The 240,287-nt window shown below is 41.2% G+C and overlaps 5 protein-coding genes and 3 long non-coding RNA genes across 20 annotated transcripts; 4 read left to right on the top strand and 4 right to left on the bottom strand.

Annotated features, from left to right (window-relative positions):
- Positions 1–2,372: 2,372 nt before the first annotated feature.
- On the bottom strand, positions 2,373–17,968 carry SERPINB2 (serpin family B member 2). Its single transcript, XM_003995246.4, has 8 exons — positions 17,819–17,968; positions 13,719–13,895; positions 9,560–9,679; positions 8,147–8,275; positions 7,520–7,637; positions 4,978–5,120; positions 3,941–4,105; positions 2,373–3,364 (listed from the first exon to the last, which is right to left on the bottom strand). Exons 2-8 carry the CDS (start codon positions 13,884–13,886, stop codon positions 2,960–2,962), a joined length of 1,248 nt encoding a protein of 415 aa, XP_003995295.2. The 5' UTR covers positions 13,887–13,895; positions 17,819–17,968; the 3' UTR covers positions 2,373–2,959.
- A 4,997-nt stretch (positions 17,969–22,965) lies between these two features.
- LOC109493502 lies at positions 22,966–59,823 on the top strand. Of its 3 annotated transcripts, XR_006587595.1 has the most exons (7): positions 22,972–23,025; positions 38,064–38,353; positions 38,441–38,613; positions 51,753–51,992; positions 57,346–57,391; positions 58,099–58,966; positions 59,531–59,823. It is a non-coding gene; the product is annotated as an uncharacterized LOC109493502 (long non-coding RNA). The 3 variants fall into 3 exon arrangements; XR_006587597.1 differs by lacking the exon at positions 57,346–57,391; XR_006587596.1 differs by lacking the exons at positions 38,064–38,353; positions 38,441–38,613 and having other exon boundaries at positions 22,966–23,025.
- An 11,524-nt stretch (positions 59,824–71,347) lies between these two features.
- On the bottom strand, positions 71,348–137,365 carry SERPINB7 (serpin family B member 7). 5 transcript variants are annotated; one of them, XM_045041076.1, is made up of 9 exons: positions 134,721–137,365; positions 134,512–134,642; positions 92,463–92,648; positions 86,427–86,477; positions 85,739–85,855; positions 80,438–80,555; positions 76,708–76,850; positions 75,240–75,386; positions 71,348–72,526 (listed from the first exon to the last, which is right to left on the bottom strand). In XM_045041076.1, the coding sequence occupies exons 2-9, from the start codon at positions 134,608–134,610 to the stop codon at positions 72,128–72,130; spliced, it is 1,260 nt and encodes a 419-aa protein (XP_044897011.1). In that variant the 5' UTR covers positions 134,611–134,642; positions 134,721–137,365; the 3' UTR covers positions 71,348–72,127. The 5 variants fall into 5 exon arrangements, with proteins under 5 accessions (XP_044897011.1, XP_023097846.2, XP_044897010.1 ...); XM_023242078.2 differs by lacking the exon at positions 134,721–137,365 and adding an exon at positions 129,331–129,458 and having other exon boundaries at positions 134,512–134,634; XM_045041075.1 differs by lacking the exons at positions 134,512–134,642; positions 134,721–137,365 and adding exons at positions 129,331–129,458; positions 132,560–133,694.
- LOC102899514 lies at positions 97,066–124,511 on the top strand. The gene is made up of 4 exons (XR_441613.3): positions 97,066–97,225; positions 113,778–113,891; positions 115,915–116,043; positions 124,399–124,511. It is a non-coding gene; the product is annotated as an uncharacterized LOC102899514 (long non-coding RNA).
- Positions 137,366–137,516: 151 nt separating the features above from the next.
- On the bottom strand, positions 137,517–212,087 carry SERPINB11 (serpin family B member 11). Of its 4 annotated transcripts, none has more exons than XM_023242077.2 (8): positions 211,797–212,087; positions 155,911–156,095; positions 154,821–154,880; positions 153,521–153,649; positions 150,591–150,708; positions 141,805–141,947; positions 140,511–140,666; positions 137,517–138,402 (listed from the first exon to the last, which is right to left on the bottom strand). In XM_023242077.2, exons 1-8 carry the CDS (start codon positions 211,843–211,845, stop codon positions 137,998–138,000), a joined length of 1,245 nt encoding a protein of 414 aa, XP_023097845.2. In that variant the 5' UTR covers positions 211,846–212,087; the 3' UTR covers positions 137,517–137,997. The 4 variants fall into 4 exon arrangements, with proteins under 4 accessions (XP_023097845.2, XP_044897012.1, XP_006939025.1 ...); XM_045041077.1 differs by lacking the exon at positions 211,797–212,087 and adding an exon at positions 201,774–201,905; XM_006938963.5 differs by lacking the exon at positions 211,797–212,087 and adding an exon at positions 160,939–161,211.
- On the top strand, positions 194,342–202,090 carry SERPINB3 (serpin family B member 3). Its single transcript, XM_003995242.3, has 8 exons — positions 194,342–194,374; positions 195,194–195,387; positions 195,934–195,990; positions 197,223–197,351; positions 198,101–198,218; positions 199,039–199,178; positions 199,671–199,826; positions 201,689–202,090. The coding sequence occupies exons 2-8, from the start codon at positions 195,220–195,222 to the stop codon at positions 202,088–202,090; spliced, it is 1,170 nt and encodes a 389-aa protein (XP_003995291.1). The 5' UTR covers positions 194,342–194,374; positions 195,194–195,219.
- Positions 212,088–212,217: 130 nt separating the features above from the next.
- LOC123381090 lies at positions 212,218–220,728 on the top strand. Its single transcript, XR_006587594.1, has 2 exons — positions 212,218–212,366; positions 220,387–220,728. It is a non-coding gene; the product is annotated as an uncharacterized LOC123381090 (long non-coding RNA).
- Positions 220,008–231,456, bottom strand: SERPINB13 (serpin family B member 13). 4 transcript variants are annotated; one of them, XM_019815396.2, is made up of 9 exons: positions 230,029–230,162; positions 229,687–229,868; positions 229,112–229,195; positions 226,686–226,688; positions 225,075–225,203; positions 224,541–224,658; positions 222,998–223,140; positions 222,633–222,788; positions 220,008–220,812 (listed from the first exon to the last, which is right to left on the bottom strand). In XM_019815396.2, exons 1-9 carry the CDS (start codon positions 230,108–230,110, stop codon positions 220,399–220,401), a joined length of 1,311 nt encoding a protein of 436 aa, XP_019670955.1. In that variant the 5' UTR covers positions 230,111–230,162; the 3' UTR covers positions 220,008–220,398. The 4 variants fall into 4 exon arrangements, with proteins under 4 accessions (XP_019670955.1, XP_019670953.1, XP_019670952.1 ...); XM_019815394.2 differs by lacking the exons at positions 226,686–226,688; positions 230,029–230,162 and adding an exon at positions 231,345–231,456 and having other exon boundaries at positions 229,139–229,195; XM_019815393.2 differs by lacking the exon at positions 226,686–226,688 and having other exon boundaries at positions 229,139–229,195; positions 230,029–230,161.
- Positions 231,457–240,287: the final 8,831 nt, after the last annotated feature.

The following is a 240,287-nucleotide window of genomic DNA, read 5'->3' as shown; positions in this document are numbered from 1 at the left end:
AGGGCAGAGAGAGAGGGAGACAGAGGATCTGAAGGGGCTCTGTGCTGACAGCAGCAAGCCTGATGTGGGACTCGAACTCTCTACCTGTCAGAGCATGACGTGAGCCAAAGTCAGACACTCAACAGCCTGAGCCACCCCAGATGCCTCAATATTACTCAGATAGGAATCCAGGAAGAGCACAGATAGAGTGGGCAGAAACAATGAGTGGATAATGGCTGTACTATGCCCTTTGCTTTGCTCTAAGAGAATAGTATAAAGACCGGGTGGCTTAAACAACAAACATCTTTTTTCACTTTTCCCACTTTCTGGAGGCTGGAAGTCTGAGATCAGGATGACAACATGGTTGGGTTCTTGGTAAGGGCTCTCTTCTTGATGGCTGTCCACTCTCTGTGTCCTCATATGGTGGAGAAAGGAAGCTCTGATCCCTTCATCTCCTCATAAGGACACCGATTACATCATGGGACTCCACCCTCATGACCTAATCTAACCATAACCCCTTCCCAAAGGCCCCATCTCCAAATACCATTACATTAGGAATTAGGGTTTTAATATATGTAAGTGGGGGTGTGGTGGGACACAAACATTCGGTCCATAGCAATGGCTGAGAGTTTTCCAGAAAAGATACAAGACACGAGTTTCCAGATGGAAAAAAAAAAATGTGCCGATGAACAAGACAAACTTTTGAGAACAATTTTTTAGAATATTCATAATGCAATGAAATATCAAAAACATCGTCGGAAACAGAAAGAAAGTTATGAAAACTACAAGGAACAAGAAGAATCTTGACATCAACTCTCCCATCAGCAAATCTGGTTCTAGAAGACAATAAAAATCACACCCTTAAAGTGCTGACGAGGGCTTTGAACCTAGAATTTTATGTCCATATTCTAACTTAATAATGAGAGTGAACCCTGAAGACACAGTGATTCAGAAAGCTACTGCTTTCTTGCTGAATTATCGGAAGCACACAAAAGAATGAACTTCAGTGTAAGAGAATGCAAGAGGCAAGAACCCTTAATTTTCTTTTTTTTTTTTAACGTTTATTTATTTTTTTGAGACAGAGAGAGACAGAGCATGAATGGGGGAGGGTCAGAGAGAGAGGAAGACACAGACTCCAAAACAGGCTCCAGGCTCTGAGCTGTCCACACAGAGCCCGATGCGGGGCCCGAACTCACGGATTGCGAGATCATGACCTGAGCTGAAGTCGGACGCTCAACCGACTGAGCCACCCAGGTGCCCCAAGAACCCTTAATTTTCAATAATGTCTGATTTAGAGGAAGTAAACCACTGTTCAAGCCTTTAAAACTTAATTTTTTATAATTTTTTGGGATTCTACATTTTTAAAATTATTTTACTGTATTTAAGTAATCTCCACACCCAACATGGGGCTCAAACTCACGACCCCAAAATCAAGAGTTACACATTCTACTGACTGAGCCAGCCAAGCACCCCTGGGATTCTACTTCTGACAAGCTGACAGTGTAACAGTTTTATTTCTGACAAAGGTAATGATCACCAACACTAGTATTTATTAAACACTGTACGCGATCTACATTCTTTTAATTGCTTATGATGTATGAATTCATTTAACCATCATGGCAACCTTATGGGAAAGCCTTACTTTTTCTAGTTGACAAGGAAAGAAAACCAAAGTATATAGAAGCACTATTCCAGGCCCATGGTTAGATGAGTTGTAAGTGCCAACACTGAGATTTTAGGTGTGGACAGTCAAGGGCCTGAGGTAACCTGTTTAGCCACCATGTTCCAGTGGGTCATCGGTCCCTGTCTTCCAACACAGGCGGGGGCTGCCTGGGAAACATTCCCAGGATCCAGCCACGCTCCTGCAGCCAGACTCTGCCACCAGCTCGGACTCCCCAAACTAGACCTGCCTTAGTTCTCAGGACTTCGAATACATTCTGTTCTGAGTAAGACCCACTCAAAAGCTTTCAGGGCTATTTTGAAACAAACACCCCTAAAAGAAGCCATTTGTATTTCTCCTCCAGCCCGTTTCCCCTCCTCTGAACTCTCAGCTCAATGACCTTGACCTTGGTTCTATGTCTGAACCACTGGACTTGGTGTTTATTCCTGATATCCTTGAGTTTAAATGTGAGTGTCCCCTAAGCACCAAGCCTCAAACTCTTCTGAATCACTGTGCCTTTGACTGCTATGAGAAGGCATCTCAAAACCATTTTTCACACGATCCCACCCCATTCCCAACAGTGGGGCTCCTTGCAGGATCAATTCTCCCCTTGCCTCCTTTATTGTGTGGGTTTTTTGGTCCCCCAAAATGAGACATGATGCTTGATTCCTGGGAATTGAGGTATAACGGTCTTCTGGTCTAAAAACCTAGTGGAAGGACAACAAACAAATGGTTGTGTGGAGACATGTTTATTTTTTACATATTTGCAATTTCACATAACATAAGTTATAGACACAACCATGTGATACATTAAGGCTGGAAATGCACATAACATACATTTTCCTGTCGTTCACTGCTTTCTTCTGGGTATTTGTTATAAAGGGCATGGAAGGACTACTACTCATTCTTCATTATACAAATGAACAAATGCATTTTTTTAGGTAGAAAAGTAACTGATCACCTGCTTCTCTAACTATATCAGCTTCAGCAACTGGCAGTGAACAATAACAAAAACCATTATATAAAATAATAAATAATACAGTAAAAGTCAACGCTACAAAATAAACTAAATAGTAAGGAAGAACTAAATGGAACATCCTTCCACTTAGAGACCAAATGGTTAACAGGGTTGCAGAGTTATGGTTGACAGTGGTCTAGTTATCTCTGCACTTATCATTAGCATGTAGTAGGAGTTGTTCAGAGGGGAAAAAAAACCCAGAAATAGGTAGAAAAAGTCTCTAAATGTTTGGCAACTAACAGCAATTCTGAGGCTTACAGTTCATACTACAAAATCCTGTGCAGAAATGGAACTTTTCCACTTTAGGGTGAGACAAACCTGCCAAAAAAGAGAATGTTCTTAGTGATTTTGTGCAGGATAAAGAAGAGAAAAGGATGATCCGCCACAAACTGTGGGCCCCCGTGGCCAGTTCTCCCTGACATCGTGGCCCCGGTGCCAGCGGCTGCCTCAGTGCCCTCCTCGTTCACATCCACAGTGGCCTGATGGAACACTTTGGACAGAAACAGGTCATTCCTTTCGGACATTCCGGAGAAATTGGCCTGGCTCTTGCTGAAGGCATCCTCTAGGCCCATGCTCCTGAGAATGGACTGGAGCTCATAACGCTCTTCTAATTTGAACTGGGGCAGGTACACTTCCACATCATCTTCGGCCATCGTGTCTTTGCTGGTCCATTTAATGAATTTATCATAGGTTATTTCCCTTTCGAGCTACAAATCCACACATTAAAAAAAAAAAGTCAGTAAGTGCTCGCAAAAGAAGGAAAACAACTTAAAAGTCTAATGTTAAAAATCAATGACTTTAGGGCACCTGGGTGGCTCATTGGTTAAGAGTCTGGCTTTGGCTCAGGTCATGATCTCGTGGTTCATGAGTTCAAGCCACACTTTGGGCTCAGCTCAGAGCCTGGAGCCTGCTTGGGATTCTGTGTCTCCCTCTCTCTCTGCCACCCCCCCCCCCCCACCTCCGGCTCATGCTCTGTCTCTGTCTGTCTGTCTCTCTCTCTCTCTCAAAAATAAACAAACATTTAAAAAAAAATCAATGACTTTAACTTTACCACATTGTGGGTGATATAAAAATTCAATACACTAGTAACATTTTTGCAGGAAGTTAGCCTGTGTGACATATTTTAATGCTCTGAACGAAAGTTTGTGACGTGCACCTTTATTACTAACCAATTTATGTGTCTGTGAGAAACTGTATACCACTTTCTAAGGTGCAGACGTGTTTATCAGGGAAAGTAAGTTTAGCTCCAGAGGTTTAAACCGATACAAGCTGGAACAGCTTACCAACTCCAAGCCGGTAGACATATTCCCAATTTCATCTGGAAGCAACAGGAACATGCTAACATCTCCAGTGTATGGGAGTTCTAGAATCTGAGTCTTTAGGTCCCCTATGTATCCAATGTTCAGGTCTTCACGCAGGTACATCATCTGAACAGGTGTGCGCTGAGTCTAAAATTATTAAAAAGTAAAATAAAGAAGTTGATATTAAGATGTCAAGAGTTTTACAATTAGACATAAAAGAGAATAGATTCGGCTTAGGTGTTGAGGAGATATATTCTTAAAAGTCAACAAAACAAATTATTTGTATGCCCTTATAGTTATTTTTAAGATGGACAATAATAATAATTATAATAACACTAAAATATTTGTTTAGTACCTGCCGTGGGCCAAGAATTCCTTGAAATCTCATTGAAACCTTACGATGGCCAAGTGTTATTGATCACAAAAATGGAACACATGGAAGATAAATAAGGTCTTGGCTGGTTACTAGTAGAACCCTAGCGGTGGAGCCTACATCTACATCCACGATTATATAATTATAAAGCCCATGATCTCCACCACTATTCATATGGCCTCTCAGAAAATTACTGAGTGATACTCAGTAGTTTGAAAGAGTCAACCCACTGTCCAATGTGCATAATGTATGATGAGCAAGTCAGTGTCATGTGACCAGCTTCCAAATATCCACTCAATATATCCCCCAGGCATCACCGTTCTTGGCTACTACTGAAAACTGCCAAGGCTTCACTTAACTTTGTGACATAAATGACAGAATGAATGTGGTCATTAACAAATAAACAGAGAATTCCCTCAAATTATTATAAAATTGGGTAAAAAAAAAAAAAATCAGCCCAAAGGATGGCTTGGCATTGTGACAACATAATTCCTAGATTCACAGCCACTGAAGGCAATACTTGAAGAGAAAGAGTTCATGCAGACCATTCAGTTCATGCATGGTCTTTAACTTTTCTTCCTCTGTCTTGGCTAAGATCCTAAAACATATTTCAGGAAAATTCATAATTCATCTTGTTGTCTCATACCGCATTCACACGGAAAGGATAAAGCCCATTTAATTTCTTCTCAAACGGAGTTTTCCACTTTCCTTTGAAGTAGACAGCATTCACCAGGACCATCTTGGTGTCCCTGTCTACAGAACCTTCAGGTAACAAGTCTGGGATTTTGCCTATGGAAAACATGACACATGTTAGGTTTCATGACCAAGAAGCGTGACCTTACTATGATTTGAAATCCTTGGAGTCACCATCAAACTCGCCATCTACAATTGTCAAACTCTGCAGAGGTGATGGCCTCAAGCTCAAGTTTTTCTCCCAATTTATTCAAAGCATAAATAAAGCAGACCACATTTCTCAGAAGGTTTGCAAATTCCAAGAGAAAATGGAGGAGTAATGCATCGAAAATTTAGAATGACCATCAAACTTGGAAAGACTTTCACCTCCTTTGTTTTCTCAAAGTTTCTCAAAGTTTGGTGCTCCTTCTAGATCTGGTCCAATCAATGGGTCTGATCCATGGATCCATTCAAAAACTTTTTTTTTTTTCAGTCCTGCTAGACCTTCACTAGGAGTCATACAGAAACAAGAGGAGGAAAAGGAAATACTGCCCTGGTGGGGCTGAGAATATTGGAAAAGGCATTCAAAACTAGCTGTCAAACAATGTGTAAGAAACTATGAGATTGCAAAGTCCCATGGCAATGCAGAGAAGGGAATACAAGAGTGTGCCAGGGAAGGGAGGTTCTCAGAAATTGGAACATACAAGGATGGCTTGGCATTGTGACAATGTAATTCCTAGATTCACAGCCACTGAAGGCAATACTTGAAGAGAAACGGTTCGTGCTCTTCCAAAAAAGCAAAACTTCCACATGTCTCCTGAATTCTGCAGTTTTTACTTTCATTTCTGTTAATCTTCACGTTCTCTGCTTCCTGTGTGTCCCCAGTTCATCACTATTTTAGAATAGTAATTTCAAAATCCACAATAGAAATGAATAACATAAGTAGATGGACTATTTTCAGAGAAACAAAAATATTTTTGAAATTCTACAGGGCTTAATTCATATGCTTTTTCCCAGTGTGGGAGCCGGGAAATCCAGCCACGCCAAACTATTGCCAGAAACAATGTTTTACACACAAGTGTCACGTGAAAAGTTGTTTTTTGCCTAAGTTACCAAACAAACTCTTTAAACATCCAAATGAAGAATTCCAGAATGAGACTAGGGATCAAATGAGAGGAACCCCCAGCTTCACCACTCACTGATAGTGAAATCTTGAATGAGTTGATTAACGTCTCAGGGGCCTGGAGTCTACAACCCTAAAGGGGTAAATTTGGATAAGTTATCTCCATGGACCTTTCCAGTCCTAACAGCTCATTAATCTATGAAATACCAAAACAGCTCTGCCTTCATAATAATCTCTGTTTTTCTTCTTAGAAACCCATCTGTATGTTGCTATTCAGTAATTATTTGTTTAAGACCTATAATTCTACATGGAAATTTGGAAGAAGGAAGGCTTTCCATTATCAGCCAAAGATTGTGCTAATTTTTGCGGGGACACAGGAGAGGTGGACATATTGGCCCTCCCCGCAAGTATGGTGGTCTATGTGGGATGGCAAAGTTAACAACATCAAATCCATTCGGTAACAGTTCAAGGCTGTACAAGACAAACCTTAATAGGCATCACGAAGCTGACAAAGCACCAAAGGAGTGGAGAAGAGGGGGAGATGAGAACGTGGCTGGGAGATGCCTCTAGGAAAGGCTAGGACTTTGGATTGCCACTTAAACTCTGAAGTTAAGGAACGCATAAAAAGTAAGCATGGCGGTTAGGAATGAGCTCGAGAGCCAAGAGTGGTGAAGCACAGGCTGTTGGATTAAACTAGAGTCTGGGTTCTGTTTCATTGGCCATTTTCATCCTCCTTCGCATGTTCAGCACCTGGCACATAATATGTGATGGATAAATACCATTGTTGACTGAAGGATTGGATTCAGGAACAATGGACGGAAGGTTTAATTAAGTTCGAGTCCTTGTGACGAATACAAAGTGAGGCAGGAGCCTGTGAAAGAATTGGGGGCTTGAGCTGCAACAGCAGAAGTGGTTTATCAGGGACCAAGGGAACTTCACGGCAGGTGGACTCTGAATGGTGAAAAACAGTTAAAATAGTTTTCTGGCCCCTCTCTTTCTACTGCCGATGGTCTCACACCGGTTACTCACTGGAGGGTCATGTCTCTTTTCTTTGTTTTTGTCCACAGTGGACACAGAGCACAATGATTTCAGTTCTGATTATTTCCTACATTGGAAAACATGTCTGTCTGCTGTCACAGTCCATCCCAAGGTCACATCCAAAATCAGATTAAGTACCGAACTTACGTCTTCCATTAGTTAGACCTCAACTATTTTTCTCACTTAAAACGCCACTCAGCTGAACAAGAAAAATATTACATTAACCAAATAACTAAGATTGGGTGAATTTTAAGGGAGTTAGGGCTAAGTATAGGAATGATTTTTTTTTTTTTTTTTTGGTAAATAGATCAGAGTTTTATAAGAGAAGAACAGAAAATAATTGCTTTGGTTTTACCTTTGGTTTGAGTCTTGACCCAGGAATTAATCTCTTTTCTGGCTTCTTCTGCACATTCTAGGAAGTCAAGCGCCTGGGGTTCCGTAGAGTAGTATTTATTGGAGAGTTGTATATATTCCTTTAAAACAAGAAATGGGCCAAAGGTTACATCGAATATATACCGAACAAGTCTTAGTATAATTGTAAATCACGAGCTCTCCTATCAAGACTCAGGGGCCTGAGTAGGTAGGGGTAGGGGTGGAGGGGGATGGGGGGGTTGGGGGGCTGGAAGAGGAAATGGTGTGGATTATAAGTGCTCTGTTGACCCTCTTCCCCACACTCATTTGCCCTCCTGCACTGTGCGTTATAGACACTAGGTAGGAGGGAAAGGCTGGGCTTGTGGTGGCAGCTCTGGAAATCACTGTCCCTCTATATTTAGGACTCATTCTGCACACGAGGCTTTTGCAGCCATGGGAGGGGTCATCCAACAAGGGGAGCCTGCCACGACCAAGGGCGTTCAGGAGCCTTAGGGAGCTTGCGTGGAACTCTGATTCTCTCCACGACTACAGATTCTCTCAGACTACAGCTTTGAAAGTGACCTCATGGCACGTTGGGGGCCCTGCAATTTCAATTACAGGTTTCACTTACTTCCTTGAATCTCGCAGACTTCTCTCCAAACAGCTTATTGACAGTCTCCAATAAATACCCCCCTGTGGATGCGTTGATTGCAGAGCTGAGCGAATGGAAAGACGAATGGATTTTATCTCCAGCTTGTGCCTTAAACAGAAAAGAGGGACTCTATTTATATAACACAGGACGACTAAACAAGTTATTTCTTAAGCAAACATTTTTTTTTTCAATGCAACAATAAAATGCTCTATTAAGGTATACTTTTTTCTGACGCTTTTAGAGGAATCTCTGAGGAAATACTTTTGATGTAGTGCATTAAAACTAATGAGGTAATGTTTCACTTGTTTCAAATTTTGCTGTGCTTAACCGTGAAGTGACCGACATCTTAAAGAAAGTGAGGCTTCTTTTATGATTTCCTAAACTTCCAGGTCTCTAAGGAATTTTATTACATTAAAATTTAAAATCTAGAGGGGATCTAGAAAAAGTTCATATAATGCCTGAAAGTACCCATTTTACAATTAAAGGGCAGTCTGTGCAGTGGAAAATCTGGGTTTTAGGAAGCCTTGAAAACAAAGAGGAATTCTGATCCTCAACCCCGAGTTTGTAAGCATGATGATAGACAACGGGGCTTAGTCGCCGCAGCAGCCAAGCCCGGAACCCTGCAGATGGACTGTCCCAGGCGTCACGGGAGACCTGGCTGAGTCTCCATATTGAACGGGGTCTCTCCACTGCCTCTAGCCCATAATTCCTTGGGCAGTGGACAGATGGAGTACCATTCCCAAGAAGGAAGCTATGGGAGGTATCTCCCCCGCCTAACTCACAAACGTGATTATGGAAGTTGTTTATTCAATAGGAGCACAGCTATGCCCAGTTCTTGTAAGTTAGCTGGATAGCTTGTGTTTAAGGAAATAGAGTACTGAGAAAACATATTAGTCTGAGATAGACAATGGTAAATAGATACATACACACACACACACACATTACACACATGGACAGATGATAGATAGAGGGGTCTGGAGGGAGAACTAAGTGTCGATGGTCTCTCACAAAATCATCGGGCACGACCTACCCCACTCCTCAAGTTTTGGTCACTCCTTACCTTCTCCTACCTGGAACTCTGCATCCGTGCATGTGTATTCTAGGAGTTGCTACCACAGTTTCAGAATAAATTACACATGCCCAGCTCCGGGTGTGATCAAATTTAGACTCAGTCTTGGCCTGAAAGTCATAAAGTATAGCTTCTACCCCGGCCCTGTCCGTGCTTTGCGGTGTGCCCGTAGGATATTTATTTAAGGGTTCTGAGTCTTAGTTTTCTTTCGATGAACAGGGGAAGTTGTACTAGTTTCTTTCCTTGTCTAACATTGTGACTTTAAGACAAGAAGATTCCAGAAATAAAATACAAAAGAAATTAGGAACCAGTGAGTCAGATACCTGCAAAATAGCCTCAGGATAAGGGCCCTTCTGGATCTGCTGCATGAGTTCACAGCCCATGAACTTCTCCGGGGTCACTGCGGGGACTTCATGGACTCCAACTTTGTTAAACTGAAACACCTACAATTGGAATTAGAGGGAATAGATTTATGAGTATATTTTCCTGCTAGATTACTTGACCTGTAAACCAGGGGCAATCAAGTACCTCTTAGTGGTCCTGTCTGTTTCCCTGCCTTTGCGTCGGGGACCGAGCACAGATACTCTTTATACAAAATATACAAGAATATATATTGTTTTATAATATAAAACTAATATATATTTTTACATCATATATCAGAAATTTCCCTCACAGAAAACAGCCTGAGTTATTTTATATTAATCCATATGCTGGCCATTTTGACAACAATTTGTTATTATGGAGATGATTTATAACCTCTTCACTAAATCATCTAAATTATCATCCAGCCCATAAGTTGCCTTGATAAAAAAAATGCCAGTATTTTGAAGAAAGTAATGAAGTTAATTCGTGACCTCCCTTTTCAACGGCCTTATGTATTACATACTTTTAATCTGTCAAAAACTACAAGACAAAGTCAGTTTGAGCATAAAAACAGCTAATCTTAACAGGTATCGCCTGAAATGCTTGCACATACCATATTACACATAGAAATGAACATCCAGGTGGGGGGCAGGTGACAGGGGTCAGTTGACACTATGAATCTCTTGATGTTGTAGGTGGCAGATCCAGATATCACAGTGAAGCTGGCAGGTGCAGCCTGGCCCTCTATGCAGCTGCCTCAGACTCCTTTCCAGCATTACCACTTCCCAGCCTGGCCTCTCCAGTCTCAGCACCCCCAGGCTGGCCCTGTACCCAGGCCTCCCGCCAGCCTCCAACAGCCCGTGGGTCCCACTGGTCCTGCGGCACATCCCTTGTGGGGCCCACGGTGAGGAGGAACTCATCTGGTAAACAGACTGATGGTGGGGACCCGGCTACCAAAGGAAAGGCAGGCTTATCCAGCCGAGGGGTGAGTGTCTGGGTTGGAAGCAAAGGTGGCAGGGGTTGTGGGATCTTTCTTTGCTCCTCAGATTCTACACCATAAGTCCTAGCTGACCTTCTGAAGAGAAGTGGTCCCACTCTGTCCCTGAAACAGCATTTCTGGTTTTCATCCCTCCTAGGGAGGTTGATGCTTAAATCAGGAGTCTCCTGGGCAGCACTATAGCCTTCCTGAGACACTGCAAAGCCTTCCTGAATCATTGCAAAAGCCCCTGCAGAAACTGGGAAATGGGAGGGGGGACCCTGGGCCGTGCTGAGTCATGGAGTAAATAGGGAGGCAGGCACACTGCCCAGATAGGCAGCTGAGCCGGGGCGGGTCTGTGGCCTTATCCTGAACAGAAGAGCTGGAAGAGAGGCACCTGGGTGGCTCAGTCAGTAGAGCGTTCCAACTTCAGCTCAGATCATGATCTCACAGTTCATGGGTTTGAGCCCCGTGTCGGGCTCTGTGCCGACAGCTCAGAGCCCAGAGCCTGCTTCCAATTCTGTGTCTCCCTCTCTCTCTGCTCCTCCCCCACTCATGCACTATGGCTCTCTCTCTCAAAAATAAGTAAACATTACAAAAAAAAGTAAAAAATAAAAAGAGCTAGAAGAAACACTCCTTGCTTGCATGCCAGTCTCACATAGATGTGTGCTACCAGAGTTCATCCTTTCGATGTCTTCCTTTCTTCCCACTACAACATCGTCTTTACCAGCCGCACCAATTCTCAACAATGCAGCCTCTTCCTGCCCCTGCTTCCTTATCTGCAAAATGAGTATGGTGATCATAGCCTCTGCCTCATAGGATTGTGTAGCATGGGGCAAATTCATAAAACGCTCTTAGAAAGGTGCCTCCCTAAGGCACTAATAAAGCATTAGCTGTTAGATCAAGGACTGCCAGCAGCTGCTTTTCATGTTATCTCGAATCTGCACAACTGTCTTGCAGGCTGGGTATTTCCATTCTCATACCGTAGATGAGAAAACTGAGGTGCAGGGACTTTCAATGCCTTTCCTCACACACCTCATAAAGAGGGGCAAAGCCACCGCTCAAACCCAACCTGGCCTGTCCCCCAAGTCCTTGCTTCCTCCTCCAAGCCAACCAGCCTATTTTTCTTTTTAGTAGAGAATTAACCAAATTTGCCTTTAAAGTTTAAAATCCGTACATGCAGCGGAGTTACAGGAAAACAGCATAAAATCCTTGCATAGACCCACGAGCTTAAAGCTCTTTCCCAATAGGGAAAAGCTGTACTGTGCCCAGAGTGACCAGCAAGTTCATTTTCCTTTGGGATCAAAATCTATTTTTCCATTTTAACAACGTAGAGTACTTCACTTATCATTTTCCCTCAAAACATATTGCTTCTGATCCCTTCTTCATTAAAAAAAATTGAGACCCAGGGCACCTAGGTGGCTCAGTCGGTTAAGTGTCTGATTTCGGCTCAGGTCATGATCTCGTGGTCCATGACTTTGAGCCCCGCATCGGGCTCTGGGCTGACAGCTCAGAGCCTGGAGCCTGCTTCGGCTTCTGTGTGTGTCTCCTTCTCTCTCTCTGTCCTCCCCAACTTGTGCTCTGTCTCTCAAAAATAAATAGACATTAAAAAAAAATTTTTTTTAATTGAGATCCCGCCGTTTTCTAAAGTTTGCAACGCAGCTCACGGTTTTTCTGTTTTCAAGGGGAAGAAAATTAAGAGGAAGAGGTGTTGCCAAATGTTGCTGGTATCAGAGTTGAGCAACCGAATTTTGTCGAAAGTCTTGATGGCTAAACTACCAAACACACACAGGGAGTGATGGTTTTTTCATTCCTTTCCTCCTGCAGTGAGATTGGCTAACACTCTTTCTGTGAACCACCTCAACCAAGACCCAAGGTAAATGGGTCACTGTGCACCAGAGGACACATCTGCACTCAGCCACGGTTCTCATGGGAAACGCGAACGTGGCCAGGGGCACTTTGGTGTGACTCAAACACAGTCCGTGCTTGTGAGAAAGAGGAGCCTGGATTTCAAGCACACAATGTCAAGGTTTGTGTGTCTGTGAATCTGAAAGAATCTTAATTGCGTGATGACTGTATCTGGCTCACGGACCGAGGACGTCTCAGGAACATGTGCCTTTTTAAATGTACCGAATTCATCCCGTGGGAGCGCCGTGGTGCAGGGTTCAATGTATTTCCAAGGCCCTTGACTCAGCGAAAGTGTCCCCTGACTGAGCTTATGTCCCTTCACCAAGGACTAAAGCCAGCGGCCTTGACGTAAATACCTCACAATGCTGCTGCACACCCTGCAGACCTCGATTTGGAAAACGGGGCCATGGTGCCACACCCCATTTTGTTGACATGACCCCACCGGGTGGATAACATGGCCGAGGCCCTGTGACATCACATGCTCCCCTTGTCTCTCCAGCAGTGTCGTGACCAACTCTTCATGACACTCTCTTAAAACCACTGGAGGGATTCTTTGTGTGAGGAGTGGACACATCACAGTGGTAGAGCCATTGAAAGAGCCTGATCTCGGGGCGCTTGGGCGGCTCAGTCAGTTAAGCCTCCGAATCTTGTTTTCAGCTCTGGTCACCATCTCATGGTTTCATCAGTTCGAGCCCCGCATCGGGCTGTGGGCTGACAGCGTGGTGTCTGCTCGGGATTCTCTCTCTCTCCCTCTCGCTCCCTGCCCCTCCCCCGCTCGCACTGTCTCTGTCCGTCGCGAAACAAATGAACAAAGTTAAAAACAAAACAAAAACCAGAGCCTGATCTAGGAGTGAAGAAACCGCAGGAGACCCTGGGAGCTGCTGGGCTCACATTGCCTTGTCTTCCATCTGTAAAATGACACTTGTCTTAAAGCCAAATGAGATAAAGCGCGCGAGATGCTTTGGGAAGTATAAACATTATGTTATAAGACACTGGATGTTGTCACTGTTTCCGGCCTTGCACGAGCAGAAACTCTGGCGCGCCCTCTGCACTCGACTCGACGGTTGTGAGTTTCTGTGGTTTAGCGGTTCTGCAGATTTGAATCTAGGCCACTTGTGTCGTAAGGGCATGTGACGATTGTTGGAGTCAAGCTACCTCCGAACCATGATATTGCGATTCTATCATTCCACTCAGGAATGACCCAGTCCTGGTTTGGGGCTTTCACAAACACTTACCCTGGCCATCTGGTCTGCAGTGTTGCCCCTGGCACCCAGGTAGACCATGGCCATGGTGGATGAGATACTCCAGGGGGAGAAGAAGAGATTCGGGGTGGTGCTGGTGTTTGCCAGATGCTTGAAAAAATTGAGGGCGAAGATCGTGTTTGCCACATAAAGGTCTTCCATTGTTTCAGCCTAAAAGGAAAGTGAGGAAGAAAAAAAAAAAACAGCTCTAAAAGGTGACTCAATATTTTGGGTGATACCAGCAGAGTAGTACAGGGTGTACCCTGCACGGGACAGGGGCTCCCTCTCTGTTCTTCCTTTATGGAACCACATGAAGTAGAGGCCGGAGGGCGTCATGCTCGTGTGACCTGTGCAGCCACAAAGGGCTCTGTGCTTGGTGAGATGCTCTGCTCTCACCAGCTTGAGTGACTTACTCATAAAATAATGAAACTTAGTCATTTTAAACAGGGGGTTCTGCATTTTCTCTTTGCATTGGGTCCTGAGGATTATGTGGCCGATCCTGAGATGTAGTGAACAGTTAAATGATGAGTAGTGATACTCCACACAGTAATAATAACAATAATAACAATAAACAGCGTCCATTAGATTCTTACTATACAACCGATGCTGTCCTAAACATTTTACCAACCATTTAATTCTTGCCAAACCCCGTTAAGAAAGGCATTGCTATTCATGTTTTACAAAGGAAGAAACTGCTGCCCAGAGCATCAGAGAAGTGACCAGCGTCCCTCACCTGGGAAGGGCAGGACTAAGCATTGAAACCAGGTGGGGTGGCCTCCAGGTCATGCTTTCAAGCTCTGAGCTGCATCCACAAATATACAGCACGCACAGAAGCAAACACACACACATTCAAACGTGTGCCACATGCACACTGGGTTGAGACTGTCAATCTTCTTTCAGATTCCCTGCTTCTAGAAGCGGCTTAGAGTCATTGTTTGAGGGTTGGTATTTTCACCTGCTGATTTTCACCAGCTGATGAACCAGCTCCTACCTCCCGTCCCCCCGACCCCCACCACACACACACCTACATCTGCAGCCGGCTATGAAACAGCTCCTTCTGCTAGGGAGTTCAGTATGAGGGTGTTGGAACGACCACCTGCTTCTCCTGACACCCCCTAGCAGGAAAGACCATTGTAGGCAAAACCACAGAGATCATCCTGGGAGCATGAAACACGCACGTGCACGCACGCGCACGCACACACACACACACACACACACACCATATCACCACCTGAAGATAAAGGACAGACACACCTTCCGTGACCCAAGTCTCCGTGTGCAGTGGAATGCATGGACACACCCGAGGTGTGTAGGTATCTGTTAGTACTGGCCAGTGATCATTTCTCGACTGTGTATTATGCTCTCACGGTGGCTTAAAACACACCCTATAATTAACCAAAATATATAAATCTACCACATGACGCTGACACTCATGATCCCACAGGAAATCTTCTTGTGACAATGGCTTCTCGGAGTTGAGGAAGGGCTGAGGGTAGGCCCCAAGGTGAAGGACATCCTGCATCTGTAGGCTTGGCTCTCTCAGCAGGCTTCCGAACAAGGGCCAGCACTCACTTTCCTCCCCATCCGTGGCTGTCTTCGGCGACCACTTGGGTCACGAACCCTTCTTTTTAAGAAAAGTATTGCCATTTTGTTTCAAGTTTTCTCATTTGGAATACCACCCGGTTGTATTATATCAGGACACAGTTGTAAATTAAGCAAAAGTTGTCCCTGAAACTGTCACCTCTTCTCATTCAATCCTCACAGGATCTGCAAAAGGTAGATACTTTGCCTAATAGGTTACCTCCTGATGCGGAGAGAGGTTAAGAAACTTGCATAAGGTGCTTGCAATGGTGCAGGGATTCAAGCCTAGGTCTGCTTCAGAAACCCACTCGAGCCAATGCCCCCCACTGCCTGTCCTGCTGGTGATGAACTGCACTGTTGTGTGTAAGAGTTTGGGCAAGTTACTAGCTTGAGAAATGCTAGAAAGAGGAAATGAAAATAGGAAAGTAGTGAGTCTGTTATGCTCCTAGAAGGAGTATTAAGTTAAAAAAAGAAAGAAGAAAGAAAGAAAGAAGGAAAGAAAGAGAAAAACAAAACAAAAAACCTCACTTTTGTTTTTTCTTGCTTCATCACTGAGATTAGATTAATTTGGGTGACTCAGAAATTTGTTTCCTCTTCCTTCTACTGATGTAAAACCATCTGTAAGTTAATTAGGCTTATCAGGCAGATGATTTTTGTAAATTATATCAATAATATTTTGGAAACAAACTGAGAATTAGCATAATAAATAAAATATTTCTCTAACCTCGTATGAAATATGTAAATAAGGCCCCAGAGCCAGAAAAACGAACTGTAGGCTTCTCCTAGACCGAAATCTTCATAGTCTCCTGTGTAGTAGGTCACTTTGACACTAACAAAACTTAAGTGTAAGTTTAAGTGTCAAGACAAACTATCGGAGAGGCTTTTAATGCCAAGTTAGATTTCTGGCGACTTTATAAAGAAAAAAAAAGGAAATAAGGACAAAATTAAATTGTCCCATATGCATTTGCTTCTTTTAAAAAGTCTAGCTTTTATTTTTTAGATAAAGTGCAATTAACCGCACGTAACATAAAACAGTAATATGTCACATCTATACTGCCGTTACTAAATTCCTTCAGAAGCGTTGTTTTGTTTAACTTATGTAATCACTTGCCCAGGAGAATCTAGTAATATCTAGTTACCAAAGGATAAACATGCAGTTTGCCCAGCTAGTGAGCTCTGAAGCCACAAATCTCAGTCTTCTGATTCCGAGCCTGGTGCTTTTCAAATGGGGTTTGAGAAGCTTTTAGCCTTCCGAATCTATCAAGGCTTACAGAGAGTGCGTTTCCTCTCAGACAAGTCCACGGCTCACATTTGGGAGGGAATCTGCCCAAGACAATGTCAAACTGACATCCCAGAATGACATCAAATAGCATAATTGCCCCAAACAGGTAACTCCTGTTGGGATTTCTTAACTCCCACAATTTACAGTTTCATTACCTTCCAAATATCATGCTGCTAATTAAAGTTTAATATTATGGAGAAGAATAAATGGAGAGCATATGTGGGGCTGGGCTCCGTGACATCTGCGTCACTTCCTGCAACACACGTTGACAAGTGTGCACTGGAACTCGGCACACGAACCAAGAGGTGGGGAGGGGCCCCCAGACACACCATCACAGCCCTCTTCCCACAGACACTGGATGCGAGATCTGAGTTTGCTGTGGCTTGTGAAACAATTTGTTTTGCGACTACAGGGTGGGAGTACTTAGAAATTGACCACAAACATCAATGAAAACAAAGAGAAAACAGTAACTTTCAGGAAACCTCCCACCCAAACTTACACATTCCCTTCCCAACAAAATCAAAAGCAATTCCTGTTGTTTGGTGACTTGCATAATGAATGTCTGTTTATGGGTATTAAATTATTTATGAAACTATTACTTCCACCAATCCAACAACTAGTTTGGCTAATTCTTCTCTTTCACTAAATTGACCAATTATAAACTAAACTTCAATAGATAACACTCTGGTGTTAAACTGACCCAACCCAGGTTGCTTCATTTCTGGTTTCTGATCGTTATAAAGACCGTCATCTTTTTTTTTTAAATTTTTTATGATATTTATATACAATTTATAGTTTACCTTCCTTGCCTAAATGAATATATGTTAATCAACCTAACTCTTTCCATCAAATTCAGTGCCAAAACCCTACTTAGTCAAGAACATCCATATTCTAACCTGTTCGATGAATTTGGCATCATCACCTGCATGTGCACTTTGGTTCGGTTAATGCTACACAGGCATTTGCTGGCTCCTGAGATTCAGGACTAAGTCTTAATTTAGTGCCATATTAAATGTCAATTTGGTTCAATATTAAATGTAAATTTAGTTCAAATCTTAAGTGACAATATTTTCACTTAAAAAAATCTAACCAAGAGACACGCCCCTACATTTTTACTCTTTTTCTAAAGACATCCCACACTTTAATTTTCATTATATTGGTAATAGCAGCAGGAAAGAAAAAGCAATGAAACCATATTTCATGGAGATGGCCATGAAAATCAGTGAGATACCTGGTTATTCCCGGAGGCACTCCCGACAGGAAACAGTCCTCAGCGAGCTGTCTGAGTACACACATGGAGAAGGCTGGTTTTATAAAGCTCTGCCCCTCCCACGGAACATTTTTTTTTTCCCTCTCTCTCCCTTTCTAATCTGTATCCTTTGAGTGATTCAACATTTTACTCAGAAAGACATCACTATTATAAAAATGCTTGTTTGCTAAGGCACCCTTTAAGAAATTTGTTCTAGAGGATGACGTCATTCAGAAACTTAAGAATTTTGCAATACCTACACATGCCTGTTAAAATTAGCTGAAGTCTGTCAGCCTCAGGTTCAAGTGTCCCCCTCTACACACGCGCCCAAGGACAGTGCCGAATTCTACAAGGTCCCTCTTATCTCTGTGCAGGAAAGGCTGGTGGGTCTTTGCAATAGTTAAAGACAATGCAATCCTTTTTCTCTCTCGAGTGTAAGCAGCCCCCAAGCGACTCTTGGGCATGGAAAGGAAAAGAAAAACCACTATTTTTCCTCCTTGGAGCTTATTTTAAACTGTCTTAAATTTCTCCAACTGTAATTTCCTAAATGATTCTGGTTCCACCCTAATCCCCTGTCACCAGCCACACCCAAAGAACTTTCTATTTGCCCATCTTTCCAACGCAGATCTTATCTTCTGTTATACAGATAAAATCCACTGTGTACTTGAAATTGACTTTTAACTGTAGAATCACGATGTTGAAAACTTGATTGAAGAAAATCACTAGGTGTTTCGATACAGCCAAAGGAATTTGAGGAACAGAAACAGATAAAAGACATAGTGAAAGATAATTTGGGTCTAAAACTGTTCGTAGTGCTGTAGCTTTTTGAAAAGTGCAACACACTGTGAAGGTGGCTTCTCTTCTCTTTGCTTTCCTGTTACGTATGGAAATCCCCAAGAAGGGATGAGTGGAAGTAAAATCATATCTCTTCTCCGCTGCTCTGGGGAGCTCCATGGCCATGCGTGGGAGCGGGGTTGACAACCTGCATGTCGATGAAACCAAGACTATGGGTTTGAGACCCGTGTGAGCTGCTTATCTTGGCTGTGGTTCACAGAACCAGATCGACCCTCACCTCATCTTGCTCCTTTGAGTCTCTGGCCGTAATGAGTGGAGGTGCCTTAACCCAAACCCCTTGTTATTATCAGAGGGACAATGGGATAGGCGTGTTCTTCAGAATCTGTGTCTGGCAGCCAAAAGCCAAATTATGTGAATTTTTTTTTTAATTGCTGGAAGATCTCAGGTCACATGAAAAAAAAGCTGGAATCCCACACTCAACAATGATCTTTCAACTCCTAAGTGCTCCCATTACATCAAATGAAATTTTCGGGGAGCCGTTGACACTTTTCCAAGTTATTCTTCTCAACAGGAATGCCTCCTCCCTTCTCCCCACTGACCCACATCTGTGAGGTTCTACTCACATCCCAGAGATTCCATGAAATCCAGTTTGATTTCTACAATCTTCAGTGAACTCATGCTATGCAGAACTGTACCTCTCAGAGCTACAACATGAAAATGTATTATTCATTGGTTCACCATCTAATCGTATGTGTTCTAAGTATTTTATTTGAGTGAACTTCTATTCCTCAGTAGATTCCACACTGGATTCCCCTTTAGCAGCAAGAACCGTGCTGAGCGTCAAGTCGGTACTTACAAAATATCTTTTGACTGAGTGAAATGTCAAAATTTTCGAGAAAAGCCCTTTAGTGTGGTGAACAATGATAGGGATCCTGAGAGACTCAGAAAGCTCTAATTTGAATTTTCTTTCTGCCACTTATTGGTTGTATAATCTTGCACAAATTTCTTTCTCAACCTCTCTGAGCTTCAATTTCCTAATAATGCTGGTACTGTTCATTGCCTACACAGAAGCAATCCTTTTTGCTATTCTTCTCCCTGATTTTGTTTAGGTGTCAAGAGATTCCTTTATCTCGGGGACTAGTTGTTGGCCAAGGGGGGTAGATATATAACCACATTCTGGTCAGTGAGGCTTGGGAGAAATCTGCTGGGGAATGTCTAGGCACATTTTTCCTTCCTGATAAGAGGGAGGCATGCAAAGAGATTTTCCCTATCCTATCCTATCCCCTTCTACCTGACTTTGAGCCTGACTGTACGAGGATGTGATGCCAGGAGATGCTCCCGCCATACATCAGCTACACAGGAAGGCCAAGAGGTTTGCAGAGATGCCAAAGCAGAGTCTTAACACCAGAGCACTCCCAAGTCAATTCTGGAAATGACCTACCTCTAGTCTTCATTCTTGTTGTTATTGTTACAGGAGATGATAAATAATAAGTCTATATTATTTAAGCATTCCTAAATGGCATAGACTTCTGTGAAGAATCAACGAGATCATGTCTGTCAGATGCTTCGCGTATTATCTTTCACACAGTAAGTGTTCCACAGGGTTAGCTAGTATGATGGAGTGATTGTTGGTGGCCAGATTTGGAAGTTGCCTTCCTGCCTAGATTAGAGAAATTTTATGAGCTCAGTATAAACAGAAACTATGGTCACACATCAAACCGCTGGAGGAAGCATAAAAGGCAATTTGTGATAAAAAGCCAAACTGAGTGGCGGAAGGATTGATAAATGTGTGTGAGGGCCTCAAGGAAACAATAAAGAGAAATGAAAAAAAAAAATGAAGATTGAAAGGGGAAGGCACTAGAATTGCAGAAGTGGGAAGCGAAGACCGTTGAGCAGTTGTCTGAGATCTGCTTGGTGCAGCCGGTGTTGTAGGGGAAGGAGAGAGAGGAGAAGGGACCTGATATCAGACTGAGCTGAGATCTAATCTAAAGACATCCCGCGTAAACTCTGGGGAAGGGAAGTTGCTTGTAAAAAGTGGAAGAAGAAGAAGAAGAAGAAGAAGAAGAAGAAGAAGGAGAAGGAGAAAAAGAATCTGAAAAGTCTAGAAGAGGGAGAACCAGAAGGCTGAGACCCCTACCAGGAGACCACTGAAATAGTCCAATCAGTCAGTGGTTTAGAAGACCAGAGCTACGACACAGTGACTCTTACCATCATAAAATAAACAAGGTGAAGTCTCTCGAACCTGAAATAGTACTTGCAGCAGCTGTATGTCAGATCACTTCTGTGGAAGTTGGGAATAAGGAAACAGCAAGGGCCCCACCTTCTCCTTATCCTCCAGGAAAATGTGTGAGATCATCATATGGCGAAAATAGGATACAACATTATACATGCAGTACAACCTCAGCTATAGAAATAAAATATGTGCAGAAAGAGGACCTGAAGGGAGTGTGCCAAAATATAAAGTGACTCTAGTAAGTTTAGAGATGTTTGCCAATTTTTTTTTTTTTACTTTAAACAATTCCCCCCATTTTCCACAATAGGCGTGCATTACTTTGACAACCAGAAATACGTGATCAAAGTGTCTCTATCAAGGTGTATCTTTTCTTCCCGGGAGGACTACAGTGAAACATGCAGAAAGGACAAATAAGATCCAAAATAAGAAAACAACTTTAATAAAGTTCTAATGTTCTACTTTGGAGATTACAGGCACTGTGTGTTTTGCTCGGAAACACCTGTCCAACTGTGACTGAGGGAGCTGCCCTTAACCACCACTCAGTGTCTGTCTCCCCGTACGTGGTAAGTACCATGACTCTATATCCACGACCGTCTTCCCCAGTGACGGAGATGGGCACTTGGCTCAAATTAGAGTGCTCACTAGGTGTTTGCTGAATGACTTCTTCATGCCCAGCACCTTGCAATGTTACTTCTTTTCTCTTTTCCACTTTGAATGAACAACCACTGGTGCTTCCACAGTCACCCTTCCCGGGTGATTTGCCGGTTGCTGGGAACTATCTCTCCATGAGCAGCAATGTCACCACTGAAATGATCCAAAGCATGATACGATCGCAGGCCAAAAGGGAAGTCCCATTTTGACATAAAATTCCATCTAAGAATCTTATCTTACCAGCGACTTTCCATGAAATATCTTGAAACACTGTTTTTACAACGAAGATCGTTAACATTAATCAGCCCTAGTATTTCAATAGCATGGTGCACCCTAGAAACTTCAGTAGCTGTCACCGTAAGCAGGAGCAAATGAACGTGAAAGTAGCCACTTCTTTGGTGTTACTTTGGGGCCACCTTGACTAAGACATCGTGCGGTATATACTTTTTGAAATACCTTTGTCAGAGAATGAACACCTCCTTCTACAATTAGCAATAAAATTCATCTTGGCTCTAGGAGAAATAATACATGTTTCTAAATTCCTGCAGAAAGCGTTTTGACAGAGTGGGGAGAGGTGGCCAGGAAAAGGAGTTTCGGGCTGTGTCAGGAAGAGAAGCAAAAGACCGAGGTGCCTTTGAATGAGTGAGCCAAAGCCACAGAAAGGGACAGTATCATCATCCAGGGCAACAGAAAGCAAACCTTGCCTATTTTAAGGTATTGCCCTGGGCTAGCCACGAGTGTGAGAAAGTCTGCACACGAGACAAGTTCTGTTAGGGAGTGTAACACTTCAGTCAGGGTATTTATCTTGTTGCCAAGTGATAACCCCAACATAGATGCCACGGCTGGCAGGCTGTGGGAACAAATATCCAGTGTTCTGTGATTCAGCTACTTGAGAAAAGGAATAACCTTCCTACAACCTGTCATGCCAAAAGCATGCAGAGAGAGATCAAATTTCCAGAGCAGCCCCCGAATGCATTGTGAGTCATGAGTTCACTCATTCTACACACCAGATGAAACTCTGTGCTTGTGGTGATGCATTTCCGTCAAGGATCTAACGATACAACACTGGATCCGTGTAACCGCAATTGCATGCATCGTTCAGCTCTCTGCTACCCTTGTGGATTATTTTTGGATAAGTGGATTATTTATATTACCTAACAAGTCTTAATTTAGTCTCTTTTATCTAGTGTGTGCTGAGTACATCTAGGCCAGTACTGTATGCCTAGGAAAAGTAACACATTGTTTTTTAAAGATACCTTAAAGTTTATTTATTTTTGACAGAGAGAGAGAAAGAGAGAGAGAGAGAGAGAGAGAGAGAGAGAGCATGAGTGGGGGAGGGGCAGAGAGAGGGAGAGGGGGAGGCAGAGAGAGGCAGAATCTGAGGCAGGCTCCAGGTTCTGAGAGGTCAGCACAGAGCCGGATGCAGGGCTCGAACTCTAGGACCGCGAGATCATGACCTGAACCAAAGTTGGACGCTCAACCGACTGAGCCACCCAGGCGCCCTGGAAAAGTAAGACATTTTAATGGTAATTTTCATAAAACATACTTAGAAGGTAAATAATAATAATAATAATAATAATAATAATAATAAGGACATAATCAGAAAATGCATTCCAAATCCAGATGTTGATTACTTTTGTTTTACCCTCTTTATGAATTTGCGTATCTTGTTTTTTCCCCCATTAAGAGTAGATAAAAAGACCAGAGACCAATTGACGCTTACTACTAAAATACATAAATGATTTACACACAGATTTCAGATTTGGTCCCATATAAAATGACTGGGAGAATCCCTGATTTCTAGAAAGGAACTGCCAAAAAAAAAAAAAAAAGTAGATATACGGGGGCACAGTGATGCATCTTATCACGGGGTGGGGTCAGAGTACCTACGTCGCCTTCAAATGAAGACAGCCTTATTTAGACTTGTGTCAGAGTGAGGAGAAGGAGGGGAAATGATTGCTCAGTTCTCCCTCTGTTAATTAGTCATAATTCACGGAACGCGTGGACAGGAATACGGGAATGTAAGTGGGATGCATGGGTGACGAGAGCAGAAGGGGTGGGAAGGAGACAACAAAGGCTCCTGCAGCTCCGTCTTCAACCTCGACCTCTCCCGGGATCCCGAGATGGCCGAATGAAGACTCCTAGTGGACACCCGCCCTTGAACGCCTGTCTTTGTCCGTCCCTCCCTGACCTCTGTCCCCCTGTTCCTCCTCACCTGCTTCCCATCTGCCTATCAGACACCCAAGCCAAAATTGAAGCAAATTCCTTGATTCTTTTCTTTATATCCACTTTCACATCTATCATTTAACTAGTCCACTAATTTTAGTTTTGAATATTTCCTGAGTTGATGTGCTCTTCTTTTTTCTCTGAAACTATTACTCTTTGGTCTCCATCATCTCCGCGTCTCTAGTATCTTGCCGCTTAAGCCGTAAGCCATATCTATTTAATGTAAATCCGACCTAGCTATGACTCTTCTGAAAATTCTTCATCGGGTCCTCAGTAAACACAAGGCAAAGTCCAGTCAGAGTCCAAGTCCATCTGTGATCTGGCCTCTGCCTTCTTTTCCAATAACATTAATTTCAATACTGTGAAATAAGTCTTTAATACCTGGCACTTAACGCTCAAATTTGTTAGCATTAGTGATCCGCTTTATTGCTGTACTTAGAAAACTCTTAAGTTCTATCTTTACACATTTGGTTCCCTGGTAAGGCTCTTACGAACAGAAACTGTGTATCTCAGTTTCTATTCCCACAATTTTAGTATAATATGTGCTCACTTAATGTTTTTGAACTGAATTGAAGACAAACTTTATTCTAAGTTTGATCCTCTTTAGCACTACTGAGATAGCCTCAAAGTGTGGCCTTCCTTCTCTTCCTTCCTCCTTTGCTATGAAGATAGAAAACTTTATCTTCTGGGACAGGGAGCCATTAAGGGTGAATCCCATCAAATGATGTGAGTTGAATGTGAGGATCCTGGGTCTAGGAGTTTGGAGAACTTCAGCAGCAGGTGCTGAGATAGGACTCCATCAGCAAAAGAATAGAGACCTTGATCGTGACTAGCTACAATAGACACAGAGAGGGTCAGGCCTGTGGCAGGGAAAGTACCTCGTCTACTCCAGGGTTCAGGTGAAGGCATCTTAGGAGTTGGGGCCCCAGGAGCTGTAAGCAGTGCTCAAGTATCAAGCACTAGGAAAGGAGACTAAAAGCTAAGAGAAAATGAGGGTGGGGGTGGGGGTGGTTAAGGACACAAGGGAAGAAGGCTACTTCATTTGCCTCAGTTTTCTAAGTTTTGGACATTTGACTACAAACAGAAATATATAAACTTTCAATGGGAAAAAATTTTTGAAGATGCTCCTAATCACCATGCTACTAATAGAGTTGCAAGAGTATTGACTTCAGGGAAAGAAATGATTTAAATGATTTATGTATTTGACATTGAAGTGAGTAGGCTAATGAGATCATACAAAGATCAGAACATCTCAGATTTCCATCAGGTCAGGGCTTGTGATGGCTGTGTGTGTGTGTGTGTGTGTGTGTGAGAGAGAGAGAGAGAGAGACAGAGAGAGAGAGACAGAGAGAGAGAGAGAGAGAGAAAGAGAGAGAGAGAGAGAGAGAAAGAGAGAGAGAGAGAGAGAGAGAGAGAGAGAGAGAGAGAGAAAGAGAGAGATTTCATTCCAGACTTAATCTATCCTTTTACAGTGTTTGTTTTATCTGAAGTCTGAGTCAGATGAATTATCTGAATGAATTATCTCCCAAAGTATATCATTTCTCGGTGAGTTTTGCCCTTACCATGCTTCCAGCACTGTTTCAATCATACTTCTTAGTCATTTCAATATTTTTACCCATATGCTTGTTGCCTTAATATGAAAGTGCTTCTGTCTCTTTTCATACACAGGCAGGGTGTAGTATTGTGTTCCAATTTAACTTTTCTATAGTAGTGACTTCTTAGAGTGCAGAGGCTCTTTGGTTTACCAGAACTGGCTATGGACTGTATCAGTCTCATATTTCATCAAGTGATGCTAAGAAACCCAGATATGTGGAGGGATAAAGAATCAATCCATACCATTTATTCAAGGAAAGTTCTAGACTTTTCCACAACACTCAAGGACGCATATCTTTGTGGCCAATTCCTAGGGTTACAAATGTTTAACAACTCTTACTCCATAACAAGTTCCTGTTTTCCTGGACATGAGCACATAAAGCCCATTTCAAAATTTTTTGGAAAACTTTACCATCAAGGAGGAATCTTTGGTCATCACACTTTTTTAATGAAGAGTCATGAGCATTTAGCCTGACTCAAATTGAAATTACGCTGCATGATATTCAAATATAGCATCATGATCTTGAAGCATAAGATCCTCTTTCTTATATTAATGTAGAGAGTTAAGCATATGTCCTGCATTTCCAAAATTTCTGCTACAGTCGTATAGAATATAATAATGTTCATGAATTCCGTCAGCTCTGGATAAAACTGAGAGATATAAAAGGAGTCTCGCCTTCTATGTGAAAGACTAAAATATTTTTTGTTATAAATGAAATAATGTAGAAAAAGTGAAAGGCAGAATGTCTAATCATAATAAGCAATCGATATTATTATTATTATCATTATTTTTACTGCTGAAGTGCTGTTGGTAATTATCTCCACTTGAATGTTATACTGACATCTGATAATACCCAATATGATCTTGGGTGGGTCATTTCACTTTTGGGGGCTTCCTTTCCTTTTGGGCTCCCCACATTATGATGGTCCCATACAGCTTATAAAATATTTCAATGCACATTATCTTATTTAATATTTTCAGTGATTGTTTAAGTAGGATAAGTCATTGTCTCACAGGTAATAAAACAGAACAGTAGTCAAGTGATTTGCCTCAGTGTTAATAAATGGTAAGAATTAAATTAAACCCAAATGTTGTAGGTCGATGTTTGTTCCACTGACAATAACTTTGATGTTCTTTCCAGTTTTGAAATGTATCATTCTATGTTCCTGTGGTTGTTTAAGAAGCTATTAGAAACTCAAGGACAGAGACAATGTCATATTCCCTCTTGAGTTGCCCAGTGCTTCGCAATGTAAAACTGGATCCTCCTTTGTTCATGCTGCCTATGACAAGGCATCATCCAGCATCCCACCTTAATGATGGCTGGGCTTTGCTCTGCATCGGATGCTGTCAGAAAAGGGAGGAGGTGTAATTCCTTGATTGGTATCTCCATAAATCTTATTTATAGGGAAGATAAAACTGTAAATGGTAAAGAAGTAGCAGTCAATCATTTTTGGGTGAGAGACAGGTGTGTTTGCTATTTAATGGACAGCCGAGTGAACCTGGTTTTGCCTGTACTTGAACAAAATTATGACATAGGCTTATGCTGTCTCATTTTTGCGTGGTCTCAGAGTAACTTGTCTGAGGCTGGGATTCTGTGACAAGGTTTATGTCTAATAGAATGACATGACCTGGCTGCTGTGTCAGACCAGTTTCTGAGTGTCAGAGCAGAGGATGCTTTTTCCCTCCACTTTCTGACTGCCAAACAACACTCATTTCTGGAAGAACAGCTTCACATGAATGGAAAGATTATGTAATGTGCTGAAGACGTTACAAAAAAAAAAGCATCTCATCCTCGTAGATTCAAGCTGACTTGTTTAATTAATTTCTTTTAAGGGAGAGGCCAATTCCAGATATCGCTGTATTTTCTTGGTTAGTTGGTTAAACTGGGAAGGGATGATCCTATTTAATACATCAGATTTTGGTCTATGGTGTCATTTTTGAAACTTATTTTTAAAATTTTCATTAAAAGCATACATAATTTTTCTTCTCGGATTTCTCACTCCGGAAAGGAATTATTTTTAACTCCTTTAGCTAATTCTTTTGGTATTTTCCTCCATATCTCTCCTAAAACTGTTTAAGAAGTAGCCATATAAGCATGGTCTTTAGAGATACACATGTGCACATCTCCCATCCTGCCATGTATAATAATATCTAAATTTTTGTTACATTAATATTTGCTTTTTAATTATTATGACTATGTGCATGGAATTCAAGTTGGGCCATATTCTATAATTGTACTTTTTGCACGTTTTGTTTTTCTAGAGTTCTTAATTATCTTGTCTTTTAAATGTATCTGGGGCGGCTGGGTAGCTCAGTTGGTTAAGCGTCTGACTCTCGATTTGGACTCAGGTTATGATCTCACAATGCTGAGACTGAGCCCCATGTAGGGCTCCATACTGAGTGTGGAGACTTCTTGGGATTCTGTCTCTGTCTCTGCCCCTCCCCCACTCACACACACACACTCTCTCTCTCTCTCTCTCTCTCTCCCTCTTGCTTTCAAAATAAATAAACATTTTTTAATGTATTTAGTTTATATATACTTATTATTAACTCAACCACAAATCTCTCCCAGCAAGATAAATCTTATTTTACACATTTAATGAGACAAGAAAAAAAAAAGCAGGAGATATCACACTCCCAATTACAAGCTACATTATAAAACTGTAGTCATCAAAACACTTTGACACTAGCATAAAAACAGACAAACATATCAATGGAACAGAATCAAGAGCCCAGAAATAAACACAATAATATATGGTCAACTAATATTTGACAAGGGAGCCAAGAATACTCAATGGAGAAGAGACAGTCCCTTCGATAAATGGAAAATTGGCTAGTCACGTGTAAAAGACTGAAATGACCCACAGTTTATACCACTCACAAAAATTAACTCAAAATTGATTAAAGACTTAAGTAGAAGACCTAAAACCATGAAACCTCTAGAAAAAAAACATAGGAACAAAGCTCCTAGACAAGGATCTTGGTAATGATTTTCTGGATATGACACCTAAAGTACAGGCAGCAAAATAAAAAATAAACAAATTGGACTACATCAAACTCAAAAGCTTCTGTACAGCAAAAGAAACCATCAACAAAGTGGAAACACAACCTACATAATGGGAAAAAGTATTTGCAAACCATATATCTGATAAGAGTTAATATCCAAAATATATAAAGAACTAATGACACTCAATAGCAAAAAATAAATAAATAAATAAAAATAAATAACCCAATTTAAAATGGGCAAAGGACATGAAGAGACATCACTCCAAAGATGTATGAAAGATATATGAAAGGCAGATACATGGACAGATGTTCAACATCACTAGTCATTAGCTGTGCGCAAATTAAAACTGCAGTGGGGGGCGCCTGGGTGGCTCAGTCGGTTAAGCGTCCGACTTTGGCTCAGGTCACGATCTCACGGTCTGTGAGTTTGAGCCCCGCGTCGGGCTCTGGGCTGATGGCTCCGAGCCTGGAGCCTGCTTCCAGTTCTGTGTCTCCCTCTCTCTCTGCCCCTCCCCCGTTCATGCTCTGTCTCTCTCTGTCTCAAAAATAAATAAAAACGTTAAAAAAAATTTTTTTTTAAACTGCAGTAGATACTACCTCATGCCCATTACATGGCCATCAAAAGACAAAAGATAACAAAGGTTGGTGTAGATGTGAAGATAAGGGACCCCTTGTCCACTGCTGGTGGGATTGTAAGTTGGTGAAGCCACCATGGATAATAGTATCAAGTTCCTCAAAAAATTAAATATAGAACTACCATATGATCCAGTAAATCCACTTCTGGGAATATATCCAAAGGTAACGAAAACACTAAATCGAAAAGACATCTGCACCCCCATGTTCATAGCAACATTATTTACAACAGCCAAGACATGGAAACCACTTAAATGCCCACTGATGGATAACTGGATAAAGAAGTTGCGTATGTATATAATGAAATATTTAGCCATAAAATAGGAGGAATGGCAGGAGTGTTGCAATATGGATGGACCCACGGGGCACCAGGCTAAGTGAAATGAGTTAGATAGAAAAAGGGAAATACTATATCATCTCACTTATACATGGAATCTTTAAAAAAAAGAAAGAGGGGCGCCTGGGTGGCGCAGTCGGTTAAGCGTCTGACTTCAACCAGGTCACGATCTCGCAGTCCGGGAGTTCCAGCCCCGCATCGGGCTCTGGGCTGATGGCTCAGAGCCTGGAGCCTGTTTCCGATTCTGTGTCTCCCTCTCTCTCTGCCCCTCCCCCGTTCATGCTCTGTCTCTCTCTGTCCCAAAAAAATAAATAAACGTTGAAAAAAAAATTAAAAAAAAAAAAAGAAAGAAAGAAAAAACTCATAGGAAAGGCTATCAGACTTGGGTTTACCAGAGACGAGGGTTGGGGAGAAGAAGGACTTGAAACATGGTCAAAAGGCACACACTTCCAGTTGTAAGACAAACGAGTACTATATGTAATGCACGTGAGGTATTTAATCAATTTCATTTTCTTAAAATAACGATGCTCAGAGCCTCTGATCTGGTCCAGACCAAATAGTTGGTCTCAAGCCTCCTGAAAGTCTGTCCTCTTGTGATGACCTAGAATCTGAGGATTGTGGGTTTTTCTGTTGTTCTTTTTCTTGTTTTTTGTTTTTTGTTTTTTTATGTCTCTCTGGGATTGGATTCTCTTTATCCTACATTCTTCATCATCTTTCTCTTGGTTCCCTGACCCAATGCTGTCGAGCACATGCTCCAGTAACAACTTGAAAAAAGTGGCATAGGGAGTAACTTTTTAGATCTCGAATACTTCAAAACGCCTTTTCCTTCCCCTTTGCTAAATTATGTTTGGTGTTGTATAGGATTCTAGGCTAAAAAATATTTTCCCTCTGAAATACCAATAGGCATTTTCTGTCATATTCTAGTATTTAGCCTTGCTAGTAAAAACTCAAAAGTTGTTCTAATTTCTGATCTTTTGTCTATGACGTTAACTTTGATCTCTGGAAGCTTACGGAATTTGTCTGCAATGTCCTGAAATTTCATAATGGTGGACTTACTCTTGTACAATTCTACTGGTACTCAGGCTCTTTTAATCTGGAAGCCTTTGTCATTCCGTCCTAAGAAATTTTTCTGGAATTACTTATTTTGGTTTTTTAAATTTACTTTTTGTTATATTTCTAATACAATATTTAATGCATAGAAGGAATAGTGCCATTAACTTCTATTTACTATGTATGTCTCCCCATTCCATCCTCTACCTTCTGATTCCTACATGAAGAAAACACTATTCTGAATTTTTATTCAACATTCCCTGGTTTTATTTGTATATCCTTATCATGAAAATATGAGAAAACAATAGGTTGTTTATTTTTGCTTCTGTGTGAGCTTTGGTAAAATTTGGCACTATCTATGGGAGGCTGGGTGGCTCAGTCGGTTAAGCGTCAGCCTTTGGCTCAGGTCATGATCTAGCGGTTTGTGAGTTTGAGCCCTGCGTCAGGCTCTGTGCTGACAGCTCACAGCCTGGAGCCTGCTTCAGATTCTGTGTCTCCCCCATTCTCTGCCCCTTCCCTGCTCACTCTGTGTCTCTCAATAATAAATAAATGTTAAAAAAAAATCGGCACTATCTTACACGTACTGTAGCATAGTAGGGGGCAGCAAATGTGTTTGGTAAAGGGCCAGGTAGTAAATATTTTAGTCTTTGTGGGCCATCTGGTCTCTATTACCATTACTCTGTCACTGTGGTGGGGAAACAGAAATGAACAAATGGGTGCGGCTGTATTCAAATACAATTTTACTTGCAAAAGCATGTGGTGGGCCATATGCTGTAATTCACTGATCCCCGCCCTAGAGAGACTCTGCATAGGTATACGGATAATGCAAGAGTTTCTCCAGGGTATGTACAATACAATGCCAAATTGTTTATTAAAATTCTACATATTCTGTAGTCTTCTGGATCTCGGTTGTTCCATTCTACATTATGTTTCTAAAACTCAGGTTGTTTCTAGGTATAGTTCTTTTCTTTTTTAATGTTTATTTATTTTTGGAAGAGAGAGAGAGAGAGCGTGAGCTGGGGAGAGGCAGAGAGAGAGGGACAGAAGATCCAAATCGGGCTCTGTGCTGACAGCAGACAGCTTGATGCAGGGCTTGAACTCATGAACCACGAGATCATGCCCTGAGCTGAAGTCCAACGCTTAATCAACTGAGCCATGCAGGCATCCCAGTATAGTTCATTTTTTCCGTGGAATAGCAATGAGTTGAATGAATTAAAATATTACAAATTATTTACGCATTCGCCAGTTTTCTAATATATATTCTCAACAGCACTATACAAAGACATCCCCATCATGCACCTCTCCAGCGCTTGATATTGTCAGATTTCTTGACTTTTGACCATTGAGCACGGTTAAAATGGTATGTCATAATTTGCATTTCCCTGATTGCCAAAGAGATTGAACATTCTTTCATAAGACTGTGACGATGTGGATTTCCTCTCTTGTGAATGTGAAATCCTTATTTGAAATTTATTTTGGTCAAGGAAAGTTTGGAGAAACATTTTTTTTTTCTAATTGATTTACTGGAGTTCCTTCTATATACTGTTGATTATATACGTTGCCAAAATACTCTAATTTGGCATTTAAAAGTGTTTAAGATATGTCTTGATACTGTTAAATATATCTGTATTCTCCTTACGTGCTTAACATTTTGCATCTTTTTAAGGAAATTTTTTCCATCTCGTAGTCGGAAAGATATTCTCCTGTAGTAACTTCTAAAACTTTTGTTGCTAGAGACAACTAGGGCTACTTAAAAAAATACAGTAAAACCTTGGATTCCGAGTAACTTGTTATGCAAGTATTCCTCAAGATGAGCAAACATTTCTAATAAATTTCAACTTAATAAGTGAGCTATGTCTTGCAATATAAGGAAGACACGGTGCTCCACATCACATGGTCGCAACGGAGCCAATGGTTCTTGAAACCAACCCGTGTTGATATACAAGTGCTTTGGATTACAAGCCATGTTTCCAGAATGAATTATGCTCGCAAACCAAGGTTTTACTGTAACTGATTCTAGGCCCGGGGCCGGAAATACAGGGTGAATATGAGTATCTTGTTACGGCAGAAAGCAAAGAGGCCATTAAAGACTACTGGGGTCATGTCAAAAGGACCCAGAAGCCAACGTGAAAAAGTTCCCACTGACCAAAAATAAGGCAATTTGATCATGAAAGAAAAATTAAAATGGAAATGAATTTAAACATTTCAAATACATTAAAATTTATGAGTTAAAACGATACTTTGAGGAATTATATATATATGTATATATATATGTATATATACATATGTATATATATGGTGGACTTATTTGAATTAACCAACTACAAAAGGAGAAAATTCTAAATCAAGCAGAGAAATTTAAAGAATGTTGGGGTTTTTTTAATGATATGGAGAAGTTATTTTTTTAGTTATGATAAAAGGTATTGTGTTATGATTTTAAAGACCCATCACCTTGGGTCTTTAGTAACAGACACTTAAGTATTTGCGGGTAACATGAGATGATGCTTAGAATTTGCTTCAAAGCCATCAAAGTTGAGGGAGAAAGAGAGTAGAAGAATGGGTGAGCCAAGAGAGGCCATGGGTGACAATAACTAAAGCTAGCTGGTGAGTATATGGAGGCTCATTAAACTGTTCTCTCTGCTTTTGTGTACATTTGGCATTTTCTGTAATCCCAGGAAAATAAAAATCAATAGCTTCATGCCCTAAAAGGCTGCTTTCAAATCCTCCAGAGGCCCATGTGAACCAGTGGGTAGAGGGTGAACCGTCTGCTCTGTGTGATCATTCTCAGGCCTGGGTGTAGTATCTTGTGTTATCTGGCAAAAGAGCCTAAGGCAAAGCTCGCATGTTAATGGGTCTTGTACGGTGCAATTCTGGGGCATCCAGGGGGAAAGAGAAGGAAAGTCATACAGAGGAAGAAGGGAAGCTAACTTCCTCGCTGGCCAGAGCTTACAAACCCAACCAGGTACTCATCCACCCAACGTGTTCATCGCAGAGAAGCCGTATGGAAATAGCATACCTTGGGACAGTCCTTCAAAGTGAACAGAGAGGGATTCCTCTATGGGTTTATCTCTTCTCCTGTCCTGTCTCTGGTCCAAGTTGTTCTGTGGAACACTAACTCTTTTAGCTTCTGAACTGTTTTCCAGCCCCTCTGGACAGCTGCTGGGAGAAGCATCTGAAGCGTGGAAAATGCTTTGATGTTCTTTCATTATTAGATACCGCGGGAGGGGGCTTGATCTTACCCTGCTTAGCTCCCTTGATTGTAAGGTCTGTCTCCAGTCTCACCGAGGCTACGGTTGAGAGAAAAACGGCAACTCATGTCATCATGTTATGGAAATATAGACCTCTAAACGAACATGATGCGCTTTGACCCAAAATAGAGATGTCCGAGCATCAAAGGGGGGGGGGGAATGTGGTAGGGTACCCTCCCTAAGGAGAGAGGAATAAAGGGAGAGAAAACTTCAAGATAACCTGGCTGTGCGCCTACGTGACAACATCCCTCGTGACCTTGTAAACTGAGACCACTTAATCAGACTGCATGTTATGTGTGTTACCATTTGCGGGAGACAGAGAAATAGAAAATGGATACCAAAAACTAGGCCATGTGACGTTCGGTGCTCAGTTCTTTGGGTATGAACCCAACTGAGCGGTGCCGGCACGAATAAAAGTTTCTTGCTGGAAATTAAAAAGCCTCGGTGTCACGACCATCTGTGCGAGAATCCTGCTACATCGCTCGTAGATACCTGCTAGTCTGCTCCTGGTTCAGAATGGAACATCAAAAAGCTAACCGGAAACTCTGCTCGGAAGGGAGCCTGGCCGAAAGGGAGAAAAGTGTGGAATGTAGGGTGATCAATCTGGGCTGTGTCTTTGGGAGATCCCCAATATTACTATCTTTCGATGCCTGGAGAAAACCGTTCTGATCTCCTAGCTGCCAGCTAATGGCTGTGGGATTTCTGGGTCCTACGGAGACCTACCCAATTCAAAATTTACACTTTTCCTTACTCTTCTCTGTTCATTACGGCAGCCTTGATCTTAGCTGTGTCTGGCGTTCGGCTATGTACAGGCTGCCATCTGTTCTTCTGTCTCTGGAGAATCAACTCCCAGTCACCTGCCTTCCTTACTAGAGGGGGAGGGGCGGCATGCTGATGCGTGGACGGTGGGAGAGGATCGGAATGCCAAACTGAATCTTCAGCAGACTACCAATCGGTCCACTGGTCTATTTTTGGCTCAAGCTTCCATCCCTAATGTACCTGGTGCTGCTAATTCTTCAGCCTTTAGAGACATGCCGTGGATACATTAAATTTATTATCAGTCTTCCTGATTGCTCACTTTCTAGGATTCAGGTCTCTTGGTTCTCCTAAGTCAACTACCACCCACAATAAGCAACCTACTTTTTGCCTCCTAAAAGTTACTGCTGTTACATTCCCTTCAATTCTCTTTGTCTTCCTAGCTCACTGCTTCAAATCCACAGCGGTCAAAACTACGATTTTCGTGTGTTATTTTAGAAATATCCCGAGGTTAAACGACTGTGTGTCATCTGAGTCTTTAGCCAGATGGCCCTCAAACTGTGCTGCAAGCAGCCCTCCAGAGATGGTGTCCCCTCGGAGATGGTGTCAGCTGACTGACTACAGTGTGACTTTAATGGCAGGAAGTTTCAATGTTGCGGAAGAGACATTTTTGTCCTGTTGGGGGCCTCCTGGTGACCAACATATTTTACCCCAGAGTTTTCTCCTCATGCATGACTTGTGCCATGACTCCTTTAATGATGCATAACTGAGTCAAGTGATTTACCTGCTGTGACTTTTCAATATGCTTTTCAAGCTTAAATTGTGGAGTCAACTCTAAATCTTGCATTATTTTATATTTTGCTCTTTCCTCTGTCAGTGCCCAAACCTTTCCTCCTCATCCTCTCCCCACTTCCCTCCCCAAAAGATCCTAGTTCCTGCTGAAATAATGGAGACTGAAGAGTCTGGAAATTTGGGACCTGCAAGCCTGGTGTGATAGAGCTCCAGGTAGGGAAGCGAGCACTGCCCTGCCGCAGTCAGGAACGCATTCTCTTGTCCCTGGTTTCAGCTGCTAGGCCAGAGGGCCTTCAGGCTAAGAACTTTCTAAGCCCACCATGTTGCAGCCCAGATGGTGATGCTTATTCCTGCCAGTTTAGGAGGTCTGTAGATCATCTTTTCTGACATTCTGGAGCCAAGACCATTGGAAGTTAATGTGCATCCCTATCTCCCGGAGATCTTATTAATATTTGGTTTCTGATTAACTAGTCTTCCACGGGGCCTAAGTCTCCACGTTTCTAACAAGTTCCTTGTTGGTGGATCCCATTAGGCCAGATGCTGTTGGTCTGAGGCCACAGTTTGAGTAGCAAGGTTCGGGGTGCTCTTTTCTTCTTTATGACCTGTCTACCACCTCCCCCGCTGGTGGGTGGGGGACACTGTTGGTACCTTGCCCGCCTGCTCATCCTCTAGCTTCTGTCCACTTGCTGATACAGGCTTGCAACGGAACATTCAGAAAATTTCCAGTGGGGGGTAAAGCCATGTCTCCAGTAATAAGAGCTGGAAGTGCCTGTGAGTTTTACATCTCCCATGGGAGGCCCATAGCCAATAGCTGCCGGATGTGAGAATACAGAAGCCCAGCTCCTGTGTCCTGAGTGTTATGTTCTAGAGCTCCCTGCGGGATCAGGTGAGTCTGGGACTTCCCCTGAAACTCCACCCTGGTGTGGCTTCTTCTCCTTCCTCATCCTGCCTCCCCTGAGCCCTTCCTGGTTTCCCCTGGAGGTCTCTCCTTAAATAAATTAGCTCTCCAGGAATCCTAGGCTTAAGGTCTCCTTCTGAGAGAATGCAACCTAAAACAGGTGGCCTCCCCCAAGAGAGAGATTAATAAGAGAAAAACTCCACGTTAAGAAACTGTGTGCTGCTCTGTCCCGGCACCCAGCCTAGCACCCAGCATGTAGGAAATGCTTCATCCATTTTAGTTTGATAAAGTTCATTTATATATCTGGACCCACAAGATGGGAGTCCCTAGCCACTGGCCTGGCCCACATCACAAGGTAAACCAAAGTCAACCTGCACTTACAGGAAATGCCTATCAAGGAAACGTAACCCAGGCCAATCACGATGCTGCCATTCAGCTCTAGGTAGCTTACTTTACCCTAGAAAATCCCCTTATAAGGAAATCCCCAGCTTCCTAGCCAATCATGTCCTCTTTCCACATTGCCTCTTCTAATGCTCCATAAAACTCACTCTTGCCCCCGCTCCAGAATGGCCCCCCACTGCCTGTGATCCATACACTGGTTCCCTTGAATAAAGGACATCAAAGTCTTTCCTCAATTGTTTTCGTGTTGCTTTTGGTAAGCTGAATGATTTGCATGATTGAGTCAACTTTCTCAATAAAGTTGATTTAAAACCTTACGTGACTTTCTGATCCTGTGGTCATGGCAGAGCCTGAGCCCTCCTCCTACAGGAATACCTGCCCAGACAGGGTTGGCCCATTTACTCCCACACCTCCAAACCTCTCAAACACTACTGGGATCTCCAGCGGTATAGAAGCTTCAGCCACAAATGTCCCCAGATCCCACTCTTTTTACATAGACCTGTACTGAAGACCTTGGTCGTTGGCAGGCCTGCCTCAACCATTTCGCTCCAGCCTTCACGCCCGCTCCAGAAAAGAACCCCAGGATATCTAGTAAGTTGCCACATCAACGCAGAGCTGCTGACCCAGCACTCCTCCTTGATAATATGGCTTTCTAATCATGAGGAAACACAGGAAGATCACTCCACACGCAAACCCATTTCCTGCATGTTTGTCATGGCAGAACATCATGCAGCTGCTGAATCGTGTGGCAACCCCACGGTGCACGTATTCTTGCAACATGTTTGGAATGCAGACCAAGCAAATACGCACGTGGAAGGAAACATCGTCATTCTAAGGACAATGAATCTACATGGAAAGTTTTCAAGCAGATGTTCACAAAATCTTCTATTTTTTATGGTCCCTTCAAGTTACTGCATAGCTTAAGAAATGAAGCAGAAAGTCAACGCGTATCATGGCCCATGTGGACACAATGCGAAAAATACAATTATAGAGGTAGTTGGCCACAGAAACACCCAAACATAAAAAGGCAGAACAAATGGTTTCTCAGGTAACAATCTCCATCTCCGAGGAGAAGTTTGAAGCATTTTATTTTGGCTTACAAAAAAGTGAAATCTGGGCACCTGGGTGGCTCAGTTCGTTAAGCGTCCAACTTTGGCTCAGGTCACGATCTCGTGGTCTGTGAGTTCGAGCCCAGCATGGAGCTCTGCTGTCAGCTCAGAGCCTGCAGCCTGTTTCAGATTCTGTGTCTCCCTCTCTCTCTGCCCCTCCCCTGCTCATGCTCTGTCTCTCTCTCTCACACACACACGCAAATAAACATTAAAAAAAAAATTTTTTTAATGAGTGAAATCAGTGTCAAAGGATGTTTGCCTAAAACACTCTCCCACACACCTGTGTGGCAAGTGATTCTCTCTGTCTTACATTTTGCATGACTGTTCATTCTTGGCTCTTCATGTAGTTTTCTCATTTAATGATTTTTGGGTTTTGGTGGTGTTTATTTGTTTTTTTGTTTTATTTGGTTTTTTTGTTTGTTTTTTTGGTTTCTTTTTTTTTCGGTAGCCTTGGCCCACATTAGTTCATTTCTAATTATTCTTTCATGCTTTTATAATAGACTATGAAACCTCGTTGGTGTGGAAACAAACAAAAAAAAACCTGACACTGTTCCCTGCTTCCAGTGGGATTCAACACCTTGCATACAAGGATAAACAGATGGCATCCTGAGATCATTAATAACACGCTCAGATCTGGTGATGGTCCCTCAAAGAATAAAACCCTGAATAAGCCTGGACCCCTTAAGAGAACTTTGCTATGTTGACACTTGAAGCCCTGCTCGTGAATAGGACAGGTGTATGAATGTGGTTTCCTCACCATGAGTGGATTCACGTAAATTCAGAAAACGTGGTGAGTTTGCGCATTATTTCCTCGGGAAGCTTAAAGCTAACCTTTTCTCTCCCTTTCTGAATGTCTGTGCTCTGGTCGTTTCCTGAGGTTCCACCCAGACAAAGCTGACCTGACTTAAACACTTAACGCCAGGAACATGTGGTTCGTGGCGTGCCTTGTGCCGACAGTGCAGAGACCAGAAATAACCAATTCCACCCTTTACTTCCATCTCCTGGGAGAATATCAAAGGGTTTCCAGTTGGGAACCCAGAACATGACCTGGTAAGTCCCTTTGCCACTCTTTTTTTTTTTATGTTCATTTATTTTTGGGTGGGCAGAAGGGGCAGAGAGAGAGGGGGACAGACAGAGGTTCTGAAGTAGGCTCTGTGCCAACAGGAGAGAGCCTGAGCCCCATGTGGGGCTCGAACTCACTAACAGAACAGTGAGATCATGACCCGAACAGAAGTCAGATGCTTAACCAACTGAGCCACTCAGGCGCCCCTGCCATGATTTTCCCAGCCCAGTCCCCTCTTCGCCCAAGCTCCCCGCTCTGCGGTCCTTCTTTCAGCCCGGACCTCTCGCTGGACAACAATTCATTCGGCCCCTGTCCTCACCTCTCTTTTGTCAGCCCTAAAGGACTGTATAGGTTCATTTACCCTCTGGCCTCTTTTCATTTCCTCTTTGTGATATGCATTACTCAGCTCCTCCTGCCTGGAAGCGAATCTGTGAAGCAAGAAAGCTCCCCACCTAACAGAAACAGAGAGAATAGAGGGGAACAGGGGTGGAGGGAAGTTGTGAACACTCATCCATTGACAATTTAGTGTTGTAATTAGTATTAAATTTTTGTTGCTTTATTATTTAATTTATGCATTTGATTCAATAAATCGAAAGTTTTTAATCCGATTTACAATGAGGGTTTACATTATCTTTATTGGAGAGTGTTTTATTACTGTCTTAAAACTCAGCCAAGGGCACACACAGCTGTATTAAGTATCCGCCACTCCCGACTCCCCACCTCACCCCACCCAGCTACTCTCACTCGTTCAAACATGTTGATTCCTTCCTGACTCTCAGTTTCTGCCTCCATATCCCAGTTTTTTATCATTGCTTTGGGCCTCCGTTGGCTTTGGCAATCCTTAAAGTTCCTTTTTTGCTTTTTTGGGTGGGGAGGGGTGTAAAAAGTTGCACATCTGACTTCTAGTGTGTCTTGCTCCTTGTTCTTGCTATAACCATTTCCGGGGCTGAGAACTCCCCTAACCCTTCAGCACATACCTGGTTCCTTCCCCCCCAAATTCCAACAGGCAATGGTTTACTTGTCTGTCTTGCCCTCTTGGCCATGATTTTAGAGTGTATCATATTTATCTTTGCTTTGAGTAAAGCAAGCATTCGGTGACTGTTGAGTGAATTTAATTCAACTGAGCTATTTTTCGTGGTGCTCACTCAAGCCCCCCCAGCCACCCAAAGCCACCCTCCACATCCTTTGCACCACCATTCCGGCACCTTCTCTGTGAGCCCTCCAGGAACCACTGCTTCCTCCTTCCCACCTCCACCCACAACCCCCTTCCATCAATGCTGGGCTGAAGGACCCACCTCATTTCTGCTTCCCCTACTTTTGTACTTATATACAGACAATATGTTTTTCCAGTGAAAAGAGCACCAGCTTCGATGTAATTAATAACAATAACAATAATACCACAGTGACAAATAACAGTTGTAGAGTAGCTACCGTATGCATTCACTGTACTGAGTGATTTACAAGTGCTCTAATTTAATTTATACAGTAATCAATGCATTTAGTACTATTGTTACTCTGTTTCAGAGGAGAAAACAAGTTCAAAAGACATTAAGGCTACACAGATAGTAAGGATCAGAGCTGGAACTCTAATACTCTCTGGGCACGAAGTTAAAGGTGTTCAGATGCCTGGATTTGGGTTTCGGGGCGGGGGGGGGGGGTAGGTGTTAGGAGACACCCCTGAGAGCCCAAGATCAGCAGGGGATGTGCCTCCAAGCCCCAAGAGCATAACACACCCTCTAGTTCCACACTGCTCTACTCTGTTGACTACACCACCTTTAGTTAAGTCTCATTAACTCCACTGAAAATCCGCCATCAATGCAATGATAAAAGAACAGCGTGATAGCTAAACCCACAGGCTACAGAGGTAGATAGTGGATTCCAAGCCTGGTTTTGCCACTTACTAGCTGTGTGACTTTGGGCAAGCTACTTAAACTTTGGGGTACCTGGATGGCCCAGACAGTGAAGTAACCGATTCTCGATTTCAGCTCAGGTCATGATCTCATAGTTTGTAGGATCGAGCCCCACACTGGGCTCTGCACTGACAGTGCAGAGTCCGCTTGGGATTCAGTTAGGTCTTGAACCCAGTTGGAATTTATTTTTGCGTATAGTGTAAGAAAGTGTTCCGGTTTCATTCTTTTGCGTGTTACTGTCCAGTTTTCTCAACACCATTTGTTGAAAAGACTGTCTTTTTCCAATTGGATATTCTTTCCTGCTTTGTTGGACATTAATTGACTTTATAGTTGTGGGTTCATTTCAGTTTCATTGATCTATGTGTCTATCTTTGTGCTAGTACCATACTGTTTTGATTGCTATAGCTTTGTAATATACCTTGAAGTCCAGAACTGTGATGCCTCCAGCTTTGCTTTTTTTTTTCAAGGATGCTTTGGCTATTTAGGGTTTTTGTGGTTCCATACAAATTTAGTGTTATTTGTTCTAGCTCTGTGAAAAATGCTACTGGTATTTTGATAGGAGTTACATTAAATGTGTAGATTGCTTTGGATAGTATAGACATTTTAACAATATTTATTCTTCTAATCCATGAGCATGGAATATCTAAAGGAGTTCATGACCACTAAACCATCCCTACAAGAAATATTAAAGGGGCCTCTTAGAGTGGAAAGGAGAAACTGAAAGTGACAGAGACAAGAAAGGATCAGAGAAAATCTCCAAAAACGGTGACAAAACAAGTAACAAAATGGCAATAAATACATATTAATTATTACTCCAAATTACTCTATTAATAATTACTCCAAATGTAAATGGACTAAATGCTCCGGTCAAAAGACATAGGATGTCAGAATGAATAAAAAATCAAGACCCATCTACATTCTGCCTACAAGAGGCTCATTTTAGACTTAAAGACACCTGAAGATTGAAAGTGTGGGGATAGAGTAATATTTATCAGGTAAATGGATGTCAAAAAAAGTTGGAATAGCAATATACATATCAGACAAACCTGATTTTAAAACAAAAACTGTAAGAGATAAAGAAGGGCACTATATCATAATAAAGGGGACAATCCAACAAAAGATCTAACAATTGGAAATATTTATGCACCCAAAATGAAAGCACCCAAATATATAAAACAATTAATAACAGACATAAAGGAACTAATTGATAATAATACAATAATAGTAGAGGACTTTAACATCCCACTGACATCAATGGACAGATTATCTAATAGAAAATCAACAAAGAAACAACGGCTTTGAATGACATACTGGACCAGATGGACTTAACAGACATATACAGAACATTCCATCCTAAAACAACAGAATACACATTCTTTTCAAGCGCACGTGGGACATTCTCTAGAATAGACCAATACTAGGTCACAAATCAGGCCTCAACAAATACAGAAAGATTGAAATCATACCATGCATCTTTTCTGAACACAACGTTATGAAACTTGAAGTCAACCACAAGAAAATTTGGAAAGATCACAAATACATGGAGGTTGAAAAACATGCTACTAAACAACAAATAGGTCAACCAGGAAATCAAAGAAGACATTTTAAAAAATACATGGAAATGAATGAAAAATGAAAACACAATGGTCCAAAACCTTTGGGATGCAGCAAAAGGAGTCTTAAGAGAGAAGTATAGAGCAATACAGACCCACCTCAAGAAGCAAGAAAATTTCAATAAAAAGCCTAAGCTTACACCTAGCGGAACTAGATGAGGAACAACAAATTAAGCCTAAATCCAGCAGGAGGGAGGAAATAATGAATATTAAACAAAAATAAATGATATAGAAAATAAAAAATAAAATAAAATAAAACAAAGCAAAAACCCCAATAGAACAGATCAATAAAACCAGGAGCTGGTGCTTTGAAAAAATTAATAAAATTGATAAACTTCTAACCAGACTTATTAAAAATAAAAGAGAAAGGATGCACACAAAGTCACAAATGAGAAAGGAGAAATAACAATCAACACCACAGAAATACAATTATAAGAGAACATTATGAAAAACTATATGCCAACAAATTGGACAATCTGAAAGAAATGAATAAATCCCCAAAACTATAAACTACCAAAACTGAAACAGGAAGAAATAGAAAACTTGAACAGATCAATAACCATCAAAAAAATTGAATCACTATTCAAAAAACTCCTAACAGACAAGAGTCCAGGGCCAGATGGCTTCAAAGGTGAATTCTACCAAACATTTAAAGAAGAGTTAATACTTATTGTTCTCAAACTATTCTAAAAACCAGAAAAGGAAGAAAAATTTCCAAACTCATTCCACAAGGCCAACATTACCCTGATACAAAAACTAGATGATGATTCCACTAAAAAATAGAACTACAGGCCAATCTCCCTGATGAACATGGATGTACAACTCTCAATAAAATACTAACAAACTGAATCCAACAATATATTTTTAAAAATCACTCACCACAATGAAGTGGGATTTATTCCTGGGTTGCAAGTGTGGTTCAATTATTTTAAATCAGCAACATGATACACAACATTAATAAAAGAAAGGATAAGAACGATATGATCATTTCAGGAGATGGAGAAAAAGCATTTAACAAAGTAAAACATCCATTCATGATAAAAAAAAAAACAACACCTCAACAAAGTAGGTTTAGGTTTACAGGGAACATACCTCAACATAAAAAAGTCATAGATGAAAAGCCCGCAGCTAATATCATCCTCAGTGGGGAAAAACTGAGAGTTTTTCCTCTACAGTCAGGAACAAGACAGGGATGTCCGCTCTCACAACTGTTTTTTTTTTTTTACGTTTATTTATTTTTGAGACAGAGAGAGACAAAGCATGAACGGGGGAGGGTCAGAGAGAGAGGGAGACACAGAATCTGAAACAGGCTCCAGGCTCTGAGCTGTCAGCACAGAGCCCGACGCGGGGCTCGAACTCACGGACCGTGAGATTATGACCTGAGCTGAAGTCGGCCCTCAACCAACTGAGCCACCCAGGCACCCTTCACAACTGTTATTTAACATAGTACTGGAAGTGCTAGCTACAGCGATCAGACAACAAAAAGAAATAAAAGGCATCCAAATCACCAAGGGAGAAGTAAAATTTCACGAGTTACAGATGACATGATACTGTGTGTAGAGAACCCAAAGACTCCACCAGAAAATTGGCCGAACTGATACACGAATTCAGGAAAGTCACAGCATACCAAATCAACATACAGAATTCTCATCCATGTCTATACTCCAATAATGAAGCAACAGAAAGAGAAATTAAGGAATTGATCCCATTTACAACTGCACCAAAACCAATAAGATACCTAGAAATAAGACTAACCGAGGTGAAAGACCTGTACTCTGAAAACTATAAAACACTGGTGAAAGGAATTGAAGATGACACAGAAAAATGGAAAGACATTCCATGCTCATGGATTTGAAGAACAAATATTGTTAAGATGCAGCTTATTGTACAGAACATGCCAATAAGTTTGTAAAAAGTATACACTGGAGATCAAGGAGATATGAAATTTTTCTCATTAGTTAGTGCGGAAGTAAGATCCTCACTCTTACCCTGCCAATTCCAGCATCTGTCTGTCTCCTTCTATCACCTCCATACTCTGTAACTTACTAGTAGCTGACATTGGCTCTTGGTAGTTTAAGTTCAACACCTGTCCTCTAGGGGTCAGTCTTGTTCCAGAAAAATAATTCAAACTAGTAAATGCGCTACCTCACTTTGTGGGAAAGTAGCCTTAAGATGTATTGGAGGGTATGTGTGGATCTGTGTGTGTGTGTGTGTGTGTGTGTGTGTGTGTTTAGTTTTGCATCAAATAAAAAGACTGGTGTGTTTTAGTATGATAGCCTCCTGCCCTACCATTCTCAAAAAAAAAAAAAAAAAAAAGCATTCCCCTAGAGTGAATATGGTGACAGTTAACATTTGATGGGAGAACTCTTTAGAGAAGTCTAAGAAGGATATAAAATTAGGAACTCCTGGTTCTATGCAGGTGTTAAACCAGAAGTACTTTGGAAAAAGCAGGCACACGTAGTTATTCAGGTTATTTCCTGCCAGAAGGGAATGTTGGAAAAACTTAGTAAAGAACAAGCGTTCATTGAGGGTCAACCGTGTATTGGGACAGTGATAGGTACATTATACGTGCCACCATGTTAATCCTTACAACAGTGCTCCAAAGCTGGCACTAGTCTTTCCTATTTTCACTGGAGAAGCAGAGAGCCAGAGAGGCAAAGTAAGTCTCCAAATTCCCATGGCACTGGAGCCTGGCTTCAATCCCTGGTCCTCCTACCTTCAAAACTTAATTGATTACCACTAAAAGATATTACGTTTTAATTTTAACAAATCTTCTCAGGCATTAACCCAAACGTATTGTTCATTAATATAAATTTCTGGCCATAGCTGAAGTTTTTGGCCACAGGGTTTTTAAGGGCTACTGGTATCCCCCTAAAGGGCAAACAGAGCCATCGGATATGTTGTTTAATGACTACCAAAGGCAGTGATGACCAGTTGTTTGAATTCGTAGATGACAAGAATCTAAGAGGAAATATGTTCCTCTTCTGTAGGTAAGATAATACATTCAGAATATATCAAATCCAAAAATATAAAATTTAATAGGGATAGATTTTTGAAAAACCTGGCAGAGATTTGCAAGAGCAATATAGAGGGAGGATTTAAGCATTTGAACATGGGGCAATATTTATGAAGGTGTGGGTCTGCAATTCCCATATCCTATAGGAGATTGCCCCAGACAGAAAGGGGTTTACCCATGACTCCCAATGAAGCTATTTGGAGGAAGCTATTTGGAGGAAAAGGGGTAATTCAGAGCAAATATTCTCTATGACTTCCCTCCTACATAGATACCCAGGACAAGTGATGGAATTTGGAACCAACTGAGACCCTGATCAACCAACTGAGACCCACATCAACACAGAGGGCCTATCAATAAAGGCATCCAGGATCCTAAAATGCTTATTTCTTAGTTCTTCATGAAGCCAAGATGATGTCAAATTGCCAGTTCACTTAGTTAATCAGCTCCATATACTTTATACAGTGTAGGATCATAATGCTCAGGGAATCTGGTCATAGTATCTAACTCTTCCCAGGTCAATCTACAGATAGCATGTTCTAGTCAAGAAAAGCCCCTTATTGGATCAGCCTAGCCTCTAAAATCCTCATTCCTGAGTTGAGGGCTTTGCCCTCAACGATCTTAATCTCTTTATTCCTTTTTTTTTTTTTTTTTTGAATCCTCAAACTTGGCAGGATTTCCATTCCTTCTCTGAGGCAAAGATAGTATTGTGGTCAACTAGAAAATTAAGAACAGTAGGGGTTGTTAGCAATGTCTGAAGACATTTTTTACTGTCACAACTTGGGAGGAAGTGGTGCTATTCGATTATGTACAGGCGACGGATGCTACTAAATCTATGTAGCTCTCAATGTGCAGGGCAGTCAACCACAACAAAAATTCATCTGGCAGAAAATGCCATTAATGTTGAGGGTGAAAAAACCGGAGGTAGAACCGGCAATCCTTGATGGAGAACCATTCGAGAAACTACAGAAGCAGCAAAGAAAAACACTAGGGGTCAGTAAGAACTCACGAAATGTCACTTCCTAAGTAACGTTCAGCCTGTTAACAAGAGTTTCAAACTGATTCTAAAACATTTTTGTATGTATTGTAGGAAGTAAGTAAATATATTGATGTTTCTGAGAAGCAGGTCTTTCACTGTGGGAGAGCGATTTGCAAATAAAACATGGAGCAGGGTGAAGACAAACCCTGCAGGGCTGGATTTGACACGTGGCTACCAGTGTAAATACACATTATGATATGACATGATACGATACGCTATTAATTATATTTGTTATTACATTTGTTATATATCATATCACTTCATGGTACTTTTCTCTCTCTGCCTACCGAAATGTCTTAGAAATGAAGATACCCATAAAGCAAGGAGCACTTCTGGCACCCAAATCTTGTTTTCTAAATACCATTCTCTAATAAAAGGAACTAGAGCTTCTCAAAGAATTGGTTGATTTGGGAAATTAGACAGAGAAAGTACAGAGTAGTCCTGGGATATCTTGTAGGACCAAGGAGTAAGGAAGTGCTCCAAACATGATGAAAACATGTCGCATTAACTTGGGATCTGCCTTGAGGGGGCTTCAAGTGGCCAGATTTAGGGCAGTTTGTGCCTGATAAAGAAGAACAAGCTAATGTATATAATATCTAAACTAATTTAAATGTGGTACAAATTAATGAAAGAGAGACAATATTATCATAAGGAAAGTAACTCCTTTTAAAAAATATTTGTTGGTGTGCCTGGGTGGCTCAGTCAGTTAAACATCTGACTTTGGCTCAGATCATGATCTCACGGTTCATGAGTTCGAGTCCTGCATCCATTGGGTGAGCTCTAGCCCTGCTTCAGGTAAACACAAGCCCTGCTTGGAGTAAGCCCCACTTTCTCTCTCTCTCTCTCTCTCTCTCTCTCTCTCTCTCTCTCTCTTTCTGCCACCTTGCTCATTTGTGCTCTCTCTCTCGAAAAAAAAATTTTTTTTGTAGAATAGTTATAGGGGTAGAGGGAGGGCTCTTTTCTAGAAAATTATATATATTTCAATCAGGAAAAATAAGATATTGTACAAGTTATAGTCCATAGCTTTCATGGTTCTTTGTTTAGAAACATTTCCTAAATAGAACACTTGTTAAATTATATTTCTCAAATATTATTCTCCACATGGAAGTATATGGTTTTCTGCTCTGAAATTTTAATTACTCCCATAAAATTATTTACAAGTGTTTACTCCTGATCCTTTGGCCTAGATGTCTTGGTCTAAGATAGAGCCAGGTGAAGCTTATTTTAAGTGTTCAACTTAATGATTTATTCATCATTTTGACAGATTTTCTCCCTTCATTCCTTGTTCTTAATTTTTCAATGTCAAGATCAAGGAGATTAATTCATAAGACATTTCATTTCAAATTTTATCTTTAATCTCATGCCAAATTTTTCTTAAAACAGCAGTACCTATCTGCTAGAACAGAGTTGCACAGGGAACAGCCCTCAGGCATTCTAGAAGGAGAGCTGTGTGAGGGAGCTGAGGTTTTCTTGTGCAATGGAGTCTCCTTGTTGCTATGTTGAAGGTGGAAGGAGAAATCTTTGGGTGGCGCCATGTTCCCTAATGTTCAAGCTACAGGTGGTGGCTGGCTTATTGACTCAACTTCATGAATATTGTCAATTCATGTATAGATCTGAGTATAGCTTTCCAAGGTGAAGCATAGAAGATATAAATTTTGATGAAGAGAAATGAAATATTTTCATCAAGTATGAAGTAAGGAATTCCTCTGAACCCATTGTTTGTGCTATCATGGAGCTCCATGGTCACTTTTGCCTGTCTGTGTATATTCCACACACATTCCAGACTCTTTTGAAACAGACCTTCTTTAGTTGATGTAAAGGCATTTTTCTTCAATCCATCTTATCTACCAGAAACCATTGTTAGTTTTTTCAAAGCACTTATTTTCAAAAACAAATGCTTGTTAAAAGTAATTGTAAATAATATTTAGGTTTCTAATTTAAAAAAACTAGTAATTGATTTATGGATGTATTCTTTTTTCTTTTACACAGATATTTTCTCCTCTTAATGGGTAGATGACTTTCTGTTTTATTTTGACTTGTCCTCATGAGGCAGCTGGGGTTCACATAATTCTATTTACAATTGCCATCTTTGGATGTTAAGAAATTTAGTGTACCCATGCGTGGTAGTTTCTGTATATGATTCTTGGTGTGTCCTATATGCAACATGCTTATCTATTTATATCTCTTTCCAGGAAATAGAAATTGCGATCTAATTTTTAAAACAAATTTATTTATTTTTGAGAGAGATAGCGACAGCCAAGTGGGGGAGGGGCAGAGAGAGAAGGAGACAGAGAATCTCAAGCAGACTCTGCCCTGTCAGCACGGATCCCGATGGGGGGATTGAACTCACAAAACTGTGAGATCATGACCCGAGTGGAAACCAAGAGCCAGACGCTTAACTGACTGAGCCATCCACGCTCCCCGCGATCTAATTTTGACTGCATTGTGTTTCCTTCTATCAAATGGATGTTATCCTGTTTAAAATAAAATATATTAATCAAAGGTGTCAAACTACTTCTATATTCAGTAATGATTTTATGATTAAAGTTAAGCTCTCGCACATGATAGTGGAAAGAAAAATGTCTTATTCTCATATTATGTTTGACATCAATTAGTATCAGTTTGGGGAGAGAGTTAAGCTATAAGGGAATTAGTAATACTCTAGTAAACCCAGAAAAAATTTACTTCCCCAAAAGAAAACAGAAAGAAACATGCTGACAGACTAAAAATGGAAGAGCAGAAAATGGCGAAGAGTCTCATGAGACGAAGAGTATGGAAATGTGTGTGTGTGAGGGTTGCAATGACGTAGTTTGGAGGGAGAAGGCAGAGGAATTTGAGGTATAAAATAATGAGTGTACAGAAAAGACACAATTACAGCCCCCCATTATCCAATCAATATCGAAATGCAAGTCTAGTGAAAAAAGTCAAAATGGTTTGAATTTGAAGAGAAAAAAACATCAATGAACCAGGACACCTTGTCAGGTAAGTGATGATATAAGCCAATGTAGAATTTAGAAAGTATAATCAATGGAACCATTTGTGGACAAATCCACGCATTCAGCAAATTCATTTATGAGAGAGATACTAAAATGATTTAGATGTCTCTTCTTTTTATCACAAACACTTTTTCATGAGCAGAACCAAAGTCACCATATTAAAAAAATGGCCACTTAAGCTTCTTGATTCCATTTGTTGGGAGAGGAAGGGTTGGCATTCCATAACCAGAGGGCTCCCTCAGCAGAACTGGCTGCTACACCCTCCAGAAGCATATCCCTGGCAAGAAAAGGGAGGGGGAACTGATTGTCTTGTTTCCATTAGAGATACAATGGCTTAATACTCAGCCTCTGTACATTCTGTTTGAACTAAAGATTAGGCTCCTAGAATGTTAGAATGTTATGTTCGTAGAAAACAGTTCACAAAACTGTGTGAGTCCCTCTTTCTCCCAATTACATTTTTTCTTTTCTTTTTCCTTTTCTTTTTTCTCATCTTTTTTTTTCTTCTCTTCTTTCTTTTCTCTTCTCTTTTCTTTCTTTCCCCTGCATAACTGATTAGGGGTGAGGATATGAAAGTTGAAAAGGAAGAAAACTCCGCAGCATTAAAATGAAAAAACCCCATAGTTAAAATGTTCCAACATACTGTAGGCTTTGCTCCCCACCTTTTATTTTTTATTTCCTTGGCTTCTCTGGCATTAATTGTCTTCTTGTACCTCTTTGGCTGCCTCCAACAGCACTTCATATGGAAACTATGAGGACTCAAAGGTCAGCTGAGACAATGGAAGCTATTTACAACAAACTCTGGGAATGTGTTATTAGCGTGAACCAACCCACATGGGTTGTGCAAAGTGACTCACTGGAAAACACTCTACGCAACAAACAGTAAACTTTTAATAGCGCAGCATCACCAATATTTCCTCAGTGGTTATATGTTGCAGAATTTTATTCAGTCCTGTGAAAATATAATTGCTATATCCAACCTAAAGCAATTAAAATCTAAATTGTGAGGTAGTGGAGATTGGGAAACAATCTCATTACAATGAATCCGCATCACGGGAATGACTCACCTGATTCAAAGTTACCCATCAAATGAGTTAAGGGAAGTGGTTAATATTAGATTTATTATATCAGCAAGTTTAAAGGTAAATGGCAAAATGAAAAAAATAATGTTCTGTCATAAACAAAGGGATTGAACTAGTTGTGAGTTGGAATGTGTCCTCAACTCACTTAAAAAGAGAGATATAATTCGAATTTTAAAAATCTGAGAAAAGTGCTCAAAACTGTTTCTCTGAATCATTCCCACCAGACAAAACTAGAAATTCAGAATGACTGCAAAATGACACCACTAGGGTAAGTAAGGAATTGGCATTAGATAATCAAGCCTGCAGACAACATGGAGAAGAAATAAGCAGAGAGAGAAGTAGGGAGAGACACAACAAAAGAAAGCATGACCCAAAGAGCATTCTTTGGGGCCCTTGTGCAGGGTCCCAGATAGCTGTGCATTTTGGCAGCCTGTAATTTTTTTTTTATTATTTACAATAGAATTATTTATTTATTTATTTATTTATTTATTTATTTATTTATTTTTAATTTTAATCCAGGTTAGTTAACATATAGTGTAATAATGATTTCAGGAGTAATTTAGTGGTTCATCACTTACATATAATACCCAGTGTTCATCCCAAGTGCCCTCCTTAATGCCCATCGTCCATTTAGCCCATCCCCCTACCCAACACCCCGCCAGCAATCCTCAGTTTGTTCTCTGGATTTATGGCTTGCCTTCCTCTCTGTTTTAGTCTTATTTTTCCATCCCTTCCCCTATGTTCATCTGTTTTGGTTCTTAAATTCCACATATGAGTAAAATCATATGATACTTGTCTTTCTCTAACTGACTTATTATTGCTTAGCATAATATATTCTAGTTCCATCCACGCTGTTGCAAATGGCAAGATTTCATTCTTTTTGATTGCCTAGTAGTATTCCATTCTGTACAGTATATATTCTACATATACCACATCTTCTTAATCCACTTATTAGTCAATGGACGTTTGGGCTCTTTCCATAATTTGGCTATTGTTGATAGTGCTGGTATAAACATTGGGGTGTGTGTGCCCCTTCAAATCAGCACTTTTGTATCCTTTGGATAAATACCTACTAGTGCAATTGCTGGGTCATAGGGTAGTTCTGTTTTTAATTTTTTGAGGAACCTCCAAACTGTTTTCCGGAGTGGCTGCACCAGTTTGCATTCCCACCAGCAGTGCAAAAGTGTTCCCATTTCTCTGCATTCTCCCCAACATCTGTTGTTGTCCAACACCTGAGTTGTTCATTTTAGCCATTCTGACAGGTGTGAGGTGGTATCTCATTGTGGTTTTGATTTGTATTTCCCTGATGAGGAGTGATGTTGAGCATCTTTTCATAGGTCTGTTAGCCATCTGGATGTCTTCTTTGGAAAAGTGTCTGTTCATGTCTTTTGCCCACTTCTTGACTGGATTATTTGTTTATTAGGTGTTGAGTTTAAAGCTAACAGCTTATCAAGCCCTTCCTTTTGAATCTCCCAGCAGCCTAGTGAAGGAGGCCAACTTGGAATGTGCATTCTGCACAGGAAGGAGACTGAACTCTGAGAGGCAGATGCCTTCCCCCCAAGCCCGTCAGCTTCTAGGTGCACAGAATCAGGATTTCAACTGAGATCTCCCGACACCAAATCCAGGGCTCTTTCCATTCCATTCTGGAGAGGGACTTGCGGCAATGAGCCCCTAAATGCCAGAAGAAAGAAGAGCGTGATGAAGAGGAAGTGAGAGGTAAGAACTGCAGTTACACACAGAAGAAAAGAATACACATAAAATAAAGCACACTTGCCCATGAAATGATTTCAAGTATGAAACTTCTTTGGAAGCTTGCAAATCTTCCATAAATGTTATTTGTAAACTGTGCCCATTCCTGCATGAAGGAAAGGAGGAATACGACTTCTTTTTTTTTCCTTTCTGCTTCATTTTGTGCCACAGAGGCCCCAGTTCTGAGTCCCACAACACAAAGCAGTAAATAAATAGGGCAGGGTTTATCATGGTCAAGGGCTGAGGTCTTGTATCAAACTCTCTGGGTCTGAAAATCCAGTCTGTCACTTTTCACTTGTGTGTTAAATTACTAAGCCTAAGCCTCAGTTTCCCATCTGTAAAATGCAGAAAATATGGCTCAGTCGTTTAAGGGTCTGACTTCGACTTGATCTCACGGTTTGTGAATTGGAGCCCTGCATCGGGCTCTCTGCTGTCAGCACAGAGCCTGCTTCGGATCCTCTGTCCCCCTCTGTCTCTGTCTCTCTCTCTCTCTCTCTCTCTCTCAAAAATAAGTAAACATGTAAAAACATTTTAAGTGGAGAAAATAATTCCTTCCTCTCAGAGTTTTTCTCTGTGCCGGGTACGTACCCATGCCCAGCGAAGGTTAGCTCCTCACTGATACCATAGTTCACCTGCAGGTGAGGGAAACAAGTTTTGAAGAACTACCTTGGTAATATAATCACACTGAACAACATTGTTTCTTTGAAAAAAAGGCATTCTGAGTTTTAGCAACCTATAAACGAGGTTCTGAGTAAGTTGAAGGCTATCAAAGAAAAGAAATGGTGTTGATCATAATTTTTTAATAAGTACAACTATTGGTGGGGCACCTGGGTGGCTTAGTCGGTTAAGTGACAGACTTCGGCTCAGGTCATGATCTCACGACATGTGAATTCAAGCCCCACGTTGGGCTCTGTGCTGACAGCTCAGAACCTGGAGCCTGCTTCGGATTCTGTGTCTCTCTCTCTCTGCCCCTCCCTTACTTGTGCTCTCTCTCTTTCTCTCTCTCTCTCAAAAATGAATAAATAAACTTAAAAAAAATAAGTACAATTAACGACATGCTGTAATTTGTTTAATCAGTGTAAGCCAAACCGAGGAAGAATGGGTTGGGTATTCTACATGAGATAGCTGAAAGAAAAACATTGCTAAGAAGTATGGTTTATCTGTTTCAGTTGCAACTATGTTAAATGCTTTCTTCCAGTTCGCACAATCCAGCTAATTTAAAGAATCAGTTATTTGAGTATAAATTCATTATCCCTTCCTTAAGCGGTGGAGAGTCTGCCAAAGAAGAGAATCATCTTAGTTTCCTTGTGTAAGACTAAGGGGAGGAAAGGCCAGTCCACCTTGAAGATTTCAGGATTTTCCACTTTGCTTGTTTGGTTGGTAAATGTTCACTCTGAACCACCCTCAGTGACCTCTAGCACGACCTTATCGATGATCTTGGAGGCCACAGGGCCTCCTCCTGCAATTACGCCAGACAAGTTAGCCCTTGAGGGGGTCAAAGACATCAGTCATTCCCAAAGCCGCCCATGTGCAAGTGACACCCTCGTGACACCCGTCAAGTCTGAGCTGGGGCAGAGGCAGACCACAGCAGTCTCTTTCACGGTCACTGAAACTATTAAGTGTTTCTGTTTCTCCTAAGTGATTTCCGTGGTAACCTATGGGAAAGAATGCAGGAAGCAAAATGTGAAAAATTGTGTTTAGACAAAAACTGTACCCAAATGTGAAGCATTCTAAGGGCTGGATGTGAGGCTATGAATAGGCAAGGCTACTTTCCCTAGCCATTTTGGAAAGCAGGTTCTATGAGAACAAGAGGGAGAAGTGCCGCCGTGTGCACGAGCTGCAACTGAAAGCCCTGGAACCTATGCCTAGACACATCGTCCAAGACTCACTTGGGGGAAAAAAAAAACAACTAAAGCATCATAGGGAATTCCTACTTTCTTCCTTTTGTGATCACTCTATAACAAGCACAACATGTATTATAATTGTACGCTTTCTGTAAGTGCCTACCCTTTTTCCCTCGTCCACATTCAGAGACATCTTTGGAAGCCGAGATCTTCCAGTGTTGACAACATCAATTCGAATTCTAGACTGACCGACTTACGTTTCTACCTCAACTCAAACCAACATTCTCATTAGTCAGGCATCCATAGAGACTGAATGTAAATCACAGTAACATCGGTAAAGGATTAGAATCAAATAATCTGAAATTTGAAAAAGACCGTCAAGGAGCGCTTCCCACAGCATTAGTGACACCAATCAGCACCCACCGGGGAAGCCCTTGTGTTGGTGGTCCGCCCCTTTAGAAAACAGCCAGGCTCCATGGTGGCACAGCTCAGCCCTCAAGAAAGGCCCTTCCCATTTGGGCCATAAACCTTCTTCCTTGTAATTCCCACCTATTGGTTTTGGTTTTCCCTCGGGAGCCACACATTATCCATTCCTTCCAGAGAGGCAGGAGATATTGTGACACAATGAACACACTCCCAAACAAAGTGCCCCTTTCTTCATTCATTCTTAACAGAGCACCTTCTCTGGCTTGTCCTCATTCCAGTTGTCCTTACTAGGAGGAGGCTTAAGTGTTCCATGACTCATCTAGACTATGTTGGGGATGGAGTCTATCAGGAAGTAGGCAGACCAGACACTAAACAATGCAATCTCAAGCAGAAAAAAAAAAATTTTGTTCTGCAACTCACACTCATTTAAGAAACCAGGGCTGACTGTCCATATCCACAAAGATGCATCAATGTTAGGTACCATAACAGGAAAAAATTGTTTGACTATAAAGACCAACTAATTCCACCCCCATTCCCTCTTTAAGATCATTTTATCCAACTGCGATTGTGCCTCCGAATCTGCTTCCATCTCAGAGCTCTTAACATTATTCTAAAATGTTCCAAAGTTACGACCCAGGTCAAGGATACTGAAGTACACCACAAAGCATTGTCAATGTAATTGTGCACCTTATATTAGATGGATGCCATTTCACTGACCTTTCATAAGATTATCAAATTGAAGAGCTCAGAGGAACCATAGGAATAATTTACTGGACTGTCTTCATGGTGTGAATGAATCAAGGTTTGGAGAGGTTAAATGACCATCTCACAGCTCGATAGTGAGTTTGTGGCAAAACTATAGTCAGATTCCAATGTTGCCACCTATAAATTCAGCATTTGTTTTATTTTCAATCCATGAGTTAATCTGCATTCTGGCTTCTACTAAGTTATTTTTGAAATCCAAAATTTCATGTTTCAATTTATATAATTGTTCAATGCGGTCTAAATATTCCTATTAAGTGAGCATAGAAAAAGAAGAGATGTGGTAAATAAATTATGATTTTAATCCATTTAGACCATACATGGCAGAAATCATATGTAAACAGAGGCAGAACTATGCAAAATGCAAGTATGCAGGACTAGGACCAACTAAAAAATGATATACATTTGTCATATTTGAGGCATATTTTGAAGTAAAATGAACAAATTATTATAGGATGTTATGTCAATGACAAAGGACATTTATCTTTCTTTTCAGCCTCTGAGGGTGTACTTTATACCATAACTACATAATTAGGATAATCTGACAGAAGAATTAATGCCACCAGTAATTAGTGTCAGATATCTTGGGTTCCAAGATACCAATTCCTTTTTTATTACCGATATCAAAATTTCATTAGTGTTGTCGCTTTTAATCATAAACTATGTAAAATGTATTCTTTTTATGCTTCAACCAGGCTCATCTGAAACATGACTGAACATGTCACAAATTAACATTTGAAAATTAGAAGCCTAAACCCTTGTGTATGAAATAAACTCATATATAAAATATATTGTATGTTCTCCATATAGCAATATCTATCTCAATATATACATTATCTTTTGTTTATTTTTCTACAGTTTTGATAATACAAACAATGCTAGAATAAATTAAATAAAGGAAGGAAGGAAAGGCTTCTCTACCTTACTTCTGCAAACATGCTTTGTTTTAACTCAGAGGCATGGATGGGCTCCTTCTGCCAATAGTCCACTTGCCATGTGGACTTGACTGGACATGTTGATTTCTGACAGAAGTGTTTGAATGTGTAAATGGACCCCTGTTTCTTGTTCACACTAGGGTGAAATTAGAAAACACTTGAAAACAGGGTCCATATCATCCCCACTTAAGTATCAGCTGAGGTTAGACGAGAGGGTCTTGGGTTTGCATTGCACATGCAATTTCAGAAAAACAAACAAACAAAAAGATTCAAAGACTACTCGTTCCGCCATTTGGATAAATTGAATTTTTTGCCTTTCACTGACTCTGACAATGAGACCATGGTTAGAGAGCAGGTGCCACAGCATGTCACAATCACCCCATGGGTGTGCGGGACAATGGCGCAGTCCATGCCCTGGTCGGAGCTTGCCCTGTCTCTGCCACAAGATGGCCCCGAGCACACATTCATACAGACATACTAATTTTAGTATAGTTGGCATCAGAAAAAAATGTGTTTGCTATATTTTGTAATAAATAAGAATTCTGGGCAACGAAGTTGGGTCTTAGTAGCCCACCATAGGTAACAGTGGTCTAGAAGGTCACATCTTCTAGAAAGTTATAGACCCCCTTACATAAATGAAGGAATGTATTACATTGTTTCTGTAGAAATTACCAATAAGAAAAAGGCATTTAACAATAAATCTCATAAAGATAAGCCATCTTCAGTTACCTTCTCAAAAAATAGTATATTTACATATTTTGAGCACTGACTATGGTCCAGGCACTTCTACTGTCTGGGTAGCTTTTGGATTCCATTATGAAGTCAGTCTGACACTAATCTCCCCTCGGTACTTATTGTTCAAGGAAGGGAATAAACTTTCTTCTTGAAGACTAATTGTCTCTTTCTCAACTTTTTTGACAGTGTCCATTTCATCATCTCGTTTGTCCAAACCTCAATGTGATCATTTTAAAACATCATGTGCAGGAGTTTCACTATCTAGATCTATATTCTAGACTGAAAGGGCATGTGAAATAAATACCCTGTTTTATTGCCTTCAACTTTTTAGCCCTCCTCCTCGTGGACTAAACATGAACTGCCATTAAAAAAAAAATGAAAAGAGAAGTAGGAACTATGCGTACCTTTGTGTTTAAGGAATTTGCAGTTCGTGTTAATTCATTCAAGTGAAGCATCTACAGTGGGAAACAAAGAATTATTTACAAAGGCTGTTCAAATGCTGCTCCAACAGACCAGATGGTGATATAGGAAATCAATTTCTTGCCATAAATGTTAAGCTGTTTACATTTTTATGAACTTTCTTTTCTTCATCACCTCTTTCTTTTATCTGTTTCTTAGTCTTGTTCCTCATGGGGGAAAAGAGGTATTATTTCAAAGAGGAAAGGTGAGTTTGGAAAACAAAACCTTTCATGTACTCTGAAACAGGAGTGAATGTTACTGTGTTAGAGATGTGTTGTAGGCACTTACGTGTGTGTGTTTGTGTGTGTGTGTGTGTACCTTTATAATCCCTGTGATAGAATGTAGGATGAAGATTTTTTAAAAAGTTTTAGGAAAGTGTTTAAAAATCATTTCAGCCTTATTCATTTGTGTTGTCACTTAACTGTGTTCATCCCTACATTCCCAGTTGTGAAACATAGTAGGAATCCCATAAGTATTTGCTGAGTGAAGAATGAAACGATTGTGTGAATTAATGAAGGGATCTCAACATCATTTGCGGGCAGTTAATATCATTGGTTACTCACCAAGCATGCAAAGATGATGATTAAATTAATACAATAGGTAATTATTGTCAAATTATTTTCACAAACTGTATCTGATTTGATGATCACAGTATCCCTTGGAGATTCCAGTAGCTTGTATCATTTTCCCCACAAAGGTAAGTTTCTTACAGTCCTACTGACTAACCCAAGGTGCAATTGTAGTTTCCTAAGACCTTTATCAGAAGACAGCTGAAATAAAACATTGGAATGCTCTTCATATATTTAAAAGGTTAGTAGAAATGTGATAAAGAGGCAGTTGATATAGGACAAATATTTCAACTTTCTTAAAATACACACGGAAGAGGATATAATTTTTGTGCATGTCTTTAAGACAGGAAAATGAGCCAGTAAAGGACCAATGGTAACGGAGAGGTAGACTTTAGCTGAAGGCAAGGAAGAACTTTCTACAATGTGGAATTTTCTGGATGTTTGTTAAAAAGCTACCTCACACTATTAAGCTCTGCCTTGTTGGAGGACTTCAAAGAAAAGAGCCACCTCTTGCCTGCTGGCTTCCAGATGGAAGCGTAGAGTGGAGAGTGGGGGCTGAATGACTCCTGGTTCTGAGCTTGCCTGTCAGTGTCCGACATCATAGGACATACTATTGCATAACTCATGGACTCTGCGTGAATGGCGCCCCCTGGTGTAGCTTCAGTGCCCAGCATCCTCCGACTCCTCAAAAGAAAGCACGATTGTTGAACCTGGAACTCTTGAGCGTCCATCTCTGTCTTTGAATGTTGTAAGAGAGAATCATTAAGAGGATGAAAATATGAGGGATTTTCCTCCATTCTGTATGTGAAGCAGCAAGAAAAAAAATGTGAATTCTTTAGTTCTCTGCTAACTCGGGCTGCTTGGCAGAAGAGGCAATGAATTATTTCTGCTCCAGACTCTGCCTGACTTGAGCCCTCAGCACAGTGGGCCAGGTTGTCTCCGGTTGCAAAACCTGAAGCAAGAACAAGGGCAGATGAAGCCGCCGGCGAGCAGGCTATCCCTCATGTTGAAGGAGGGGTGACAGGAAGAGGTGACTCTGCACATACTCATCCCATGACGACTTGTGAAGAGCCCTCAGCATCCTCAGGCACAACTATTTCTCCCTGTCCACAAACAAGTATTGACTGAACATCTATGGTGGGTAAGACAGTTGGGACCTAGTCTTCCAATGCACAGAAACAGAACAAAATTGAACACGAGAGCTTTTACAGGTAATTTTCTTGAGTTGAAAGTTCATTAAATTCAGAATTTGACTCCAGCTTTTCAAATCCATTTCCACTTGAAATCCTGACTGGGGAGAAGCTTTGTTAATCATTTGAGGTAATCATTCCCTCTGTAATAAGCAGAGAGATGATTAAGGCATGTTGACCGAGGCCTACTAAGAAATGTTTCTTCCAGTCACCCCAAACTATTGGTTGAATTAAGGCGCTCGTGATTGCTCTGAAAATTTCATGGCATAGATTATAAATCCTTGAAAATGTTCTTTATGTGAACCTCAACAGGAAGGGCCTGTTGGGTGGGTGGGGGTGGAGGTGGGGACTCTAGGTTCTGTAATGGCTCAGGCTTACCTGGCTCAGTGTGCCCGTTTGGCCTCAGCTGCGTTCCCTTACCCCTGACCCCTCAGAACAGAGCTGTGGAAAACCTTACCTTCTGAACCCTTTTTGAAAGAGCCAATTTGATAGATAACCTGAAATGAAGGTGGACATGTTTACAGAGTGGGGCAGCTATGAAATGTCCTGACAAGCGCTTGATATCCTCCCATGATTTTCTTCTAGACATGGCTGAACGTGCCTTTGCGACATAACCTCTTCCATCTGCCATGCATCCTGGCCTCCGGCCCCAAAGAGCACTGCAGCCAGGATGGAGAGGAGACTCAAGGGAGAAAAGACGATGGCATGGTGAGGTCATAGCTCATCTTGTTAAAGACATCAAAGCAGAAGGGGGGGCCCGGGTGGCTCAGTCGGTTAAGTGTCCAACTCTCAATTTCAGCTCAGGTCATGATCTCACAGTTTGTGAGTTTGAGCCCTGCATCGGGTTCTGCACTGGCGGCACGGAGCCTGCTGGAATTCTCTCTCTGTGTGTGTATGTCCCCTGCTCTCTCTCACACACACTCTCTCTCTCAAGATAAATAAATAAACCTTTAAAAAAAAAGACATCAAAGCAGAACCGATCATTCTTTCACTGAGTTCTGGAATACAAGTGCACACACAACGAAAATGCACATGCAACCAGCACTATTTAGCAGTTTATTTCACGTTAGGCAAAGAGTTACTTCTATCTCATGAAATCAAAATGCTCTAAGAGGGGCTTTATGGAAGCAAAAAGAACACAGATTTGGAACAAAACGCCTTTCCATCTCTGCCACGATCTAGCCTCATGACCCTAGGAGAGTTACTTCAGTTCTCCTGGTCTCTCCTTTCTCTCTGGCAGTGGCTAAGCGACCACTTTCTCGCAGGATTCTTGTGAGGATTAAATTATGTAATAGCTGTAAAGTAGCCAGGACTGTGCCTGCAGATAGTGGGTGGTCAGATATGTCAGTGACTATTGTCATTATTGTTGTTGCCCTTAGTTTAGTGTAGTTCATTTGGTTAGGGTAATGACAAACAAGACAAGGTTATAGCTTTGATCCCAGTAGACACTTGACCTCACTGAGTCTTTCAAAAGTGCACAAAAGGGACTGACTGAGTGAGAGGGTAAGGACACACCACCAAAAACCCATTTGCCTCACTGGAAAAACATCTCAAAGTGCACACCTCCCACAGTGGGATTTCAGCTCAGGTCCTGATCCCAGGGTCGTGGGATCAAGCCCCACGTTGGGCTCTGTGGTGAGTGTGGAGCCTGCTTAGGATTCTGTCTCTTTCTCATTCTCTCTCTCTCTCTCTCTTTGACCCTCTCCTCTGCTCGTGTGCTCTAAAATAAAAAAATAATAATAAAATTTGTTTTTTCAATCCTCAAATATTTGAGAAAGACGGAGCTCCTTGCTCTAGGCTGTCAGGCTGGAAGACCTTACTTTGACTTGACGCTTTCATGTGGCCACTCACAACCACAGCAGGGCTTCAAAGCTCTGAATCTCTCCAAGGGAGTTATGCAAAGTCAAGTAAATAGAGCATTCTTAGATGAAGGACAGTCTGTCATTCCTTCTTCATTCACTAAATTCTCCCTTCCCCTGGGCAATGTCTACAGAAATGAGGTTAAAGAACAATGGGGAGGCTCAGGAGTTTTGCTTCTATTGGTGCTTGGTGGAATCAGATAATGGGACCCCATGTACTCTGTGGGGCTATTCTGAAGAACCACTTGGAGTCTGGGCCCCCTGGGATCAGTGTTGGGACAAGGATGAATGAAGACCCGAGGGTGCAAAATTTTAGGAAGCACTCACTTTACTGTGTTGACCCTCTGCTTGTGTGGCCCTGTCCCTGGCAGTGAGTACGTCCTTAAGAATGAGCCACCCACTGAGCAAAATTTCAGGAGGCTCAGGCACTCAGGGTCATAAAGTCACAGGGCCTGCACCTAAGAATGAGTGCTTCCTTAAATTTTGCTCCTTTGGGAAACTTGCTTGCCTGTCCTTGCTCCTGGCCCTGCTTGGGACACCAGGTCAGGGTTTTGGATACAGGAGGCTGCAGGTCTGTGTTTCTGGTGGCTGTACTGTTCTATTATACTACAGATACCTTAAAGGGTTTCCATTAAGATATCGGAATCAGAGTGAAATTCTCCCGTTGTCTGCTGTTGATGTCAATGGAGTATCTTACCCTTAGGAAAGTCAAAGTGTTTTAGGAAAATGCCTTCTTTTTCCTGCACATTTTAAAGGGGAAAAAACTCAACGTGGTACATTTCCTTAAAAAACATCTGAAAAATAAAAATATAGTTGCTGAGTTTGAGTAAAGATATAAATATCTTCATATTTTCCACCGAAGTATTTAACTTATACAACATCGTCTTGCCAATATCCGGGGGCCCAGAAGCAATTTTCCCAACCCAGGGGTGTGGTTCCAATAAAACAGCCTTAAGAGTTCCTACACAGAGAGGATCAAGTTTAAACAATTTGGCTAGCTAGGAAGCTGACATTTCATAGGGACCAGAAATGTTACGACTTGCTTGAAAGCTACCACTCTCTTCCCATCAACAGGGATGTAAAATCCTCTAAGACACCAGTATATTTCTGTATATTCTGGGGATCGAGTGGGGGGAGAAAAATATGGGTCAGACGGGGTTCAAGTTTACAAGAAAATAGAAACAGATGTACAGGCTAAGATCTGTTTCTCAGAGTTTGTGAGACACTGACCCATTGGGTTTTTTTCCTCCCTCATTCAACTGTTTGAGAAATCTACCTCCTGGTAACCTTTCATGGCCACCCTACAAGCAAAAACAGTCCTCTGGCTATACCAGTTAATTCTAACTGGATCCACAGAATCTGAGAAATATGATTGCTGAAGGGACAATTAGCTGAAATGGCCAATCACGGGTCTTGATAACAGAGAGCCTTTAAATCTGACAAACTTGAGTTCTAATATGAACTTTGCCTTCTGCTACACATGTGAGTAACTTACTTAACTTCTCTGAACCTACCCATAAAATAAATCTCTGAGTGTAAAATAGGAGTCACCTGACCAGGTTGTGGTGAGTGTGAAATATAGATAAAGCCTCTGAATAGAAACATTATTCAATACTCTTATCTCCCTCCCCCCTTCTAAGGATTATGGATTTAACTCAAGGAAGAGTCATAGATTTGAGAAGGAAAGTATCAGGTCCCCAAATTAATTCTACAAATGGGGAAACTGAAGTGAGCCTAGCGGGGCTGCATAATTTACTCAAGTCCACACAGCTAGAAAACATCCAATTCACCAGGAACACCCAGTTTTCCCGACACACTGGCCAGCATCTTGCCCTCTAATTTACCAGATAGATACACAACGTAGAAAAAGAAGATCTAACGTTGGCACCACAGAGCACAGTTTCTTCGTAGGTGTTGTAGCCATCTAGAAGCAAATTCGTCATTCAGCCTGAGTTCAGTCACCATGAAAGTCCTTACCTTAACCTGGGAATAAAGATGGGTGACAGGAATGGCTCTCTCCAGTGTTGGAAAACATGACATCAAAAAGCTCCCTCAATTAGTGTGAATAGTGGAAAACAGAACCACAATGCCTTGTTTTACATTTGTGCCTCCCTTCCACCTGCCCCCTGCCCCTCAAACCATGGTGCTTCTCACTGTCCTTTGATTACAACCAAATACATTCTCCTGTAGTTTCTCAGACGACTCATCAGCAGTTATAAACATCGTGTCAAAGAAGCTACGGTTTACTTTGCATTTATACCTTGTCTTCAGGTGGGCTGAAATTCTGTTCTGTGTGCCCACAGCTGTGTCTACAACACAGAGACAAACACAGTACTCCAGTACTCACCACCCAAAGTCTTCTCAGAATTTGGTTGCACAAGTCATTTTTCTTTGCATTGTGAAGTGATTTAAAGTATTTATGCGAAGGAGTAGAGAATAAGCCAGCTGATGTATGCAATGTAAAACACACTGCTTCTCTGGTCAATGTAGTGACTCAAGAGATATGGAAAATCTTTTTTTATTATTTAAAAAAACATTTTTAATGTTTATTTATTTTTGAGAGAGGGAGAGAGAGAGAGACAGAGAGAGAGAGAGAGAGAGAGAGAGAGAGAGGAGGAGGGGAAGAGAGAGAAGGAGACACAGAATCTGAAGCAGGCTCCAGGCTCTGAGCTGTCAGCATGGAGCCCAATGTGGGGCTTGAACTCACGCACCATGAGATCATGACCTGAGCTGAAGTCAAATGTTCAACTGACTGAGTCACCCAGGTGCCCCAAGATGTGGAAAATCTTAATGAAACATTTAATGCATGGATTTTATACAATAAATTGGGTGCTATTTTATAATTACAGAATATATTAGATGTTCAAAAATTAAATGTAATGTGCTTTTATTTATTACATAGCACCCTCTGGCTATGACAATAAATTATTGATGTTTAAAAGGCAGAGTGGAGGCATTTTTGTCTTGGGAACTGGAAACACATTTCTTTCCTTGACTCCTAAGATGAGACATGATGGAGGAAATGTTGTTCTCTCTGAAACAGAGGCATCCAAGGATGAAGTAACCCTTGTTGAGTATTTCAGACTTCTCATGGCAAATGTAGCCAGGATTCCCACAGGGAGAAAGTTACAGATCAACTATAGCTCCAACTCAGAGGAAGACCAATATGGTGTAAAATCAGAATGTGAGACATGAAGGGAACTTAAACAGGGTTTCTTCAGAGACTTTTAAACCCCAATGAAGAAATACTCCTTACACTGTGATCCAGAATAGGTATTCAAAATGGAAACAAGAATTGCGCAAAAAATACTTCCCCTTAGGACTAATGACTCATTCTGATATTTTCTTTTCTATCCTCTCCTTTTTGATGTTTTAAACACTGGTAGCAATTCACTAAATTGTTTTTGCAACCCACTAATTGGTCCCATCCCACAGTTGGAAAATGCTGATCTAGCCCAACTGTCTCATCTTGCACAAGAGGAAATAAAGCCCTAGATAAGTTTAATATAACTAAGTATGCATTTAATACAGTGCTTAGACTAGAATGGATTAGTGTTTTCAAATTGTTTAGTAGAGGGAAGTAACTTAAATAAAAGATGATAATTCTGGGTGTTTGCGTTCAACTGCAGATTTTACCTATATATTGGTACTAGGCTTCCCGGTTGAGTTCATTCATTTCATCCAAATTCCCTAACACCTTTTGGCTTTGATTTTACCCCTACAAATTAAACCACTATAGTATAAATGCATTCTTTGCTAAAAATAAGGCATACATTTTTGCCTTTTTCATAAAGAATCACCGCAATGAATTATTATCTCACACTAATTAGGTGCATTAGAGTCAGATCCAGCCATTTGTACCAACTCCTTTTATCAAATCACACACATATATACATACATAGAAAAGCTTCTGCTTTTTAAAAATGATATCCAAACTACAAATATGTCCAGAGGAAAAAGAATATAACTCATGGAAGAAAAAGATTCAAGTTCAAGGCAATGAAAAAGAAAAAGTGAAAGAAAAAAAAAAAAGAAAAAGAAAAAGAAAAAAAGTGGGGGGATGGGGAGCAGGATTTAGGTCCTTTGTATTTCCATCACATGACCCCTGATTTGTGCAGGTAACATAAAAATAGACACAAATTAGAGTTGTAACAGGAAACAAATCCAATAGTTCCCTTTATACAACTTTATAGTGAACTGATAGAAAATTTTATAAAATTATGGCACATCCAGGAATAAAAACTTGGATTAGTGTCTTCACAAAACTGAATTGTCAAACACCCACCATATTAGATTAGTGTCAGTGTTTGGCTTCACCCTAATGAGTGGGAAAAGAAAATGGTACACAAGCCAGTAGGAAACACCCCTTTGTTCCCTTGGGTTCTCAGATTCTCAGAAGGTAAAGGGAAGAAATGAAGCAACTTAATGACTTATGACAGATGAGGCATCCTGGATGCTCAGACTGTATTCTCAAGAGTCCACTCACCTCCCCGAAGCACGCCAGGCTGCAATCCTCCCTTCAGGGTAAAGACTCATTTAAAAGGGATGCAGGAGACGTGGTGTCCCTTGAGGAGTGGAGAAGGGCATAGGGACTCTTGAGAAAGAGAAAAGGGTCAATATTCATGCTCTGGAGAGAAATGAGCTTCCAAATGACTCTTAAAATCTTCTTCAGTCTCTCAAAGAAATACATCTTGAAATATTTTGTCTGCCAATACAGAGAACTTGACTTCTCTCATGTAGAAGGATTTGGATTCAAGGAGGAGAAGGGGTCCCAGTGAATAAAGAAGTCTATCAACTTCACAAGACTTTCATCATCTATAGATGATGTTCAGATAAAGTATCTGCTGAACAGATACTTTAAAAGAAAAAGTAAATTATTCACTGGTTGGGTAGTCACAGAACCATGGGGCTCTTTGCAAAGAGTTGGCTGGGCGTGTTCAATGACTTCCTGTGCTGTTGTCAGCTATAAACACTACTAACAAAAGGGCATGTACTGGTTTCTCTTGCATATAAAGCCTCTTCTCTGTAAAGAGTCTGATTAACAGATAGGAGTGAGGCTGTGTGTTCCTGCCTATTGTCCTAGATGGTTAAATGGACAGATCATTGTATATAGTCACCCCTGGAACCCTAATTTCATAGAAACTGTACCCATTTAGTGGACCATGGCTCTTGTATTTAATTTTCTCTGTGTTACAATGGATGGCTTCCACCCAGAATTCATTAACTGATGTATATATGTAACAGTGATTCTCCTTAAATTTTTTTTTAACATTTATTCATTTTTGAGAGACATAGAGCATAAGCAAGGGAGGGGCAGAGAGAGAGGGAGACACAGAATCTGAAGCAGGCTCCAGGCTCTGAGCTGTCAGCACAGAGCCCAATGCAGGGTACAAACCCATGAACCATGAGATTGTGACCTGAGCCAAGGTTGGACGCTTAACCACATAAGCCACCCAGGCACCCCTGAGGTATACATAACAATGATTTTTAATCCAGCAGATGAGAGTCAAGCAGTCTTTGAACTTAAATTTGTACATGTAAATTCTTATATATGTGCTTGTTTTGATATTTTAATCTGATTCTTAAAGGGAGCATTTACTTAAAAAATAAAGGAGCATGACAATCAAAGCTCCTAGTGGCCTCACACTGGTGCCCCTGTGCTTCAGCCTTCCCCATCTCTGGTGTCCACCCTCTGTGCTCTGGCTGCCTGATGTCACCGTCATTTAAAGAGTGCTAAATTGAATCTTGAGAAGTCCTTATCTTTTGCCCCCAAATTCGCTCAGTCACGAAGTCCTGACCCCACATTCATTCAACCAAAGGCTACGTACGACACCTGTCACCTGACTACCCTTAAGACCAGCATTCTGGTCCAGACCATCATTGCCTCCCAGCTGGACCACTTCCCACTTCTCCCTGCTAACAGTCTTGTAGCACCATATCAGCGTCCACGCAGCAAACACAATCATTCAAAATGCAGACTTGAAAGCCGTCGCTCTCCTCCTTGAAGCCTTTGCTGCCTTTGCACCAAACTAAGAATAACGCAAACCCCACATAGTAGTGCCCGGGGCCCTGCTCCAGCTCCTACCAGTCTACTTTTCACAGCCCTCTGCCCTCACATTCCGCGGTCACCCCTGCAGCGATCAGAGGAGCCCGGAGTCTTTCGCTGGTGGGCCTTGAACATGCTGGCACCTCTACTGGACCCCTCCTCCCCTCTCCTCCTTGTCCCTTTACCTTCTCCTCCTTCTGGTTTGAGCTACAAGGTTCCTTCCTCCAGGAAGCCCTCCTGTTCTTCAAAGGCTGGTTGAGAAGCCCCTGCTGCACGCTTCCACAGCATCTCTGTCTCATTCACAGAACTCATCACACCGCTACGGTTTACAAAAATTGTGATAGTTCTGTCCGGCCTAAGACTCAAACTCATAGCAGCGTCAACAAGTCCTTTCTGAAGAGACACACTTGGAGAGAAATTTTACATTTAAAAATGAAATGTTTTAAAAATATCTAGAAAGTATTTGTCTGTCTTCTCTTCCCTCCACACTCTCTTTCCATTCTGCTCCCTTTTCTCTCCCTCCCAACGCACTGAGTATACCCAAGCACATTATTTTTCGTCGTTCAAATTACAAGCCAATCATAAAACTTAATATTTAGAAAAGATTAGTCACCTTAGTTTCACTAAATGACTTTCAAGTTTCAAGTACAATGGCATTCTTGTTTTTGGTTCACCGTGCCACAGGCAAGAAACAAGAAGTACGAAGAATATCAGAGAAATGTCTCATAACACAATTAAGTTCTAACAGCCGACATTTACCACTTGGAGGTAAACTCACTGTGGCTTTCTCTTCTTCAAGGTGCTGCTGGCATCTATAGGGAAGATTAAGCTTATGAAGGCTGTTCTAGTCATGGCTCTTTACAAATTCTAGGTTTGTCGGTCAGGACAGAAATAAAATGTTAGTGTCAAATGATAACCAGATTACAGACACATATGCTGCCTTTCTCTGTTGATGACTAGAACCTGTCAGTCAGTGAAGGGGTGTAGAACGTGCAGAAGAGACATTACAAAGCAAGCAGAAGATAATTGTCTCTTGTCTCAGAGAGTTTATACTTAGGAGGGTTTACGATTGGAAGTCTATAATATCATTATAATTCCTATATAGACTCTCAAAAAGTGTATTAGTAAGACAAATGATACAGAGTCAAGTTAATCACCTAAATCATAAAAGTGTAAATGGCCCAAATGTAAGAACACAGAGTCATGTAATTTTGGATTTGCCCAAATTTATAAGAGGTGCGGTGTTTTAGGAAAGCCTGAGGTCATCCGAGACACGTGGTGTCAGTCGGTAGGCATGCCAAAGAAGGAGTGAGCCATGTGAGGTGTTGGAGCACGAGATGGGAGGATCCTGAGCAGAACCAAGGTGCAAGTGAGATTCGGAAGGACGTCCGAGGCAGTGTGTTACGATGGAAAGAGCACACGTGATGTCAGGCAATTGCCCAGCTTCTCTGACCCCAATTTTCCTGATGAAATAAAAACAAATAACATTAAGAATCATAATAGGTTCCACCTTACAGGACTGTAAGCAGAATCGAGATGGGGTCCGCGAAAACATTTTGGAAATGATGAAGCAGTGACGGTGGGTAAGGACGACGACAATGTTGCTCTTCCTCTTCATTGAAGAATGGGTGGAAAACAGCTTCTTCCCGTTCCTGCAAACATAGAAGATCCAACAGTGCTCTCACCCACCTTTGAGAGCTTGCCTTTACATTGGCTTTGGCACCTGACTCGCGTGGCACGCCCTCAAGGAGGCACTGACAAGGTGCTGGCAAGGGTCCCCACTATCTGGCCAGAGCCTCCATCTATACCACACTCTCTGAGTTTTGTCTTTTTTTGGGTCCTTTAGAGGACCTATTGATTTGAGATGAGGAAGGGACACTCACCATACCAACCATATGCCATACCCTGCCTTTAAAGAACTTATAACCTAGCCACGTGCGCGCACACACACCCACTAACAGAACATAGCAAGAAATGTGAGCGTAGCTCTCGTAAAAGGAGGCACGATGTGTTTTGTGGGTCTACTTGAATAGAGATCTTCCCAGGGAATATGAACGTGGTCAGATGTTTGAACAACTGGATGGATATTAAGCGAAGATGGGGAGAGTATGCCACTCAGAAGGGACAGGTTGAACAACATGAAATATTGGATTTGGTTTTCAATTAGTCCAAGGTGTGTTGAGTTCAGAGTCTTGTCAGAGAGTGGCTAAGTGGCTAAACGAGGTAAAGAGGAGGATAAGGAAAATTGGGGAAGGCCTGCAGTGCCATGCAGGAGTTTAGACTCTGTCTTTAGGTGGTGAAGAGGAATTAAGTCTTTTATAAGACAGTCTTCCCATCTGTGTTTCAGGAAGATAACTGGCATCTACGGATGAAAACAGAAATCTCTGGGGCACCTGGGTGGCTCAGTCAGTTAAGGGTCCAACTTTGGCTCAGGTCATGATCTTGAGGTTCATGGGTTTGAGCCCCGCATTGGGCTCTGTGCTGACAGGTCAGAGTCCGGAGCCTGCTTTGGATTCTGTGACTCCCTGTCTCTCTGCCCCTCCCCCGTTCATTCTCTCTCTCTCTCAAAAATAAACATTAAAATTTTGTTCTTAAGAAGGAAACAGTAATCTTCACAACTTTGGGCTTAAAAGTGAAAGGGAAATACAAGTCACAAGAGGCAGGAAGAAAAGATAAGCAACAAACTACAGAAGTAGTTTGAATTTGCCTAAACTCAAGCAGTGCTCATGGGAAGAAAGAAAAAGAGATAAATTCAAGAGACGTTTTAGTAGTAAGACCAGTGAACAGTTCCAGTGTGAAAAAGAAGGAATACACGAAGATAATCTTGATGTTTTGAGCTTGGAGTTTTAGAAAACATTTGTCCTTAACTAAAGGTGGGTCCCCAAGAAGATCATGTGGAGGATGGTGATGTGTTTTAGCTGAGACATGTTTAGTTTTACTCTAGGAAATTCAGGTGGACGTTTCAGAAGGCAGTAGTGAATTTGGGTGAAGTTACACATAGAGATAGGTGTCATCAGCTATTACAGAAGCCACGTGTTTAGATGGGATCATACAGAGAGAGAATTTTGAGTAAGTGAAGAAGAGATTTGGAAATACTTATGGATAAATAAGCAGATTGAAAAAAAATATGACCCTAAAAGATAAAAAGTAGTCTTTGTATAAAAAGAAATCAATTACAAGATCAATGACTTGATCTTATACCAAAGTGGTCCCTGAGGTCTCATTTCCGTCTCAAATCACACCCTTGGGACTCACAACTACACTTATTTTAAAGACACAGTGAGTGCCTGTAATACATTAAGCATTGTTCTAGAGGTGTTGGTTATAGAAACAAATCAGGCATGGCTCCTGCCTCAAGAAGCATGAAGTTCAATGCTAAACACGAAATTCAACAGCTGTTACCTTTGCTGTCACTGAGCCAGGGGTGTACTGACAACAGTTACAGACTTGTGAAAGTAACACCAAACTAAGCCTAGATCATGACTAGACAAGGTAGACCTTCTCTGCGTGAGCTAGGGTCCTTAACCGTGAGGTGGCCATATGGGCAGGACCAACCAACCGAAATTGTAGGGCAAGCTTCTATGAGTTTTTCCAAACTATCTCCTTACAGACCTGACCAAAGTCTTCCTGATGCTTGCTTCAAACCTCAGTAGCTGCGAGTCCCACAGAAAATGCTATCAGCAGAGAGGAGCGTCCATGCTTCTGAACATTATGGCTACCGTCACCACTCATGCTCCTGTACCCTCATCCTGTATCTTTATCATCTAAGAGCAGAATCTAGAAGTATGTCATTTTTGAATGGCAATAGGTGGGAATGGGGTTAATCAGAAAAATTAGTTCCTGAAAAAAAAAGATACCGATGCATACCAGTTAATTTCACTCCCCCCACCCCCCACCATAAATATCTCTTAAAGACACAATAGTTATTTCAGGTGTGGCAGGTTAGTGATTATTCGGTTGCGGGTTTTTCTACATCTGTCAAATCATGTCACATTAACTCATTCGTGCTGTATTCACGGACTCCAAAATAATGGTTGAAAATCAAATAGCTGCCAGGGCTAGTTTTATGCACCACAATGCCATGCTATAGACTATCCAGATTTATTTAGTTTCTATTCAGGTGAAAGTCTTCTGTGATAAAAACGTAAGTCAATAGGCTGTTCCTGTTTATAAAATTCTAAATGAGTTCAGCTTGGTCTACTCATTCTCAACTTATTTTTGATCTGTTTTGTAAAGTTACTTATGTCTTATTATAAATATTCACATATGCAAATCCTTTTCCTAATGAACTTCAATCTTAGTATTTAAAACTACCTTATCAGCCTATGTGTCTGTAAAAGTAACTTTCGTGTGTAATAAATTAGCAACATTGAACCAAATCAGATTTATACTTAAAAAGCATTCTTTCCGCTTGTTGCTTGTTTGCTTGGCCTACCAGATAAAGAAAGTGCTGGTAGTCTCACCATTGGTTAGAGGAGAACAATCACACTGTCCAGCTCTGTTGTATTTATTTATTCTGATAAATAAGAGGAAAAACTTGTAAACTACACAGCACATGAGATATCTACTGTAAATAACAAATGGCAGTAGTGAAAAGATATTTAATATTTGAAAAACTATGTACATATTAAGTCTCTATCAAGGAAAAAAAAAGTCTGTATCAAGACCGAAAGACATCAACTTGAAGTTATTGACGAAATATTTTCGTTGTCCCCTAATCCCAAATCTATAGTTTTTAGCATCTAAATTAGACACTGATTTCAAATTAGATGTGTGAAAGTAAGCTCTACTGTCTTCTTAGGTCGGCAAGGAAAGGTTATCCCTCACACCCAGGTTCAGTAGCTGGGCTTCCTTCCGAGCTTGTTAACCATGAAACCGGAGTAGCTGGGATATCCATATCCAGTACAGAGTTTCAGACAAGATCCGAGGGCCGCTTCTGCATCGTCACTGCCAGCAGAGCAACTCCACAATTCCCAGACGGGGCCCAGCTCTGGGTGCAAGGGGCTCCAGGGGAGAATGGCGGGAATGAGTGGGGGTAAAAAGAGAGTGAACTTAGAAATGGGCGAGGCACATGGTAGTAGAAAGGCTAAAGCGGGATCAGGACAAGCAACCAGGTGTCTGCGAAGGGTCAAGACACCCAAATCATCTGCCCGACCAATATTAGAAGGAAGCAAATGCAAGGGAAACACCACGTGCTTCCGTCACACTCAAATCTATTCCCTTGTGGTGGTTCCTTGATGTTGCAGGGAACTACTGTAATAGAAACCAACAGGATTTTCAAGGGCAAGAGACTTTGCCGCTAAACAAGATGATGTCATCCTTCCTGATGACAAAGAGGAACGGGTGATCAGCTCTGAACACCCTGGACTCAGGGAGCTGCTTTTCTACTATGTTATTCCCTGTGGCGGCGGCCGCCTCCGTGCCCTCCTCAGCAACCTCTATGTATGACTTGTGCATCATTTTGGACAAATACAGACGACCTCCAGCAGCTACACCGGAGAGATCAGCTCTGGATTCATCAAAGATGTCCTTCAGCCCCAGGGCTCTTAAATGATGCTTGATTTCATAATTCTTCTCTATCTTGAACCGAGGGAGAAACACCTCGACATACTGAGAGCTCATTTTTCTCGGATCGGTCCACTGCATTAGATTCCGAAAGGTCAGCTTGTTTTCAATCTGTAGGAATGTTGAAAAGGCAATTTAGAATCATATGCTTAAGGCACATCTGGGTGGCCCAGCTGGCTGAGCATGGGAATCTTGATTTTGACTCAGGTCATGATCCCGGGGTTGTGGGATCGAGCCCGACATCAGGCTCTGCACTAAGCATGGAGCCTGCTTGATATTCATTCTCTCTCTCTCTCTCTCTCTCTCTCTCCCTCTGCCCCTCTCTCCCGCTAGTGCTCTCCCCCTCTCTCTTCCCCTCCCCTGCTCTCCCACACACACACTCTCTCTCTCTCAAAAAAAAGAACCATATGCTTAAGAGAGAGATAAAACATCATCAACTACAAAGACAGTTTTCCATAATTATCCTCTCCTAGATATTTGCATGTAAGTATGTGAATGGATTTTGGAGAGTCTGAAAATGGGAAACTATTAACACAAACAGTTCAAGCACTCTATTAAATCACTTGTTTAATTTGCTCTGCTGTGACAAGGTGTGACTTGTATTTCCAGGCATTTCTGTTCTCTGCCCCCATACAAACAAATACAGCCACAAATATAGCCAAAGTGGAACAACGGGCAAGTGAAGGAATTAGGGTATCAGAGATCATCAGAGGGAGAAAGGAAGTCAGTGGTCATTTAAGTCAGCATTTCTCGACCATTTCCCATCACTAAAGACATAGAAAATGGTAATGTTTGCACAGCTTGCGGGAAGAACCAATGGACCCCAGGTGGCCCAAGGCAAGGAGCCCAGAGCTCTAGCTTCGAGGGTTTAGGTGATCACTACCTTCCAGCACCATCACCTACACCATCTGGGCGGCTTGGATCCAAACCCACTCTCCTACCCAACTTGACAACTGAAGTTCAAGACATTGTAAGGAAATGTGCTGAACTGCATAGGTGGGCACTTCGGTTACACAGCTAGGAGCCCACGGCTCTCTCTCCAGCACCACTGTTGCCCCAGATGATTCATGAGTGGAATTCACCAACTCCTGAATACTGAGAACTGATCAGAGACTAGTCACACGCACACTGATTACAAATCTTATATATAGACATTTGTTCTCAAATTCAGGCTCACTAGAATCCTAAACAGCCTTTCACAGCTATCCTTATCAAGAACCTAAACTTATATAATCAAATTTAGCCTAATTTAAATTTTATGTGTGTAAATTATCCAGTTCATGGTTAGTCGGTAATAACGTCTCATTCTGACTTAGAATTTTTTCCTCATTTGATGGCTCACTGTAAAGCCAACTTCCTCATTATTCCATTATGTAGGATAATGTAGGTATATAGTGGATTTATATTAATCTGATTGAAACATCATTAGGAAAATCCATGACAGAAAAGAAAACCTCAGACAATAAGTGTAAGAACAAATCTATCTTTCGAGTTATCTACTGTTTGTTTTATATGGGCTACTTTCTCTATTACTGTAGATTATTTGAAGTTAAAATAATTGATGTGTGCTAAAATGTTGATAAAGATTATCGAGTGAATTATTGATTTCATAGGAATACCAATATTTTATATTGTCAACTTTAGATTTAATAATAGCAACTTTATGACATTCTTCTTGCTGTCCATGTCCAAAAAGGTAATTAAAATGAAGCTAAATGAAAATCATTAAAATGATTGGGTGGTTTTGTCCCTGTAGAAATTACATGTCCCAAGTTTTAAAGTCCAAAGTTTCTAAATCATAGGAAAAAGATGGGATGGAAAATAATGCCTCTGGGTAGGAGGAGCATTTCTTCATATTCTTTTTACTTCCCAGTTGTTTTACAAGCAACATTCATTATTTTACGAATCAAAACACAAAAATATTTTAAACTTTAGATGTAACTTTTTAGGGTAGTTGATATATGTGCATACACACACACACACATTTGTACATAGGTATTTATCAGACAAATTGACCAAATCCCATGAGCCTCCTTTCCCTATCCCACATGGTTGCTGTGTGGACCAAATAAGACAACATGAATGAGGCTCAGGGCACACGGCCCGGCACACAGTAGGTGCTCACTGAATGGCGTCTATTATTCCTTCTGATTGGAAGTACAGAGAGCAACCAAAGATCCAGGCTTCTGGGATTTCAGGTCACAGGCTTAGGAGGCCAAATTCACAGGGAGGAAACGAGAAAGAAGGACAGGAAGAAAATCAGGATCTGAGACATGGTGATGCCATGTGGCCTTGTGGGGCCCCTGGGATGCCTCTTTTTGTCCCTTGCACTGTGCTGGTCTGTTGCTCTGGCTACATCAGTCACAGGGCAGTCCCTAACCTACGCTTTTCGCAGAGACACAGAAACTCGGTGAGACCGTACATTTTGATGCTCAAAGGCCCAAAACCCCACTGTATCATTCCTGCCTAAAATGGTCAGTCTATCAAAGTTCTAATAACACATGCAAGACTGTTTTGATGGTCAAGTGCAAAGACCTAAACTCATACCCTTTTCCCTCCAACGCTGAGGTTTGAGAGGGTGCCAATTTCATAGCTATTCAACTAAAATTTAGGCTAAACTGAAGTAAGTCAATCTCAGCATCTATCTATAATGGTGTCAGGCACAGAGTAGGTACTCCTTAAATATTTGTCAAATAAAGGAATCAGCAGGCAAATCTCTGATTCTTACAGCCTGAAATCATCAAGTGGATGTATAAAAACACAATCAATAATATCTTAAAAATCTTCTAAGTCCCCAGTAGTGAAAGTGGCAGTAGTAACTTACTTGGGACAGGTCATTCTCGGGCAGCATTATGTACATGCTTATGCCACCATGATACTTGAGCTCAACAACCTGCATGGGCGGGTCCCTAATGACAGACAAATTGAACTTCCGTTCTTGGTGCATCATGGTGATTGCTTTCCCAGGACACTGAAAGTCAAGTCACAAAAAACATTTTATAAGCCCACCTTATTTCACAATAAAATAAGAATAGTCTTTAGTCTTTGTCCAGTCGATTCAGTAGATTCTTCCTGACCTGTTGCCAATAGTGATTGCATTGCATTGGTTCCCAGCTTTGGGATTAACTGCCTGGGTTCAAAACTCCCAGATGTATAGCTTTGGGCTAGCACCTCTCTGTGCTTCCATTTCCTCATCCATATAATGCGGGTAAAAATAGTCTCTACTGCATAGGACCATTGTAGAGATGATGTGACTTAATATACCTAGAACCTGGTACATGGCCTTGCACCTAGTGTTTTACCTGAAAATGTCTATATAATAAGTAATGAATAATTATTAAATAGAATTATAATTTAAAATGAATGCTATAGATTTTTTAATAAGACCTCATCTAAAATTGTGTGATTTTGATAGTACTGGTCTGTATTTTACCTCCAATGAAAGAAAACATCTTCAGTATTCATAGCAATATTTATCAAGTTTAGTCTTCTCTGCATGAACATAAAAGGCTGAATGATTGAAAGAAACTTTACAGGTCAGTTAGCAGAATCGCCTTATTTGTGAGGGTAGGAAGGTCTATGGTGGTTAAGCTGACTTGCCTAGGACAACGCAGATTCTGTGACACGAGGCAGGGACCCCAACACAGTACTTCCGACTCCAAAGCCTTGATGCTTCTACTATACTCTAAGATTATTGTGTACAAATTGGTAAAAACAAAAAACAAACAAAAAACACAAGAATATATATTTTACAGAAGTTGATTAGGACTGACACTTGGAAATGCATAACGTTACTAAACATAACTTCTTCCTCTGTAAAAGGAAACAAATGCACCCTCACTTTGACTCGGGAAAAATCATCGGTATTAAATGACTAGAACCGTACACCCCACCCACAGTTAGAATCAGAAGAAAAATACAGGACACACTTTTGTCCCATTTTCTTCTTACAGGCATCCAACTAGAATATCTTAAAAATGAATTCGTACTTTATTACCTTCCTCAATTTTGAATATATCTTAAGAAATACCAACTTCTGGGATACCTCCAATTGTGATCCATAACCTGCATTATCAGGAGAATAGAAAGTGTGTTTTATAAGCAATCCACCACAAAGCATTGGTGAGCAGTGGAAGAAAGGAGCAAAGAAATGATGAGTCCATCCTTGGTCTATGCAAATATCGTAATTTCTGCAAAGGAATACAATTGGCAATCGCTTCTCGGCCTTTTGGCTAAGATCAAGTGTGGGAATACTCTTGGCAAAAGAATCTTAATTGAATAGATTTCCATACCTTGGGAGATCTGAAACGGCAATTTAGGGTTTCGTTCTTGGAGAAGGCCGACTCCCACTTGCCCTTGAAGTACACAGCGTTCACCAGCACCATGACAGCGGAAGAACTTATGCTACCTTCTTGAAAGATGTTCTTGATTTTGCCTTTTGAAAAATAAGTGGAGGAAAAAAATGTTAAGTTTTAATGTAATTTGTCTAAAAAGACAAGATAAACATGATATTCTTCCTTATGACATAATTAGAATAATAACAATGATATTTGTCATAGCCTATGAGCAATCAATCACTCTGTCCAGTACTCTCTAAATACTTTGTGTGCAAGATTTGGTTTAATCCTCACAAAAGTCTCTGTGGGGTAGGCACTATGATTGTTTCCATTTCCTGTTGAGGATGCTGGAGCACAGAGAGAGTAAGTAATTTTTACATCACACAACAAGAAAGTTACGGCAACAGGATTCCAACCCAGAAAGAGGATTCCCAAAGCCCCTCCTTGCTGGTAAGCCCAAACTACCTTTACCGCCTGGACGAGGCCACAGCATTCCAGATATAACTGAACTCCATTCTGTTGAGAGGGCTAATTACTTCCTTCATTCCACATAACAAGATTTTTGCTCGACGTCAACCCTATTCTTGATGCTTGAATCACAACCATGAAAGACATAGTCTTTGCCAATATTGGACTCACAGTCCAGTTCAGGGAGCTGCCCACACTGGTACCATAGTCATGTGCTCAGTGTGCTGTGGGAGCACAGACAAGGGCTGCCCTCTCTGGCTCGGCCCTCTGCTTGAGCTGAGGGTGAGGCGTGAGGTGGAGAGAAATTGCGTATAGCAGAAGCTCTTCATTCGAAGACATGGAAGTCTGGAAAAGCACGGTGTGTTTGGGGAAAGCCTAGCACATTCTGATGCATTAGGGAAAGGAGGGTTGGAAAGGTTAGAGGGAGGGGCCAACTAATGAAGAGCCTTGAATGTCTGGCAGTAATTTTGGATTATCCTGAAGGCAATGGAAAATGATTGCTGAGGATCCATTGGAAGATAAGAAAGGACAAGGTCATGATGGGTCAGATTTACCTTCCAAAAGGGGTGCTCTGGTAGTGTGCGGAGGATGGGCAAGGGGCAACAAGACTTGGGTGAGTTTGGTGAAATGTTGGCAGCATTCTGAAGTATTCAGCATTAAGAACCAATGCTTACCAAAATGAGAATAATTTTCAGATAGATTTGAATAAAAAAGGAAGAGAAATTAATCATTGGTCCAGATGGAAAAACGTATTAGCAATCTGATACCCTTAAACACTAAACACTAAATAAAGTCCCGCTCAGTTATTAGAAAAAGCAATTGCAGGGGCGCCTGGGTGGCCCAGTCAGTTAAGCTTCTGACTTCAGCTCAGGTCATGGTCTTATGGTTCGTGAGTCTGAGCTCGCATCAGGCTCTCTGCTGCCAGCACAGAGACACTTCAGATCCTCTGTCTCCCTCTCTCTCTCTCAAAAATAAAGAAATAAACTTAAAAGAAAGAAAAAGCAATTGCATATTTTTTCTTGGTTTGAGAGCAGTATATTTGAAACATGTGATGGCTAATGGTCAAAGTAACCCTCTACTGAGGTAATGACCAATGAACAAGAAGCAAATTGAGACACCGTACTCTTATTCCCAGGGCTAATTATAGTATGTTTGCATTGAAGAATGCAAGTCATGTCTCATATTTTTGAAACAGAACCAGACTCAGCAAACACATGTGTGTTTTTCAGAGTATAAACCAAGGTCAGCCTTTGGTAAAGAAATGACTCGGTTTGGAATCAACTGATTAGCAAAATAGCAGTGAATACATTTCCTTATTTGTTCTGAACTAAACCAGAACATTTGCGGGAATTCAGTTTTTAGCTGTGCAAGACACTTACCAACCAATTAAGCAATGTACTTTTTCGAGAAGATACTACCTTTGACACATATATTATTTTGATAAATGAAGAGAATTTCAAAATGAAAGATAAACTACGCATCTTGTAGGAGAAGCAATCATATAAAAATACATTTCACAGTAGGATGTCATAATTTTAATGCGATTCTTCAACCCAAGAAGAAAACAGAAAGATTGGATTAACCATTAGAATGAAATATAATGCTGTGGTCACTGAAAATAATATCCTATAAACCACTTTTAGTCTTTGTTCACTAACCAGGTGTAAGATAATGAGGATAACTGAGTATATTAATTCAGCTTGTCGCTAATTTATGAAATGGTCATAATAAAATCAGTACTTGTCTCACAGGATTCTTTCTCAATCCAATGAGATAATGTAATAATAGATAAGATTTCTGAAAAGTATAAAGCATTCCCATTATTAAAATTACTCAAAACCACATTGTGGACAAATACTAAAGCAATTTTCTTTCTTTTTTATTTAATAATATATTTTATTTAGCCAGAATGTCTCAAATATTATCATTCCACCATATAAGAAGTAGAAAAATTATTAAGGGTTATGTTTACATTCTTTATTTCATACTTGGTCTATGCAATTAAATGGTTATGAAAAATTGCAAAGTCGCCTGTAAAAATGTCAGAGATAGAATGTGAAGAAGAAAATCTAGACACCGATGTGAACATAAACTATGAACATAACTAGGTCAACTTATTCCTTATGCATAAGGCCAAGGACTAAAATAGAACATGGGAAAATGAAGCCAGTGATTTGTTGAGGTGCTAGGATTGTGAGGGATTTTTGCTCCCCATTTTTTAATATGAGTGAAAAAACATAAAATTTATCATCTAACAGGTCAGTGGCATTAATGGTAAACATTTTGTTGTATATCACATATTCAGAACTCATCTCACAAAACTGAAACTCTAAACGCACCGAACAACTCCCCTTTAAGCACCAACCCCCAGCCCTTGGTAACCACCATTCTATTTTTTTTTTTTAATTGAAGTATAACTAACATACAGTGTTATATTCCTTTCAGGTATACAATATAATGATTCAACAAGTCTACGCATTACTCAGTGCTCATCAAGATAAGTGTATCTTAACTCCCTCCACCTATTTCATACTCACACCTGCCTCCCCTCTGGCAACCATTAGTTTGTTCTCTGTATTTAAAAGTCTGGTCGTTTGTTTGTATCTTTCTTCTTTATTTGTTTTGTTTTTTAAATTCAACATATGAGTGAAATCATAATATTTGTCTTTCTCTGTCTCACTTATTTCAGTTAGCATAATACCTGCTAGGTTCACCCACATTGGTGCAAATGGTAAGATCTCATTCTTTTTTATAGCTTAGTAATGCTCTTATCTATCTATCTATCTATCTCTCTCTCTATCTAGATATAGATACATATACCACATATTCTTTATTAATCTCCTGATGGGCACATGGGCTGCTTCCATAACTTGGCTACTGTTAATAATGCTGCAGTAACCACAGGCGTGCATATATCTTTTCAAATTAGTGTTTTTGTTTTCTTTGGGTAAATACCCAGGAGTGCAATTACTGGGTCATATTGATAATTCTGTTTTTAACCCTTTGAAGAACCTCCATGCTGTTTTCCACAGTGGCTGCACCAATTTGCTTTTCACCAACAGTGCGCGAGCGATTTTCAATAACAGCAATCATTACATTGGGTTAGGAGGAACTGTTTCCTTTCATGTCTTACAAAAGACTTCCAGCTCTAAAGTTGGCCATTCTCAGGATTCACATATCACTGACAAATCTTTTAGAAAAATAGGGTTGCACTCACCATGTGTCTCATTTTCAATCCATTTATTAATTTTATATCTGGTATCTTCTACATCATTTGTAAAGTCAACTCGTTCCACTTTGGCATTGTATAATTTTTCAGCACACTCAATATAGTTCTAAAAAACATAAATAATTACAGTAATAAGTAAGTCTATAAGCAATACACAGTTCTTGTATTTACACCATTAACTAAGCATATAACAAATCTGTTTTTGAACTCGTCTCTTTATTTCCACCATCTTACTCGAGGACTCATTCCTCACTCAAAGATGAGGAAATATGGCTAGAAATATGAAAATATGGCTGGAAGGGGAGCTGAAAAGCCTGCAACTGAATTTGCACAGCAGGCACGCTATTTGAACCTAAGTTTATCTGAAATGGATTAGGGGAGGCTAACAGCGACTACGACTAAAGCCCATTCCCTTGGCTTTACCACTGCTTTCTCATCACAAACACTTCAACAGCCTCCTAGCTTGCCTCCCTTGCTTGCATCACCCCCTTCATACTGAAAGCAGTAGGAAGGCTTCCGGGCTACTTCCCGCACTTAAGATACAGCCCAAGCCCCTAGACTTGCCTGTACTTGAAAGAAATGAAGTCGGGGCGCCTGGCTGGCTTAGTCAGAGGAGCATGTGACTCTTGAGCCCCACATTGGGTATAGAGCTTATTTAAATAAATAAAACTGAAAGAAAGAAAGAAAGGAAGGAAGAAAGAAAGAAAGAAAGAAAGAAAGAAAGAAAGAAAGAAAGAAAGGAAGGAAGGAAGACATGAAGTTGAGGAGGAAGAGCAGAAAAGGCGAGCCCTCCAGGCAGCAGTACCCTCAGGGGAGTAAGAGGATCTTTGCACACTCAGGAGCCCAGCAGGAGCTTGTGATGCCTGAAGCCTATGGTGAATGGGGCAGGTGGAGGCACAAGCCAGGACAGAGGAAGAGCATGTCTTGTCTCCTTGGATAAGGAGCTTTCGTTTTATTTTAGGGAGAGTTATTGAAAGGATGTAAAGAGGAGAGTAATGTAATTAAATGTGCATTTTGTAAAGGTGACTCTGAAATCAGCCTAGGAAAAACAATGGATTGGAGAAGGAGGAACCTGTTAAAATGCCCTTAGAGTTTATCCCGAGGGATATAGAAAGGTCCTGAATTGAGGCAGCGAGTAGACTCAAATTGGAAGTTGCCTGAGGGCAAAACTCTAAAGAACACTCCTATTTCAGAGATGAGTAGAGGAATAAAGATAAACAAAGGAAACGGAGATAAAGGAGAAGATAGAAAAACAGGAGAAATCAATGCCACAGAAACTCCGAAAGGGGAAAGTTTTCGGGGTTGCTACAGTAGTGTGGAACACTAAGGAGGCAGATGAGATCAAAACTTTGCCAAGAGCCCACAGCCCGGTGTCCATTGGAAGCCATTAGTCACCTTGGTAAGAGAAGCTTCAGGAGAAGTAGGAGGTAGAAGGTGTATGGCAATAGAGAGCAGCGAGAGAGGGTGGAAAACGGACTCTGCCTATACAGAAGCTTGATTGGAGAAGCTTGATTTTTCAAGCTTAGATTGACAGAGCGAGATGTACAGAAAAGGGAAGAGAATCATGGGGTAGCTTTAAAAAAAAAAAAAGGAGAGAAAAATTTAGAAGATGCGTACCTGGAGCACATTTATAGGCTATGAGGAAGAAGACAGTAGAGTGAAGAGATTCCAGAAAAATACTGCTAGAAACATGTCACCAAGCAACTGGGGGTGAAGAGGCAAAAAGAAATGGATGAATTATCCATTAAACAAAGTATCCCCTCTGAAGATGAAGGGAAGGGAAAGGGGGCAGGGTGTGAGTTAGATGTGGATCCCCCCCGATGGCCTCTATTTTCTTTGTCAAGTAAAAGACAAGTGGAGATGGGAATTTATTGCTTAAAAATGAAAACACATTCTTCTGAGGTGGATGTGCTTCTACCTGTAGAAGAGAAGCTGAAACGTAAGACAACTCATGTCCAATCCTTTGTCTCCATATACAGTTTGTTCCATGAACGTATATAATGTGTTCATCTTTAAGAAAGAGTCACACTGCTGCTTTGTCTCTTGAAAATTCCTCCATTAACTTCAAGATCACATTGCCTATCTAGGACACAATATTCGTCCTGTGTATATTACAACATATATTTCATTTCAGTATTAAATTAATATTCTCTTAAAGAAAAAGACATTTGAAAGTTGAAAGTGCTTGTGCCAGGTATGGAAACTATTTTTGGGTACATGGCAAACGACTGGAAGATTTAGGATCAAGTCCCAGTCTGTGGTCACGACCAGGTGGAGAGCAGTGGGGTGGTGGGGGTGAGAGGGGGGGCGAGCAGAGCCATCCCTTCCCTCTGGCTGGTCATTCCAGGAGCCCAGAGCGGCCGCTCTAAGGAGCAAAGGGGTGTCACCCTGAGGTCTCGGGCAACCCCTCATGATCCAGACATCCACCCACCCAGAGGCAGTGGTTGAAATCCTGTGACTGTGGTGATTCTCTGACCAGGGGAGGCAGCAAGTATACTGAAGAAAGCCCAGGCTTTTTTCCACTAAATCCCACGACTTCCTGTCCTCACATGGGCTCCCACAGCACTGGGCCCTTCTCCTGCTCCAGGGCCAACTAGAAAAATCTAAGGCATCAGAGATCTGGAGCTCATGGCACAGACCTAGTTGAAACTGATGGTGGCAATAAGAAGTTGTTGGGAAATTGAGAGAAGCAGAAGAGATTTCAATAACTGTTGTGAGGAATGGGAGAAAGAAATGACCATGAGCACACAGCTGACTGTCGGTCAGCACTGAGAACACCTAGCTAGGCTGGGAGCCCAGGGTGTTGCGGTGGTGACCACACAAGTGTCACGTAGGAGCTGAGGTGCACCTGCTGAGAGAAGTCATGGGGTTGATCCAGGTGGGGTTCTGTTGGGGGAAAGAGAGAGCTGATACGTTGAGAGCCGATGCAGAGAGGGAAAAATTGCAGAACTCAGTCAGTGCAAGTTGAAGAACAGGTAGAGTGCGCATGAAATAATGAAAGACTGAGAAGTATGGGATGATGTGGCCACTAAGGGGAAACTCAAGTTGTAGATTTCAGGAGTGCAACATTCTGGGCGTTGATGAGTTTCAGGGTGTGGCTTGAGCATTTGTTACTGTAATGGTAGAGAGAGAGGGTCAGGAGACTATAAGGAGGGAAGGTGACCTCACAGCTGGGTGTCCCAGGACACTGAACTTACCCAAAATGATAGCAGAGCTTGGGGGAGTAATGGAATGACATCCTCAGAGGTCTGACCAAGAGACATTTAGCACGGATTTGGGGAGGAGGGAGAAAGTATCAGAGACGGTGGTTAGGTCTTCTATGCTACCTTACTTTTTGTGAAGATAATTTATACGTTATTATTATCTTCATCAATTCTCATAGACTCATCCATATTCAGATAGGAGTAAAAAAAAAACTGTTGTAAAACAAAATGTAAAAAAATTGGAGATGATCTATCTTTGTACTGATCGGACAACTGAAAGTTAACAATAGTTACATCTTTAATCAAAACTAGTTTTTATGGGGCGCCTGGATGGCTCAGTCAATTAAGCATCCGATTCTTGATATCGGCTCAGGTCATCTCATGCATGGTTTGTGAGTTCAAGCCCTTCATCGGGCTCTGTGCTGACAGCATCGAGCCTTCTTGGAATTCTCTCTCTCTGCCCCTCCCCTACTCATGCTCTGTCCCTCTCTCAAAATAGAGAAACTTTTTAAAAGTTCTCATTTTATTTTATTTTTTATTTTTGAGAGAGAGTGTGAACACAAGCAGGGGAAGGTCAGATGGAGAGAGAGAGAGGAGAGAGAGAGAGAGAGAGAGAGAGAGAGAGAGAGAATCTTAAGCAGGTTCCACACTCTGCGAGGAGCCCAGTTTGGGACTCAGTCTCCTGAACCGTGAGATCATGACCTGAGCCGAAATCAAGAGCCGGACACTTGACCAACTAAGCCATCCAGGCACCCCCAAAAAGGACTCTTTAGAATAACTACCTCTACTTGTAAATGTCTGGGAAGGAAAAGATGGCAGTGTCTCTATTTTCCCTGTTCATGGTCAGATCTCACGTTCACAGTGCTTCTGGGTGCCCTGCTCCCCACACACACTAAGTGCTGGATAAGGGAACCCGGATGTGTGCTGTGAATAGTAACATGATAGACACCTCAACTTCCTGTTCAACAGAGTTGGCAGTCCCTCAGGAACTCAGCAGTATGTGTGGGAAAGGAGACACAAAATGTGGATCTGAACATACAGGGTGGCCCCTGTAAAGCTTGTGTGGGATTCTTCTTGGAAAGATTAAAAAACAAAGTGGCTTCCTGCCTCATAATTGGCAGGCTGCCAAAGGGTTGGGAGTGGCGTCAGAAGGGGGCAAAGAATCCGTGTGGGTGACAGACAGAGGAGACGATGATGGTTGGGTGGAACACAGAATGCTGGCAAAGATACAAGTGGAGATTAGCCCGGAGAGGGCATGGAAGCAAAGCTTTACGGTTGTCTGACAAGTGGAGAATTAAAAGGGAGAACACACACGCCCTGAAAATCATGGGCACTGCATCTGCTTGAATGCATCTACTAACCAGCTTCCGGGGGTCACAGCAGCGATGGCTCGAAGGCATGGATCGAGCACAGTGGCACGGAGAACACAGTGTGGGTCTCCCTGGTCCTTGGGTGAGTGGGATGCCACAGCAACTGCTCAGACTTCACGAGCAGTATGAGCAATTCACCTGCTGACCTCGAGTGAACCATATCCCTGCCTCTATCCAGCCCGATCTGCCCCCCTGCCAGGGTCCTTACCTGCCTAAGTCCCCCACAAGGGGCTCTTGTAAGTGATCGCCCTGCAAAGCTACTGCTGGCAGGAGAGATCACGGGGCACAGCTGAGAACAGAGGAGGTGAACTCAGCTGTGGGGATGCACAGCGATCCCAGGATCACAGAGCTTAGAGCAAAAGTGGGTAGACTTTGTCTGCTGCCCACGGACAACCCTAAATGAGCTGCCTTCTCCTTCCACCCGATTATAGATCTGCCTCACTGCCAGAGAGCACTGTCTCTTCTGGTTTTGGAGCCTCTCAGTCTGGTGACCCTGAACGTGGGGATCCCTCAGCTAAAGAAGTAAAGCTGTACTCTGGAAACACAGTGATGATATTTCAAAGATATCTGGGAACGTGATTAGCCGCTATAAGAAACAAAAAAAATCACCATTGTCTGGCTCTGTAGAAAGACACAAGCCCTTTTACAGACGATGGATCGAACAAGACTAGGATGCAGAGTGGAAATAACCTTGTGACATGGGAGGCCGCACTTACCTTGTGAAAGTCAAACACTTTTTCTGCAAAAAGACCATTGGCAATGCTGAGCTCATAGTCCCTATGGGATGTGTTTATGTCGGAGAGAACTCTCTTCAGTTGAGACTGAAGTCCTGGCTGTTATGGAAAAGATGTATAAAAAAATGTGTTATGGGATGGCAAATATATCCACACTCTCATTTACACATGAAATAAAACACGTATATTGTGCTATAAAAGAACTGAAAAAGAATGATGCTCATAAAAGCAGCAATGCCACAGAAATTTACGATTTCTTGCCCTTCTCAGAATAGTATCTGTGATCAAAGTTAATTAAAAGTTTTACTAAAATAATTAACCTCAGAATAAAATTCTTAACAGCAGATAATAAATCTGCCTCATATGTGTGCTAAATAATTCATTTTACCTCTCTAAGTTGGCCATGAATATCGAAGGATAAAAGCAAAACATTTAGTTCCATACTGTCTTGCCAAAATCCAGCCAACACATGGTGAAATATTGGGAAATTAACAATTAACAAGTAAATTATCAAAACTTGTTCCTGAGATACCACAATATGGCCATCCGAGTGAGACATACTCTTCTGCTTTGAGGAGACAGCGAGCATAATTAAATACATCGGCGAGACAGTAATTTCCCGAATTTCAGCCCCACATTCCACTTCCCTAGAAGAACGTATTGTCTTTACCTGAGTGTTAGAAGAGTTTCCCCATCCTGAGACCCTGTGGAAGTGAAGTATCTGCAGACAGGAAAGGAGAAAAGCAGTTACCAGGTCCTGATGAACGAGAAGAGACCCCACAGAACCAAGCAAGGAAGATACTTCATTGTTAATGGCTGTATCTGTGTGTGTGCTTATTAGCACACCGGGCAGCAGGGACAGGTGCAGCCACCCTACTGACATGGTTAGAACACAGATTACTCGGGGCAAGTGCCACCAGCCGGCAGAGTTAATAAATTGATGGCTACAAAATGAAATGTGTTTGATAACTATTTTGGTTTGCTCATTCTGGTGGAACAATCTTACAATTACTCACTGACTAAACGTAGACAAGGATCAAAACGAATCACATAAAAAACTGAAATCAAATAAAAAAACTTTGGGGCGCCTGGGTGGCTCAGTGGGTTAAGCGTCTGACTTCGGCTCAGGTCACGATCTCGTGGTTCACGAGTTTGAGCCCTGCGTCGGGCTCTGTGCTGACAACTCCAAGTCTGAAGCCTGCTTCGGATTCTGTGTCTCCCTCTCTCTCTCTCCGCCCTTACCCTGCTCATGCTCTCCTTCTCCCTCCCTCTCTCTCTCTCTCAAAAATAAACAGACATTAAAAAAAATGGAAACTTTATTTACCTACGTGGCGGCCAAGATTAGGGCTAATTACGTAGGCACCAAGACGGAAAAGGGAGAAGTAGTTACTGAACATCTAGGAAATCCTAAATGTGAAGCGAAATTGGGACTTGAGAGATGTAATTTCAGCTTCTGCAATTATTTGGAATTAAATCATTTTAGGTGTTTGCTTTTCCAGTGTGGCTCTTATAATCCCAGTGCTCTCATAATTGCTATTCTGCCCAAGCTTTAATGTTCTGTTGCACTTTATCCAAATTTCCCCAGGCCCTTATGTCCACAGGATCTGAAATGCAAAACAGCTTCTCATAAAGTGTTCTACGCATATGATACTCATTTATGCAACTGTCGGGAGCAAACCGAATGTGTTCTGCCTCCCAGGCGTGGGTGGATGATACACAGAAACAGCTAAGATTTTCTGTAAGGAAGATGTAGGTTTTCCTGAAGGGCTCGTATGTGCTACATTTGAACAATATCCCTAGTGGGAGGTGGAGGGAGGGAGAAGGGGTGAAGTCCATTAGAAATTACGTGTGGGAATTTAATTAAGTCAGTGCTGCTATCAGTGCCTCTGTGCAGGCTTTCAACTTCAAGTCTTCAGAACCCTAATCAATAGCACCATCTTACTGGGTAGGAGAAAATGGAACAGCTCAGTAAAATATATGAAAACGTATGAAGGCTATGAGTGTCACTGTTAGTCTCAACAGGTCATGGAGAATTGGAGCCTACCTCAATTTCTACATCCTCTTAATCTGGAATAATAATTAATGAGATGGAGTGAGAGATAAGGCACAGGTAACAAGGCACGTTCAATACACAAATTGGTAGTCAGTTTAAAATACACTAGCGGGGTCTTTGCAGGCATCAAGGCACCATGCCTGGCAACGAGGGGATCATCCCGCTGTCCCTCACCCCCCAGGACTGTGCCATTGTGGAGCATGAAAACTATCAGCCTCCTTTCTCATTTTGCCTTGACATTGGATAGACAGGTATTTGGGAATATATGGATGTACCAGAAACATAAACTATGGTGGGACAGCGTCAGGACTCAAAAATGCAAACGTCTTTCCTGAACTAACTTTTGTGGAACCCAAGCAATATTATAAAAGGTGTCTGAATCCCTAGTCACCCTTGTTAAGTTTTTGAATGAAGCTTTAGCAAGCACAAACATTTAACATCATTCTTTCATCATTTTTAATTTTAATCTATTTTGATAATGATCTGGCCATCTCTTCTGATATTCCCAATTGGCTTTTAGTAAACCTGACTGGTACCATATTGAGGTGATACGTACATGTTTTTACATTTTCAAAAACTCTAAGAAATTGTACATTCAACAATAAAACTGCCATGACTAAAGATGAACAGGGACACTAGTAAATAGTCAAATGTAATAAATATGAAATAAAATATCAAAAGGCATAGATATCACAATCCAACATGCTAGCAGTCCTGTGGTCTCATATTCCCTGACTGACCCATGTAGGAAAATGAGAATTTCTTTTTCACGTTCATAACCGGTAACATATTCAGATAACGACAAACAAGGAAAATCCTGGATCTACACAATGTAAGATATTTCAGGATCTTTGGATTGAGGGTAAAAAAAAAAAAAAAAGACTGGGGCGCCTGGGTGGCTCAGTCAGTTAAGCATCTGACTTTGGCTCAGGTCCTTATCTCGCAGTTCGGGAGTTAGGGCCCCACTTTGGGCTCTGTGTTGACAGCTCAGAGCCTGAAGGCTGCTTCAGGTTCTGTGTCTCCTTCTCTCTCTGCCCTTCCCCCACCTCACACTCTGTCTCTCAAAAATAAATAAACATTAAAAATTTTTTTTTTCCAAACAAACAAAAAAAAAGACTATGAATTATCTGCATCCCAACGGACTTCTTTCTACCTGTGTATTCTTGCCAAGTGATAAAACTATTATGTCTTCTCACAGAAGTGGCAGAATAAGTAACATATTACAGTGATTATTTTTGAAATGTTTTTGGTAAAACCCAATTGTTTTAGAAAATTCAAATTTGCCTAACTTTTAAAAAACACTGTGATATAAAGACATGATTTAAGACAAAAATTTATGACATACTTTATTTCAATGAAATGTTATGTGAGAGAAAAGAGAGGAAGTAGGCATCTCAAAGAAAACAAAACTAAATTTTAGAACCCACTGTATTTAAAAAGCACAGTAATATTAGAGCTAAAGGAAAAAATATGAACCTGAACACATGATCTTGTAAATAAATGTACTTTCTGCTTTTTCACTCAAATGGGAATCAGCCTGCTATGTCACCTGAACTCCACTGAATTGATTGCAGATTTCATGCCGATTCTGCGTTTCAGTACTGTTATCCAGTAAAGGAATCACATCTTTTGCTGAGAGTAGCTGACCTGTCTTGAACCAAGGAAATTCAGGACGGGCCCAGAACACCAGGTCAGGTAGCAAAGATTTAGAGTCATCTCAAAGGACTGTTTAAAAAGGACAAGTTTAGGGGGCACCTGGGTGGCTCAGTCGGTTTAGTGTCTGACTCTTGATTTTGGCTCGGGTCATGATCTCACAGTTCCCGGGATTGAGTCCCATGTTGGGGTCTGTGCTGACAGTGAGGAGCGTGCTTGGGATTCTCTCTCTCTCTCTCTCTCTCTCTCTCTCTCTCTCTCTCTGCCACTCCCCTGCTCGCTCGCTGTCTCCCAAATAAAAATAAATTTTAAAAACAAAAAAAGGGACAAGTTTAAAGGGATTTCTCCTGGCCCAACTGTGACCATCCGAGCATCAAAAGTAAAAAATAAGAATGACCACTGGTTCATGGCAATGCTTAAGAGAGACAGATAGATGGATTCCACAGAGACTAAACTGATCAAATATACATATGTGACACACAGTACCAAGTGTCGGGCACTGCGACAAGAAACTGGGCCAGGGTTGTGGGGGTGAGAGGGGGAAGCTAAACAATCGATTTCCAAGGAGGTATACTGCAGAGGACAAAATATTTGTACAAATGAGTTATGTGAATGGTTTTGTGCCTACAGTTGTCATTTTTTTCCTGTTACATACTTTCTTTTTTTTTACATTCTTCTTTTTTACATACTTACTTTTTTTTTATTTTTTAAATTTATTTTGACAGAGAGAGAGAGCAGGGGAAGGGCAGAGAGGGAGAGAGGGTCCTCTTACCTGTTTCTTATAAGAGGTTGTAAGAGCAGGGGCTATAAAAAGTAATTCAGGAAAGGCACTGATCCCGTCAGTGACTATAAAAGAGCAGGCCCCAGCAATACAGGCTCTTTGAATTCACTGTGACCCACCTCCCAAGGGTTGACTGGTCCCGCCAGGCAGCTTGGGAGGGGGGCAGGAGAGGGGCTCGCAAAGAGACCTCAGGCAATGAATCAGGCAATAGCCCAAGAAAGTTCCTAACCTGACATCATACAATAACAAGTAACTGTGTCTTCCGTCGTGTTAAAGGCATGGTGTTTCATCATAGGTATGAAGTCTCCACATCTTTGGAATAGAAACACCTTTTAAGCTATTTTTTAAGTGGGTACCAACAAGCCCCCCCTCCCCCCCCCCACCCTATAGTTTACAGGTAAGGATACTGAGGCTAACACAGATGAACTAATTTTCCCAAACCAGAATTTGGATCTAATTTTCTAACTCCAAGACCAAGTTGCCTTCCTTGGTTCTAAAGCATTATGTACTTACACTAATGAATGAATACATTTTTATTAGTGGTTAGCTGCCCCCCCCCCACAAAGGCTATATATTTATCAAAGCACTAACTTCATAAAAACTGAGGCTTTGTAATAATGTACTTCGGGCTGCATTTCAGTTCGGTGGCTTTAGGGAGAATGGTTCTCGACTCTTTTGATTCTGCCTCCTGGGGGATATCTGGCAATATCTGGAGACATTTTTGCTTCTCACTACTGGAAAGAGGTACCCGAAGGGTATCTAGTGGGAAAAGCCCCTCACAATGAAGAACTATCTGGCCCAAAATGTCCAAGGTTTTGAAACCCTGATTTAGAAGGTCACCCTGAATTTGAATCATAGCTCTGCCACTTGCTAGTCAAGATGGCACGGGAACACACAAAATCAAGGTAATATTACCTACTCTGATGTCATTGCGAGCAGCAAATAAGATATCTGTAGAGCTTAGCCCAGAGCCTGACACTGACGAAGTTCTCAGCAGTTATAGCTGCTGTCATCGCATTAAAGGTGCTCAGTGTACTTGGCTGGGACTCACTCTGGCTCTTGGAAAAAAATGGCACCCTGAGGCCTGTGGTTATTCCCTACAAGCAAATATTCACTGAGCTATCGGGAGAGAGAAATGAATTATTCTAATAATATTCTAATGAGTAATTCTAAATTACCTGCACAAACACTCTTTAACAAGTGCTTAGTTGTGAAAGGTTACAACACGGACCAGCTTCCTCTAGCTCCAATTTATGAACGAAAATAATGGGGGGAACGAGGGGGCAGAAAGGGATGACAAAGACCTCCACGTGCAGCGTGGACCTGCTGTCTCACCTGCCATGGAGCTCCTACAACTCCCGAGAGGAGAGGGAAACCATGATCGTTTCACTTCCCCGTCCAGCCTGGTTCGGGGTAGTGTACGAAGGGTAACGTAAAAAGCGCTTTCTACGGCTGTTGGTGACAACGTGAAAACCACTCAGGTAGGCTGCTGTTACCTGGAATGTACTATTGCATCGTTTGTGCCCAGGTCGTTCATGTTTGAGTTGGGACTCTGGCACCTTCTGGTTGTGCTTCTTTCTCATCTACTTCTACTCAGGCACTGGCTCCCAAGCCTTCGCGTGCGCCTGCAGAGTTTATTAAACCGCAGATTGCTGGGCTCTATCCCCATAATCTCTGATTCACTAGGTCTCAGGTGGGGTCCAAGCATTTGCATTCCTAACAAATTCTCCAGGGGGCACCTGGGTGGCTCAGTCGGTTAGGCGTCCGACTTCGGCTCAGGTCATGATCTCGCGGTTCGTGAGTTCGAGCCCCGCGTCGGGCTCCGTGCTGACAGCTCAGAGCCTGGAGCCTGCTTCCGATTCTGTGTCTCCCTCTCTCTCTGCCCCTCCCCTGCTCGCGCTCTGTCTCTGTCTGTCTCTCTCTCTCTCAAAAATAAATAAACACTAACAAGTTCTCCAGGTGATGCTGATGCAGCTGGTCTAGGAAACACACTTCGAGAACCACTTGACCAAGGTAAAGAATCAAAGCGACAGTTCTGAGAATATTCCTGTTGTCTCTCATCTCAAACCCAAGCGCTAGGAGCAGTGTGTGTCCTTCACCTCCTTGAGATGGCCTCATTTACATGGGACCATTGCAGTAGAATATGCTCTTGCAGAAAACAGTCTGCCCTAAAAGATTCATTGCCGGAACCATGGGCAGTGGCACAACCCGACACTGACCTTATCAATCTGAGAAGCACAGTCACCTCGTGCACCCAAACGGACCAGGGCCAGGGCAGTGAAGATGCTCAGAGAAGAAAAGAACACATTTCCATTCCCTTGACTGTTATCCATCTCTCCGAACAGGTTGATGCAAAACTCTGCATTCGCTGCAGCAAGGGAGGTCATTGCGGAACGGTGCGCAGCCTAGAGAACGCAGAGAAACGGGATGAGTTCCAAGTACACACTCTGGACATAAGAAGGTTTTTATATTCATCTGTTGTTTTAGATCTGAAGCTTCATTTCTTCAGCCTTGGAGGTAACCATCAAATAACTTAGAACAAAAGAAAACGACTTCTTCTGGTCCAGTGTCCTTGTTACCAACAACTCTAAAACGATCCCGCCTGGCAACATCATGATACATTCACCTTTTTTTACACGGACACACGTTAGTGCAGTGTCTCCATGTCTCTGCCTCTGCTCTCCTACTCACATCCAGGACAGATTCCCACTTGTCCTCGATGGGGCATTTCTAGCACCGGTGGCCTCAGACAGTTCTGTTCTCACCTCCTAAGCAGACCCCCTCCTGGGGCCGTTTAGTGAATCACCTCAACTTCCTAAGCTGAAATAGAGCAAAAGTGCTCTTTGCAGTAAAACAAATATTAGGACATTAGACAGTCTATTAAAGAACCTATAGTCCTTGCTTTCTAAATCTGTAGTTTTAAAAAAGGTTAACATTTGGAGATTGAACACATAATTTCCTACTCTCCAGTATAGCCACCATACATGTGCTTAGAGTGATCCCATATCCTAACTCTTTTCAGGACTTCCCCAATTTCAAATATTATGCATCCTTAATCCTGTAGTTGTTATTTTCGCACCTTTTTCTAATTTAGGGGGAATGGAAATGCTATTAACCATATTATGAATCACAAACACGCACAAGACCTTCCAACACAGAGGTCTATCTCTTACCGGAGAACCTAAGGTATAACAGCTAATTTAGAATCTAGGATGAAAATGAGGCTGTCTTCAAATTCTTGATAATGTTTCCGAAATATAGAAGGCTGCCACCGGCATGGAATTCTTCAGGTATCTGCTCTGGTATTTCTTTGCAGACTTTTTCCACAATGCTCAAACTGATCCCCAGTCCCACAGGTGGGGTTGCCCTGACCAAATGGATTAACATGGATTCTCCAAATTATTCTCCTTGAATATTCTATGACATTACACCTAATGGTGTGGCAGGTTCCAAGAGTCCCTTAAGGGACCCACTGCGAATCCCAAACTTCTTACTAATAGTTGTGTGACCTGGGTCAAGTCTTTCACTTCTGTAACCTTCTAAATTTCATCTTATTCAGGGTTGCCTGGGTGGCTCCGTCGGTTAAGTGTCCAACTTTGGCTCAGGTCATGATCTCGCGGTTCGTGAGTTCGAGCCCTGCGTTGGGCTCTGTGCTGACAGCTCAGAGCCTGGAGCCTGCTTTGGATTCTCTCTCTCTCTCTCTCTCTCTCTCTCTCTCTTTCTCCCTGTTCCCTGCTTGTGCTCTGTCTCTCTCTCTCTTTCTCTCTCAGAATACACATTTAACAAATTTTTTTAAATAAATCAATAAATGATTTTTTTTCTTCCTAAAAGACCACAAATTGGACATTTCCAGAGTGTTCCTGAGGAACCCATATTCAACACTTCGTAATTTCAAGAGAACATCACTGAGGCACAAGGCCATATATGATGCTGTTTTGCAAGGTCAACTTCAGCTTTCATAATAGGTCTCCACTCCTCAGTTATGCCCCCAGAAATACAGGGTGAAAAAATCATTCACACTCAAACACTCTTCACTCCAAGAAAGAACATCTATGTTTTTTAATAGCTACCCAGAAAATGTGATGATTTCATATCACATCCATGTAAACTAGGGAGAAGAGCAGTGGCAGCTGTGATTTTAAGAACAGAAGAAACCCCTTCCTTCTAGCAAAAGAGAGAAGGAACCAGAAAAAGGAGAGGACACGGGATGAGACATGTCGGACAGCTTTATCTAATGAGCAGTACTGGCAGGGACTAAGCCCCCCGACTTTTCAGGGGCTCAAAGTCACATTTTACATCGAAAGGTAAGTATTGCTCCTAAAATAGTTTTTAAAATGACAAAATTGAAATTAATGAATATACAGTAAATATCCTTAAATTGAAACATAAGTTGGTTTCTATATTAAATTTTTTACTCATAAGAAGTTCTTTAATGTTAGAGAGAAACGGTGTGCTGGACTCTCTCTTTAAACAATTTCCAAGACTTCAGGTCGATTGCTGAAAAGCACAGTAAATGAAATTATTCACTCTTAGGAAAGTAATTTTAAAAGCAAAATTATAATAATCATTTCCAAATATTCACAGTGAAAATTAGAGGATTGTGGGTTCATTTTGATACATTCTAAAGAATATATTTGGTATATTCAATATAATTTGAATCTTTAAGACCTGATAAATTGAAAGATTTAAAAATGGCCCTGTTTGGGGACCCGCCCATGTGTCCAAATGGGGTCTGGAAGCTACTTGGTGGTATATACTAACGTAGAACAAAATTTCAGTGCTCTTTTCTTTGGTCAAGCCCCGATTCTTCTTGATGCTTTATAAAAGTAAAGGGTGAGGGGGTGAGGGGAGAACTTTTTGTGTTTTTAAAAATCATGTCTTAAATTATTTTCTAAGCAATAACCATATTCATTTTCTGATTTTTTAATCATCCTGGTGACTTTTCACAAAGCTATCACCATATTGAAGAGAAGCTACAAGGAATGTGTTCACTGAGGCAACTGAGTACACATTTTTATGAGTTAGATAAATTTTATGGCAGAGAAAAACCATCCTAGATAAATATTTAAAAATGAATTCAGACTTTCCGAGTTCTAAATTTTCAAGCAATGACTTTTAAAATGATAAACGGTGGGGCACCTGAGTGGCTCAGTCGGTTAAGCGACTGACTTCGGCTCAGGTCATGATCTCACAGTTTGTGTGTTCAAGCCCCTCATCAGGCTTTGTGCTGACAGCTCAGAGCCTGGAGCCTGCTTTGGATTCTGTGTCTCCCTCTCTTTCTGCCCTTACCCCACTCATTCTCTCTCTCTCTCTCTCTCTCTCTCTCTCTCTCTCTCAAATATATATAAACTTCAAAATTAATTAATTAATTAATGGTACCAGATCACTTATCCTTAAACATTCCTGTACAGACATGTTTATGCATTTTGAAAATAAATGCCAATAGTATGTTTCCACTTCACATACTTGTTTTTATCTTTCTCTACGCAGGTGCACGGTTAGTTTCCAGGAATGAAAGCAAGATTCTTTCCTTCTCTTTTGATATAAAGTCTAAATCCCATTGGCAAATAGATAACTATATTTAAGGTCAAATTACTTTTTATACACTCCCCAGATTCCATCTGGTGACATGAATAAATACTAGCATTAGTATTTATTGGAGTATTATTTCCTTATTATTATAAGGAAAAGTGTGATTTTCCTTTCTCCTATAATTACTTTGCATAGTATCTTTTAAAGAAATAAACAAGCACCAACAGAAATTAGTTAATACGCACAAGTATCCAGTGATTTGGGTCCCAGTTAAATAACTAAAGGAAGTCGAAGAAGAAAATAAGTTACGTGAAGCCACAGAAAATGTCAGCATGACTCTACCCATTAGGCCATGGTCCAGACATAGCAACGAAGGAATATTCTTTCCAAATCATGACAGAATCTGGCTTCAGATTAATTTTTCATTCCACTAAAGATATACTATATTCTTACATTCTTTACACAAACATTTTAATGTACAGACATGAAATTTACAATTTACAGGTTAACACAAACTAACAAAGACTCATGATGGTTTTTAAATCCCAAACATCCAACTTAAGGATCTAAAAGTCCACAGGAGCCCAAAGCCCATTCGCTTACTTAATGGTATATTTCAATCCAAGAAATGTGCTATCCTTCTTAACTACATTTTTCATGTCAAAACAAAAGGATACATATGTTCTCACTGAAGTTTTTTAAGTCTAATAAAAGGCAAGAAAAATAATTTTTAAAGCGTAGGAAAAACTAGGGACAAAACACACTAAAAAACCCCATGAAATTATAGTGATATTTTATGGACCCAGACTTACTATACTTGATTGATAAATAATGTGCCTTAAATGATTGATCAAAATATTACCTAATCTCAGGATAATTTTGTTTATACAAGGAAAAGCAATCTTACTTCATGGTACATTGTTGAAGAAAATAAAAACTCCTATAGTTACTGAATTAGAATACACATACTGGGGGGGGGGGGGAAGCAGTAGGTAAAAACTACTATTGAGCATGCTTAATTTTTATTCCTATCATATAAATCAGATGTAAGGCTATCAGTAGTTACTTTTCTACCCAAGTATTTTCAAATCTATTTCTTTCAGAATATGGTTTCAAATTTTGATAACTCTGTCATCAAAAACCTTGCTGAGTGATTTTTAAAGTTCAGTTCTCATCTCAAAACTTAGTATATTCCAACCCCTAATGCCTTGGAGAAAAACACTGGAAATACAGAATCTAGATTTGTACAGAATTCCCCACCTGCTATTGTTTCTCTATTCCAAAATGGAATATGAGGTATTCAGCTTGTCGCTGATCCCCTGCATGATGGTGCCTGCCATCCTCCCCACGACACCACATACACTCAGCCATAGACAAGCCAGAAGACAGAGAAGCTGACGACAGGACTAGACAATGACTTTGATGTTGTTTGATGAGTTCAGACCCTCAGGTACAGTGAAACAGCCACTGTTCTCTCTCGCACTCTCTCTCTACCTTTCTCTTAACCTCTTTGACTCTCATTCAAAGTGTCTGCCAGACTTTAAGTTGTGGGCTTCAGAAATATTTACCTTACTCTCTTCATAGAGGAAGTTAGCAGCTGGTTGGGTGAGTCTGAAAGAGTTCCTTGCATTACTCTGAAATATAAAGCCTCTGACTCAGACACTCCCTGCTTCCTTTTGTGATGACCATGGAAATTTTAAATAATGGCATTAAAATGCAATTATGTTAAGGCCCTTTATAAAGCAAATGAAGAGAAATGTGTCACATATGTCCTACAGATCCAATTCAAAGTAGTCAAAACAGATAGGTTTTAATAGTCAAATTTTAGCATGGAATTTTATCTAATTTGATATTAACATCACATCGTATTTTTATGTAGTATATGTAAATATTCATGTATCGTGGGACACCTGGTATTTTTCCACATGGAAAGGCTTCCTCCCTAGAGGAGGGCAGAGAGCAAAGAGCTGGAGGACAGAGTGCCGGGAGGCACTGCTCTGGCCCCAAGACTGGGGATTTCTGTTTTTGGGAGAGCAGGGGAGCTCAGTCTTTCAGGAGTTGTCAGGTTTTACTTCACATAGATAGTGTTTCTCATTTTGCCTTACACGCTATTCCTACAAGCGGTTCTCCCACCCTGCCTTCATTTAGTTGTATGTTTTAATGCTAAAAGGGAATATCCTGATCTCCTGATCATTGAAAGTTGAAAGTTCTCTAAGGTGAATATCCCATCAGAGGGATAAATGTGTTAGAACGTATATAAAACATGGCGTAATACCTATCTCCACCAGAGAGGAATGAGCTGGTGATAGGAACGCTGGAAACTAAACAAATAACAAAAAAGGGTGGGGGGGGGGGGAATATAATTGTTAATTAGTGAGAAAGCACAGATTCCACATGAAATATATATCCCACTACACTTTTTTTTTTAATGTTTATTTATTTTTTAGAGAGAGAGAGACAGAGACAGAGTGAGTGGGGGAGGGGCAGAGAGAGAGGGAGACACAGAATCTGAAGCAGGCTCAAGGCCCTGAGCTGTCAGCACAGAGCCCGACATGGGGTTCGAACTCATAAACAGTGAGATCATGACCTGAGCTGAAGTCAGATGCTTACCAACTGAGCCACCCAGGCGCCCCCCCTCTACTGCACTTTATAGTTCAGCTGTGGATAATATTCTCTTAGTTGTAATGATTTAAACAACCAAGTACTGATCTAAACAAGACTCATGATTTCTAAGGATGCTGGGAGGAAATTGTAGGGGGTGGGTGGGGAAGGGGGAATCCAGGAAGCATATCTTCCTTCCATGAAACGAAGTCTACAGATAATCCATAAGAGTAAAATGTAAAACAAAATAAAACAACAACAACAACAAACCCAAAAAACCAAAAACAAAAAACAAAAAAACCAAGCAACATTAGCATGGTATTGAGATGTCTGGAGAAAGATACAAGCACTTGAGATTGGAGATAAGTATACACCCATGAAATCACCACCACAATCAATCATACTTTAATGAAGTGGTTTTAAAAACAGAAGCATTGAGAGTTGTTTTTCCTGTTATGGGAGAAGCAGGGTGAGAGGGGGAGGGAGGAGGGCACTGCTGGTCTACTCCATCAGCTCTGAGGTCTCCTTGGTCTCCTTTAGAGACCATTCACTGCTTAGATCCTACATGAACTTGGCAAATAGATGGATAAAATACTAGATCTAGGAACCCATTCCAGCCAGGCAACTCAACTAGCTGTGTGACCTTGAGCAAATAACTTCATTTCTCTGAGCCCCCCATTTTCCCATCTGTAAAATAAGAATTCAGATCAGTTCTATTTTTATTTTTATTTGAAAACATACGAATGCATGTGCACGTACGTAGATACTATATACACCAGTACAGCGTTGGCTGCAGGATGGGCCCTCGAAAATGTTAATCCTCCTCAATGCTCACTTTGCCTTTGCTATATCATATTACCTGTGATTACACACAGTATAAGAAGTTGGATCACTTCAACTGTTTTTATGTAGCATTCTGCCTTCCAGAATCTGGAGTTTTACTGCTACTATCCCTCTAGTGTTATAGTTCCATCCCTCTGAAATAATACAGTGATACATAATATATGGAGATTTGGGGGGGCACCTGGGTGGCTAAGTCAGTTAAGCATCCGACTCTTGATTTCAGCTCAGGTCATGATTTCATGGTCTCGTGGAACAAGCCCCAAGTCAGGCTCTGCTGGGCCTGGAGCCTGCTTGGGATTCTCTTTCTCCCTCTCCTTCTGCCCCTCCCCTGCTCTCGCTCGCTCTCTCTCTCTCTCTCTCTCTCTCTCTCTCAAAATATTTGAGAGATTTTCATCCTCCTTCATAGGAGGAATGGGGAAGGCTTTTAGGACTAGTGGGCAGTTGGGAGTGAAAGCTGAGAGTTAAGAGTGGGGGAAGGGACCACTGTTGGCATGGAGCTTGATATGTGGGCAAAAGAACTGAGTATTCAATCGGTTCCAATTTGCCTGAAAGTCCCACATCCTGGGACCCCCTCAGTCCTGGTTGGATGCAAGAACAGTTCCCAGACCGTTGCTCATCTAGCCCACCCCAAAACTGTGCTCCACAGCAGGTCATGGTCATTCAACTCAAACTATCTTGAGACAGACATGTATTCCTGACGCTAAGAATATGTCCTCATCTGCTCACTGATGCCTGAAATCACCGTGACTGGTGGGGTCCCAAGCCACAGTCAGAAGTAAGGCACAAAAGACTACACACATTACGATTCCCTTTATGAAAAGATCCGGCCAAGAAAAATTGCATTTTTAACGATGCCTACATAGGTGGGCAGACTATGTATGTTAAGGGAATGATTCCCTTTACTTAGCTCTACTTACCTCTTGGGGGAAGGAAGTTTTTGTTGGTGAAAGAACGAGGAGGGAGGTGTCAGAGGTTCTGAAAATGTTCTATTTGTTAAACTGTGTACATATACAACTGCATATGTAAATATGCATACATAAAACGTATGTATGTACTTGTATGTATCCAAGTTATATTTCATAATTTTAAAAAGTCGGTCAAAATACATAAGGAAATAAAATACCTCCGAAATAGGAGCAAGTGCATTGTACATTGACTGATAATTGGTCTATTCCTGAGTGCAGATTTTGATGGAGGATGGGCTGGGGACCCTGAGCCCAAGATAAACAGAGTGGCAATGAGGTAAAGAGTAGGATGTCAGAGAAGGCCAAGAGACCAGACCAACACAGTGCATGATGGAGACCAGGGGTCTCCGTGTTCCCGCCAGCAACCCCCAAACCCAGCAATCCCTCCGGAGAAGTGACCTGGAGAGATTTCAGGCCTCTGCATGAGATCATTGGCCATTTTTCTACATCTTTCTGGAGATTCAGCAGGGAGCTTTCCTCTTCCCTACTGCAGCAGAAATGGGAGAAGCCTTTTGAATATGCATATCAATAATGCATATTCATACCCACATCCCCGGTGCACAAATGCAGTGATGAGAATCTGATCTCCTTTCTCAAAGTGATGCATTCTCACAAAGGAAATATTTCCATGCTGCTCTGGACTGTTCAGCCTCCATGTGTTCCCTGCGCACTTAGGAAGAGGACAAAAGCTGAAAGAGGCAAGCTGAAAGCCTGAGTCACCACCCGCCAATAAAAAGAAACAAGCATCCCTAAGTAGATTTTTTTCTAAAAACCTTAGGATTAGGTGTTAAAGGCTGTCTGCGGGTGCAGTCTACACCCTCCCTGCCCAAGCACCCGCTTATTGATGTGTAGACTTACCTTCTGGGATGGATTCCCTGTGACTCAGAGCAAGCACTGTCTCTAAAGAAGCTAACAAGCATTTAGACCTTCGCCCCAGGTTTCAGAATAGTCTCTGGATAAAGACGGTCATTATGGGATTCACTCAGTTTGTATGTGAGTCAAATTAAAAAATTGTTTTTCATTTTTATTTGTCTTTGGGGGGGGAGAGAAAGTGTGAGTGGGGGAGGGGAGGGGCAGAGAGAGAGAGAGAGAGAGGGAGACACAGAATCTGAAGCAGGCTCCAGGCTCTGAGCTGTCAGCACAGAGCCCAACACAGGGCTTAAACTTACAGACCACGAGATCATGGCCTGAGCTGAAGTCGGACGCCTAACCTACTGAGTCACTCCGGTGCCCCAAAATGTAAAGGTGTAACTTGCCCATCTCTGTTCTTTACAATACCAATGGTTTTAATGTAAACATGAAAAAAGAAATTCAGGATCTACGGTATTTATCAGCCTGTCTCAAAACATATCCTTTGTGAGAAGGATCATCAACAGATTAAAAAAAGACAGCAGAGACTCTGTGAGTTTTCTACAAAGTTTTATCACACCTTGTCGATGATCTCTAATCCTCTAATTCCTTTCAACCCTATCCTGTGTAAATGTGCTTAGCTTAAGGGCCTAAAATAGAATTTAATACAATATTTTCATCATTCCTCAGACTCAGATGTTCATCTGGACCTCAGACTATTTTCACTGGTTTCTTTTTGTCCTGTCCTCCATCCTTCCCCTACTTTCCCTTTATCCCAGTTTTTTTCTGGCCCGAAATTTTCCAGAAACATATCTGTTGGGTTTGTAATCCCACCTGGCTTCTCTAGATGCACACCTGAATGCAGCAGCCTCAGGTAGAAGCTGAAACTTGGGGTGTTAGTTCATTCTTGTCACTCAGCCAGACTCTTCTCCACCCTTCTGATCTGGCAATGGAAAGCCACATCTACAACACCTAGATTCTCCCTCCTAGAATACTGGCTAGAGTTCATCGAAATGGGTTTGCCCCTTGCTTAAGTGGCCACGTGTAGACAAAGGTAGGTTGGGACCAACTGGGTGCTGACACCTTTACCATCAGAACATACCATACTGGGGCATACATTCCAGTGTCTGTGCTAACATCACATGGTTGAGCTCCCTGCTGTATCCACCCGCGTCTGCTGTGCACAAAAGGAACTACAAGCCTAGTTCTTCTCGCTGAATGTTTTCCAAAGAGTCGCCAACGCTTACCCAAATTACTGGATCCTCTATTGTAAAGAGCTATTGGAATCTGAAAGGGCCATAATCTTACAGTGGCTTGTCAATTTTGTCTAGTCTTGTTTCTTTCCCAGGAAGAAGGAGATCCAACTAGCTTATCCAAAATCAAATGGATTGTTTATTTCCATGATGGTCTATGAGTAATATAAGAGTAGAGAAAAATAAAGTCACAATGAATCCGGGAAACTTGATTTTGACTTAGCAGTTTCAATAAATTTTCTGATGGAGAAGGCTGCTGTTAATACGGAAGACAGGGTTACAGATGGATTTCCTGTTCTCTGTATTCTCATTGCACAGAGCTGAAATACATTGAATTTCAAATTCTTCCTACCATCTATCTACTTGTTGTAGGCAGAAAGTACTTCCAAGTGGTGAAACAGCCAATAGGTAAAAGGTAAGAGATTCGAGTGACACATAAACTGGCCAATCCTCCTGGAATTACCAAGAGTCAATCATAATTAAAGTTCTCATCATTGCTTCCTTCTCCACTTTAACCCAGGCAACTCTCTTACTACCGTATTTGCAATAGGCTATTTAGAACTAACCAATCCCAAAGTGATGTAAGTCTGGGAAGGAAGTTCAGCTATGGGAACTGGTGTGTCACGTCAATTCTTCTCCTTTGCCACACGTCAACAACCCCAATTTCCAAAGGCCTCACCGGTTCATGAGTACAGATGAGGTTTCATAAATTGTAATAAGCTAAATTTGACTGTCTCTTGCCCTCACTTATTTACTCAGGACTCAAGCCTGCTATGATGCTTGAGGGTTCCCAAGGAAACAAATTTGCTCATCAGCTGGAACCACCACATAAGCCTTCCATATTTCTTGTCTGTCCTGGTACCTTCATCAACATCCTCAACCTCCAGGATCCTTGAGGCTCCCTCACCCTTGTTACTGCTGTTGGTGCTCAATGAGGGAGCACCGGTGTCCCTACCAAGAATACCTTCCTGGTGCCCTCTCAACTGTCATGGAGGGGTTTTCAACATCTTCATTTGGCCCCATGAAGAAATGGGAAGAAGTTCCCTTCCCTGCTCATATTATACTGTATTGCCAGGCACCTAGCAGGGATGCATCTCCCAGGATTTGTCATCTTAACAGTTTCTTTGGCTGATGCTTATCCTTAGGACCAGACGAATAACAGAGGTTCCTCTGTTCTTGTTTTCTCACTCGCCCGTGGTGCCCATAAATGCCTATGCATGAACATCCTTTGGATAGGCTCCTTGCCTCAATTAAACAATAATAAGTAGGCACTTTGGGGGACTACCGAGCCATCATATGACCCAAATATGTCTGCATTTTCTTTAAAGTAACTACTGCACTTTCTATCTTTAACATTTAATACAAAGGCTTTATCTGAAGCATGTTTTTCTGTTACTATCCTCAAATGGCCCACTAGGCATATATTCTCTTTAAAGGCATAATATAAAGTGAATAAAATGCCCACTCTTTCCAACAGAAGTCTGGGGAATAAAACAAAGTAGTCTAGCTAGACCCAAAGGCATCTCTCTTTCTTCCCTCATGTTTATGACAGCGTCTGGTATTTCATTCCGCCTTAATAAATACTATTGAATTAATGAAAGGGCTTAGGGTAAAATAAATGTTATGACAGAAAAGCAAACAAGTGAGAGCTCTACGGAAGGAATAATTAATTGGAAGTGGGAGTCTTAAGTAGGCCTCAGAAGTGAGCAAGCATTTGAGCTGGATCTTGGGAAATGGAGAAAATGAGAGGCATTCCGGGGAGACAGAACAGCAGGAGTGCAAGCCCCTGGGAAGTGCTGTACACAGTGTGCTCTCGGAATAGCCCAGCAAGTACCTAGTGAGGTGGCATGGAGGGCTGGAGGCCCCGTAGGCTCTGCGGCCTGGATAGGTGACGGACGATGTCATGAACAGAGACAAAGAACCCAGCAGGAAGAGTATGTGGGACAGGAGAAGAAGAGGTAACAAGGTCTGCTTTTGATATGTTGAATTTGAGATGCCTAGAGGACATCCAGCTGGAAAAAAAAAAAAGTACTTGGAAATTCAGGTCTGTCTATGAAAGAGGCAGTTGGCAATGCAGATGCGAATTTAGGAATCTTTGACACTGGGATGGTAACTAAAACCATGACTGAGATTACCAGACAAAGGGTCCAGAGCAAGAAGACTAAAACCTCATTGGGAAGGATCCCTGAGACATTTCTCCATTTACAAGATAGGCACAGCAAGGATCTAGACCCCTAATGAGACTTACAAAGTCCAGGCAACCAGCTGTGGCTAGAAATTACCCGAAGAGGAGCTAAGTAGCAAGGTCGCGTGACTTCTCCGCAGTAGCAGCAGGAAGTCCAAGAGCAGCACAGAGGAAAAAAAATGGTTGGGTTTTGAATTTTAAATGCAGATGAGGTGGATTCAAAGTTAGTGTTGATGAAAGTGTGGTTGAAATGGTGGACCACAAAGTTCAGGTTAGACATAGCGTAATAAAGAGAGAGCATGACCATTTTCACAATATCCCAGAGCAGAGACTGTTTCAGAACCATGGACATTAACACATGGGGCTCCCACCCGAAATTCCTGTAACTGCCCTGAGCATGGTGAGCCTTGGCGGGCTACAGAGAAGATGGAATGTGGGGCACCTGGGTGGCTCAGTCAGTTAAGCATCCGACTCTTGGTTAAGGCACCGGTTATGATCTCACAGTTCATGGGATCAAGCCCTGCGTTGTGCTCTGCAGTGACAGAGTGGAGCCTGCTTAGGATTCTCTCCTTGTCTCTCTGTCCCTCTCTCTCTGTTCTTCCCCCACTCATGGGTGTGCTCTCTCAAAATTAATAAATAAATACACAAATAAATAAACATTTTTTAAAATGTTTATTAAAAAAATGATGGAACATAAGATTATGCACATCACTATGCTGGAAGACAAGATGTTACTAAGCATGTTTATTGGGAATGTGGGCCACACAAAGGTCAGTACATGTGACTGGGGTAAAGGGCTCAAAACTTCAGAAGTGGACCCTCTTCAGCAGATAACAAGGTCCACACGTGCTCAGAGAAATGGGCAGCTGAGGAAGACAGGAGGCTAGATATTAGATGGCATACCAACGTGAATGTTCAAGCCAGGAACGCTTGGAAGCAAAATCAAAAACAGTAACTAAGATGCCAAAGTCCTCTAGAGTTCTAAGGGGGTAACTAAGAATCTGGCAGATGGGAGAAAGGCGAAAAGGCAATACAAGAAGATAGAAAAATTCTCTGAAAATGATGGTGGAGAGCCAGAGTAAACCTCCTACCTTCTTCTCCTGGCCTCAGATAAGGAGTTCATAGGGAGTAAACAGCTTCCATTGAGAAGAATTTGTAGCAAGTACTCAGAATAAATTCACGATTATATGAGGTATGGGTTGAGGAGGCTGTGAACTCTGATTAGAGAGCTCTGTAGTTGGGCTGAGAATACAGTTTCTGTGGTGAAAGAATACTAACGGGGAGGGCAGACTGGAGGGTGCAAATCTAGAAGGGTGCTCTGAAAGGGGACTGGCCTACGGCTTAGTGCTGACTTTCCCAAGGAACAGAACAAAAACTCTTTATTACGTGCCTCCCATAGTAAGATTCTAAAAGGGGCATGATAAAAGCACATACGGGGAGTGAAAAGAGAAGTCCCTGTCCTCATGGACTTTTCAGTATACTTAGGGTGAAAGGACATTAAAATGCATACAAAGAAGGAGAGATACGGAGTGGCATTGACAAATAATATACAGTCTAAGTGTATAGAGTTTAGACACTTACACTCTGTCTGTAAGTGGACAGAGGCTGAGATCCTCGCAGTCTGAAGTTGTCATGATTGCAGCATGGATGATGCCGGTTTTGAACTTGTGTGTTTAGAATGAAGAGAAGCAGGAAGGCTACTCCGGGAGAGGATGTTCACATCAGAAAGACCTGACCTGAGCATTAAAATTGACACCTTATTAAGGATTTGTTTCAAAATAACCCCACGATGTGGCAGAACGACGTGGGGATGAAACAAGACTGGCCACGTGTTGAATCTGTTGAATCTGGTTGGTGTATACAGGGTTTGCTTTAGACTACTTTCTCTCTGTCTCTGTCTCTGCATGTGCTTCAGAAACAATAAAGTGTAATTTTAAAATGTCTATTGGAGGGGTGCCTGGATGGCTCAGTCGGTTGAGCATCCGACTTCGACTCAGGTCTTGATCTCACAGCTTGTGAGTTTGAGCCCCGCGTCGGGCTCCATGCTGACAGCTCGGAGCCTGGAGCCTGCTTCGGATTCAGTGTCTCTCTCTCTCTCTGCCCCTAAACCACTCACATTCTGTCTCTGTCTCTCTTAAATATTAAAAACAACAACAACAACAACAACAACAACAATTTAAAATGTCTACTGGAACGACAGTCTAGGAAGAGAACAATAGTACACCATTAAATCAAGTTAAAAAAAAAAAGGATAAAATATACATTTCATGTCCTCACTGTTTGAAGGGGAAAGAGACCAGTTTGGGTCCCTTATAGCATTCATGTGTAGGTCAAGTTTGAGAGCTGGGACAGAGACCTGTAGGAGACCTCTGAGGACCAGGCTGCCGTATTTTGACTGTTTCCACTACTACAACCATCATCGTCACCCTCTTCAGCATCAAATATTCCTCTGTGAGCTCCTAGAGTTGGCAGGGAACACTCTGAGGTATGCAAATAGTCTAATCAAGATCTACCTGTCATTTCAGGTTTATGTTTTGCAATCCACGGGCTTGCTGAATTCTCGTTGGTGGGCTAGGTAGGATTCAGTTCGATCGAATAAGTATCCAAGGCAGAAGCAAGAGGCGAGAGAGTAGGAGGAAAACTGGGAGGAAGTTTGCAGACCTCCAAAACGCTTAGTCCTCTCACTACACTAAACTGTTTACTGACGTAACGATGTTTTCACCTTTTCTCCCTGAAGTTTCTCTTTACACAATTTTTAACTGTTACAATACAGTTATGGCCACTTCCTTTGAAAAGCAACGAATTCAAACTGCATCGCTTCTGCCTCTTCTTCAGCAGCACTAGTTTTGGAGGTTATTATTAAAATCCATCAAAAAGCATAGCAATAAAACATTACTTAAGGGAAATTTCCTACACATCTTAAAATAGATTACGACACTCCCTCCCTGGAAGCTGAAGTCATTTGCGTTTTGTTTTGTTTGGTGTTTCGTTCGTTTGTTCTGAATTGCAGACACTGAAATTTTATTATAAACTGTGTATACCCTATCTAATCCTCTAATCTAAGTTATCTATTTGAGTAAAACCTTGCAGCAGCAAGTTCCATGGCTTAATATCATATTGCGTCATGGTTAATTCATCCTAAATGCTTTGAATGCTAGGTCTATTTTTATTTCTTGTATTCTCTGTTGTTGCGAGATGGGCAGGGCACAAAAGAATTCCATTAGTCTACATCTCTTATTTACATGTATTTACCCAATCTTCCCTTCTCGCTCTTCCTCCTCCACTTTCTTCTTCCCCCTTTTATTTATGAAATGAACGAGCTTAGCTCTCACCTGGCCATAAATACCGTGATGGAGCATTCTCCTCCGACATTTCAATGAATGCAGTCATTGGAACGTCCTACAATCTTTTCCCATGAGAATTTCAAATATTGGAGGCCTTATTGGTTTCCACTTATTTCTGTCATGTCATTTTGCACTGGGGTCATGGTCACAAACAACAGAATAATAAACGGTAAGTTCCCAAAGAATTGAGTCATCACTGTTGCTCCTTAGTAACCTTTCCTATTTGAACTCTTTTAGTTCTAGCTTCTTAAGAAGCAAATTAGAGTCCACTTTTCCATCTCAGAATGTCAATTTCCCAAATAAATGCAATAATCGGCCCCATTTGGTTTCCTGAATTATATTTTCACCCCAACTGGAATATCACCTATCTTTCATGAAAAATAAAGATTTTAAATCTGCAGACTCATTAAGCTTTGAACAACTTTGGTGGTCAAGTTGAACATAACTGATGTACAGACATCCCCCACTTCTCCAAGTTAAACCACTTGGCTTTGAAGGAAAGACCTGCATCAGTAGGTGTAACCGAAATAATTCCAAAGAGGAGTTTCTCTTTCATGAGAAAAGGTACAAAATGAGTTTTGCAGGAGTCACTGTAGAGGCAGCGCTAACCTAGCAGCGAGAGTGGTACTTGCCCAGCTCCACTCTCCAGGGAACCGCACAAGGCGTCTCAGCAGCAAGCCCCAGACCTTTGAACTGTGTGTGTGAGCATCTGGGCTTTGTCTCCATTTACTGGTGCATCTGTGTCCTGAGGTACCAGGAAAGCCTAACAGGGGTTATTTTGGGGTCAGAGAATACTCAAATATTTGCCATGTAAATTAATAGTAATCGCTTCTTCTTCTTCGCTTGAGGCCATTTCAGCTTACAAAAGGATAGCAGGGGAAACCTTTGTATTTAGTTTTTCTATAACCTTTTATTTCCTCATCCTTTAACATCATGGTTCTGGGGGCGCCAGGGCGGCTCTGTAGGTTAAGCATCCAACGTTTGATTTTGGCTCAGGTCATGATGTCACGGTTGTGACATTGGGCCCCAATTCTTTCTCTTTCCCTCTCTCCATGCCCTTCCCCTGCTCATGCTCTCTCTCTCCCTCTCTTTCTCAAAATAAATAAACTCTAAGAAAAAGTCACATTCAAAGAAAACACATATCCCACTCCATTTATTAGCTTCCTTAAAGAGACCATTCTAAGGACTTCGCAAAGCCTGCCACACAAAAAGTCCCTCCTAGATCCTTTTTAGATCTCTCTTCCCACCCCCAAACTTTCACTCACAGCAGCAGCTAAATATCCTTCCCTGTATCACAAATACATATTTCCTCACCACGATTATGCCCCACCTTCCATTCACCCCTTCCTGTTTTACTCAAGATTGCAGTATCCCCGCCCACGGAACACCTAATGGCAGGGGACCCACCGCTCCTCCCCACCATGCAAAGTGTATGCACATCTTTTGGAAGTTCAGCTTCTCTCCCACTCTGATTACATCTCATGAGACTATCATCCTCCTTTATTCTGGTGAAGGGTGGTAACATTCTTTGGCGTGTGTGTGTGTGTGTGTGTGTGTGTGTGTGTGTGTGTGAGACAGAGAAAGAAATGGCAATAAAATAAGGTAAGATGCTAACATATTTACACAGCATAGTCATCAGAGTAAATCTAATGGACCTATATGAATTTTATATCCTGAGAACAGAGAATACACTCTTCTCAAATGCCCATGGCTAATTCATAGAACTTGACCATATACTGTCTCACAAAGAAAGCATCCATCAGTGGCTTCAACAAGGGAGTACTGCAAACAACACCTTCTGACCCATCGCAGCAAAACTAGAGTTTACGAACAAAAACAGAGCACAAAAAGACCCTTCCACATAGATAGTAAACGTCCTGTTAACTCCTAGGGGAAAGGGAAAATAGAAACTGAAATTACAATAATAATAATAATAATAATAATAATAATAATAATAATAATGACACTGGTTTCCAGTTCTAGTCAGAATAGGAAAAACATATCCCACCCCATTTTTTCCTATGAATTACAACTAAAATCCCTGGATAAAAGCCATGAGACGACTGTGAATGGTGGGAAAAAAAGGAGGAAGAAAGGCTAGAACCTCAGAACTAGAGGCACAGCTGGGTCTTTATCCTCCTATACATTCCAGCCTGTGTTCCATACTTTGGAAGTACTACCAGGGACAGGAAAGAAATCTTGAAGGAAAGCCTGTTCTCTCCAGCCAGAGGTCTAGGAAGAGGGTAGCCCGGCAGGACAGAGCCCTTTAGACCGCACCCAAACAATTACAGGCAGCTGTCATGAAGGAAGCAACGCCTCAACTCCCCCTCACCTTGGCCTGGTTGCGGCAGAGACAGTGGGGTGAAACCACGGTGAGCGTCCCCACCCTACCTCAAGCAAACAGTGTCACACGTCTGGCCACTGGTGGTGGCTGCAGCCACAGAAAATAGAACCCTACTCCCTCCCATTTACACTGAGAGCACAGTCTTTGAGGTGGGATCTTGTCCACTCTGACCACCCTGAAGGAAGGAAAATGAAGCATACGATAACCAACAAACAAGTAGCCCCCTCCTTTCCCAACTAGAGAGTTTGAGAAGGATCACACAAAGGAAAGAGATGGAAAAAAAAAGATCCTTCAAATTTGTATATGAAGCCCCAGGCACACACCCCTGTTCCACTCATCTGTAAAACCAAACAGAATCAATAAAGCAAACACTGGGAGAAGGGAATTGTGGTGCAGTTTCACACAGGCCTCTGGATAATGCAGAAGTGGGGCAGACCAGAATAGTACTGCAAAGATTGTGGCAACTAAATTGACACTAAAACCACAGCCTACCAAAGGGAGGCAGGACGTGCTTTGTAATAATAAATGTGTTAAATCCTACCAAAGAGAAGATTGAAATGAAACCAGAGTCTCCTTACAAAATACTCAAAATGTTTAGGATACAATTCAAAATTAATCATCATACCAAAATCCACGAAAATCCCAATTCACATGACAGAGGATAATTAATAGATTTCAACATCAAGATGATACAGGTGTTGGAATTATCTAACGAGGATTTTATTTTTATTTATTTTTTTAAATATTTTTTACATTTATTTATTTTTGAGAGACAGAGAGAGAGTGTGTGTGAGTGGGGAGGGACAGAGAGAGAAGGAGACACAAATCCAAAGCAGGCTCCAGGCTCTGAGCTGTCAGCACAGAGCTCGACGCGAGGCTCGAACTCACGAGCTGTGAGATCATGACCTGAGTCGAAGTCAGATGCTTAACCGAATGAGCCACCCAGGTGCCCCAAATGAGGATTTTAAAACAGCTATTAGAAAATGCTACAACTAGCAGTTTCAAACACTTTTGTAAGAAATAGAAAACACACAAACAAATAAATGCAGATACACTGGAAAATCCAGATGAATTGGATAATTCCCTAAAGAAATACAGATTACTAAAACCAGATTAGAGCTGAGAAACTTAAACAGACCAATTTCCATTAGAGAAATAGAGAGCATTATTAAGGAACGACTCCACAAGAAAACATCAGGTACAGATGGTTTGACACTAGAATTCTACCAAACTTCCAAAGACCAGAGTCCCAGTGCTCATTATTCTAGAACACTGAAAGGAAAGAAAACATCCCAATTCCTTCCCTGAAGCAAGTGTAACATTGATACCTAAACCAGAGGAAGACAGTAGGGCAGGGAGGGGACACATACCACACATCACAAATATTCATGCAGAAATTCTAAACAAAATATTAGCAAATAGAATCCAATACGACCTTAAGAAAACAATACGCCAATACCTTGTGGAATTTATTACAGAAAGGCAAGGTTAGCTCAATATTAGGAATTTTACTGCTATAATATACCATATTAATAAATCTAAGGAAAAAATATTATGATTATCCGGACGTATGATGAAAAATCCACTGACAAAACTTAATACCCATTCGTGATTAAAAAAAAATAATTTAAATGCTGAAGAAAAAAAGATGTCCACTATCTCTGCTACTACTCAGCTTTGCACTGAAGGTAGGAGCAAATTCCCTTAGACAAGAGAACTCAATCAGAAGAATAAGAGTGGATGAAAAAAATAAGTTAAATCACCTGTATTTTCTAGATGCTATAATAGTATAGCTGGACAGCCATAGGTAATCAGTAATAAGAGCAAATCAAACAATTAAAGAATTCAATGAAGAAGCAGGCATAAAAGAAACATTAAAGAAAGTCTACAGTTACATCCAAATACCTATGGAAAATCCAAATATGATAAAGGCAGCATCTCAAATCAATGGAATAAAGATGGACATTTAAATAAGCAACTCTGGGACAATTGGGTAGTCATGTAGAAAAAGATAAAATTAGATCCATATCTCACCCCATCTATAGGAATAAACTCCAAATGGATAGGGATCTAAATGTAAAAAACTGAATCATGGAAGTACTAGAAAAAAAAATACTGGTCAATTCCTCTTTAACTTCTGTGAAGAAAAAGGCTTTGTAAAAATCCAGGGACAGTAAAAGAAAAGATTAATAAATGTGACTAAAAAATTAAAATTAATGCGTGTCAAAAAATACCAAAAACCAAGTCAAGCTATAGGAACATTAACAACATACACCACAGACAAAAGGTCTATACTTCGAATATGTAAAGAAGTTTTAAATGTGAAGGGCAAAGGACCAAAAACTTGATGGAAAAAATGTAGAAAAGTCGTGACCAGGCAATTCATACACAAAAGACATTTTTTTAATGGACTTTTTTTTAAGAGAAATTTTAGGTTCACACAAAACTGAGTGGCAGGTAACCAGATTTCCCGTATACACCCTGCCCCATTCATAGCTAGCCTCCCACACAATGTCTCCCGCCTAAGTGGTACATTTGTTACATCTGATGAACCTACAATGACACATCATAATCACCCAACGTTTATAGTCGATATTAGAGTTCACTCTTATTATATATTCTGTGGGTTGGACAAATGTATAATGACACATAGCCACCAGTATATAGTATTACACGGAGCAGTTTCACTGCCCTAAAAATCCTCTGTGCTCTGCCTATACATCCCTCCCCTCCTCCCCACTCCTATTTTAAATGTTTATGCAATTAAAAATACGGGATTTCCTCTACTGCTCTTATGTTTAAAAATTCCCTCTGTGCTCTGAGATTCAATATCTACTTGCCCATGTCTTCTGCTAGTTTGTTTTGTTTCTTTCTGTTATTTTTTGTTATGAAATGAAGATCTACTATTTAATAATGATAATAATCAATTATCCTACTAGTATTCCTTTAAACTCTCTTCCCTCCAAATCTGGGTGAGTCCCATTCATCACAAGCTAAGTTTTAACTATGTAAGTCTATTTCTGCATTCTATTCCATGCCATTCATCTGTCCATTTCTCTGCAGTGAATTAAAACTGTTTCATGAAAGTGTGTTTCAGTATTTGCTAAGGCAAGTCCCTCCAATTGCTCCTCGCTTTCAAAACAGTCTTGACTATTTTCAATTCACTTAAATTTTCTACAGAATTTTAGATTTATTTTTCAAGAAAAACATCCCATTACAGAGTATAGTGGAATTAATGTCTGTGATTTTAAAAATACATTGAGTCATGTGTTCCTTAAGGAGACTAGCCTTGTTTCTCTGATGACAGCCACTCCTGGAAGACTAGTATGAAGGCTCCTCAGGACACTTCCATCAGCAGCTTGGAAGGAGCAGGAAAGAACATACAAGGGATGTAGAAAGAGATAGAGACAGAACTCAAACAAGCAGAGACCTGACTTCCTTCAAAGGGCCAGACTATTCGGTCACTCCATGTTTACCTGAATATGACAGAAAACAAATTTGGTCTCGTGAAACATCCAAAAACAGTGTCACTGGGGTACAGTCTGCAGAAGAACAGAGGTGGCATCTTCATAGGTTAGATAACCAAATCCCATCTGCTTTCACATTATTCTACTCCAGATCCTGGGACCCAGGATGTAAGTGACGGAGAACAATTCACCCAAACGTGTCAGATCATCCATCACTCATAAGAGTCCAAGTCTTGGGAGAATTTTCTTTTACCCTTAAGGTTGGGTAAGTTTCACTGTTGGGCCTGCCTTCAATTCAGTTCATACCACATAAATGGCATGCAGTTTCTGTTTTCATAACTTGGGAAATACTACACAACTGTAATTGTTTTGTAATGCAATTCTTTATAGTGACCCATTTAGAAACACAGGTCAAACTTGTTCTTTTCTGGGTTCCTTGGCCTGGAATATGTTCCCAAGTCCCAAAGCATGGCATGGTGAGATGATAGAATTCAAGTTGCCAAAAATTAGTAAAATAACTTAGTGCACGTTAGTAAAATAACTTAGTGCATGTTCCAAGGACACGATCTTTAACAAAGGAAGCTAGTTATAGTCTTCTTTGCCCAATGGCCACTAATTTCTGCCTCACTAAACCCAAATCAAAGCTATCACTAACACCTGCAACTCTCCTAGCTCCAGCCCCTAACCTTTCTCTGACTTTCTGTTATTAAAAGTACTCTACATAAATGCTTTATATTCCCTTAACACCTTAACAACAACTACTTAAAATGTGGACAAGTAATAATCCTTTAGGTCAAGCAGCTGATGAATTGGAACATTACCAAATTTAGTTTTGGCTATAACTTCCCCAGGATTATTTTAAAATAAAATTATTTATGAGTGGGCCTTTTTTAGACCCACTAATAAATTCGAAGTGGATTAGTTACCAGTGTTTTCAATATTGAAACTAGACTATCTCAAACATAAGCAGCAAGAAAGTTTGTAGCACAAAGCTACATAGAGAAGACATAAAGATTTCAACAATTCCCTGTAGCAGTTCAGAAAAATGATGTCTATATTTTGATAATGAAAAGCAGAGATTTGTGTGATATTGGTTAGGGTGCTCAATCTCTTTCTGGAGTTGGACTTTCATCCATCCTTTTATTCCTTTCCATAATTACAAAGTGAGTCTGTGGCTAACCTCATCCACCCAATTCCCAAGGTTATAGAATATGTTTAACACTAGACCACAGTAGCTGGGCCCCCCTCCCTTTATTTCTGATGGAGTCTGAAAGTAAGGATATGACCTAACCTCAAACATATCTTATCAGCCTCTTAATTCACAATTATCTGCTAATATTATAGGCATGAGAGTAATTCAATGTTTAATTTAAAATGTTATGATATTTACATAGTTATTTTTTTATGGTCAAATACATAAAAATGAATCTAGAATGTGCCACTGAATATAGTGAAATGTGTCATTATGTTAAGTGACTCTTCTCTTCCTAAATATTCATACCTGGAGAGGCCACGTTTAATAGAGCCCTTATTTTACCTATCTGTTTTAAAAAGTTAAGTGTTCATAGCAGTTGGTTGTGAAGAGAGAAGATGCTCAAAAACCACAGAACAAGTGAGGGTCAAATGGATCAACAAAACTCAGGCCTCTCACTCTGTCTCCTGCGCGTGCTCCTGCCCCTCGGACATCTTCAGAGGTGGATGAAAGCCTAGTGGAGCCTCTACCCATCCTCAGTCTCCTCTGCTGGATCTTCCTGTTTGCTTCGTGCTGTAAATGCTGGTCCTCTCTTCCCACCCTCTCTCTGGAAGATCTCAGCCACTCCCATTACTTCCATGGTCACCCACCACCGAGGACTCCCAAAATTGCATCTCCAGACCCAAGATCTCCTTTAATTCCTATATTCTAATGTCTACTGGACATCTCACAAGCATCTCATGATCTTCCCTCATGATCTTTCCCCAAACCTGTTCTTCCTTTTCAGCCCTTCTCTCTATGTAAATGGAACTTCTATTAGTCCAGTTGTTCAGCACACAATTTTGAGGGTAACCTTTGAATTCTCCATCTCCCCCATACTTATGCAATCCATTGCCAAGTCCTACAGTGAACTCCTACTCCAAAACCTATCCCAGGTCTATCCACTTCTTATCATCTCTTCCTGGACTACCTTAGTCCAAACCACCATCATTGCTTATATGCCTTTAGAGCTGACAACTATAGCTCTTAAGCTATGAGAGCTTACAACTATGTATATGTGTATTTGTTTAATGTCTGTCTCTCCTTTATACTTTAGGCCCCATGAAGGCAATGCCTGTGTCTGCTGTATCACTACAATAACCTCTATCTTAGTAGAAACTAACAATAGTCCTTCCATAAATGAAATTACAGAAAGAAGAGAGGACTAAACAATCTCCTTTTGTTGGTGAGTTTTCCGAGAAGTGGTGTTTCCCATGTTGAATTAGTTGAAAGCCATCAACCATATTAAAGTTAAATTTTAACTAAATATTGATAAAATGAATTATATTCTTATATTCCATAGATATAGGATTAATTCAATTGAATCGATACAAAATTTGAGATGAAAATGCCACTGCGAGGGAAAATACTTCCTCTTAGATATCTGATCTGCTGGAGAACAAGCCCAGTTGCTTGCATGCACCAACCCCCATGTGCACTGGCTGAGACAGCCACGATACCCAATCAACAACCATGCCAATGAAAACCATGCAGATCAGATCCTTGGCACATGCAGTCTTTCATGAATGTGCCTGAAGCTAGGATCCTTAATATGCATATAATCTCTTCCCACTTCCCTGCAGCCCATAAACATGTCTAGGAGGCCACTGTGTCTCCTACCATCTGATCCACATACTAATGCACATAACAATCTTTAAGTCAGACTCAGCAGTAGTAGAATGTCTTGGGCAAGTATGACCTGAATGAAGATGCAAAGACTGTACACCAGAGATAAGAGGGAAAAAACCTCACAGTATTATTTCGGGAGGAAATTCTATGGACATTTTGGCATCATTCACAAAACCAAAGACGACTATTAACAGAACCAAATTTTTTTTAATGTTTATTTATATTTGAGAGAGAGAGACAGAACATGAGCATGAGCGGGGGAAGGGCAGAGAGACCGAGACAGAATCTGAGGCAGGCTCCAGGCTCTGAGCTGTCAGCACAGAGTCAGACGTGGAGATGGAGCCTATAAGCCGTGAGATCATGACCTGAGCCACAACCAATGGAGCCACCCAGGCACCCCATCGAACTTATTTTAATAAGGTTGCCCATTCAAATCCTTCATCTAGTGGTTCTTCCCCCTCCAGTCAGCAGTTCCAAATTATCTATTCATTGATCCAACAAATTTTCATCAAGGGCCAGCCAACTGGATGTTAGGCTTGCGCCACACTGTGGGGATGCCGTGGTAGGTAAATTAAAACACCGTCTCAGCCTTCAATGGGCCCAAAGTTTGGTAAAGGAGACAGTTGATGAGCAATTACAAGGCAGCATGAAAAGTGCCACAGGGGGGTGTTGTCTGAACAACCAAGAAATAGAGTTCATTGAGAACTAGAGGGAGCAGGGAAACCCAGCAGAGACAAGTGGACTTGATCCAGTCTGGAGGGGAAGAAAGGAAGCCAGAGCCACTCATGCAAATATTCAGGGACAGTAGGGAACATGGCAACCCTTTAAGTGGCCGATGGAACTACTGGTCAAAGGCAGAAAGAAAAAAGAAAAAAAAAAAAAGACAGACTAGGGGAAATAAGAAAGGAAGAGAAAAATCTAGATAATAAAATTAACAAGACAATCAGGATTTTAAATTAACCCATCCAGTTGTAGAAGGAAAAAAGTTGTGTATGTCCAGAGAGGCCTGAGCGCTCCAATAGGTCCCTGTGTCATGCTGTGTCATGTGTGAAAGAAAATATATATTGTTTCCTAGCCATCAATTTTAGTAGGCAGGAGTCAGTAATGTACCTAGAATGTTGCTTTTCAAACTGCATATTATAATCCACTGGGGAAAATGAAATAAATTTAGTGGATGGACATCAACATTAAAAAAAAAAGAAATACATTGGTACATGATAAGACAGAATAGTATAGGACACATGAGAACAAACAAATAGAATAGATCATAAAGCACTGCTCACAGGAAGGGCAAGTATTATTTCATGGGTACCCATGCATGTGATCCATTACAATTGCTTGATAACCACCCACCAAGAAGTGGGTCCAGTGACGATTCCAATCAAGTCTTGGTATCCCTTTGAAATCTTTCTTAAATATTTAGGGCTTACTAAAGCTCCTGGACCCTGGCCAAAGAGGTAAAATTCTTGCTCTTTGCTGTTAAGTGAACTTGGATGCTGGGAGAATGCCTTTGAAGAGCTGGGCTCTGTGCCAAAGGTGGGGAGGAGGGGCCTCATAGCGGCCGTTCACCTTGGAGGGAGGGTCAGGGAGGGAAGCCTATCACACACGGCCACCAGGGTTTCCATGACAGTCTTGTGTATGTCACATATACCAAAAATCCAGATGCTAGGAGGATCTGGTTGTTTAAACGGGCCCATGCACTAAAGCATCTTTTCCCTGTAACTGTCCCAGAAACTTCTCTCTACAGTCAACCACTGTCTCTCCAGGGGCCAGACACAAAAGACTTGAGACTGGATGGTAAGAGCCAAGCCATTGGTGTTTAGAGCCAGCTTCTAGACAGTGGTTCTATTTCTGAGGGCTTCGGTGAATCAGGTAGTATCTTTAAGAAAGGAGTTCATGACTTTTTGCTTCACTTTATATTAACTAATCCGTTCTAGGCAGTGAACATTTGTTTATTATAAAATTTAAGTCCCATGTGCCACTCTTCACCAGCCAGGACATGCACAAATATCTGAGGAAAAAGAATTCATCTCCGCGGATGGTGTCAGGCTCTGGGCATGGGTCGGCAGTTGGGCTAAGTTGTGGTCATGATACTAATAAAGATTTCTGGGGCTTTATATCTGTAAATATTTTAAAGTCACACCAATCGTGCCATTTGTTGCCTGCCACGTAGGCCAAAGTTAGTGATGGCAGTTGTACAAAGTGTGTGCATGACAGGGGCGGGGCCAGGTGCTGTGAGAATGTGGCAATGTGACACTGAAGGTTTTAAGAAGTAATTACTAGAATATGCGGGCAACACACCCTCCTGGTAAAGCCACTTGCAGTTGAGGGACAAACAAGCGAACAGGAAAGCATCCCTCAGAAACTAAAACTTACCAGAGAGGCAAACTAGACTGTGAACTCGAAGAGGAGCTCTGTTGATATTTTGCTAAGTGTGGTGTCCAGTGTTGACAATTATATGAAAGACTGAGTATTGCAGTGCAGAAATTTCGAGACCGTTTATCTCATCAGGAACTCCTGGGAGCAGAGGTTGGCAAACTTTTTCTGTGAGCGACCAGACAGTAAATATTTTGGGTCTGTGTGCCGTATGGCCATCTTTCACAGCTCAATTTTTCAGTTGTAGTGTGAAAGCAGACATAGCAAGTAAGGAAACAAATGGACATGACTATGCTCCACTAAAACTTTATTTACAGAATCAGGTTTGGACTGAGAGCTAAAGTCTGCCAACTCCTACCCTAAAGCATTAAATGGCCCTCTGGAAATCAATGAGATTAAAGACTTTGGCAAACCACACAATTGATTCTTGACAGACCTCTATCCAACTTTATAACTTAAAACTATTACACCAACTAAAAGTATAAGAAGGCAATGGCAAATTAGCCTCTCTCTTGACCCTCACAAGCATATCCCTCAATATCGTTATTTTATTATTGTCACTCTTGGTATTCCTATTTTCAGCTGAAAATTTCAAGTGATTCAATTGCTTTTCCAAGGGTACACATGCTGTAATAAATAGAATTTATGCACAATCATTTGACTCCATAAGAATCAGAAAACCCAGAATCCAAATTTTTGTTTTGTAGCTAACCAAATTTCCTAGGCAAGGAAGATAAACTTTCTATGTTTCCAACTCGAAACACAGAACAGAAACTTTCAAAATGGTAATGGTGACTAACTTGGGAAGCAGTAGAGAATTTGAGAAAAGAAAGACTTAATTCACTGTTATGACAACTACAAAGAAATCAGAGTCCTTGTGTTTCCATTTCCTCACATCTCTCTTTCTCCTCCTTCTCTCTCTCTCTGTCTCTCTCTCTGTCTCTGTCTCTCTCTCTCTCTCTCTCTCTCTCACACACACACACACACACACACACACACACTGAGTCCCCCCAAAACTCTGCAAATAACTGGCAAAATCTAAAATGTAGGACAGGAGTCTTGGAGGAAGCTGCCAGGAAGTCTTGGGAGTGCCAGGCCTGACCACCCTAGGTAATTGATGCCTTCTAATCTCACAGAATCTCCTTCACCAGCTCCCCCCAAAATACTGAGCAGGAACCTCTGTTTATCCTCCACCCTGATTTCAACTGCGATGGAGCGGAGGTCCAGACCCACTTTGTCATATGAGATGAATGGCTTGCCTGGCTTTCACAACCTTTAACAAGAGACCGGGCTGGGACTGCTGTTAGATTGTGGTGTTGTCACTGGATCCCTCTGCGGGTCCTGCGGGTGTGGCTGGGAGCAAACCACTCATAAATAGATGCTCTGTGCCCCACGGACAGAAATGGCCAGTCACTGTCCATGTGCAGGAACACACATTCCCAACCACTTTGCTGAAACACTTCATAAACCCACCCCGTGTAATGACTTTATGAGACCTGGCACACAGCAAAGTTCATAATCTGAGCCTGAAAACAGGTAGCAACAGGTGTGAGAAAACAGCTCTGGTCTCTACTTTGTATCCCCTACGGCATGCTCTCATTATATAACATCATGTGCCTGAGATGAGTACCTTCCTACTTTTAAACTTCAAAGGCTCATGTATAAATCCCTAATATTTATCCCAATAAATGTTATTGCTATTTGTTTCCACCTTTGGCGACAGGTAATAACATACTGGTCAACCATTACAATGATCTTATATAGAGAACTGTAGACTTTTTACTGGTGATGTGATACAATTCTTGTCCATAGTTGAATAAAGATTTTTAAAATTCTTCAAGTTTGCCTCACTAACTCACCTTTAAAATGATACTATTGTAAGTGAATTCTGTTCAGTCAACCTGCAAACTCCAGTGTCTGCCATTAATTAAAACAGGCTAATTGTAATGCCAAGGGGACCAGTAGAAAGAAATCAGGGTCCTTTGCATCTTATCCCTGATTTTTGTCCCTATTCATGCCTCCTCTAACCCCAAAATTTCTCAACTTCTCATAGGAAAAGAAAAATTGGGGGGAAAAAAGGTGGGGGAGAGGAGGGGAAATGAGAAGAAAAGAAGTATAGAAAAATTGTTTTTCTTCATTTCAGAAATAGGAAAAAAAAAAAAAAACAAAACAGGAAGCCTCTAGCTACGGCCTGAAATGCCACCTCAATTCAACACTTCAGATTAAACACTGTGGGCACTAGGAAATTACTAACATTTTCCCTGCCTCCTTCCAACAGTCCATGCTCTGTGATGGCTGGAGATACTTGGAAAGAGCTTTGGGGCAGGCAGAGCAACTAACTGCAGGAGGCTTTCCAGGAGAGACGATGCTCCAACTCCTTCTGGAACAAGGAAGGAGAGAAGCCAGTGAGGTTGACTGAGCTGGAGGGAAGGGCTTGGGCACAGAGAATCTCATGCACTGCCGTCCTTGGGGCTCCAGCTTCTCTCTGGATGGCCCGGACAACCAGCCTTATCCCATCTTTGCACCTCTGGGGAACATTCTAAGACTGGAGGGCTTGTATCTAGAAAATGTCACAGGTAGAGCTTTTTATCTATTTGCTGGTGTTCCAGGCAGCATCACCTATGGCAACACTACCAAGTTCAGACAGGAAAACATAATCTGATTATTTCTCAAAGAATAAAGGAGGAAATCTGTGTTTGCTTTGGAGCAAACCCAGACCCCATACTCTGTCACGAAACATGAACAGAATAGCACACTTCCCTAGTGTGAAACTGAGGTTTTCAGTCTGCTCTATATGGATCTCCAGGCACTTTTCAGCCAGACAAAAGACTTCACATCTCTTTTCTAAGATAAACTTCCAGAATAGTTTTACTTCATCCCTGTCAAGGAATAAATGCAACTCGATTTATCGATATAAATATAAGCTTCCCTTCAAATATGTTAGCATTGAAAACTCTACCATAGACTTTGGATCAAAATCTTCCAGCTACAACTTTGATTAAATGCAAGGTTTCCTGTTGTAGTTCTGTTCTAACCGCAGATGTCAGGGCCTCACAAATTAAAAAGTCCTTTTCCTTCCTCTCCTCTTGTGTCATGCCGTTTGGGGGCCCCATGAGAAGCCCACTCCCTAGTCCATCTTTATCGAATGCAAAAATACTAGCAGAGATATCCAGGCTATAAATTATTAGAGAAGACAACATTTACAGTACAGAGGCCTTCTAAAGCTCAGCTGTACCCAGCTTTGGCCTTTTTTGGAGAACTTTTGATTCTGAATAAGTTTATCAAGTACTCAAAAGCTCCAAACATTACTAAAAACAACAACAACAAGCTCAAGCCTCTCAACATTGTTGCTAGAAGTTGCCAAATATCATTGATAATAATGAAAATATCATCAACAGGGAGCATCTAACACGTAGCAGACTTTTGGGGGGGAATGCAACTTGTCATCAGGGTTTTAGATCATTTGCTGTTAAAAAAAAAAGTAGAAAACACTAGCTTGTAAATATCCATTCATTCATTCACACATATTTATTCATGTCGTTACGCCTGGGGGATAGAAAGCCCAGATGCAAGCATTAAGTGTATTCATTCAGTGCATAAGTTATCTTTTATAAGCATGGCTTTGTTCTGCAATTGGCAGGCATTTTTCACATGTTCTTTCTTTGTAAAGAACAAAGCTGATTTTCCTATATCCAATATGTCGGCCAGTGAGATAGAAGCTGCCATTCACTGTCATCCTCATCGCAAAATCACTCTACAACAACCCTGAAGAGAATAGAGAAGGACAGGGGAGTTTACAATGCCTTCAGGGAAGCAAGAGAAGGCTACAGTTTTACCAAGCAAGTCATTGTCTGGCTTCCAGAAACCCAGATGCTGGTGGCAAAGCTGTTCCTCTGAAGGCAGATAAATGCTCACACAGACAGCCCTCAGGCTCTGGGGGTTGTCATCCATTTTAGGGTGTCTGAGAATACTCTAGAATAACCCAGCATGCGTAAGAATGCCACTTACCTCCTCCCACTGCAGTTCTGCCACCTGCACTGATGGGCTCAGGTTCCTCCTGCCTCCTCCCTCCTGACTCCTCACTCCTCCCACCTCACCTCTGCCAAGGTCCAGGGAAAGTTCTCCAGAATTCCCACTGGCTCAACGCCTGAGGGAGAGGCCGGTGACTACAGCAGCAGTAGTGACAGCAATGCACGGAAGTCCCTCCCCTCTCCCAGACGGCACTAGTACGAAAATCATGGAGGGGACCCAAAGAGGCATACCAACTAGGCTTCCCTGTCCAGCTCAGGAAGGCATAAGGCAGCCCCCTGCTCAGCAGGAAGCCTAGGGTGGTGCCATAGTGTCTGTTATTCATCCTACTATTTGTTCATGAGCAAGTAAACCACAGAAAGAAAACATCCCCATCTAAACTGTATGTACCTGGATGTTGGGCAGGTTATCAGTCAAGAGCCAAGAATCAGAGCCAGCAGAATAGAACACAAAGAAGGGATGCACATGAGGGTAAGCCAGAGCCAAGAGGGGCCAAGCACCAGGTGCAGGACTCAGACGGTCCTGGCCTCTGCCCAGGACTGAGACCATTCTGAGGGCACTCACTATCTAGAGTTCAAATGGTGTCCCTGGAAGATGAAACGACTCAAGTCCCAGATCTCAAGATAAGCTTGCAACACATGGATGGTTTTTGCCAATGACAGATGGCAATGTGCGACTCTGGAGAAACACTGATGACCCATACATGGCAGAGACCATATACTCCGAACCAGATGTCAGGATATGTCTTCTGGGAAGCACACTTTTGGTGGCAGAATACAGAAGGGTGTGGTATACTGGAAATTCCAGCTCCTCACCTTGTACCCATGCGACCTTTGGCAAGCTCTCTAAATCTTGCTTTGCTTATTTGAAAAATGGGGAGGATTAATGGTTGAGAGGATTATAGGTAGCATATGCAAAGTACTTAGTATATAGTAGGCATTTAATAAATGTGTTATTAACGTAATAACAGATTGAGCCAGTCCTGGAAAATCTGTATCTATAATGAGAACTGTACCTATAATACTCTTCTATCTACATGTTACCCCACTACTCAAGGTCCATGTCAAGTCTCCCCATTTTCACCATCTTCTATATGAGCATGCACCCATATTGATTTCTTTCATTCTTGATAATATGTTTTCAACATATATTTTACTGAATGTTCTACCTTTTAGATACAATTTTACCTTGTCAGTTCTAAGTCCCTCCTATAAGATCTTTTCCTGAGCACAGAAAGCAAGCCATGCTACTTTAAAATCCCAAAGATTTAAGATAATGTAAGAGACCTGGTAAGCATTTGAAAAATATGTACTTAATTAATTGTGGTCCAAGCAGTATTTTTGGTTGGCCGTGACTATAAACATCCTTCATATCCACCTGCACATTTCCTAAATTATTTTTGAAAGAAGACTTTTCATGTTTGCATTGCACCATGATCTATATGGAAAATAAAAATCCTATCCACCTCGCAAAATTATTGTCACTTTGCTTTTGTCGTTAAATACAGCTATGGCCCTGTGACAGTGGAACATGGAGATGTCGTGTCTGTGTGCTGAAATAAGGAGACATCCCTGCTTGTGTTAAATAAAGTCAGCCAGCATCACTGACTTATGGAACCACTTCTGTTCTCTATTTCCATTTATTTGGGCTGGGGATACCCAGTCTCCATCTTACTGGATGCCCTGGTCCATGGGGTAAGTTCTGGGTTAGAAAGGGTAAGCATGGCAAAATACAGTAAGTTATCTGAAGGTCACTAGTCTTTTATAGAAACAACATCCCCTGTACCTCCTCACCCCCTCACCACAAACACACTCACCCCTATGGATACAGGAAGAGTCAGACCCATTGCCAAGGCTAGACTTAGGGTATAAGTATGAGTACATCCCTTTTCTTCATTCCCTCCCATTCAAATGCCCAATGCCCTCCAAATCTCCCTTAGGTTTTGACCCCTTCCCCAGTAACAAAACCTGTTCTTACCTCAAAAGCAGTGATATTTGCCATTACTTCTTAATCTGAACCTTTATCAGAATCACTTTCCCAAAGAAACCCGTACTTGGATATCTCTCTAATCTTGGCGGAAAGAGTTTTTCCCTTAAGAGATTTCTTTTTTTTTTTTTTTAACGTTTATTTATTTTTGAGACAAGGAGAGACAAAGCATGAACAGGGGAGGGTCAGAGAGAGGGAGACACAGAATCTGAAACAGGCTCCAGGCTCTGAGCTGTCAGCACAGAGCCCGACGCGGGGCCCGAACTCACGGACCACGAGATCATGACCTGAGCCGAAGTCGGCCGCTTAACCGACTGAGCCACCCAGGCGCCCCGGTCCCTTAAGAGATTTCAACATCAGAAGCAGGTGGAAGAGTTTTGAAGATAACACCTCTCCAGATTCTAATGTATTAACTAGTACAACGGTTTTAAAGCTGTGGGGAAAGATGAGATTTGAAAACATACATTTAATTCTCACCCCTGCATCCCATCCCCCATATAACGTTAATGGAAATTCTGTAAGAAATTGTAATGATAAAAAGTACATCATTGATGGCAGGGAAGAGAGTTATGTAAGTACCAGAAGTGCCAGGGAAAGATAAACAGGGTTCACTTGCAAATCACTGCCACAAGGAGCAGTGACTCAGAGGGAGTAAGTGATGGGACCCTGCACTCCCCTCCTGGACATGAAAATAGAAGAAAGAAGTGGAGGAAGAGAATCAGGGGACATGACCAGCGGAGAATGGCTTCACATGGACCCTCTTTTGCTGCTGCAGGCTGGTAGAACTGGAAACCGGCGTTCCAGTGGAACCTAGAAATTCAGATGGATACAAGGGCAGAAAGCCCCTAGAAGGAGATTTCCTGAGATGAGAAGACATGTTAGAGTGAGGAACTTCATGAAAAAAAAGGTCTTAAAAACCAGGGGTACCAGAAGTTACACCAAGATACCACTGGCAAAGTGTTCGAAGAGTGAATTCCCAGGGTGGCTTTGTTACAAACTGGTGAATAAAACAGGGTTCTTCTACTCAAAAATGGATTGGATACTTGGCCACAGAGGATCCCACACCTACCTCAAGGCATTGAAAAACAACCACCACCACAAGAAAAAAAGCAAAACAAATAAATCAAAACAGAGACAGGACAGCACAGAAATGAGTCTTCCCTAGCAGGCTTGTCCATGACTCTAAATCTCATCGTCTGCCCTGACATTTTCCTTGCTGAATTAGCAAATATGAATATTGATGACATTTATAAAGGGATCCAAAAATCCAAGAATGGTCAAGACCTCCTCACAGAACATTAAAAGAATGTAATTGAGAGACATGAAAGAAAGTCTAAATGGCAGGACTTACCATGCTTATGGATGGAAAACTAAATATTGGAAATATGTCAATTCCTCAAAATTTTTTCATAGATTTTTTTTTTTTTTGCTATTCAACCAAAATCCAGTAACTTATGTGTATGTATTTGTAAACTGATGGGATGATTTTTTGAAATTTTTTAGACATTTTTAAATCAAGTATAATTAACATACAGTATTGTATTAGTTTCATATGTACAATATAATGATTCCAACAATTCTGTATATTACTTAGTGCTCATTATAAGTGTATTTAGTCCTTTTACCAATTCCACTCATCCCTCCACCTGCCTCCCCTTCAGCAACCAACCACCAGTTTATTGTTTATATTTGAGTCTGGTTTTTGGTTTCTCTCTCTCTCTTTTATTCATTTGTTTTGTTTTTTAAATTCCACATATGAATGAAAGAAATCATGTGGTATTTGTCTTCCTCTGACTTATTTCACTTAGCATTATATCTTGTAGCTCCATCCATTTGTTGCAAAGGGCAAGATTTCATTCTTTCTTATGGCTGAGTAGTTAGTATTCCATAGTATGTATGTGTATATTAAACCACATCTTTTTATCCATTTATCTATTGATGGACACTTGGATGGCTTCCATAACTTGGTTATTATAAATAATACTGAAATAAACACAGGGGCACATAATATCTCTTTTATTTGGGTAAATACACAGTAGCAGAATTACTGGACCATATGGTAATTTCATCTTTAATTTTGGGGAGAATGTCCATACTGTTTTCCACAGTGACTGCACCAGCTAGCATTCCTACCAACAGTACATGTGTTTCCTTTTTCTCCACATCCTTGCCAACACTTGTTATTTTTTTTGTATTTGATTTTAGCTATTCTGACAGGTGTGAGGTGGTATCTCAATGAGCTTTTGATTTCCATTTCCCTGATGATTAGTGATAAAGAGCATCTTTTCATGTGCCTGTTGACCATCTATATGTCTTCTTTGGAAAAATGTCTATTCATGTCCTCTGCCCATATTTTTTTATTATTTTTTTAAAATTTATATCCAAGTTAGTTAACATGTAGTGTAATAATGATTTCAGGAATAGAATTTAGTAATTGATCACTTACATATAACACCCAGTGCTCATCCCCACAAGTGTCCTCCTTAATTCCCCTTGACTGATGGGCTAATTCTAAAATTTACATACAAATATAAAAATTTATATACATAAAAGAAGACAACCTTGAAATATAAAAACAAAGTTGGAGCCTTCCATTAGGAGATGCCAAACTTAGAAAGCTATAGAAATTAAGAGTGGTATTAGTGGAAGGACAGACTAACAGGCCAATAGAGCAGAATAGAGAAGCTAGAAACAGATCAACCAATTTGATTTTTATTTAAAACAAAGACACTACTAAGTAGGGGAAGAGGGAGGGAATACGGATAGCCACACTTCTTTTAAACAAATGAAGTTTGACCTATGCTTCACAGCCTTCACAAAAATAGATACCAGATGGATTATAGTTCTTAAGGGAAATGATTTAACACTAAAACTTCTAGAAGATAACAATGGGGAATATCTTCATTAACTAGGTTTAGACAAAAATTTCTTGAACGGATAACAAAAAGCATTAGCCGTATAGGAAAAGATTGATAAATTGATTCCATTAAAATTAAGAACTTTCTGGTCATCAAAGGGACACCTTCAAGAGAGTGAAAACATAAGCCAGAAACTGATAGAAGATATTTGCAAAAAATATTTATGACAAAGATCTGTTATCCAAATACATGAAGCGTGTTCTACAAATTAGTAATAAAAGGAAAGAAAACCCAACAGAAAAATGTGCAAAAGATTTGAACAAGAACTTCTCATACATTGCTGGTGCAAACTCTACTTTGGGATACTCTCTGGCAGTATCTCAAACTGATTATAAGTCTATGCATAAGCTGTTTTCAGCACTATATACATACTCAGCAGAAATGCACACACACGTGTCAAATTAACTGCATATTCTGCTTCTCTCATGGTTTGCATCCTGCATTTTTAGTGCCAAATCTTGGAAATTCAAAAAGCCTGGTCTCCCAAATTCAGGTATATGCAAACAAAAGCTTGACTTTCAAGGCTATTAACTAGAAAATCCACTGAGGAACCCCTTCACTGCCCAGAGCATTCTCTTTCTTCATGAAGCCGATGTACACAGAAAGCCTAGAGGTGGATCTGAGACATCAAGGGGGCAAGTAGCCCTCAAATATTATCGCAAACTATCATCTGATACGTTTAAAATTTAAAAAGTAAACCAACTGAAAATATACAATAATAAGGAATTATTTATAGAAATCCTGCTGTATCCTGTAAATGAACACTGTACTGCTCTTAAGAATTATTTAATGTTTTAAGTACACAAATCAAGTTTAACATGATATATGCAATATAAGCCTTCTTAAAACAGAAATTTAAATATACGTGTATATATACATAGGAAAATTATAAAGGATACTGGCATAATCTTAACAAATGTTAGAGTTCAAGGAAGAATTAATGAGGTTTTTTTTTTCTTTATGATTACCTATGATTTCTAATGTTTACACACTGGGTAAATTTTTGCAAATACAATGTCTCTTTAAATTTTCAATGGATATAAGAGGGTGGATCCTATTCCGTTCATTACTGTTGAAATTTGCTTCCAATATTTTTTTCAGAGCATAGTTTCTTACTTTAAAAATATCCAAATTGAGGTCCAGAGAGATCCAGTTGGGGAATTTAATTACACGTCAGTAAAATAATCTTTATCTGAACCAGCAAATAGGTAGTAGATGTACAATATATGCACACTTCACTGTCTCTTATCCACACTCCAGTGCAAGTACCTAGAGGGTCATAGAAGAATAAACACTGAGGCCAACAGTATAGCGATTGGCCAAATGGATCATACGGCAATGTACAGCAGAAAAAGATGCTAAAATTTGTGGGCAAAGCTTGAGGGGAGACTAGATTTGCATCATCTCCAAAAAAAATCTCCTCAAAGGTGTTTAGTAAGACAAAGGGATAAAAAAGTACCTTTATAATGGAGAAACCTAGCAATCATCACATCATCCAAGCGATCAAGGTAAACATCACCAGCAATAAGACATACCAACATCATGAACACCCTGATGTGGTGCACAGATGAGAGCACATCATTCTTCTGGTTTTCTTGCCCCAAACGCAATACCTCACTCCAATTAGCAGAATACATTGGACAAATCCAAACTAGTGGACATTCTGTAGAATAATGGATCAATAAAAACTGTCAAGGTCATGAAACACCAGGAAAAATCAAGGAATTTTTACAGAACTGGAGAAGACTAAGAAAACATAATAACTAAATATAATGTGAAACCCTAAGTATGGGCCCAAAACAGAAAGAGAACATTAGCGGGGAAAAAAAATGGGTGTAATTCAAGTAAGGTTTATAGTTTAATTAATAAGGCCGTACCAATGTTAATTTTTTATTCTTGATATCTGCACTAAGGTAATGTAAGACGTTAACGTTACAGGAAATGGAGTGACAGATAGAAGGCAACTCTGCATTATGTTTTCAACTTTTCTATAACACTAACATTTGTTCAAAATGCAAAGGGAAAGGAAATCCTTACAACATAAAAAAAAAAAAAAAAAAAAAAGAAAACCTCAAATAATTTTGAGTCCTGACTATAGGCCAGATACTGTTCTGGTCATTGTCATGAACGAGGCAGCCAAATTCCCTGCTATCTGACTTATACTCCTTTTGTAGATACTGTATACATTGAACAAATAGGAAAAGGGGGAACTATTAAATACAAACTGAAAGAAATTTAATGAATAGAGATGTAATGAATATTTATAATACCAACTGAAATAGTCCATAAACTATTTTACCAGTAGGATAGAGATTTACAAATTAAATACCATACATACATCTATACCACACCTTCCCCTCCCTCCCGCCACCAACTCTGCCATCTAGTGATAGGAAGGGGAGCTGCCCCAATACATCTAGAGCCTTTAAGCAAGTGTCAATTAGCCCAAAGTGTTTAAGGACGATAGGACTTAAAGGGGAGTGTGGAAGAAGCAGAGTTAGAACACAGGCCTTTAAATTGCCAATCTAACCCCCTGCTCCAACTTTCACAAATGTACCAAGTAGCATTACAGCAATGGCGCAGAGGACAGAACACAGACTCTAAAGTCAAGCTGCTGGGGCTCACATTTTGGCCCTACAACCAACAGTGTGACCTTAGGTAAGTTACTCATTCTTACTCAGTCCAAGTGACCGAGGGACATCACATACAGTTGTGGGGATCAAATTGGTAAAATGCTTAAAATGGTGGCTGGCATGTAGTAATACCTCAATAAATTTAGTTCCCACTGCCATTACTGTCATCACGGTCTCCCATAAGCAGATTATGTTCTTTCACATCTTATACTATGGTCTCACCCAGCAGGAAGAGCCTAAGACACACTGACTGGCAAAGAGGTGGTAACTTAGCATAAAAGCTGAATATGAGATACCACCTCATACCTGTCAGAACGACTAAAACTAACAACACAAGAAACAACAGATGTCGGCCAGGATGTGGAGAAAGGGGAGTCCTCTTACATTGTTGGTGGGAACGCAAACTGGTGCAGCCACTCAGGAGAATGCTGCGGAGCTTCCTCAAAAAGTTAAAAATAGAATTACCCTACAATACAGCAATTGCACTACGAGGTATTTACCCAAAGGATACAAAAGTAGAGATTTGAGGGGGTACATGCACCCCAATATTATAGCAGCATTATCAACAAACAGCCAAACTATGGAGAGAGCCCAAATGTCCACCGACTACAAAACGGATAAAGAAGAGATAGTATCTAAATACCATGGGATGTTACTCAGCGATAAAAAAGAATGAAATCTTACCATTGCAACAATGTGGATGGGGCTAGAGTGTATTATGCTGAGCAAAATAAGTCAGTCAGAGAAACACAAATACCGTATGATTTCACTCACAGGTGGAATTTAAGAAAACAAAACAGATGACCATATAGCAGAGGGGAAACGAGAGAGAGGGAAACACATCGTAAGAGACCCTTGAAGACTTAAAGATAGAGAACAAACAGTTAAGGGAGGGAGGTGACTGGGGGATGGGCTAGCTGGGTGATGGGTATTAAGGAGGGCACTTGTGCTGAGCACTGGATGTTGCTTGTAAGTGATGAACCACTAATGTCTACTCCTGAAACCAAAATTGCACTGTATGTCAACGAACTAGAATTTAAATAAAAATCTGGGGGTGGGGAGGAAGCTGAGTAAAATTTAGCCGAAGTAATTTCAAAATCTGGTCATGTTATATAACACTACGAAATTTTGTTTTGGAGATGCCAGAAGACTCTTGGCCATCCTTCACAATTTGACTTGATTTGAATGGTGTCCTAACAAACTAGCAACTGCTAAACTGCTCAGCTCGCTGTTATCAGCACCTTGCACTCAGTTACACAGGTTGGACGTCCCCTTTCACTTATAAGCATCATTGCAACGGGTCAGCTGACTTCAGTGGTCATGGACTCTCCTCAACTGTGGTTTAGATGTTCTGGGAAACCCAGCTCAACACAAGGTGCATCTTAAACCTATCTTACATCGGAGCATACAGGCTCTTTCATCTTCTTTGTCAGAAGAGATTGCGCATGCAGAAATAAAACATTTTTCCACATTGCGGCCTGGGGTCATCTTAATTTCACTATAAGCAATCCTATTAGAATTGTCACATGAGTTCTGCCATGGGCCAAGTTCACTGCATTAGCCCCCATTCAGCATATCTCACTCAGACCAATTAATGCTCTTCATCTCCCAAATCAAGAACATAGTAGACACTCGACGTACTGAAGGATTTAATGATTTAATTCCTCAACTGATTCAACTGGCATTTATTGAGCATCTGTTATGCTCTACACATTACTGGCACTGAGACAACAAAAAAATATTTTAAAAAACGGCCCTTATGAAGTTCACATACTAGTGGGGAAAGACTGTCACTAAACTAAATAAATAAAATATATAATGAGAGTGACAAGTATTAATGAGAAAAGCAAAACAGAGAAGAGGGACTGTGTGTAGTGAGGCTGCGAATTAGAAGTTTGGAGGCTGATATGTATAAGTGAAAACTGGGAGCATGGCCAGATGGACCTGTGGTCCACGCAGGAATTCAGGTGGCATGGGCACACAGGTGGGAGAGCGCACTGGAGCCCATATGCATGAGGAACCAAGAGGCATCCTGGAAAGAATTCATGTTCAGGAGAAGAGTCAGGGCGTCCATGAACCAAGGACAGTGGCTCAGGTTCAGAGATGAAGGGCAATTGTATAAGCAGCCCACCTGTATTCTCAGGTCATGTCCCTCCCACACTCGAGCCTGAGTCTCAGGGCAAAAAGCTTCATGGGGCAGTTCAAATAGCCTCTGCGTCATCCTTGAACAAGACTGCGACAGCAATGCAGCCTTGCTTGGGAATGACGGGATGGGATACGGCAAACAGGTAGTGAGAGTTTTCCGACCCCAGCTTCCACTGCAAGCAACGAATTGCCTCCTCACACCAAATCCTTGGGCCCACTGGACAGGGGCAGCAGGTCCAGGCCTAACCCAATGCGGTTCTGGACACAGCACCAACAGAGGGTGGCCCCTTCGTGGACCCATTAGTGACATCACAGGTGGCTTCTGTGAGCAGATTCGACACTGAGCCAACCACAGGGAAGGGAAAAGTGGGGAGTCCCAGAGAGGATTTGGGGCACTATGGAAGTAAGGGGTGGGATTCTGAAGGACCCACAGTAACCAGTGGGAACAAGCGCAGGAAAAGTCTGTTGGTTTGGTGTAAGTTCTGTAAGACTTACAAAGATTTAATTAATAGAAAGCAGTATTTTAAAAAATAAATCTGAAGATTGCGTACAGAACCTAGAAACCCTGCCAAACCCACACTGGTAAATGTCAGCCAACAGCCTTATTACCTCTTCACATGAGTCTTTTCTACATTGATGGTCAAAGATGCTTGGGGACTAGACTGGGGGATTCTTGGCATAGATGTATCAGAGCTGCTGTGAGCGACGCTGACTCATGTCCACATTACCGGACATTTCCATCACCCATTTAAGCATCTTAACGGCGCCTTCACTGTCACACCTAAATTGTCAAAGATGCTATCTACATATAACCAAAACAAACCATGAGCAGGCGTTGTACCCGCACCTCTAGCCTCTTCGGGTTCTGTCAAAATAATTGTTAACATGGAAAATACTCCTTATGATGTACTTTATGTAGCTTATACTGCATCTTTCCCATTACAAAGGTGGCCATTTAGAAGCTCAACTGATGTTTCCAGAATGCAAATCTGATCAAGTCATTTGTCTCGGAAGAAAGTCCTCATTCCCTGAAATGGCTTACAGCGTTCCGCACTCGGAGGTCCCCACCCATCACTCAACGCTTGTCCTTGCCCATCGAAGCCTTCTCACAGCGCCCAGCACCCAAGTGGCATTACTGTTCTGAAGTCTGTCTTCTCTGTTTATGAAGACAAGGACTGAGGCTCTGAGGCTCTTTGGTATTCATTTTATATATACATAAATTCATATATGTATATATATATATGTATATGTATATATGTATATAATGAATAAAATACATAAATAATATGTATAATAATACACACAAGGCTTAGAACTTAGGTGCTCCAGAAATAGATCTTCCAAAAATTAACCAGGTTATAAATGAATAATGAAATGACAACAATCTTTTAAAGTCATTCACTCTTGGGCAGCAAATCTGGGGCTGACTGGAGGTACACGTGCTTTTTTGTGTCGGACTGAGGGTGGGCTGGGTGCCTCACTGAACTCCGCTTTCTCTACTGACCCAAAGAAAAAATCAAGTGCCACCAATGGAAAGAAACAAAAGAAGGTTCCCCCACAATAAGACATAGAAGGAGCAGCTTCCCCGAGAAAGGCCCCAAAACAAGACGAGGGATGACACTCTCAGGAAGTGAATCAAAGGAACATGGGACATGAAAGCAAACACCAAGAGCTGGTCGAGCATCAGTGTTATAGCTGCCGGGAGAACTGGAGCCTCCTTCCAGCTGCCCTTTTCTGTTGCCTTAGGTAACTAACAGCCATTTGATAGGATGACCACAGACCATGACATAATATCCAGTAGGATTAAGGTAGGAAAACCATATAACTTATAATCCAAACCAGGATACTTTTGAGCATGAAATGGGAAGCTGTTGGTTGTTACACAAGGACAACAGAGGTGAGCCAAGACTGGGCCAGTCACACCAGTATTTTGGTTACCCCACTAATCCAGGCACTCCAAGGACAGCATGGGGAGAAGGATCTAGATTCCTCAATGCAGAAGTCTGAGGGGGATTTCTCCCCAAGAAGCGTCTCCATTAAGTCTTCATTTCTGCCATTCCATTCTGCTCCTGAAAAAAAAAAAATTTAGAAGTCAAGAGAAAAAGCTATACTTATCAGTAAACACACAGACAAATCTCTCACTGTACCATATTTTTTTTCACTTCATCTTTAACTGTGCAGTAATTTCACATGGAGGAGGTCACTCTGAAAAGAGAGATCCGAGAAAAGTCCAACGTTCTATGCCCCGTTGATGCACAAGGACGCAGAATCTGGTTTGATGCTATTTACTATCCAGGGGGGCGTCCCAGGCTTCCCTGTACATTATAGTGAGGATGTGAATGCAGTTAGGAAAGCAGCGATTTTGCCTGAGTCACTGTGACATTGTATATACCAAACACTGATCTGGGGGTTCAGTGTTCCTGAAATAAGAGAGAGAAAAAAAGACGACTGATAAACTAAGAAGTGTGTTTAAGTATGAAAGGGAATAAAACTGATAGAAATGAAAACAAAATACTATCAGAAAACACCTAAAAAAAAAAGTAGAGACTTTTTGGTTTTTGAAATCCATGTAAAGGAGATTTCCTCCCTACTTTTTTTTTCTTTTAACTATTAGTCTTTAAGTTTTTTGGAGCAGTTTTAGCTTTACAGAAAAATCGAGCAAAAAGACTTCCTATCTACTCCCTTTGCCCATCCCTCTGAATTTCCCCATTATTAACATCTGGCATTAGTCATACACGTATCCTCCGATATGGTGTCATATTCAACAGTTTCATGGTTCTCCGTGATGGATACTTGGGTTGTTCTCCTGTCTTGGATATTATGAATAGTCCTGCAATGAACCTGGGAGTACAGATACATCTTCCATACACTTACTTCATTTCCACTGGATCTGTATCCAGAGATGGGATTGCTGGATCTCATAGCAGTTCTGTTTTTAACTTTCTGAGGAACCTCTGTACTGTTGCAGTAATGGCTAAACCAATTTACACTGCCACTGACCGTGCATAAGGTTCCCTTTTATTTACATCCTTGCCAACACTGGTTAGTGCTTTTCTTTTTGACACGGCCATCTTAACAAGTGTGAGGTGATATCTCATTGTGGTTTTGATTTGCATTTCCCTGACGATTAGTGATGTTGAGTAATCTTTTCATGTACCTGTTGGCTTTTTGGAGGCCTTCTTTGGAGAAATGTCTTTCCAGGTCCTTTGCCCATTTTTTTTTTTTACTGAGATATAATTGACATATAATGTTAGCTCTTGGAAGAGTGAAAATAGCTGTGTTCTCCGTATCTGGGGGAGATGTAGAAGAAAAACATCAAAGGAAAAGACCTCAAAAGGGAAAGGCTGCAGCAGGTGCAAGGCCTTAGGACATGTTTTCACAGCTGCTCTTAGGGAATGCCTTGAGCCATGAGCATTGTCCACGGCCTTCATGCCTGACCCTTCCTGGTCATAAAGAACAATCATCTAGAAATTCAACCTTGAAAAACAAAACCATTAAGTTGATTAACACACTGCTTAGCTGACTTTTTGCACGTAGTCTTTAGCAATTTCCCTAATAAAAGGGGGCCTCATTCTGACTTCAGCATGAGGACCTTCACTTAACTGCATTTTAAGGGCTCATCTTTTGCAACTCTGGCCATACTCCCTGCAACGGGTGCCTGGGGGCCCTAAAAAGCTCCCCATCCTACAAAGAGACTTCGGGGAATGACTCCAGCACCCCTCCCAGCTTTGCTCTCCCAGGCTGATTTAGTCTAGTCACTGTCTCTCCAAGTCCTCCTCTCCTATCCCAGCACTCACACTGGTGTTTCCGAAGGCCCCTTTCTGAGACTTATTCGTGGCTTTGACTCTAAACGATGACCATCACCAGCTCAGTCCCCATCCCTTCAAGCGGGTTTTGGGGTTCTAGGACTGCAGCCTGTGAGCACTCAGTCTGAGTCTTTTTAACAGACAGAGGCCAAGCCAAGTGAGAACCATGATGCTCTGCTATGGTCAAGCCCACAGCACTTGGCCTATGTGATACCCCTGAGTTCCTATACAGCATATGCCAGGTTCACACAGAAGGACGTGGCATTCACTGGACAGGTCCTAGTCATCATTTCTTCAGGATGTTTAAAGTGAATAGTAGATGCCAAGATACAACTCTTTTCTCCACCCATCATTGTTGCTTCAGGTATCTCCACTGTAGCACAGTGAAACCCTCTGTGCTCGGGGACCACTGGGTTATTCTGTGAAGTAGGCCAACGTGGCCTCTTGGCTTTATGCCATGTGACAAATGGGCTTATAAAGGATCATTAGGATAGCCCATCCTTCAGTGCCCTGATGCGGAAAAAAAAGCCATCACTGGCTGCCACCACTGTCAGTAGAAAAAGAGGGTGTCCCATCACCTTGGGGGGGAAGCAGTGGCCTGTTATGGACTGCCTCTTCTAAGATTGGGTTATGGAAGAGAGAACTGAAGGCCCCTATGCTTTGTTCACATCTCTGAGAGAGTTCTGGTAGGAAGCATTTATGAAGAGGGCACTGAAAAGGCAGTAAACGTATCATGGCCATTATTATCTGATTATCACTTCATGTTATCTTGAGTAGAAATTAAGGAGGATTTTTTTTAAAAAAGGTTATCTTTTAAATAAAAATCTCCTGATTGATTTCTGTTTTTGCTGTTCTGAATTTTTATTCATTGCATTATTGAAAAAAAAGAGAGGGGGGGGGAAGAAGGTAGGAAGGAAGGAGAGAGAGGAGAGGAGGGAGGGAAAGAGAGAAAAATGAAGGAAAAATGGAAAGAATAAAGGAAGGGAGGGAGGCAAAAAGAAAAATCAGTTATCCAATTTAGGGCTTGAAAACATTTGGCCAAAAATTCCACGAAAATGTTGATTTAGACTTCTCCTTCTTCAGTCTCCTTTGGTAAGTCATTTAATTACTGGAGTATATTAAAAATCTTCACAGAACTGAAGGCATTTTATATATTTATTGTAATGAATACAGAATTTTGAACTAAAATTCATGATGTTATGTCTACACATGCAAGGAAAACTATAATATTTAAAAATCCAACCAAAGCTGAAGCCCTTAATTTAGTTTTCTGAAGGTAGATTGGTCACTTGTTCAAGAGATCACTGATATATACAAGTCAAGTAAATCTAACCCTTGAAAACTGTTCTGATCGACTTGATCATGTCACCCAGATAGCACTTAAATGAGGCCCCAAAGATAAGAGAACCAGAGAAGCTTTTTTTGTAAATGTATCTTCTTCCATGATTTCCATAATTTTAGGGTTCACCAATTCAAGGTATCAGTTGAGAGAGATCCTAGACCCATTTTGCTGATGAGCAAAGTAAGGCACAGAGGTGTGTAAGGGATGAGCTACTTTTAGTCATGGGTTTGTCCCTGTACTCTTCTGTGACCCTGAGCCCCCCTCAGCCCCACTTGTTTAGGGAGAGGCGAGCTTGCCACAGAAGACGATCATGTTGGTAGGGATGTGCCTTATGAAAAACAGGAAAGGGTGGTTCGCCATGAACTGAGCTCGGATGGGGAGTCTTTTTACAACGAAGCTGTCCCCAGTAGCTGCTGCTGCCTCGGTGCCCTCTTCATTGACATCCACGTATGACTTGTGGATGACCTTTGATAAATGCAGGCCTTTGGCTGGTGATATTCCAGAGAGATCAGCTTTGATTTCGTTGAAGACATCTGTCATCCCAAGGGAGTTTAGCAAAGCATTTAGCTCATACTTCATTTCAAGTTTGAACCTGGGGATATGCACTTCAACTTCCCTCTCTACCATGTTAGCAGAGCTGGTCCACTCGTAAAACGTCTTCATGTTCAGCTGTTTCTCTATCTAAGAGACAAAACACAGATGAGCCCATGTAAGCCAAACACGTGCCTGTGGCATTAAATGCCATTCGTTTTATAATTCTCAGTGTGCATGATTCCATGTATTGCTTTCTTTTGTACCTTGAAAATATGCTCAAGTCCTATCTGGGAAAAAACAAAAAAAAAAACAAAAAACACAAAGAATGTTGCATTCAGCCACATCTTCCCCATTCTATTGTCTACTTTTCATCGATGTTTCATAAGTAAACGCCCCAAACGTGTATCCTACAGTCTTCTGCCTTAACTCCCTCAGATGCAGACTTCACCTAAACTCCCTCTCTTGCCTCTGAAGTCCTTGTGTTTCCTGGATGAAGTCACCATTTCTTGATTTGGTTCTCAACTCCGAAACATTAAATCGCACCCTCTATTACAAATTTGTTGCTCACTTGACTTCTGTGATGCCAGGGTCCCCTCATTACACCTGGCTTCCCTCCTGGCTTTGCCCTTGCCCTCACTGCCTCTGCTATGCGACTACTCCCGAAGTCCCGAAGAACTGAAGTCCTACACACCTTCCACACCTCCGCTCAGCCATGTAGCCTACCAGGCCCCTTCTCATCCCCCCCACCCAGTGCCATCATTCTGTGTAAGCCCTTCAAACCGCTCCCCTTGGGCATGTGATCCCTCCAGCCAGTCCTCCCCACAGCTCCAAGACCAGCAGGCCAAAGCCCATCATCCCACGACAAGAGTTGAAAACTTTTTGTCACCTTCTCTCCATCCTGACAATATACAATCAGACATAAACTATCTTTTCCTTTTGTCCTTTTCTGCCCTAATCAGAGTTACCATGATGCAACTCTGTCTTGCTGGTCTCATATCTCTAGGGCATTTTCATGAGCATTTTGCTCTAGCTGGAACCACAGGGTACCCTTGTTCACCTATTCATCTTCTACCCCTCCACCTGTGCGACATCAAGGTTACTCTACTAGGAGCCTTCCAGATCCCCTCATTGTCCACTCTCTCTACTCCCACAGGACTTCCGGCAGAGTATCATGGCACTTGTTACATGCTATTTATAACTGTGTGTTGGAACCACATGTTTGTCTATGTTTCAGAACCCACTACGTCTATGTTCTATGTTCCAGAACCCACTAGAATTCTCAGTGTAAACAATGTTTGGTGTATGAATGGCTGAACGAACAGATAAATGAATGCATCACAAGCTAATAAAGACCACTTCTACACTGCTTCCAAAATGCTATCTGCCTCCAAATATCTTCCCTGGCAGTCCACAACAGGTGCCCAGAGGTCTGAGCCCCTCTGAACCGGCCACGCCAGTATCACACCTGTTCTCCTGGCCACAGCCATGCTTCTCTTCCTAGAGGCCCACACACACACCTTCCAACCCAGGTGCTTCAAGAAGCCTTCCCTAGGCCCCACCCGCCCGTGCCACATTGTTTAACCTCAAGCAGGCGCTCCCTGCCTTAGAAACCTCTGGCTGGGCCCATCCCATCCGTGCGTGTACCTCAGCTTCCTCTTTGTCATTGCCGCAGAACACTGGAGAGTTCCAGCAAGGCTGGCGAGGTGCGCTCACTCCATGTCAGTGGCTTGCCTGCTTCTGCGCTAGGCAGTTTTGGCTGCAGCCAGGGAGGGGGGCTTTGACCCAAACCCCTGCCACCACCATGACCTTTTCTCAATGGCTGTGGCACTCATTTCCCCTACAATAGCAGGATGCTAAGAAAGAGTGGTTGCCTCATGAAAGCATGTTATAACTGGGTTGGAAAAACTGCTCCCGAGTGGAAGGTGGCTTAATCAGATTGCTGTGTACTAAGACCCTAACCGGCATTACAAATCCATCACTAGAGAAAGATGCTTCCCAAATGTCAAGTAAGCAGCAGGTGCATGTAGTAGTACAAGATGGCACTTTTGCCCCCTTGTGCCCTCTTTTATGGAAGAACAGATTATTCCCCCTGAAATGCATGGTCCCGAAGGCAGGGCCCAGGGTCCCCCTTCCTCTCACAGCCCCTGCGGCCTACCGCTGAACCCCGCGTGTGACTGAATTAGGGACTGACCACACTAGCGTCACACACACGTGCACATGTGTTTCTTCTTCACATTAGCATTCTCTAACTTCACCTGTTCCAGGCTGGCTGTGCCCGCGGGAAGCAGAACAATCATGCTTAGTTTGTGGTTCACGTAGGGCAGCTCCAGAATTTGCATCCGCGGCTCCTTTATGAAGGCTAATTTATATGTTCCCGTTTGATACATCATTTCCACAAGTACGCTTTTACCCTATTAAAAAAAGGGGGGTTCTCATTAGGTACAACAGTCACATATTTGCATGCACAGGTACGTATGCTGATGTTTTCGCAAAACATGAATATTTGCATTAACACTAAAGGCGTGGGTAAAATAAAACCAATAAAGGACATCCTTTATTACTTTCCTTTGCAAAGGTTATGAATTTTTTATTTTAAAATAAGTCATTGTTAGAGCCTGTCTAGTTCAAATACTATATACAGTCATCTACATATAAAATTTCTTTTATATATTAGCTTGAGACGCATTCAAAACGAAGCTAGCATTACCACCTAAGATGATTTATGTGGAAAAATGACATCATAGGATCATTTTCTTTGCTAATCCAATTGGAGGCTCTCTAGGAGAAAAGTAATACGGAGAGCTGTGTTGTGCTGAGAAAGCAACCCCAGCACACGTGGACAGAATGCGTGGCTACGGGAACAGGCTCTCTTATCTGCGAGAGGGGTGCCAGTCTCCAAAGGCTCTAGTTATGGGCCCCATGAGAAAGATTACTGGCACTTCGTGAGGAAAAATGAAAGTGAAATTCACAGAAAACACAATTAAAGAAACCTATGGAGGGACGTCTGGGTGACTCAGTCGGTCAAGTGTCCAACTTCGGCTAAGGTTGTGAACTCGCAGTTCATGAGTTCGAGCCCCACATCAGGCTCTGTGCTGACAGCTCAGAGCCTGGAGCCTGCCTTGGATTCTGTGTCTCCCTCTCTCTCTCTGCCTTTCCCCCATTCACGCCCTGCCCAAATAAATAAGTAAATAAATAAATAAATAATAAACATTAAAAAAAATTTTTTTTTCAACTTTTTTTATTTATTTTGGGGACAGAGAGAGACAGAGCATGAACGGGGGAGGGGCAGAGAGAGAGGGAGACACAGAATTGGAAACAGGCTCCAGGCTCCGAGCCATCAGCCCAGAGCACGATGCGGGGCTCGAACTCACGGACCGCGAGATCGTGACCTGGCTGAAGTTGGACGCTTAACCGACTGCGCCACCCAGGCGCCCCAATAAACATTTTTAAAAAAAGAAAGAAACCTAGACCAGTGTCTTCACTGAAACTTTCTAAATTGGCCTTAACATTCTCCAGAATTTATCATCAGTCTGAAAACAAAATACTTACCTCACTTAGCAGAAAAGGGGTTTTAATTGTCTCTCTTTCCTGAAACTTATTTTGCCATTGTCCTTTGAAATATATGGCATTCACCAGGACCATTACACAAGAAGGATCAATTGTGCCCTTTCCAAAGAGGTTTGTGACTTTTCCTTATAATAATAATTCAAAAAAAGAAGATAATATATTTGGATTAGAACTTGGGTTTATTGATAACAGAGAGTTGAACATTCACTAGAAATCTGGAACCATTTAATTTTTTTTAATGTTTATTTGCTTTTGAGGGAGAGACAGAGCGCGATCAGGAGAGGGGCAGAGAGAGAGGGAGACACAGAATCTGAAGCAGGCTCCAGGCTCTGAGCTGTCAGTGCGGAGCCCAACGTGGCTCAAACCCGCAAACTGTGAGATATGACCTGAGCCAAAGTCAGACGCTCAAACCGACTGAGCCACCCAGGCAGCCCTGGAACCATTTCCTTTTCAAGGCTAGTTATAAATTTGAGACACCAGAAGAACCCTTTTATCTCCTGGCCATGGAGGCTGTCCTTGTCAAATGAAGTTTATATCACAGGATTGAATGCTTTGTTATTTCTAATCAGAAGATGGCATCCAGAGAGTAGTTAGTATATCAGCTAATGATCCACCTGTCTGATACCTAGTCATATCCAATGCCTTCCTATACATTACTGCTTATTTAGAAAATCTTTAATAATTTCTTATGGCTTCCCTTTAATAGTTATCAGGCTTCATACTTACCAGCACTTCACCACATCCATATAGGTTAAGCATTCAAAAGATTCACTGATTCTTACAATGTACTAGCAATTCGTGTATCACAAGTATATACCAACACTTAAAGTAAATACATATCTAAAAATCAGAATTTATAAAAAGCATACAAGATGTTTACTGCTTTGTTAATATACTGTTCAAATTGAACACCAAGCCCCCTTGGTGCACCCTGGTACACTGCAATTTACAAAACCTTAATGCAATACAAGCTAGCAATAGGAAACATAAGGATATCTGGAACATCAGACTCTAGGCTTAATTTTTCCACTACTGTTCCAAGTAAATTAACAGATCTGAAAATGTGTAGACCTTTCCAAGCATTTTCTAACTTAATACAAAGAACTGAATAAATGCATATTTTAATCTTGTCACCTATTACTAAACTTGAATAACACCCATCAGTCCACCCATCAACAAAATATTGTTGACACTTCACTGATTAGTGAAATAGTGAGATACAAATATGTTAGGGGCAGTCTTTAGGCTCAGAGAAGTATTTATTTTGTACTACTGACATGTTCTTCACAAATGCAATTAGCTTTAATTTAATACTTTGATGTTATTTCATCCTAATTTTATTACTTAATAAGCTTTATTTCTCCTGTATCAAGGAATATGATTGCCTACATTCATAAACCTCAGAGACTACCAGTACAATGAGTTGATGGCATAACCACACAGATGAGGATTTCAGCATGGTACTTTGTGCACCTCTAGTGGGATAGACCCAAAGGACAAAAAGAACTCCAAACAACATCTTAAGCTACTGTTATATTTTATTAGTATTGTTATTTGGAGACTGTGCGTATTGTTGGATGATGCGATTTTGCAATAATATTGGTGACATTGGAATCTGGGATTTTTGACACAAGATAAAAGGGAAATAGATGTAAAAAAGGGAGGGCTGTTAAGTAAAAATCTTATGAACCGGAATTTGAATTGGTCGTATCAGTAAGAAATTATGCTGTATTTCACCTAAAAAGTGTATTCACTGAGAAGGCCTTTGAACAATGACCATGCCAGTATCAATGGGAACTCTTGTACCCAGGCTATGGTCTCTAATATCACTTCTCATGAGAATGATCCAGGATTCCCGCGAGAAGTAATTCTAGGTCATCAGCAGGACATGAGTCTGGAACATCTGGTAAAATCAGAAAGCAAAGAAGCCATCAAATTCCACAAGAGTAGGGTCAAAAGGACTTAGGAGCCAATATAAAGATGGGACCCCTGACTAAAAGGAGACAATAAATTGAAACATCTCAAAATGTTTAAATTTATGAATTCATAATGATACTTTAAAAAGAAAACTTGGGGCACCTGGGTGGCTCAGCTGGTTAAGCGTCCGACTCTTGATTTTGGCTCAGGTCATGATCTCTGAGTTCGTGGAATCGAGCCCTGCGTTGGGCTCTGTGCTGACTGAATCCCTGCTTGGGATGCTCTCTCTCCCTTTCTCTCTGCCCCTCCCCTGCTCAGCTCACTCTTGCTCTCTCCCAAAATAAGTAAAAAAACATTTAAAAAAATCTTTGGGAAAAAACTCATTGGCTGTCTTCGAGGATGCTCAGAGGGAGTAAACGTTGGCTCAAAAACTGGTATTGAAGAGAAGGAATCTGGCATCCTTTTTTTTTGTTTTCCTCATATCAACTGTACTTAGAATAACCAAATATTTTATGAGTAGAAGTTTCTCATAATGCAGATTATAAAGAAGGAATGGAAGAATTGGAATACTGCATGGGGCGCCTGGGTGGCTCAGTCAGTTGAGCGTCCGACTTCATTCAGCTCAGGTCATGATCTCACGGTCTGTGAGTTCGAGCCCTGCATCGGGCTCTGTGCTGACAGTTTGGAGGCTGGAACCGGCTGCAGATTCTGTGTCTCCCTCTCACTCTACTCCCACCCCCAACTTGTGCTCTGTCTCTCTCTCCTTCAAAAATAAATAAACATTAAAAAAATTTTTTTAAAGAAATAAATGTTTAAAAAAAAAGTATTTTTAAAAAATTAGAGCTAAAGGAAGCCAGGCAGTCAACGCTGAAGGGGTAAAGATCTCATAGGCAGGAGAAACACAAACAGATGAGCTCAACAGGGACTTCTGAATAATTTTTTCCTCAAGGTATAGTGAAGTTTCAAAAGTTTCCCCAAGCCTCGATAAGGAAAAACATGACAGAAACTGAAGACCAAGAATTTAAGAACTACTTTTCTCAGTGTCTCAGTGCTAGTGAAAAAATAATTGAAGTTCAGGAGCTGGCAAGGTGGGAGAGATGTTTCAGAATAACGCAAGAAGCAATCCACTGAGAATGTATGGCAATTTAAATACCTATGCACTTAAAAACGCAGCCTCAAAATATGTGCGGCAAAATTGGACATAACTAAAAGGAGAAACGTAAAAATCCACAATCATAGTGCAAGATTTTAATACAGCTTTTCTCAGTAAATGATGATAAAAAGCAGTCAAGAAAGAAGCAAAGACACTCAAACACAGACATCACAAATAACAAAGTCAGCCTAACCAATAAAATTAAAAAATCTCACCCAGTAACTAAAGAACACACATTATTTTTAAGTGCACATGAAAATTTTACCAAAATTAAAACATATGTTTTACCTCAAAAGTCTCAATAAATTGCAAACAACTGAATTATTATGTTCTCTGACTACAACAGAACTGAGCTAAAAATCAGTAACTAAAAAACAACCAGAAAATTTCCACTTTTAAATAACTCCCGAGTCAGAGAAGAAATCTCAATGAAAATTAGAAAATATTTTGAGGCCCCTGGGTGGCTCAGTTGATTGAGCATCCAACTTTGGCTCAGGTCATGAGTTTGAGTCCCATATCAGTCTCTCTGCCTCCAGTGTGGACGGATTCCACTTCAAACCCGCTATCCCCCTCTCTTTCTGCCCTTCCCCGCTCATGTGTGCGCATGCACACACTCTCTCTCTCTCTCTCTCTCTCTCTCTCTCTAAAAATAAAACATTAAAAAAAAGAAAATCAGAGAATATTTTGAACTGAATAATAATGGAAATACAATGAAAAATTGTGAGATGGAGTTAAAGTCATACCTAGAGGGAAAGCAATTGTCTTAAATGCATACATTAAAAGAATGTCTGAAAATCAACTGTTCATCTCAAGAAAATTACAGAAAGAGTAGTAATTTAATACCAAGATAGTAAAAAGAAGGAAATAAATGATAATCATAAATATTCATGTAATAAAAAAACTACAATAGGGAACACACAAGTTGATTCTTCGAAACGACTAAAACATTACCAATCCTTAACAAGTCTAATTAGGAAAAAAGAAAAAATGCACAATTCATGTTTCCAGAAATAAAAAAAAGAGAAAACATTATATAACCAAAAGACATTAAGAAGGTAATACAACTTTATTATGAGCAATTTTATGCTAATACATTTGAAAATTCAGATAAAATGGCTGTATCCCTTGAGAAAAAAATTCAAAAACGTACACAAGAAGAAACAGAAAATATAAGTAGGTCTCTATTTATTAGAGGAATCAAATCTCTAATCAAAATCTTCCCACATAGAAAACACCAGGCACAGAGGGCTCACCTTGGAATTTATGTAAGATTGTTTATGTAAGATTGGCGTGAATTCTTCCAAATATTTGAAGGAGAAAAATTCACACCAATCTTGCATAAACTCTCTTTTGGAAATTAGAAAAAGGGGAGAAACACTGCCAACTGGTTTCATAAAGTGAGTATAACCTGGATACCTGAACTGACAAGAATATTTGAATAAATAAAAACTAAGGTCAAATTCTTTCATGAACACAGGTGCAAAACCTCTAAAGAAAATATTAGGAAATCAAATCTGGTGATATGCAAAAAGCATAACATACCATGATCATGTTTTGTTTATCCTAGGACAAAAAGGTTGGTTTAACATTAAAAATCAAGGTAGTTCCCTAAATTAGTATACTAAAGAAGAAAAATCACAGCTAAATAGATACAGAGAAGGCTTCAATATGATATGGTTAGTATCTATGCCTAAAATTCTTAGTAAACCAGAAATAGAAATTTCTTTAATCTGAAAAAATGCATTCATAAAAATACAGCAACAAACATTATGCTTAAATACATACTATTAAAACCATTCAGAAACAAGATATAAATCCAGAAACAAGACACAACGTAAGGATGCCCAATATCAGTACCTCTATTCAGCGGAAGGTCCTAGCCAATACGAAAAGAAAAGCAGCAAGGAAGGCTGAAGAGGAAATGACTGTATTTATAGAAAATCTAAAATAATATAAGAGCAAAGTAGAGTTATGAGAACTCAGCAATCTTAATATATGACAGCCAGTTATACACTCCTACGTCAACAACAAATAAAATTTGGAATAACTGATACTAGTAAAGATTCAGTAAACACCTCAAATATCTGAAAACCATTTGTCAAATGACATTAACATAGAAAAATACAAAATGCTAATGAAAGACATTAAAGAGGACCTAAATAGAGATAAACTTCATGGAAGTGGATTGGAAGCTGAATATTATAAAGATGCCCGTTCTTCTCCAACTCTATAGACTCCATATCGCTCCAACTAAAATTTCAACCAGAATATTGACAAAAATTGACAAGGTGATTTTAAAATGTACATGGATTCCACTGATGAGTGAAATCATATGGCATCTGCTCTCAGGCTGACTTATTTCACTTAGCATAACACCCTCTAGATCCATCCATGTTGTCTCACGTGGCATGATCTCATCCTTCTTTATGACTGCATAAGAAAAACAACAAATGGGGGCATCTGGGTGGTTCAGCGCAGGTCATGATCTCACCATTCATGGGTTCAAGCCCCGCGTCAGGCTCTGCACTGGCAGTGTGGAGCTGTTTGGGATTCTCTCTCTACCTCTCTCTCTGCCCCTCCCTTGCTTGCTTGTGCTCTCTCTCTTTCTCTCTCTCTCTCTCTCAAAATAAATAAGTAAACTTAAAAAAATGAATAAACAAAGAGCAGAATCAGACCTAGAAATACAAAGAACAAAGTAATAATTGCCAGAGGGGAGGGGGTTGAGGGTTGGCCAGAATGGGTGAAGAGGAAAGGGAGATACTGGCTTCCAGTTATAGAATGAGTAAGTCAAGGGAACAAAAAACACAGCATAAGAAATATAGTCAGGGATACTGTAATAGTGATGTGTTGGGACACATGGAGCTACACCTGCGGTGAACACAGCATAATGTACAGACTGAATCACTATGTGGTACACTTGCAACTAATGCTACCAGCGTGCATCAACTATACTCAAATGAAAATAAATAAAATGTATGTGTAACGCAAAAGATCAAGTTAAATCAAGGCTCTTTGGAGAGGATCAACAATGGACTTAGACTTCCAGCTATCAAGACATATTATAAAGCTACTATAATTGTGGTATTTTCATGAGAATAAATAAATAGACAAATGGAGCCCACTGAAGAACCCAGAAACAGACTCACAGATATGATCATCCAGCTTATGAAAAAATGTACGTTGGAGTGTAATGGTGACAGGATCCTTTTCCCAATAAACAGTGGTATGTCAAGTAGATGTCCGTGTGGAGTGGAATGAACTTTTAAATGAATCTTGACTGTAGTGAAACAGTAAAGCTTCTAGCGGACAGCACAAAAATATTTTCATGAGCTAGGAGTAGGCAAAAGATTTATTGAAAAGTATGCCAAGGTACTGACTATAAAAGAAAGGATTGATAAATTTTGCTCCTTTGAAATTGAGAACTTCTATTCATCAAAGGCACCATTAAGGGAAGGAAAAGACAAGATACAAAATGGTAGAAATTACTTGCAACATACATATTCAGTATATGCAAAGAATTCCCTAAAAATGTGTAAGAAAAAAACCAGACAAATCATCCTGATGTACGGACAGAATATTTAAACAGGCACTTTACAAAGGAAGATACGAAGTGTATAAAAATGTTCAATGATATAATTCAAAAAGGAAATGCAGATTAAAACTAAACTCACTACAATGGCTAAAGTTAGTAAGACTCACAGGTGTTGGCAAAGTTGAGGAACAAATAAAACTCTCATTCATTGCTTGGGCAAGTGCATTGGTAAACCACTTTAGAAAATTGTTTTGGGGGCACCTGGGTGGCTCAGTCAGTTAAGCGTCCGACTTCGGCTCAGGTCATGATCTCCCGGTCCGTGAGTTCGAGCCCCCCCCGTCGGGCTCTGTGCTGACAGCTCAGAGCCTGGAGCCTGTTTCAGATTCTGTGTCTCCCTTTCTCTCTGCCCCTCCCCTGTTCATGCTCTGTCTCTCTCTGTCTCAAAAATAAATAAAAACGTTAAAAAAAAATTTAAAAAAAAAGAATACTGTTTTGTATCTATTAAAATTAAATATACACATACCTTATATGGTCAGCAATTTCATTTCCAGGTATCCATCCAACAAAATCACATACAGTATATGTACCAAAAGAAGTGAATCAAAATGCTGATAGCAGTGCTGTTCATAATAGACCCAAACTAAAAATGTTCCGAGTGTTCATTAAGACTCAGTAGACTGGATAAATATATTTAGGTATTTTCAGAGAACAAAGATAGACATCAATGAAAATGAGCAAACCATGCAACATGTAGTCACAGGGATGAATCTCACAAAATGTTGAGCTTAAAAAACCCTAAGCACATGCTTTACGATTCCAGTTAACATGAAATTTAAAAATAGGCAGAACTAATATATAGTAAAAGGAGTCAGAGAAGTCTTAATGTTTGGCAATAGGGTGGGTTCGTTTCTGGGAGGAAACACGAGAGTGGCCTTGGAGTGTGCCCTTCCTGGTAACTAATGTTTTATTTCTCTGACCTGCTAAAGGTAGACGGGGGTTACCTGAGAGCATTTGCTTTTGTGATAATTTCTGCTTTGTGATAATTCATTGAACAGCACACATATACCGTATATATTTCTATAAGTATATATATATATATATATATATATATATATATATACTGAAATAATATATATTTCAGTCAAAAAAAATATTTTAAAAATCAAGATGAGGGGCACCTGGGTGGCCCAGTCAGTTAAGCGTCTGACTCTTGATTTCAGCTGAGGTCATGATCCCAGGGTCTTAGGATCAAGCCCCGCATCATCTACCCCACTGAGCATGGAGATTAAGATTCATTCTCTCTCTCTCTCTCTCTCTCTCTCTCTCTCTGCTCCCCCAAACTTCCCCCACTTGCACTCTCTCAAAATAAAATAAAATAAAATAAAATTAAATTAAATTAAATTAAATTAAATTAAATAAAAATCCAGACGTAAGAAACATACTGACCAACTGCAATGTATAAATGTTACCTGAGTCCTGATTCACACAAAACCGAGACAATTGGGGAAATACAAAAACTCGCTGCATATTTGTTAATATAAACGGTTATTTTTAACTTCCTATATGTAATAATGGTGCCGTGGTATTTTCTTTTAAATAATTTATATTTTTGAGAGACACAACCTGAAAAAAGATATCTGGGCTTTGTCATGGAAGAGGCAGTGAGGGAAGAGTGAGAGTACAGATAGAGAATTGGCCTTAAGTAATAAATCTTGCAGCTGAGAGGTAAATAAGGATTCACTATATTATTCTCTCTCTTTATTCTTTAAATCTTTCCTTAACTAGATGTTTTTACATAATCAAATGAACACATCTTTAAATCTAAATATTTAATCTGCCATTTTTTAAAGAAGTATTTGACAACTGCAAGATTTATTTTAAAATCACGAAAGGTGGATTTCAATTTAATTAAATTTAATTGCAGAATGTACAACCCTTCTATAAAGTAGAAATACTGTTCTTCTCATTCTCAGAATCACCTGGCTTAGCTCACAATCAGGACAAACGACTGTAAAGAATATTCCAAAATACCCCTTCTTGTCCTCCATTGTTGATCTGTCTATGTTAGGTCCTGGATGTCACCCAGCTTCTTGTTAGCACTGACTCAGGGAGTTTATCAAAACAGTGCAATTAAAGTTTGAAGACACCCGTGGGACTTATTCTTACCATTAGTTTTACTTTCAACCCAAGCATTAATAGTTTTCCTCGTTTCTTCTGGAGACCGTTCAAAATCAACAGTTTGCGGCGTGGTTTGATACAGTTTCTCAGAACAGTTTAGATATTGCTGTAAAAAGAAAGGACAATAGCACAACACAAAAACAGTACAAGGCAAGCAAAAGCCTACAGCTCTATGTGTTCTAAAAATCACAACACAGACGGGTACCTGGGTGGCTCAGTCGGTTAAGCATCCAACTCTTGATTTTGGCTCAGGTCATGATCCCATGGTTCATGAGTTTGACCCCCAAGTCTTGGGCTCTGAGCTGACAGCGTGGAGCCTGCTTGGGATTCTCTCTCTCCCTCTCTCTCCGTGCCCCCCCTGCTCATGCACACTCTCTCTCAAAATAAAAAAAAATGAAACTTAAAAAAAAAATAAGTAAAATAAAATCGCAACACAGAGACAAAAGCAGCTCGTGTTTTTATGTCTGAAAGGAAGCCGAATCCATGTATACTTATTCTTTCATTTTTTTTTATGTTTATTCATTTCTGAAAGACAGAGAAAGACAGAGCACAAGCAGGGGTGGGGCAGAGAGAGAGAGGGACACAGAATCTGAAGCAGGCTCCAGGCTCCGAGCTGTCAGCACGAAGCCTGACACGGGGCTCGAACTCACGAGCCATGAGATCATGACCTGAGCCGAAGCGGGACGCTCAACCGACTGAGCCACCCAGGCGCCCCCATGTATACTTATTCTTAATAAAGCAAATGGATTTAAACAAATCAAACAGCTTTCCAAAAGGAATGTTCAGAAGTGTTTGGTTATCTCTTCTGCCCTATCATTGGCATTCTTTGTTCTAAAATGCTCAAAGCAAAATGGCAAGATACAATTTACTCTCACTGCTCTGTCCTCTCAAACAGACAAATGGGAGTCACTGCCCTACGTTCTAGATGGGAAAACTGAGGACTAGAGTGACGAAGTGATTCAGGACCGGGGTGATTACATTTTGCTTGTTGGAGGCCTAATAGAGGGCTTGGTCTCCCCCTGGAATTTGTATCAACCTCCCTAAAAGCCACTATAATTAAAATGGTAATAATATTCTCTGGTGGACATAATTGACATTTTTTCAACTTTATGTAAAATGTGAACAAAAATAACTTAAGGAATTCACTATTTTACTCACCTATACTAGTAATCCAAGTAAAAATAGTCTGCAAAATCAGTATAAAGAACCTAGCCCTCTCTTTTAACCAAGTTCCCAAGCTGGCCCCAATATGACATTCTGGACCCACCACTGATTACCACCCATGCATGGCCCTTGATTTCTAGAACTGGGAACTTTCCACTGCCTCACTGCCAAGGCAGCAGTCAAATCTACATCGACTCAAACGAAATTGCCTGCTGTTCCATTCTTGAGACCTTGGGGACATACCTCTATGGTATGTTCATAGCAGGACCCAAGGCCCCACCATGAACTGAGCAGGATGATACAAGACTCAGAAATATGGCAGGTATGAAAGTGGCTGCCTGGGGTGTGGCTTGCCATTTGCTTAACTGGGTTCTCTTGTGCCTAAATCCATTATAGAACAAAAGGAAGCTTGCTAAGAGCAAACTCTGGGCCTCGGGATGACTCTTGCCCTGAGCTGGTCCAACTGTGGCTAGAACATGCTTAAGTGATTGTCCTTAATCCATGAGATGAAAGTTTTTCCAGACAGAATCCTGGGATAATAATATCTCATGCATGATACAGATCATGACAATCTGCACGACACTAATGAGGAGCTTCACATTTCAGGAACAGATGCATTCGTCATTATCCCAAATCAACATTTCTCTACTACCTACGTCCAGATCACTGTTTGGGGAAGACACGGGGCAGGAGACAGAGTATTCCAACTTTAGGGACCATGACTGCTAATCCCCACCACATCAGCAGGCACTCCATAAAAGAGTCACCGTAAGCTTTTAGGACAGTAGGAAACAGCACTTCTGAAACAGGTCCACACCCCAGGATGGACCACCCCAAGTTGCAAAAATTCTGACAATCAACTGTTAAGACACAGACTACATTACCAGACAAGAGGAGAACATTAGAAATTCAGGACTTCATTCTGCTTCCCCAGGCCAGCATTTAAATAAAACTGGTCAAATAAAAGCTATGTCGCTGAGGCTAGCATTTCACCTTAATCACATCAGGATAACACAGCAATTAAAACAGGAAGATAGATTTGGATAGGGGTCGCACTCAGGCTTTGCCACTTAATTATCTCGGCTCTTTTTGTCAACTTGACTTTTCAGAATCCGCCTCACAATTGTAGAATTAATGGCAATTTTGTACTTATATTAGGACTATGTAGCAGTTAATGTGATAAGACCTACAACGTATTAAGTCGAGTAAACAGCACATGGTAAACACTCAATAAAACTCCATATTACACTACTGTTGGGAAATGTTACAAATAGTGTTAGAATCTTGAAGGTAAAAGGGATTTAAGTCTAATTCTCTCATTTTAAAGATAAAGGTGACTTTCCCAAAGTCATGTGTCTCACAGGGAACAGAATTCACATCTCTTGGCTCCCAGTCCAGTATGCTTCCCATTCTTAGTACTCTGCCATTAAAGACCTCTGAAGAAGGGGTGAGAAACGTATTTTGCTTTTTCATGATCCACAAGAGAATTCTTAACTACTTTGTTTTGTGCTTCATCCCTGACCTTGCTTCTTGGACAACTTTGGTGGTTTTTGCAAAAATAAAATTGTTATGTGATATTTCACAACTTTAAATGGGATTTTGATAAAACCATTTCACTGAAACTCTAAGTCAGCTCAAAATTTAACCTCTTACAGATGAATGCCATGTGGCTCTTCTCACTCTTCCCTTATTTTATGGTTTGAAACCTAGAGGATGCCAAGACAGCTGTGGGTCGCCATTCCAGACGGACTTACCTGATGGAACATCATCGCCTTTGTCCCGTAGAGTCTGTTGGCCATGCTGAGGGTATAGTTAGAGTCTGGCTGGTTAATTTGAGAGAATAAGACTCCAAACGCTGAATGAATCCTTCCAGCTTGGCTGCACTGAAGCACCAATAAACAAAGAATGGAGTATTAAGTTGCTTGATTTCTTGCCATTGGAGGGTTATAAATAATGTGGAAACAGTAAGTAGACAGCAAGGTGTTTGCCTCTGAATAAAAGGGTAGGGAATACTAACAAGCAAAGAGTTGGGGAGTTTAAAGCATGTTCCTTCTCTAGATTTCCTCCAGCACAACAATCTCAGCACTCGGTGACCTTAGTCACAAGTTGTGTGCAGAACTGTAAGCTATTGCAAAACACACAAGCACTTGTTGGCCCCTATGGTTAAATCCAAAAGCACAAGTTTTCATAAAGAGATCCTATTGGGGTCTTTAGGGTGACGATCCAAGTTTTGCTGCTGTCCCTGTACCTATAGAATCATCTCTGTCACGCTCCTTTCAACGTCTCCATTTTCTGTGTGACCATGGAACCAAACACTTTAGCCCTTTGCTGAACTGATCTCACTCACCCATCCAACCCATTCCCAGGAGCAATTCTGTTAGACCTACGGCTTTGAGGCATCTGCACTCAAGGACATTATTGGGGTCTACCCACATTCCCTGAAGCAAAGTTTCCCAAACTACGGACGTGCTTTAATCTCCTCACAACAAGTTGGGTTCTGTGAAGCAAGTATTTTTTGAACCTGTATGTATTTATGTGTTTTCTGAATCAATCACAATCAAACACATAACCATATCACGTGTGAGTTCTAATTTTGATGTCAACAGGAATTCTCCTACTAGAGAGAAGTGGGAATCACAGGCCCAGGCAGTGTGGGCTGGGCAACATCAGGCCCCGTTTTCCTGGGGTCTAACTATAAGGCAATGGGTCCTCTCTCAGTGACCCCACTGCAAAAATCTACTCCCTCATAGATGAGGCTGGCAGACTCAGTCCCATTTACGGCACAGTCCATGAAAGAACAGAAAGCTTGAGCAAGAATAACAATAAGACATATGATAAAAGCTGGGGGACTTTAATACTGTAATTATTTTCATTATGTTAACTGTATAGGCTGTAGCAATTACCAGGAAGACTAAAGGACTTGACCGACGGAGACAATGCTGCTGGGTCCTTTAGGGGCCAAAGAGGGGCTCTGCCACTCAACCCCTGTACTATTAGTCCTCGGTGCTCTTATGTTGAAGAGCATTTGATAGCTCAGTAGTGATACTATCATACCTTAGCTGAGGCCTTGAACTCTGGTTTTAAGGATTCTGCAATATGATTAAAGTGAAGCACCTAGGAAGGAAAAAGAGGAGTCAATTGATATCAAAAGCAACATACAGTCTATAAACGTGAATATTTACAAGTTATCTGTTTTTCCATTTCAGAAAATGACCAATGATAACAGCTAACATTTAGTGATGTCATCTTCCGGGTACCGAACTAAGCTTTGGCATATCTTACTGAATCCTCGCAAGAGCTTCGTAAGTAGATGCTATTATCCCCATTCACGTAGGGAAACCGAGATCAAGAGAGAGGTTCCCTGACAACTGTCTGTCCGTCTCCAGACAGTAATGAGGCTCCTCTGCCCCCTCCTACTGTTCTCAGGCCCTTCACTATGACAGTGACCCTCTAGGGTCATGTAAAACATTACATGGTGTCCCTTTACAATATCGACTTTAAGCCAAGAAAATCATGAAGGTGCATCAAAATATGGAGGAAAGAAATAAAGAACAAAACAATAATATGATGTGTAAGTATCCAAAGAGTTAAGTGATATTCATCTAGACTTTCCATAGCAATCAAAAATACATATAATGGAAAAATCACTATGTATCAAGTCACCCCTTTTCTCTTAGTCTGTTTCCCCGCGTGTAAAATAGGGATAATAATCCCTACCTACCACATAGGGCTGTTGTGAACGTCAAATGTACGAATGAATTATTTTTTTTACACTTGAGAGCTTTTAAAGTGTTATTAAGTTTTTCTATCGGTTGCAACCCTGGAGGGCAAGAATAGTATCACACATGTGTTCTCTGTCATATTTAAATCACTGAAAAAAAGTGAACTCCAAAAGTAAACTACAGAAGGGCATGCATGGGAACACCAATGGGAAGGAAGAGACTGTGTTGCATTTATTGTGTTATTTGCATTATAAGTATTGCATCATTTAACCATTATTCTAAGAAATACGATTTTCCCAAATGTGTTTCTTCAGTCACAAGATGGCAGAATTTCTTGGTATCAAGATGCGTGTGTCTGGCTGACCCAGACGGGTGCACAGAACACGTGAAAGGTCTGTGGAAATCTCTGCTGTGTTCCATACCTTCTCCATCTGCCCTGCACTGTTTCCTCTGGCCCCAAGGAGAACCATACTTAGAGCATAAAGCAGACTCAGTGGTGAAAAGAAGATGTTTTCTCCTACGTTGTGCCTGTTCAGCTCTTTGAACACATCAAGGCAAAAGTCAACGTTTGCTGTGCTGAGAGGATCCATTTTATGCCAAGCACTACCTGAGAACACATGGAGGGAAAAAAATCTCAGAATATTACTTGGAAGTACAGGTAATACATAGAGTTCGGTTATTAAATTTCACGAATTTATGAGTCTGAGCACACTGCTTCGTGAAGAATTACATACTCACTAATGAATAGAAGTCACTAATGAATAGAAATCACTAATGAATAGAACATTTAGTGTTCCTTTCAACCAGTGGTTCAAAGCTGTCTCACTCTCATTTGTGAACATTTAAAAGTAATTGTTCTGCGGCAGAAGAGCAGAAGGAATTAGGTCTTCATGCTCTTAATGTCCATGCTACAAGATCCTCCTCATCCTGGAATTTGTACAGAGAAATTCTCTAGCTACACAAGTTCGGCCAAACAAGTTGCTTTACCACTAGACTGCACACCTTCACAGCCTCACAGGAGAACACTTTTCTCTTTCCAGATACCTTCAAGTTCTCCCCAGATAGCACTGTAAAAACATTAACTACCTGCTGCTCATCCCTTCCTTTCCTTTCCTTTCCTTTCCTTTCCTTTCCTTTCCTTTCCTTTCCTTTCCTTTCCTTTCCTTCCTCTTCCCTCCCCTCCCCTCCCCTTCCCTTCCTCTGTGTTAAGAGGACACAGATTTCATGAATCCACTTTCATTAACCATGTACTTCAGAGAAGGCTTCAGGATCTCCATACCCCAGGGGCCAGCCTTGACTGGCCTAAGCCAAGTGAGGTAATTCTGTCTCCTGCAACAGTGACTAATTGGGTACCAACTTTGAGTTATATTCTGAGGGTCCGATGTACAGCATGGTGACTCTAGTTAATAATACAGTATCGTATAGTTAGTTGAAAGTTGCTGAGAGTAGATCTTAAGCATTCGTGCACACACACACAGGAAGTTAACTGTGTCAGGGGTTGGATGTGATCCTGGGAATCATTCCACGGTGTTTATGAATATGAAATCATCACATTGTACCTTTTAAATATATACTATTATATTTGGCAGTTATTGCTCAGTCAAGTTTGGGGGGAAACAAATAAAATTTTAATGATCAGAAGGTGCCATGATTCTTGCCAATAAGGACAAAAAGTCATTGCTGGGCTTCTAGAAGAGGCTTCCCTCTGATAAAAAAAAGAGAGAGAGAGAGAGAGAGAGAGAGAGAGAGAGAGAGAGAGACTCACAAGAGGAAGACATCCCTCTTCTTCCTCTTGTTTTGTCTTCATGTGACTACTATCACAGCAGCGACTGTGTGACCGGGATGTGGCCAGCCCAAGAGGATAAGCCAGACGTCGGAGAGGAAAGGTGGACAGAACCTGAGTCCTTGTTGATGCACCATTAAGTGGATGGATTAATCTACCCTGGATCTGTCCTACCTTGGGATTTCTCATCATGTAGGATGATGTTTCCTTATATTTTAACTCATTTTGGTTGAGTCTTCTGTTACTTGCAACAAAAAGCACCCCAGCCTCCCCAGGGATTTCTTCCTACCCCCTTGTCCGCTAGGACGCATTAGCCCACCTGCCTCACATTCACACATTTCTAGCACAGCTACATCTTTCTCCCTTATTTAGTTCCCCAGCGATCTACAACTACTTTGTTCTTCTTCCTCTCATCTTCTAGATTACAGCTTCGCCCTCATGTAGAATTCAAGTCTGGGCCTATATTCTGTAGGCCATTATGACAGGTGACCAGTCCACTGCCTCCGCCCGGGTATGTTTATTTTAGTTACTAACCTGCCTTGTTTTCAGTATATATCTGAGTTGAGCTCACTGGAAGTGTGTTCTCTGGGGCGTGACTCTGTTGGCTACTGATGTAGGCATTCGTGTCATACCTCTCACTAAAACATAGTTCTCTGTGCCTTTAGAGCCAAAGGAAGCTAAGCTGATGGTGAATGCCTCAGAACTGGAGCTGGGAGGAGGGTGCACAGCTCAGCGCTTCTCAGGCAGAGACAGCTGAAAGGAAACGTGTCGCTTGTAGACTTTCAAAATAATGACCCACCAAATTTATATGGCAAAAATGGTGATGACACATCCCTGTAATTAAAACTGGTTGTCCTAAAATAATCATTAAGAACTAAGTGCTATGTATTTGAATCATCAGACCACCCAAGATAGTACAATAGAGCCTAGCAGTTATATTATAACAAGCCTGGACTGTATTTTTCTTTGCTTTGGACAATTTTTTTTAAAGGTATAACACAAAGGTTTTGCTAATCTTATTTAATGAAAATACCAGCACGTGCCTTTAACAGGATACTGTTCTTCAAGTTAGTTTTAATACAGCTCTCTGTAGCTGGTCTAATAACAACAATATTATTGCTGTTATTCCAGAGCGACATTGATAGAGCTTGAAAGCTCTTTATTTCACTACCTTAATAATGAAACCAGTTTTGGTTCAATAATGAGGCATGTCCAAGGCAGATGCTCTTTACACTGCCTTCTGCGTTTCGGTAAATGGGGTTAGCTGATGGAATCAGGTTCTAGAATGAAATTTCAGATTTCAGATTTATAAGTGAATGTAAATGTATTCTTCTTATATCTACATCATCGTATTGTCATTATTAAAAACCTGCCTACATATTAGAGTGAACAGTAGCCCTACAGTTATGGGGGCGCCTAGCAAAAGAGTCTGGAATATACTGATAGACCACCTGTATGAGCCACCTACTTTTATATTACTAATCTGTTGGTTTCTTTCTCTTTTTTCAACCACAAGCACAGAAAGCAGAAGTAATCACACCCCTCAGTTCTTGGCACAGCCATCATTGGGCCATAATTCTCTTCTTTGCTAACTGACTTCAACCCAATTCATTTTCTTTCTCTTCCATGCCTGCAGACAACACTTATCGTTCGTTTAAAGCATATTCTTATACCTACATGTGTCCTTAAAAAATATTTGTTTCTTTATGTGGCTTTTCATTTTCATAAATGAGCTTATATCAAGTAATTTCTTTTTCATTGAGTACTTTTTTAAGACTCATCCATGTCACTCTGGAAACATCACCTGTTAACTTGCAAGTACTGTGCTTTTGTGCCTTTGCATTTTGCCAATCCATTCCCCAGTGACAGATGCCCAGACGGCCTCCTCCTCACATCGTCACCAGCAGTGCCGTGACGGGCATCCTCACACAGACCCCCTGATGCTCCCGTGTGAGATCTCTTCACAAAGGAAAGGACAGGTTACCCCAGTTTTGCAGACAAGGCGGTGAGGGGTTGAGAAATTCACCTGGCATACGTGGGGTGGCCATGACATGAACGCAAGTCCATGTCTTCCGAAACCGCTGCTCATTCCACTTGCCACTGGACACATTCAGATAAGCTTTTATTTGAGGTAACATGATTTTACTTTTGTGGCACTGTGACTATTATCCCTAATTGATAAGGACAGTATCTTACCAGAAAAATTAAGACATTTTGTCCAAGATATAAGGCATTAATAGGCTTAATCTGTTCACGAATGGTTACTAAATATAGTATTATTTGCCTTACTTCACAGTGAGATCTTCTAGCTCTCCAAGCATTTGGTTCACAATACCAAGAAGAGAAACATTAGGCTTAGGTTTTTCAACAATTACTGGGAATACATAATTCTAATTAATTCACGAACTTTGGCATTTGACACGTCTATTTGCAGGATAGAGTTTTCACTATCGTTAACCTAGCTCTTAAGATCTCTCTTTTCATCATTCACTTTCCAAGGCCCCACTCTTCTTAGTACAACAGAGTGTCCATACTAATCTTAAATTCAACAGATTTTATGCAGTAACCTTGACTGACAATTTCCCCTACATCTGAGTAATCGTCTTTGGAAAACACTGAGACACAAATATGTGGTAAATTCGCCGATTCTTGTTAACTGAGTAACTTCCTCACTAGATTTAGCGTTCTTTGAGGGCAGGGAAAATCTACTGGTGAAATTATCAGTGTCTTGCACAACCACCCAATCACCAACACATATTAGAGAAGTCAACATTATAAACAGTTTACAGTTTCTGGTCTAATTAATATTATGCAGTCAGTTGCCGAAAAGAGGATGCCATGAGGGACAGAAGTCCCAAGGCACGCAGAATCCTACCAAAGATGCATACACCCCAGAGAAGGTTCCACCCAGGAGATGAGGGAGAGCTGACGTGCCCCTAGAAGTAGAAGGACTTTGAATTGAGCTCCCAAAGAAGGAAGGAATTGCAGAAAATTCCTTGTAGTGTATCGTCTTGCCTGCTTTTAGACTGAAAAAACCCCTCCCAAGCAAAAGGAATAGGTCACCTGGAGGCTGCCGTGGGAGAAAATCAAGAAAAAGATGCCTGAAACTGCAGCCCTTCTAGGTTAAGAAGGGGGATGTTTAGGAAAAAAATACAAAACTATTCAGGAAACGCGAAGAGAGGACATGTCTTAGAGGGGGATGTTGGCAATAAAGTACTGAAAGAGGACACAGCACTGGAAGGCATTCTTCCCAGGACATCAAGTTATTGATAAGGCCAGCCCAGTGCAGTTAAGATCTTCTAAAGAACCAAGAAGAGTTTTGCTACACAGAGGCCACGGCCATGTGTAACCAGCTCCGTTCCGGATAAGGGTTATTGGTAAGTAGAAAGTATCAACAGAGTTCTATTTTGCTAAACAAATCAGAGGTTGGAAATTAAGTCAGCCTGCCTCCAGGATTTTAAAAATGCACACCATCCACGTTAATGTATTAACAAGCATGATAATGTACTCATCAAGGGATCAGCAAAAGGCACGCTCAAAGAATAATCTTCGCCCTCGTGTGGCTCATTACACACCTGTCCAAACGTCCTGTTTTACTGCTCTTATCTGTTCGGGTCTGGCAACAAGCGCAGCTGAAACACTGAAGCACAGAAATACTTCTCTTTACCTTTGCTGCTTTCCCGGGTGAAGCGGACAATTTGGCAGGTGAGATTGGAGCTGTGTCCCTGACGAGGAAATATAAAGCCTTCACTTTTTGCCCCTCCCTTTCCATTGTGTCCTTAGTGATTCAGCTCCACATCCGCCTGGCAGAAAGCACAGCCCTGGGAAGGAAGTCCCTCTAGAGGCCACCCGGAGCTGCCTTGCATCTAGGAGACTCTCAGGACGGCCAGTGCTTTCTGGAGAAGTGTGCAGTGCTTACCCGCCTTCTGCCCTGCTAAGGAGGAAACATTTGCAAGCCTAATCTCTGTTCGAGAAAATAAGCTGTCTTTCTAAAAGGAGTACCTGGAACATACTCAAGTGGGCAGGGCCGTGTTCAAAATTCCAAAGACTGCTGTTTCCGTGTGCATGGCACAGAGCAATTCAAAAAGAAAGCTCTCAGCTGTGGCAGAAAGATTCCAGCCATGATGGCTGCTTCCTGGCCTGAGGCCCATTCATCCCAAGATTTTCTGAGCTCTGTTGCGCGGAGTAGATGTTTTTGTGCGAAGCTTCTGCGATCTGCTGGCAGGTAATTCCTGTCCCACATAAAGGACATAAGAATGAGCTCAAGCAGGACTTACTCTGTGGTTTCAGTTTAAAAGCTTGGTAGGAACAACAAACCACCTCTACCTAAACTGAGTTCAGAGGTATGATTCAGCACCATGCAAGAAAGATTACAAATTAGGGGTAGAGATCAAAGCTGGAGACAAAAAAAAAGGGGGGGGGGCTATGCAGTAGTCGAGAATCAGCGCCAAGAGACAAGCCTAGCTTCCCAGAGGCTATTCTTGCCCATGTGATACAGAGCCTCCAGCCTCTCCGGGGGACTACCACTGTCCACATTTAAACTATGATGGCAGCCTGCACTGCACTTACGATAAGAGAAAGCCCTTTATGGCCAGTGATTTTTCTTTTCAACAGTATGCTCTCCCCTAGTCGAAACTCAACCATTCTAAAAGACATTAAGAGCCAGAAGAGTGAGATGTAAAATTGTGGCCCCAATAGCCACCAGGCCCAGAAGATTCTCATAGAAATAAGTGTATACAACGAACCCTACAGAACTAAAAAGAGTCCTAGATCTGTCCAGTCTTTTTTGCCCAGGGCAAGTGTTTTCTGTCATGAGCCCATTCTGCCTGGGGGTTTCCATCCACTTGGAAGCCTCGTGTCCATGGATAGCACTCACCTTCCACCCCTTCAGCTTGTCTCATCTCCCTGCAGATCTAATAAGGAAAAGGCTGATTTGCTTAGCTTTCTTGCTATCTAAGAATTGAGCTGGTCAAAGATCTTTTCCATCCTCGGTCTAGACAGAACCCCTGTTATTTTCCGCTAGAGAACAAGTTCTTGCACTCCATTTGATATTTTTTCTTCCAGGTGGAAGGATACTCATTAACATAACACTTTGTCCCTCTTTACTCTCTCACCCACTCCTCCTTCCCCAGTGTCCCAGGCTGGATTCCCCAAAAACAGAGCCTTAGACAAAGTCTTGCTTGCCTGGAATTCAGGAATGATCTCAAGGAATAGAAGAGAAAGAAGGGGTCCAGGAAAAGACAAAAAGCTAATACGATGATCGCTGTAAGGTGGCCAGATACCTGATCCCATGGACCTTCAAAGGAACCTTATAAAATGTATCTCAGAACTGTCCACATAGAGGAAAAGTGAGGGAAGCATTTATCCCCACTGGTCAAAAGTGACCCCGAGGGCATTAACTCAGGTTGTACTTGTACGCATGTCAAGCGTGTACATCCCACACCAGGGCATCAAGAAAAGCGGCGGAGCCGGAAGCAACATGTGAGCGGAGATGTTATCAGGTTGCAACGCATGAAGATATTGAAAGCATGTGCACAACCCATAGCCTCCCAAGCAGCTAGATTAGGTGGGTGACAGAATGTCCAGTGGCTCAGAACAGCTGTCCCACCCCTCTAAGCCATGACCTTACCTGTAGGCAGATTTGGGAGAAAAGCTGCCAGTTTCCTTATGTGGGTGTTAGCTACCCAAAGGAAGTGCACAAAAGACTCTGGTCTCTTCGTCCTGCCCTAGGTTCTTCCTGGGGCAGGGCCCCACATTGAGGGTCCAGGAATTCCTATGACTAGGTTGTACATCTGTCTAATTCTGTGGACAACAATTTTTTTACTGTTTATTTATTTTTGAGAGAGAGAGAGAGAGAGAGAGAGAGAGAGAGAGAGAGAACGAGTGGGGGAGGGACAGACACACACAGAATCCAAAACAGACTCCAGGCTCTGAGCTGTCGGCACAGAGTCCAACGCGGGGCTTGAAATCATGAACAGTGAGGTGATGACCTGAGTCGAAGTTGGACACTTAACCTACTAAGTCACCCAGGTGTCCCTGTGGATGATAATTAGAATCCATTGCTGCCTCATACCTAATCCAGTCTTTCAACCTATCTGACCTGTCATAAATATTTTGTTCTCCATCTCCCTAATTCTTCACTTTTCTCTCAATATTTTTCAAGACGCAGGTGAGGTAAGAGTGTTATTTATTGGACCTCATAGCCTAGGACAGTTAGCATGGGCTAGAGACAGAGTACAGGCTGGATTTCTGTCCCCAGCTATTCCCTCCTCTTGGGCAGACCATCTTGATGATGGCCTCCATCAGGAGTTAAAGAAACATTTGGGGCGCCTGGGTGGCTCAGTCGGTTGAGCGTCTGACTTCATCTCAGGTCATGATCTCGCAGCTCGTGAGTTCGAGCCCTGCGTCGGGCTCTATGCTGACAGCTTGGAGCCTGGAGCCTGCTTCGGATTCTGTGCCTCCCTCTCTCTCTGCCCCTCCCCTGCTCACACTCTGTCTCTCTCTGTCCCTCAAAAATAAATGAACATTAAGAAAAATAAAAAAAAAAAAACAAGAAGTTAAAGAAAAATTTTAAGAAAGAACCCGGAGGCAACCAAGAGGGCATAAGTAATCTTAACAGAAATTGTTTTAATGGTGTTCTAAAGGAAGAATGTAGGCTGTAATGCATTGCAGAACATATTAGAAAAGAACACACCCTTGAAGGGAAGTTGTAACATAAGATAACGCTAGAGGAAGCAAAGTTGAAGAACTTTTATCTGTGACTTTATTGAGTTAGTTGTTCTTGGGAGCTTAGCATGGAAGAGAGGGTGAGGAGGAATTCAGGAGCACCTACTCTATGTGGGAGATAGAAAGGGATGGAGAAATGTTGACTTCTGGAATTTTCTTTTTTTTCCATTAAAATTTTTTTTCATTTGTAACCATTTATTTATGACTTCTGGAATTTTCATTTGCATTATGTCATCCCCCTTTGTAGGGTAGCCAAATTTAGCAAGTAATACTACAGGATGCCCAGTTATAGGAATAATTTTACACAAGTATACCCCAAATATTGTATGAAACAAATTTATACTATATATAGCACATTTCTACTAAAAAAAAAAGCATTATTTATCTGAAATTCAAATTTAACTGGGTGTTCTGTATTTTATCTGGCAACACCACTTCTTCGACATTTTCCTGAGAGACTACAGTAAATATATATATTTAATGGACATTTATTTGACCTAGACACAGAATTAGGAAAGGTCCACAAGGCAGCTTGATGCAGATTTGGTTACCAAATTTATGTACTGAAGAAAAGAAAAACAAATGGACAAGTGGCTATTGTTAAGAGAAAAGAGAGAAAAATTGATGAGAAAAACCACCCAAAGAGATATAATGTGGCAAGATGCTATGCGGATGGAAGAACCAACTCTACCCCAAAATGACAGATGGTCCTTCCCAACAAAAGAGTAGAGGAGAAAAAGATGGATACATATTTAAACAAATCTGCATATATGAGGGGTGCCTGGGTGGCTCAGTCGGTTGAGTGTCCGACTTCAGCTCAGGTCATGATCTCATAGTCTGTGAGTTCAAGCCCCGCGTCGGGTTCTGTGCTGACAGCTCAGAGCCTGGAGCCTGCTTCAGATTCTGTGTCTCCCTCTCTCTCTGCTCCTCTCCCACTCATGCTCTGTCTCTCTCTCTCTCCTTCAAAAATAAATAAAAACATTTAAAAATGTTTGCATATATGAGAGTTAAAAGTTTTGTCCAAATTGTTAATTCCTTATGGACAGAGACCACATTTTTGCCAAGTGCCTGACATTCAGTAAGCACTCAATCACCATTTGTTAAACTGAACTGCTCATCTCTTTATTGACAGGAGGGGAAAAGGATGTGTTTCACACAGAGATGGGGCAAGACGTGAAGGTTGGGAAAAGTGAAGGGCCTGATAAGACCTAAAAGACTTCACTGACTGTCACTTGGGGCTGGAACCACACGATTCATGATACAAAGTGACAGTGATGTGCTAACAGGTACATTTTGCTGCGGTTTGTACACTCCCAGACCCTTGGAATGTAATCACCCAGCCAATCTCCATCTTTTTTTTTTTTTTTTGCAAACATTTCAGTTTTCGGACAGAACATTTTCAAAAAACAGGACCTTCCAGTGAAACTAGAACTCCTACTTTCCCAGACATAAAGCTACTCTTTCAAAAGAAGTCAGGTCACGTGAAAACCAAGAGTTTGGAGAACAACACTTAGGGGACTTCCCTAGCTCTTGACAAAGACCTGGCTGCAACAAAATGGAAAGAGTGTGAGGCACCGACCCAAGAAAAATAATCAACACTGCTACTGTTTTATTTTCCACGAGGCACAGAAAGAGCTTTTCAACTACAACAAGCAACTCCAAGTACTAGAAAGGTGGGCCCTTCAGCCCTCGATAGGTCTCCATACTTTAGTCCGTATACTTGCGGTATTCTTCAGGTAAGTCAAGAGGAATTCACTACCTAAAACATAAACTAAAAAAAAAAAAAAAAAAAAAAAACCGGTCTCTCAAAAACTCTTACAAGTCTCATCAAAAGACCCTGGTAAGAAACTAGGCAAGTCACAGATCGGGGGGAAATACTGACAACACATACACCTGAAAAAGGATAGGTACTTAGAACACACAAACACCTACCAGCAAAAAAGTTAAAGACAAATAAATGGTCAAATATTTGCACACACACTTCACCGAAGAATACGTATGAATGGCCAACAAGCGCAGAACAAAGTGCTCAACATCATTAGTCATCAGAGAAATGCAAACTAAAACAAAAGACGTAACATTTCATAGCCGCTAGAATGAGTAAATAAAGAAGGCCGACCATCCCAAAGGTTGACGAGGAACTGGAGCAACCAGAACTCTCACACACCTGCTGGCGGGGATGTAAAATCGGACAGCCACTTTGGGAAAAGGGCCAGGTTCTTCAAAAGTTAAACGTGCACCTTCCCTGTGATCTAACAATTCCTCTTCAAAGTATTTATCCAAGAGAAATGAAAACGTATTTCCACCCCTAGCCTTGTACGAGAATGTTGACAGTGGCTTCAAACACAAGAGCTGAACACTAGATGTCCAACAAGAGAAAATATAAACAAACTATGACACGTCCATATACTGGATAACTACAAAGCATTGAGAAGAAACAAGTTACCAATACATACAATAACACTGAGTCGATGTAAAAAGCATTAATGCTGAGTGAAAGAAGTCAGACGAGGGGAACAGAAAAACTACGCAGGCATCTGGTAAGTACATACGGCTTAAAAAAAAAAAATCAAAACAGCGGTTGTTCCTCCTGGGGCAGGGTTAACTGGGAAGGGGCACACACCTCAGTGCAGGCATTCGTGAGTAAACTGACTGATTTTAACACTTCACTATATGTAAATGATACAGTAATAATAGTGTTCTATTTTAAATTAGATAATCTAATTTAACTTTTCCCAATATTTCCTTAATATTTTTTCCCAATATTTTCTTTTCCCAATATTTTCCCAATATTTTCTTTTTTCCAAAAATTTTTATAGTTTTACATTTTACATTTAAAGGTTAATTCTGAGGGGCGCCTGTGTGGCTCAGTCTTTTAAGCGTCAGACTTTGGCTCAGGTCAAGATCTCACGGTCTGTGAGTTCGAGCCCCGCGTTGGGCTCTGTGCTGACAGCTCAGAGCCTGGAGCCTGTTTTGGATTCTATGTCTCCCTCTCTCTCTGCCCCTTCCCCTCTCATGCTCTATCTCTGTCTGTCTCTGAAAAACGAATAAACCTTAAAAAAAATGTTTTTTAATAAATGAATAAAAGTTAATTTTGAATTAATTTTTGTATGAGGTTTAGGTCAAGATTTTCTTTCTTTTTTCTTTTTTTTTTGTCTTCCAAATTTTTATTTAAATTCCAGCAAGTTAACATACAGTGTTAGTCTCAGGTATGGAATTTAGTGATTCCGCACTTCCATATAATACCCAGCACTATCCAAGTGCCCTCCTTAATCCTCTATTTCCCTCGTACCCGGACCCACCTCCCCTCTGGTAACCATCAGTTTGTTCACTATAGTTAAGTGTCTGTTTCTTGGTTCCTCTCTGTTTCCCACACACACACACACACACATCATGTTCATTTGTTTTGTTTCTTAAATTTGCAACAACATGAGTTGGGTATCATGCTAAGTGAAATAAATCAGTTAGAGAAAGACAAATTCCATATGATTTTCACTCAGGTGTGAAATTTAAGATTCTTTTTTCTTTCATTTTTTTGGAGGGAAGGGTCTATGGCTGTCCAATTTCCCCAACATCATTTGTTGAAAATACTCCTTTTTCCACTGAATTGTTTTTGAACCCTTGTCAAGAATCTACTGGGCATACTAGTGTGAATCTTCTTGTGGATTCTCAGTTCTTATTCCATTGATCATTGTGACTATCCCTTTGCCAATACTACACAATCTTGGTTATCTATATAATACATCTTATAACAGAATAGAATGATCATTCATATTTCTTCTTCCTCTTTAAAATAATTAGTTTAAAAACATTCCCAAAGGGTGTTAGGCTTAGAATTAGTATTTAAAATAATACTCTTTCAGACATAATTTACAAACCAGGAGAAAGTCACCAAACCTTAGTGACCTTGGAACAGTCAAGAAGCACCTAGGACATACACTGCAAATCCTAGTTCCTTGCACTTGGAAAGGGTTTGGGCACTGGTACCAGTCTGTCGGGGTCTCAACCACAAAGCCTCCCTTTGCCCACACTAGACACTGACTTCAAATATTTCTTGTAGGACTTCATCAGTATCATACAAGTTAGGGCATGAATGGAAGGAGGTTCTTGTGGTTCTCTAATAGTTCATGTGTATAAATTACTTCTCCAATGTGATCTCTTACATTGGTGGCCCTCAATGAAACTCTCAATAGTTATACCTTCTGTGATCCCTCCCTCTGTGACTTGCTTTAAACATTAGAATGTGTCAAAAATTTTGTTTTGGTTAACATATAAAAGCCAATTCCTTCTTCCCTATAGACTAGCAATGAACAATTGGAATTTGAAACTAAAAACAAAGCACCATTTACATTAGCACGCCCAAAAATGAAATACTCAGATGTAAATCTACCAAATATTATAAGACCTATATGAGGAAAATTACAAAAGTCTCATGAAAGAAATCAAAGATATAAATAAATGGAGAGATATTCCATGTTCATAGATAAGAAGACTCAATACTGCTAAGATGTCAGTTCTTCCCACCTTCACCTACAGATTCAAAACGTTCCCAATCAAAATCCCAGCAAGTGACTTGGTAGACTTCTGCAAGCTGACTCGAAAGTTTAAGTAGACAGGCGAAAGATCCAGAATAACCAACACAGTATTTGTTTAGGATAAGAATATAGCTATGGGAAGGTTATTCTTTCTATTTTTTAAATTGAAACAAAATTGACATATAACATTGGGTAAGTTTAAGGTGTGCAACATGTTGATTTGATATATTTATATATTACAATATGATTACCACTGTAGCTGTAGCTAAAGTAATACTTCCACCATGTCCTATAATTATTTTTTTTTGTAGTGGGAACAATTAAGATCTCATCTCTTAGCAACTTTGAAGTGTATAATACAGTATTGTTAACTATAATCACTGGGCTGTGCATTAGCTCTCCAGCACTTATTTACCTACTAGTTCTGACATATTCCCAACACAATACTGAAAAAGAAAAACAAAGTCTTCTTGGGTAGGGAACTGATATTACCTGACCTCAAAACTTACTATAAAGCTACAGGAACTAAAACAAGGTACTCCTGATGAAAGAATAGACAAATATATCAATGGAACATAATAGAGAGCCAGAAATGGACCCATGCAAATAAAAACAACTGACCTTGACAAAGGTAGCAAAAGCAATTTAATGGAGAAAGAACAGTCTTTTCCACAAATGATGCTGGAATAACTGGACAATCATCTTTAAAAATGAATTTAGACAGTAACTTTACACTGCTCATAAAACTTAACTCAAAACTGGTTACAAACCAAAATGCAAAATCAAAGCTATAAAACTTCTACAACACAATACAGAAAACAATCTAGGTGACCTTGGGTTAGGTAACAACACAGTTTTTGGATACAATATCAAAAGCATTATCCCAGCAACACATTTGGTAAGTCGGGCTTCATTAAAATGTAAAACTTCTGCGCTGCAAAAGATACTGTGAAGAGAATGAGAAGATAATCCTACAGACCAGGAGAAAATATTTACAAAACACACATCTGATAAAGGACTTGTATTCAAAATATACAAAGAACTCAAAACTCAACTATCAGAAACACAAGCCACATAATTAAAAAGGGGGCAAAAGATGTGAACAAACATCACCAAAGGAGATATGCAGGTGACAAACACAAAAAGGTACTCAACATTATTTGCCATTAGCAAATTGCAAATTGAGGCGACAGTGAGATAGCCCCACACATCTAGCAGAATGGCCAAAATCAAAAGCACTGAAAACCCCCAAGGCTGGTGAAGATGTGGCACAACAAGGGCTCTCACCCGTTGGAAATGCGAAACGGTGCTGCCATTTTGGAAGAAAGTTTGGCAGTTTCTTAACAAAGCTAAATATAGTTCTACCACGTGATGCAGTAATCATGCTCCTAGGTATTTACCCAAATGAGGTGAACACTTATGTCCACGTAAACGCCTACACACAAATGTTTATAGAAGCTTTCTTCATAATTGTCAAACACTGGAGCAGCAAAGATGCCCTTCAGTAGTTGAGTGGATGAACAAACTGTGGTACCTTCATACAATGGAATATCACTTGGCAGTAAAGAGAAATGAACTATCAAGCCATGCAGAGACACGGGGGGATCTTAAATGCATACGATTAAGTGAAAAAATCCAACATGAAAAGGTTAAATACTGTTTGATTCCAAGTACATGGCATTGTGGAAAAGCCAAAACTGTAGAGACTGAAAAGATAAGCAGTTTGCAGGGAGTCAGCAGGGATAAATATGTGGAGAACAGAATTTTTAGGGCAGGAAAGTTTTCTATAGGTATTGTAATGGTGGATATGTGACATTATGCATTTGCCAAAGCCCCAAGAACCGTATAACATAGAGTGAACTCTAAGGTAAACTATGGACTTCAGTTAATAATAATGTATCAAGATCCATCCATCGAATATAACCACACTAATCCAAGTTGACAACAGGGAATACTATGGAGGGTACAGAGAGAACCCTCTCTACTTTCTGAACAATTTTTCGGTAAAACTAAAACTGCTCTATGAAAAAGTCTATTCGTTGTGTGTGTGTGTTTGTTTTAAATAGCAATGCGATGCCTGTCCTGGACGTAAGCCTTAAGAAGACCTACTAGTTTTGACCACTGTGCCGTGGGGAGTCTTTAGCCACCATTAAGTCCCACTACCATGCTTGAGAGACAATGTGAGAAGGCCACACGGAGGGATCAAGCGGAGAAAAAAAGTCCCAGAAACAGCAGAGAAGAGTCAAAGAACCCAGCCAACAGCAAAATCCGAGGCCCAGACCCTGACCCCAGCTGAGCCACCACAGCCAGCCTCCCAAGCCACTTCCGACAGCCTCGCAGAGGCACCAGACATGTGAGTGAGCGGTCACCCTGGAGTTTCCAGTCCCAGCAGACGCCATGCAGGAAAGACAACCCATCCCCTCTGTGCCCAGTTTTGAAGTTCTGACCCCATACAATTGTGAGCAAATAAAATGGTTATTTGAAGTTTTGCTACTCAGCAATAGATAAGTCAAAAAGACCAAACAACATAAAAGTTACTGAAGAACAGCAGGTATTTTGTTTTGCCTCCCTTCCCCATCATGTTTGGCTCCAAGCAAGTGGAAAGTATAACTGACTCACAAAACAATCACAGGCCTTATGAAGGCACGCGGCTTTCATGCTCTGTCCATTCAGCAGAGGTTACTAGGGGGGTGCAGTCAGTTCAGTTTTCTGCTATCATATCCTTTAATTTGGAATTTTAGGAGTGGAGTCAATGATCCGCTGATCTCATTGTGTAAAACATGTTTAGTTGGCAAACATGACCGTGAGCGACAGAGGAGTGACAGGTGGTGGTTCCCAGCCTTCATTTCTAAGTCTTCCTCACTAGGAATACGTGGATATTCAACCAATATTTATGGAGGGCCTGCCATGAGCCAGGCACTGTGCTTAGCATGCTGCGACTGGCAGAGAAAACCACAAAGCAGCTGTCACCAGGGATGTGTCCTTCAGTGACTGTGTGGCAAGTGGTGAGCTGGCTTGGATGGATCCTATTGAGACATCCAGGTTTTGCAAACGTTCCTCCACCCTTGTTTCAGAAGGCTCCGGATGCTCTTGTTACGAAAATAAGTATATAATAAAAATAGAGGGGCACCTGGGTGGCTCAGTCGGTTAAGCATCCAACCTCAGCTCAGGTCAAGATCTCAAGGTGAGTTCGAGCTTCGTGTCGGGCTCTCTTCTATCAGCATAGAGCCTGCTTGAAATCCTCTGTCTCCCTCTCTCTCTGTCCCTCCCCCGCTGGTTCTCTCACTCGCTCTCAAAATAAATGAACTTCAAAAAATAGTAAAAATAGTAATAGAGAAGCCCTTTTTACTTAGTTACAGGAAATACTGAGTTTCTGTCAGTAATTCAGACTTTTCAGTGCAGCATCTTCGTCGATTATAAAGCGGAGTGCTTTCTTCTGTAGCTGCCTGACGTCTGCTGCTAATTCCCCTTTATCCCAGGGAGTATCTCTCTCGCATCTATGGGCACTGAAGCTTCCGTCTTGGAACTTGGAGGAGACAGTCCCCACCTCGCTGCCTCTCTGCCTGAGCCTTGGTCGGAGTGGTGGGTGATTGAATCTGAAGTGAAAGGGAACATCCATGGTGCCCAAACTAGAAATATCTGATGTACCTGTGAACTCTGTTCAACCCCTCTTCTGACGGCCACAGGCCCTGAATTTAAGAACTTACAGGCTGGTGTGCCTCCTGACTTTCTCAGTCCCCCCAAAAATCACCACCCCCCCCAGCCTGACCTGGCACCACTCTCTCCACTGGCATGGCCCTGGGGGGCTGCATTCCACGGTGCTTGTATTCCTGGGACGGGGAGGCGAAGTTCAGCTGCACAAAGAAAGCCTTACCCAGAGAGGACCCAGGTTGACAGCTAGGAGTTACGGTGCAGTCATACTGTTATTTTTAGATTTTCAACCAGTGAAATGCTGAGAGCAGGAAGTGGTGAATAGTATATGCTGCTGTTATCTGAAGCTTGTGTATACAAAACAGTCTCATTTGGGGAGGGGAGGGGAGGGGAGGGGAGGGGAGGGGAGGGGAGGGGAGGGGAGGGGAGGGGAGCAATGTCAGAAGACCACTCTGTTGCCTAACTCGCTGCTTCACAGGAAGAGGCCAACTAGAATTGCTTCTTCCAATTACACAGCACGATGAAGAACTATGAGGTGATAACATTTGTAGTTCACGTTTGCTCAATGTATTAAAGGACAAAAGCTTGCAGAATGGCCAGAGCTTGTTGGGGGGGGGGGGGGGAGGGGTGGCAAAGGGTCCTAAGGCTTTAAGATTCATTGTGTTTAAACAACGGTCCCAGATTTTTCAGGTAGCTTCATGGAGCACCAGCGTTGCTACCTTGTACACGGAGTCTAAGCACACTCTGTGTCTCGGCCTCTCGAATTACTTCTTCATTTCGCTGAATGTGCGTTTAGTGGCAGATACTCTGCCAACTGAGTGGCAGAGCCACATAGGGCAGAACTGGTCTCATTTTACTTTTACGGAAGCGAGGACGAAACCGGCCCAGGGCAAGCACACAAAACATGCTAGGTTAATTAGTGATGATGAACCAAATGACGGAATACGTCATTAGTGAACAAATGACCAAACCGTGTCGTGGTACAAGCAGGCGCACCAGAGCTGGTCTCTAGGTCCTGTCGTCCCCAAACCCAATTGCCTCAATTCTGGGAGACATTGGTGGAGTGTGGAAGAAACTGGCCTGACACCCTCACTTAACTGCATGTAAAATGGATGGGTTTCAGCTTACACACACGAGAGCTGAGAGAGACCCCCAAGTTCACTTAGGTCAAAGTGCTCACCTTACAGAAGACAAAAAAAGGAAGCTTAGAATTGGCTACTTGGTCGGGACCTGACTAGGACTGGAACCAACTGGTAGTCAGTCTGCACCTTGACCAATCAGGTCGCTTTACCTTGATGACATCTGACTCTTCCTTTTTTTTTTTTTTTTTTTTTTAATTTACATCCAAGTGAGTTAGCATATAGTGCAATAATGATTTCAGGAGTAGAATCCACTGATTCATCTCCTACATATAACATCCAGTGTTCATCCCAACAAGTGTCTTTCTTAATGCCTCCTGCCCGTTTAGCCGTCCCTCCACCCACAACCTCTCCAGCAACCTTCAATTTGTTCTCTGTTTTTAAGAGTCTCTTGCTTTGTTCCCCTCCCTGTTTTCATATTATCTTTGCTTCCCTTCCCTTATGTTCATCTGTTTTGTATCTTAAATTCCACATATGAGTGAAGTCATACGACTTGTCCTTCTCTGGCTAATTTTGCTTAGCAAAATACACTCTAGTTCCATCCACATTGTTGCAAACGGCAAAACTTCATTCTTTTCGATCGCTGAGTAAAATACTCCATGGTATATATATATATACACCACGTCTTCTTTATCCATTCATCAGTCAATGGACATTTGGGCTCTTTCCATACTTTGCCTATTGTTGATAGCGCTGCTATAAGCCTTGGGGAGCATGTGCCCCTTTGAAATAGCACCCCTGTATCCCCTGGATAAATGCCTAGGAGTGCAACTCTGGGTCATAGGGTAGTTCTATTTTTAGTTTTTTGAGGAGCCTCCATACTATTTTCCAGAGTGGCTGTACCAGTTTGCATTTCCACCAGCAGTGCAAAAGGTGAATCTTCTAAATTTTCAAGCAATGACTTTTAAAATGATAAACGGGGGGGGGGGGGGGGGGGGGGAGACGGGGGGGCACCTGTGTGGCTCAGTCAGTTAGGCATCCGACTTTGGCTCAGGTCATGATCTCACGGTTTGGGAGTGAGCCCTGCACTGGGCTCTGTGCTGAAAGCTCAGAGCCTGGAGCCTGCTTCGGATTCTGTGTCTCCCTCTCTCTGCCCCACCCCCGTTCATGCTCTGTCTTTCTCTGTCTCTCAATAATAAATAAATGTTTAAAAAAAATTTTTTAAAGCAAAATGATAAATGGTGGGGTGCCTGGGTGGCTCAGTCAGTTAAGTGGCTGACTTCGGCTCAGGTCATGATCTCATGGTTTGTGAGTTGGCTCTGTGCTGACAGCTCGGAGCCCGGAGCCTGCTTCGGATTCTGTGTCTCCTTCTCTCTCTCTGCCCCTCTTCTGCTCATGCTCTGTCTCTCTCTCTCTCAAAAATAAATAAAAATTAAAAAAATTTTTTTAACAAAAAAACAATGGCATCTTAAAAAAAACACTTATTTGAATGACAGCATATTTCTCATCTGAAGCCATGAAGACCAGAGGGAAACGTAACACTTTTTTCAATGGCTAAGAGAAAAGAACTACCAACTACCGATTCCATATCCTGCAAAACTATAGAAATAAGGGAGAAATAAAGTCTTTTTCAGATGCAGGAAAAGTAAGGCAATTTTCACTAGCAGACCTACTCTTCTTAAAGAGTAAAAAAATTCCTTCCTTAAAGAAAGTGCTTCAAAAAGAAAATGATAAAAGAAGGAATATTACCTTATCTAGAAGAAATACCAATAGACACAACAGAAATATGTATTTATGCAATAAACATCCTTCTCCTCATTCGTTTTAGAAATTATATTGATGACTGAAAAAGTTATAACACTCTCTGAAATTCACAACAATGAAATTTTACAGTGAGGGAGAAAAAGACCGATATCAATATCATTAGTAAAACAAGGGATATTTTACCAGATCCTGCAGCCATTAAGGCGTAATAAGGGAAAGCTACAAACAACTTCAAACGGATAATTCTGACAATTTAGAAAAAATGACCCAATTATATGCTAACCATACACTAGCAAACTAAGGTGAAATAGGTCATCTTAATTGTTTTATAAGGATTGAATCTCCAGGTACAAATGGTTTCATGAAAAAAAATTTCAACAATCATTTAAAGAAAAATGAATGCTAAATAGAAAATACAAAGTAAACAGAAGAGAAAAAACACTTCCCATTTCATTATATTAGGCCAGCATTACCTTGATACCAAAGACTGATGAAGACAGTATTTAAAAAAACTAAAGAAAACTACAAACCAATAACTCTCCATGAACATAAATGCAAAAATCCTCAACAAAGTATTAGCAGCTCAAATCCAATAATGTATAGAAAGAATTAGATAACATTACCAAGTGGAATTTATTCCAAGTATGAAATATTGGTCCATCATTCAAAAGTCTCCACCATATCAACAGTTTAAAGAAGAAAAATCATATTATCATAGCAAATGATCCAGAAAACATTTAACAAAATCCGGCACCCACTCATGATCAAACCTCAGCAGAATAGGAATAAAGCAAAGTTTGCCTCAACTTGCTAAAGAGCATCTACAAAAAACCTACAGCTAACATTAAATTTAATAGTGAAATATTTAAATCTTTCCCTTAATACTGGGAACAAAACCAAGATGTCCCTCTTGCCACTCTTATTCACCATAGTCCTGGAAACTCTAGCTGCTTCAATAAGGTAAGAGAAAAAGAATGAAAGATGTATTGGGAAGAAAGAAAACGCTCCTCATTTTCAGAAGACAGGACTGTCTACATAGAAAATCCCAGATTCCTATAGAGGAATCTCCAGAAAACGTCTATAATTAGTAAGTGAGTTCAGCAAGGTTGCAGGATACAGTATCAACACATAAAAGTGAATCTCATTTCTCTATACTAACAATGAGCACGTGGAAACCAAAACATACATTAAATTCAAAACACACGATTTACTTACGATTTCTCAAAAAATAAAATACTTAAGATATTCACGTGTCACTCATTCACAGATTTCTTACCTTATCTCTTAAAGGGAGAAAGTGTTTCGTATTTCGGTATCATTTTTTTAACTTAGGCCTCACTTGGCACTTTTTTTTTTTTTTTGCCACATTAATTTACTGCAGAATACTAGCAAATCTATGCAGATGATGAAACAAATCAATTCAATTCCATCTCACTGGAGGACACGTAAGCCAAGATCATAGAAAATATATGGGTTAGATAAGTTTGTACAGACATTAATTATAGTGCAGTTGGCCATGAGATCAATGCTGAGGACTTAACAACATACATTTAAATGAGAGTGTCTATAAGCAGAAAACAAGGTGATGTACTCATTGGCTAACATAAATGTGGTGACCAGAGGCTCAAAGGAATCTAACCCTATAATTCCCAAAAGAGGAATGGTTCAGTATCCACTAATTCAGTGCTCCATGATGACCTTAAAGAACATAATTATCACGAATACCAAAATTGGATGGTATCTTGTTTCTTCTCTAAATACAGCCTAAAGAAGAATTTATGGGAACCTGGCTACCTTGCAATGTTCCAAAACATCAATATTCTAAATATCACAACCTGGTGTGAAAGGAATTAAGAATATGTTAACATCACCGATGTTAATATTAATGTTCTGATGAATATTGTGAAAACTCACCTCAGAAAAAATACCCGTGCACACATTCATACAGTTTTGAAACCATAAGAACTTCTGATGTAGTCCAATCTGCATTTTAAGACAAAGAAATAAACTCACAGACTCAGGAAGCACATGAAAGACATGGGCGAGTTCAAAACCAAGAAAACGAAACGAACGAGAGAGTATCATTTTATACATATCTGAACAAGGGGACTTAATGGACAGTGGACAAACAGAATTACCCTGATGCCCACTATTCCGTGCAGAAGCATTCTGAGCTTAGGAGTGCAAAAACCAATTAGAGCCTTATCCCTAGGAGTAAAAGAAAAGGAGGATTAATGTAATTTTCTTCTTAGCATTGTCATAATGATTAAAAATAATGTATAATAGGGTACAGCCGCTCTGGAAAACAAACAGTGTGGAACATCCTCAAAAAATTAGAAATAGAATTACCCCACGACCCAGCAATAGCACTACTAGGAATTTATCCAAAGGATACAGGAGGGCTGATTCATTGGGGCACATGGACCCCAATGTTTATGGCAGTGCTACCAACAATAGCCAAATTATGGAAAGCGCCCAAATGTCCATCCACTGATGAATGGATAAAGAAGATGTAGTTTATATATACAATGGAATACTACTTGGCAATGAGAAAGAATGAAATCTTGCCATTTGCAACAATGTGGATGGAACTGGAAGGTATTATGCTAAGTGAAATAAGTCAGAGAAAGACAGATAGCATATGTTTTCGCTCATATGTAGAATTTAAGGACCTTAGCAGAAGACCATGGGGGAAGAGAAGGGGAAAAAATAGTTTCAAACAGAGAGGGAGACAAACCATAAGAGACTCTTAAATACAGAGAACAAGCTGAGGGTTGATGGCAGGGTGGGGGACAGGGGAAATGGGGGATGGGCATTGAGGAGGGCACTTGTTGGGATGAGCACTGGGTGTTGTACGGAAGTGATGAATCGCGGGAATCTACTCCCAAAGCCAAGAGCACACTGTATACACTGTATATTAGCTAACTTGACGATAAATTATATTTAAAAAAAAATTTTAATGTATAATCATACCAATAATGTATTAGGCTTATAAAAGACACTCAAAAAACGGCAGGTGCCATTACTATAACAGCCGATGCTGCTGAAGACTGGTCAAACTATGTGGAGAGAGAATGTGGAGCCGTCATACTCTCCCAACTGGAATACAAAAGGGTGCAACCACTTTGGAAAACAATGTGGTTGTGTTATTTTTTCCATCTTTATTAAGATATAAGTGACCTATTACACAGTGTAAGTTTAAGGTGAACACACTGTTAATTTGATATACTTACATATTGCAATAGGACCACTGCCATTGCGTTGGCTAACACCGCCATCATGTCACGTGATTATCCTCTCTTTCTTGTGTGTGCGTGAGCTGTTTTTGTTCAAGGAGAGCTAATTGTTCATCTCTGGGGGGGGATGAAGGCTCGGGTCTCTTACGCTGCCATTTTGGAGACAGCAGTCCAAAAAGCTTTAAATCTCTCAGGGATGAACAATTTCACTTCTAGAGAAAGTCTTCCTCACATGTACAAAGAGACATTCATTGTTAAAGCATATACTTACCATATGATCCAGTAATTCCACACTTTGAAATTTACCCAATAGAACAGAATGCACATGTCACAAAAGGACTAGTATGCAAATGCTTATAGACACCTTATTCATAACAGCCACAAACTGGGAGTACCTCAAATTATTATCAGCTGGCGAACGGTCATGGAAGAGTATTCAGTGATAAAAAGGAAGAAACTACAGATTCCTGCAGCAACGTGAATGAAACTCCCAAACACTATACTGGGCAAAAGAAGTGGGACAGAAGGAGTATATATTATATACTTTTGTTTACATGATGTCCTAGAACAGGCAAAATTAACAGAAATCTGATTAGTGGTTTCCTAGGACTGGAACTAGAGAGGAAAAAGATGATAAAACAGCCCTAGGAAAATTTCTGGTTGAAATGAATGCTCTACAACTTGATTGGGGGGTGATTACACAGTTGTTTACATTTGTCAAAAGTCACTGCACTATACTTTTATAATGCATGAATTTATTTTATGTAAATTATAAATCAATAAAATTGATAAACAAAGAGGAATAGGAAAAGGTTTGTCCAAAGTACACAAAGTAACTACTGTTTTTGGAAGTATGGGGGGGGGAACATGTCTTAATTAAATTTGTTTTCAAGAATAACCCCATACTTAAGAAAAAATTGCAGGTTACATTATGCATACTTCTCATGTCACCTCACCTAATTTTGTGAGGTAGATTCAATAAAATCTTCAGTTAAATATTTTAATGGTTCAAAAAGACCACGAAGTCAAAAACAGCGCGCGCGCGCGTGTGTGTGTGTAAGTGGAGAATCCATATACTAGTATGGTTTGGGTCTATAGCCTTGATTCATGGTAAAGTACCAGCACTTTTAAAAATCATTGCTTTTGCACCACCTGTATGAATCTCAACAGAGTGAAAAAGGCAAATAAGGTCTTAGTGTTTTTATGAAACTGGTTCTCATCTTGAGCTCTGGGGAACTTCCAGGGTCTGCAGATCACACAAGAAGAATCCTTTCTACACATGTTAACCTTGGAAATGTTTACTAGATTAGAAATTCAGAAAGTCTATATAATTAACTTAAGCAAAAAGTATGCTGCTAATATACTGGTAAGATGCTAAATTTGCAGTGGGTAAAGAAGGGAAAATGTGGACTCTAGACTCCCGAAACCTTGAGTGACAAAAGAAGTTTATTGCATAGAGTGGTTAGAAGAAAGTGGTTTATTTGCTTGCCTAAGAATAAAAGAGTTCCACAAGAGAGGGAGGTTGTTTAGAAAAGTCATGTTATAATGAAAGAAGTTCAGGGGCGCCTGGGTGGCGCAGTCGGTTAAGCGTCTGACTTCAGCCAGGTCACGATCTTGCGGTCCGTGAGTTCGAGCCCCGCGTCAGGCTCTGGGCTGATGGCTCAGAGCCTGGAGCCTGTTTCCAATTCTGTGTCTCCCTCTCTCTCTGCCCCTCCGCTGTTCATGCTGTGTCTCTCTCTGTCCCAAAAATAAATAAACGTTGAAAAAAAAAAATTTAAAAAAAAAAAAAAAGTTCATGAGAAAATAGAAAATGCGAATAAGAGAACACGAGGAAGGAAAAGTGCAGGGCACATAGGTCTGAAGCTTAGAAGATGATGAGAAGCTCAAGAAGTTCCAAAACAATATCCTTTTCTCTTTCCTTTAATGAAATAGGAAAAGACATCAACTGGAAGTGATAATGCTATAGGATGAGTAGAGAATTTGAGAAAGGAAAGAAAGTTAATAGAAGCTTGGAGGGAAATGTGAAAGGGAGTTGACTCAAGATGATAAAAAGATTGGGAAATACTGTTGGGAGAACAGCTTAAATCAGAAATCATGACTTGCATGTGTGTGAGGGTGCTAAAATATACCTAACACAAAATTTACCATCATCATCATTTTTTAACTCTACAATTCAGTGGCATTAAGTACATTCACACCCATGTGCAGCCATCACCAATATGGTGGTTCCTCAAACTGTTTTACACACAGGTGCGCCATTTTACATTTCCACTAGCAATGCACAAGAGTTCTGTTCTCTTCATATTCTTGCATACACTTGTTATTTTCTGGGAGGGCATCTGTATATCTTCTTTGGGAAAATGTCTATTTGAGTCCTTTGCAACTTTCTATTGGGTTTTGGTTTTTTGTTATTGAGTGGTAGGAATTCTTAATATATGGTGGATATTAATCCCTTATCAGATACATGATTTGCAAATTTTTTTTCCCATTCTGTGATTGCTTTACATCTCTAGATAGTGCCCTTTGATGCAAAAAAAAAAAAAAAAGTTTTACATTTTGATCAAGTCCAACTTATCAATTTCCTCTTTTGCTGCCCATGTTTTAGGTAGCATATCAAAGAAATCATTGCTAAATCCAATGTTATGTTTTCCACTATGCATCCTTCCAAGAACATTCTAGTTTTAGCTTTTGCATTTGGGTCTTTGGCCCATTTTGACAATGTTTATATATATGGTGTAAGGTGAGAGCCCAAACCTGATTCTTTTCCATGTGGATATCCAGTTTTACCAAGATTGTCCTCTTCTCTGCTGAATGGTCTTGACACCCTGTCAAAAACCATTTGGCCATATATTCAAAAGTTTATTTCCAGGTTTTCTATACCACTCCACAGGTATATAGTCTGTCTTTATGCCACACTGTTTGGATTACTGTAAGTTCATAGTATGTTTTGAAACTAGAAAATGTAAACTTCCAAATTTATTCTTCTTTTCCAAGATTGTTTTTTTGGATACTGGGAATGTCTTGAGACTACATTTGAATTTTAAAATGAGTTTTCCTGTTTGGAAAATAAAAAAAAAAAGTCATTGGAATTTTGATAGGTATTGTATCAAACCTGTACATAGATTTGAATAGTATTGTCATTTTAGTGATGTTAACTTTCCAAGAACACAGGGTGTCTTTCCATTATTTATGTCTTCTTTAATTCCTTTCCTCAATGATTTGTAGTTTTCATTCTATAAATCTTTGGCCTACCTAGTTAATCCCTGGAATTTAATTCTTTTTGATGCTGTTGTGAATGGATATGTTTTCTTAATCCCCTTTTCAGATTCTTCTTGTTTAGAGTACGAAAATACAACTTTTGTTTGTTGATTTCATATCTTGCAAATTTCCTGAATTATTTATTAGTTGTAACAGACATTTTGTGGAATCTTTAGGGTTTTCTGCATATAAGATCATATCGTCTTAAATACAGAGATCATTTTACTTCTTCCTTTCCAATGTGAATGCCTTTAATTTCTTTTTCTGGCCTAACTGTTCTGTCTGGGACTTCCAATACTATGTGAGGTAGAAATGGAAAAAGGGTAACAGAGTTCAGTCTTTCTCTCTGCAATATGTTACTTGTGGGTATTTCAGAAATATCCTTTATCATGCTGAGGAGATCTCCTTCTATGCCTAATTTGTTGAGTATTTTTATCATGAAAAGTGCTGAATGTTGTCTAATGATTTTCTACATCATTCGAGATCACATGATGTTTTCCCCCTCACTCTGTTAATGTGGCGTAGCACATTGATTGATTTCCATCTGTTGATCTATTCTTGCATCCCATAAATAAATCCTACCTAGTCATGATGCATAATCCTTTTAGTACGCTGCTGAAGTCAGTTTGTTGGTACTTTATGAGGATTCTAGTATCAATATTTATAAGAGATATTGGTCTGTACTTGTCTTGCTGTAGTGTCCCTCTTGGTCTGATATCAGGGTAATGCTGCCCACAGAGAATGAGTTAGGAAGTCATCCCTTCACTTCAGTTTTTGGAGACGTTTGAAAAGGATTGAGGTTAATTTTTGCAGTATCATATACAATTCACCTGCGATGTGACTTAGCCCAGCGCTTTCCCTTGTTGGAAGAAACTAAGACTTTAATGAATACAAAATAAGACCACATTCGTCTTTATGATCAGATCAAATATAATCCATCCACCATCCTATTTAAGATGCCATTCTCTCTCCCTGGATTCTCCCTCTCTGAACAACTTTAAGAACCCCAGAACATTTATTATGTGCAGATGTGGAAGGGGATTCTCAGTCTTCTATGTGTTTTACAGAAGAAACACCAGAAACCTCTCTTGTTCCCAGGAAGTCTCGTGCTACTGACTTGCTGTTGCAGCCACTGCCACACAGTGTCACTAGTGGTGTGGCCTGAAGCGGGTAGCAGACGGCAACACCAAGGATCTGGACCCTGCAAGAGTGACCGCCAGACCCTTTGCTCAAGAGCAACGCAGAACCTTAAAGCCTCACACACGTCTTAGTTGACACCTAAATTTGTGTCCACAACACAGTTACAAAGGATATAACTTATGACATGTTATGCGTGTGGCTATTTTAAAATAAACTCATTGTAGCACTCTTTAAAAGGCATCCAATGGAATCAAGCTATAGTACCTACTATTTACCCGTTTCTAAAACACACGAAGAAGCCCTTTCACTTTTCAAGATTTTAAATCATTCTTCGTCACCTGGAAATTATATTTCCATTCCACTTTCTTCAAAGAATTTCATCCTGATTTAATATTTTTATATCTTAAAGTCTTCTATTGATAACTTGGTCATCCTTCCTTCCAATGAAAATGTTTGTGAATTTAAAATATAAAATGTTCTTACTTCCCATGATCATATTGCTTTAAATGTTTAAAATATGTTTTCTTATCCCTACACTTACTATTAGCATAAAACCGGAGGAAAATATTTTTAAAATGATGCATAATTATTGAACACAAAAGCTATTTTTTTCAATTAGAGAAACATCTCTTAATGAGATGAATCAGAACATTTCCCTGTGCTTTTTCGTTTAAGATAAAAATGTATCTCGCTAAAAAATCATTGGTTCTGCATCTAACACAAAATTTTGGACTTTGCAGGGCACCTGGGTGGCTCAGTCGGGTGAGTGTCCGAATTCGGCTCGGGTCATGATCTCACTGTTCGTGAGTTCGAGCCCCGCGTCGGGCTCTGTGCTCAGAGCCTGGAGCCTGCTTTGGATTCTGTGTGTGTCTCTCTACCACTCACCCGCTTGCTGTCTCTCAAAATAAATAAATGTTAAAAAAAATTTTTTTGGACTTTGTTAGGAGCAGGTTGAACCATTAACCATTTTTAGAAATGAAATAAAATGAAGATTCACTTTCATAGGAAAAAATATTCATGATGAGATTTCATAAAATAGATTTTATATGTGAACTGAATAACACACACCGTATCTGAAATAAATTCCATAGGTTTTATGTGATGTATCTTAAAAATACATAACCCAGTAAAACACTCAGTACAACCAGTTAGTTCGGTATCTTCTTGCACCTGAGACAGTATCTGGCACAGCGGAAAAGAATCTGTCACAGTAAGTAGCAAGGTCCTATTTAGTGTTCAGTAGCCTTTGAGATACTTGCTTGTCTCTCCGGTTTAACACAATCTTGATAACAGTCAGAGGCTTAAAGGGGCTGTGTTATTGAAAAATTATCATTACTCCCACAGTCACTTGGAACTCACCATGAGCTAAAATACTTCCCTTCTGACATTCTATTCTTCACAGATGACAGGAGTCTGTCGAAAATAGGGAAAGGGAGAAGTCCAATGGGTGGGCGTGAAGTATCTCAATTAATCGTGAAAGAGTTTTGTCTTTGTTGCCTCCTGGGCATCCCTATAGTAAGATTTGAAGTAGGTGACAAGTTTGCTTTGCTTTTGTGAAATGTGGAAGAACTGGGACGCCTGCCTCTGTGAACACAGGACATTTTCAGGCATAGAAATTTTGGAGAAGAGGACACATGCATTTGAAATTTTGTAATTCTATAAAAGTCTCTGTGGGCACCTTTGGGGTTATTCTAATCTGAGGACTGCTGTTTTGGAAGATGCGTGGGTTACGGGAAGCCTCTTGTCTCTAGGACAGTCGGCTGTGAAGGGTCCATGACCCACCCGTCCACCTTGGTGGCATTCGTTCTGTCTCTTTCCTTCCCTCCTTCCCTCTCTTCCCTTCCCTCCCTGCCTCTCCATGCATAGTCTTCCTCCCCCACTTCTCTCTCTCTTCCCCCCGCCTCTCATCCTATAACCACACACACACATCATCTGACCAAGGGGGCTAAGCCAGAAGTGGTCCATCATTAAACACATCTTGCCTTTGGAACTAGCACTCCTGGGAAGTCTGGGGTAGGGCCACTCACATAGCTTGCCCCCTTCCTTTACTGTTCCCTCACTGTCCGCTCTAGAAACTAGGGCCTGACCTCCATGGTCTGTCCAGTGCTGCCACCAGAAGTGGCCAAAAACCAATGGAGAAGCCAAAGTGAAGCTCCTTCTGAGCTTGTTTCATGAGGCCGAGTGTGGATGAGCACCACAGCAGCCATGACCTCAGTCGGATGGTTCCTTCAGGGCTGCTGCAAGTCCCTCCTACTGCCAGTGCCATGGCCTGTCCACTTGCTGTGTCAATACTAACACCTACAGTCTTGACCCCAGCATCGTCAGTAGATCATCACGAAGAAGTACAGTCTGGTGTCCATGGATTACCGAGTGTCTGGGCTGTTCACGCTTACCCAGGAGCACATGGATGCAAATATGTGTCTTGTACTTAGGTAAAAACAGCTAGATGGTTTCTTCTCCGCTGTTAAAAGTTTTGACTTCAGCTAAGGGAGTGTTAACTGTAGTGGAGTGAATACGCACTGCACAAGTACAGTAAAGGTAACTTCATGTCTATCAAGTATCTCAGAGTATGACCTAATTTAGCTATAGAAACTTTGTAGCCGTAATTAGTTAACATGGGGAAATACTGGCTTAGGGTAAATTCTAATCCAGTATCCAGTTGTCCTTAGAAGAAGAGAAGAGACACACAGAGGAAAAGATCATACAAAGACAAAGGCACAGACCGAATGCACAAACCAAGGGACAGCAGGAGCCACCAGAAGCTGGAAGAGGCAAGGAGTCTCCCCTAGAGCCTTCAGGGGAGCATGGTCCTCATAACCTCTTGATTTTAGAGTCCTAGCTTCCACAAGGGTGAAAGAATACATTTTGTTCATTGCCATCCACACAGTTTTTAGGTACTTAACGATGGTGGTCCTAGGAATCCACTACCATGCTTGAGAGTGGACGAGGAGTTCCCCCTGTATTTTGCTGCCTACGTTTCTGAACAATCTTTACTTACCAGAGCAAGCATCAAGTATTTAAACAATTAAAAAAACACCTTTAAAGAAGCACATGTACTTCCAAGCATCACTGGAATATTATTGTATATCAAATTGATACTGACCAAAATTCAACTTAATGCCCTGAATTTCAGGAATCCATGTTAATTCATTGTACTTTAGGTAAAAGTGCAATGAATTAATACGCTTTGTCAAGTGCTCCTCATAGCGTAGGGAGGACATCACTGGAACAATTCAAGGCCAGGAGTTTCTTGCGCAGTGGTGTATAATTACTGGTACCTATGAAAGTAGATCTGTCATGCTTGGGTGACCGGAAAACTGAAGGAGGTGATGATAACTGTTCCTGGCAGTCTGGAGAGACAGATGTTAAAGGCAGCGTCACTTCCAGAATGCAGAGGCTTGTTCCAGAGGTTAATGAGATGGGCAGTATATGGTGATAGGATGGTCATGGAATTTTGGCTCAGGGTATGAGGCTAAGTCATTTGCCACCCAAATGTAAAAGGAACCTTGGCAAACCTCCCCTGTCGGTGACGTCCCTGCTTCTGGCCCTGTGCTGGAGACCACGCATTTAGCTTACCACGTCACAGAAAATAACTAAGAACCCATTGCATGAACAATGGGTCACTAAAGATGCCTTAAAAATATGATGGCCAAACATACTATGTAACCACCCCTAAATTCAAACAAGTCTTCAAGAAACATTCATCCAAATGTAAACAGCCAATGATCAGTTGTTCCTGGTTACTGCCAGACTTGGAGCACAGAAAGAATGCTCTCTCCTTATGTTCCGAAGACAGGCTAATTCTACGGAAACATCACCAGAAGCCCGTTAACGGAAGGGGTGGACAGCAGTGTAATCTTTCTGATAAGATGAAAAGTTATAGAATGAAATTTTAAAATAGAACTGATGAAAATGATTTAAAATATCAATGAAAATGATAAACATCAACCCAAAACTAATGAAAAGGAAGGGCTGTATGAATGGCACTAGAGATGGAAAGGGAGGAAGGGAATGCTCTAAACTGAGAGAAATGGACCAGGGAACTCATGGACTGAAGCAGGGTGGCGAGGGGGCCCAGGTAGGCTGGAAAGGGAGCGCCTGCAGAAGACCCCCAGGAGAAGCAGAAACCTGCAACTGAGGGGTAGCAGTGGGAGGGGGGTCAGAGATATAGAGCACTAAAGGTAGAATCCCAAGGGAGACGAGTCAACAGTGACAATTCAGAAAAGTCCCTGTCAAGGACTGGATAAGGGGCCATCAGAAGGCTATGATGAAACCACCCACGCATGGACTTTAGCAGGAATGTTGACAGGGTATAATGGGGTTAGAGTACAATGGATATAGAAATAGATGAGCTGTCTGCCCTCATCTAGCTAAACCTCAAGCCTGAAAGGACAAACCACAGACGGTTTTGATGTGGCTCGGTGTTTGGACAAATGTTCTTTCTTTCTTTTTTTTTTTTTTTTTAATATATGAAATTTATTGTCAAATTGGTTTCCATACAACACCCAGTGCTCATCCCAAAAGATGCCCTCTTCAATGCCCATCACCTACCCTTCCCCCCCTCCCAGATAGTCTCCTGATTTGTTCATTTTGGCCACTCTGACTGGCCTGAGGTGATATCTGAGTGTGGTTTTGATTTGTATTTCCCTGATGAGGAGCGACATTGAGCATCTTTTCATGTGCCTGTTGGCCATCTGGATGTCTTCTTTAGAGAAGTGTCTATTCATGTTCTCTGCCCATTTCTTCACTGGGTTATTTGTTTTTTGGGTGTGGAGTTTGGTGAGCTCTTTATAGATTTTGCATACCAGCCCTTTGTCTGATATGTCATTTGCAAATATCGTTTCCCATTCCATTGGTTGCCTCTTAGTTTTGTTGATTGTGTCCTTTGCTGTGTAGAAGCTTTTTATCTTCATGAGGTCCCAATAGTTCATTTTTGCTTTTAATTCCCTTGCCTTTGGGGATGTGTCAAGTAAGAAATTGATGCAGCTGAGGTCAGAGAGGTCTTTTCCTGCTTTCTCCTCTAGGGTTTTGATGGTTTCCTGTCTCACATTCAGGTCCTTTATCCATTTTGAGTTTATTTTTGTGAATGGTGTGAGAAAGTGGTCTAGTTTCATTCTTCTGCATGTTGCTGTCCAGTTCTCCCAGCACCATTTGTTAAAGAGACTGTCTTTTTTCCATTGGATATTCTTTCCTGTTTTGTCAAAGATGAGTTGGCCATACTTTTGTGGGTCTAGTTCTGGGGTTTCTATTCTATTCCATTGGTCTATGTGTCTGTTTTTGTGCCAATACCATGCTGTCTTGATGATTACAGCTTTGTAGTAGAGGCTAAAGTCTGGGACTGTGATGCCTCCTGCTTGGACAAATTTTCTAAGAGCAGTTGGCTCTCAATGCTAATTATCATTGGTCACAAATAGGCGCTATATGATACCCAATGACATTTCTCCATTTCTGAAGCAGGCGTGCCCCCTAGTTCCCAAGAATTACATCTCAATGATGAAGCTCCCTACCTTCCCCACCCACACTGCAAAAAAAAACAAACAACAACAACAAAAAAAACCAATGATAGCTACATATCCTTTCCACCATGATTTTTCTCCACGGCACATTATGGTTAAATATCTATCCTTTCTGATACATGAATATCTGATTCATTTACATTCACTGCTGTATGATATTCCGTTGGATGAACATAGCATGATTTCTTTTCTTTAGTCTTCTATTAATATACATCTAAATTGTTTCTACCTCTCGCCATTGCCAACTGTACTGCAATTAACCCCCTTACACGTGTATCCTTGAGCACTGCATGTAGGGGTACATCTAAGGTGTGCTATATTTAGACAGAGAACTGCCGACTCTTTTTTTAAGTTTACTTATTATTTTTGAGAGGGAGAGTGAGAGAGAGAGAGCGAGCACAATAGGGGAAGGGCAGAGAGTGCAAGAGAGAATTCCAAACAGGCTCCACATTGACAGTATAGAATGCGGGGCTCAAACCCAAGAACCATGAGATCATGACCTGAGCTGAAACCAAGGGTCAGATGCTTAATTGACTGAGCCACTCAGGCATCCTGAGAACTGCTGACTCTTAAGCACATACTGCCAAATATTCCCAAAGTAGTTGTACTAACATCTTCACCAAGATTTTATCAATAATTCTCTTATTCCACATAACACCAATCCTGAGTATTTAAAAACTGTTACTGGTGTTAATCTCACTGTTGTCTTAATTGCATTTTCTTAGAAAGGTGAAACATCTTATCACTACAAACGTATTGTATCTTTTAGTATTTACTTGTCAAGATCCATGGAAAACATGTTTCAGATTTCAGTTGGAATTGAACTTCCCAAGCCCATCATAAGTAAGCAGCTGATCCCACAATCTTTATAATCAAAGTTGTCACCATAGCAACTAAGCACCACAGCCACCTGATGTCCCCACACCTTTCCACTGCACTTTATGTCTTGCTTCCATCAATGGGAACTTGCTGCCATATGCCAATGCCCCATTTGCTCTCAGCACGTGCTTCTCAATACGTGAGCAACCTGATTTCCATTTGAAGATATTTCTCCTAAAGCAATTTACTTACTGTATTGGTCAAGGGCCCAGCAGAAAACAAATGACACAGTCAAGATGGATAATTCAGGAAAGTTTAATAAAGAGACTATACAATGTATGGTCAGGTCTAAGAGAAACCGAGAAAAGATAGTGAATATCACAAGGCTGACAACAGTGGGGAGACACTGCCATCCCTAGACCTAAAGAGCAAAGGGAGAGGTTACCAAAATCCAGAAAACAGCTGTAGCTACAGAAAAGGTTTCCCAATAGCATCTGTGGCTTTTGGGAAATAAATGCATTCATCCCTTGGCAACCTAGCTGAGAGGAAGCTAGGTGACTCTTGCTGCCTCAACACTGGCCAAATGCAACTGTCTGTCAGAGGACAAGACCTTGATTATGGCTCCCTATGTCTCAGCTTCCTGGAACCCACAGGAAGTTGAAAGAGCAAAGGGTAGAACTGGAAAAGCCAATTAAATCCCTAGCAAACCAACATCTCATATACTCAAGTTTCTTTACCCCTCTAGAACTTTGCCTTTCCTTTGGTACTCCAAAGAAGGCATCGACAACATTATATAAAGAGCATATAAAGAGCAAATAGATAAGAAACATCATGAATCCAGTGAAGAAAAGGGCAAAAGACACAAGAAGCTTTTCACAAAGAAGGAGATTCAGCTAAAACAGAAATGTAAAATAAAATACGAATGGATTCCATTTGTTGACTATGAAAGTTTTGAAGTCACCCGGAATACTGGAAGCAATTAGAATGAAGAGCTAAAACCATAAAAGGGTGCAGAGGTAACAGATGACCTGGTGAATACTAAGGAGTAACACACAAGACAGTCAGTGGGCACATGGTGATATACCCTCATGGCTGGAAACTGAAAACAGGTCATTGAAGACAGTAAAAAAAGCAATGGCTAGAAAAAGCAGTGGAAATAAAAGAAAGAGAAGACCATGTATCCTGGCTTCACAGTATGAAGTTGGAGGAGTGAGAAAGAACCTCTGAGGAAAGATCAAGTGACATGCAGTCAGTCATGGGGAAAATCCATTATTTCAGAAAAGCAAAGAGGAAGAGGAAAAGCGGGAGCCCACGCCTACATTGGTGTTTCTTGGCAAAAGGAATGCCACCATGAATCAGGGAGGGAGTTGTAAGAGAACAACAAGGAACAGTGTTGGATTCAACTGAAAGCACAGAGTAGGATGACTGTTCTGGGTGGTGCTGGAGGTGTGGAAATGGGGAAAAGGGTGGGGGTAATATGGATTTGTCTGTCTTCCATGATATACTTACACAGGAGACCACTGCCCTAACTGATGTCTCTTTAAATCTTAGTGGAATGAGTGATCCTCTGTGAATTTTTTTTACAAAGCTACTTAACCCCATTCTGATGTCATTCAATGTATACATAGCTGTATCTATATCTGTATCTGCAGGGAATACAGTAATTGGCAGATATTCTATTACTGGATGCTTAGTCTCCACTAACCAGTTTGCCTGCAAACAGACACAAGCATATGCTTCATAAGAAGGAAGAAATAAGATTTCCCCTAGGATGTGCAACCTGACACATCATGCCCTTCACAAGGAAGTAAGGGTCAGGAAAACCAAGGGGATATTTCTTCACCAACCTATAAAGGCATTAGCAATAGCAGGATGGCTCCCGAAAGTGTACATTCCTAAGTTTTATTGGGTTCCTGGATTCCTGGAACCCAATATCACTGGTTAATAATATTGGTGTATATTTAGAAAATACCCAGAGACACAAGTTGGCAGGTAATCACATGCAAAAACGTCTGAGAATTGCTGAGTCTTCTGTGACAGTGTAAGACATCAGGATGTCACAATCCTGTCTATTACGTGCCAGGAACATTTTTTGGGAACAGAAGAAAAGTATGAAGTTATTTTTCATGTGAGCCCAAGCTCTCTCTAAATTTAAGCAAACTCCTGGTCCTTATAATGAGTCCCCTTTCCTCAGACTCACTTCTGCATGACAAATCTTAGCAGCTTAGTCTCAGGAGAATTCGGCCTCGGTCAGAAGTTCCCTCCAAAGCCAATTGATCCCACGTTGTCACCAAATTTCTTCCTTCTAAGCCCAGCCTGAGCTGCTTTTTTTTCTGTCCCGTGAGGTCAGGTCCCTTTCTCTTGGAGCCCAGAGAAACCCCTCCCGCTCCTCCTCCTCCTCCAGGAACCCCCATTTCTATCTGGTGACAATGGCCTGTGATTGTCTCCTGTGATTGAATAGGAGCTTGACAGAGAAGCTCCTATTCCTCGTGTTTGTAATTTTTCATCGTGGTTCTTTTTCTTGTCATTTACTTCTGTCTTTGGACCCACTCCTTCATCAAAACCCCAGTAGTCTTCCTCCTCCCTTACCCTCAACCAGTCTCAACTCCGGGGTCCTGTTACATAACAGTCCCACTCAGAATTCACTCCACACAGGGGGCTAGAGGAGAGCTAAGAGCAAGCAGCCATGCCCAAGGGGTCAGGCCCCCTACCTCCACCCCCTCCCTCCATCTTCTGAGCTCCTGGGACACTGTTGTAGGTGAATCTTCCTGTGAATTCATGATGTGCTGAGACACAAGACCCTGTCCTTGGCAAGTGTTAGAAAGGACCCACAAGAGTAACGAGTGCTGGAGAAGCGTGCTAGAACTCCCACACATAACCCCGTCATATTCTGGTGGGAATATAAAATGGCATAGTCTGGCGGTTCAGAATCAAACACAGAATTACCATATGGACAGTGAGTTCACTCCTTGGTCTACGCCCAAGAGATGAAAACATACGTCCACACTGAAATTTCTACGCGAAAGGTCACATCAGCATCATTCACGATAGCCAAAGAGTGACCAAACCCAAATGTACACTGGCACATGAATGGATTACAAACAGTGCTATTATCACACGATGGAACGTCATTTAGTCATGTAAAGAAACGAAGCAGCAACACATGCTACAATATGGGTGAAGACCGCTAAGTGGAAGGAACATAAGACAAGGCCATACACCCTGCAAGTCCATCTAAATGAAAAATCCAGAATAGACAAATTCACAGAGACAAGTAGATTAGTGGCTTCCAGAGACTGTGGTAAGGGAGAACCATGAAGGGGTCTCTTAGTGGGGGTGATGAAACTCTTCTGGAAATAATTCATGGCGATCTGCACAACCTTGTCACTGTACTACAAACTAGTGAATTTTACATTTTAGAAAAGTGAGGGGCGCCTGGGTGGCGCAGTCGGTTAAGCGTCCGACTTCAGCCAGGTCACGATCTCGCAGTCCGTGAGTTCGAGCCCCGCGTCAGGCTCTGGGCTGATGGCTCGGAGCCTGGAGCCTGTTTCCGATTCTGTGTCTCCCTCTCTCTCTGCCCCTCCCCCGTTCATGCTCTGTCTCTCTCTGTCCCAAAAATAAAAATAAAAATACATTGAAAAAAAAAAGTGAGCTTATAGCACGTGAACTATAAATTCGACCCGCAGTACAAATAGCCCCCACCCTTATGGCAGGGCAGATGTTGTGCCAGATGTCCCACGATCACCACCCTCTCCCCACCACAGCCAGGCTTCAGGGTACGGCGTATCTGGGGAAAAAAACACTTTCTTTCGTCTGCCTCTTTCCCCGTCCTCCCTATTCATTTCTACTAAACCCCAGCTTGAGAGAGCGGTCTGGGGGAAGGGAGGGTTGGATACGATTTGATTCTCTCTCTGAGCCTCACGCTCAAAGGAAATCACCCTGATTTGATTTGCCACTCGCTGTTCTTGGCTGTCTCAGGAAGGAGCCCTAAACGGGCATCTGAAAGCCCAGCCTCCTCTCCTGGTGACCGTGGGACTTAGTATTTGACTGAGCCTCACCCCTTCCAATTTTGTAGGAAGACTTTATTTTCTTTTGGGAGTGCCGAAGGTTCCTTTCACTTAAACACAAGGAGATATGATATCTCAAACCCAGAGTCTGTCTAACCTAGTCCGGGTAGCGGATACACAGGCAGGTTCCTGAGCCAGCTTATCTGCCTGGATAGCTCACCTGTGCAATTCGCTACCCCTAGAAACCTGAGCCTTTATTCACCTGCTCTGTGCCTCGTTTCTGTCACCTGTGAAACGGAGCTAACAGAGAGACCTGCCTTAATAAGCTGTTAAAGGTGTCCCCACTCGATAGAAGTCAAGTTTTTAAATATTAGCCCAACTATGCACGTGAGCAGCGTAAGGTTCCAGTGATAGAAGAATTAACCATGGCATTCAAAGAACACCTTTTCCTCATTTCTTCCTTACCATTTTTTCTGACTATGGTGTCCAGTCCATGAATATGACACCGGTATAGTGAAGGCCAAGTGACAGATAAATGTCATGATTCTGGAGCTCAAACGATCTATTTTTGATTCATATTTACATTAAAAAAATTAGAATGCTGCCACTCAAGATGGTTCCTGTTTATATCGATTGTTCTTCTCATTGTGAGCAGGTCAACACCGCTAGGTAAATGAGCCCCACACTGATCTTCAAACACAGAGAAAATCCGGGACTGGCTGCAAGGGGGCATGGGCGGTCACAAGGAGGACAGTTCTCAAGGCACAGCCTTTAGGGGAAGACAACAGACTCTTGTTCCCTGCCTATTGCTGGGCCACCTCGGCAGTAGAGCTTTCGACAGAACTCGAGCTATTTTCCTCGTTATACAGAATAATTACTAAGGAAATGGACAGGCTGAAGAAGCCTGTTTCAGAAGAGGAGACAGAAAATGTAAACTTTTCCACTGTTTCTGTTTGATGTGGGCCTTAAAGACATCACCATCCAAGAGAAGACTTTTTAAGGGTTGTTTCCAGGTGGCTGTAGCAGGTGGGTGAGAGGAAGCTGGCATTTTAACTTTATCCTCACCGGTACTAGAAAAGACACCTACATGCATCTCCTAAGAGCCGAGGATTGCAGGGCTGCAGTACTTTCTGCTGCATGTGGAAAGGAAGTATAGTAATGGAACAATCATGTTTTATTCTCCTGAATATTTTGAGTGGATACATGTCACGGTTAGCCTGATTAAGAAATCAAAAGTTGATTTACTTGAAATACCAACTGCAAGGAGGAGTGGAAGGTGGCAGGAGAGAGGTATATATATTCAGGATCTCCCCACTCACTGCACACAGGCTGACAGGCTCCCTGCCCACCTCTGCTTCCTCCAGGGACACAGGTAAGTGCTTCCAGGCGCTCCAGCTTAATAACTGGAATCATTTCTGAAAATAATGGCAATGACGCTTTATAGCATGCGTCTATTTCATTCCATGCGATTATACTCTACTTACTCTGCCAGAGTACATTTGAAACACCTTCTTCATCTGATTTACCCTTTATTTATTTATTTCTGATTATGCAATGCCCCCTGGGGAACATGGTGGGGGGAGAGGGTCTGGCACCCACAGAACCTTGAAGGAAAAGGCACAGAGGTGCCTCATGGGACGCGGCTGAATGTTATTACATGAATCTGTGTGTTAGTATCTGCAATAAAGCATTTTCTACCGAGGCCTAGTCCTGCCAGTAATGAAAGAAAGAAAGAAAGAAGTTCCATTACTTTATCACAAAAGTTTTTTTTTTATGTGTACGGTAATTTTGACAGTTGTCTAATTATGAAATTTATACATGTACATTGAAAGGGGTTAAAAAGTAAAAGGAAGAAAAACTTTAGTTGCCAAAATCCCACAATCCAAATAAAAGTCATTTCTTTTCAGAAAATTTCATTATACCGGGGCACCTGGGTGGCTCAGTCTGTTAAGTGTCTGACTTAGACTCAGGTCATGATCTCGCGGTCTGTCCGTGGGTTCAAGCCGTGCATCAGGCTCTGTGCTGACAGCTCAGAGCCTGGAGACTGCTTCAGATTCTGTGTGTCTCTCTCTTTCTGCTCCTCCTCAGCTCTCTCAAAAATAAACATTTAAAAAAAATTTTTTTAAGAAAATTCATGATAGACTAACCTTCCCTTCAGTAAAGCCATAATATGAACCTGATGCTTCTCTAGGAACTCCAGGTCACATCAAGGTCGCCATGGATTCACTCAGTGAAGCAAACACCCACTTTGCATTGGATCTGTTCCAGCAGTTCAAACTATCAAAGAAGAATGACAACATCTTCTATTCCCCTTTATCCATCACATCAGCATTAGCCATGACCTACTTAGGAGCCAGAGAAAACACTGCCCTCGAAATTGGGAAGGTAGGTGTCAGCTGCCTACACACTGACCAGCTTAGACGGATCTCTCCATTGGCTTGGGTGCAGATGACCACAAATCCGGCTGTGCAGCACAGGAGGCTGGGCAAACATTCCCATAACTGGGTGAGCACAGAGCTGTGGGGAGCACACGCCCTCCCCTGGGCTCTGCCCCATTTGCCTCCCTGTGCCTACATTTCCTCTGGGAGCTGGGATGAACTCCCACAACTGCACAACAAGTAGAGGAGAGGCTTAAATGGAAGAGTAACGGTAGAAGTGAGGCGCTGACTGAAATCCATGGAAAACATCCTCACGTTTCCTGAACAATGAATAACAACACAGGATTCTTTGAAGTGGCTGGTGATCAATCAGCTTTGCGGTCGTTTTTCAAGGAGCAAATGCTTACACTGCAGTTTTCTCTTTTTCCTCTGCGTATTGGTTTTGGTTTGGTTTGCTATGAGGTTTTGTTTTGTTTGTATTGGGGTTCTTTCTCTCTTTTTGACTTCCAGATCTTTTAAGTACTTTTCTTGTCCCACTTCCTGCCTCTTCCAGGTCCTTCACCTCAACGAAGCCACACACAACACGAGAGGAAGAACTACGACAGATCACGTGAGTCACAGAGCACTGGGGTCTAGAAAGAGAATCACACATCCAAGAGGGTCCCACTTTAAAACGGGAATTTCAGATAAACTGTGAAAAGTCAGCTTTTAGGAGAAATCTTAAGCAAAATAGACTGGACAGAGTTGTTTCTCATTTCATATTACATATTGATTTCTTTCGTATTTTTGTTTCCGGAGTGGAGATCACTACTGTTCTTAAAGAGCTTCAAATTCCTGCTCTGCTGTTCACCACTGGGGAACGTGAACAAGACACAACTGCTCTGAGGCACAGTGACCTCAGCCCGGAGAACTGGGAGTAATAAAAGAATCTGCCTCAGTACATACAGACAGATGTAAAACATTACGACAGTGCCTAGATTACTGGAAACCCTGACAAATTTTATGTATTGTCATCATAGAATAACAATAATTACAGTAATCATAAAACTGTTGCTAAAATAGTATCATTTTAATTAATTCATAAATGGAATTAAGAGGAATAAGCACACATCCAAGTAAATTGTGAAAAATGATTATATGAGTTATATAGTTTATAACCTGATGGTCCAAATCTTTTAGCTAGCAAGTGGAAGTTTCTGGATTCAGACAGGCCTAGGTTCAAAAATTGTCGCTGGCTACCCATGGCTCTTTGGAAAGTTTATTTAATTCTGAGTTTCTTTTTTCATCTGAATTAGTCTAAAGACCCACAGATACCAATGTAAAGTCCTTACCAGGCACATACTGTTCCTACATGTAAGAGTACGGCTATCATGAGTGAAGGTCATGGTCAGTAGGTCTTAGAACATAATACCATCTAGGAGAGCACAGGACTTCATGTCATAATGTAACTGAAACGTACAAATCCAACATTATTACACCAGTGATGGCTGCTAAAATGAAATATGCTTCTAGTCTTTAGGGAGCTTACGTTTAGCTGGGAAGCTTAACCTAATCGTTTGTAGCAATTAGAAGGCAATCCAATGGTGGAATTGTACTGCATCTACAGTTCAAAAGTGAAAAGACTGGATTATTTAGAGCAGGAACAAAGAATTTCCTAGAAGAGACTGAATGTAAAGATTTTGAAGAATATTTAAGTAAATCCACCGAAAATCAGGGAACAACAATGAATGTCATCTGTGGGAATACCAAACTTTACCTTCGGATCTAATAGATATACACGGGGTTAGTATTTATATTTACGTTGACAGAGACTACAATGAGCTTACTTTTTGATATTTGAAGGTTGAAAAGTTGGGCAATGTGCACCACCAATTTCAAAAGTTTCTAACGGAATTAAAAAAACCCACTGATGCATATGAACTGAACATTGCCAACAAGTTCTATGGAGAAAACAAGTATCCATTTCTTCAAGTAAGTTTCACCTGGCCTTCCACACCTTATTTGAATCCTGGGCCGTCAGTCCTTCAATGACCAAACGGGAGACAGTCAGGCAGATGAACCTGGCTGATCCACATGGGGAGCATTTACACGGGGTGCAAGACTCCCTTGCCTCAACTATACCAGATGAAGTTTCCTAGAACCTGACAATCTGCCAGTATAGAGTGTGGGTTCAGGGATTACTTTATAACCCAAGGGAAGGCTCAGTAGCAAAGGAAGTCATGAGATGCCCCTCGTGAGCTGACACCACTCAGTTACACAGTATAAATTTTGATGGGCAATGACTAATGGGATACTGATGAGAGGGCAGGCTTGTGAGTCTCTAAGGAGAGTTGGGGAAGTACCAGGGAAGACTGAATGCCCAGAATGGAAGACTAAGGATTGACAGTACTGGTGAGGAATCCCAGAAGCACACCATCTCCTTTGGGGCATCACGCTTTGCAGTTTGCAACCCACGGCCTCTCCTGTCCCAGCCTAGGTACAGAAGGCATTGCCCTTCGAAGACTTCATTCTTGCACCAGCCTGTGCTTCCTTTTCACGTTACCCACGTGGTAACTGTGCAAAATATGCATGGGCAGGAAAAAGTAGATTTCTCCAGGGTTCGTCTAGATTCCTTGTACTCTATCTTGTCAAGATTGAAGATAATTAACTTGGGAATACATAGTTACTGACAAATTACTCTTAATTCTTCTTTGTGTCCTTCCTTCCTTCCCACATCAAAGGAATATATGGATAACGTCAAGAAATTTTACCTAGCCAGTGTGGAATCTGTTGATTTTCAAAATGCGGCAGAAGAAACTCGTAAGAAGATTAATTCCTGGGTGGAAAGCCAAACAAATGGTAGAGTATGGGAGCTCTCCCATTTAAAAAACAAAACAAAACACTTCTGTGCATGAAACAAAACAAAACCCTGCTGTGCATGAAACCTATTCTTGACACCCTATGGGATGCCCGTGGGGCGGGGCTTGGCTTTGAAGAGAGGATGGAGAAGGGCACTGCAGATGACCGAATGGTCCAAGTCAATGTGGAGAGTAACAAGGGAGCCCAGGAGGTAGAACAGAAAGACGACTACAAGGAAACACGGGTGGCAATCTGTGTTTGCTCGTGGCCAGAGATAACCGGATGTCTGTGAACCTCAACACTCTGCTCAGACCCTGTCTTCGGTTCACATCCTCTGTTCTCTATTCTAGTGGAGAATAAAGAGGAAGACACCGCGGGGAGTGGTGTCTGACAGCACTTATGTTTCAGACTATAGAGCTCGCGCCATTTGTCCTAAAGAACAATCAAGCTCTATTTCCTCACAGCCGTGAGCCTAAAGTTGAAAAACAGAAAGGAAAGGAGGGAGGGAGGAGTGGAAGAACTGAGGAAGGTAAGAGGGGTGGAGTCGCTTGCAAGAGCAGCTGACCCCAGTGTATGACTCTTCAGTGTGTGGTGACCAAAGTCCTCCAAAAACAGAAGCTGAACACCTTTCCCGTGACAACGAGGGGTGTCTCTATCAGGCTGGTGGCGTGAGGAAAGCTGAACCTCGAGAACCACTGCTCACTGTCCCTAAAGTAGTGACTTGTGTGAATAATTAATGATCGCTTATAACTTTCAGAGCATCTTCCAAACAAACCACTTGTACTTCTACGGCAGACCTCTGATGTTCTTACTTTTGCAGGAAAAATCAAGGATCTGCTTCCCGAAAACTCTCTTGAGTCTACCGTTCTGGTTCTGGTGAACGCAGTCTATTTCAAAGGACTGTGGGACAAGAAATTTGATAAAAAATATACGGTGGAGGAAAAATTTTGGCTGAACAAGGTATTATAATTGATTTATTTATTTAATGTTTATTTATTTTTGAGAGAGAGAGAGAGACAGAGCATGAGTTGGGGAGGGGCAGAGAGAGAGGGAGACCCAGAATCCGAAGCAGGCTCCAGACTCCGAGCTGTCAGCACAGAGCCCGACGCAGGGCTTGAACTCACAGACCGTGAGATCATGAATTGAGCCGATGTTGGACGCTTAACAGATAGAGCCACCTAGGTGCCCCTGTAATTTATTTATAATAATGTAACACAGTCATACATGGAATGTTAACTTTCAACTCCTGTCTGATAGTGTGTACAACTGCAGGTAGAAAACAGAATTTGTCACGGCTGCATTGTCCTCTTCTTTGATTTTTTTGACTCTATTTACTTGGGGATACTTGAAGAACCCTACCATCTGTTAGAAGGAGGATGTGTATCTCAATAGCGTTATCTTCTGTTGAATAATGCCTCACTTGGCGTTTGTTTGCCACGTCAATTACCTCAGGATACAAGCAAACCCGTGCAGATGATGAAACAGTCCAGTGTCTTCAATTTCACCTCACTGGAGGACGTACAGGCCAAGATCCTGGAAATGCCATACAAAGGCAAGGATCTAAGCATGATGTTGCTGTTGCCAAATGAAGTGGACGGTCTGCAGAAGGTACAGTCTTGTATCTCTGATTCTTCCTACTATTGCCTGACTTCCCAGCAGTACAATGCTTGTGTGCGTCATTCACTGCACCAATGATCACAGTTAGCTGGTGGTGGCTGACAGAGTTCAAGTACAGAGTACGTCATTTCTTCTCTGCCAACAGCCTAAAAAAGAATTGTTAAGGAGAATCTAGAATCCTGTGTGTTCCAAAAAGTAAATATCTTTTTTTTTTTACATTTTATTTATTTTTTGAGAGAGAGAGACAGAGAGAGACAGAGCACAAGTGGGGGAGAGGCAGAGAGAGAGAGGGAGACACAGAATCTGAAGCAGGCTCTAGGCTCTGAGCTGTCAGCACAGAGCCCGACATGGGGCTCAAACTCACAAACCGTGAGATCATGACCTGAGCCAAAGTCGGACGCTTAACCAACTGAGCCACCCAGGCGCCCCTCAAACAGTAAAGATCTTAAATATTGCAGCGTGATATAGAAGATTATACAGAAAACCTCAACATCACAGGTGCCATTAATATTCTGAAAAACCTACCTAGGTACACACATTAATATTTTGCAACCATAAGAACTTCTAATATATTCCAGTCTATTCACGTGAAGACAAGGAAATAAGCACTCATATGTAGGCGATGTGACACATGGAAATATTTGCAAGCTCACTTATAAACAAAACGAGCAAATTAAAACAACAAAGGGTACATTTGAAATGTTAAATCACAGTAGTTTTGCAGACAATGGACAAACAGATTTAGCTTTTCAATCTGGAAGTATTCTGTTGCTAGGAGCTTGAAAATCATTCAGAGTCTCATTGCTCAGAGACAAACAAACAAACAAAAAACGTGTGGAGGGACTACCATTTTCCTCTTAAAACTGTTATAATGAAGTTAATATATAAGAATACCAACAATAGTATCTGACGCATAAAAGACAATCCAAAGATGGCAGCTTGCAATGACTCCAACAGCCCGTGATGCTGCTGACATCCCAGTGACCTTGCTGCAACCAAAATAGATACTGTGCTAACGCTGGGCTTTGGAGATCCTCAGGGAAAGTAATACGGCAGTACACATGAAGAGCCACGACCCTGTGCATACTCCAGCTCAGCAATCCTCATGATCAATAACATCAGGAATCCCAGTCCTGGGATTTTAACTTAAAGTAACGAATCCAACAAGGCAAGGAGCTCAAAATACTGAAAGGTTCAGAACAAGGAACAATGGCGTATCTTCCTATCGCCAAGAGTTTAACTTAGCGACTGACACATAGTGAATGCTTAAAAATATGTGTACGTTGAATCATCAATTTAGTGTTAATAGTGTGTAACAATTTAAACTTGTTTGGAGTACTATATATCTGTATGAGAAATGTTTACAAATAGGTCAAGCAAGAAAAAGGAATAGAAGTAGGACATACACTATCATCATTATTTAAATCAGGGTGTAAAGAGTTAGGTATACAAGGATAGTAACAAGACGAGTCTATTTGAAAATGAAGCATGTCATGTGGGGAGTGTAAAAAATAGATACATAGTTCATTTCTCACAAAATGATCTGATTTAATAATTCTGTTGCGCATATATGTATGCATATATATCCATGTGTATATATTTATACAATGCATATGTATTTATGTATACAGAAATATAACACAGTCATGAATATATAGTACATTTTTCAATTGTATAATATCTTTTTATGACTGTGTTATTTTTGCCTCCTCAGATAAGATGTAATAAACTGAATCTCCTGTATTTACATTTTACTGTCAAAATAAAAGGTTTCTATAATTCAATCCAATGTTAAATCATGTTTGATGTCCAATGAGAATCGTGTCGGTTGTTCCTGTTTTCTACCACTGTAGCTTGAAGACCAGCTCACCGCTGAGAAACTAGCAGAGTGGACGAGCTCACAGAATATGAGCGATAGATGGGTGGATTTATATTTACCTCGGTTCAAAGTGGAAGACGACTATGACCTCAAGGCCACGCTGCAAGCCTTGGGGATGCTGGACGCCTTCAATACACAGAGAGCCAACTTCTCAGGCATGACAGGGAGCCTGGATCTCGTGGTGTCTAAAGCCCTCCACAAGTCCTTTGTGGAGGTGACTGAAGAGGGCACCGAGGCCACAGCTTCTACAAACATAAATGTTGGGTATACATCACCACCAACTTACCATTTTCGTTGTGATCACCCTTTCCTGTTCTTCATCAAGCACAATAAGACCAACTGCATTCTCTTCCTGGGCAGAGTCTCTTCCCCTTAGATACAATTAGCCTGCCACTACTTACCGAGAAATGCAGTTTTTCCAGTACATTGACTGCTAAAAATAACATATTCTCTTTCATTCTTTTGTTCCTTTCCAATCTCATAGTCATCACTGGGAACGTAATGGTTGTCTATCTATCTCCCTCTTTCTACAAACACATGTAAACCTACTTTATCTCCCCATGATAATTCCCCTTTGGACAAAATGTTCAACACGAGGTAAAAGGATATTTTAATACTCTATCTTCTACTAAATTTGAATAATATCTATTTCAAAAACCATATCTACTATTCAAATGTACTAACCTAAATACCCACATTTATTTGAATTTAGGTGACATCTAGCACCCTTACTTGTCTAAATTTCTTTTATTTTGTGAAATAGATGATCAATAAAACATTTATTCAAATTATTTGTTGCTTTCCTCTTTTTTTCGTTTCAACAAAGTACAAGTGACCCACCACACAGAGGAAAGATACTTTAAAAATATACTATCACATTAAAAAGAAAATTCAAAATAGGAGCAGAGCATGATAAGGCTGAAGGTAGTTTGGTACCAAACATGAAAGGTGCTGTAGGCCACGTTCACAACTTTCTATTTTATCCTAAAACAAATGGAAAGCCAGTACAGGTTTCATTTGTTTGTTTTCCAAAGATGAGACTGAGATCATCATATCTGCATTTTAAAATTATATCTCTGGCTATTGTGATATAAATGGATGAGAGAAAAGAACAGTGTAGATACAGTGAGATTAATCAGTAAGCCATCAGAATGTCAGAAGTGGCACTGGGGAAAACCAGATATGTAAGAATCACTTCACAAGTAAAGTGCACAGGATTCCAGCAACACATCATATATGACAGAAATGAGAGACAGAAGCCAAAAACCATGTCCAAGTTTCTGGCCTACCCAACTGGTCGCATGGAAGAAGCTTTTGTTTTGGAAGGAAGAAAAGATCGTGGGTTTAGGTTTGTATCTGTCGAATTTTAACTGCTTTTTTTTTTAAGTTTATTTATTTGGGGGGGGGGGAGTGCGCATGCAGGGGGGAAGGGCAAAGAGAGAGAAAGAGAATCCCAAGCAGGCTCTGCACTGTGAGTGCAGACGCAGGTACAGGGCTTGAACTCACAAACCATGAGATCATGACGTGAGCTGAAATCAAGAGTCCGACACTTCACCAACTGAGCCCCCCAGATGCCCCTTAATTATTTTTGAGACATCTCAATGGACTTGTCCAGTAAGCACTGGAATACATGAGTCCAGAAAGCCGGTGCAGGATATGATCTGAAGCTCTAAATTTGTCATGTTCAACATAAAAGTTTTTCCATATTTATTCAGGAACTCTAAAACTTGGTTAAAAAAAAAAAAGGGGGCAGCTAAAGGCAAGAATGAGATCCTAGGGAGAGAACGTAATGTGATGAGAAAGGAGGGCCTAGAACTGCCTCTGAAGTACATCAATATACAAAGAGCAGGTATTGACAAGTTTTAGTTTCTAGGACACAGCTTTGCTTAAAAGGACTGTGTTCATTCCAAATCCTTCTCAGTCAGTACTGAATCCCCGCTGATTTCATAAAACGTGAATTCTGGAGGATTTGAGAAAGGTCTAAATTTTCTCCGGCAGAATTCAGCAGCCCAAGAACACAGAAGAGCAAGTAAATATTTCGGCACGTAAGGATAAGACTCGGCCACGAGAACTGAGCGACCACGCGGTGAACAGGCTGGGAAAGGAAGGCAAGGTGGCCCGCGGCCGTCCGGATGCACAGAGAGGCTCTGGGCTCCCTGACAAGGCTGAAGAAAAGAAATGAGAGGCATGAGTTGGTGACAAATGTAAAAGGATCAGAAGGTTGGCCCAAGACCTGGGATCCTGAATAGTATTTTAAAAGAAAGTTTTCGGTAAGAAGTAAATTCAGAGTGTCAACGCTCAGTCTTCTAAATTCAGTCTTCACTCATTTCTAATGATTCAATGAAGGCGAAACTGGTATAGCATTCTGGGGGGTTCGAAGACTTGATTGTTGGAATGCCTTTAGACCACAACTTTCAACTGCTTGTTATTTTATTTGGGGTTCAAAAGAAACTTTACAAAAGCACGCAAGACAAAGGCTCACAGGCATCGGAATCATATCCGGTAGAGGGCACGACTGATACCTAGTTGTGAGAACTGAAAACTTTTGCCTGCATTCTAGGCCAGTCAGAGAAGCAACCAGCGACCGCTGCCTGCACTGGGGCCCTGCGTAGGGAAATGGATGGAAAATTCAAATCTCGTGTCTTTATTTTTAAAGTAATACCTTATAATTCATTGCCTAACACAGGATATACTGACTCCATATTGATAAATAAAGAAATGCCTCAGTGAAAAGTTGTATAAGGAACAGATAGTTACATGCTCTCGAGCTTCTGCCCCCACAGAGTACACCTCGCACCCATTACAGAGGTCCAAACTCTAATTTTAGTTCTAAAAGCTGGCCATATCAATGTTGGAGAGAATACGGAGCAAGAACGCCCATACGCTACTGGAGGGGGACACAGAAAGGTGCGACCCCTTTGGAAATCAGTGTGGCCAATTCTTATAAAAAGTAAACAGGTACCTAACATATGACCTAGCAGCCCCCCCCACCCCGATATTTACCTAAGAGAACTGAAAACCTGTATCCATGAAAGGACTACACCCAAATGTCCGGAGCAGCTTTATTCGCAGGGCCAAAAGCCAAAAATAACTCAAATATGCATGAGCAGGGGAATGGACAAACAATGGAATAATAGGACTCGGTGACAGACAGGAAGAAAAGTACCGACTCCTGCCGCGGGATGAACCTCCCACACGCTGTGCTGAGCAAAAGCAACGGGACGGAGAGAACACGTAATGTGTGTTTCCACATCTACGAAGCCCAGCCTGCGGTGACCAAAAGCTGACTGGCGGTTTCCTGGGGCTGGAGCTGGGGAGGATACTGATGGTAAGAGAGTCCAAGGGAAACTTCTGGTGGGACGAACGCTCTACAAGTTGACTGGCTGGTGGTTACACAGGAGTTTATAAAAGGCACTGATGTGCACACTTACAGGGCATGCGTTTTCTTTCATGTAAATTATGACTCAATAAAGTGAGCTGAGGAGGATGAGGAAGAGAATTGCACAAAACACACATAATTACTATTGTTTCTGGAAGGACTTGGGTGGAAAAGACTTCTTAATTAAATTTGTTTTTAAGAGCAACCTCCTTCTTACCAACTCCGGGCCAATGCTCAATGTGTTCATATACATTTAACCATATTTAATGATACGCCAGTGTCCCTGTCATATGGAAGCATCATGAAACTGAAAATTAAAAAATGAAATTCTGTGATCTGTGATCTACCAAGTTGCCTTCACTGGTCATCAAGATGTTAAAAATGACCATATTTAAATTGTAATATGAGACTTGAGGGAGTTTAATGAGAAAATTCATTTCCAGATAATTTTCCATTAAATGTCATGGGATAACATTTGGCATTTCAAGCTATTTTTATGTCAGTTTTTGACACAATTTTCCCAATAGTCAAAGATGAAAGCCAAGCTTCACAAACTATTTCTGTTTATAAATGGAAGGATACATACCTTCTTCCCTTATGAGATGATATTGTCCTCTGGGGACAACCCTCAATGGACAATCCTACCGACTCCCTCAGAACAGGGAGTCTGCCCAAATTATTTATGCTGTACACCTGAAGCATACACAGGTGGTCAGTGACAATGTGACAAATTAACGAATGACTGAGTCTTTCCCCATAAACCACTCAGGAGCCTATCATTTGTCCTATAAGAACTCATTTGTATTTCTACTATAAGAGACATAATAAACATCTGGAAAATGTGTTATCTGCCTCACTGTGTGCACTGTAGTGTAGGCCATTCAACTAACAATTATTCTGTCCCTACAGTGTGCCATGCTCAATCAGGCAGTGGGTTCCCATATATAATAGGGTGACCAAAAAATAAATAAATAAGCCAAGCGTCCTGAAGGCCAGAATATGGGAACTGGATTCAAAACACAAGCAGGCCAAAATGTGGGAAAACGTCCCAATGTTAGTGATCAAGGCAGAGTTCAAGGTCTGGACCTAGACGAGGAGTATGAATGCGATATATTACAGGTAAGTACCTGAGACCGGTCAGAAAATAGCTGGTGGGCAATCAGAAAACTAAATATCCAAAAAACTTAAGAATCCCATAAAGAAAAGGCAAACTCATAAATTCAGGAAGACATTTTACAATAGACAGAACAGCCCAGAACTTCCCTGAGGGTTCTCCCTCCCAAGTGGCTACGTGTGTGTGATTGCCCAGAGGACAGGGATGTCCCAGAGCACAGAAACCCAAGGCCGGGCCCCGGCCTTCTAGAATCTTAACATTTAAGACTGCTATTGTTTCTGTGTCTCATCGCTGTCTACCCAAATGGGTGGAAACCGGCAACACGCATAACCCAGAAGATTGCCAAAGATGATTCATATTTCACTTGAGACTACTAATGTAATTGCTTTCTCCCTAAGAAGGACTCTTTGACCTGTATTTTTTATCTAACACTCATTTTAAGAAAAACAATAGCTTGCTTTTTTAGTATGTTTTTTGAGCGGTCAGACCAAAGGGAAGTGAAGATAACCTGCACACAACGGAGCACCATCCGCATTTCCGCCTGGGAGGTGATGTTTACACCCACTCCAAGAGTGGCACATCAACGACCTGGAAGGCAACGCACGCTGACACCGCTGAGAACCGGTCATTCCGCCGACACATCCCGCAGTGACAGGCTTCCAATGTGGCAATGAGACACCGTCTGTTTGCAGATGCAGAATGCCATCACAAATAGAGAATCGCACGTGAGTATTTTTAAAACCCAGGGGATTAGTCTGTGTGAGCTCAGTGAGCCAGACCTCGTAAACACCCTTGATGGGCTTAATACACATATTGGTGTCCTGGAACACTTTTCCAAACTCTGATGCAGAGACATAAAGCAACCTGGGAGAGAACTGCTGCTCCTCCTGGAATCCAATAACACTTTAGAACTGAGGAAACGGCACCTTATATTCTAATACGGTGGCTAAAAGCAAGATGACCGTGATTTGGTTTAACAAGGCATGACTCATACGAAATAAAACAGAAAACTCGGCAATTATCCTACTGTCTACGAGGAGTCACTATTTTCTACACTCTGTAACTCTAATAAGTGGGCTTGCTGGATACTATTTCCAAAAATCTGGCACTATCAGTTCAAGACAGTAAACACGATGATAAAGAAAACAATGTAATGAGCTCAAAGAGACAGAGACTTGAAAGTATATTTACGACCGCATTGTCTTACATAAATTTTGGAGCGAGATAGGACAGCTGTGGTAAGTAGGCTGCGACTAACCGCCCTAATAGTAAATGCAAAAACACAAGGTCAATGCCAACAACGTTAAGGGCAAATACAAATTAAAAATAGGGGCACCTGGGTGGCTCCGTCAGTTAAGTGTCCAACTTCGGCTCAGGTCATGATCTTGCAGTTCACGAGTTCGAGCCCTGCCTAGGGCTCTGTGCTGACAGCTCAGAGCCTGGAGCCTGCTTCAGATCCTGTGTCTCCCTCTCTCTCTGCCCCTCCCCCTGCCTGTGCTCGCTCTCCCTCGCTCTCTCCCTCTCTCTCGAAAATAAACATTAAAAAAAACTTTTAAAAATAAAGTAAAAATAAGAGGCTTAATTCTCCCTGTCAAATACAAGAGATTCCCTCCTCTCCTTTTTCTCATCATTTACTCTAGAAAATGTGTAATTCTAAGCACTTTCTCCTCTTTGAAATGTCTATACCCCCTTTTGAAGACTGAGCCTTCTGTCAGCTTCATGGCTTGAGGAAAGCCTTTTCTCAAGGACCCGTGAACCACCTCTTGGAAATGTAAACTTCATGGGAGCCAGCACCCCCATCTCCCAGTTTTCTAGAAGGGTAGGCACCTAAGTCAGAGGGCCAGGTTTCAAAAACTGCCTCCGACCCTAAAAATAGGAGAAGTCTGTTTTTCCTCTGGATAAAGCCAAGTAGCTCACACAGATGGTCACCTCAATTCCCAGATGAATCTAGGATGAACTGTTTGTGACACATGGTGCTATCAAGTCCTCTTACTTGAGGAATAGTTATGGTTTATTGTTTCAGAATATGTATGTTATGAGTTACATCTGCTTGGCTATATAACAGGCTGTGATTGCCCTCTGCCTTTATACTCTCTTAGCGAATGGCCTGTGATACGCGTCACATTCTGGTTCAATGCTTCTTCAATAATAAAAGTGTTTTCTTTTTCTACCACCTTTGTCAAGAGAATCTCTAGGTTGGAAGAACACTTTAGTGTTTAATTCTATTTCCCCAACACTTTCCACTGTTACGAAGAGTATGCTTCGTCCCACCAGAATCCTTCCATGGGACACTAAAAGAAAATGTGTGTGATAATTTTAACTTTAAAGAAAGGGCGTTCTGTTTTCTTATATAGCTTCTGATGCTAAGCTCTACCAAGATTCCTAACCCACAGGAAAAATCAGATCAGAAATATTTACTGTTTTCAGCTCGCACATTTTGGTGTAATTTTTTATGCACCCAATAAATAACGAATACGGGAACTGATTTTTTTTTTACTTTAATTTAAATGTAATGTAGCCGTGTGTGGCTGATCGCTCTACTATTGAAAACCAGAGGTTTAAAAATTTTGTTTGCTTGCCATTTCATGGCTCTATCCGTGAATTTGGAGTCTCAAGCAAGGCAAGAAAAGTCCAATTTTACGTCCCCATGGGTCCATCATATGTGCCTTAGGAGTCCAATCACCTCCGTACCTCTAGCCAAAGAGCCGCTTGATTTCACCCACAAAATTTCATTAAACGGTAAAGAAAATCATACCAATAGAAACTCAGATCTACAGAAAGTACTAAAGATTGACCAAAATGGTAAACTGTGAGTAATTATAAAAGACATTTTTGCTCATTTTTAAAAGACAATTAACGGCTTAAAGCAAAAACAACAGCAATCTATTTCAGGGTTTATAAGAAACAGAAATAAAATCTGTCACTAGAATAGCAAAAAGGAGGAGAGCATAAAATGGAAGCACACTCTTTGAAAGTTCGCACATTAACAATTAAGTGGTGTATTTCCTGAAGATGGTCGGTGAAGGGTTAAATATGCAAAGTGTAGTAGATCTAAAACAACCACTAGTAAATCAATATTGCAGATAAATATAATACTAAAGGGGCCCCTGGGTGGTTCAGTCAGTTGAGCACCGACTCTTAGTTTCGACTCAGGTCATGATCTCAAGGTTGGTGGGTTTGAGCCCCGTGTCAGGCTGTGTGCTAACAGTGTGGAGCCTGCTTGGGATTCTCTCTCTCTCTGCCCCTCCCCTGCCCGTGCACGTGCTCTCTCGCTCCCTCTCTCTCAAAATAAATAAGCTCTTAAAAACTAAAATGAAAACTAGCTTATCAGGGCACGTGGGTGGCTCAGTTGGTCAAGCGTCCGGCTTCGGCCCTGGTCATGATCTCATAGTTCATGAGGTCAAACTCTGTGTTGACAGCTCAGAGACTGGAACCTGCTTCTGATTCTGTGTCTCCCTCTCTCTCTGCCCCTGCCCCACACACGCTCTGTCTCTCTGTCACTCTGTCTCTGTCTCTGTGTGTGTCTCTCTCTCAAAAATAAAAATAAACATTAAAAAAACATTCTTGAAAAAACTAGCTTATCGCTTTAAAAAATGTAATACTAAAAATTCTCAATCAGAAAGATGTCAAGAAAAAAAGAAAAAGGAAACAACAAACGAAACAAGCAGAAAACATGGCAATACAGTAGATTTAAACCCAAACGCAAGCGTGGTTACATCAAACATAATGATCTAAACGTTCTATTTCAAGGACAGAAACTGTCAGACCGCCAGAAAAAGCAACACCCAGTGGAACACAGTCCAGCTCCAAGTTTGATATTTGACTGCTGAGGGCATTCAAGTCCCATGCCTCTCTCCCCGGGACCCACATCTGGGCTCGCTGGTAAGAAAGCCCTAGAGCTCCCTCCCTCGGCACCTGCAGGAAGTGCAGGGCACCAAGCAAGCCCTGACAACCAGGTTAAGGAGCTCTTACCCAGGGCCAACTCCTAACCACAGCAAAGCCCTCCTGGCACCGAAACCCGGAACCTCAGTATTTGAGTACTGAATCTCTTCATACCTTCTTCGTACATGCCTGGCATCATCAGTCTCAATGTCCAAGCAATTTTTTTGGAGGGGAGTCCATTCTACCTCCAGAAGATAACCACAGCATCCCATTATATGATAGTTTTAAAAAATAAAAATAAAACCTTTAAATACAAGGACACATCTAGGTTAAATGAAGGGACAGAAAAAATACACCATGCCAACGCCAGTCATAGGAAAGTTTGAGTGGCTACATAATTATTATTAGACAGAGTAAACCTCAGGACGAGGATGGGGCGGTCCTGACATCTGATGGAACCAGGGGTGCCCGGGTGGCTCAAGTCGGTTAAGCCTGGACTCAGGTCATGATCTCACCATTTCACGGGTTTGAACCCCACGCTGGGCTCTGCACAGACAGTGCAGAGCCTGCCTGGGATCCTCTCCCTCCCTCTTTCTCTGTCCCTCCCCACTCACTCTGTCTCTCTCAAAATAAGTAAAAATAAACAAAAAATAATAATAATAAATAAATAAAAGAACAGAGGGGGCGCCTGGGTGGCTCAGGTCATGATCTCCTGGTTCATAAGTTCCAGCCCTGCATCCGACTCTGCAATGACAGCTCAGAGCCTGGAGCCTGCTTCTGATTCTGTCTCACTCTCTCTCTCCCTCCCCCACTCACGCAGTCTCTGTCTCTCAAAAATGAATAAACGTTTTAAAAAAATTACAAGAAAAATAAAACAGAAGAACCAGAAACTGACCCACACATATATATGTCACAAAGTTTCCAAGGTAAGTAATTATTGGGGTAAGAAGAGTCTTTTCAACAAATGATGCTGTAACAACCGAAAATTCACATGAAAACCAATGCGCCCTAACCCTTACTTAACAAAAACGTATTCAAGATAAATCATACACCTCAATGTAAAAGCTATTAGCATAAAAGTTCTAGGGAAAAAAATAAATAAAACACAGAAGATGGTCTTAGCAAATCTGAGATAGGCAAAGATTTCTTCTTTTTTTTTTAACCTAATTCTTGCTCAACATTTTTCTTTTCTTTTTTTCTTCAATTTATGAAATTTATTGTCAAATTGGTTTCCATACAACACCCAGTGCTCATCCCAAAAGGTGCCCTCCTCAATACCCATCACCCACCCTCCCTCCCACCCCCCATCAACCCTCAGTTTGTTCTCAGTTTTTAAGAGTCTTTTATGCTTTGGCTCTCTCCCACTCTAACCTCTTTTTTTTGGCAAAGATTTCTTAAATAAGACCAAAACGAAAAAGAAAATCCAGAAGCCATAAAAGAAAAAAAGCGACGAATTGGACTTCATCAAAATGTAACCCATCCCACTGCGGGGGCGCCGCCTCTCTGGCGCCCGGCAGGGACCCCGGGCCTGGGGCGCGGGGTCCCCCAGGCACTGGCGTCCTGCCACAGCGGGCCGGGAAGCCGGGAGGCCGGGCGGGGGTCTCCGGGGCCCGGATCCCGGGTGTCCTTAGCGTCCTGCATCACCTTCCCCACCACCCGGCGCGTGAAGAGGCAGCCGCAGCTACACGAGGGCCCGCAGTGGCCTACCTGAGCTTTGGGGACTGCGTGCGGCGACGGTCTCGCCCCAGGCCTCCATCCAGCGGGCTAGGACCCTCTGTCCCTTAGCAACCACACAGCACGCGCCGCCTGCTGTGTGGCTGAGGCCCAAGTGGTCCGGCGCCTCCCGGAGGCGTTCACGGTGAAGTTCACCCACGACCAGAGGTGCCCCAACCCCGACTCCAGAGGATGCTTCCACGGGGGTCACGGAGATCGTGCGCAAACAAGGGCTGAAGGGGACGAGCCAGGGCCTCTCCGGGCCACCCGCTTCTCGGTCAAGACCCACCCCCGCGCAGCTGGTGTGGAAAGGTCAACTTAAGGAGGCCCGGAACCCGGGATCACCGGGCTCTCCCAGCTCTCGCGTGAACACGTCCCTGCGTCCTCGAGACCCGGATGCGGGACGTGGGGACGCGCAGCTTCAACCGCGTGCGAGCGCGCCTGCAGACTGTGAGCGGTGAGCGGCTCAAGGCGCTCTGCCAGGGCTCTGACCCCCGCCTGGGCAGGGCCAGCCTGGACGTGGCCAACCTGTTGGTCGTCTGTGATGAGGTGGAAGCAGCTTAGGTAAGTGTGCAAGACGGACTGAGCCCCAGAGGGGCTGCGCGGCGTGCTAACCCCCAGGCGCCTCCAGCCCAGCCCCTGCCGCGCTCTTACCATGATTGCTGTGCAGTCATGCCCAAAGGCCCCCTTACCCTGTCCTTTGCACTCCATGGCCTAGGTCAGCCCTCCGTGGCCATCGCGTCCACATGTCCTCTTGTGCCATGTGTCCCTTGTGGTCTGGTATGACACCGCCATTTTATCCACGTGTTCGGCCACGGCTGGGTCTCCCTCTGGCCTGTGAATCTTTGCCCGCTTGTCCGTGTGCTTACTCTTGAGCTGTGTGCCTCTGTGTCACGTTCCGTGTCACATGACCCTGTGCCCCGCTTCCTGGGGTGCCTGTGTGGCTTGGGTCCATAGCCCTGGAGCCCCAGCCCAGCCCCAGCCAGTGCCTTCCACTCTGGCAGCAGGGGCATCTGCGCCGTCCTCCCACAGCCGCCTCTGGGGCCCCGGCCTGGCCTCACCACATTCCAGGGGCTTAGCGCCATGCCCTGCCACCCTCATCCTGCCACGGGCCTTAACTGACCCTCAGGCCCTCCCTCTTCTGGCACAGGGTGGTACCCACCACTCTCCCCAAGGCAGAATAAACTGGATCCTGGGCAGACGGCGGGGGGTGGGCGGAATGAAAGAAGAGAGTTAGAAAAGCAATCCATATATTTGACGTGGAATTTGTATTCAGAATATATTAAGAGCAATTAGAAATCGACAACGGCAAGACAATGTAATAGAAATAGGCAAACGTTTTGGACAGACACTTTACCAAAGAAGAGAACCACAGTGAGAGAACACCTGCACACCCATTAGAATGTGTGCGATGGAGAAGTCCGGCCACACCAACCACGGGTGAGAATGCAGAGCGACTGGGCTGCTCATACGCTCCTGGTGGGAGTGGAACATGGAGAACATTTTGGCAATTTCTTTTTTTTTTTTTCAACGTTTTTTTTTTATTTATTTTTGGGACAGAGAGAGACAGAGCATGAACGGGGGAGGGGCAGAGAGAGAGGGAGACACAGAATCGGAAACAGGCTCCAGGCTCCGAGCCATCAGCCCAGAGCCTGACGCGGGGCTCGAACTCACGGACCGCGAGATCGTGACCTGGCTGAAGTCGGACGCTCAACCGACTGCGCCACCCAGGCGCCCCCATTTTGGCAATTTCTTAAACGTATCATATGACGCAGCAATTTCACTCTTAGATGTCTAAATGAAAACATACGTCTACATAAAGACTCACGCGCACAAATGTGCATAGTAGTGTTATGCATGGTGGCCAAACGCCGGAAGCAACACAAAAGCCCATCAGTGAGTAAGTGGGTAAACAAGATGTGGTTTCTTCAGACAACAGAATAGTGTTTGTCAGTAAAGAGTAACAAACTACCGACACCTCAGCAACGTCGATGAATCTCAAAAACCCAGTGCTGAGCAAAAAGAAGGGGGCACAAAAGAGGATATCCTATCTGAATCCACTCGAATGAAACCCTAGAAATGACAAATCTACCCTGACGTGATTGAAGGCAGATCAGCAGTTGCTGGGCTGGTGGTTGACCGGGAAGCAAAAGAAGAGAAACTTGCAGGGATAATGGAAATATTCTGCACCTTGGTTGTGGTGTTTTCATGGGTACATACATTTACAAAGATTCACCTTCTACATTTCAAGTAGGTGAATTATTTTATGTAAATTGCATCTCTGTCAAGCCAATTAACTGTTAATTTTTTTAAGTCTCTTCTGAACCCTCCTATGGAAAAATCCCAAATAACATAAGTAGATACTCTCCCCTCCAGAAGATAGAGCTTAATCCCTCCACCGCCAGTAGGATAAATGGAACTTAGTGACTTGCTTTCAAAGAGTATAGAGTACGAAAAGGGAAAAATAGCAACTTTATAGTGTAGAAACCTGACAGGCTCTACCTGAAGGAGGAGATCAAGGTTAACATCCCCAGTGATGTCACATACATGTCAGGTTCTTCCTCATATGATGTAATGAGAAGGCACTTCACCTCTGTGATATTCTTTCAGAAATCCCAGAACCCCAGTCTAACCATGAGGAAACAAGTCAGGCAAGCCCCAAATGCAAAATACCAAACCAGTACCCCTCAAAACTGCCAAGGTCATGAAAAACAAGAAAAGGTTGAGAAATTGTCACAGATCAGAGGAGACTGTGGAGATATGACAACGAAACGTGTTGTTATTTCCTGTACTAGATTCTAGAACACCTAATGGACGTTAATGAAAAAATTAATGGTAACATCCAGGTAAAGCCTGGAGTTTAGCCAATAGTAATTATGTTAATTTTCTATTACTTCATAATCAAGTACCAAAAATATTCCCACACAGCTCTATGGATCAGAAGTCCTGGCACAATGGGACCAAATCCCATTTAGGGACTACAAAGGGACTACCCCCAGGGACTTACAAAGCTGAAATCATAGTATCAGCCAGGCTGTGCTCCTTTCTAGAGGCTCTGAGGAAGAATACACTTCAGCTGGGTCATTGGTCAAATTTATCTGTTGCACTTACAAGACTGAGTTTCCCACTTACTTACCGTCTGTGAGTTAAGGGTCACTGTAAATATCTAAAGACTCTCAGGGCCTGTCCACATAGCATCCTCCATGTTCAAAGTTAGCAAGAGAATTTTGCTTCTATCAAATCCCTTAGGCTTTGCCTCTGACATCCCTGTCTCTGAGCTCTAGACCAAGATCCTACAAATTCATGGGATTAGACCAGGCCCACCCTGGTAATTTCCCTTCCCTAAAGTGAACTGATTTGGATTCTCAGTTGCTTCTGCAAATTCCCTTCACAGCAACACCTACATTAGTATTGGATTGACTAGGACACCAGGTGGAATCGTAGAATGCTGCCTGCCACAGTGACTGATGTACCAACAGTGATTTCTTCAATTTGACAAACATGCCCTAGTGATGTGAGATGATAACATTAGGGCAAGGAGTTTATGGAAACTCACCGTACCATCTTTGCAACTTTTTAAACCTAAAACTATTCCAAATAAAAGGTTTGTGTAGAAAACAGTGTCTTCAAAAATCCGAAGTAAATGGAATGTGCCATCTTGTGCCTCCTGGGACACAAACTGATAGAATCACTGTATTCGATGACTATGAACAGTAGCAGCATAGAGGATTGAGGAGCAATGAGGAACAATAACAAGGAAGCAGGAGGAGGAGGGAGAGAAGAGGAAAAGAAAGAGAAAGAGAAACAGGAGGAGGAGGAAGCAGCAGCTTACATTTATTGACCATGTAAGTGCCAGGCATTTTCTTAAGTACTGTGTAGAAATAGTCTTATTTAACCTCTGCGATGACCAGACAGGGCATTATCTTATTGAGTTATCTCCCGATGTTACAGATGAGGAAACTGCAATAGAAATGGTTACATGGCTTCCTGGAAGTCGCACAGTCAGTCAGTGCTGGAGGCAGGAATCAAATTCGGGTAATCGGACTCCTGAGTCTTCATTCAGAAGCATCTTCCCATTTGATTCCCCATAGTCCACGCATCCACAACATCAACCCACTCCTTCAGCCATTCTGCTCTTCCCTGAAAAGCAGGTCGCTTCCAAAGAATGTAACATACGCAGTAGTTTACATTTGACCCAAATACTAGTGCGAACACAGTCCACCACCATGAAAGCCCAAATGACATTGTCCTGAAATGCCTTACATAAGAGAATATTTGAAACCCCAATCATCTCATGTGTCTTTTTCCCTGTGCATAGAGCTCTGAGCTCATTCTGATGAGCTTGTGTTTATTTGTAAACACAGTCTTTTTTAATGTTTATTTTTGAAAGAGAGAGTGAGACAGAGCATGAGCAGGGGAGGGACAGAGAGAGGGAGACACAGAATCCAAAGCAGGCTCCAGGCTTGAGCTGTCAGTACAGAAGCCCAACACAGGGCTTGAACCCAGAGCTGAGAGATCTTGACCTGAGCTGAAGTCGGCACTTAGCCAGCTGAGCCACCCAGGCACCCTGTAAACACGTTCCTATACGTAGAGTTTGATCTACTGCAATTATATTTCCAATGAGATCTTAGCCAACCTATCTATTTTCAAGCAGATGTGAATTATCCAATTCATTCTGAGAACAAGAAGCAAAAGATTGACTTGCAAAACAATTAAGTGGAATCTTTTTTAAGATTAAACTCTGAGAGTTTTCTCTTCTTGAGAAATTTCTCTTCTCTTACAGCATGTTGGCTGTGCCATTGGCACTCTCAATATCTGCAGCAGATGAAAATATTTTTAATCAATCCCTCAAAACAACTAGGAGTTCAGGCATCCCCAAAAACGTGGGTCCCAACTTCCCTGCTATCTTTCAAGCTTTTGTCTAAGGGGGCTATATATTCTTCAGGATTCTTTAGGCACCCAGTAACAAAACTCAGGGGTTTTTTGTTTTGTTTTGCTTTTTTGGTGGAGTGGTGAAAACAGTGTATCAAGTTCTCTCTCCATAGATACGTGACAGGTAGGTAGTGGGTAGGTAAGTGGGGAGGTAAATAGGTAGGTAGGCAGGTAGATACATGATAGATGTCTCCTTTTTTCAGATCACTTGTTTTCAGTATTGATCTCATCTTCTATATAAAGGAAAGCTTCCTATGTCACGAGAAGACTAGTGTTTGACTTCAGCTAATACCTAGATTATCTTCCAGCTAGTAACCCTCAAGAGAGCTTCTCTCCTCCCATCTTTATGTGAAGTCCCAGACCACATTCCCACCCTTTACACAGATTACTGTGGCTGGAAGATGAGTTAACAATGATTGGCTAAGCCCAGAACATGTCACCTTTCAAGGGCCTTTAGTACTGTGGTTACTTCGTACTAATGGTTAGCAACCTCACCCAGATTGGCACCAGAAAGGGCTTTACCAGCAGCTCCTCTGCTGTTTGCCAAATAGGATGTTGCTCAACTGGGTCACTTGGCTTTTTGTCCCAAGGCCATCCACTTGTAGACATGCCCAGCTCCACTGGGGACATTTGTGAAACCAAAAAAAGAGATCCTGGACGCTTGGTCAAGGATATGTGGAGTGAGGAGGCTCTATCACTGAGGCTGGTGGACAAGCACCAGTTAAGATCCTGAACTGCCATTGTGGTTAGTGACACCTCTGTCATATCTGTCTTCTTATCAGAACATCCCGACCTGCATTTTGAGCCACTGTACTTTCTAAAGACTTATTACTCATAACTCAGATGAATCACCTCCTCCCTTGCTTCCTTGCCTTTTTAAATAAACTTTAGTTTAGGAGCGCCTGAGTGGCTCAGTCGGTTAAGTGTCTGACTTCGACTCAGGTCATAATCTCATGGTTCGTGGGTTCAAGCTCTGTGCTTGACATCAGGCTCTGTGCTGACAGCGCAGAGCCTGGAGCCTGCTTCGGATTCTGTGTCTCCCTCTCTTTCTCTCTGCCCCTCACCCGCTCTCTCTTTCTCTCTCTCTCGCTCAAAAATAAATATTAAAAAAGAAAAATATCACTCAACAAAATACCCATTAACACTCCTTTTAAATTCCTTTTTAAATTCCTTTAAACATCTTATTTCATGCTTCTTTTTATTCTTATTTCATGTGTAATAAATGTGTACGTATTTAAGGTATACAACCTAATGACTTGATATCCGAATTAAAATAATTCCATTCACCATAGCATCAAAAATTGTCAAAATAAATTCAATGAAAAAAGGATTTGTACACTTAAATCTATAAAATATTGCTGAAAGAAATGAAATTACTAAGTAAATGGAGAGACATTTGATATTCATGGATTAGAAAATTCAGTATTGAATAAATTGGTCCATAGATTTAATGCCATTCCTATCAAAATTCCAGTAGGCTTTTTAAATAAATTGACAAACTGATTCTAAATTTTATATGAAAATGCACAAGACCTAGTCTAACCAAAAAGGATTCTGAAAAAGAAGAAAGTAATTACACTCACTGATTTCAAAATTTACTACAAAGTTATAGTAATCAAGACAATGCAGGATGGTCATATCAGTAAGCATATAAATCAACAGAACAAAATTGAGACGCCAGAAATAAAACCTTATATTTATGGTTAATTGATTTCGATAAAGGTACCCAGACAATTCAGTGAAGAAAGAATTGTCTTTTTGATAAATGATGCTGTGGATAATGATACATCTGTATACAAAAAAAATCATAACCTAGACCTTACCTCACGACACAGACACATACACACACACACACACATGCAGAAATGGACCATGGATTTAAACGGAAGAGTTAAAACTAAAACTTCTAGAAGAAAACAGGAGAAAATCTTTGTAAACTTGGATTAGGGAAAGAGTTTCCTAGATACACCAAAAACATTATCCTTCAAAGATAATATTGCTACATTAGACTCTGCACTTCAAAAGACGCCATAAAACTGTCAGATACTGCTTCACAATCACTAGGACAGCTAAAATCAAAAAGACTGGCTGTAACAAGTATTGGCAAAGAGGAGTAGAAATTGGTACCCTCCTACATTGCTATGAGATTGTAAAATGGTTGCAGCCCCTCTGGAAAACAATTTGGCAGTTCCTCAAAATGACAAACACAAAGGCACTAATCCCATTTCTAGGTATGTACCCAAGAGAAATGGAAATATGTGTCCACACAAAACTTGTATACAGAATGTTCTTAGCTGTGCTATTCACAATAGCCAAAAGCAGAAACAACATAAATGTTCATCAGTTGATGAATGGATAAACAAAATCTGAAATATCCACGTAACAGAATATTACTCAGCCATAAAAAGAATGAAGTATTGATTTATGCTGTAACTTGGAGGAACCTTGAAAATATTATGCTAAGAAGTCAGATGCAAAAAAAAAAAACCTACATATTTAACAATTTCATTTATATGAAATATCAAAGAAAATTTTACAAGTACGGAAAACAAATCAATAGTTGCCTGGGATTGGGGATGGAAACAAGCATCAGGGAAACATTGTAGGATGATGGATATGTTCCAAAACTGGATTGTGGTAACAGATGCACAACTATAGAAATCTACCAAAAATCATTGAACCATAAATTTCCAAAGCGTGGATTTTATAGTAGGTAAATTACAGTTCAATAGAGCTGTTAAAAAAAATTGGCTACAATATTTATCTTCTCAAAATCGCCTTTATTTCACAGTATCAAAAGGCTTAACACAACTGACAACAGATAATATGCTCCGTTAGAAGAGAAGATGAAAATATGGGAATCCTTTGTCTGATACATTGTTTTATTTTTTCCTGGCTTTAAGCCTGAATTTATGTTTTGCTGACGTGCTTCTAAATCCTCTTTCTTTTATGCACTTTGCTGCACTTGCCGAGAAAGAAAAAAGTAACACATGAATCGAGTAAATTACTGTTTTATTTAGGGGTGCCTGAGTGGCTCAGTTGAGCTTCTGACTGGCTCAGGTCATGATCTCGCAGTCCATGAGTTCTAGCCCCGCTTGGGGCTCTGTGCTAACAGCTCGGAGCCTGGAGTCTGTTTCAGATTCTGTGTCTCCCTCCCTCTCTGACCCTACCCCATTCATGCTCTCTCTCTCTCTCAAAAATAAACAAACGTTAAAAAAAAAAAACCTCCCCCATTCATGCTCTCTCTGTCTCAAAAATAAATAAATGTTAAAAAAAATTTTTTAAATTACTGTTTTATTTGTGTATTACGTCAAACTATTGGAACTAGAGGGACTCCCAGAATCACTAGTCTGTGTCTTTTCTTAAGAGTCTGTTTCTCGCCATTAGTACACAAAACCACAAGAGGTTGATTTACTTCCAGAAGAAATCAACAGATTATTACCGAGCCTCGATTTAACTTGGTTTTTACCGAGCACAAACAAAAGGACGTTTCAGCTTTAAGGAGAATTATAAACACACGCACCCTGTTACAGTCACCGGGTCATTGATTTTGATGGTAAGATTGGAATGCAAGCAAGTAAGACAATTTTTCTTAAAGAACGGGCTATGTCCGTAGTCTTAACTGATACTCTAACACTGGTTTTCCGCCAAGGCCATGACTGTCCTAAGGAGAAGAGAATCTACCGAAGAAGAGGATGCTGTTGGACTCATTGTGCCTGACGAAGAACAGGAAAGGGTGATTGCAATGAAAATGTTCATAACCCGGCGCCAATGTGAGAGCAAAGCCCACACCGGTGCCTGCTGCGGCCTCAGTCCCTTCCTCGGTGACCGCCACAAAGGCCCTGTGCAGGAACTTCTTCACCTGCAGCCCGGAATGTGAGGACAGCCCCGGAGAGTCCGTTCTGTACTCGCTGAAAGCGTCAGCCGGCCCCATGGCTGCCAAGACGGCCTCCAGGGCCTCCAGATCGTACCCATCTTCCACTTCAAACCGCGGTAAGTGCAAGGTCACGTTCCTTTCTTCCATATGCCCCGGGTTAGTCCACTCTACTAAATTTTCTGGAGTTATTTGATCTATAATCTATGCAGGAAAAGTGGTATGATTATCGACACAAAGTTAGAACACTGTAACACTGATTTGAAGCTGTTAGAAATGATTAATTTTAATAATGCACAAAAGAAATGTTATTCCACTAGACCGTTGTCTTTATAGCAGGCACTTGTCTTATACTTCTTTATTCATCTTTATGTATGTGAAAACTCAGTAGTAGTAAATGAATTTTTAAGGATGAGAAATAAGGTATTTCTTATTCTATCAATCCACATATTATTTCATTTTTTACTATTCCCCTGTAGTCTTTTATGCATACATAATGTATAATTTATATAGAGTAAGTCATATATTTATATGAATTACCTGTAATAAATATGTAATAATATACCTTACATAATATGTATATTTACTTACATGATATATATTTACATAGTTGCAATTACAGTGAATGTCCATGTTACTTGTTTTAATGTAAACTTTTTCAGAGGTCTGTATCTCTCCTAAATATCTTCAGACTGATAGATAATACTTCCATCGAGCTGATAAATTTTGCCAAACATTCATCCACTCATTTTACGATCATCTAGTAAGTATGCAGCATGATAGATGCTGATAGATACTGTGGATCTGAAAATAGTGATGATGATGATGATGATGGTGGTGGTGATGAATTTCGAACTAGGTATCTTAGTATATTTAATGCAGAAATTACTGATTTGACTCAGAAAGGCAATTTTGTTTCTTCTGAACTGGAATTTTGGAGTCAGAGTATGAATACTCTTAAAGCTTTCATACATATTGCCATTCTGCTATCCCAAATTTTTCCAACATGCAAAGCAACTAGAGATGTTTCACAGCCAGAGAACAGCATCTAGTATCATAATAATATAGCATCCATCATTTATTGAGTTATTTCCATGTACTGGACCTCTTTTTGGAGCTATCTTAGACTAGGTTTAAATCAAGGGGGACTAAATCAAAGGGTTCAAGATTAAAGATCTTATGGATTTGGGACGATTATTATGTGTCAATGGAGGTTCATCTTTGGATTAAAAAAATTACCACTCTGGTAAGTGACGTTGATTATGGAGGAGACTGTGTATGTGGGGGCAGGGAGGAAATGGGAAATCTCTGTACCTTCCTCTCAATTTTGCTGTAAACCAAAACTGCTCCAAAAAAAAATAAAATAAAATCTTTAAAAAGAAATCAGGGGTGTCTGGGTGGCTCAGTCAGTTAAGCGACTGACCTTATTTTGGTTCAGGTCATGATCTCAATGTTCATGAGTCTGAGAGCCCCACATCGGGCTCTGTGCTAACAGAGAGGAGCCTGTTGGGATTCTTGGGATTCTCTCTCTCTCCCTCTCTCTCTCTCTGTTCCTCCCCCACTTGTGCCCTCTTTCTCAAAATAAATCAAGACACCTAAAATTTTTTTAAAACAAATAAAAAGAAATTAAAGTTCCAAGAAAGAAATTCAGGAGGTCTCATAGCCTATTGAACAGGATGCAAAATTTGCTGTATGTGCAAATGCCGTTCTTTTCTGGGGAAAAGGTGCACAGAGATCAACCATTTCTCAGAATAGTGGCTGATCTTTGGAACTCCCATGTGACCTTAAATGTTCGTGTTCGCTCATCCCCAACTATTTCGGTATTGGTTGTTTTCAGGAAACCCGATACTGCTTAATGCCCCTTTTTAGACATCCGTCTGTAGCTGCTGCACAGAGTAAGGAAGAGTGTCTGCTCGACACCAGCTCCAGATCAGTAGTCCTGTTTCCAAGCTTACCCAGAAACAAGCTTTGGGACACAAAGCCTCAGGAGATGAAAGCAAGACTGGGGAGATGCAAGGTTTTACCTTCTCCAGGCCATCTGTGTCATTGGGCAGCAACACACACAGGCTTAGGTCATTGTTTCTATACGGAATTCCCAAAATCTTGGCTTGTAAGTCCTCCAGGAAAGTGAAGCTGTAGGTACAGGTCTGTGTCATCATTGGCACACATTTGCTCGCACTCTGCAACAAAGCAATAGAGCGTGCAGTGTCAGAGGAGGCGGAAGACAGCCAGGTTCGCCCACCAAAGTGATTGGCTCCCCCCAAAATAGTGCTAGAGATCAGGGCCTCCAGTCAGTACTTGCTGTCTACCACGTTCGTTTGCTCAAGTAGGGCTTTAGGTTGTACGTTCCACGTGTCAACACATCACATAAATAAATTAGGGGCCATACCTTATTCAGCCAAAACTCTTCCTCTTTGGTATTTTCTTTCTTAAACTCCCTGTCCCATTGCCCTTTAAAATAAACTGTGTTCACCAGCGCCAGCTTGGTGAAGCTGTCTAGAGAACCATCTGGAAACAGGTCCTTGATTTTTTCTGCAAATGAACAACAACAACAACAAAGTTGGCCCATCTTCAAAATCACAAGTGCTAGGCAAGGCAGATATGATGAAGGTGGACTTGACTCGTCACTAAAAACTCAGCCAGGCCAGCACCTGAGGGCCTTGCCGACAAAGGGTTTGCTGGCAGGGTTGTAGGGAGGCCCTCACTTTGCCCACAGCCCATGTGTCCCATTGGATAAAATGAAGTACGATGGTTAAGTGTTCAGGTTCTGGGATCGGACTGCCTCTGTTAGCATCCAGTTTTGCCTCTTACCAGTTGAGGAATCTTGGGCAAGTTATTTAAGCTCGCTGTGCCTCAGTTTCCACATCTGCAAAACAGGAATAAAACCTGCCTCATGGAGTGGTTATGAGGAGTAGATGACTTAATATGTGTAGAGCACTTGGAGCGCTCTCCAGCTCATAAGAGGCACGCAGTAAGTGTAAGCTATTATTTTTACCCATTTGATATAATTACCACCTGAAACTTAGGGATTTACTATATTATTGGAAAAGAAACTGATGTTTTTGTCTCTGGGTTTAGCCCCTCCCACACTAAATTCTGAAGAACATTGCCATCAGTCAACCCTTTGATAGACCCTCCTTTTTTCCTGCTCTTCAAATTTTATTTTATTTTTTGGTCTAAGTATAAAGATGGAAAAATTGTATTGTGAAATAATAATGTCTTCCTGATAACTGGAATTTTAAAAAATGTATTCTGAAATTCTAACACTAAAGTATCAGCTATTGCCCCCCCCCCCAAGCATATTTCCATATTAAATAGTCCTCTCTGGTATTTCTTGTGTGTTTGGCTCATACTAGGGGATAAGGAGAGAGCATGAAGTGAGGCTTTGTCAAGTTCTGTGCTGAGGATGGGGCTGAAAGTTGTTACCGTCCCAGCATGATGCTCTAGTGGAGATGAAGGCCAGGCAGCCCCAGCTGGAGGCCATAAAGATCTTGGTGGGAGGAGAGCTAAATGTCTCTCACTTGACAAGAGAAAGGAGACACTATGACATTTCCTCTTACAGACCCAGACTAAGAAAGAAAGGCTCTCATATAAAGGAAAAGATGTGAACCCAACACAGACACGGGTCCAGTTTCAGGAGTCCCGAAGATACTGTGAGGCACAGCCATGTTCAAATCATTCTCCATTATGGAGCTGGCTTCCTGTGGTCCCTCCCTGGGGCCCCCTTGGCTCTCTCCCATTTGCTGAGACTATTCCATTCTCTGTAGTGTCTTCTCCCACTCCTCATGCCCAGCCCTGCCCTTCTAACCCTAACAAACTTATCTCAAGTCTGAACCCCCCAAAGGCTTGTGCACCCTGGCACCCTATGAGTGTCCAGCTCAGAGCAGGTGCTCAAGAAGCATTTTACGATGAATGACCCATCCATACTGTACCCTTTGTTTGGCTTTCGACCCAGGAATTAATCTTCTTTCGACTTTCGTCTGCTGCATTTACAAAGTCAACAGGTTCCAGAGAAGCGTGGTAATATTTTTCCACATAATCTAAGTATTTCTTTAGGAGGAACAGGGAAAGAATAGAAGGAGGTTGAAAATTCAATTTATTTTGAAAAAAGGAATTTCAGTTTATCCATTTCCAACATCTCTAAAAAAATGTGTCTGTACATTAAAGATGGCTGGCATTGTTATCAGGGTGTCTTAGGACCTGGGAAAATCACTTCTGAGTACTTCCAGGCACGTTTTTGGCAGGTACAATAGGGTTAAGGCAAAAAGCAGATTTAGACTACCAGAATTAAAAAGAAGCTCCCAAAGGGCCTGAATGTCTGGAGAACAGGCAGGGGGACACCCAGTGATGTGGACTGAGCCAGGCAGTCAGCTCAGGCAGTATGCCTCCAGGACTCACAGTCCTAAATGGGCCATCGGCCATTCATGAATACCACTCACAGATGTGGTGGATACAGCTAAACTTACTTGAAGGAAGAGGTATGTCTTTTCTCCAAAGAGCCTGTTGGCTATTCTTAGTTCATAACCATTAGTGCATTTGCCTATCTCACTCAAAAACTCTTGGAATTGCTGATGTATCTCTTCTGTCTTCTCAATCTTCAAAATCAAAACAATATATAGGTTATATATATGATATGCTGTATTCTTATAATAAAGTAAGCTCAATAAAAGACAATGTTATTAAGAAAGTCATAAGGAAGAGAAAATACATTTACAGTGTTGTATTTATCAAAAAAAAGATCTGCATCTAAGTGGACCTGTGCCATTCAACCCCATGTTGTTCAAGGGTCAACTATCCCTGAATATCAATGACTGGTGACTTCAAGGCCAGTGGGGTTTCAGGTCCCACTCTCTCTGTACAACTGTATGAAATGGGCCAATATACACTGCCAAGTGGTACAGATAATTGGTATAATCCCCTTGGCAAACAGTTTGGTGATATTTAATAAAGTTGAACATACATACACCCTACCTTCCAGATACATACTATAGACCAGTGTTGCCCCATAGAAATATAATGCAAGCCACAAATGTGAGCCACATATATAATCTTTTTTTTAAAGTTTTTATTATTTTAGAGAGGGAGAGAGCGTGAGTGGGGGAGAGGGGCAGAGGAGAGAGAGAGAATCTTAAGTAGGCTCCACACTCAGCATGGGGCCTGAGGTGGGGCTTGATCCCACAACCTCAGGATCCTTTCTTGAGTCAGATGCTTTACCAACTGAACCACCCAGGTGCCCTAGCCACATGTATAATCTGAAATTTTCTAGTGACTACATTCTTAAAAGTAAAAAGCAGATAAAATCAAACGTAGTATTATATTTTATCAAACCAAATATATCTAGAACATCATTTTGACATAACTATAATACATAATTATATATATATTAATATACAAGTATATATTATTTCAACAAAAATAATATATAAAAATTAACAAGATGTTTTATATCTGTGACATGATAAAAAAATGTATACTTGGTCTGTTTCTCCAGTGTCTAACACAGAGCTCCTAAACCTTGTAATTTGCTGACTACAAATTCCTGGGTGCTAGGAAGCATCTTTTCTTTTGATATTTTCTCTTTGGTCCCAGTTCCTGACACAGAACTCCTAAATTCCTTGGAATTTCCTGGGTGATAGGGGCATCTTTTGTTCTAACAACTTCAGGATGGGGGCTGGTCATCGGAAAAGACCAAACCATAATTAGAAGCTTGGAATTTTCAGTCCCATCTCCCATCCTCCAGGGAAAGGAGAGGGGCTGGAGGTAGAGCTAATCACTGAAAGTGCCTCTATGATAAAGCTTTCATAAAAATCCCTAAACTACAGCATTTAAAGACCTTCTGGGTTGGTGAACACATCCATGTTCTAGGAGGGTGGTGCACCCCAAACTCTTGGGAAAACCTGAGACTTCGCCCTATATACCTCTTCATCTGGCTATTTGTTTGTATTCTTTACAAGAAACCAGTGTTTCCCTAAGTTCTGTGAGCCATTATAGAAAATTATCAAATTTGAGTAGGGGATAATGGGATCCTCTGATTTGTAGCCAAGTTGGGCAGAAGTGTGAATAATCTGGGAACCTACTTCCTTGCAATTAGCATCTGAAGTAGGGCAAGTCTTGTGGAATGGAGCTCTTCAACGTGTGGGGTCTGCACTGACTTCATGCAGTTAGTGTCAAAATTGTTTAATATAAGCAAACTCACACATTCGGTGTTAGAAGTGTTGTGAGTAGTAAAACAGTTTTCCTTCAACATTATTTTCTCATACTAAGATCTTGAAATGCGATGTATATTTGCACTTACAGCACCTTTCAGTTTGAACTAGGTATATTTCAAATACTCTATAGCCAATTCAGTGGCTACCATATTTGAAATTTCAGGACTAGAGAGACTCTCATCCAGGGAAACTACAAGGCTTGTATAAGAAGGGTCATCTGTTTTTAATAAGAAGGAAGAAAGGAAGCAAGGAAGAAAGAAATCACCTATGAACAGGATCAATGGGTTAATAGCCATGAAAATGAATCATCAATGGCTACAAGTATCCACCTAAAATAAATGAATCTTATAAATACAATCCTGAGCCCAAAATAATGAGGTTTCAAAGAATAATAAAATTTAAAAAAAAAATACATGCAATGAAATAATACAGAAATAACAAACACCAAGTTCAGGATAGTGGAACTTCTTCTTTCAGGAAAGGCTGGGAATGTGTTCAAGGAAAGTACTTGGGGGCATTAGCTAATTTGTCAATAGTTTATTTCTTTTTTTTTTATTATTTTTTTTAACATTCATTTTTGAAAGACAGAGACAGTGTGAATGGGGAAGGGGCAGAAAGAGAGGGAGACACAATTCAAAGCAGGCTCCAGGCTCCAAGCTGTCAGCACAGAGCCCGACGCCGGGCTCAAACTCACAGACTGCAAGATCATGACCTAAGCCGAAGTCGGCCGCCCAACCGACTGAGCCACCCAGGTGCCCCCTCAATAGTTTATTTCTTTCACTAGAAGGGAGAGTTAAAAGGTATTCAGAATTGCATTATTCAGAATTGCAGACGTGTATAAGAATTCCTAATACCTTTTGTACATGATATCTTAAAATTTTACCTTCAATTTTTAAAAGCAAGGTTCAGAATATTCTAAGTTTATGTGATAATGAAATGTGCATCCGGCATGTCTTTGAGCAAATCACTGTACTCATCTGCTTTCTCATCTATTGAAAGAGGAGATTAGAGCATGTGGCCTCCAAGACATGCCTCAGTCCTAATGTCCTTTCAGTCAGTAATTCTATTCTCCTTCATGCTTCTGTGGGTCCCAGAAAAGTCCTGAGGGGTGGACAGAGTTGCTATGCAGAGTTGTACAGGTTGTGCCCTGCACAAAGCTGAAATTCAACCGTCACCCCCCAAGGGGGCGTTCCTTTTTCTAATTCCTGCAAAGATTCTGTCCAGGCTACCATGCTTGGGAGGGAGAGTGCTCTGAAAACAGCTGTGCTCCGTGGCCAAGTGGACAGTGGAGCAGCTCTCTGACCCAGTTCTGTTACACAAACTTTGTAAGGAAGCCTGACTCTCCACATATACCCCAGAGCCAACCAGACAACCTGGCCATGTGGGACTGTGAAATGAACAGCTTGGATTGCTGGGTGATTGGAGCCATGATTTTATGAGCATCTGGTGCCGAGCCATGACTACTGTCAGGGTAGATGTGCCTTCCCCCACCCCGAGAGCTCTAACCATCCCCAGATGCCAGCCCTGACCTTTGGACTTTCCCATGTTCGAGCAGATTGTCCTTTGAGGAGCAATACTACAACCCTAGAGCCAGAAGTGACCCTAAGAAGTCATTGGTCCTATGCTAATACATCGTTAATGTAAAATATCAGCAAGGGAGCTTAAAATAAAAATAGAATGTAGTGATAGTATCGCCTACTACCGCCATTATTACTGGGTGAGTCAGCAGTATGTTCCAGACCTCCACTGGGTACTTCATAGAGGCTCAAAGAAAATGAATAGCTTACCCAAAGTAGCATGGCTGGTTAAGTGACTGGGTCAGGCTTTGAACTCAAATCTGTTTAACTCCTAAACCCATTCACTCTGCCATAGGGACTTTTCAGTCCATGCATATTTACATCGGAGTGGTCAAGGTGCTTTAAAGTTAAAGTCTCCTCTTGGGGCACCTGGGTGGTTCAGTCGGTTTAAACATTCGACTTGGACTCAGGTCATGATCTCGCGGTTCGTGGATTCAAGCCCCGTGTTGGGTTCTGTGCTGACAGCTCAGAGCCTGGAGCCTGCTTCGGATTCTGTGTCTCCTTCTCTTGCACTCATTCTCTCTCTCTCCCTCTCTCTCTCTCAAAAGGAAATAAACATTAAAAAATTTTTAAAAATAAAGTTAAAATCTCCTCTTAAGGGTTTGTTACTATATAATACCAGCAACCCTACTTGGCTGCAGTGATTAAAAACAAGCATAAACTATTACCCCTCCTACACATTTTCCCAGGGAGCCCATATCAACAAAGCAGACTTACTGAAGACTGTAACACATATCTCCTCACCTTTTTTTCTTCGGCTTTGATTCTTGAGTTCCCTGCCTCTTTTTCAGAAGAGGGCATCTGGAAGGACAGAAAATATTATGGTTGTGGTCAGAATAGAGAAACCCTCACATAGAATCAGTCTGGGGTATTGAATGTTTGTTCAAGAAACTTCAGTGGTAGACAGGTAGCATTTCTCTCCTTGCAAAATCATGCACAGGTCTGGATTGCCCATTGATCTCACCTACATTGGTTAATCCTTTCATGTACTGATCTTTGATGCGTCATTTATAGGCTAGTGGGGATTACACAACTTCTTTCAGTAGGTTTTGTTCTTCATGCGTAATGAGGTTAAAGACTTTGGACAAGGCCACTCACTCAGCACCCCCTCAAAGGAATTTCAAGCACCAGGGAGCAGATGGCTTGGCGATATTTGGAGAGGGAGGAGGACTTCCCTCATAGACCTGCAATTGCCCTGTGCCTTCACGTGCATTCTCTGTTGCCTAGCCCCATTTCAGGGTAATGCCAGAGGGCTGCCCCCAGAGACGAGCCTGCCTGGACAGCTTCCTTACCTTCCGTAACTGGGCCGGGGTGGCTCCTTGGGTCCCGAAGACGAGCATGCCGATGGCAGCTGAAATGCCCACGGGGGAAAAGAAGATGTTGCCATCTTTTGTCTTATTCAGCTTTTGGAAAAGATTAAACCCAAACCTTGTGTATGCTGCAGCAAGCGAATCCATGAAGATCCCAGCAAGATCTAGAACAGCAACAACAGTCAAAACCAAACAAGTTCATTTCACCTATTTGAATTGCTTTCTGTCACAGGAACCCGTCCTGCTTCTCTTCCTGTCCGTGTATTGATTCAGGAAACAGATTTTCATCCTCCCAGGGAAAAGTCACTGCTGCCTGCTTCTCACCCCTTTCCTTGGCCTTCTGTGGACAGGAGACGCGAATCAATCTGGCATCATCCGGTGTTTCTGTTCTCATTTCCTTAGGCATCAGGGTTGACACCTAAATGGTTTTCTTTTCTCTTGTTCTCTGCCAGAGTCTGCCTGTGTCTGCCTGCCCACTGCTTCCTCCCCCCAGGCGGGCCCAGCCCTTGTCTGCTCCCTTCTGATGGCCCAGCTGCTGGCCCGTGACCAGGCCAGTGAAGGGCCTGAGAATTCCTGCTGATCTCAGGTCTCCAAACCAACCTTAAAATAATAAAGTCCATAGTGGCTCCTTCTCAGGTACTTTGTATTTCTCAACTGATTGAAATCTAGTGCAGAGAGTGACTGGATGGATTAACTATCTTAAACCCCAGTCCCTAACTGCATGAAAACTGGAGTCTTGTCTGAATTTTCCCTAAAGGGCAATGACAGATCTCTTTGCCATGGATTATTAAGTAGAGGCAAAAGTGTTTTCTTTCCTCTACTTTTTCTATATTGTTTCAGGCTTGTGCCATGAGTTCATATTACTTTTGTAACCTCACACACACACACACACACACACACACACACACACAAATAATTTTAAACAGCAATTACTATTTACTAAAATAAGCAATTACAACACATTTTATGCTTTCTTCACCACCAGCTATGTTACAACTAGTGAATGAAGGCTTTAAGAAAAATCCTGAAACAAGAATGAGATTAGTGTGGAAGAAAATTTTTTGAAAGCCAAAATACTTTGAGGGGTTTTTGAATCAAGGGCCCATCCCTGTGAAGGCATTCCACATCTGCTGTTAAAACTTCCATTTCAACCCCAAGTTTCCTTACAAGGATTCCTTACGAGTTAACTCAGAAATCAAATCAATCAGGGTGCCTGGGTGGCTCAGGCAGTTGAGAGTCTGACTTTGGCTCAGTTCATGATCTCGAGGTTCGTGAGTTCGAGCCCCACATCAGGCTCTGTGCTGACAGCTCAGAGCCTGGAACCTGCTTCAGATTCTGTGTCTCCCTGTTTTTCTGCCCCTCCCCCACTTGTGCTTCCTCTCTCTCTCTCTCTGTCTCTGTCTCTCTCTCTCTCTCTCAAAAATAAATAAAACACTAAAAAACTTTTTTAAAAAGAAATAAAATCAATTAACTTACAGTCAAACAACATGATGATACACTGTCATGACTATGTAGGCACTGAATTAAATAAAACCAGCCCAAGGAAAATTATGCACAATGAAAGTAATTCTTTCAAATCAACAAACATCAGTGTTCCCAAAACACTGATGTCTTAAGCTGAAGCTAAAGAAAGGACTTACCTGGATTTTGGAGAGACAGAGGTGGCTAGGAAAGGAACCAGGAAGCATATGTAGCAAGAGTTGTTGAGATCTTTAATTTATAGCTCTCTCTCTGTCTCTCTCTGCCTCTCCCTAGTCATTATCTTTGCATTTCAAGTAAAACAATTTTGGTTTCTCAATGATAATTTCTCTAATAAAATTAGCATACACGGTTTATGACAAGCTGAGGATTACATTTCCTGTTTCTTCCACTCATGGCCATGAAGCTGTGCACTTGATCTCAGCAACTGTTTTGTGAACTGTAGTTCACAAAGGGTGCACCTTAGGACATAGAGGAATAGAGTTTAAATTCTAATTCCTTATAAAGGATTTTGGAGGCCCAAGCATAAGAAGATCAAAATCAGCCAGACAGCAAAATAAGATTAAAAGCAGGAGCTCAACCCAAAACCAAAGAGTAGCATGAGAATGACCAAGTTAAATAGATTATGACTCAGGTGGAAAAACCATCAGAGGGCGGTCTTTCATCCCCAGTGATATTCAGGATCCTTTGGAAAGAATTGTTTAGATGACTGGTTCTCCACCTAGGATACACGCTAAAATCTCCTGGGAAACAAACAAACAAAAACTGTGCCCAAGCCCTACCCCAGACAACAAAGTCAGCATTTGCTGGGGTGGGAACCAGACATCAGAATTTTTATCACCCCAGGTGATTATGATGTGGAGCCAAGGTTGGAAACCACTGGTTTATAGCCTGACAAAGATCTGAATTAATACGTGCTTTACTTACCATGGAAGTATGGGGGTGTGTCCTAGCAAGCCCAGCCTCGGCAATAAAGTTAACTTAGCAGTTGCTCCTTATTTTAGGATGCTGAATGAAAAGAAGAAAATGAAAGAAAACTACCTTACAAGATAAAAAAACAAAAAGTGGTGAAAAAAGTTTGGGCAGGTAGCTAAACACACACACGCACACACATGCATGCACTCACCACTCTTGTTCTCAAGCATTCTCTCTTTAATTATGAAATCCCTCATTTTAGTTCATTCAGTAAGCATTGGTTGAGAGTCTACTATGTACCAAACACTGGGCTGAGGACCAATAATTCATAACACCCAACAAGCTCATTGTTTCAGGAAAACAACACTGTTTCCAAAAAAAACTCAATAAGAGATTCCAGTTTTTCCTGCTAACCCTGAGGTATCCCTACTGGCTCTACTAGTCCATTAAAGAAACAGTGCTTGGATTATTCTCAGCATTGGTCTTGGGTAAAGGGTGTGAAGATTCATCGTTGTTGCCAAGAAACAAATCTTAGAAGGACAGTTTAGCTATTGCCTCTCACCCGCATGTCTGCCTAAGGAAGCAGCTCAGTGATGTACCTTCTAAGGGCATGGTCAAGTGTGTACCAATCTCAATACTCACACTTTGCTTTTTGTTTTTTGTTTTGTTTTGTTTTGTTTTGTTTTTTTCCTGAACACAACTCTTCAAGCAAATTCAAAGCAGTATTTAATTAACTTTGCTTTCTAATTGTCACTGAGAAACATGCCAGTTGAGTAAGGTTTGGAAAGAAAAAGTACTTGGTTGTGGAGTTGACCTTGGATGCCAAGAAAGTGAAGGTCTTAGGTTTTTTTTTAGATGTTATGAAATCTTTGAGTCGGCAATAATGCTCCATTTTTGAACCTCCCTATCAGTATATGTCTTCTAATTCCTTTCTCTGTGACCCTAGACTCCGTTGTATGGCCCAGCTACCTCTGCAAGCCCTCCACATTTTCCTAAAGCATTTCCTCTATCAGGCACTTTCACAGGGAGGCCTGGCTTTCCCCTGGGGACCACACATCCCACAATCTTCCCTGGGACAAACACTCATATCTTGGGATCAGGAAGCAAAGTCCTCATTCCTAGTCTCTCTCCTACCTTTGCTCCTTCCAAGCCTTTCTTCCTTCAACACCTTCAGTGTTCCCTTTAGAGATTTACCCTGTCTCGCTGTGCCCTTCCCGAACCATAGCTACCCCCACCACCCCTGCTAGGCATGGTCTTCTTGTTCGCTCTAACCCCACTGCCCCTCTGTACATCTTCATAGTCCATGCCAGGGGCAGCTCGCACATTCCTGACATCTTCCCTCTCCTCTTGTGGTCCACACACATGGTCACACTTTAGGTGTCATCACCACCAGGAACTGCTCCTGCTGGAAATTACTGGACACCGAAATTCTTCCCTCTGGCTATGGAGTCTTATCCCTGTTCCTCCTAAACCTAATTTTCAATGTCACAACCTCCAATCATTGCACCCCTCCCTAACCTTCTATTTCATCAGCCTCTCCCTCCCTGTATCAAAACTGTCCCAAAGGTAGAAAATACATTGACAATTAGAAGAGTAGTTCAAATGTTTCTGGGTGAGGAGACGAAAATAATTAAGCCCTGGAACCAGAGTGCTAGAGGGTTCCCATCTATCCCAAGTTTGGACACAACCTCTACATCCGTGCATCAGTCTGTGACTGACGCTGGCATGTAACACTTCTTCTCCAAGACTATAATGTAATGGATGCCACTGGGTCCCAACCAGATCCCTTTTGCCAGCCAGTGCTCCTGTCACCTGGCCGCCATTTTGTCTGACAGTTCAGTGGGGAACCATGCAGCACCCCACCTCCAGCCAGCGCACACCTCAGGTGTGACACACTGGCATAAGATACAAAAAGACAGGACATGAATTTCGTGGTGTAATTTTTCCTCCAGAACTTCTGCCATAGGATCAGAGTGAATCTAATCTCTAGCTGAGACTACATGACTGGTGAACAGGTTTCCATTCCCTGTCCTTCCTCTCTCAAGGAGAGGAAACCCTCTCCTCTCCTCCCCATCCAAAAAATTCCCCAAACAAGAACCCCTGTCTGTAGCACTGCTTCTGGGGAAGCTGACCAAGACCAGCTGTCTTCATATCTCACCCAAGATCTCTCATTGATTTTGCTTTCTAAACAGTCCTTGGCAATTCTTGGAAATACTCTCCTTTAGATTAACTTTTCCATCAGTTTACCAAGGCCAATGAAAATTCCCCTGGGTATTTAGATTGGAACCTTTAGAATTGACACATTCATTGGGGGAAATTGTCATCTTCACATTAGGAACCAGAAACATGTTTATCTTACATGGCCCTCAGTAGAGATTATAGATAGAAAGAAATGGAGAAATAATGAAATAGAAAACCAGTTTTATCTTTGTGATCAAAAATAAAACAAGTATGCCACTATCACTGCTTCCATTCAAAATTAAACCAGGGCTTGGAGGGAAAGAACAAAAAAAATAAATAAATAAACAATAACAACAACAAAAAAAAACCAGAATTCAGCAAATGTGATATGGCAATTGAATAATTAATTAAGTTTCAAGACCCAAAATTAAATAAAATTATCATTCACACAGGAATTGACACATGTTATAAGAATTTAAAAGTGAGTTTAGTAAAATTACTGAATGTAAGGTCTCTATAAAAAATCAAATATTGTTTATACACTAGCAACACAATGAAATGCAAAAAAATGAAAAAATTTTTAAGTATATGATTTGATAGAGTACCCCAAACCATCACATACCTACTAAAAATGAAAGATGTGTAAGCCTCCACATAGAAAAGATCAAACATAATACAGGAAAATTAGGAAGACCTAAATAGATGGAGGAATGCTTTATTTATGGTTTAGAAGACTCAATATTGCCAAGATGTCAACTCTCTCAAAATTGATCATTGCAAACTTGGTTGAAATCCCAGGAGGTTTTTTTTGTTGTTGCTTTTCAAAAATTTGAGAAGCTGATTCAGAGCTCTGAGAATAACCAAAACACTCTTGGAGAAGGAGGAGGAGGAGGAGGTAAGACCTGTTCTATCAGGTAGCAAGACTTGTTAATAAAGTGTGGCAAAGGATAGGGCAAAAGAAAGGCCTAGAAAGGTGTCTGTGCATATCTGCACACTAGATTTTTTTTTTAAGTATTACTGCAGAGCAGTGGGGGAAAAGTGATATTTTCCATAAACTATGCTGAGACAGTTGGATATCCATTGGGAAAAAATAAATCTTGACTACTGCCTCATACCACATGCAAAACATCAACCCTAAATGACCTGCAGAGCTAAATGAAACAGAACAAAAACATTAACATTAATAGTAAAGATTAATAAATTGGACTACACAAAAGGTAAAAAGTTTCATTAATCAAAATGCATTATTAAAGTTGAACATACACATATCCCATGGCCCAGCATTTCCACCTCAGATATACACCCAACAGAAATGTGTGCTCATGGACACCGAAAGACACGTCCAAGGGTAGAACATAGAAATAAATTATGGTGTAGTCACACAATAAAATACTATACAGCCATAACGAGAAATGAGCTAAAGCTAGAGTCAACAAAATGGGTGGGCATCAAAAACAATACTGAAGAAAAGGAGCCAAATATGAAAGAATAGAACTGTGGGGTTCTATTTATAAGAAGAAGTTCAAAAGCAGGCAAAACTAAACTACAATGCTTCCGGTTGGCATACCGGTTATATTTTGAAGAGGATGAGGAAAGTAAAAATCGGAAAACGATGCAAGGGAGGCCTTGAAGTAATGATGATGTTATACTTTTTTTTACCTGGATGGTGGTGGCATAGATGTTCACTGTTTGCCAATTCATTGAACTGTATGTTTATATATTTTTAATATTTCCATATTTGTGTTACTCGTCACACAAAACACATTTCTTTTTAGACTTATTCAGGTATTTTATAGTTTTGATATTCTTGTGAACAGAGTCTTTGGTTTTTCCATTCATTCATTTATTCAACAAGTACTATTTGAGCATTTTCTCCAATGTCAGATAACTGGTTTAAGTACCAAGGAACAGCAATGAATAAGTTGTAAAACATCCCTTCTCTTGTCAGATTTATATTCTACAAGAAAATATCAAGTAGAACTAAGTGCTATGAAGTTTTAAAGAATGTTGAACTTGCAAATAGTTATTACTGCTGTAAAAACAACTTTTTAAAAAAAATTTGGATAGCTAGCCAACTACCTTGAAGAACTTTCTTCTTTGCTAAACTGTCAGCTAACTCATTTGGATTTTTTAGAAAGATGATCATAAAATCTCTGCATAATGACTTGATCTCTCTTTACCAATATTTATTCTTCTGGGGGAACTGTTGCCCCCGTTTAATGGAAGGCACTTAATTTCAAATATCTGTGCACCTAGATCAACAAGCATAGCAATAAGCCACCATTTGTTTTGTAAGCTGCACTTAACTATGCCAACAGAATCGGGCATTCTTGATCCAAGACACATTGCCTTCCTATAGTAACCTGTCATTTTTAGCCCAAAATTCCTATACATTTCAGTATGAACAGAAAAAGTTGCCCAACAAATGTGCAAAACTACCATAATAGTGAAAATCAAAACTTTTCAGTTAATGAAAACAATCCCCAAGAAATCAACCATGAGCCAAAAAAAAAACAAAACAAAAACCAAAACCAAAAGCTGCTGCATACTACCTAATGAATTAAATACCATTTGAAAAGCAATTGTGAACAGGAAGAATGCTTCAAATCATAATTTCAAATCAGAATGGAAATGAACAACAACAAAAAGAAATACGTGTCATGATTATCTTTGTTCCTGTTACTGATATAGGCTTTGATTAATTTTTTCATCTGATTGTTGCTATCCTCACTTTCCTTCTTTTAATGTTTCTCTGGTATTTCCTCTTATCTGTCATTACTCTAATCTTCCTATTGTTATTACTGTGTCCTAGTAATAGTCTATAAATAAACCTTTCTCTTTTTAATGCAGTCTGTCTTGTAACTGTGCAATTTAACTTATCCACATTTCTAGGACCTAGTCTTTTTTTTTATGTTTATTTTTGAGAGAGAGAGAGAGAGAGAGAGAGAGAGAGAGAGAGACAGCACAAGTGAAGGAGGGGCAGAGAGAGAGGGAGACATAGAATCCGAAGCAGGCTCCAGGCTCTGAGCTGTCAGCACAGACCCCAACGCAGGGTTCGAACTCAGGAACCTCAAGATCATTCTAGGACCTAGTCTTATTTGGACTTATTTACCACCTTGTTTTACATGTTGTATACACTATGCTTTCTTGTTTCTTTTTTCTTCTTCATCACATTTTTTTGAATTGATCAAGTACTTTTCATTCTTTTTTCTCCTAATGTTTCAGCAAGTATGTATCCTATCTCAGTTCTTCAACTGGTCAACCTTTGGTTTAACACACATATTAGGGGCTCCTGGGTGGCCTCAGTCAGTTAACCAAATCCAACTTCAGCTCAGGTCATGATCTCATGGTTTGTGAGTTCGGGCCTCGTGTCAGGCTCTATGCTGACAGCTCAGAGCCTGAAGCCAGCTTCAGATTCTGTGTCTTCCTTTCTCTGTCCCGCCCCACTCACACTCTGTCTGTCTCTCCCTCAAAAATAAACAAGCATTAAAAAAAATTTTTTTAACACAAATGTTAAACATAATGTCTAAAGTGAATCCCTCTTCACTCCTCAACCCTACCACCTCCCACTTCTCATGTTGAGATCGTCTGAATCTTCATTTTTTTAATAATTAATTCTAATTTAAGCTTTAATCCCATTTGACTCTTGTTTTTTTTTTTTTTCTTTTTTGGCATCACGGCTATTCATAGCTCACAATTTCTTCTCTGATTCATCTTTAAAAATTTTTTTGCAGTAGAACTTCTAAACATTCCATAGCTTACAGACAGTCTGTACAAGTCCCTGCTCATGCATTTTGCTGTCCCCCTTTACTAACAGTTTGTATGGTACACACTCTAATTGCATTTCCTTTTTCTCAGAATTTCAAAGTATTGCCCTGTGTCGTCTTGCAGGGCCCACGAACAACCTAAACTCTATCTGACTCTCATTCTGTTTTATGAATTCTATTTCTTTTGACTCACAAATCTTTGAGAATACTCCTTCTTTCCCTGATCTTCCATAATTTTGCCACGGTGTGAAGTGTAGTTTTCAATGGGCCCTTCCAATCTGTGTGAATTTGTTTCAATTTTGTATATTTTCTTGTCCTATATCTTGGAGTACTTCCTCCCCTCAGCTCTCTTTGTCCCTGAAATGCTCACCAATGAATGTTGGAGCTTCTTCAACTACAGTATTTTAAATGTACTTTCTTTCTCTTTATCCTTCTATTCTACATGTTGTAGAATTTCACGGCTCAGTCTTCCAGCTGACTCATTGGCTGTGTTCATTCTGCTATTCAGTCAGCTTACTGACCTCTTGTAATAATTAAGTTTATTTCCAGGAGCTTTAAATAAAATCTTAACTTCCTATTTTTATTTTATATTTCTTAATGTATTTTATTTGATCTATTAACTCTATCAAAGTTGATTTCTGAATTCTTTCATGTGGTTATTTCCTTCACACATTTGGTAATCTATGTCATATGCTTATCTCTGTATTTGAGATTCCTCATTAGACTGTGGATGCTCTTTTGTGGTTACCACCTCCTGCTTTAGCAACTTAGGAGTGAGAGACTCTGCATGTGCTTCCTGGCAAGGCTGCTAGCAGCTTATACCCCATGAGTGGGAACTTGGCCATCTTGGTGACAGTGGCAGTTACCTGGGGACATGACTCTGCCCCTGTGTCTCAAGTGGACCCACTTACAGCTGGGGGCAAAGACCTCTGCCACTCAATGCCTGGCACAGGGCTGGGCCAGGAAGATGCACACCTGCCCAAATCCTCCTACTGAATTACTCAAACTTGCCACCATGATGGTGGCCCACCTGGTACTTCCCCTGGCCTCTGAATTCTCCACCTCGAGGCTCAAAGAACATTGAAACCCAAAACTTCCTCTCAAGTAAGTCCTTGACCATCAAAGTTCATGCTTGCAAAATAAAAAATTGGAAGTAAATGACGTCTTGTATTCTTTATTTCTATTTGAAAGGATATATTGGGCAGTGGTTACAAATCCACGTTATAACATCCAGCCAGACTGCCTGGTTCAAAATCCTAGTTCAACCATTTGCAACCTGGGTGACTTTGTAAGTTACTCTCTCTGTGCCTCAGTTTCCTCACCTGTTAGCTATGGACACTAATAATAACCTGCCTCTGAGGATGATTGAGAGGATTAAATGGGTTAACACACATAAAGGTCTTTGATCAATACCAATGCACATAAGTACTCAAGAAATACCAAGAACTATTACTCTTCCAATTCAGAGATTTCATGACTGTAGTCTTATTCTGGATATTGAAATTCATCCGTGCCTGGACATGATATTAACAACAGCAATAACAACAACAACAAAATAGTGCCAAAGGGAAGAGTCACAGCTGCCAACAGTTTGGGGACATAATTAGAATTTAAAATCAAGTATTTCTCTTCTTCCTTTGATTGTCAGTTGAAATCATATTTTTACAATTACCTTACCTTTTGGAGCCTTTGACTACATTGGATTCTACTCAAAGCAACATGAATTTAGTTTCAATTCCTTTGGTGTTTATAGCATGGTGCTAGGTGTTGGATATTAAACATACAATGCTCACATATGCAGAGATACAGCCAGGAAGGATTTTCTGTTGCATTTGCAACTTGATTGGGCAAAAAATTCTTTAATCATATGTTTCCCCTCAAACCTGTAGACTAGGTTTCCTTGTCTTTAGAAATTTAATACAACAGGAATGTCTGGGGACCCTCTGTTTATCCTTTGTAAGTGAACAATTTTCTTTTTTTGCCCAAATGCTAAGAGAATTATCTTCTCAACCTTTTATTTTTATAATTGTTTAGCAAGGCAATTTTTGCTTACTTTTCTTGGAAATTGATCTATGTAATCAGGTGACTATCCATGTTAAGAAAGTTTTCTTCAATTGTGTCTTTGGTTATTAATTTCATGCCAATTAATATGCTTGCTTTCTCAGAAACACCGTAATTCTTAGGTCTTCTACAGCTGCAGATTTCCCTTCTATTATTTCCTGTATATTCTAAGACAAATGC

Source organism: Felis catus, chromosome D3, assembly GCF_018350175.1.
Source record: "Felis catus isolate Fca126 chromosome D3, F.catus_Fca126_mat1.0, whole genome shotgun sequence".
Taxonomy (NCBI): Eukaryota; Metazoa; Chordata; class Mammalia; order Carnivora; family Felidae; genus Felis; species Felis catus.
This window is presented reverse-complemented; position numbering and strand designations above follow the sequence as displayed.

Bases quoted from the DNA above. Each gene is read 5' to 3' on its own strand.
- SERPINB2 (XM_003995246.4), bottom strand. From the start codon at position 13,886: ATGGAAGACCTTTATGTGGCAAACACGATCTTCGCCCTCAATTTTTTC. The intron at 9,680-13,718 runs GTAAGTGTTTGT...TTCCAATTGTAG, and splicing joins CTGCAGACCAGATGGCCAGG to GTGTTTCAGTTTAACAAAGT. The intron at 7,638-8,146 runs GTAAGTGAAACC...CTTGTTTTAAAG, and splicing joins AGTCTGCGAGATTCAAGGAA to GAATATATACAACTCTCCAA.
- SERPINB7 (XM_023242078.2), bottom strand. From the start codon at position 129,432: ATGTATTCTGCTAATTGGAGTGAGGTATTGCGTTTGGGGCAAGAAAAC. The intron at 86,478-92,462 runs GTCAGTGTCGGG...TCCTGTCTGCAG, and splicing joins GTGCTTCTCAGATTGATAAG to ATACTTCACTTCCACAGGGT. The intron at 75,387-76,707 runs GTATGGAAATCT...CTTGACTTTCAG, and splicing joins GCCGTTTCAGATCTCCCAAG to TGTCCTGGGAAAGCAATCAC.
- SERPINB3 (XM_003995242.3), top strand. From the start codon at position 195,220: ATGGATTCACTCAGTGAAGCAAACACCCACTTTGCATTGGATCTGTTC. The intron at 195,388-195,933 runs GTAGGTGTCAGC...TGCCTCTTCCAG, and splicing joins CTGCCCTCGAAATTGGGAAG to GTCCTTCACCTCAACGAAGC. The intron at 198,219-199,038 runs GTAGAGTATGGG...TTACTTTTGCAG, and splicing joins GGTGGAAAGCCAAACAAATG to GAAAAATCAAGGATCTGCTT.
- SERPINB11 (XM_023242077.2), bottom strand. From the start codon at position 211,845: ATGGAGGCCTGGGGCGAGACCGTCGCCGCACGCAGTCCCCAAAGCTCA. The intron at 150,709-153,520 runs GTAAGTCCGTCT...TTCTTTTTACAG, and splicing joins AGGCGATGATGTTCCATCAG to CAATATCTAAACTGTTCTGA. The intron at 138,403-140,510 runs GTGAAGTTAGAG...TTTGTCTCTTAG, and splicing joins GCACAGCCAGCCTGGAACAG to ATAGAGAAACAGCTGAACAT.
- SERPINB13 (XM_019815396.2), bottom strand. From the start codon at position 230,110: ATGCCTAAGGAAATGAGAACAGAAACACCGGATGATGCCAGATTGATT. The intron at 229,869-230,028 runs GTGAGAAGCAGG...TTGCTGTTCTAG, and splicing joins ACAGAAGGCCAAGGAAAGGG to ATCTTGCTGGGATCTTCATG. The intron at 223,141-224,540 runs GTACAGTATGGA...GTTCATTTGCAG, and splicing joins GGTCGAAAGCCAAACAAAGG to AAAAAATCAAGGACCTGTTT.